The sequence below is a fragment of the Phodopus roborovskii genome, unplaced genomic scaffold (genome assembly GCF_943737965.1).
Source record: "Phodopus roborovskii unplaced genomic scaffold, PHOROB, whole genome shotgun sequence".
In the NCBI taxonomy this organism is placed as follows: Eukaryota; Metazoa; Chordata; class Mammalia; order Rodentia; family Cricetidae; genus Phodopus; species Phodopus roborovskii.
In genome coordinates, this window is record NW_026126517.1 from 52,221,077 (window position 1) to 52,501,967 (window position 280,891).

Here is a 280,891-nt window from a genome sequence, read left to right on the forward strand (position 1 = left end):
TCATATTTATTTCACTCTGGGAAATTTAAATTTTCCAACTTAATTGCTTCCTTTAAAATTAAATGCGTCATTCAAAATTAAACTGTTCAGTATTAAAAAACTTGTATGTTATTCAATGTTGATATATAATTTTATTGCCTTGTGACTTATGATGTAATAGGATGTTATAATGACTATTATTGGTTGTCAATTCACCTTCATCTAGAATTAATGAAGGACATGCCTATGAGGGATTTCTGCTTAATTTAAAGTGGAAAAATTTACTTTTAATCCAAAATCTTCAAGGTAGAAATACTTACCTTTAATCTATATTTTTACCTGCTTGTTCTTGCCATGCTAGCAAGTCTTTTCCTCCACTGGCATTACAGCCTACTTCTTTGGGATTCCAGCATATACTGAAGACCAGCTGAGACAGACAGTCTCACAGACTGAACAACTACTGAATTCTTGGACTTTCTGTTTATGGCCAGTCATTGTTTAATTAACTGGACCACAGCCTGTAAGTTCAATCTCCTTTCTATACATACATACATACATACATACATACATACATACATACATAAATACATACATACATAGAGAATCATTTATAAGTTGTTACTTTAGGGAATACTGACTAATATAGACTTGTACCAGATATTCTAGATCAACAAGGATATATCCTTTAAGTGTTTAGAATAGACTATCCAATTTGCCAATACCTACAGTTAAGAAGTTCTCAAGTTGCTGAAACCTCTCCTTGGAGCTTGTAGAGTACTGAACGTCCATGATGTAAACTACATTACAAATTTAAGGAAATAAATGCATTTGATTATCACAATTCACCAATTGTAGGCAGCAATGGCTTTGTTGACTCTGTAGGCAAAACTTACTACAGTTTGTGGAAAAATGATGATGCCAGTTGTCTGCTCTTAGCATCTCTGGATTAATTAACAAGGGATAGAATGAGCTCCATGATAAAATTATCAACTTCTTGCATGTCAGAATATGGTTAAGGACAATAGTGAACTGGTACCAGATGCACATAAACAGTTTACAGGTTTCTATGTGTGTCCTTGAAGAAAATCTTCCCAGCAGCCACAGAGCTTAAGTTGTGGAAAATCAAACTGAAGCACTCATTATAAAGTTGGCTCAATTACAGCAAAAATTCTAGCCCAAGCCTTAGAGGACTTTAGCTGTGAAGTAAGGGCATTAATTGGTGAAGAATGGGATCATGTGACTTGGGATGGGGATGTGTGGGAAGACTCCATTGAAGCTGAGAACTACAAGCCCTCAGAATCTCAAGGTTTTAATCTCACCTGAGGAAGTAAGTCCCTGTAGTCACCCCTTGAAATATTCCCTTTTTCACCTTTGACTGAGAAAATTAATCCTTTATTGTCTGCTAAATGAGCAGTGACTTTCTCTGAAGGAAATGTTAGGCAAGACAATACTAATGTCCCTCAGGGTACTTCAACAGTTTCCTCTAGACCTATAAAAAGATTTAAAGTAAAGCAAGTCCCTAGAAGTGAGGCAGAAAGTACAGTCCATAAGGAGCTGAGGTATACTACTAAAGATGTCAATGAGTTTGCTAATTCATTCAAGCAGACAATATGTGTGAGAATGGATTTTAAGGGTGCAGAACAATGATGGAAAAAAAACATACACCTAGATCAGGCTAAGTTTATTGATATAGGCCCCCTGATTGGAGATTCTAGGTTTAATATGGAAACTAGACAAGTTTAAAATGTCAAAGGTTTGTTTAAATTGTTGGCTAAAGCATTTGTTAAAAGATGGCCTACTTAAACAGAATTGGAGATGCCCAATCTCCCTTGGCTTAGTGTTGATGAAGGCATTGTAAGATTCAGAGAAATTGTAATGGTAGAGTGGGTACGCTATGTGCAACCTAATCCTCCACAATGGGAGGGCCCGGAATACATGCCCTTCACTATTCCTATAAGAAGCTAGATGCTGAGAAAGCCACTAGAACATTTGAAGAGCTTTGGTATTGCCCTTTTCTTATGCCAGACATTAGAGCTGGAGCTGCTTCTGCTCAGTTGAATGAATTAAATGCAATGGGTTTATTTGGGCCCCAAGGTGTCAGGGACCAAGTAGCAGCACTGAAACACCAAAGGCAAACTAGTCATAGTTATTGTAATGGGCAGCACAGACAGTAATATCCATAATGGCCTAACCTGTAATGGTCAGCATAGGCAAAATGAATTTTATGGTGATATAACTTGTATGGACCTTTGGTACTATTCAGCCAGTCATGGTGTTTCCAGGCATGAAATAAGTAAGAAAGCTACTGGAGTTTTCTCTTATATGTTTAAGTGGAAAAATTCTAAAATAAATGAAAGATGCCTCCATTGGATCATAGCAAAAGGGACTCTTGGCCCATGAATCAATTTCCAGACTTGAGCCAGTTTGCAGACCCAGAGCACCTTGAATGTAAGGACAACCAGGTCCTCCTGAAGAAGCACCATATTAAATTACCTATAAGCTTTACAACTAGCCTTCCTCCAGTTCTTCCCCAGAGGGACCTGCGGCCTTTTACACTGCAGGAAAGAAAACCTTCAGACTTTCTAAGGCCTACAAGATACTAGTTCTGAATTAAGACAGATTCCAAGAGGTTCTAAGAAAATCCATGGCATCCAGTTAAATGAAGGTCAAATGATTAATGGAATTTTGGTTGAAGTTTGATTCACAGTAGATCCAGTGGATCTCCAAATTGATCCTGTGGTTATTTTCCAGTCCCAGAGTGTATATTTGGGGAAATTCTCACATTGGTTCCCTCCTTATAGTTGCCTCTGCCAAGGAAAATAGTGAACCAAAACCAGTATTATATCCCTGGAGGAATTGCAGAAATTAGTGATACTATTAAGGATTTGAAAGATACAGGGGTGATGGTTCCTACCACATCTCCCTTTAACCCTCCCATCTTACCAGAGCAGAAGACAGCTGGGTCAAGGAGAATGACATTTGACTATTAAAAACTCAATCAACTGATTCCAGCTGCCAAACCAGATGTAGATTAACACATCTCCTGGTACATGGTATTTAACTATTGATCTAGCAAATGCCATTACTTGGTACCTGTCCATAAAGACTACCAGAAGCAATTTGCTTTCAGTTTGCAAGGATAGCAATATGCCTTATATGCCTTTATAGTTTCACCTCTAGAATATATTATTTCTCCAGCCCTGTAGCATAACTTAATTAGAAGTAATGTTCCTCTATCTTTTCCATTAAATATCACATTGGTGCCCTATATTAATGACATTATGCAGATTGGACCAAATGAGCGGGAGGTAGTAACCACTTTGGACTCATTGGTAACATATATGCACAACAGAGGGTAGGAAATAAATCCAAGCAAAATTAAAGAACCTTCCATCTCAATGAAATTCTTAGGCATTCAGTAATGTAGGGCATGCAGAGATACTCTTTATAAGGTGAAGGATAAGCTATTGTACCTGGCTGGTCTCTCCCACTACCAAGAAAGAAGCACATATTTACTGGGCCTATTTGGATTCTGAAGTGACTTTAAAATCCTTTTGGCTTTTAAAGCAAGGCTCTACCATCATCTGTAGACTACTGTTCTCCTTCTGAATGAAAACTCTGGTCTTTCTATTGGATCTTAGTGGAAACCAAACATTTGACAGTGGGCCGCTAAGATACCATAAGACTTGAGCTACAAATCATAAGCTATGGGTTATCTGACTCAACAAATCATAAAGTGGGACATGCACCGCAGCAGTGTGTTATCAAATCGAAGTGGTATACACGAGATTGGGCCCAAGTAGGTCCCAAAGGCACAAACAAGTTACTGAAGAAGTTATCCAAATGCCTAATGTTTCTTTCTACTCCTGTAACAATGCTGTCTGTTGCCAAGCAGTCACCTATAGCCTCATGGGGTGTTCCTTGTGATGGGTTGATTGAGGAAGAAAAGACTAGGGTCTGGATTATTGATGGCTCTACACATTTTACAGGCACCTCCCCAACAGAAATGATCAGCTGCAATATTACAATCCCTTTCTTGGACAACCATGAAAGACACCAGCAAAGGGAAATCTTCACAGTAGATCTCATCTAATTTCCCTCTCAAGGTGATCCAATTTGACAAAGAAACCAAATGGTACAATAGAAAAAAAAAACATCTTTAACAAATGATGCTGGCATAACTGGATGTCAGATGTAGAAGATTTCAAATAGATACATATCTATTATCATGTATAAAACTCAAATCCAAGTGGATAAAGGATCTCAACATAAATCCAGCTATATTAAACCTCATGGAAGAGAAAGTGGGAAGTAGCCTTTAATGCATTAGCACAGGAGACCACTTCCTAAATATAACACCAGTAGCACAAACACTGAAAGTAACAATAAAACTAACTTCTATGTGTTAGTCAAAAGCTGGAAAAGATAGGTGACACATGAAACATAAAATGTAAATACCACAAAGATCACAGTATGAAAGAAGAAAGAAGTTATTTGATGAAATATTAAACATATTGTTATCTTTAATTCTCTAGTCTCTAAAACATTTTACAAATTTATTTGTAAAAGATAAATAAGATTATACACAGGTGGTTTATACTATAATGCCAACCTTAAAACTGTATTATAAGATTGTCCAACTTCAACAAAAATCTAGTAATACATAGTTTTAAAAAATGCCACTTTCTTCTATCAGATATAGAAATGGAAACATTCTGGTGGTATGTTATTTTGGGAAGAATTTATGGGAAATGCCTTCAGTACTGTGGCTGACCCTAATAAATTCATATTCTCCAATTGACCTTGGGACTTAACAATCTTTGTAAAGTTTATTTTATATGTGTCACCTAAATTCATCCTTCCAGGACCCATGTGTGTTATTCTCCTAGGAAGCCTCCTTTTTCTTTTTTTCTGGAGAGGAAATGGAGATGAAGTGAATTGAGGAGAAGGGAGGTGGGGGTAGGGACTAGGAGGAGTGGAAGGAGGGGAAAGTGTGGTCAGGGTATATTATATGAAAGAAGAATATATTTTCCAGTAATACAAAATAGAAAAAAATGAAGCTTGGGTATGAGTCAAATTTTGTCAGATAAAATAAATAGCAAATGGGATAGACCATTGTAAAAGCTACAGCATTTGGGTTTAGATGTTGTTGTATTTCTACTGGTCAGAGGTAACACATCTGGAAGTCAGGTGTGCTATGCAGCACAACATGGCACTTTGTCATACAATGACTGTAAAGGTGGTGCACTTTATTAACTTCTCAGGTGTTTGATGTGCTGTCCAATTCCGTTGATAAAATTGCTACAAAACAATGCACAGGGAGTATTAAGGTCAGCTCCTTATTTTTAAATTAAAGTCTTGCAAAGGTGTTTCTATTTTATTTGTTCTAAGAACTTATTTTGAATTCTCTTACTTAGGAGGTTTGGTTAATAGTATTCATTTTGTGTTTAAATAACAGTTTGCATGGAAATACTCCATTAGCGTGATAAATTGTTAGTTTAAATAATGTAAAAGTGAAAGAGATTAATCTTTATATAACTTGTTATCTGGTGTTGCACAAGCTTTGGAGGAAAAACACTTTTATGAATTGCTGGATTTTAATGCAATTCTCACTAGACAACGTCTGTTTTCCCCATTTCCCATGCCACTGAAGCTACCATGGAAGGTGCAATACATCAGAAGCTTACCTTTTGAAGTTCATTTTATTTAATTGTTAAGAGTATTTTTAATTTTGTTAAATATAAGTTCACTCAGAATATAAATCTGAATTCCTGTTAAATACAAACAATAATAACAATTGGCTTTTGGACTGTGAAAACGTGAATCAAATCTTTTCTGTTCTTTACCATTATACTTTCCTTGACTTAGTCACAAACCAAGATATTGATCTTGGTTTACAACAAAGCATAACATTTTCTTGATTTTTTAGCATTTGTAATAAAAATCTTTATACGGGAAAAGGAACCCAAACAATCCAAACCTTAAATTTATTCCAGAATGTGTTTTCAGTTGATTGCTACTAAATATTTCCTTGGCATTTCATGGGGACTCCAAATTAAAATAGCAGGATGCTGGGTTATACTGTGTGAAGAGAATCAGAGGCAATGGGAGTCTAGTGCTATTTAGGGTTGATACCAACTGGTCAAAAATTTTTCTCCCTGCAGCACATGAGACTGCTAGCTGTGGAGGAAACCTGGATTGCAGCAGCTGTGCGCTGGCTGTTTTCCAGTCATTGGGTTCAGTGATGGCAACTGTCCACTGAACTTGAATTTCCATCTCTAAAAACTGAAGAGTCACATACACAGAGAGAGTTGTACACATCAGACGGGATTACCAACGTAGTGCCTAGTTGAGTGTTTGGAACACAGTAAATATTGAATAAAACTCATTTTTGTTGTGGTTATTCTTTCTGTACTCCTTTGACACCTCTCAGCCTTTGCTCCATCCATTATTTTCAGGGCTTATGGACTCTACAGCATGCCCAAGTCCCTCTTAAGGCACTACTTGTTTCTTATCTATAGGAGTGGAGCAGTGAGTGTTGTCTAATATATATCCATCAGCTTTAATAGTCAGACCCCTTTAAAGGCAGCATGCATTCATGAGAGACCACTCCAAACACACTGGTCAAGCCTCTCCACCCAAATTTTCAAGACTTCCTTTAGCCTGTCATTAAACTTGAATCACAAGTTCTGCCTTGTATTATTTCCTTTACTTCTACACAAAAAATATATTATTCTTTAAAAATAAGAAAATGGGTCAAGACCAGGCTACAGAAGCCCACAGAGACAGCTGACCTGAACAAGGGGGAGCTAATGGACCCCCAGACGGATAGCTAGGACCAACTCAGACCCCCTGAACATGGATCTCAGTTAGAAGTCTAAGGGACCTCTGACAGTGGAACCAGGATGTATCCCTGGTGCACGAAGGGACTTTGGGAGCACATTCCCCATGGAGGGATACTCCCTTAACCTAGAGACATAAGGGCATGAGGGAAGGCCTCGTCCCTACTCCAAATGACTTGACAGATTTTGATGATCCCTCCTAGAAGGCATCACCCTTCCTGTGGAGTGGGAGGGGGAGAGGGTTGGGATGGGAGGAAGGGAGAGAGAACTGGGATCGACATGGAAAATAAGAAAAAAAATAATAAATATATATTTAAAAAGTAAAGTATTTTAAATATATTCTTTTTTAAAAGAGTTTTTAAAAATATCCTTTGAAAATTTAATATATATATATATATCGTCCACTCTAAAGTCTTAATCTAGCTTCCCAACTTTCCAACTTCCTGTCCTCTTTTAATTTTTATTAATAATCCAATGACTGACAAATATATTTTAGTTAAGCACTAGTTCAGTTTGGTCTCTAGAGACCTCAGCTAGCAATCTGGCTCCACTATGTTTTCATGAGTCTATGATGAGTATTTAGAGCATGGAAAGAATGCCTACTTTACAGTGTTATTTCTCTTCCCCTTTCTGAGTAGACAGTTCAGTGATGCAGCATTTACTCAGCATGCAGGAGACTCTGGCTTTTGATCCTTAATATACAAACTCCCAAATTCTAAAAAGTTTTTAAGACAGACATTATGAAAACCAAATTAACTTCACAATTAGATTTTGTTCAGAATTTTATTAAGTTTTTAAAAAGTTTTCTTTAATCATAAATAATAAAAATTTTGGTGGAGCCATTATAGATCTGAAGAGAAAACTGAACCTAAAGAAATGTCCACAGACCTACAAGACTGACCCCAACTAACAATTTGAGCAATAGTGTAAAGGCTTCCATAAATGCCCTTCCCTGATAATGAGATCAGCGACTAACTTGTCCACCATCATGAAGCCCTCATCTAGTAGCTGATGGAAACAGAAGCAAACACCCACAACTAAACACTGAGCCGAACTGGAATTCAGATGCAGAGAAGAAGGACAATGCCAGGCTGCAGAAACACATAGAGACAGCTGACCTGAACAAGGAGGAGCTAATGGCCCCCCAGACTGATAGCTGGGAATCCAGCATGGGACTGACACAGGGGACTGACCCCTGAACATGGGTCTCAGCTAGAAGGCCTGAGCAGTCTAAGGGACCTCAAACAGCAGAACCAAGATGTGTTCCTGGTGCCAAAAGGACTTTGTGGGCACATCCCCCATGGAGGGATATTCCCTTAACCTAGAGACCAGGGAGAAGTTCTAGTCCCTACTCTAAATAACTTGACAGATTTTGTTGACCCCTCCTTGAGGGCATTACCCTACATGTGGGGTAGGGGGAATGGAAGGGGAGGGTGGTCAGGGTGCATGGGAGAGTGGGAGAGAGTGAAAGAGGGAGGGAGGGAGAGGGAACTGGTATCAATATGTAAAATAAAAATAAAAAAATAATTCATAAAAATATTTGTTTATTTTTAATAAACATATATAAGCTATATTATAAGCAATGTATATATATCACCCTAAAATATTACTGTCACCTCCAAACTCTTCCCTTCCCACCTCCCATATTCATGGTTCCTTCTTTAATTATTATTTAATTATTATTGTCACACAATTCATACCCACACATACCTATGCACATATGTATGTAGGTATACATACCTGTATGGGATCTATTTATCATTTCTTATATGTGCATGTGTCCAGAGAAAACCACTTGAGATTGGCTATCATATGTGATGCTATTTCTTCAGGAAATTACTGAATCTTTGAAAAAGCAATTAAAATTTTTATTTAGAGTGGATGTGTGTACATGTATGGGGAGAGGACAACTAGGAGTCACTTCTCTTCATCATGGGAATCCTTATGATTGAGCTCAAGTGTCAGGATCATGGCAAATATCTTTTCCTGATGAGCATCTTGCAGGCTCTATAGTATTTTTAGGTATGTTAATATCTTAGTTTGCTTATTGTTGCTCTGATAAACACAATGACAAAAATTTAATGAGGAAAGATTTTATTTGGCTCACAGTTTATAGTCCATCTCTGAGTGCAGCCAAGTCAGGAACCTAGATGCAGAAAACAGAAGCAGAGGCCATGAAGGAATCTCTATTGGTTTGCTTTGCATGGCTTGCTCAACTACCTTCTTTAAATGACCTAGGACCACCTGTTCATAGATGGCATTGACCACAGAGGATTGGTCTCTCCTGCATAAATAATTAATCAATGAGTGCAGCCAAGTCAGGAACCTAGATGCAGAAAACAGAAGCAGAGGCCATGAAGGAATCTCTATTGGTTTGCTTTGCATGGCTTGCTCAACTACCTTCTTTAAATGACCTAGGACCACCTGTTCATAGATGGCATTGACCACAGAGGATTGGTCTCTCCTGCATAAATAATTAATCAAGAAGATGCACCCACAGACTTACCTACCATCCAATCCATGGATGCAATCCCTAAACTGAGGTTCTCTCTTCCAAGGTTATTCTAGTTTGTGTAAAAGTTGACAAAAACTAGCCATTGCAGTCAAGCATTTATTCTTTTTTAATCTATTTATCTTTAATTTCAACTTTCCTTCATCATTCAGCCAAAGAGGAAAATCCAACCAATGAACCAAACAGTCAAAGCACAATCGGCACATGTTAGAAGCACAATTGATTCTGTTTAATATATTGTTTTATTTGAGCAAAAGAAAACAATCAACATCATTTTTCTGTGATCAGTCATTACTACTATTTAATCAAACAAAGCAACTAAATGGACAATGATAGTTAAAATTTCAAATATATTATAGGCTTAATATTCAACATAAAAATAAGATTTGAAGGTAAGAAACATTTTATATACATATTACTTCATATGATGAAAATAAGATCTAAGCAGTAGGATTAATTTATGGAAGGACATATATCTGATTGTTGGGATTTAAGAAGTTTTCAGACTTCTTAATTTCTCACAATTGTAACAAAACTCATATCACATAAAAATCAAACCTATTATGGAATATAAATACAATCTAAATGTCTGAATATCTTGTAGCACATCACTGTAACCATACAGAATAGTGGGCATTAGTGCTTCTGTCTAATACAGCTTATTGCTCTAAGCAGCCAAATTTAACCACACAGGACACTGTAAAGAAAATGTTATGATACAAACATAGGTACAGAATTAACCTTTGTTACTAACAATAACTACATCACATAAATGTATAATATGGCTTTCCTGTGAATAAATAATACATTAGTGAAGCATGCGATAGAGCTGTTCAATGGGGAAGTTCAGTTGCATGTTCTCAGTAAGTACAACTTGCCAGAAAAGAAATGAAAGCTTAGAATGAGAAAATAGGTTTCTTTGTTTCAGCATGTGTTGACATTTGGATTCTGAAACAAAGGAAGCTACACAGTAATTTCAGTGGAAAATATTTCATAGACTGCATTTCAAAATCCCACTGAACATATTGTCAGAATTAGAATGCTTTGATATGCTTTGTGGAATCACTTGACTAGGAAGAGTCTCAAATGATTGCTTATTTGACATATATGAGGCATATTATCCAACATATGTTTAGCAGTAATAACAAAAGCCAGGCAACCATTTCCATTTTATTCCACTAATCATGTTGATTGAGTGTCATTTTCTCAGCATTATCAATTAGCTATTCATTCTGTTTCCGACAATTCATTTACAAGACAAGTTTAAGAGATTCCAAAGTAGTGAATAAAAATATTCTTGCTCAGAGTTATTTGGAAAAAATAGAACTTTGAAGTTGAGGAAGCTATATTAGCAAAGAAAATTTTTATTCATCATGTACATTTGATGATAGCAGGTGTTCAGAATGGAACTGTTTCTTATTGTCAATTCTCCATGTTGTAGCATTGGCAATACTTTTGGCCTATTGGAGACTGGGCTACAGATTTTTGGCTGTTCATTGAAAGGAATAATAAAAGTGACAGTGAACTGAAAGAATGAAACTTTCCTAAAAGAACAACTGGATATTTCTTTCAATTTATGGAGACTGCCAGCTAATGTGAAAGCATTTTGTAATTAGCAGCCCCTTGCTCCATGAGATACTACAAAACATTCACAATGCTTCACATCTTGTACCTGAAAAACAAGATGTTAATTTTCTACAACTCAAAAAATTAATTTGTATTCTTTCTTTGCATAAGAAGGAGTTGAGTTTATTTTTTTCACTTTATATCTTTATTTAGGCTAATTCTGAAGATAGATTTTGATTTGGCTAAGTATTTGTTCTCTGTTGTATAAAATTTTAGCTTTGCTCCTGTTACTTAAAATCATCCTGACATCTGTGAATATTGTTACAGTTCACATAACTCAAACGAAGAACAGCCTAGGACTGCTTTATTCTCAAACTAATCAGAATCCCGGGTTACTGGAAAAGCCCAATGCCAGTTATTGTAAGACTGCAAAGTTGAATGAGACATGTGCTCTTTGTCTTCAAGAAAGTAATTAGAAATGCAAGATGGCATTTTAAAGCACATTACTTGTGCATGCCAATGGTGCTCATTGTGATGTATCCTACCCATACATGAATATGACAGACATCATATTCATCCACCTCTTTTCTACCCTCTTCTCTACCACACCCTTCAAATCTGCAGTAATCACTATTCAACTTTCAAGTTGGCTTTTCTAGTTTTCACACAATGAACATGCAGTTCTTATCTATTCATAGCTGGCTTATTTTGTTTAATGTGATATTGTCTGCTTTGATGAATAGAAGAGCCTTTCTATTACACCTGAAAAGTGTTCCATTGTGTATACATGACATATTTTCTCTATGCATTCATCTGTCAACTATTGTGACTAGTGCCATAATTATCAGGAGTATGCAAGTGTCTATATGTTGTGATGATTTCATTTCCTTTGGTCATACCCAGATATATCTTTATGCAAGTCATTATGTGATATATATATAAATCTCTGTTTGCAGGTCTCTCTCCAATTGAAGTTGCCAGGTCTGGTTGTTTCAGGATTGTAACCACTGTTTTTGTTATCTACTTTATTTTACATGTTAGTTATGATTCTATAGACCCTAGGTTTTGTTCAATACTTCTTTGACTGATATGGGCCCAAAACTTTCTAAGGAGCAGAAGGTGTTGTGAGACACTATTCGTGAGGATACATAAACAAACATCCACTTACCCTAGATAGGAAACTGATGGTAGACCAAAGTACTAATGCCATCAAAGTACAATATGGTGAATCAATGAGTTTTATTGGGGTTGCTTACAGCAGGACTGGTGATGGGTTTCTCACTGGTACAGAGTCATTCAAACAACTGCATTATCAATGTGTATCCCACCATTGGTGGCAGTTTGAAAAATATGGAAACATGGATCTCACTGCATAAGCTTAAGATAGCTCAACAAGTCAGAGAGTATTTTAGTATTTTTTTTTCTTTCTAGGTGGCTCAGTTGATCTGAGTTTCTTCTAGACAGGTTAACTGGATCTTATTTCTTCTAGGTAGTTTGGCTAGCCTCTGCTTCTTTGAGGCAAAAGGACTTACATGTGAGTTGCAGTGGGCTTTATATTTTACATACTCTTGGGAAATAAGGGGCCTAATGAATCTGGTCAGTTTCAGAGTCTTCCTTAAGCAGTTTTGAGTTGTTTGTTTCCTTCCTGTCTTAACTATTTTTTTCTGCAGGTCAGAGTGTTTCATCTCCTCTTAGAACATCCTGTTGCTTTACCTCTTTGTAAACATCTTGTCTTAAAATATCCTGCTTCATTTCTTTTAATAGCCCATGTCTTAAGTTTCCCTCCAAGATGGAGGTATTAACCTCAGAGGAAATTGCCACACAACAGCAGGATGATGAACAATTTATCTTGTTTAAAACTTCATCTTGCTGATAAGGAGTATAGTTTTTGCCCAAGAGGAGCTTTATTTAGTGGCTATAAAGGAGGCTTTGGATCTTTAGTAGTAAGAGTTGGATAGAATCCCTGTATCATAAGTAGTTCTCTTTATAATGTATTATATCTTAGATACAATTAAAATAACAAATCACAGGTTTAAGCAACGGTAACATGTTATATTATCCAATGACCCTAGCAAGGACAAGATTTAGGAAAGCTACACCAATATTAAACTAGGAGTACTTTTTTTCTCATGTAGTTTCTTCACTTTGGGTTGTTAAAAATACTCATGGTTAAATATTAAAAATGTAACAAGATCAGAAAGAATGATTTTTTCAGGATCCAGCTAAAGTTAGGATATAAAAGAAGAAATGGTGAGTTTGTAACCAACAGTTTCAAAAGTGAAACAATGAAGAAAAGCAAAATTACATTTATTGATGATTTAGAAGTAGAAAGTGTGTTGGCTCATTTTAATTTGATTTGACACAACCTAGAATCACCTGGGGAGGAAATATCAATTGAGGAGCTGTCTAGATCAAGAGGGTTGGTGGACACATCTGAGGGGAATTGTGTTGTTGATTGATGTAGGAAGGCCCATCCAAGTGAAGGAAGCGTCATTCCATTGGCTGGGCCCCAAACTGCATAACAGTGAAGAGAGCTAGCAACAGGGCATCTAGGCAAACAGGCTGCATTGGTTTATCTCTCCTTTATGGCTATGGGATGTAAAGTGAAAAATTACTTAAGTCCCTGGAATTGACTTCCCTGCACTAATGAACCTAGATTGACAAGTCCAAAAAGCCTTCTCACCCTAAAACACTTTTGCTTGGGCTACTTTATCATAGCAACAGAAATGAAATTGAGCTAGAATTTATTTTTGAACTATATATGGAATAGCTGTGTTTGACTTTCCTGGTATGTCAGTAGTCCAGACTCAAGATGTAATGTAATATCTGAATCACATTTATCCAAAGGGTGTTTCTTATGTTTTGTTGTAACTCTATTTTATTTTCCTTTATTTTGTATTATTATTATTACTAAACACTTTCCTCTTTAGCTATACTTTTGTGTTAGTGATTAAGACTGTGAACACAATGGAAATTTAACATTTTTTTATTCATAAATGTCAGCCAAAGGGATTCAGGTATTACTTGTAGGGACTTGGGAGGATTACCCCCACAATGGCTCTGACCAGTTTTGTTCTGTTTTGATGGATCATAGCTTGCTGACAAGACAGCTTTCCTTGGAAACATTTATGATTTTGTTTAAATTTATTTACCATTCTCTTTGAAAAATATATACTGGTTATAATCCAACTTTTTTTATATCTACAGGCTCTCTGATCAAAAGAATGTGTGGCGTAGCAGATTAGGACACTCTGAGAGGTATTCCATCATTCCCTGGATCATAGGTGACTTGAAGGCAAGGCCAAAGTGTTGAATGCCCTTTAATCCTTGTATATTCACTGGCTTTAGTCTCCAAATTTGGCTGTTAGCAATCCAGAAGGTCAGTTACACCATCATGGGAGAAAAGCTGGGATATAGGGGACATCCAATTGCCTCTTGCTCCTCACAAAGCAGATATATCTAGCATCATTGTAAGACTTGAATTGGGGTTATTGTTCTTTTTCTCTAATATTTAACTAAAGGTATTTGTTGACATTATCAACATTATTAAGCTTTTTTTTTTTTAATTTTAAGGCTTAGAAATCCAATTTGTACCAATTATGAAGAATATGTACATCTGAGAGGAAAATCAATAGGAATCTGTAGGGGATTTATTACCCTGAACCTGAATGTCAGAAGTTAACCTGGTTGATGGGGACTAGGTTTCATAATCAGTAAAAGTCAGGGTTCACATTGAAGAACCAGCTGTAGTTATGCTCTGCATATGCTCTGCAATTATATGATTGGTGAGAACCAAGGCACAAAAGTTGACTAGGAATTAAGTCGGCATGCTCAATTGAATGCCAGAAATACCTTAATTGGTGGAGAAAATATTCCTGTCCAGAGAGGGCCAGTGCCCACAAGTTAGAATGAATGGCAAACATCAACATGTCCTCCTTTTAAATAAGAAAGAGTCAAGGTATGATTGCCTCTCATACACAGAATGAATTTCCTTCTTGAAGATATTTAGAATGCTCAGGGGAAAACCCATAAAGACAGAGAGAAAGAGGGGGGAGGGAAGGAGGGAAGAAGGAAGAAAGAAAAGAAAGGAAGGAGAGAGAGAAAGAAAGGACAAACCATTTATTCTGGCTACATGTGCTGGAAGTTTTTGGCTGCAGGAGAATCCAAAGTCTTCAGTTGGAATATTGTATAAAATGACAATGACTACTTCAAAACTAGAAGTACCCACTGTTAAGGACTTGTAGTGCCTCTTTAGTCTAATGTAGGAATGCAAATGTGGATATAGAAACATCCAGGAAACATGTATACAGGAAGCACATTAATTACTCAAGGAAAGCAGAAAACACAATGCTCCATACAGAGAACAATCCAATCCATAATATCTTTGCTTTCAGTTTTGAATGAGTTAATTTATTGAGTGAGTAGCAAGCAAAAAAAAAAAAAAAAAGAAGAAGAAGAAGAAGGAAGGAAAGAAAGAAATAGCAAGCAGCAGAGAAGTAGCCCAGTGAACCACAGTCACTTGGAGTCTCCCTGATTAATAAAAAAGGATCTATGACAGAATGACTTCCAATTAGCAGTATGTTTTTGTATTATGAAATAAACAGTATGTGAGCATGAAGTTTGGGGATAGTGCCAAATGTTCCTGGGTAGAGTTACTTCTAGCTGTTGTCAAGGACACAGTGTTTTCAGGCACATGATTTATCTTCCTTCTGCTCTCTTGGGTTCTTTTGCTCTTTTCCATTCTCCTTGTCACAGGACTAGGGACTACCTTAGAGTCTTAAAGGACAGATTGAGAAAAATATGCTTAGATATAACATGGGTGTTGGGGGTGGGGGACTACCTCACTCCCAGAGGAAGTAAGTGAAAATAGCACCTGACAATTTACAAATGTATTTTGCATTACAAACAGAGATAAGTCATTGTCCCAGTTTTGTTTCAAGTTCTTGGTGCTTTAGTTTAGTACTTTTTCTTTTATGCTTACTTTTGTGACTTTAAAAATATACTTCCTAATTAAAAGTTCACTTTTGTCTTTGAATAAAGGTTTTTTTAATGAAATTGTAAAGTTCCCAGTAATTGAGATTTTATTCTGAATTTTCATTACTTTGAGTGTATTTTATAAAATTATGGTGAAAGTCCATATATAATACATTGTTCACACATTGTGTGTCTATTGTCTTCAAAGAAAAAATTTATAACTTCACCATGGTTAATGAAAAAAAATTTAATTACTTCAGTAAAAACAAGAAGATAAAAATTTTTCATTGTTACAGTTTTGCTGAATTCTTTTTCAATTTCTAGTAGTTTCTCTCGTACTAAGTGATATTCATCATAGTGTGAATAAAATCCAGGTTTGCTATAGTATTTGCAGTCATGTTGAAATTATTAGATCATAGTTACACCCTAGCTTATATTTTACTATATTATCTATTCACATATACATTTTAAGACATATAGTTTTGTTAGTATTAGTTTTTTATTTTGTGTATAGACTTTCCTAGCATTCCTCTATTCATGTTTTTACCACATCAGTTCACTTATTTAATCTTTTATTACTTATTTTTAGTATTTTTAGTATTTACATGGCCTTGTCATGTCTAGTAAGCATAGTACTATGAAGCTATACTGTGGCCTATACATATTTTAATGATAGTATGTAGTATTAAAATAGCATGTTACATCTAAGACAATTTTAATTTTTAGTCAAGCCTGTGTCTCAATGTATATTTTCTGTCTATATTTATTATAACAGGTTATTTATTGTATAATTATAAAAAAATTTAAAATCTTTGCTGTAGTACTTTCTTGATTTTTTTTAATTTTAATTTTAGTTTTCATTTTACATGTCAATCCCTCTCCCTTTCTCCCTCCCTCTTAGCCTCTCTCCCCCCTCACATGCACCCTGACCAACTTCCCCTCCCATCCCCCCACCACAATTCCACATGTAGGGCAATGCCATCCAGGTGGAGTCATGTCAATCTGTCAAGTCATTTGAAGTAGGGACTAGGACTTCTCTCCTGTCTCTAGGTTAAGGGAGTATCCCTCTATGGGGGATGTGTCTGCAAGGTCCTTTTGTGTACCAGGAATACATCCTGGCTCCACTGTCTGAGGTCCCTTAGACTTCTCAGTCCTTCTAGCTGAGACCCATATTCAGGGGGTCTGAGTCAGTCCCATGCTGGATTCCCAGCTATCAGTCTGGGGGCCCATTAGCTCCTCCTTATTCAGGCCAGTTGTCTCTATGAGTTTCTGCAACCTGGTCTTGTCCTCTCTCTCTCTGCTTCTGAATTCTAGTTTGACTCAGTGCTTAGTTATGGGTTTTAGCTTCTGTTTCCAACAGGTACTAGATGAGGGCTCCATGATGGTGGATAAATTAGTTGTTGATCTCACTATCCGGGAAGGGCATTTATAGTAGGTAGCCTTTCCATGGTTGCTCAAATTGTTAGTTGGCAGCAGTCTTGTAGGTCTCTAGACCTTTCTTTAGGTTCAGTTTTCTCTTCAAACCAATAATGGCTCCCTCTTTTATGTTCATTCTCTCTCTCTCTCTCTCTCTCTCTCTCTCTCTCTCTCTCTCTCTCTCTCTCTCTCTCTTCTGTCTTCTGTTCCTACCCTGGCTCAATCTCCCTAGTGGCAAGTGCTTTCCTCTCCTCCCCTTCTCTTTCTCCTACTTCTCTCTCCCTTCACTTATCATGCTCTTATATTCCTTCCATTTCTCCTCTTTCTTCTGAAAAACACTGGATTCATTTCTTTGGTTCCTGCCTAAACTCTCAAAATGTTTAAGTAATTCTGAAGGTACATAGACTTTTTAATTTTATTTTTCTTCCCTTAATATAATTACTTGAATGTAAAATTTATTTCTCATTTTAAAAGAATAGCAAGTCAAATTTCTTTCTAACATTCTATTAGTCTCCTAATATTTATTGGTTGGGTCTGTAATTTTTCGCATTCTGCTAGTGGAAATTATTAGTTGATATAATGCACTTTTATTAAGAATGTACATTTGTGTTCAATGTAGTAACTATAGTAATTTCATTTATCTTTCTGATTTTTCATTCAGATGCTATCAGTTAAGTCTTCCCTTAGTTTTATTATTCTTTACTTTCTTTCTAAATTCATCCTGATGATGAAGCATTGGCGTATCTAAAGTTATTATTAAGAATTTGCTTATTTAAGGATTTATTTGTTTTCATATTTGAATAACATATTTGGTTCACTGTCGACTGACTATTATGTCTTTTCTTTTTCATGCTAGAACATTTAAATGCTGTTTATAATGGCAATGTACCAGATAAATATTAGTTCTCCCATCTTCCCTCAAAAATGATAATCTGAAAAAGAAGTCCCCATGCTGACTTACTGACCCTAATGACTTTCGTAGAATGTGGATGCTTTAAGGCAACTGAGTGCTCTTCATCTATGTAGCTTCACACACCAGATAAACACCAGCCAGTTGAAATGCTGCTGCTGAGTACTGGCCTGCAAAGCAAGACACCCAGTGCTGCCACCTGCCTACCCATGGCTAATGAAAAATTACTTGTTCATGTTATAGGGCCTTGAAGTTTTAGATGTTTAGAGCTGTAGATCTTGATGTCCCAGCATGACCAAGAGTATAGCTGATCCAACATGATATTTGAGTAGGCCCTATTAGTGAGAAAAATATACATTTGGCTGATAGAAATTCTTCTAATTAGTATGAACAACAAAACTAACACTCTGTACCTTTCAAGGTGAGATCTGATTTTCCTTTTCCTTTCATTGATCTGTTTCCATGTTTAGCTCCATAAACAATCAATGACATTTCCTCATGTATCCCTGTTTCAAATGACCTAGAAGCAAATAATATAGATCTAGAGTATATATTAGTTAACAAATACAAAGGGTGGAGAATTCCCTTGACGTTTGCAACAATCTTGATTATTCTAAAAGAACAGAATGGTTAGTAATATGTTATATTTATTAACTTTGGATACTATTGCTAAAAAAAGAGTACAAAACAGAGTGTCTTAATTTTATAAGCACAACAATCCTTTAATATTTACAAATATTTATTATTCAATTTATACGTTTATGGAGTTTTGGCTGATAGTCAATGAATCTCATGTTTATATAGATGTTAAACAATTTGGTCAATGACAAATTGTATATAGATGGTATCACTGTAAGATTTTACCTCCTAATAAACCAATACAATTTCTGTAAATTCATTCTATGATTTTGATCTACCATAACATTCCCTGATGATACATTTTCAGAATGTGTGCCTATTATTAAGCAACCCATGAATGTATTTTCATTTCACTTAGCAAAATTTTAGTAGTTGTGAAATATAACATCTCTCAATATTTATTCTGACAATATCAGTATTTTGGAGGATGAACATTAAGTAGATACCATTACTAATTTGCTTAAATTGGCTTTATGTCTTCAATAATGTGTTGAAAAGATCATGGTAGATCCTTAAATATGCAAGTCTAGTTCCATACCTGCAACAAATGAACCCACTTTGTTGGTGAGATCTTTATCAGGTAAGTTGCTTTTTCTCTTTCCCATTCTATCTCCATACCTCTGCCCCCTTCTTGTGACCATCAATATGGTCACAGGCCTTCTAACCTGCTTTATTCAAGAGCTGACAAGACTCTCCTTTCTTCCACCCCTTGACATCTCTGAACACACAGATCTAGCTTCAGGCCCACAGTTTGGGAGGCATTTTTGCCTGGTTCAGTTGAACAGCAACTGTTCAGGTCATTCAGCTCTTGCACTGACCCAATACAAGGAAGGCTAGATTGCCACATCACCAAAGAAAGAAGTTCACATGCCCAGGGCAAATTGCAAAACAAAAAAATTATGAATGGCAAAGTTAGTGTGTCTCCCATTAAGCCTACTAGTCCTATAGAAATGGTTTCTGAGAACTACCAAGGTTAGCCCCAGGGCACAGAATTTAAAAGAACAGTCCTAAACTTTATTATATAATTCAAGTAACTTTGATAAAATGTGAAAATATTTTATTCAGCTCTGAAAGTAAAGTATAGCAGTAAACACTTGAGTGGTGTCCAAGAAATTAAAAGTACATGACTGAATGAAATGAGAGTTAATTCAATACTTGAAAACTGAATAGAAACATGGAAGCACACACAAGCTGAAATGAAGGTGGATGAAAAATACTATATCTGAGCCTGGAGAGATTGCTCAGTTGTTAAGGGCATTGGGTGCTCTTCTAGAGGACCCAGGTTCAATTCTCAGCATTCACATGGCAGCTCAAAATGTCTGTAACTCCAGTTTCAGGGGATGTGACACCCTCATACAGACACATATGCAGGAAAAACACCAAAGCCCATAAAATAAAAATAAATAAATCTTTAAAAGAGTAAAACACTACATCCTGATTAGGAACCTCAGGGGAAAACTTGACAAGTAAAATGAATTAAACAGGAGATAGACAATTAGGATTCAAAGATAAAGCAGAGGACATAGATGAACCAAACAAAGAATAGGGTTTTTTGTTTGTTTGTTTGTTTGTTTGTTTGAAAAGCACAGAAAACAAACATCTAGGGACAGCAACAAAAGACAACTCTGAATTATAGGCATAGATGAGATTGGGCACGTTCAAGATGACATGGCTGTAGACTACAACTCGTTTTTATTTGTTCCCCTCATCCGCTCCTTTTCCCCATGTCCCCATGCCTTCTCCATCTACCGTATTCCCTTCCAATACTCAGATAGTCTCTAGTCTCCCTTTCAATTTCCTTGATGATCTCTTCCTGCTTTTTATGACCCCCCTTCTAAGCTGATGATGTACATACATACATACATACATACATACATATATTATTCACACATATACATACACAATGGGACCAACTATTCACATATGAGCCTACAGTGCTCATTCCCATTCAAGCCATCACAAAACATGCATTCGTAAATGTCATTATTATTTCATTTTCTTTGTTACTGCAAAAATAATTTAAAACAGGCTGCAGTTTTTTCAGGTAAGTTGGCTAATTTCACTTAATATTATGATGTATAGTTATAGCCATGTCTTTGTTACTTTTCTATTGGCAAAATACCATGGCAAAGGCAACTTATAAAAGAAAGCATTTATTTGGGCTTGCGGTTTTAAAGGGTCTTTAAAGCAAAGACACAGTGTCAAGAGCAGCAGCTGAGGGTTTACATCTTGATCTACATGCAAGTGGCAAAGAGAACCTGGGAATGATGTGAGCCCTTTAAAACCTCAAAGTTCAGGGCCTCCAATAAGGCCACATCTCCTAATCTTTTCCAAACAGTTCCACCAATGGGACCAACTATTCACACATGAGCCTACAGTGCTCATTCCCATTCAAGCCATCACAAAACATGCACTTGTAAATGTCATTATTTAATTTTCTTTATTACTGCAAAAATTATATATGTAAGTATCATATTTATTTATACTTTCATCTATTGAGGAACGTATAGGTTGATTCAATCAGCTGGCTATAGTGAATAGTGAGGTAGATGTATAAATATTTCTATTGTATATGGCCTTTCAGATTTTTAAAATATGAACTCAAGTGATAAGGGACATACCATTTCCAGTGTGGTTCTCTTCTTAATGTCTTAAGGAATCAACAAATTTATTTCAATAACAGTTGTATGTTTATAATCTCACCAACAATTCATAAAAGCTCCACCTTCCCCACATCCTCACTAACATTTATTTGTTATTTGTTTTTTTAGTTTGTTTGTTTTGTTTTTGCTTTTGATAATAGCCATTCTTATTGTGGTAAGATGAAATCACAAAACAATTTTAATTTGGAAAGCCCTAATGATTAAAGATGCTGAACATTTTACCAAGTGTTTATTTGGCCATTTCTATTTCTCATTATATTACTCACTCTGATTACACTCATTCTGACCCTATTTACTCTCCTGACATCTTCACCAACTTCTATCTCCATCAGTGTAACCAGGTCATCCACATGCACATGGCTGTGGTGTTATCCACTAGTACATGGGGTCCTTATAGGTGACTATATCGTTGAAACCAATGAAGCCTGATCCTTCAGTACATACCACCAACAAGTATTTCTCCAGTATGGTATGGAGTCTCATGAGGCTCTCCCCAATCCATGACTGAATATTGACAGGCCAAGTCTTGTGCAAAGAAATACAATTACTATGAGTTCATAATTGTAATATTTGTGCTAAACCTAAGATAGAATTTCACATCATTCCTCCCTATCATCTGTCTCTCATATTTCTTTTTTCCTATTCTGTGATTTAACCTGAACTTTAGAAGGAGTGGTATTAATGTCATAATCATATAAAAAAGGTTATATGATTAAGGGTGAGAACAATACTTGTCAATAGGTATAAACATAAAGAATTAAATAGTTCATTACACTGTGCATTTAGAAAAACAGCAACATTAAATTTCTTCATAGGGCCTATGCCCCTTAAGCTATGCTGTTTTGATCAGGTTTACAGTTCAAGATATGAATTGTATCCTGCTGAGCAACCTCAATTACAATCACAAAGCAAATAATTCTCAACCAATTCTTTTAAAGCCTTTATTTTCTTGAGATATTGTCATTATATCCATACACTCTCCATGGCTTTTGTCAAGAGGGATGCTGGATTTCACCAATGACATATTCTAAATCTATTGAAATGATGAAATGATCCAAGGATTTGTTAAGACTTTTTACATTTATGTTTATAAAGAAATTTATCTACAGTTTCTCAGTCTCTTTTCTGTTCCTTTATTGTGTTTTGGTATCAAACCTCCATAAGAAGAGTATATTTCCTTTACTGTTTTCTGCTAGAAAGACAGGCAGAGAGAGAGAGAGAGAGAGAGAGAGAGAGAGAGAGAGAGAGAGAGGTATTGTTCTTCTTCTTTTATGTTCTGGTTGAATTCTGTGGTGAATTCCTCTGGATCTGAGCCCTCCCTCGTATCTCTAGGATAAGGAAGTTTACATACATGGGAAATGGGCTCCCAAAGTCCATTTGTGCACCAGGGATATATCCTGGTTCTACTGTCAGAACCCACATAGACTGCCCAGGCCTTCTAACTCAGACCTAGGTTCAGAGGTTCTGGATAGGTTCTATGCTGATTTCCCAGCTATCAATCTGTGTTCCATGAGCTCTCTCTTGTTCAGGTCAACCATTTCTGTGGATTTCTCCAGCTTGTTCTTGACCCCTTTGCTCATCACTCCTCCCTTTCTATAACTGGATTCCAGGAGTTTTAATAGGATTATTTGGTGTTTTGCTGACTAGTTTCTTGAGTTCGTCTCCATGTAAACTCTCAAGGTCACAAGGTCCTGGATGCCAGCTCAGACTACTATACCCAGCAAAACTCTCAATCACTATAGACAGAGAAAACAAAATATTCAATGACAAAGCCAGATTTTCTCAATACAGATATGCATGTCCAGCCCTACAGAAAGTTCTGGAAGGAAAAGTACAACCCAAGGAAACTAATTACACTCAGAAAGATATAGACAATAAATAATCCCAGTTTACCAGGTCCCAAAAGACAAAGCAGGGCAAATATACTCACAATACCATCTCCAACAACAAATCTAAAAGAAACAAGAGTTAAAAATCAATGGTCCATTTTTTCCCTCAACATTAATGGTCTTAACTCACCTATAAATAGACACAGGCAAACAGAATGGATATGAAAACAGAATCCATCCTTCTGCTGCATACAAGAAACACATCTAAGCTTCAGAGACAGATATTACCTCAGGGTAAAGGGTTGGGAAAAGAACTTCCAATCAAATAGACCCAAGAAGCAAGCAGGTATAGCTATCCTAATATCTAACAAGTTAGACTTCAAACCAAAATCAGTCAAAAGAGATGAAGAAGGTCATTTCATATTCATCAAATATGAAGTCCATCAATATGAAGTCCCAATTCTGAACATCTATGACCCAAATACAAAGGCACCACATTCATAAAAGAAACACTACTAAAACACAAAGCTCACATAAAACCTCACACATTCATAGTGGGAGACTTCAACACCCCATTTTCATGGCTAGACAGGACCAGCAGTCAGAAACTTAACAAAGAAACAAAAGAACTAACACAAGTTATGTCTCAATTGGGTTTAACAGACATCTATAGAACATTCCATCCAAACACAAAAGAGTAAACCTTCTTTTCTGCTCCACATGGAACCTTCTCTAAAATCGACCACATACTAGGTGACATAACAAACCTCAACCAATAAAAAAAAGGGGGTGATGTTTCTCTGATTTGTTTCTCAGGCCCCCTTTTTTTCTGTATATACTAAGGCTACTGATTTTTTTTTTTTTTTGAGTTAATTTTGTATCCTGCCACTTGGCTGAAGTTGTTTATCAGCTGTAGGAGTTTCCTGGTAGAGTTTTTCCAGTCACTTAAGTGAACTATCATATCATCTGCACATAATGAAAGTTTGACTTCTTCCTTTCCAATTTGTATCCCCTTGACCTCCTTTGGTTGTCTTACTGCTTTAGCTGGAACTTCAAGTGCAATATTGAAGAGATATGGAGAGAGAGGGCAGCCTTGTTGTTTCTGATTTTAGAGGTATTGCATTGAGTTTCTTTCCATTTAGTTTGATATTGGTTTACTGTGTATTGCTTCTATTATGTTTAGGTAAGTTCTTTTTGTCCCTGATTTCTCCAAGACCTTTATTATGAAGGGGTGTTGGAGTTTGTCAAAGGCTTTTTCAACATCTAGTGGGATGATCATATAATGTTTCTTCTTCGGTTTGTTTATATGGTGGATTACATTGATAGATTTTTGTATGTTGAACCATTCCTAGGGTAAAGCCTACTTGGTCATGGTGGATGATTTGTTGATTTCTTCCATTTTTTTTTTGGTTCATTTTTTTCTTCCATTTCCTTAAGGGATTTTCTCATATCCTCTTTGAGAGCCTCTATCTTTTTATTGAAGTTGTTTTTAAGGTCATTCTCTTTTTCTTCATCTGTGTTAAGAAGTTCAGGTCTTGCTGGTGAACAATCCCTAAACTCTGGTGGTGTCATATAAGTCTCTCTGTTGTTGGATGTGTTCTTATACTGTCATCTTCCCATCTCTTCTTCCAGTTGGTACAGGTTGTGTCTCTGCCTCTCCTGGTGGGTATTAGTTCAAGGCTGTAACCTCTTCTTTCTCACAGAGGGTGCAGGGGCAAGACAGAAATGGCAGTCAATGCTGGATACTTTGTCCTGCTTCCAGGACTCTCTGGGGGATTTGTTGGCAGGAAGCGTCTGGCAGTTGCAGGTCAGGGGACTGAAGTGGGGGAGGTTGGAGGCTGGCTGGGGGATCCCTTATTACTCTACCAGAGGATGGAGGGGCAGGGCGGGAATTGTGGTCAATGCTTGCTACTTTGTTCTGTCTCCAGGTTCCTCTCTCAACTCCTTGTCTTATATTGTAGCTGTATTGCTTTCCTCAGTACCTATTGCAATAGAGTTGCTGGCTTCTGGAGGATACGTATTGTCTTACATGTCCATGCTTGTCGTTTTACCTTGGGATCTAAGAATCTGTAGTTATACCATTCAGAGCATTTCTCCATGTAGACGTTTAGTCTTGCATTTGTTGGGTGGGTGCTCCATTATTTGGTTATTGTTGCCCACTCAGGATCCGACAAGTGTGGTGGAAATGGAGCCCCTGCTAAGGACCACATCTGTGGGTTGCTGGGACTCACAAAGGAGTGGCTAGGAGAACAAGTTGAAATGAGTGTCAGGAAAGAAATAGGGGAGTCAGAATCTGCAGCATAGAGTGGGACCACCAATTCCCCAATAAAGTCACAGAGACTTATTATTAATTGTGAAAGCTTGGCCTTAGCTTGGGCTTTTTCCCAACTAACACATAGGCCTTAAACTAACCAGTCTCTATTAATCTACATTCTTCCATGTGACTCAGTTGCCTGTGTTCTATATCATATGTCTGATGTCTTTAAAGTTTCTGACATAACCCATGCATCTTGATTCTTCTACCTCTCTCCTCAGAAATTTCACATATCATCTACTGGGTAGCTATTGCCCAATCAGCTCTGTATTAAACTAATCATGAAACACTTTAAGCAGAGATAGATCTTTACTGTGTACACAGATATTCCACAATATGACATTCTATATATCATATTAGAAGCAGCTATTTCCATTACAGTTGGATACAGGAGTAGAAATAACTGTATTAATTTTTGTTAAATGTTTTACGTTTGTAATAGAAAAATTAAAATATTAAGATTCTAATTACTGGAAAGTGAAGCTCATTTCTGACTCATTACTACACAACCCAGCACTGTAGAATATTGGTTAAGGGTCATGCTAATTGCTAAATACTTCCCCCAAGTGTTTTGCATGACTAATCTCATTTACCATTCACAATAGCACTCCCATAAACTCCACAGCTTTCAGATGAGGAAAACAAGTCACAAAGAAGAAAAGAAAATATTCTTACTTCATTAAGTACTTAGGAAGTGTGGAAGCCAGAATTCACAAGCAAGGAGCTAGACCTGCTATGCTAGATCTTCTTCCTAGCTAGCTAAAACTGAATAAATCACATTTTATTGGAAAATTAGGAATTAGGAAGGTCTTATCCTTGTCCCCCAAACATGGCCTATGTTTAGCTGGTGAATCCACCTTTGGTAGAACGTCAACAGGGACCAAGTGCTTGCCTGTTTGGGTGCTACTGACTGATCTTTTTGTACTTAATTTCATCCTTCTGATGTAAGGTTTAAAGCCAGAACAGCAAGGGAAGGAATTTAGCATCTTTTCTTCTATAGGATTGTCTTTCAACTTCTTGGTGATAAATGATTTCTTTGTGCCCAAACTTCCAGCTTGATAAATGTTTTTACCACATCTTATCATAATTTCAGATACAGTATGATGTCAATATCACACTATCATGGGTACTAATCATTGAAAAGAGAGGGGGATTCTTTTTCTTTCCCCAAAGCAGATGAGATGATGAGCTGATGAAGCATTGTGTGCCACTCATTGTCCATCACTCACTGACAGATGCTCAATTTGGCTAAAATATAACCATAAAAATAATGTGAGAAAATAATTGCATACAGAGATATGCAATGAATGATTTATGAAATAAACAAATATAGTATTGAAGGAACCAATCTAAACACCATGGACCAAAATTCCTGGCAAGAAGCTGTATCTCTCAAAACTGGTTGATTCATAAAATGGAGAGGTTGATATGTTTCATGTTCGGAGGAAAATTACGTTGTCTTGGGCTAGTGTTAGGCCCCTAAATTGATATTCCTTGGCCAATTCCATGATGGAAATAATATCATGTGACAAACATAAAAAACATCTGGAATCTATTAACTTCAATAGAAAACTAGCTTACACTTACTCAAGTGCTAAGAATGTTATCAGATAGCGTATTAGGCCTATACAACCACAGAACATCTTCCCACATTTTATTGTAACTACCACTCTTCTGTTTCCACCAATGTTTTTTAAACTTTTCTATATTTTTAACCATTTTGTTTGCAAAACTACAAAACTTAATGAAACTGCTTCCATGTTGGAACATGGAGCTTAGTACAGTCAAGGACATTCAAATAGTTCTAAAATAAACTATCTCTTATCTCTTTAAGGTAAAAGATGTGTTTTTTTGTTGAAATTTCTTTTTTATTTGGTCTTATTTCACATTGACAAAACAAACATGGCATTGGTATAGAGTATTAGAATCAGTGAAACACTTAGATTGCATTGCTATGATAGTGGCAATGCAGTTTTGTACAAATTATTAGTGCATTTATTACTCACACCATATTATCTACAAGGTGTCATGCACTGAGCTCAGCTCCCAAAGAGGTGACAATACAGTGAAGTCAGCAGATGTGTTCAGCTTTCAGGGCTGGGATTCAGGTATCAACAAGTACTGTTGGAGCCCCTGGGAAAAGACTAATGGACTTTCTCAAGAGGGTGAGGTTTGTTGCCAGATTGTTGATAGTGAATTGAGAAATCCAAAATCAAGAATGACAACTCTATTGAGAAAATTCAGAAGTCATTCTAGTCTTGCAAGGCAAAGGGTAAAGAGATATAAATTCCAAGTACAGGATAGTCAATGCTTGGTTATATAAAATAATAATAAAAAAAAGAAATTGAAAGATGATCCTATAGAAGAAAAAATGCTAAATTCCTTCCCTTGCTGTGAAGGATGGAATTAAGTACAAAATGATCAATCATAGCACCCAAACAGGCAAGCACTAGGTCCCTGTTAACACTATATATATATATATATATATATATATATATATATATGTATATATACATATATACATATATATATATATATTCAATTCCATTTAAATGAAAACAAACATTTATAGACAATATTTGGGAATTTGGGCGTCATTCTTTCCAAGCTACTTCCTGCTGGTAAGGGGCGCTGTCATGGGGGATTCGAAGAAGATGCAGAAATCCTGGCTGTAGTCTGTAAGGCTGCTTTGTCCAGCTGTTTTGAATGTAGAACCTGGTACTCTGTTTCAGGCTGTCTGGCTTGATCAAACCACATTAGTCTGGAAGGAATCCACATCTTTTCATTTTCTGTGGAAACAAAAACAGGAATCCTTTTCCCCAATGACTTGTCCTTGAACTTAAATTTTGGAGTCAAAGCATTTTTTTTTATTTAATTTATTGTTTTACATGTCGATCCCAATTCCCTCTCCCTCCCTCCCTCCCTCCTTCCCTCCCTTTTACCCTCTCTGCCCTCTCACATGCACCCTAATCACCCTCCCCTCCCATCCCCCATATGTAGGGGAATGCCATCCAGTTGGGGTCATGCAGATCTGACAGGTCATGTGAAGTAGGGACTAGGGCTTCTCTCCTGTCTCTAGATTAAGGCAGTTATCCCTCCATGTGGGATGTGTTCGCAAGGTCCTTTTGTGCACCAGGGATACATCCTGGCTCCACTTTCTGAGGTCCCTTAGACTGCTCAGTCCTTCTGGCTGAGACCCATATTCAGGGGGCCTGAGTCAGTCCCATGCTGGCTTCCCAGCTATCAATCTGGTGGCCCATTAGCTCCTCCTTGTTCAGGTAAACTGTCTCTATGTGTTTCTGCCGCCTGACCTTGTCCTCTCCATCTGCATCTGGGTTCTAGTTCTACTCAGTGTTTATGTATGGGTGTTTGCTCCTGTTTCCAACAGACCTTAGTTGAGGGCTCCATGGATGAGTTAGTTGTTGATCTGACTCTCTGGGAAGGGCATTTATGTAGCCTTTCCACTGAAGCTCAAATTGTTAGTTGGCAGTAGTCTTGTAGTTCACTAGACCTTTCTTTGTGTTCAATTTTATCTTCAAACCAATATTGGCTCCTACTTTTATGTTCTCTCTCTCTCTCTCTCTCTCTCTCTCTCTCTCTCTCTCTCTCTCTCTCTCTCTCTCTCTCTCTTCCTGTCTTCTATTCCTAACCAGGCTCAATCTTCCTGGTCTCACGTGTTTTCTTTTCCTCCTCCTTGTTTTCTCCTACTTCTCTCTCCATTCGCTGCCCCCCCCACTTCCTCTGTGCTCTGGGGGACTTGTCCCTTCCCATTTCTGTGAGGGACTTTATATGAATCTCTTAGAACACATCTTGTATCCTAGTTCCTCTGGTGGTGTGAATTATAGGCTGGTGACCCTTTGCTCTATGTCTAAAATCCATATATGAGTGAGTACATACTGTGTTCCTCTTTTTCTGACTGGGTTGCCTCATTCAGGATGGTTTCTTCAAGTGCCATCCACTTGCCTGCGAATTTCAAGATACCATTACTTTTTTCTGCAGAGTAGTATTCCATTGTGTAGATGTGCCACATCTTCATTAACCATTCTTCAATTGAGGGGTATCTAGGTTGCTTCCAGGTTCTTGCTATTCCAAGGGTGGATCCACCAGCTAAATATAGGCCATGTTTGGGGGACAAGGATAAGACCTTTCTAATTCCCATTTTCCAATAAAATGTGATTTTTTTTCTGTCTCTACTCTCAGTTTTAGTTAGCTAGGAAGAAGATCTAGCATAGCAGGTCTAGCTCCTTGCTTGTGAGTTCTGGCTTCCACACTTCCTAAGTACTTAATGAAGTAAGAATATTTTCTTTTCTTCTTTGTGACTTGTTTTCCTCATCTGAAAGCTGTGGAGTTTATGGGAGTGCTATTGTGAATGGTAAATGAGATTAGTCATGCAAAACACTTGAGGGAAGTACTTAGCAATTAGCATGACCCTTAACTAACATTCTACAGTGCTGGATTGTGTAGTAATGAGTCAGAAATGAGCTTCACTTCCAAGTAATTAAAATCTTAATATTTTAATTTTGGTGCTCTAAATGTAAAACATCTAATGAAAATTAATACAGTAGTCTCTTTCCCTACAGCCAACTGTAACAGAAAAAGCTGCTTTTACTCTAATATATATAATCTCTAAAGCATTTATATTAATTATTCTAGTATTAATAAAAACTCAGGAGCTACAAATTGAGATTAAAAACCTGGTAAATCCAAGGAAGGATGGAGGAACTTTCAGTTGATTCTACTGTCCATGTTTTCCATTACCAAAAGCTTCAAAATCTCCCCAAGACTCAATTTCTCTCTTCCTGTGCCTCTCTAGCTGACTTTCTTAGTCCCCCAACATCTCTATGGCTGATCCCAGTAAGCCAATTGCTGCCCATGTCCTTTGATTCAAGGTGCCTTTATTAGAACAGCAGAGTGCCAGTGCAAACAATTCTCATGAAATATCTCTTTCTAAATGTATAAATATCCAGAACTTTTTACATGTGCATATTTTTAAGACACATATATAATTTTCCTATTATTTACACTACTACATATGTAATTATTACACCTTGGTTTTCACTTTAATAATTATATGTACATTTTTGTTTTATAGGGATGCAATGCTATTATAAATATTTTATCACAAGTGATCATTAGTTCATATCAAGGGGACTCCATAAAAGACTTAATTGCAATTTAATCTTTTTGCAATTTTAATTTTTTCTTGTATGCTTTTATCTTTATTCAAGGTTATTGTTTTTTTAATATGAATTTTTTTCATGTTGCACATACAAATCATGTTTTCCCTTCCCATCTCACTCCAAAATCCTCCCCACCTTCCCATCTACCCAAGTCCATGCCCTTTATTTCTGTTTAGAAAAATTAAATAAACAGCAATCCCCCCAAAATAAATAAAAATTTAAGAAAACATAAAAACACAATAAGCACACATATAACAAACATGCATACACAAACCCATAAAACCACAAATTAGAAACCTTAATATACAATCAAAAAGCCAGGAAGACAAAAGTACCCAAACAAAGTAGTAGGGAACAAATCTACAAAATACACCATTGACTTCATTAAGTGGTGGCCATCTATTGCTGAGCTTGGTTCATGTCCTTTTAGTGTGGTTTATACACCTAGTGAGACTCTATTAGAAGAAACTGATTCTCATTTTGACAGTCAATTATCAGTGCAAGGAACAATTTTTGACATTTGATCATTTTTTCTGTTATATAAGAAGTTGCTAGTACTGGAGAATAAAATAATTGACTATCTGTATTTATAATCTCACACACTTATCAAAATTATTCATAAAATTTACTAATTGATGCCTCCCATTGTGTGCATGCTCATTTGTTATCACATCAGTTACTAAAAATATTGTCAAGGATTTCCAATTTTGAAATTCTACTTCTTTTTAGTGACTATCCATTTATTTGTTTGATATACATGTTTTTGTTACTTATAAAGGACTTAACAAATAAAAAGTAAATGTTTTTATCATTTTTTTTGTCTTATGCTTTTTCAAATTTTCTCAGTTTATATTCTGGAATCTCATTTTGGCATATTTAGTAAATATATTGTTTGGGGAAATTATTTGATGGGGATGTCCTTCTGTAGGCTGTGAGTATATGTTTCTTTTATTGGTTGATGAATAAATGCTAATTGGTCAGTAGCCAGGCAGGAAGTATAGGCAGGACTACCAGACTAAGAGAATTCTAGGAAAAATAAGTCAGAGAGGAGCCTCGAGAAAGATGTCATGTAGCTACTGGGAAGATAGGATGCCAGGAATTCTCTGTTAAGATAAGGCCATGTAGAAATGCATAGTTTAATAGAAATGGGTTATTAGTTAAGGGAGAGCTAGCTAATAATAGGGAGAGATAGCTAATAATAACCCTTAGCCATCAGTCAAACAGTTTATAACTAATAAAAGCCTCTTTGTGTTTATTTGGGACAAAGAGCTGCAGGGCAATGCAGGACAGAAAGTCTATCTACAATCATTAGTTTCTCAACTTGGCTCACAATGTCTTCTGAGAATATAATTTTAACTTTGATAACTAAATGCATTCTTTTAAAAATGTTCACTCCAAAATAATTTCTAACCTAAGTTTGTAAGCATTATTCCATATCATTTCCTTTTTCCAGGGCTCATATTATTTTTTTAATTATAAATTAAAATGAATTTCAGTTTTCCCTTTTACTAAGGCATTTTCTCTTGTAATGGAAAGACACAGATTTCCATGTTTGTTTTGGTACATTACTCCATTCAATTTTTAATGCATTATACACTTACACACACACACAAACACACACACACACACACACACACACCCTCAAATTTCAATTCTAATATCTATACTGTATCTTGATTTTTAATAATTTTCCATTATATATCTGTACTCCATAGCAATGTATATGCTAGCACTTTATAATGCTTATTGGTCTCTTTCCTAAAACTATCTTGGTTTCTCAATCAATGTATTTTTCTAGATAAATAGATAAGTCACTTTGTCAAATCTCTCACATACAGGAGAAGGAAGGAAAATTAGAAAATAAAGTTAGAACACTACAGAAGAACTAATTTCTACCATTGGAGGGGGCATTTTATTTAATTTATATTTGGGAAGTAATTGTAGTGGAATGAGCATTGGAGCTTTCAAATCTGGAACTTAAATTCTGCCATGTCGTGACTTTCTACTCTTTCTCAATCCTGTTATTTCTATATTCATGTTGGTGTTGTATAAAACTTATATTATAAATTTGAGGAAATCTATTTCTTATTCTATGATCAATTTCCTCATTATCCTTGTTCTTTGCCAGCAAACTTGATGTTCAAGTCTGTCAGTTTTGTATTCTTTATATTCTTGGATGTTTGATTGTTCTAATATCCTCTCCACATTCCAATCCATTATCCTTGTCATCCTTCCCCCTTCCATCATTCCTCTGACCTTTCCCCCTCCTTCTTTTACCTGTCCCCTTCCACCTTACTCTTCATTTTTTTCATGATAGTGATTTGTTGACACATGTAGGACATTTTGTATAACAATTATTATTTGTGCTGTTCTTAATTTTTTTTAAAAAAATTGCTCTTTGGTATTTGTTACCAAAATTTCTACTTGGTGAGTTTTTTGTCTTTGTCTGGGGTTAGTTGTTCCTGGGTACAAGCTAGTCATAACCCTAAGACTTGCCCTGCTATTCACCTCAATGATAAGTTCCACCATGCTCAAGCCACATTGATTGAAGTCTACCATGGAGCAAACACTTTCTCCAAGAAATGAAGCTCATAGGGCCACTAGCCACTTGCAATATAACAATAAACCGAAATTTCTGTATTACATGCCCCACACCAACACACTCTACTTAACCTGTGAAATTTCACTGGCTAAAGCATCCTTAGCTACTAGTTTCATTTCTATTTCTCAAGTTTTTACCAATAAATATTAGCAGAATTCTGTGATTCCTTCGGGTTCAACTTTATGGTTGATTTTCATAGCTTGGAAGAGAAGGGACATTAGAAAAATAGACACTGAGAGGCAAGGAATAACTTTAATGACAAGCTTGTATAGTCAGTGTCCCTGAGGAGTCGTCAAGCAAAGTAGGGCCAGCATACTAAGGAGAAAACAATGACTCTTGATAACAAGAACAATAAATACAGTAGAATTTTTGAGTTCGCATTACTTAGGCTTATTTAAAACTTACCAAATACTTGAAGCCATTTTCATGACTGAAATCCCAACATTCATATAGAAGATCTAGTAGCACTGCAAGGCAAACAGATTGTTTATCATTAATTCATATGTTTAGTCTCCATTTTGTTTTTAGAAGCATTAACTCAGAGATTCCCTTTGGTTATTTTTATTAAATTACAATACATGTGACCATGTCTAGCAGTTGGGATTTATTTCCTTAATTTAGTTTACTGTTTAATCACAAATTATGCTCTGTTTTATAGTTGTTTTAATTTCACAGAAAATGTAGAACTCCCCTTATCTCCTCTCCACACAAGCACAAAAAGTATATTGACTCAGAAATTTAAACTTGATATAACTGATAAATCTGAATGGGTCTAGCATGTCCTCATAGAACCCACAGTTCATGTTCATGTCCACTTTTTGTGATGTAGACTTGGGAAAAAAGATAACATAGGCCCATATAGCGTCATACAAAGTGCTCTCTCCACACCAAAAGTCCTCGGCAATCTACCAATTTCCTCCACCTACTGCCCACACTTGACAACTAGTAAGCTTTTCACTGTCTCTATTAGTTTGACCTTCTTCAGAAGGTCATGCAGTTGGGACAACAATTAGGTAGTGCTGTTTCAGATTAGCTGCTTTCACTTAGTAAATGAATTTAAGTTTCCTGCATGTGTTTTTTATTGCTGAATAGATTATGTATTCAGCATTGTGTAGTATTATGTCATTGAAATATGCCAGAGTTTAATTATCTTTACTCACTGAAGGATATTTTGGTGCTACAAAGTTTTGGCAAAAAAAGAAAGAAAGAAAGAAAGAAAGAAAGAAAGAAAGAAAGAAAGAAAAGAAACTTATACATTCATTTCTTTAGATAGATCCCAAGAAACAAAATTGCTGGATTGTAGAAGGCACGACTGTCTTTGTGCTCACAGATAAGCACTAGGAGAACCTGCAATGCTAAGAGCACATGGTTGTTCCTTCAAGGGAAGGAATGTGATGCCTGTTATCCACCCAGATGGCTGGAATTGATATGCTTTCTAGCCTGGTGTCCTTTGCACTGTCTGTGTAGCTTGAGACTTTCTGGCACTGGTCCTCTTTCAAACCTTCATTGTACATTTGCTTTTCTCAGTCAATCTATAGAACCTATCTTTATGAACTTTATAAAGAGTTTCATTGTCGTCACATCTAATCTGTGTTTAGATTACTTTGTTTTTAAAGGACATTTATGAATGCTTTGCTAGTCAAGCAGGATTGAGTTAATTATAACCAGAATAGTTCTCACCAATTGTACTGTGCTAAATATGCCTCAAGGAAGCCACTCATGGGGCAGAAATCCAAAATTTGAACCAACACTGTCTACAGAGTTATGGTAAGTCCTTCAAAGGGGTCATCAATGAATGAATTTAATGCATGTCTTAGATCATACTTCATATATGACTACTATACTTACATTATTCCCACACTTTCTTCTGTTCCCTCTGATTATTACCACACCTCCTTGTTGCTCTCAGTTTCACAATTATTTATTGTTGTTACACACATATAAAGATATATACACATGTGAATATGTAGGTATGCACATATACAACCAACCAAGTTCATTTACTGTTGCTCATATGTATATGTGTTTGGTGCTTTCTTTTTTATTTTTAAACTCTAGAAACAAACACATCTCTGTTCAGGCAGTTAAGAGTAGAATTGTTGAGAGGTGGAAGTTGTGTAAGAGAAGTCTAACATTTATTCTTTCATATCATATTTATTTCTCTACTAAAGTTGTATTTTTTTTTATCAGTTGTAATAGAGGGCAGAATTTATTCAGTATTGCAATGAGTATTTAAGGGAGCTATAAGAAAATATATTAATGATTCACATGTATTGTTTTCATGCTAGGCCAAAATTAAATTATATTATGTGAAACCTAACTACTTTGAGATTCAGATGTAGAGAATATGGAAAGGAAAAGATATTCCTTTTGTCATTATTTTCCAATCTTCTCATAAAATGCTTTTGCAACATAGTCATAGGCTCCAGCTAGTCTCTTCCTCATAATGTCATTTCATTTTCTTATTAGAGATATTTCAATGATCAGGATAATGGATATTAAATAAGTAGCTAAGAGTAAGTTGTCAGAAATGAGAAATGAGACCAGTAACTTAAAACTATGCACATTCTGGTTCTCTTTAAATCAAAGTTGATTCTTTTGTGCATATTAGCACTTTTTCTTCATTCCTCTTGAAAGTTAATTTGGCAGGAAAATAAAAGGTAGGATAAAAAGTAAGTCTTATGAATTTCATTATATAATGTTCCCCTAACAGATTCTTTGCCATTAATCACATTATGTAAATTACCAATCAAAACATATTTATTGCTTAATAAGCTCAGTGATAAGGAAGTGACATTCTGAAGGTTGCCATTAGCTTTTTCTCTTTATCTTGTGACCCTGCAATGTGACTGGGTAAAAGCTGAATAGGATTTTGTTTAAGATAACCCTATCTCTTACTTAAAATGATGATCAAAAGAATAGAAGATCTACAATTATGAAGGTTCTTTCAATTAATTAAATTAATTTTTGACAACTTCATACATGTATATAGTAATTTCTGATAATTCTTACCTCCTTTTTATCTCTTGCTTTTACTCTCATCAGTCCCCTTCCTTTCTGTAACTCTCTTTGGCACATTCATCTTTTTGCAATCCACTGAGATTAACCATGACCAATTCCATGACCCTGGATGTGCTCACTAGTGGGTACACAACTAAAGACAAATACTTCTGTTATACCATGACTATTCATAACAAATAGTTCTCCAAACATGCATATGACCCTTTCGACATCTTCTGTGCCCATGAATGACAGTAGAGAGGCCCTGTCTGTGAAGAAGTGATTCAGGCTACTGCAGATGCTGTAAATTCGTTATTGCCATGGATGCATCATTCCCAGAAGATGATATTTGCAGCCCTTCTCATTATCATCTGAATCTTAAACTCTTTTTTACCTATCTATTGTGATGGTCACTGCATCTTAAATGGGGATGAGAGCACAAATGTCTTGTTTAGTGCCAATCATTCAACAGTCAACTATTTTCAATAACTTGAGTAGCCATAGGTCTTTGAACTCACAAAAAAAAAAAAAAAAAAAAGAAGTTACTTTGATTAAAGCTGAAAGTAACATTTGACTGTGGGTAAAAGCATGTTTAGAAGGCAGTTTGACTCCTGTCAAATTAGAAAATGAAGGTAAACTCTGGCATCCATAGGCATGAATTTTCAATCTCAATCACATAAAGGCTGGCTATACCCATAACAGTAATGCCACTGTTGGCTCAATTGATGAATTTGTCTTGAATGTTGATATTTATATCACAGATGAACAAAAGTGTTGATGTCATTTCTTTTCCGGCAGCCATCACAGCACTTCAATCTATTGTCATCAATAAGATGTAAACATTTTGTTATGGTGGTAACCAGGATCAACAGAAAAATTCATGTTTCATGAGACTGTTGAATCTTCCTGACCAACTCTTGGGCAGGTATTTCACATCTAGTACTAGAATTCTTATTTGATCACTCGTATTTATGGGCTAGCATTATTCACCTGTGAAAGGTATCCCGAATAAAACTCTTTCAAAAAATACATTAAAATTACTTTACAAAAAACTAGGAGTCCATGTATCTTCTAACATCCCTAGTGTTGATCAAGCCTCTCCCTCATCCCTTCCTCTGTACTCCCCATTCTTTGTTTAAACATTCCCACAACAGTATCCTCCCTTTTTACATTGACTTTGTAAGTATTATTCTACCCAAAGTGTTTCAGTCTCTTCTTTGATTTTTTATGAGCAATGTGTTTTAGTTCAAAAAATGACAAATTCAAAATGATTTCTCAGGCAAGCAAAGAGTCATGTTCATGTTATGTGTCTGTTTTCTTCCATCATGGTATTTTCCTGTTCTTTTAAAAAATAATATCTTCATTAAATATTTGAGAATTTTATAAAATGTATTTCAGCCTACACACACACACACACACACACACACACTTCTCCAACTCCTTCCATAACTAGCCTCATCTTCTTTTGTACCCAAGTTGGAGGTTGCTTTTTTTTTCCCATCCAGTCAAATTTGTGTTGTTGACCTCATCTTGGAAATAGGGTCTGCTCTAAAATGGAGTAGCTTACCAGGGATTCACATCATTAAAGAAAATTGACTCTCCATATTATAGGAATTGTCAAATGCCAGTTGTTTCTCTGCTAGTGATGGAATTTCATGTCCATCTCCTCCCTCTATAGTGGGATTTTTGTCTGGCTTGATCTTTCACAGATCTCATGCATGTTGTCATAGTGTCTGTTCTACCAATCTTTTCTTCACTCTCTACAAGAATGCTTTAACCTGTGGGAAGGTATCTCTTAGAAGTGATACATCTTCCATTTAAGGCAGAACATTCCACAGTTTTGTTCTCTCCACATTGACCAGTTGAAGGTCTCTTTGTTAATTTCTGTCTATTGCAAAGAGAAGCTTTTTATTGATGATGGTTGCAAGAAGATTTATGGATATACCAATACATTGGGAGTCATTTTCTTACCATGTTAATTTAGCAAAATAGTACTATTGGGTTCTTTGGACCAATGTCATAACTATCAACCAATTTTTCCCCTCTTTAATAGTGCCAAGTATTTATTTCATCTCATAAAAGAGACATTGTATCCAATAAAGAAGTGGTTGGTTAGACCCATAAACATATCATTACTGCAACAGTGGACATATATTGAATGCTAGTTGTAATTTGAAGAGTTCACACCTGGGTGAGACTGATAATTACTATATTTCAATGGGAATGTTTTGTCCACTTAGCATGATGTTGGTGATAGGCTTGTCATATATAGCATTTATCATGTTGAGATATGTTACTTCTATCCCTTTTCTTTACAGGGGTTTTATAATTTTTTTCCACCAAAGGTCTCTTTCTGCATTTATTGAGAGCCCCATGTGATTTCTATACTTGAAACCACTTATATGACCTATTTCATTTACCAACTTATCTCTGTTGAGCTACCTCTGATTCTCTGTAATAAAATCAAATTGATCATGGTGAACAATCTTTTTGTTGTGTAAATATTCAGTTTGCAGGGGATTTTAGTTTTATTTTATTTCTGTATTTTGAAGACAGGGTCTCATGTAACAGTCATTCTAATTTGCCACAAAAACTGAAGAAAAATAAGTTTTAAGCATTTTGACTGAATATAGTACTTATTTGGGTCATGTCTAAACTCAAGCATGAGGAGGGTTTGATAATCTATATCACGGCATCTTGATTGAAAGATGGCTGTTTCTGAACTGATCTCTCAGGTCTCTGAGTCTAACCCTTCTTGGAAGCACTAATCATTCATCTTGACAATTCTCCTTTTCTCCCCAGAAACTTAAATGGCGAATATAGGTTCTGGTATCTTCTTTAATTTCTTTCTTTTATGACTCAAAGTTCTTATTATATATGTCTTTCACTTGTTTGGTCAGTGTTACCACAAAATATTTTATGTTGTTTGTGGTTATTGGACAAATGGAATGGAATTGAAAACCCTGATATTAACCCACACACTTAAGAACACCTTAATTTTTACAATGAAACTAAAATTATACAGACAAAAAGGGACTGAGAAAGAAATCAGAGAAACATCACCCTTTTTAATAACCACAAACAATATAAAATAACATAACACTAACCAAACAAGCGATAGCCCTGTATAGCAATAATTTTGAATCTTTAAAGAAAGAAAGTAAAGAAGATACCAGAAAATGGAATGATCTCCCATGCTCTTGGATAGGTAGGATAAACATAGTAAGACTGGTAACCATTCCAAAAGCAATCTACAGATTCAATGCAATCCCCATCAAAATCCCAGCACAATTCTTCACAGACCTTGAAAGGATAATACTCAACTTTATATGAAAAAAAAAAAAAAAGACCCAGGATAGCCAAAACAACTCTGATTGGAGGGCTGATATCTAAAACATAAAAAGACTCAAGAAGTTAGTTACCAAAACACCAAATAACCCAATTAAAAAGTGGGTACAGAACTAAATAGAGAATTCCAATTGAGGAATCTAAAATATCTGAAAAGCATTTAAGAAAGTGCTCAACATTCTTAGTCATCAGGGAGATGCATATCAAAACAACTCTTGAGATACAATCTTACTTTCATCAGAATGGCTAAAATCAAAAACACCAAAGACAGTTTATTCTGGAAAGTATGTGGAGAAAGGGTACACTCCTCCGCTTTTGGTGTGAGTGCAAAATTTGTACATCCACTTTGGAAATCAGTATGGCAGTTCATCAGGAAAATGGGAATCAGTCTACCTCAAGATGCAGTAATTCCACTCTTTAGGCATATACCCGAAAGATGCACATTCATACAACAAGGACATCTGTTCAACTAAGTTCATAGTAGCATTATTTATAATAGCCAGAACCTGGAAACAACCTAAATGACCTTCAACTGAAGGATGAATGGAGAAAATGGTACATTTACACAATGGAGTACTACTCAGTGGGTGGGGAAGAAAAAATGGAATCTTGAAATTTCTAGGTAAATGGATGGATGTAGAAGAAAACATTCTGAGTGAGGTATCCCAGTCACAAAAAGACAATCACAGTATGTACTCACTCATATATGTCTTTTAGACATAGAGCAAAATTCACACCACCAGAAAAGCTAGCATACAATGAGTACCCTGATAGAAGCACACATGGTCCCCTGGGGAAGGGGAAAGGGACAAGATCTCACAATAAAATTGGGGTGGGGTCATGATGGGAGAGGACAGGGAGATGGGGGAAGAGGAAGGGAGAGGTGGGCATGTCTGAGCAGAAAGATTAAGTCAAGGAAAGAATAGAGGAGATCAAGAAAAGACATAACATAGTAGATGGAGCCATTACAGATTTCAAAAGAAATCTGGCACTAGGGAAATGTCCAGAGTTCTACAAGGATGACTCTAAATAACAATCTAAGCAATAGTGGAGAGGCTACCTTAAATGGCCTTCCCTGATAATGAGATTGATGACTACCTGATATGCCACCCTAGAGCCTTCATCTAGTAGCTGATGGAAGCAGAAACAGACACCCACAGTTAAACACTGAGCCAAACTCCTGGAATCCAGTTACAGAGAGGGAAAGTGATAAGCAAAGGGGTCAAGACCAGCCTGGAAGAACCCAAAGAAACTGCTGACCTGAATAAGGGAGAGCTCATGAAACCCAGTCTGACACCAGGGAAACCAGCATAAGATTGGCCCTGACCCATTATTGAGGGTGTTAGTTAGGAGGACTGGGTAGTCTATGGGGTCTCTGGTAGTGGATCAGTATTTATGCCTAGTGTACGAATGGACTTTGAGAGCCGATTCCACATAGAAGGATACTCCCTCAGCCTAAACACATGGAAGAGGGCCCGGGCCCTGCTCCAAATTATGTGACAGACTTGGAAGATTCCCCCATGGAAGTTTTCACCCTCCCTGGGGATCAGAAAGGGGATGGGATGGGGATTGGTGAGGGAAACAGGGGAGGAGAGGAGATTCCGGGAACTGTGATTGATGTGTAAAACAAGCTTGTTTCAAAATTAAATAAAAATTATAAGTATAAAAAGAAGAAATAAGCTTTGGTACTTCTCCTGTTTTTAGACATGGCATAAAATGGATGCATATTCATTGGATTTCTGGTACTTTTAGAAGATCAGATGAAAAGGTACTAGTTATATTATTTTTGGAGGTGAAATGTGTATATGAGGAAATGCTGACATATAAAAAGCTGTGGCCCTGCAGAAAAAGGACAGATGACTCTGTTTTAGCCTTTCTCATTATCATGTAGTTTCTTTTCAAAACAACTTTTTTTTTTTTCTGAGAGCAGAATTTCATATTAAAGTTCAGGGGGCAGAAATGAGTCGAGCCAACCTGAGCATTCCTAGTAGAACACAAATACAAATGCTGTCTTCAGAAAAAGGCTATTTCCCCAGTGCAAGAAATCATGAGCAAAATATCAGAGCTGGCATTGGATCAAAGGCTTCCTATACAGTTTAAATGAATTCTGTGGAAATCTGCTAATAGAATATAAATTTAGAATGTGACTCTATCAATTAGTGGTTCTCTATAGTAAGCACTATGTTAGGCAAACAGAGGACCAGAACACAACACTTTATTATACTTGTGATATAAATATGGTGTACAGTATAGCTAAACCAAGGACTGATGTATCATCTCCCCACTTTTCCTCACTGCTTGTTTTAATTTCTTAAAATCTAGTTTAGGAAAACTGGGACTCTATTGAAAATCCTGGATGTTTCTGGAGCTGTTTATCTTCACTTTTTGAGACTGGCTTGTCACATTTTTGACACCATTGTCACTAGAGTTGAACTTGTTTCACTACAACACTGCTCTCCAACTTCAAATCCTAATAAAGGGGTTTAACAGACTTATTTAAAGTCCAGTACTGACCCTAAAGACAATGTTATGTTTGAGTGGGTAGACAGATGGTAGGGCATTGTAATTTCTAAGGTGGCATTTTCTATTTGCTGTTTTGTTCTATTTGCTGTTATTTCTACATGAGAGTGTGGCCTTGTGCAGTCATGCACCATCTGACCTGCCTTTGCTGCAAGTAAGAGATGTTGTGTGACATTAATATGTGAACAAAACTCTATTCACTCCAATAGGGAGACAGTAACAACTAAAAGTATGAATATCACCATAGTCCAGCTTGTTAAAACAATAAGTTTTATTGAGGTTATTTATATAGTAATATGGGTGTGGGTTTCTTACAGGTGCAGAAATAACTCAGACAGCTGTATCAATAAGAGCCCACCCCGGCATGAATGACAAATGAGAAAACCTAGAAATCTGGAGCATACTCCACAACCTTCAGACATCTTCACAGATTGAAGAATGTTTTTTTCTAGGTAGTTTGGTTCATTTGAGCCTACTTCTTCCAGGCAGCTCAGTTTGTTTAAGAGTCTCTCTCAACAGTTGTTACAACTTACATATACTTGGGCATAGAGGAGGCTCTTTCATCAATTTTAGCAACTTCCTGAAGCCTTTGAATCTGTTTCCATCCTGGTTTTAAGGAAACCAGGATGTGCTGTGTTATGTCCCTTTAGAATATCCTGTTGCTCCCTTCTCTTTCCAACATCCTCAGTCTTAATGAGCTTCCCTCCAAGATGGAAGGTTTTAATCTCAGAGAAAAATTGCTATGCAGTGGAAGTCTAAACCCAACTGTTTAGATACTAAGGTAAACACAATGGTAAATGACTGTTTTCTCATTAACTTGGAAGGCTGAAGCAGAGGATTATAACTTCAAGTTGGACAACATAATGCAACTTGTTACAAGTAGGTTTTTTTCCACCGCCAGTCTTGTCCCACCACCATGCCAGCTCCAAATAACACATAGAGGTGCTGTATTAGACATAATTCTGTAGGCCAGTTACTAGTTTCTTATCGGCTAGCTCTGTCTTAAATATTAACTCAATTCCCCTAATCTAAGTACTTCCATGTGGTCTTATCTTACCGGAGAGAGAGCCCAGAGTACTACCCTGTAGGTTCTCTATCTTGGATCTCCTCCCAACTACTTCCTCTTTCCTCCTAGACTCCTAGTCCTGCCTATCTTGCTTTCCTATTGGACAACAGTGCTTTATTCATAAACCGGTAAGAGAAACATATTTACAGGATGACATCTCCCATCAGCAACCTTGTGTAAAACAGTGTATGTTGTTTAGAAAAACTGCGAAGTCCAGCAATTGCCATGTTTTAAACTTAGCGGTAATGTGATACAATTCTCACTTTCTTTGCCCTCTTGTCTCCCCCAGCCTCTCTCTTACAGTTATTCTGTTTTGCTTTCTTTGGGTTTTTTGTTTAATTGTTTTTGCTTTTTGAGGCAGGATTTCTCTGTATTGCTTTGGAGCCTGTCCTGGAACTAGCTCTGTAGACCAGACAGACCTCGAACTCACAGATTTCCGCTTGTCTCTGACTTCCGTGTACTGGGATTAAATGTGTGCACCACCAACACCAGGCCTTACAGTTATTCTTAGCCTTATCTACCTTAAATAAACACTACCATCTTGCTATGAAAGGCTTTTAAGATTCTTTTTAAAATCCACTGACAATAATTAACCTCTGTAGTGATAGCCCCATGTAACTTAAATGTGCATTCATATAAGTCTGCCATAACTCATGTTTCCATATGTGAAAAAGAGAGTGTGGCTAGGTTATGTATTTCTATAGATCAGCTTGGGCTTGTATCAGGTGCTTAAACCTAGAGCAGAGATGCAGACCTCCCCTAAAATATAAATTATCTGAAGACTTGATATTCATCTGAAACTAAAGCCTTTGAAAGTAAAAAGTGGAAAGAGGAAGTAAAGGAAATTGCAGTTTGTAAACAGTGCCTCCTAAGAAAAAAGTGGTAACCAGAAGTTAAAGTGGTGCTATAATGGGACATTTTCCTCACAAATAAAATCCGTGCTTGTTTGCTATGAAAAGTAACATGGAGGAACATGCCTGCAAGAGTAAAATACACTCTCCACTCATCTCAGAATTCCATTTAGCCCCAGTGCCATGGAAGGTCCTGAAATTTCACCCTTGCCTTAGCAAAGTGAAGATATGAGGTTTGAAAAGCATCAGGAAATGAAATTTATGGAACTGTCAATAGTGGGAAAAGGATGCTAAAAGTCTTCATAAAGAATAACAAATCAGGATATGAAAGGATTTAAAAGCTCACATCACCCTTGATCTTCTCAAAACTTAATGACTTCAATGGGGTGGTAATAAAAGACAGTGATAAACAAATATCAATCCATATATAAAGCTATATTCATTGACTGGTGAAAGTCAATGGGAGGTTTGGATAAAATTACCCCCAAACTATGAATGGTGAATGTGAAGAATATATAGGAAACTTACAGGGAATGAAAAAGAGAAAGAAAGCAAAAAAAGGAGGAAAAAATTTCAGGCAAATTATTTTTCTGTTCAGAAGTTGTATGTTGTAGAGTAAAATGATATTAAGGAGGAAAAAAAAATGAATGTGATCTGAATCCTGTTCTTCAAACATTTATAATTTAGAAGTGAATTCTAGGTATTATTTTAATATACTATATATAAAATGACATTCATTGTATTCTGAGAATTTAATGAAATGATAAAGTACACAATATATTTAGTATATTACCTGGCACACTTTGAAAGTCAATAAATATAGTGACATATTTCTAAGAGAAGAGTCTGAAGGCAATAGGAAAGTTACATTTAAAAACACTGCTGTATTGGGAGGCACATATAGACAGAAGCATTTCTGAAAGAAGGAAATGGCAACAATTACACAAGGGTAAAAAGTTTGGTTCAAGGTGATCAGTTTAACCAAGGTGAAGGATGGCAAACATGTCTGTTTTCAGGTCGGGAAACAGAAGATAGGGAATCAATTAACTGACAGTAGATTCCCCAAATACAGACTGCATTGTGATGAATATGGTGACTCAAGATAGCAAACATTAGAAGTGACAGCTGATGCCAAGAATGTGCCAGCCCAAGAGAGGGGATGAGCAAAGCTAAACAAAGTTTGATTTGAAAGAAGCACTTGGGAGCAGGCACAGTGTCTCAAAGCCATGTTTAGAAACTTACCCTTTTTTTGTTTCCTTTACAAAAAGTGATGAAGAATTAACAAATGTTTTTGTATGAGATGACATTAGAAATCTACTTTGGAAATATGCCTTTAGCAGTGTGTCAACAATTGGAGGTATAAATTTAGGAAATTACTGCTAAAATTCTGTTGAGAATAACAAGATGATTCAACTAGGATTGGATAAATAGAAATAGGAAAAATAATGGATGAGGAAAACAATTCAAAAATACAATAAATAATTCATGTTGCACAGAGAATGACAATACACATACCATAATTTTAAATGTGGCTTTTAGTTGGACAGCAAAATATTCTGGAAAACAGAAAGAAAATTATTGTTTGAATTTCTGAGTTAGGGTAGAACATTGGTTAGAATTTGTTTTATGCTTTAGAGAAAGTTAAGATCTTGAGGTTAAAATATGAAATTTTCAATTATCAGTTATTTCAGGAAAAAAGGAAGGTGTTTTTCCTTTGCTCTTGTTCCACCAACCCAGACTTCAATGAGAAGATCCCCATGGCCTCAAAAGGTGTGGAAATTTCTCCTCCCTAACAAGCACACAATCCATTCTGCCATGGGCCACAGCTGGTGTCCTCAAGTCCAATTCGATGTGACACTGTGTACCTAGAGAGAGTGTCAGATCTCATAGGCCATGGCTCAGCTCCCCCCTCCCCAACTTTAACTGTTGTCTAAAGCTCTGGGATTGTTTTATTTTTGTTTCTTACTGGGTGGCTCACTATAAATTGAAGTTCCTAGGGCCTCTCTTTTCATTTATTTACTAGAGTGGCTCACAGATCTCAGGCAAACACTTTTGTTTTCTGGTATTATAGATGTCACAGTAGATGCAGAGGAAGAGTACCATAGTGTGAATTGTCTGGTATAGGCCTTTTCCAGGTGCATTTTCCCCCATGGACCTCTGTGTGTTCAACTCTCTGGAAATTCTCTTAATCCTTAGAATTTCAGTTTTTAAGATATAATTGTAAAAAAAAAATTACTTGGATGTGTGTGTGTGTGTGTTCATTGGGTGTACTACATGCAAATACAGATGTCTGTGGAGGTCAGGGGTGAAAGCTAGAGGCAATTGTGAGCATTCTGAAGTGGCTGATGGCAATCAAATGTGGGTACATTTCAAGGGAAGAACTTAACCATTGAAATATCTCATGTCCCACTTTGACCTTTTATAGAACCTCTATTGCATAGATGCAATTGAAGTAGGCACCACAATGCAAAAATAAGATTGATTGGATGCAAAAGATGTGATCTAATGCTATTTGTGAAGGTATGAAAATGTAGAAAGGACTGGACACCTATATAACCTTGCTCTTTCTATGCACCACTTTTCTTTCAGGCCTTGAGGCAAGACTCCTTTGATAAGAAGAGTTTATGGTCTTCTTTGAGAGATTAGGGAATTTCTTTTCTGGTCATCTTCAAGGCAGAATAGTAGGGCAAGATTAGAGTTTCAATGACCTGCCCTGGAGACAATCAATTCTAGTTTTTATGGCCTGCTTTGGGAATGGAACTATGATCCAAGAACCATGGGTTAACACAGATAAATGCATATATTATCTCTCATCAAATCCAATGTTCAAAAATAATACACTTGCTATGGGGATGGATTGTGGAAAAATAAGGATCAGGGGACACAGATGTTTATTCAGGGAGAAATAACTTACAACAGAGACAGATGAATACCAGCAGGTTCCAGTCCCTAGGATGCCTCGAGATGCTCTCTGTATCCATCCAGGAAGAAAAAGCGATATCTTTGGTTCCTGATCTCAGACCTAGTTCTCCCAGGTCACATCCACCTCTCTCCCCACCTCCAATGGGTGTGGTCAGTGCAACAGGTTTGGACAGGGTGGATATCTCACTACAGGGATGTATGAAAAGTAAGGGTCATCTTTTAGGCATATATTCTATAGTGACCACTTTCAAATAGAAAAAGGAAGGATCAAGAAATAAATATTTTTCATAGACTTTTAATGTAAGTGAATAACTCAGAGAAAAGTACAAGTGCAATAAAATGAAATGCAACAGACAGCCTGGTGTGGTAGATAGCACCTGTAAAGTTAACATTCAAGAAGCAGCCCCTGAACACTGTGAATATGAGGTCAGAATGGGTTAGGGTTAGAGGTTAGAGTTTGTCAACTTAACATAAACTTGAGTCATCTGAGAAGAGGGAATCTCAGTTGAGAAAATATCTCCATCAGATTGGCCTGTCGGCATACAAGGTATCTCTTTATTGCTTATTGGTGTGGAAGGAAACAACTGTAGGCATTATTATTCCTGGGAAAGTGGCACAGGGTTGTATAAGAAAGCAAACTGAGCAAGCTATGGGGAGCAACCAGTAAGTGGTGTTCCTCTATTATCTATTTCAGCTCCTGCCTCCAGATAGGGGCTTGAGTTTTGGCCATGATCTCCACCAATGATAAACTACAAGCCGTAAGATGAAATAAATGCTTTCCTCCCCAAGTTGTTCTTTGTCAAGGTCTTTATCAGAGCAATAGGAAACCTAGCTAAGACAGTGGGGTACACAGTGAATCTGAGATAAGTCTGAACAAGGAGCATGATAAGACTGTCTCAAAGAACAAAAATAAAATAAAAGCAAAGACCAATGATCCAGGGTATATGAACACAATGCAACACCACTGAGTGATTAGTATTGAGAAGAGTTGTACAGTGCAGAAATGAACATTGAGATGAGGATATATTTTAATGATAACTGTTGTTTGTGAGTGTTTGAGCAAGATTTTTGAAGAAACAGTAAAAAATAATGACAACCTAAAATGTATTAGAAGTATGATGCAAACATGCTTCTAAGCAGTGCTCATAAAGGAGAGCATGCTGTCCTCAGGATTTCCCAGTTGCAATTACTGCATTGATTCTCTTTAAATGTTTACAGTGTTGATGGGCTTCTATTTCTCACCAGGATGTAGAAACTACTAAAGAGCTTATAATGCTATATTAGACAACTCCTTTTAGATAATGACTATTACTGCAAAGGTAAAAAGAAGTCAGAACAAAGGCATTTCTAGGAACATTACTCTAACCTTCTGTGGTGGTTTCAGTGAGAAATAGGGCATTTGAACATTTGGTCATGGTGTTTTATCATTGTGATGGAAAAATAACCAATACAACTACACACTGAAAGTTGGGGCCCATAGTGAAAGGATCTCCTCATGATAAAGAAACAGATATCAAACCTCAGGGCCAGAGTAATACATAAAATTGTTTAGATATAAACAAAAAAGACATGGTCTCCACAGAGATCACCCTAGCTGTTCCCATATGGGTCTGTTGCCTAAGACTAGACAGCATATATTCAAGGCAGAACTCTACAGTGCCCATGAGTAGAAATATCAAGCAGAATGCAGAGGACATGTAGGATTATGGGATATTAGAGTTCTGCTCTCAGCAGAAGGTAGGCCTCACTACTCACCTTGGACATTATATTCTAAAATATAGAAAGAATATGCTTTAAGAATGAATTCCTCTGTTTTTACATGTGCATATACTCATTTTCCATGCATATACATACACACATACATATACATAGCCAGAAATGGAGAGCAATTGAATTAACTGAGACCTATTAAATGAAAGGTGGAAAGCATTCCATTATAGTCATACAACTAAATATTACTGTCACAAGTAAAAAGTGAAAAAACAAAAACTCTTGCTTTTATTATCTTATATTTCATTATATGTTTAAATCTTAATATAGTTATTATTATGAACATTTCATCATGTTAAAAGATTGTTGAATAAAAATGTAAAAAATAATTAACTTCATCTAAATGGCAGTCAGCAAAATTAATCTGTGGCAACAGAAAAAAACATCATTTAGTCATGGGTACAGGATACAGCTCAGAGTGCTTGCCTAGCATGTACATCACCCTGGGTTCTAACCCCAGCACCATTTAAACCAGGTGTTGTGGTGCATACTTTTAAACTTAATACTTGGGATATATAGGTAGGAGGATCTTAAGTTCAAGGTCATCCTATGAAACAGTGAATTTGAGGTCCTGGCTCAGACACACGTGTGTGCGCATGTGTGTGTGTGTGTGTGTGTGTGTGTGTGTGTGTGTGTGTGACAGAGAGGTGGGGGGGAATGGGAGGAGAGAAGGAGGTTAGAGTATTGGTAACATTGGTTAATGAGCATGCCCAGGAAAGAGTGACAGGCAAAGTTTACTTGGCAAGGGGATTGGTTTACATCTTGATTGGTTGCACAACATTTCAATATATGATGTATATAAATATTATATGCCTACATAGCTATGCTTAAATGTTTAAATAATAAATAATATGCAGCAAATCTCCATTAAAGGCAAAGGACTTAAATAGACATGTGTGAGCTGAAGAGCAGTGAGAAAGTAGTAGGTAGACAAGATGTCAAAAGCCTCAGTCAGTCATTCCTTTGGCTTTAGGAAGTTACATTTATTATGGTCATTACAGCATTTTGACATCCATAAGCCACAGCAACTCATTGTAATCACATAGTCTATTTCAGCATGCTTCAGAAAACATATATTGGAGCTATTCTGTAAGGCTTTGTTGTTTGATTTATTCATTAGCACATTTATTTTTTCTCTCCATTTTAACTGTAATGTCTTTAAAGCTTCATTGTTACCTCTGAGGGATTGCTCTGTTTTCTTTGGGTTTCCATTACCTCTTTCCACACAGCCACCCAACTAGGTATTTCACTGTCCATCTCCAGTAGAGAACTAACCTCTCCTAATCAGAGAGAGGTATTAAGTTGTCAGCTAGATAGCTGAGTGCCTGCATCCTGTTCTATCTCTGGACAGACAGTTTCTTTCCTTTGTTCTTAGTGAAACAGAAAGACCACTCAGTAGGATGAAACTTCTGGTATGAATGAAAACCCAGTGACTGTTTCCAATCAACAGGCTTTCCAGAAAACAGCTTCCAAATTTCTTTCAGCAACCCACACAGTATACATGCTAGTTGTTTACTAATGAAGTTGTACTGAATGGGCCCTTAGCAGTTCTCATTCACAGAATGAAATCCAAGTGCTCTGTGCATTCAGAAAAACTGTTCCTTCACACAAGAGTGCAACTTACAGGTTACAGCCCCAGAAACATTTGGGAGTAGATTTCAGAGCTTCCATGTGCTCTGAGATGAGCTCTTGGATGAGGAAGAAGGCTGATAGAGATCATACTGTCAACTGAGTCACAAGGATTCAAAAGGGGACCAAGCTAGGCCTCCTGCATGTGGGAAACAGTTGTATAACTTGGTCTATCTGAGTTGTTCACAACAGTAGGACCAGTATCTATCCCTGGTGCATGAGCAAGTTTGTGGGAGTTCATTCCATATAGTAAGTTGCTTTGCTCATCCTGAATGAAAGGGGGAGGTGCTTGGTCTTGCCTCAATTTGATGGGTCAGATTTTGTTGACACTCCATGGGAGGAGCCCTTACACTTTGGGAGGGATGGATGGGGATGGGCTGGGGGTAAGGGGGAATTGGAGGTGGGAGGGAGAACTGTGATTGGAATGCCAAGTGAAATTAAAATTAAAAGGATTCAAAAGGGCAGTTTTTTTTTTTAAGTATCTTCTGTATGTAATAGCAAAGGTAAGCACACTCCATTCACCTTTACTGACTGCAACACACTTCTTTCCCTTGGGCTGGTTCCAATCCCTGTCCATACCTCTCCTGGACAGATATTCCTCAGCTCTAACATCTCCAGCATCTTGTGCCCTCCAAGGCAATCCAGACTTCACTTTTACAGTTTCAGGCAATCACCACTTTAGACCTCTATGCAGTGACACCCCTGACACATTCCTGGTCTTAGCAGCTTTTCTCAGTTGTGGAGGGAGATTTCACTCCCCTTTTTGTACCCCTGACTCTAAAGCCAGAACTTTGTGGCCAAAGCTGCCAAGTTTTACGGCTTGCTGAGGCTGGAACATGACCACCTTGTTCAACTATATTTTCACCAGCTTTCTGTTTTTGATGATTCCTTCAGCTCCTAAGCTTAGCTGTTGTGAAAATCACTCTGTAGACCAGGCTTGCCTCGAATGGCCTAGAACTGCCTGCCTTTGCCTCCTGAGTGCTGGGATTAAAGTCATGCTCCACCAAACCTGGCCATAACTTTCCTTTAATTCCTTTTCACAAGTTGGAAGCTTAGCTGGATAAGGTCTTTCCCTGAGCTCACCACCCCCTTTATTCCATTTAACACCAGTTTTTTATGTAATCTTTTAAATTCCTGAGCACTGGGCATGACTCCATTATACTTTCTGGTTGTCCTTTTATCCTCAAATTGCATAGTTTACCTTTTCCCTCTGAAAAGATCACCCTCAATACCACTGTATTTCGTGTTCCTATTAGTGTGGCCCATTAAACCACAGTTAAAATATTCAACTGCTTTCCCAATCCAAAGCCCAAAGTCCACAGTCCTCCAACTTGAAGCATTGTCAGGCCTGTCACAGCAGTACCCAAGTCCCTGGTACCAATATCTCTCTTAGCATTCTATTGCTGTGAAGAGACACCATGACAATGATAACTCTGATAAAGAAAAATGTTTAATCGGGGCTTGTTTACAGGTTCAGAAGTTGAGTTGATTATAGTAATGATGGAAAGAATGGTAGCACACAAATAGACATGATAATGGAGAAGAAACTGAGAATTCTACATCTGGATCAGCAGGCAGCAGAAAGAGAGAAAAAGAGTCACTAGACCTGTCTTGGGCATTTGAAACTTTAAAGGCCACCCCCAGGGACACACTTCCTCCAAAAAGGCCTCACTTATTACAATAAGGCCACAACTCCTAATGCTGCTCCCTGGTAAGCAAGCCTTCAAATCTATGCACCTATGGGGCCATATCTATTCAAACTACCATATGTACTGAAACTAACTTCTAGAAAAAGAATGGCAGTGATGAGCTATTGCCTGAGCAGAAATATTTCCTGGAGTATATGTTGGGTTCTTGTTTATTACTCTCAAGCTTATCTTTCTTTAATATATAATTTTCTAATGGATTTTCTAAAATGCTATTATGTACTACAGAAACTAGCTTACTTCAGTTCTTGGGAGTGAGTTAATAATGCTGGACCATGCTGAGGATTTCTATAGTATGTGGTTATCCTCAACTTTGACCTTTCAGCAGAATAAAATATGGAGATTTATCACTATAAAAATATTTTTTAATGACTCTTCAGAGGAGAGGTCTACATACATACTTATGTATGTAGAGTGGATAGATGATTCTGAATTTGAAAACTATGGGTGTTGGTCAACTCTTCATGATTCACTCTTTTTTGTTGAATTATTTCAGAAGTAATTATACATACTTTTGCTAATGAACTCTGGAGTTAAAATGAGGTTAATTATTTCCCTAGGAAATGTTTACTTTGGGGAGATACATCTATAAGCCAACTAAAAATGGTTAACCGATCAATATTAACAGCTTACTCATTTATAGGCAAACTCATCACTCTTTCCTCATTTCATTCATGGTTCTAAATTTTGAATATGTCAAAAATCGGATAGATCTTGATTGGTTATTCCTCAATATCACTTTTCACACCTGAGCAGTTTCTAAGTGTTGTGATTGTTGAGCTGATGTTCTCTCCATTGGCAGGCATCCCTGATGCCCTGATGAACAAGAAATCATAGTTAAGTCAGTATTGCTTCAATGTATGTGATAACAGTCATAACATATTTGAAACAACACAGTAAAATTAGTGATTTATTAAATTAGATTTTGTAACATCTAGCTATCCTGATGTCCAGAACTGATTTGGATTTTTTGTCAAATGACTACACAGAAGGTCTAATTTCCTGCAAGCTCTGGAGATGTTTCTCTCTACCCTTTCACCTGAACCAAGCAAAAAAGCTCTCTATGTGGGATTTTCCCTTGGGTGTGAGACCTTTGACTTTAAATTATCACATCTAACATAGTGATTCTTTCCAGTATCATGTGTCACCACCCATTAATATGCACGATATTCCTGGGCAGATGTTCCTAATGCTCACTTATAAACATAACAGGAATCCATAGAACAGAATGTAACTAAAATAGTCTAGCAAAGAAAAATATTCATTGCCATAATGGGAGATTTCAGAACTCATCTTTCAGTGATGTATAAAGAGGAAGAAGTCAATATGGACTTGAACAGAATTATCAATCAACCTGATTGAACTGTTTTATCTAACACTCTATCTACTAACCACAGATAAGGAATCTTCTTAAGCCATCAGAGAAAATTAATCAGATGCCATGTGAGACCTGGAAGTTAGCATCACTGGAAACTTTTCTGGTAAGATAAGGCCACGTGAAAACACTTAAGTTAATAGAAGTGGGTTAATAATTAAGACAGAGCTAGCCAATAACAATCCCTAGTACTCAAACAACAGTGTCATAATTATTATAGCGTCCATGTGTTTATTTGGGGCAAAATGGCTGTGGGAAGCTCATGCTACAATTAGTCAAAAGCTAGCCTTTAAAATCCACTCAGTAATATAGGTGAGAAATCTTAAAAAAACAAAAATGTGTTATCACATGCAAATGACTATAAATAATAAATGAAAATAAAATTAAAGTTGGAATGCCAGACTAATATTTGGAGATCAGAAATCTACTTCCACACTACCCATGAGAGAGTTGTAGTAATAAGTAGGCAGTATCAGTAAGACAAACTAGAACACATAAAACCTTCTCTTTGCAGTTGGGCTGGTCAGTGTCACTTTAAAAATTTATTACTTCCTTTCTGTACTGCTGGTAGCAACAACAAAAATCCTGAAGTTTCTTTTCTCTGAGACATGCAACCTTTCATTGACTCCCTGAGGCTCATAAGCTCCCCACTCCTCCTGGAGGTTAGTTTCAATGTCATATAATACTTGTGCCACCTAACAAAATGTCCTCCAGTTTTACTCACGATGGTGCATATTACAGGACTTTGTTTTTGGGTGTATGGATGATATTCCATTCTGCATAGATAACAGTGAACAGACAGGTTGATTTTATATCTTTGTTCTTGTAAATAGTTCTGCTGTGAATGTGGGAGATCACTTTGAAGAATCTTTTAATTTTCCATTACCTATGGGATTGCAGAATTACATGACACTTGTACTTCTGGCAAATTTGAGAAACTTGGTATGGTTTTCCAAAGTATCTGTGCTAATTTGCATTCCTACCAACAGTGTACAAGAGTTTGTTTTTGCTTGCCAGCATTTGCTGTTCTCTTTTTGATAATGGGTGCTCTGACAGACAAGAATGTTATCTCATTCTTGTTTGACTTGTGTTTCCCTGATGATTAATGATGCTGGGTATTTTTTACATTTAGCCTTTTGTATGATTTGTTGAGAAATGTCTATTCAAATCATTAGGCTCTTCTGCTCATTCAAGAGACAAAGTTTCACTATGTTGTCCATACTGACCTTAAAACTGCAATCCTACTACCTGAGTTCTGTGTTCATTGGTGTGTTCTCCTATTAACTTTTAAGTTAGCTCATTTGTTGTTTATGGTGCTAAGTTTCTGAGTTTCTTAAATATTATGTATAACAAACCATTACTGAATAGCTTAGAAATATACACATTATGTCTTTAATCTATTTACTTGTGGTAAAATACACATGACATAAAGTATATAGTTGGCCAGGCATAGTGACATATGATTTTAATTCCAAAACACAGGAGGCAGAGGCAGAAGGATCTCTGAGTTTGAGGCCAGTATAGTCTACATAGCAAACTCCAGCACAGCCAGGATTACATAAAGAGGCCCTGTCTCAAATACCAAACAAAAACAAAAATTCCAAACCCATACCATTGTGGTCAGTTCTGTAGTATGCTGAATGTGTTCACATTACCCTGCAACCAGTCTTGCAAGACTGAAGCTCTATAATCTTGTCAACTCTCTGTCAAAAAGTAAATGAAGAAGTTAGCAAAATTATGACCCAGGCTTCCATATAAGGAAGAAAGCAGCATATTAGTCATCAATTGCTTTTCTAGGAGGAACACCATAATCTACAGTTTCTCTTTCCACTGTTCAGAAAAGAAAACACATCTGAAAGTCTCATGAGTGACATATCTGAATAACCCTTCACAAAGGAGACCATTCCTGGTCCTTTTTATTCTTCCATAATAGATATATAACTACCTTACAATGTTACTGTAAGAAAAGAATATTAAACCTCTGTTCCAAAACATTTGTAGAATATTTTTACATCCAAGTGGTCTTTTTGCCTTGTTGAGAGAATTTTCAATTTAAACTAAGATTCGTTTTTTGTTGTTGTTGAGAAAATATTTTTGTTGTGCAGATGGCATTTTGAAATGGAAAATATGTGGTATGCTTGGCTTTTCCCAAAAACTAATTAGCACTTTTTACCCATTGTCAACTTGACACAAAAACTAGCCATACCTGTGAACAGGTAACCTCATCTGAGGGATTGCCTCCTCATATTGGCCTGTGGGCATGTTTCTGCATCATTTCCTTAACTGATGGTCGATGTGGGAGGACCTACCTCACTGTAGGTGTTGATATCTCTGGGCATGTGGTTCTAAGTTGTATAAGAAATGTTACTGAAAGCAAAACAGGAAGCAAAACTATAAACATTCTTCCTCAATAGTCTCTGCTTCGGTTCCTGTCTACATGCTTCTGCCTTGGCTTCGTTTGATGATGGACTATGAATGGCATGCTAAATAAGTTCTTTCCTGCTCCAAGTAGGTGTCAACTAATTATCATAGCAACATAAAAGCAAACAAAAACAGGCCCCTATCTTGCATGCTATTTTGATCACACTGTGTGAAAATGTGTTTCTGTCCTTCCTCACCTGCCTAAGGTATACTGTGATTAGTTTAATAAAGAGCCAAATGGCCAATACCTAGGCAGGGGAGGTAAGGCAAGACTTCCTGGCAGAGATTGGAATTCTCAGAAGGAGTCAGAGAGGCAGAGATTCACCAGCCAAACACAGAGGAAATGGAATGTACAGTATACAAGAAAAGTAATAAGACACATGGCAGAATGGAGATTAATATAAACAGGTTAATTTAATTATAACATCTAGTTGGGAACAAGCCTAAGACAAGGCCAAGCTTTGACTCTTAATAAGAAGTCTCTGTGTTAGTTTTTGGGAGCTAGAAGTCCAAAGATATTCTGATTACACACCTAGGCTGATTCTATAATTTCTAAATACAATTATTGTAGGAATTTATAGAAAAGTGAATTTGATTCACATACAGAAGATATTTGGATTAATAATATTGTACAATGTTAATGCATTAAAGATAACCACAGAGCCACCAAAATGCATTGATGTCACATTAAACAATGAAAACAAAACATTTCCTTTTGAATTAATCTTACCAAGAAACCAAATTTGAATTCTCTACTTCTCTCCCTATATCTTCCATCTATCTGTTGTTCTTGATTACTGTACTGTCTTTGTTTATGTTTGCTTCTTTTTAGTACAGTGTTTTATGCTATGCTTATTGAAAAAACAGAAATCATGGCATGGGAGAACAATACAATATATTTTATCAAAATCTCTTTTATAAGAAAGATGTAACTTCTCTGACACCAACTGAATCAGAAGAGCAAAAAGACATCATCAATTAATATTCATGTTGTTGTCAACATTTATGGCAGATACTTATTTTAAGGTTGCTTTGAACATGTTGTCTGTTTTCAGCAAATGATTGCCACACCATACACCTATGTAAATTGTCAATATATTACTTTGGATCAGGGACATGGGAGGTATATAACTAAGATTAAAGCTATGCATTATCTAATGTTGTAAAAGCTGATTACATGGAAAATTCATGGCACACTAAGGTTGGTGGTGTTCTCTTAAAGGCAGGTTAAACTTAAACAATTTAAACAGACAGCATAGTAGGTGAAATGATATCAAGGTGTATTATCAGCTTCAATGTGAAGGCTGCAAATTAGTCTTTTGAAGGACAGAGACTTATTTATTTTTTTTTCTTATTTTATATATTGATCCCAGTTCCCTCTCTCTCCCTCCCATGCCCCCGACCTCACATCCCAGACTCCCCTTCCACAGGGGCCTTCCAGGAGGGGTCAACAAAATCTGTCAAGTCATTTGGAGTAGGGACTAGGCCCTCCCTCCTGCCTCTAGGTTAAGGGAGTATCCCTCCATGGGGAATGTGCTCCCAAAGTCCTTTCGTGCACCAGGAATACATCCTGGTTCCACTGTCAGAGGTCCCTTAGACTGCCAAGACCTTCTAACTGAGACTCATGTTCGGGGCTCTTAATCATTCATCCATCTTTCTGTGCTGGCTATTCTTTAAACTCCATGTTTGCTATAGCTTTCTCTATGGACCTTGAGAGGTTTTTGAGGCTGACCCTCAAATAGCCCTCATTAAGTGAGAAGAATAATCTGACTGAAATCCTCTGAAAGTGGGTATCAATTTTCTCAGCACCATATGATGAAGAAGAGACTAAGAAAGTATCTCCCCTACCACTTACATTTTTTGAATCTTTATTAAAACTCATGCTTGTCTTTCTTTCTAGAACTTCTACTTCATTCTGTCAGTCTATGTTTCTGTTTCTGTTCTCATACCATGCTTGTGCTGTTATTATGGTTCTTTGGTGTAGTCTGGAGCCAGATAGTGTGGTATTTCCCACATTGCTTTTTTTGCTCATGTTTGATTTCAGTATTCAGGAGTTTTAAATAAAATTTCTAAGCATTAACTTTATTCCAAAACATGGAAAAAGCAAGTTAAAATGCATAAATTTCTAGGTATTAAAATTGAACTGAGAATGTTTTAAAAATTTAAATAATCCAATAGTAAATAATAATGTCAAAATAATAATTTAAAATATTTTTTCAACAAAAGAAGACTTAGTATTAGATGCTGCATTTTTAAATATATTTTTAAATGAACAATGTATATTCTTCATGCTGTTTCTGGAAGTAAAAATGAAAAGAACAAATTTCAAACTTTAATATAGACTATGAAATTAGTATTATGCTGACACCAAAAGCAGATAAAAATGTAAAAAGAAGACTCATGATCAATTTCCTTGATGAATTAAAAAATAAAACCTCCTTAATGAAATGCTTTCATTGAATTCATCAGTGCAAAATGGTCAGACACCATGATCATGGAGATTCACTTCAGGGATGCAAGATTGTTTCACTATATGAAAATCAATATATGTAGTACAGCATATATACAGAGTCTAAAGCATGCCTTGCCTCAATAGATATAGAAAAGATGTCAAACATTAACAGTCTTAATGATGAAGGTCCCTAAACTAGTCATATAAGTTTTTGACCTCCATATAATAAAGACTACATTTCATAGACATTGAGCTAACATTGTAGTGAATGGATTAAAAAGAAAAGCATTTTGTCTAAAGCCGGGAATAAGATGAAGTTATTCACTATAATCACTATTATTCAGTATATTACTTTATTTTATTTTATTTTTTCCAGAAAGATGAGGCAAGAGAAAGGCAGTACAATAAAGCAAACAGGACAGGAAGAAGTCAAATGACCCTTGTTGCCATATGATATAATCCTATACTAAATGTGTCTTAAAATTTCACCAAAAGAATCTAGAATGTCCTGGACATTTTAGTGAAGTAGTAGGATATAGTATAGTCATATAAGAATAAGTAGCTTTTCCATATAACATCAATGAATTTTCTGAAAAAGAAGTCAGAAAAGCAACCCCATTAATGATACACTAAAAAGTATATAATGGCTATACATAAACTTAGACATTGTTCACAGGGATAGCTGTGATTTTTTAAAGCACTGAAGAAAGAAACTGTAGTAGGTAAGAGAAGAGGAAACGATGGGCCATTTCATAGCCAGCAGAAGAAATGTTGCTAAAATGCCCTTTCCAAGAACATATTAAAATCCAACACATTCCCTTGAAAACTTTATGCAAAGACACCCTTTTCTAATATTAAATATATACAACTATAATTGGTCAATTTATTCTAAAATGAATTGAAAAGGAATAAAATCTGCTTTCTCTAGTTATGTTTATCTTTTAATATTTAAAATAAAACTTTATATGTAACTTAACAGGATTTCATTTCTAGTATTAGACTTATGTTCTTTTCTTTTCTCCTTTACCTAGTCCATCAATTGACACAGCACACTTCCTTTACAGATTAGCATGAAAAATAATTTCCAAGTGATCTAGAGATACATTTTCTCATTAGCTTTCAGCAGGATGTAAAAGGCAGTGACCATAGATTACTCTCTTTCATAATTTTTTCAAGCTTCCTTTTAAAGAATTAGACTTTTTTACTCCTTTTAATACAGAAAGGATCTTTTAATCATATTATCTCAAGTTCATAATTTATCATGCCAGTCTCTCTTGTGTGTTGACAGTTTCATATGCCCAGTCTCAGCATAAAGTCTTAATACTCCTTGGCTTTTAGATTTAGCTGTGAAATTGAAACGTTCTTGTCTAAGAACGTTTAGTGTACTACACAAGGAAGAACTTCAACCCATCACAGCCAACTATGTGTTGGTGGAAATGAATCCTCAGAAGTCAAATTGTCATTATATAAGGTCAGCCACGCACTCATGATGTGGGAAATGGCAGTGTTTACTTGCCTGTTCTTTAGGTCAATACCTTACTGTAACAGAAACTTTTCTCTGTCCTGCTGATCCCTCTGGGCTGATCCTGCCATGGGTTCCCACAACTGCTTATGATATAATTACTCAGAGGTTAATATTAATTTCAATTGTTTTACCATGCCTTGGGCTTATTACTGCCTAGCTCTCTCTTACAAATTAACCCATTTTTAATAATCTGTGTATCATCATATGGCCATGGTTTACTGATAATGTTCTGATGTCTTACCCTTACATGGCATCTCCTTGACTCCTCCTTCTTCCTTTTTTTTCCTCCATAACTTTGTTTGCATTTCCTGCCTGGCCCTATTTTGCATGGAAATTGGACAAATCAGCTTTATTCATCAACCAGTCAAAGGAAATCATATTTGCAGAATATAGAAAGATATCCCACATCACCTTAACCCTGTTTATATAAAGTGAGTTTCATTATATAATAATATTGACAGAAGGTTTTGGCAATAGATGGTGGAACAAATTAAGTCTAAGACATAATAAAAAATAGAATGGCCACAGAAACCCAGAACAAACTCCCAAAACAGTGTTCCCAGAGAGTGGAGGTCATTGTTACTGCCATGGCCATGGGAATGTCTACAGTGTTTCCTAAGAAATAAGAGGTAGACCTTCATGTCAAAATAGCTCATAATTCTGTCATTTTTGACACTGCAGTCTTGATCTCAAGGTCAAGAAATGGGCTGGACCAGGAAGAAAAATAGCAAGTGATAAGATACCGATTATCTGCTCAATTTAAAAGTTAACAACTTGTGGTATAATTATGAATTGCTAGTTCCGTCCCAAAAATGCTTTTCATATCATTCTTATCTAAAAGCCCAAGACACAAGCCTCCTAATGTATTTCTTCCATATACTTCATAATTTAGTCAACTTTTATCTGGCATTCTTCAAATTAGAGTGACCGCAGGTCTGAGTCTGAACTTCCTTGAGACACCGGCAAGCTTTAAAATGTTCTTGGAGTTCTTCCCAGTGGTAATTCTCTTTCTTTCTTATTTTTTAACCTCACTCTTGGGGAGTTTTATACTTCAGCAATAGTGACATCCTAAAGAATTTCCCTGTGAAAACTTAAAAGTTGGACTCTTCTGTAGTTGAACAGAGCAAATCTCTGTGATCTCATAGAGGTAGGCTGAGAAATGAAGAATGGTACTGTGATAAATTCCTGATAAATGAATATCAGGAATAGCTTATTCTGTTGAAATGCCAGAGGCGTGGTCCTAAACAGACTATTTGCAATTAGTGGCAGGGTTTATCTAAATATCGGCAAACATTTGTCAGAGTACACTGTGCCATGCACAAGTCACAGTGTTCAGTTCACATCTTGAGGCCCTTTGTGTTAATATCTAATATTTGAGGCATTTATTCTAGAAGCTCAGTGAATCAAACATTACTTTCTAAAGGAACATGGGATTTTGCTGACAGATCTATAAGTTTGTGCCTGCATATCAGCAAATAATTTACAAAGGACTAAAAAAAATTGCTATAGCATAACTGTCTCCCCAAGATTGAGCTTGAAAACAAGAGAGAAAGGCAAATGCTCCTGGGTAGAACTCCAAGAAGAAATTTTGAGGCTTGCTGGGACTACAATCAAGTCCAGATTGAAGCCGATATTTACCTAAATGAGCAAATATTTGGCTACATTATAAAATACATGGAAGAAATGAAGTTGGAGAGTTTCTTATTCAATTTTTATATAAGACTGTTTTGAAAACATTATTTTGTGGAAGGTAGAGGGTAAAGCATCGTTGATATACCACCAGTTGTTAACATTTTAGTATTTAATTAATTAATTTGTTTTACATCCTGACAGCAACTTCTCCTCCCTCCTCTCCTCCCATTCCCTACATGCTCCCCTTCTGCCCCCACAATCCATTCTTCTGCTTCTGTTCAAAAAGGTAAATGCCTCCCATGGGTGTCAACAAAGCATGGCATATCAAGTTGCCTTAAGCTGATAAGCCTTGTATTTAGGCTAGGCAAGGCAATCCTGAATGAGGAAGAGGTTCCTGTGCCAGGCATTTCCTTTTGGGATACCAGTCAGATCCCAAATCATGACTACATGGAGATTAATAGTTTTTCAATGCTTGGTCTTACCTGAGCTCTTATTTTAATATTTCTCTTTATCTCCTTTTTTGACTCAGGGCTTCTTTCCTTACTTCCTTCATCTTTCTTTCTTTCTTTCTTCCTTTTTTTCATCTTACTTTCCTACTGTCTCCATGTCTGTTTGACTGCTGTCTAGCTTCTGGCCCCCAGTGTGGCCCTCTCTTTCTCCCTCATTCTCTCCTGCTTCTTTACTCTCAAGTCTATATTTTGTCTCTTATTCTTTCTGCCAGCAAGCCCCACCTATCCTTCTCCTGCCTAGCTATTGGCCATTCATTTTTTTTTTAATTAAACCAATCAGGTCCCTTAGGCAAGAAAGGGGAAACAAATGTAACACATCTTTACATAATTAAACAAATGCAGCAATATATATATATATATATATGTATATATGTATATATATATATATTATCTTTACACTGCTAACAAGGGCAGCATAAACAAATGCAACACTTCTTTGCCTAGTTAAAATAATATTCCACAGCAGGTTCCCAAGAAACAGCCAAAGCATTAGGATAGCCCCTGCTCCCATTGTTAGCAGTACCACAAATAGATCACACTATTTAACTGTCACAAATACCTAGAGGGCTTAGGTTGGTTCCATGCAGCCTCCCTGGTTGTTGGTTTAGATTCTGTGAGTTCCTATGAGCCAGGTGAGTTGTTTCTGTGGGTTTTCTTGTAAGGTCCATGGTGCCTCTTTTAAGTGAACAAGATGATTCCCATATTGACAGTTTTATTTTCCACAACTTAGTATATTTTATTGAGACAACACCTGAGAAGAGAGATAATAGGATTGTAATGCCTGGGAAATCTTTTTAGGTGACTGAAATTACAAATATTCCTTCCAGGGAGGAAACATTGTTTTGGCTTCCTCCTGGCCATTGCCATCTATCACAGAGAATGCCTGTACTAGGGAACCAGTAACCTGAATTCATTTAAATTACTAAACAGTTTTTCCAAGTATTACTTTCTAAATCTGAATGATCATGTTCGGGTAAATATACATTATGTGTTTCACCTACTGTAGGAAAACTCATTATCATTTATCATTTAATGCTGAAGCCACCAGAGTCTAATTTGTCAATGGCTGCTTATTTCTAAAGTGTCCCTTCTCTAAATTTTTCTTATGTCAATTTATACTGTTTTGACATTTTCATAAAAGATAAAGTGTCATAGATTGTATTCAAGAAATTATACCAGCCATTTCACTAGGTTCTTCATTTACTGTTTTTCTGATCACCTTCAATCCCACTGTAACCATGGAGATCAAGGATGAGTACCTTGGAGACAAGATAGTTAGTATTTTCTATTCCTGTAACTTTTCTGAGAATCTCCTCTACTTTTATCTTTATCTAAACATTCTCAAATGGCATTTTCATCACAATTTACAAGAAACAAGACTAAGATGGTGTCTGAGTTCAGCTGTTTGCACTTTCTTTACTGTCTACATTCCACCTTGCTAGTATGTTGGAAGTATGATTCACACATACATCAGTCCAGTACAATTTCTCAGATTTCACAAATGAACTTATATTTGCTGCCATGTTTTCTGAGGCAAAAATAAATGTCTCTAGCATTTTATTCGCTAATTCTGGAATTCTAGACATCTTCTTATGGTTGCCGATATGGCAACCCCTGCCTCCTCACTATGACCGTACCCATCATGACACTCGCATGGTCCCTGCCCTTCCTTCAGCTGGAGAAAGGGCATGCAGCCTCTCTGAGATTTCTCCTGTTAGTATCTCTAATTAACCACTAACAGGAATGAAACCTTACACAGGAAACACAATTTGTGCTTGAGCAGTCAGATTAGTGGCCACTAAATCTCTTTGTGTAAATTACAGCAGACAATATTTTCTCACAGCATGAACTAGGGCTTAGAGAATTGAACCAACAAGATGCCCACACTCTCTAGCACTTTCTACTATGTTTAGAAATTATAAAATAAACAAGTGTAGAACATGGCAAATCTTTGCTCCTGTCTTCTGGTCAGTATCTTTAGCATCCAAGGCAGCCACAGCACCTTTCCAGATCTCTTTGTGTTCATCTGCAGCTCGTCTGAGTATGTTTAATACTCTGGATATGGATCTGCATAGTGATGATAAGGTCAGGTATGAATTGCAACTTACTTGATGTACTATAATCAGAAAAAAATCAAAACTAACCAAACAAAAAAGTAGATGTTGGGACAGAACAGTCAGGGCCATTTGCAGGGAGAAGATGAAAAAGAGCTCTGGGTTATTGGACATCCTAACCCTCTAGACTCATTTAAAACTTTGAAAAGTCATCTTAAGGAAACAGAATTGTATCTTTTGCCAACCAAGGAAAGTTAATGACGCTGAGAATGTAGATAGATGCCCCTCACATTGTCCTGTGCTGCCTAGAGGACATCAGTGCAAACACAGAATTCAAACTGAAAGGGTTTTCTTTACCAGACTCACAAATTGTACAAGTTAGGACTAGAACATATCTCAATAAGTCCACTGAATAGAGCTCAGTTCCCTGTAAGGCAATTGTCTGAGGCAACAGAGTTCTTGCATTACTTCAAGAGATGGATGAAGCCTGTGAGGACCAAGCTTCTTCGTTGCTTAACGTTTTCATTTCTCGAGGTGATGGAGATCAATTCCCAGGCTGTGCACATGCCAGGCAATGTTCTACCACTGAGTTACTTCTCCAACTATTTTGTTAATCTTTCTTTTCTAATATTTTCCGCATGTTGCATGAGTTTTAGGCTTGCTCATCACAGCGCGAGAACTGCTAGTACAGTTCCAAGAACCACAATAGCCAATTAAAATAACATAGATCTGAAGGAAAGGGCATTTATAAACACTACTGTAACAACAGGAAATCTTTCCTTCAAGTTAGGCAAAATGCTATTTAGAGATCAAGCTAAATTCTAGCTACAGTGAGCTATGATGCCTGTCACAAACTAGTCCTGTTGTATCAGGAAAATGAACATCTCACATTTAAATCTTTGTCATAGATCTCCTCAAAAATACAGAAAGGGAGAAATATAAGAGGTTAAGCAATTCAACAACAGCTGACATATTTTGGCTATGGTCATCAATAGATGTATGTAGTAAAATTATCCTTATGTAGATAGATAGCAAAAAGTTAATTCAGATTAGTCATCATATTTCTACATTACAAGCTCTGCAAAAGCTGATAGAATGACCAAAGTGACCAAAGCTGTGACTAGTTGAGTATACCACTCTGAAAGAATCGTGCAATGGGTTAAAAATGTCCTATCTGCCCAAAATCCCAAGTAAGAATTTCATAAACACAAAAAGTATTTATATTCAAAGATTCCCTAACTCTAAGTTGCCTGAATGAAAATAGCAAAAACCTATAGCCATGTGTAATTACACTGCAAAAATGGTGGTTTATATGACCAAATAAACATGAGGAGACACCAAAGTATTATACAAAGCTTACAGGTTCATAGTTGATATTATTTATAAACATTGAATAAAAGCAGGTGACTATAAAAATACATGCACTTTTCTGTTTGGAGTTTTGTTGTTTAATTTAATATTATATTCATTCTTGAGAGTTTTATATAGTATAATTTTGATCATATTCACCCCAGCACTTCTTCTGGCTCCTCCCAGATCTATCCCCACCTTCTAACTTCCAACTTTGTGTCCTGTTTTTATTTTCATGTATATGTGTATGTATTGACCATAATTTGTGGTGCCAATATATTCCAGCCACTGAAACATTGTCTACTTACCAAGAGTCACACCCTTAAATAAAATTGATCCTTCTATCCCCAGTAGATATCAACTATCCATAGCTTCTCAATTGGGCAGGGGTCTTATGGATCCTTTCCACTCCGTGCTGGAATGTGTACTGGCTTGATTTGTGGAAAATGTTGTGTCCTTTGGATGGAGAACTAAGGTCATTAATATTTGAATATATTATTGAAAGATGTGTGTTACTTGCTTTCATTGTCTTGTTGCATTTTGGTCATGTTGTTTGTGTTCTCAGATGTTTTGTAATCATGACTTCATATTTTTCTTGTATTTTTTTTCAGGTTTGGTTTGTTGGACATAGTTATTTTTTAGGCTATTGATATTATGCAATCTTTATTTTTCTTCTTTAACTATGGCAGATAGTTTTGCTGTGTATATTTATCTAGGGTGGTCCTCTTGGTCTTTCTGGATTTGAAATACATGGTTCCAGGATCTTTAGGTTTTCAAACATTCCAGTGAGAAATCAGCTGTTATTCTGATAGGGTTTCCTTTATGTGTGACTTGTTTCTTTCTTGCAGCTTTCAAATCACTCTTCATTCTGTATACTCAGTGTTTTTTACTATGGTATATTGTAGGGATTTACATTTTTGGTCCAGTCTCTTTGGTGTTGTATTTGTTTCTTATATCTGAATTGGTGTGTCTCCCCATAATTTGAGAAAGGTTTTTTTTTCCTATGATCTTTTTAAAGATGTCTAGGCAATTGCTTTAATATTCTTCTCCTTCATTTATACTTACACTTTGAAGGTTTGTGTTGTGGAATATTAGTTGAAGATGTGTTACAGCTTTTTATACTGTGGAATATTTGTTTAATGATGCATTCTTTCATGTTCAAAACATGTGGTTTGTCTAATAAAGAACTGAGTGGCCAAGATGTAGGCAGAAGAGAAATATGTGAAACTCTGAGACAGACAATAAATAGGAGAAAAAGAGAGATAAGGGGGAGAAAAAACAAAAGAAGAGGAGGATATTGGGACATTGGGGGCCAGCCACCTACCTACATAGCAAGCTACAGAGTAGGAAGTAAAGAAAGGTATATAGAATAGAGAATCCCAGAGGAAAAAGGTAGATGAGATAGTTTTTGTTTTTTTATGGTTCTTTTTTTCCACTTTAAATTTAAATTTGAAACAAGGTTGTTTTACATATCAATCCCAGTTCCCTCATCCTCCCATCCTCAGCTTTCTAGCTCTCCAGCTCTCCAGGGAGGGTAAGGCCTCCCTCCCATGGAAAGTCTTCAGAGTCTGTCATATCATTTAGGCCTAGTCCCTCCCCTACTTGTCTAGGCTGAGAGAGTATCCCTCTATTTGGGATGGGACACCAAAGTCCATTCATATACTAGGGATCAATACTGATCCATTACTAGAGGCCCCATAAGGTGCTCAGTCCTCCTAACTAATACCCACATTCAGGGGGTGTGGGTCAGTCCTATCTTGGTTTCCTAGCTATCAGACTGGAGTCCATGAGCTCCCCCTGGTCAGCTGATTCTGTGGGTTTCTCCGGCTTAGTCTTGACCCCTTTGTTCATCACTCCTCCCTCTCTGTAATTGGATTCCAAGAGTTCAGCTAGAGTCTAGCTGTGCATGTCTGCTTCTACTACTAGAGAAGCCTCTAGGGGGAAAGGGACTAGAAACAAGCCACGCTAAGGCCAGGCAGTCATAATAAAGAATAATTTTTGGTGTGAGTACTTGGGAGCTGAGTGGTGGGTGCGGCAAAGAGTAAAAGTAAAATAGAAGACAACTACAGATTTGTTTGTTTTTTTCATGATGTTCCCAAATTTCCTGTATATTTTTATCCTATATTGTTTTTAAATTCTCATGGTCTTCCTTACTTCTGGATCCTCTAAGGTATAGCATTGATATTATATTATTCCATCTTCTGCTTTTCTTGATTCATTCTACTTGAGATAATTTCTTCTGAATTCTATTTGTGTTTTATGTTTTGTTTTTGGGCAGGGTTATTGGGTCTTTCAGTTCCATCTTCATTTCATCTTCAATCCTCTTCAAGTGTTCAAAACTGATACGGGTATTTGCTGCTGTTAATATGAGTACATGTGATTCTCTCCTGATTATAGCTATGGCTAATATGAACATTCTGAACTAATCTGAGTAATAATTATTCAGATGTTGTCAACAAGTGTCTCATTTTTAATTTGCATTCAGATATTCACAGCAGGAGGCAACAGTGTAATTGATTGTTCTGGACTCAGGATGCACACTACATCAGAAAAGTTGAAAATTTGGGATGCAGCTTTGTATACATAATTCATTTCCTTGGTTAAGCTCTCCTTTGAATTTGAGGTTGTGCAGTCAAAATGCAAACGCCATGATCTTTATTAGACTTGCAACCTATTGGTGTGGATTATTTAGAGTTTATATGATAGTGCCTTAAAATGCCCTAAATTTCAAGTACTAGAGGCTTGATGAAAGTATTAGGCTAAATGAAACTATTCAAAAAATATAATTTTTAAAACAATAAATATGGCAACCAGGTTATAAATAATGACAGCTTGTTAACTCAAGTTTAGACACTATTAGACTTTTCTCTCATGGAAAAATATGTTGTATACTCAGAGTATATCTCTGAGGTTATCATTAATAACCCAATTGATAACATATGAAAGCACCCAATAAAGTATGTTTGTGTTTAGTATTTGAAAATTTTTATCTATGCATGCTCAAACAAAATTAAAATTCCCTTAAAAATCTTCCTATTTTCACTCTCAATGTAAAAATATTGGATTTTCAGTTCCGGTTAGGATTTCAGTGATGGAATCAAGATATAACTACTTCTACTTCCGCTCTTTCCTTCAGTTCACTGTCAGGTTCCTGTGTGTTCTGGTCTGAACAGGAAGTGTGTCCCACAGGCTCAGGCTTTTGGACACCTGGTCCCCAGTGGATGCTGCTGTTTGAAGAGGTCATGGAGGGATGCAGCTTTCCTGGAAGGTGCGCAACTGCAGGCAGGCAGGCTTTAATGTCTCACTCCACCTCTAGCTTTCTCTCTGCTTTGCATTGGCACTTGAATACCTGAGCTCTCCACTTGCTTCTCCTTCCTCCCATGCTTCCCTGTCATGATGTACTATCATCCCTCTGATGCTGATAAGCTAAAATAAATTCTTTCATTAATTTCTTTTGGTCACAACCACAGGGAAGAAAAATCAAAGAATGGACTATTGATGTGGAGTAATTTGGAAGATTATGAAAATTTAAGCTACCAAAATTAGCTGAGGACTCCAAGTAGGGCATCACAGATGGCGTCTAGAAGGAGAGCTGTGTAAGAGCAAAACAGACAGTAGAGGATCAGCTCAAGAAGTTTCAGTACAGACCAACAGTCACAGGAATAGAGTCCACTCCTGAGATTTTGACAAGGAATCTGGCAGCTTTATATACTTATCCTTAGACCTTGCTTAAGGCTAAATTAAAAAAAAAAAAAAAAAAGATTGCCTTCTTTGAAGGAGGAAAATCCAGGAAAACAAAATATTGCCTCTGTGGAATGATTGTTTTTTATGCTGCTTATGTAATTCTACAGAAAAAAAAGAGCAAATGAAGCAGAAATAAATACAAAATGTACCATTTGGAGAGTAAAAGGAGAGGGAGCTTAATGGTACAACCCAGGCATGTGTGTGAAGGGAGGATATAATTGTTGAGATTAGACACATTGAGGGTTTTAGCTTGATGTTCTAGAAAGCAACAAAGGGCAATGGAAATAGCCTATATAGTTTTCTCTGTATCCTGGTCACATTTACCTTTACCAACAACTTAAAGGGAGGTTTCCCTTGCCTCATGTGGGTGGGTGTTTTTTAGATAGCCTATAGCTACTAGGGGGAGCACTGTATCTATTTCATCTATGTGACTTAACCAGGTTGCAGAAACACATAGAGGGAGGGAAAACAGCAGTTAAAAATCAATTTATTTATTTTTATTTTTATTTGTTTTTTTATTATTATTTTACATGTCGATCCCAGTTCCCCCTCCCTCCATCCCTCCCTTCATCTTACCCTCTCTCCCCCCTCACATGCACCCTGACCACCCTCCTCTCCCATCCCTCCCCCACATTCCACATTTAGATATAGAAATAACCTTCTACTTTATTTTCAATTTATAGAAGTAAGAGTGTCTTGGTTAGGGTCTTATTGCTGTGAAGAGACACCATAACTAAGAATGTTTACAAAGAAAACTTTAATTGGGGTGGCTGGCTTACAGTCTCACAGGTTCTGTCCATTATATGATGGGGATCTTGGTGTCATGAAGGTAGACATGGTGCTGGAGATGAGAGTCCTGCCTGTGGACTCAGAGGCAACAGGAAGTTGACTGAAACTCTGGGTAGTATCCTAAGCATAGGAAACCCTAAATCCCATCCTCACAGTGACATGCTTCCTCTAAAAAGGCCATAACCACTCCAACAAAGCAATACCTCCTAATAGTGCCACTTCCTGTGAGATTATGGGGGACAATTAATAAGTGCAAAACAGCATATTTATCTTGATATGGCAACATTTGTTTCATGGGAATTAATTGAAAGTACTTTAAACTTGAACATTTATTTTTAAATATCAATCATTTTTTTTCTTAGTTTTTTCTGTTTCACACCAGAATTAAAGGCTTGCCACATGATACTTTCCTCAGAAAGATGTTAACAAAATGCCTCCTTACCCCAAAGAGGGATCTGATGGCAACTCAAAGAAATGATTCCTCTCAATTCCAACTTGGAAGTTCCGTGATTTTATTGGGAATGCATATAGGGCCATGGAAAGGTTCTTGCAGAAGTATATATGAGAGGTTACTTTTAAAAGCATGGGTGAAGCCTCCCTGTGGAGTGGGGGGGATGGGATGGGAAGGTGATCAGGGGGCACAGGAGGGGGGGAGAGAGGGAGGGAGGGAGAGAGGAAAGGAGGGAGAGAGGGAGAAGGAACTGGCATTGATATGTAAAATAAGAAAAATAATAATAATTTAAAAAAAGCATGTGTGAGGGCTGCTTTACAGAAGCAAGGGTGAGAAGTTACTCATAGGAGCATGGGTAAGAAGCTGCTCATAGTGGTATGGGTGGAAGATCACTTGAAAGAGACTGAGTGAGAACTCATAGAAGTTGCATACCTTGAGTTCTCTGTCCAACTTAAAGGTAGCTCTAGCAAATGTTCTTCACAGACAGTAATTATTTACTGAATTTTTTGAGACAAGTTTTCACTAAGTATCCATGGCTAATCTAGAACTTACTAGGTAGACCGGGCTGGCTTTGAACTCAGTAGAATTCTGTCTGCCTCAGTCTTTTGAGTGTAGGGATTGAAAGCATGCACCACCAGGCCAGGTCTGTTTGGTGAGGTTTATAATGTTTATGAGGATCCTTGATGTCTTGCAACCTCCTGAGAGTCCAGAGTCTTTTAAGTATCTTTAGCTTTCTGAGTCTTGGGAGCCCAACTCCACTGTCCAGGAAGGGATGGATAAATGCAGAGGAAAAAGCCACACAAAAATCACTCCCCTCCAGCTAGTATAGAGTGACTGAGGACAAGCAGCTTAAGTTCCAAAGGCCCTTATCACACATGTATTTTTCCATGCCTATGCAAACACCTTACTTATATGCTAGTCACCCTGACTGCTTGTACTCTTTCCCTTCTGTCCCATTCCTCCTCTTGTGGTAGTGTTGGTATATGCACACATTTTGCAATCTGACTAGAGGAATTTAACAATGGAATTAAGTACACACTTTCTCTCTCTCTGTCTGTCTGTCTCTCTCTCTCTCTCTCTCTCTCTCTGTGTGTGTGTGTGTGTGTGTGTGTGTGTGTGTGTGTGTGTGGTTGTTAGAGCAGCGTGGTTTGCAGTCATTATGGTGTAAGTGAAATTATTGCTAGCAGTCTTGGAAGATTCCTAGGAATATTGTAGTCAGTTTAAATAGCATTTGAGAAGATCTAAAATGTACTGAAAATTTAAAGCATGTATATGACAGAATCTATACAGAGAACTTTCTAGATCTAGTAGTAGCTATAAAAGCCTGCATGGTTAGAAACGGTGAGGCTGAAACCAATTTTCCTGGGGTCATAAATGGCCCCAGCTGGACTTCAGGTAAACTTGACCTTTAGTAGAAGCATTGTGACCTCTGTGTGTTGGAGAATGGGACAAGGGGTTAAGGAGTTGGATGAACATAGTCAATGTATCTTGATGTATGCATATATGAAAACGCTATAAAGAAGTCCTTTAATTCATACAACATATATATGTATATATTAGAAAATAAAACCAGTTTCTATAGACCTTTAGCCATAATTTGTTCCAAACTATGATACACTTAACATCCTGGCCTTATAATTCCTACATCTACAAGTACAACTGTATTTTCCTTTAACCACAATATCCTTTAACAAAAAATCTGTTCTGAATCTTTGTTTCAATGTGATAGACAAGAAATTATGCTTATATAACCAAGTAATCCAAGATTTTATTTTCTGAAGTTTTGAAAACCCAATTTTGGGTGCCTAACATGTAGTATGAATTATTTCCTTCTCCTTTCATTTCTGCAGGAATAAATCCCAATTTCCACCATAATCCACCAACTATAAAAGTGATTGATCACATGCTGGTCAAGGCAAAGGTCAGACACACAAGAAAATGAAAAGGGAAGAAGACACAGGTATTATTTTCTTTGCGGTCTTTTGCTCTTTGATGCTTCACATGGTCCAAAAAGCTTAGAAAAGAAAGAAATTAAGAAATGCTATTTCAGAGATAATTGAAGTAACAAAATGGGAAAACAAAAGCCTAACAAGTTACAAACATCATTTTTTCCCATTTGATTGTATTTACTACTTTATGTTGAAGGCTTTCAATAGAGTTGCCTCTTCTGCATGGAGACTATGAGCGGGAAGAGTGTAGAGTTGGCTGCCCTGGCTATGATTGGGTCTGAAGGCCATGGTCATACAGCCATGCTGAGATCCTTAGGCTGGGTCAGTGCAGAACATACGCTTGGAGGCCAGTACTCTGGGTTTGCTTTTCTTAGATATGTTGCTTAGGATTGTCTTAAACACATGAACTCACACAATCTTTTTACTTTAACTTCCTGGAATTGCAGACACAGGCTACCACACCAGGCAGATTCTATTTTTGTTTCATTGTAAAGATTTATTTTTATTGTAAATTATATGTATCCATATCTGTGTCCCTATGCTCCTGGTTGTGAAGTACTTGCAAAGGACAGAGAGAGGTATGGGATCCCCTGCAAGCAGAGTCACGTGACATGAATGCTAGGGCCTGGACTTGGATCTTTAGAAGAATAGTATGCGATCTTCTGAGCCAACTCTCCAGCACCATGGACTCTGTTTTGTTTTGTTTTTAGCATCCACAGTTTTTTTATTTTTTTTAATAATACTAAGATATAGAGTTACTTTTTATGGCCATTCAGTTTCTTGCATATTTGAACTTCTGGTCTTTGGAGCAGACTTAGGGTTTGGTGTGTAGATTTCCTAGGACCTTGACAAAGTGCCTGTACATCTCCTGGCACTTCTGAAGACCAGAGAGGAGCCACAGCCCTTGGGGACTCTGGGGTCAGAGGGTCAAAGGTGAGGATCTTACCTTCAGCCTTTAGAATCCAATTTCAGGCATGGTGCTCACCCTCAGAGGACACACCTTCAGTTTGGACACTTCCAGAATCTGAACATCATCTCTGACCATCCTCACAAATGCAGCTGTTTTATTCTATCCTCTAGAAAATGCCATATTTCTGACAATCCAGGAGAAGGAGAGTTGCCAGTTAGTTGCAATATTTTTAGTACAACCCGATTGGAAGTGGAGTTGGTTGCTCTGCCAGAAACCTCTGTCACATAGTAGCCACAGGAAGTTGATATGGCTCTTGCTGAAACTTTCAGTTCTTGTGGCCAAAGTCAAACTCCCATGATGGACTCCACCTTGCCCCCCAACCCCTGACCTCCTTGCCAACCCTGCTTGGCCAGGTTGAGAATTCTGGACTCTGCTGTTAATGGTGACAAATAAAAACATTTGTTATCAAACAATGCCCATATACCTGTTGAGCATCTGTGATGGTTGATGTTCATTGTGAACATGGCAGAATTTGAGTTTTTGAAGGCATTTGTAGAGGATAGTAGTGATACATATGAACATATAGGCAAAGAGGGGAATTGATACATGTGAACCATGTATAGACTAGGCTAGATACATATTTACATAGCTATGGACTGAGGTGGTAAGTGTTAACATGTAGGCATACAGTAGGGACAATATATGTGAACATTCATGTTTAAAATAGGGAGTAATGAGTGTGAACATGTAGGTATACACTACCAATAATGCATGTGAGCAAGTAGATACAAACTGAACATGTTCTGAGTTTTCATTTTAGTATGTTTTTCAGCTTCTCTGTTCCGATTTAAAATTTTAACTTTTCTAGTTTTATTACAGAAGAATTTTAAACGGATAATATTACGAGTCACTTAAAAAGGACGAATTAGAGATGCATTAAATATTTCCTCTAATTCTTCATTGAAGAAGCACAATATGCTTCAACTGGTTCAAAGATATCTTCAAACTGCTGAATGTTGTCCATTATTGCAGGATAGCCAAGTCAAAGAATGGAGTAGACAGAAGCATTGGCATCAAAGGTACTGGATGTCTTTAGACATCCAGTGACTATTACTGGGGAATCAGCCTGCTCTTAGTTTTTAACTGTTAAATCTAGAAGAAAGCCAAGAAATGGCCCTCTCTGCTTATAAATGTAGGGAACCAAATAGTTTTAAAGTTGCTAAATACATTGTTTTACGATGGAATTCTGTGCAGCAAAAAACAAACAAACAAACAAAACCCCCCAAAAAAACTATGGATCAAATGAGACTGCTGACTGTCTTCAGAAATAAAGTTTTATACACACACAGACACACACACAGACACAGACACACACACACACCTCATTGAAACAGCATTTACAAAACCCAATATCAGTAGGTAATGGGTATGCCAGGATGAAATTGCTGAGATAAGATCTGGATAGATTTCAAAGTTCTATAGTCAACAATCTTTGGCAACAATTATTATACTGACTAAAGTGATCTCATGTGTATAGGAGAAAAATTTGGAAAATAGTAAATTGAACTAAATGTGTTCCTCATGTTGCTATTAAGTACTTAAAACTCATAAAATTATTTTGATAACAAAAATATATTATGAAACATGGATTTTTATTTAATAAGGCTAAACGTAACCTTATTATAATATTATAAATAACTCTGCTACAATTAAAACAAAAAATGTCACATACATAATTTATGAAACTAAAAAATGCATAAAATAGAATAATTAAACATATTACACACTGTTGTTATTACATATGTATGTGTGTGCATGTTTTATGTGTGTCTGCCTAAAACATGCTTATATGTAACTACATATAGGTTTTAAAACTACATGTATGTTTTAAAAATAAAACTGTATATTTTTGTTTTAAAAGAGACAGTTTCTAAAATGTAAACAAAGTTTTTGAAGAAATTTTTACATTTATTTATTTGTGTGTGTGTGTGTAGATCACAGGACAGCTTGTGGAATTGATTATTTTCTCCCATCTTGTGGGTCCTAGGTATTAAACTCAAGGTTTGAAAACAAGTTCCTTTGTCTGCAAAGTCATCTTTCTGGCCCTAAAAGTATGTTGTCGTCAGTAACACTGAGAAGAAAATAGAATCTTTAGTTCATGTTCAAAATAATCCTGGATGTGATCAGCAACCTGATCACATTGGAAAAATTTTGAAGACTATTTGGAACATTTTAATAAATACATTTCTATGGATCTATTATGTCTGCATACTGTTTCAACTTCAAGCAACTAAAGAATGGTAACAATTTTGATTTGAACATGAAGTATTACTTGCAGGTTGAAATCCAGGAAGAAGCCACAAATACAACTCAAAGAAGTTCAGAGCATTATATTTTTAAAAATATTTTTCTTGAGAATTTCATATATATATATATATATATATATATATATATGACAGAATATGGTCATATTCAACCTGTCCTAAATATCTCAATCAACCTGTCCTAAATATCATTTCTTCTTCTTCTTCTTCTTCTTCTTCTTCTTCTTCTTCTTCTTCTTCTTCTTCTTCTTCTTCTTCTTTTTCTTCTTCTCCTTCTCCTTCTCCTTCTTCTTCTTCTCCTTCTCCCCCCTTCTCCTCTTTTTCTTCCTTCTCCTCCCCTCCTTCTTCATCATCTGCTCTGTCTTTGTCTTCTTTTCAGTAAACTCTATTTATTTCTGCTAATGAATGTTTGTTGTGGAGCTCTTCATTAGAACATGGGAATCTAAACAGTGTCCATATCCCCCCAAAGTAATGATTCTTCATCACCCAAGAGCTATCAACTGGGTAAGGATTGGGTTCTGAAGATAACTTCACCTATATAAACTAGAATCCAGGCTGGATTGATCTTATTCAGGTTATACAGGAAACCACAGCTGCTTTGATTTCATCAGCATGCATACATGCAGTGAACAATACTACTGCTACTGAGAGTGCATGAGTGTGAAGCCATATCATAGACAACATTTGTTATAATGGTCTACACAGTCTTATATAAGCTGAACTTGAGTTCTTCTCTAGCTCATCTTCTGAAATTCAACATCCTAAAATAGGACTTGTGTTCTGGACTCATTTCTTAAATATTAAGACATTCATCTCAAAGCCTACTTGATGAATGGGTTGTTTCCAATTCTGTGCTCAAACATAATGATATTAGGAATTTCCTCACTAAAAATTATGTATCAAACAACCATGTACATTTTGCTGCCTATTCTACCTTACTCTCTTCACTGTTCTTTACAGAAAGTAGTCACCAATGGCCTCACTAGATGTGGACTTATTTGGTTTTCTTTTATTTTTGTGCATATGCAAGAAGATAAGGAATGAACATTCTGAATATGGGAGAGTGTGTAAAAATACGTTCAGTTAGCTCAAAATTTGTTGTGTTATAAGACATCAGTGAAACAAGAATGCAGTGTGTGTGTGTGTGTGTGTGTGTGTGTGTGTGTGTGTGTCAGAGTGACAGAGACAGAGAGATTGTACTTAGGTTATCATTTAGGTAAAATCGACAAGAACTCTCCAAATCTTCCTTTAAAGTAAATATACATTTATGTTACATTTACAAATAATTTTCCAGTATTAATCTTTACATTGCTTTATCTGTTGCAAATAGAACACACACACTGAAAAATGAAGGTGTTCTACCCAAATATTAAAGACAGAATTTAGCCTAATTAAACTATTTAAAAGATATGAGCTGCATAATGCATCTTACATAGATTTTATTATAACTATCATATTACAATTTCTTACCAGTTGTGTGATTCTTTAGATGAGATTTAGGAATTACATTCAGCAATGTAGTGCAAATAAAAACACAGATGTTTAAAATAATTAACAGGCTGGCCTCTGATTTGTCTCATTCCGTATTTTAAGAATTTTAATGTGCCAACTTCCTCAATCTTAAAAGTCAAACAACATTAGAATGCAAAATAACTGATTAAGACTTTTTTTTATCTAATATGATAATGAATGTTCCAGCCACGATATGGACAGATGGGTGATGTGGTAATTAATTAAAACATGGATCTTTGTTTCACATTTAGACAAAGGAAAAAAACCCAATTATTCTGTTTTAAGATATCTATTTTTCTTAAACTTCAAAGCTTCAAAATTGTTTTGAAATAAACCAAACATCAACAGATTAACAATGGAGGTCTCCAACTATAATGTAGATCACTACATTTAATATATGACATCTAAATGAAATAAAGCCAACTCTGGCTAGGAGAGTGAAGGAACAATAGTGTTAGCTTTAACGCCAAGTTTTCCACTCATCTTTGGGAAAGCCAATATTTCTTACACTAGAAGAGAAAATTCTAAACAAAATGAAGGGTAAATGTTCCTTTCTGTTTCAGAATGTTGTCAAGGAGAGAGGCTCTTTTGGTGTATGGGGAAGCAACCCACCCAAATGAGACATGTAAGTACAGTTTAAAGTGACATGAGCAATTACAGAGGTTTAGTAGATGCCTCTGGAGAGACCCCCCCCCCGATGAAAGAGTGTCTGATTAATCAAAAAAGGGGTCAGATTTTTCACAGGGTACCCTTGTTTTTTTTTTCTGTAAAGGTAAAAACAAATGTGAAAGAATTGATATTATCTGAAATAAATGTAATTCTATAGATTATTACAACAAAAACTACTATTTGTGGTAAGTTCATTAATTTTTGCACATTTTAGGAAGGGTTACAAAACTAGCATCAATTACTGGCAGATCTTGAAAACAGTGTGCACGTATCTTCTATACTACATTTTCTCATCTAAATGTAGTCTTATTTCTGTTTTGTGCTATCTGTTTAAAGTTGATTCAATGGAAAATGTTTTTCTATTCTGTAGGATGAAAATATGTTTGGTTCTATGGTCTTCTACAGACTTAGAGGGCACAGAAAAGTCAGATGGTCTCTTGGAGGTTCATACTATCTTCACTCAGAAATTATACTGCCAACATTCATATAGTAAACGATATTTCAGTTTGTACTTAAAGTATGGATTTTTGCCAGTCTCCCAGCTGGAGGTTGTCAGCAGTCTGGATTCTTTTGAGGAAGATGTAGTCCTTGCTCTCTTTAATCTTCTCCTCTGACTTATAGACTTATATCAAATCTTTAAAAGCAATCTGAGAATATAATTTTGGTTGTAAGCCTAGCCTTTAACGGGTGAACCATCACTCCATCCCTCAGTGTGAGAATAAAAAAAAATGTTCCCCATGCTGTTTTCTCAGGTTTCACAAATCCTAACATAAATGTTTATCATAGCTTCTTTGTTCTGCTATATCTATCTGTCTTTATAATTTCTCCTTCACTTTGAGAGAAACTTACAGTTACTTTTCTTTTTATTTCTAAACTATAAAGTTTTCAGTAACTTTTTTTTTTTTAAAAAAATGGTTCCTACATATATACAATGTATCTTAATAATATACATCCACCACTGGCCTACATAATATATCCCTCTCAACTTCATTTCTTTTTAAATTTTTTATTTGATGAGACAGTTCTAAGACAATTTAGTCAAAATTAGTGCTTCCCTCACACAAAATTAGTGTGAGGAGATCCAATCAAGCATGGGCAACCTATAGGTGATACAAACCACCTTGTCCTCTGCTCTGCCAACATCTTAGCAGGTCTCAAAGAGAAACCAGAGTTCCAAACTGTCAGGACTGTGATGAAACAACCAGGTACCAGGCAGCTACCAAGATGTGGCAGCACCCCAGTTTTCTCAGATCCCCCAAAGATGAACAATGCCCCCAAGTCAGCAGGAAGTAGTCTTGAGAACTCAATGTCCTTATTCTCTAACCTGCCATGCCTAACTCCTTTCTAATAATAAGTAAAGGTGGGAATGTAAGGATTCAGGCATTATGCTGGCCTGCCCCTGTCACCTGGCAGAATGCACTCAGGCAGTACTCTGGTCAGCCCAGGGTTCCATGAGCACTAATACTTTAAAAGTCAGACCCCTGCCCACTTACATACTTTTTTGTTTTCTCTCTTCTCCCTCTCTTCCTCTTATCTCTCTCCCCCTCTCTCCTCTTCTGTTCCCAGTGCCTCTATGTCTCTTCCCTTCTTCCTCACTCCCCTTTATAAATAAACTCCTCATTTAAGCTCAAAAAAAGGAAGAAAAAAAAGAAAAAAAAAAAAAAAAAAAAAAAAAGAAAAGAAAGAAAGAAAATAACTCTCCCATCCCCTGCAGCCGTCAACTTCCAATAGCTCAACTACGGGTGGGGTCTTGGGGGTACTCTCCCTCCTTTATACATTTGAATTGTCTCGATCTTTTACAAGTCTTGTGTAGGTGTTCAAAGCTATTCTGAGTTCATGTATGCAATAACCATGTCACATCCTGAATGGGGATTTGTTTAGTGTTGAATTTTTTTCAAAACATAGACTAACAATTTTATAGAAACTACTCCAGTCTCATTTTGTCTGGTGTACCCTTCCAAGCAAATCAGGCATTTGTCAGGTGTGTCACTGTGGTGACATCACACTCTTAGAACACCTTGGCTAAAGGGACATAGTGGTGAGGTATCCCAGTTACTGCTGGTTAAATCAGATCAACTGGCGAATGTGGTCTTTGCTCATTGTCTCTACTATGTGTTTACTACTTTTCCCTTTGCAGTTAAGAATGCTAGATGAACACTTTGAAACTATGTGCAATACTAGGCACAATTTGTATTTTAAGCCTAGCCTTAAAATCTTTAGTTCCATTTATGGTTCTTGCTTTAAAAGATTATCATTATTCAGTTATTTTCAATTCCATCATTTCTTCCACAATTATTGTTTGCAATTCTGTTTTATTCTTCTTTCTTTTACTCTACCTATCTTTCTGCTTGAGGATCAACTTTAATCCTTACTTTATTTGATGCATTGTATTTCTTCACTATTGGTATTTCTCTTGACATTCAAATTATTCCAAAATTGACAAGTGAGAGTCCCTTGAAATCAGTTTTCAAATCCTTCTGGCACCTCTTCACCATTCTTCCAACACCTAATTACAGTCTAGAAAATTAAGATATCCTAGATTAGTTAGGAACTTATGTTCCAGTAGTGTCTATAACCTTCTTCCCCTAATTCACTTTTTAGTGTAATTTATATTTGGAAGCCGGTAGGAATAAAAACGATTTGAGGTCCCTTCAGATTTGATACAGTGGGGTGAAATCTAATGTGCCACAACAAAAGGAAAGGAGAAGGAGGGGGAAGAAAAAGAGAGGGGGAAAGAGAGAGACAATATCATGCCCTCATCTAATGCCTGATGGAAACAGGAGCAAACACCCATACATAAACACTGAGTAGACTAGAACCCAGATGCAGATGGAGAGGACAAGACCATGCAGCAGAAACACATAGAGACAGCTTACCTGAACAAGGAGGAGCTAAGGGCCACCAGACTGATAGCTCGGAAGCCAGCATAGGACTGACTCAGGCCCCCCTGAACATGGGTCTCAGCTAGAATGACTGAGCAGTCTAAGGGACCTCAGACAGTGGAGCCAGGATGTATCCCTAGTGCACAAAAGGACCTTGTGAACACATCCCCCATGGAGGGATAACTGCCTTAAACTAGAGACAGGAGAGAAGCCCTAGTCCCTACTTCACATGACCTGTCAGATCTACATGACCTACATGTAGATGGCATTTGCTTACATAAGGAATTGGTGTGGGGGGATGGGAGGGGAGGGTGGTTAGGATGCATGTGAGAGGGCAGAGAGGGTAAAAGTGAGGGAGGGAGGGTGGAAGGAAGAGAGGGAGAGGGAACTGGGATCGACATGTAAAATAATAAATTAAATACAAAAAACTGAAAAAAAAGAGAGTATCAATCTAAGAGATTAGTAGTGATTTTAAGTGCATAGAATGATTGATTTTCTGGATCTTTTCATCAGAGCATCCAGGAAACTCACACACAGAAATGGGAAACAAACCTATATGTCTGTATTTATATTCCTTTATACTTTTTAAATCCTTTGAGTATTTCAAGTATTGTGAACCTGTTTTGCTCACATTCAGCCCACTTGTACAACTGATTCCATGTTCCGTACCTACTCAACTTTGTGTCTCTGTTCACACTGTTCATGACAAATTTGTGCTTCATAAATATTCCTGGATGTACAGTCTTCCACTGCACACGGCCCACTTACTAGGTGCTATGCTCTTAGGGAAACTGTCTCTCTCCCAACAGCTGGTAACTGCCATTTGCTCCATGGCTCAGGATTGGATTGTACTCCCCTCTGCATGCTTGGATTTCAACTTGTTTGAACACAGATTTTGTACAATCACTATGAGTTTTCAGTGTGGAGCTACCCCCCCTTTTTTTTTTCTTTTTTGTCCTCTTTCTCCCTGTCCTTTCTGCTCTTTTTCCTCTCTCATCTCCTCTGAGTGACCAATCTCATAACTATTGTTTCTTTATTTTTTCTATCTTGTTTCCCTTATATGCTGTAGGTGATAATTTTATTTGCCTTCTGGTACATTCTTCTTGTGTTTTATTTTGAACAAATTAGTTAATGTGTGAAATGTGCTTATCCCCTCTTTATTCTCACATAAGGTATACATTGGTTTTGATATTATAAATCATTTTATTTTATTTTCTAATCTTCTACCTCATTGGTTGATAAACTATGGTCCTAGAGCCAAAATTTCCTGAATCTGTATTAGTACACAGCAATGTAAATTTGCTCCTGTATTATATATGGATACTCCCATGCTAAAATGGCATGTCCTTATGTGCTCAAATCACATGATATATAATACTACATATAGGTCCTTTGCAGAGAAAAATAACTTCTCAATTCTAGTCATCCAAAGTGTGTCTTGTTGGTACACACATTTAGTCCCAGTATTTGGAAGGCAGAAACAGGCAAGTCTTAGTGAGTACTGCCTGTCTACATAGAGAAACCTTGTCTCAAATAAAAAACAATATAAACAAAAGAAACTAGTGACAAAAATCCAAGAGATGCTTCAATAGTTAAGAACATTTACTACTTATTATTGTAGAAGACCTGGATTCAGTTCCCAACATTCCCACAATGGCTCTCAAACACTTAATACTCCCATTCCAAAAATCTGATGCCCTTTTCTGGCTTCCATACAGGCAAAAAATTCATACACATACAATTAAAATAACAATGCAAACAAACCTGTTTCTTTTCCCCGCATAGAGACCATAGATGTCTGCATGGCAATTTTACCTTCTAAATTACTGAATTCCTCTGCACTCTAGACTAGTTTATCATGGGTTGCTGAATTATCTAAGTATGTAACAATGTTACCATCTGGAAAGGGATATGCTTACTTTTTGACTGAGTATCTGTCTTAACTGCATTAAATGCCATTGGTATAGTATTGAGTAGTGATATATATTATACTTAATGCTAGAATGTTTCTAGAATTTCTCCATTAAAATTCTGACAGTAATATTAATAATTTTATTCAGAGATGATATTTTTACCATGTTAAGAAAATGATAGACCTAAAGCATTATGTTAAGTGAAATAAGCCAATTTAAACTCACCAAAATCGTTATAGAAATGACTAGTAATGAAAAATTTGAGGAGGAACAGTGATCAGGGGAACTAGGATGAGTGAACCTTTTGTAATGAGAGTAAATACTTTAGCTTGTGTGGGTTATGTAGTTTCTGCCACAAGAACTCTAATCTGGATTTGTTCAAAATCAGTGGATAAAAGTGCTTCCTTGCAAGCCTGGTGACCTGGGTTCAATATCTGGACTCAGTGGAAAAAAAAAAAAACAAACTCTGTGTGTAGTGGAACACATCTGTAATCCAACCCAGAATGCCAATAGTAAGACTGGATATGAAGACCAAAGAACCTCGCTGACGTTCACAGGTCAGCTAGCCTGGAGTAGGAAGTGTGGCACAACCAGGGACTCTTCTTTACTGAGTTTTTCACTCTTAACACTTCCATCTGTTTGTTTCCTGAAGTCTCCATTTCCTTGTTTAATTTCTCATGCATACTGATGGTTCCCCATCTATACTGCTGACATTTCCCTCCATGCTGCTGATTTGAGATTTTTGGATCACCTTTAGAACCTTGATCAGTTTTTGCCAGTAAACTTAAAATCCTCACCTGGCATTTTGCTTATTTCAGTTTTTGCCCCACTAGTTGTAGTTATGATTTTTTTAGAAAGTCATGCTGCCTTGCTTTTTTATGGTTCTTGTGTTTCTGTGCTTTGATTTGAACATCTGTTGAACAGCTTGCTACTGAAGCTTATATTCACAGGCCACACAGAGCATAAAAATTGAATTTGTTGTTGCTGTAGCATCTACTATGCCATTATTAAACTATGCCCACGTACACACACACACACACACACACACACACACACACACACACACACACACACACAGGCATGCACACACTTAAACTCAACTAAAGTCCAGGAAAATATCACTAGTAATCTTAAAAACAAAAATGATAGAAATATTATAGAATATGATCTGAAATTTAAGATTATTTAAAACTCATTAAGATTATTTAAAGAAACAGAGAGGATGGAAGGCTTAATATGAAGTGGCAAAGAAAAGATTATTGTTAGAAAGAGGAAATCGAGAGAAGACAATAAAAATATTTCTCAGGAAAGAAAATGCTCCAAACCAAGAGGAATAAGCATTTTAAAAAGTAATGTTAGAATTAAAATACTATTAAAAGTATAGTGGGATGGGGAGGAAGAAATTCAGACATTAAAAAGAAAAATTAGAAAAAAAAAGGAATTTCAATACAAGATATTGTGGATTTTCATGTTTGTGTTGTTTGTTGTGTTGTGTTTCTTTTTGTAGAATTTGTTTATACTAGTGTCTTCTATCCATCAGAGCTGTCTTCACTTCACTGTGCATCGTGACCTTGCTTTTATTTCTTCCATATCTGACCATACTTAATTTTGCAATCAGTGGGGTGAGCAGGTTCTTTCACCTATTCCAGAGACTCCTTAGATACCAGCCCCTGTAGTGACTAATATTCTAACTGTGGGTCAAAAATGGAAGACTCTATATGCTTTTCCAGTATAGGAAGCTCTCACAACACTGAGATCCAAAGTGGAAAAGGATGTATCTTTGTGTTTTCAGGAACTCCTCAATATTAATCACTCTGCTAGAGAGATGTGTCTATGAATTCCAGTAAGTTATGACTCTGGTCATGGCTCTAGAAGTCTAATACCCACTGACCTCAAACTCCAAGAATAGTCTCAATGGATGAGACTTACTTCTGGTCATCAAAGGTAAGGCTATCTTTCTATAAGAGGTTCCTTTCCTGTGCCTCTTTCTCCTACTTGCTCCCTTTGAATTGAGAGTGTTTAATTCTTTCTTCTCCATAACTCCTTTCAAGGGACTTTGCTCTCCCTGGATCTATGGGGGGCTAAAATGATGCTCCCTGACTAGAGGTTGTCCCTTGTTCCCAGGACCTTAGGGCAATTCACCTTTTAAAAGTAAGGTTTAGCCATTTGTTATCTCAAGTCATATAGCATGACAAAACCCTTTGCCACAACTGCTGATGCATCATCAAAATACACAACTGGATTCCAGGCTTTTGAGGGATGTCTTATGTTGCCAGTCATTCACCTTCAGAAATTGATCCACTTCTCCTCTACATAGAGGAGCTCTATGGGGTCAGCACTGTGCTTAACTTATTTCTTATAGATGTTTATGTTGTTAGTTTTTTGTTTTGTTTTTAGTCTTTGGAGGCCCACCACCAGGCTCTGAAATAAACGCATGGAGAATTATTCTTACTTATGAATGCTCAGTATTAGCTTGGCTTGTTTCTCACTAACTTTTGAAATTTAAATTATCCCATTTCTCATTAACTACATTTTGCCTCTGTGCTTTTCATCTTCCTTTATTCTATCCTTCTTACTTTGTGGTTGGCAGTATGCTAGCATCCTCCTCTTCTTCTTTTCTTGTTCCTCCCTCTCTTTCTCTTCTCTAGAGCCTAGATTTTTCCTCCTATTTACTCTCTCTTCCCTGGCAGCCCTGCCTATTTCTCACACAGGTTTATAGAGTTAAACAAATGCAACATAAAAGAATGCAATACACCTTTGCATTATTATTATTATTATTATTGTTTTTCAAGGCAGGGTTTCTCTTTATTGTTTTGGAACCTGTCCAGGAACTAGCTTTGTAGACCACGCTGTCCTCAAACTCACAGAGATCCTCCTGCCTCTGCCTCCTGAGTCCTAGGACTAAAAGTTGCACGTTGTGTTCTTTAAACTTATTTTTCAGGACTGAAACCAGAATTACATGTAGTCCCTACACTTAGCTCTCATCCAGGATCTCTGGAAATGTGAAGATATGTCTTAAAGGTCCATATCTGATGAACTAAGAGAAACTCATCAAGGTGTCTATGTAGCTACAAGAGTACAAGCTTTTCGATGAAAGTTCACACTATATTTTATGTAATTTCAATGGCTTTGAGAGAGTCCAACAGAAAATTATTCTTTCCACTCTTGTCTTTAGCTCAACTTCCTGTCAAGATCTTTCTTTTCCATCTTCCTCTGTGACTATGTCTGTGTTTGTTTGGGGTTACACATCTATGCACATCAGGGAGCCTCAGGATTTCTTTGCTGCCAGACTTTTACTCACTTATCTTAAAACATTTGCTTCCATTAACAAGAAGTTCCCTAGAAAAATTAAATTAAGAAGTTTCTGTTCTGTTTCTAATTAATTACTCTTGGTATTGGCAGGTACTCTGAGCATGGTTTTTTATTTTATTTTATTTTATTTTATTTTATTTTTGAGTAAGAAATGCTGCGGTATTAACAGAGAGAAGGCCCACCCTGCCTGCGGATTATACTATGTGCTGATATTATGGACAGAATAAAAGCAGGAAAGAGGGAAAGTCTGCTGGGCACTGGAATTCATCTTCCTTGTTGACCCCCAACCATCCCACCCCAAGATACAATCAAGCCGATTCAAGCTTCTGCTTCTCAACCTTCCGAATTCTGCAGCCCTTCAATACAGTTCCTCTGGTTGTGGTGACCCCCAACCATAAAATCAGTTTCATTGCTCCTTCATAACTGTAATTTTGCTATTGATATGAATTGTAATGTAAATATCTGTGTTTTCCGATGCCCTTATGTGACCCGAGTGAAAGGGTCATTCAACTCCTAAAGGGGTCATGACCCACAGGTTGAGAACCACTGGCCTATACCCTCAAACTCTGAACCCAAAGAGACCTTTCCTTACTGAAGGTTCTTCTCCTAGGTATTTTGTTGCAATGATAAGAAAAGTAACTAATCCTGGAAACTTACACCAAGGAGTGGGGTTACTACTGTGAGAAATCTGACCTTGTTGTTTAAAGGCCTTCAGAACTAGTTTTTAGGAGGCATTTTGCAACATGGATGATGTAGAAAAGTTCTAGAATGTGATAAGCAGAAGTTAATTGGGCCATACTGGTAAGAGCATGGAAGAGCAGACACACACACTACACAGTCACATACCACACACACACTACACACTCACACACCACAACACACACACTACACACTCACACATCACACACACATACTACACACACACATACCATGCACACACATGTACTCACACATTCATTCATGCTCTCTCACATACACACTACATCAACCACCCGCATACCACACACACACACACACACACACACACACACACACACACACACACTCCACAGTGTAGACTGTGCTCACAAAAGAACAAGGACTCCATCAGAACTTGGAGAACTTGTGTAATAACCCGTAAAATATTCTGGATGTGTTCTGTTTGTGCGCCCATAAGCTGAATGTTCCTGGATTCGAATGGACTGAGTTGTTTGACATGAATTGTAAATGTGGCATAACATTCATTCCATGGCATGGTTATGGCTAACTGTGTTCAACCAGATTTACAGTGAGAAAGAATAGAAATGTGTGGAAAATGTTCTGCTTGTCAAACAAAGGAGCTTGAACTCAGTTAAAGATGCAAATAGAACAGACCAAAAAAGAGCTATGATTCTTTAAGAAGTTAGTGCAATTAGAGTGTCCTACTTAGGGTTTTTATTGCTGGTTCAAAACACCATGACCAAAAATGAAGTTGGGGAGGGAAGGTGTTATTTGTCTTGCACTTTCATATCACTGTTCATCACTAAGAAAGTAAGGACAAGAACTAATCATGTCAGGAACGCAGAGGCAGGAGCTGATGTAGAGGTCATAGAGGGGAAGGGTGTTGCTTAATGGCTTGCTCCTCATGGCTTGCTCAACCTGCTTTCTTATAGAACTCAGGACCACCAGCCCAGAGACAGCACCACCCACAATGGGCTGGGCCCTACCCCACCAATCACTAATTAAGAAAATGCCCCACAGACTTGTCTGAAACCCAGTCATGTGGAAGCATTTTCTTAATTGAGGTTCCCTCCCCTCAGATGACCTTAGCCTGTGTCAAGTTGACATAAAAACTATCCAGTATGAGGGAATCCTGGGACGTTGCAATGGAAAGATGCCTTGAGCACAGTATTCCACCACTCAAACTGCACAGTGTAGTGATGCAAACTCATTTGGCAATTTTTCATTAGAAAAGAAAGAGCTTAAGTAAGGAGAATCTTCAAGGCATGATGCTAGAAAGTGTTGTCTGGGGTTTGCCCTCAAAGACACGCAGGTACTGTTACAGCTGCAGTCCAAGGGGCCATACGACATCTCAAGCTTATAGCAGAACTGGGCCTGTTCACACATAGCTGCCTTTGCAGATGTGTAAGATGTAAGGGTGAAGGGGTCGGGGTGGAGGCCAGCACAAAGGTTACAACACAATTTGCCTCTGAAGCTAGGCAAAGTGCGCAGGGTTGGATTTTCTGTATGAAGACCCTAAGAGGTCACTGTGTGAAGCTGAGAAGGTAAAGCAGGTAGAGCAGTAGAGACTCCAGGACATTGGAGGTGCCAGAAATGTGGGGAGGTCACGTGTCTAGGAAAGCTGCAGGCACCAAGTGCAGGCAGTCTGCCCAGAGGGGGATCATATGTGCCATAAGCAACAGTGCAGGAATATATGGATTTAACATGATAGGAACATACAAAATACTTCAATCAATAGTTTATTGTTAATCTTGTTGTTTTGTTTGTTTGTTTTCAAACAAGGTCTCCTAGGCTGGCCTCTAATGATCTATGTAGGTGAAGATGATCTTGAATTGCTGGTCCTCTTGCAAAGGATCTCAAGAGTTAGAACTATGGGCATGGGCCATCATGCCTGATTACAAAGGACTGCGGTTCAAGCTCAGGGTTCTGTGTGTTCTAGGCTAGCTCTGTAACAACTGAGCCACATCCCATCCATGACCCTTGATAATAACTTTTAATAACTAGGTGTATGATATGTTGGCCTTTATTTGTTAATGCTGCCCTATTAAGGTAGGTCTATCCCTAGAGCACAGTACAACTACGGGCATTGAGCCCTATGGAAAGGTCCCTTATAAACCGAGGCAATATTGTAGGATGTGAGCTTCAAACCTTTTTACCTAGACCACTAAGAAGAATACATAAATATATTATGACTCGGCACATGTGTGTGATACAGGCATGGAGGGGGAGAACATGCAAGTTTATTCTTTTGAAACTTTTTTATTGTGTGCACACATGGCACAGCACGTATGTGGGGATCAGAGAATAATTTTTGGGAGTCACTTCATACCTTCCACCTACTTAAGGCAGGATCTCTCTTATTGTGTCAGCATACTTTAAGACAGCTGTTCTATGAACTTCCAGACAATTCTCTTTTCTACACCTCCTATTTTAGTGTAGGAATGAGGGGATTGTAGATACATATCTGGGATTTTACATGGATTCCAAGGACTGAGCTTGGATTACTTTTTTTTTTTTTTTAATTTATTATTTTACATGTCGAGCCCAGTTCCCTCTCCCTCCCTCACTTTTACCCTCTCTGCCCTCTCACATTCACCCTAACCACCCTCCCCTCCCACCCCCCCACCCCAATTCCATATGTAGGGGAATGCCATCCAGTTGGGGTCATGTAGATCTGACAGGTCATGTGAAGTAGGGTCTAGGGCTTCTCTCCTGTCTCTAGGTTAAGTCAGTTATCTCTCCATGGGTGATGTGTTCACAAAGTCCTTTTGTGTACCAGCAATACATCCTGGCTCCATTGTCTGAGGTCCCTTAGACTGCTCAGTCATTCTGGCTGAGACCCATATTCAGGGAGGCCTGAGTCAGTCCTATGCTGGCTTCCCAGCTATCAGTCTGGGGGTGGGGGGTGGGCGTTAGCTCCTCCTTGTTCAGGTCAGCTGTCTCTATGTATTTCTACAGCCTGGTCTTGTCCTCTCCATCTGCATCTGGGTTCTAGTTCTACTCAGTGTTTATGTATGGGTGTTTGCTCCTGTTTCCAACAGATATTAGGTATTAGATGAGGGCTCCATGGATAAGTTAGTTGTTGATCTCACTATCTGGGAAGGGATTTATGGTAGCCTTTCCACGGATGCTCATATTGTTAGTTGGCAGCAGTCTTGTAGTTCTCTAGACCTTTCTTTGTGTTCAATTTTATCTTCAAACCAATATTGGCTCCCTCTTTTATGTTCTCTCTCTCTCTCTCTCTCTCTCCTGTCTTCTATTCCTATCCAGACTCAATCTTCCTAGTTGTACGTGTTTTCCTTTCCTCCCCCTCACTTTCTCCTAATTCTCTCTCCATTCGCTGCCCCCCCCACTTCACCTGTGCTCTGGGGGACTTGTCCCTTCCTGGTTCTGTGAGGGACTTTATATGAATCTCTTAGAATACACCTTGTGTCCTAGTTCCTCTGGTGGTGTGAATTATAGGCTGATGATCCTTTGCTCTATGTTTAAAATGCATAGATGAGTGAATACATACTATGTTCCTCTTTTTGTGACTTCAAATGCCATCCACTTGCCTGTGAATTTCAAGATACCATTATTCTTTCTGCAGAGTAGTATTCCATTGTGTAGATGTGCCACATATTAATTATCCATTCTTCAATTGAGGGGCATCTAGGTTGCTTCCAGGTTCTTGCTATTACAAATAGTGCTGCTATGAACATAGTTGAACAGATGTCTTTGTTGCATGGATGTGGATCATTTGAGTATATGCCTAAGAGGGGGAATTGCCGGGTCCTGTGGTAAACCAATTCCCATTTTCCTAAGGAACCACCATACTGATCTCCAAAATGGCTGTAAGAGTTTGCACTCCCACAAGCAGTGGAGGAGTGTTCACCTTTCTCCACATCCTCTCCAGCATGAATTGTCATTGGTGTTTCTAATTTTAGCCATTCTGGCAGGGGTAAGATGGTATTTCAAAGTTGTTTTGATTTGCATTTCCCTGATAGCTAAGGATGTTGAGCACTTTCTTAAGTGTCTTTCAGCCTTTATTATTTCCTCTATTGAGAATTCTTTCTTCAGTTCTGTACCCCATTTTTTAATAGGGTTATTTGGTGTTTTGTTGACTAGTTTCTTGAGTTCTATGTATATTTTGGAGATCAGTTCTTTGTCGGATATATGATTGGTGAAAATATTTTCCCAGTCTGTGGGCTGCCGTTTGGTCTTGTCCACTGTGTCCTTTGCCTTACAGAAGCTTCTAAGTTTGAAGAGGTCCCATTTATTAATTGTTTCTCTCAGTGTCTGTGCCCCTGGAGTTATGTTCAAGAAGCAGTCTCCTATACCAATTTGTTCAAGGGTACCTCCTACTTTCTCTTCTAAGAGGTTTAGTGTGGCTGGATTGATGTTGAGGTCTTTGATCCATTTGGACTTGAGTTTTGTGCATGGCTACAGACATGGGTCTATCTGCAGTCTTCTACACACCCTCATCCAATTGTGCCAGCACCATTTGTTGAAGATGCTATCCTTGCCCCATTGTATAATTTTAGTTGTTTGTTGAAAATCAGGTGTTCATAGGTGTGTGGGTTAATATCAGGATTTTCAATTCGATTCCATTTGTCTACCTGTCTATTTTTATGCCAATACCAGGCTGCTTTCAGAACTATAGCACTGTAGTAGAGCTTAAAGTCAGGAATGGTGATGTTTTTCTTACATATAATTTGAACATCTGATTTCTTTCCTCCCTTCTTTTCACATATTTCTTTCTTCCACTTAATTATTTCTGTCTGGAAACTTTGATCATACAACATGAAACTACTCCATTGTTAAACTAAAATGAAATCACACCAATGCCATGAATGCATTCTTCCACCTTATACATGAAGATTCCATGATCCATATATTTCTATTAATTGTCTGTCTCACTAATGAAAAAATTGGAGGAATAAATAAATAAATGCCACCTACTATATGCATTTTTCTCTAGATAACTACTCGATTTGGGTCTTTGCATGGTTCACTCCCCCTGCCTATTGGGACATTTTGATTTTTCATGTGTAACCTTTAAAAGATTCCAGCTCCCCCTATAAAATGGAATTGGCATGAGAGAAGTGCTGAGTACTGTATCCAGTATTTAGTTGACACTCAATGATTGCACACAGCATTGATGGATGGACAAATGAGAACATATATATTTCAGCTGAAGCATAGGTACTATATTTCAGAATTACTGTTTTTAGTGTTTTCTTTTTTTTTTTTTTTTTTTTTTTTTTTGTTTGCATATAGAGTATTTTTTATTTAATTTTATATAACAAAGTCCAATTAAATGAAAACAAACATTTATACACAATATTTGGGAATTTGGGCGTCGTTCTTTCCAAACTACTTCCTGCTGGTAAGGGGCGCTGTCTTGGGGGATTCGAAGAAGATTCAGATATCCTAGCTGTAGTCTGTAGGGCTGTTTTGTCCAGCTGTTTGGAATGTAGGATCAGCTTGTACTCTGTTTCAGGCGGTCTGGTGTGATCAAACCACATTAGTCTGGAAGGAATCCACATCTTTTCATTTTCTGTGGAAACAAAAATAGAAATACTTTTCCCCAGTAACTTGTTCTTCAACTTAAATTTTGGAGTCAAAGCGTTTTTTTTTTATTATTATTATTATTATTATTTTACATGTCGATCCCAGTTCCCTCTTCCTCCCTCCCTCCCTCCCCCCAAGCCCTCCCTCCCTCCATATATATTTCATATATATTTCAGCTGAAGCATAGGTACTATATTTCAGAATTACTGTTTTTAGTGTTTTCTAAGCCAAGTCTTTTTAATAGTTTATAAGCCCAGTAAGTAAGAAAGGGAGGAAAAGTTTAGCCAGACTCGAAGCTCTGCATTTATTTTCTGAGTCATGCTGGAACACTTGACATGGAACAGAACACCCTCTCTTTCAATGTAAGGCATAAAGCTGGCAGCAGCTTGCATACCCTTTGCCTGGTAAACTAGCTCCAAATGGAGTTCAAGAGTCTCTCAACTTGCTCATTCTGGTTTACTGCCTATTCCCTGATTTCCGAGTGGAATATGAAATAATAGTGCTACTCTGTAAATTACTCATTGTCTACAATGCCAGGAAACTAGGGATGATTTTCTTCATATGGAAAGTTGAGAAATGACAAGGTTCCTTATACATAGTCTCATCATTTTGCAGTATATTGACAAAAATGGTGATAAACCAATATTCATCACAAATTTTGCCTCCAGACAAGTACTGGCAAATTCCTCCCAATGAAGGTACCAAACTAAAATCTAAAAAATACTAATTATATAAAGATACAAATGTATATTAAAGTATGTTAAATCTCCTTTTAATTAGGCATATAGGTACAGTTGATATGCAATATGGCAATATCCAAATATAAAATATCAAAGTCCTAGTATATTGTATGTTGGTCTTTCATGTCTGTCAGTCCTTAAAAGTAATTTTGTATATGAATTATTATAAAAGCTACATGAATGAAAGACCTATCAGATCTTCTGTGTGTTCTACATATTTTATATACTAGCATACTAGGCAGGAATTCCTTTTAAGTTTTATTGAACTATAGAATATAAAACTACTTCAGTATTAAGAAAAATTATTTTCTTCCAAAGGACTCTAATTTGTGGCATATGATCAATTTCTACAGGCTGAGTTTTCCTAGGGATGGTATCCAACTGGAACAAAGTCTAAGCACAAAATCTTCCTAGTGTGTATATGTCTATGTCTACATAGCTTTCCTAAATCTCATTACATATTTATAAAATACAATATGCAGAAAATAAATCCAATTTATTTACAACAGCTACCTATGAATATGTAAGGTACTATACACATTCAATATTTTTCATATATTCGAAAACTGTAAATACATATGTAGATGGAAATAGTTACAAACAGTTTTAGGAATCAACCTCTAAAGTGGTGACATCAATTCTTTTCTGTTAATTATAAACACCAGCACTAAATGTTGCACAGGAAGTAACCTCGAAGTAAATGGTGTGGTGATTTGTACACTTGTGAATATGTGCTCATGTTTGTTTCTTCGAATTTTCTCTCATTTTCAATGATCAAAGACATATTTCTTCAACTTTATTTATCACATATGGCTTCCAGTATAGTGCTAATTGGAAGATGTGTCCATATTTTCCAATGATCTAGTTCAATACCTTGCTCTGTAGAGTTTTCCAAAAGGTTGGCCAAAAAAAAAAAAAAAAATGAAAGATAAAGTATTTAAAGTATTTCCCTGCAGCAGTCCCAGTATTTTGTCCTTCCTGGATTCAGAACACAGATGGAGTCAGAATTAGAACTCTGTAGACAAAATGATAGAAATTGGAATGAGTTATAACCATATATTCAAGTTATTTCTGCATACAAAGTTGTTTTCCTATATGATTTATGTTTTAAACATATGATTTCCATTCTTCTCCATGTAATGTGAGGCCTTTCAATAACCATGAGCTTCTCTTAGAGTAGATGACTTTGCAGATAAAAACTAAATTCCTGACCTATATTTGGTCTTACAAACCTTTTGGAGGAAAAAAAAATTAAGCTTACTTGTTAGAGCTGTGGACACTTTGGTTTACATCCCATACAGCTAAACTAATTCTAACCAAGTGCATCCCACTCAAGTGAGATCACAGCCGTATATGGCACTGACCACATGGATCCCATAAGCCTTCTCTCTTCTTTCTCAGGTCACCCATAATGACCTGCTAGTTAAGGCAGAATATATGATTGATCTACAGCTCACACTCTCCAAAACGTGTATGGATCCTGCTCTCCTTTTATTGAGGAAATTTATTAAAATTTTCTTTTATTAGTGGGCTTTCCTTTTCTAAGACCATAACCATGGCCTTTCCTATACTAAGACCATGAATGCCCTCCAATTTTTTTTCCTGTGTTCTCCCAAGTAATTGTCACAATCTAAAATGCTACCCATTTGCATTAGCCCATTGGATCCCCCTCTACTAGTATGCAAGTGCCATGAGCTCAGGGGTCTTTTAACTTACTGTGGTATATTCACTCTCTTGGCTTTCAGAAGTTTCACGAAGTGAAATGTGTGAGTGTAAGGTACTTGCCATCATCACCACATGATGGAGAGCCCAAAAGTATTGCAGGGTTTATGGTTTCCAACAATTAGGAAGACACATGTGAAGTGGAAAATGTTAAAACTGCTTCTTCCTGCCAAGTCGTCATGGAGGCTGAATCATTTCCTTCTAAACAAAGCCATGAGCATGAGGGTAGCTGATGAATATCAGAGATCCCACAGAGTGAAATGTCACTGCTAAGAAATAACAGCTTCTCTGGCAGTAGTCAAAAACATTTTCTTAGAAAAAGAACTATTTAAAATTTCAGTGTATATTTAGAAAATAGTTTAGACATTTATTATAAATTTAGATTTGAAGTGTAGCCTTTTCATAGACATTTCTCTGAGAATCAGACTCAAGATGTCTGGTTATTATCATCATATTTGATGTCAATACAATAAGGCCTTAAAATCCATGGGATACATTATTAGCACCATGGAAACCAAGTTATCATATGTAGTGTGTAGGTATATGACATCTATAAAGACTAAGAGAATAAATTTTAAAAAGGAATTAATGATTATTTAATAAAATAGGAAAAAGTAAGTACTTCAAAAATCAGAAGGGCAACAGAGTGGTGGCATACATATGTAATTTCTGTTCTCAAGAGGCTGAAGCAGAACAACGAGAGCTCAAAGACAGCCTGGGCTATATAATAAGTGGGAGGCTAGCTAGAATTTGTCTCAAATAAACAAAGCTTTAAACCAGGATTTCAAATTTTTTAATGTTAGTTAACTTTTTTAGTTTCTATCTCCTATCCTGCTCATACCAACCCCACCCCAATGTATCTCTTCTTGTTCCATAATGTCCCTTTACCCCTTTATACCAGTGCATTCATTCTCCCTTATCTGGAAAGCCCCTCACTCTAGTCCCTTAGTAAGTTCTTGACCTGAATATATATTCACAATGAAGCACACATATCAAGCAATTCAAGAAAAATATAACTTTTGTCTTTCTGTGCCTAATTACCTCACTCAGAATTATTATAAGAAACTCTATCCTTTGACCTACAAATTTCATAACTACATTTTGGTTAACAGCTGATTAATATTTCATTGTCTATATAAATCAAGTTTTAATTATGAATTCATCAATCAATAGACATCTAGATTGTTTCCATTTCCTGGGTATTTTAAAAGGGCAACAATGGACATGCCTAAGTATCTCTGTAGGAGGATATAGACTCCTTTGGATATATGGTCAATAATAATATAACTGGGTCCTGTTATCTCTCTTTTCAGCTTTTTAAGAAATCTCCATGATTATTTCCATACTGGTTAAGCCAGCTTGCAATCCCACAATTACTGAAATCTATACACATATTCATACCAGCATGGTCAGGATTAGATTTTTGAAGCTTAACCATCTGTGTTAAGATGGAATGTAAAAATAGTCTTAATTTTTATTTTCTTGGTTTTCAGTGTCTTTAAGATTTGTATGTACAAGTCTGCCATTTGATTCATGTCATATATTGATTATTTATTCAATCATACCTTCATTTTTGATGAAGCCAAATTATCATGATGGATAATCTTCTTTAATTTAGTTTGCAAGTGTGTTATTGAAAATGCTTGTTTCTGTGGTCTATACTTTTGTTTTTGTTGAGTCTGTCTGATTTTAAATTTTTGGCATTTTAAAGAAAATTAGAAATCTTTCATTTTATTTTTATTGTTATTGTCTTTTAAGGTATTTCTGTGTATCGTTAAGTTATTGCTTTGAGATAATTTTTTTTATTTTTTGTAATGTAGTCTCAGAATGTTAAAAATTTCCTTTTAGGGGACACCTTCATTGTGTCCCTTATATTTTCAAATGTTGTTTTCATTGTCATTAAATACTAAGAATTTTTAAATTTCTTATTTATTGCCTTTACTCAATTTTGATTCAGTAGTATGATATTTACTTTCCATGACTTTGGGTGTTTTCTGTAATTTCATTATTGTTGATATGCAAATTTATTTCATTGTGCTAGGGTATAATGGTCATATCTATTGGGTGTTCTGAATGTTTTTTGGAACTTAAGAAGCATCTCTTTCCTTATTTCTTCTATTATTTGTGGGAAATATTTTCTGTGTCTTTGACCTGAATTTCTTCTCCCTCTTTTATAATTATTATTTGTAAGTTTGGTCTTGTCTCTGCTATGTTGAATGCATATTTAAATTTCTATTTCCTGTTATCTCAATTTATGAGGTGGTTGACCAGTTGTAGGGAGTTTAGAGTTCAGTATTTTTGCAGTTCAGTGTTGAAATTTAAATGTGGTATCAGCAATAATCCCAGCTAGGTGTGTTTTCTAAGTCCAGGCTCAGATCTGCTGTTAATGTTATAAGACTTTATAACAAATCTTAGTGAATCAAGTAGAAGTATTTAGTATTTTTCCTAAGGCAACCGAGGCTGGTGGAGTTACCACTATGAGCCTTAATTTCCTTAGAGCTGTCTGCGCTGTATCCCACATGTTCTGATAACTTATGACATCAGATTCATTTGATTTGTTCAATATCATTCTTGATTTCCTTGAAGACCACTATTTATTCAAGATTATATTGTTATTTCTACTAGTATTTCCACACATTCTGTGTGTTTTCTTATTAGCATGGAATGGTTAGTCTCCTGTGTGATTAACTTCTAAATGAACTTATTTAGGATTTTCACACAAAATGTAAAAATTATATACCACAATATGAGTATATATAATTATTCTGATGAGCAGCAACAGGATAATGATCTAATGGAAAATGAAAGAGGTAGATTTTTGTAGAAAGCCTTTTGTTTTGGATTCCATTAATTTACAACTCATATACTTTAGAAATGATAGTGTGCTTTCTGTTGGTGTTTTGTTTGCTAAAAGAAGTAATGTCACAAGAGAAAATTTCCTTATGCTATTTATACTTGTAATTGTGATTTATGACTAGATTCTTACATATGAGTAACCTCACTTGATAACAAAGGTTGTTTAAAGTACTTTCCTGAGAATTAGAAACCATTTTCACATAGTTTTATTCCTAGTTTGGGCTTTGATAATGTGATTTCCTTTATTATAAAATGACTGCATGTCATTTTATTTTAAAAGTTATTATTGATTGGCTGTAAGCATTCAAATATTCATTCAAAGCAGCATCTCCAGGGCATTGAAATGAATATTTTAATAAGTCAAGGTTCTGTTTTGCAGATGAGATTAAAATCTATGAAATATTGTATTGGTCTGTGATCTGTATGATTGCACATGACAGTGTGATGTGATCCACTGTTATTGGTGCTATATCAAAAAGCCCTTTCTTGACCAACATAAAGATCTTCCCTGGTTTTCTCATATGACATAAAACACTTCACTGTTAATTCACATTTATCATACACTTACCTATGTTTATATCTAAGAGGCCACAGGACAAAAGAACAATCTTTCTTGAATTGCAAACAAGGATTAAATTAATGAGAAAAGTTAAAATGGGAAAAGAAAAAGTGAAGGAGCAGACTTAAAAATTATAGGGAGAAAGGTTTGATAGAAATCATCCTTACTGTTCTGAAAGTCACTAGAATGAGGAATTTTACGTGCATGTGATATAAACTTACCATAAGCTGAAAGAAATAAAAGTTTATATAGTTTCCAGCCTTCCATAGCACTGAAAAGAGAAGCTGTGTAGGGTGTTGTGCAGAATATGGAATTAAAATAAGTTAATAATGAGAAACAGGAGGACACACGTATTCTTTCCCATCAAATTACTTCCCTGCATTGGAGTCTGAAAGATGTAATTATGTCTCTGCAGTATTTCATATATTTCTATCATAGTGTGAAGGTATTGTACTAGCCACCTAAGTAGTTTAGTTACTATTTTACTATCACAGTACATTTCTGGATGCTTTAAATTGACAACTCCATTAGAACGAGTAATGAAGTATTCCAAACACTTTAGTGAGAATTTTATTGAAGGTAAAATTCAGACAAACAAAAAACAAAACAAAACAAAACAAAAAACAGAAATTTACACAAGATTTATTACGTTAAAAGTCATTCCACCAAAATATTGAAGCCAGTTTGGCATGCTAGTGGCTTATTATCTTAAGCATTCTAGTTATAAAGTCAACTCTTTGGACTTTTGTTTGGCTTTATAAAAATATCATTAACAATAATTATCACATATAAATAAAAATGGCTTGTTTAATTAGCAGCTTAACAGAAAACTATTTAGATATTAAATCTCAGAAAAGTAATTCATATTTGCAAAACTGTTCACAGTTTATCAGCTTACCATGGAGAATTTAATTTTATTTTTATTATTTTTTGCTTGTTTGTTTTGGAGGCTGTCCTAAAACTAGTTCTTGTAGATCAGGCTGGTCTTGTTGGGAATGAAGGCATGTGCCACCACCACCCAGTGAGAATTTAATTTTATTTAAGAAAGACTTTCAATATATTCCATAGATCAAAAGAAGTCTTTCAGATGTTAACTATGATGAACTCCTAACTCAAGAACTTGATATAATTGGATTCTTACAGGAAAATAGATTTCATTTTTAAAAATTATACTGTTAGTTAACTCCTTCACGCTTTCAAAATTTACTTTTTGTTATTTTATTAATTCTTTCTTCAGGAGGATATTCTTTCTCTCTATATAGTCCAGACTGGCTGCAAATTCAGCATAATCCTCCTGTACACAATCCTATTTATAGGGATTAAATGTGAGCCAATGTACCTGGCCACTCTTTCATCCTAAGTAACACAATGTCTTACATTGGTCATTCTGCAACAAATACAACAAAATAGAATTTCTATTTTATTATATAAAATATAGCTTTAAGCAAAATGTGTACACATTTTTAAAAATTCCCAAAATTATATTCTACATATAGAAATTAAAAGAATTTCAATGAAAGAAGCTCAAAGAATGGGGTTTAATTAGCACTTATTGAATTTTTGGAAGTTTACTATTTAAAAAGAATAGTCTACAACCAGGCTAACCTTGACCATATTGGTAAATCAAGACTTAGTAAGTCTTTTATTGCCCAAAATTACTAACTTGATATGCAATGTTTAAATATTCATTATGCGTTTACTGTTGTACATTCAATATTTCTGCTGATGTGGGATTATGTGTACCAATCAGATTTTTTAGATATAATAGCAAAGAATTATTCATACAGGTTAGCATATAGATTGTAAAGAATTGAATCTTGGCTTTTCCAGTGAACTAGCTACAAGAGAGTACAAATTATTTCTTTAGTTTATTTGAAAAATGAGTGTATATTGAAAATTTAATACTGTATAATAAGTTACCACAAATCTGATGGCTTAAAATAGCTTTCGTCTTGTAGTGTTCAAGGCCTAGCAATCTAACCATAGTTTACCTGGAACTTCTTCCAGAATTCATTTAGACTAAAACTAACAGCTGTGGGACTGAGTCTTTCACAGAGCTTAGAGTCCACCTTAAAGGACATTCAAGTTATTGTTTTAATTTGTGTTTGGAGTTTATAAGGTTAAGAGTCTTAGTTCCTAGAGATAGCTACACTAGACAGGCAGCATTCAGGAGTTATGCACTTCAGGAGTAGTAGAAGATAGCCACTCTAACTTTTCTACATTTTCTTGGGGTCAGGGTGAGGATGCTTTAAGAAATTTGTTTTGCCATTTTTATTGTTTTAATTTCATTTTACATCTCAACCACAGTTCTCCCTTCCTCACCTCCTTCTGCTCCTCTTCTCTCTCACTGCCTTCTGCTCCCTCTTCACCTACCCTTCAGCCCACCCCTAGGTAAGGGCTCCAGTGAGGAATCAAAATAGTGTGGCACAATAGGTCAGGGCCAAGCCCCTCTCCCATGCATTGAGTCTCAGAATGGCATCCCACCATAGAGAATGGGTTCCAACAAGCTAGCTCATGCACCAGGTTTGTATCATGATCCTACTGCCAGGAGCCCCTCAGCTAATCCAACCTTCATAACTGTTTCTCATTAGTTCAATCCCCTAGAAACTCCACAGTTGTAAGACTAGAATTTATAAGTTTCCTGATGCTTAGTTCAGCTGTCTCTGTAGATTTCTCCATCATGATCTTGACCTCCCTTGCTCATGCATTCCTTCCTCCCTCTCTTCAGCTGGATTCCTGGTTCTTGGTTGTGGATCTCTGCATCTGGTTCCATAAATTATTGGATGAGGGCTCTATGATAATAGTTGGTGTATTCACCATTCTGATTACAGGGTAGGTCAGTTCAGGCATCTGCTCCACTATTGCTAGGAGTCTTAGCAGGGGTCTTCCTTGTGGACTCTTAGCAATTACCCAAGCAACAGGTTTCTCCCCAAGCCCATAGTAGTTCTCTATTAAAATAACTCTTTCTTTTTTTAGGCTTATACGTTTATTATTATTATTTTCTAATAAAATTTTGTATTTAAATTTGAAACAAGCTTGTTTTACACATCAACCCCAGTTCCCGCACCTTCATGCCCTATCAACCCACATCCCATCCCCTTTCTAATCCGTAGGAAGGGTGAGGGCTTGCATGGGGAGTCTTCAAAGTCTTCATATCATTTGGAGCAGGACCCAGGCCTTTTCCCATATGTCTAAGCTGAGGGAGTATCCCTCTATGTGGAATAGGCTCTCAAAGTCCATTTGTATACTAGGGTTAAATACTGATCCACCACCAGAGGCCCCATAGACTGGCCTGCCAGTCCTCCCAACTAATGCCACATTCAGGGAATCTGGGTCAATTCTATGCTGGTTTCCCAATTTTCAGACTGTTCAGGTCAGCAGGTTCTATGATTTCCTCCAGCCTAGTCTTGACCTCTTTGCTTATTACTTCTCCCTGTCTACAACTGGATTCCAAGAGTTTGGTTCAGTGTTTAGCTGTGGGTGTCTGTTTCTGCTTCCATCAGCTACTAGATGAAGGCTTTAGGATGGTATATAATCATCATCAATCTCATTATCAGGGAAGGGCATTTAAGGTTGCCTTTCCAGTATTGCTTAGATTGTTAGTTGGGGTTATCCTTGTAGATCACTGGACATTTTCCTAGTGTCATATTTCTCTTAAAACCTATAATGGCTCCCTCTATTATGGTATCTATTTTCTTGCTCTCCTCTATTCTTTCCCTGACTCAATCTTTCTGCTCCATCATGCCCACCTCTCTGTCCTCTTCCTCCTAACTCCCTCTTCCCCCACCCCCTCATGATCCCAATTTACTTGTTGGTACAGCCATTTGGAAATAAGTATGGAGGTTTTTAGGAAAATTGGAATTGGTCTTCTTCATGATACAGTATTTCCACTCTTAGACATATACCCCAAAGATGCACATTCATACAACAAGGACATCTGTTCAACTATGTTCATAGTAGCATTGTTTGTAATATCCAGAACCTGGAAGCAGCCTAGATACCCCTTAACTAAAGGATGAATAAAGAAAATGTGGTCAATCTACACAATGAAGTACTGATCAGCAGAAATAAAAACAAACAAAAAATAAAAAACCAATGGAATATTGAAATTTGCTGGCAAATGGATAAAACTAGAAGAAACCATCCTCAGTGAGGTAACCCAGTCATAAAAAGACAAACAGGGTATATACTCACTCATATATGGATTTTAGCCATAGAGCAAAGGATTACCAGCCTACAAAGCCACACTGCCAGAAAAGGTAGAAAATAAGGAGGACCCTACAAGAGACATACATGGTCATCTGGAGAAGGAGACAGGGAAAAGATCTCCCAAGATAGCTATTTCATTGCTCTTCCACTGCATCCGTCTCTGCCTAGGCCATCTTGTTTCTTCCTGTTCTCACCCCCTGCACTACCACTTACCAACTCTGCCCCTACCCCTTCCCCTGCTGTTTACCCTGTAGATCTCATCTAATATCCCTTCTAAGGGTGACCCATTTGACCCTCTTATGATCTTCCTTGTTACCTAGCTTCTCTGAAGTTGTTGACTTTATTCTGGTTTCCTTTCCTTTACACCTAATATCCACTTATGAGTGAATACATATTGTGCTTTTTTTTTCTCAGTCTGGGTTACCTCACTCAGGACGGGTTATTCTACTTTTATCCAGTTGCCTGAAAATTTCATGAGGTCATCTTTTTTTTTTTTTTTAACAGCTGAGTAGTACTCCATTGTGTAAATATATCACATTCTCCTTATCCATTCTTTGGTTGAGGGGCATATAGGTTGTTTCCAAGTTGTAGCTATTATAAAAAATGCTGCTGCTGTAGACATTATTGAGCAAGTGTCTTTGTATGATTAAGCATCATTTATGTATATGCCCAAGAGTGGTATCACTGGGTCTTGAGGTAGATAGATTCCAATTTTCTTAGAAACCTCTATACTGATTTCCAAAATGGCTGCAAATGTTTCCCACCAGAAGTGGAGGAGTGTTCTCCTGACTTCACATCCTCTACAACATAAGCTGTCCCCAGTATTTTTGACCTTAGCCATTCTGACAGGTATAGGATAATATCTTGGAGTCATTTTGATTTGCATATCCTGATTAAGGACTTTAAGCACTTCCTCAAATGTCTTTTGGTCATGGTAGATTCTTCTGGTGAGAATTCTGTTTAGTTCTGTACCTCATTTTTCAATTGGGTTATTTTATATTTTGATGTCTAGTTTCTCAATTTCTTCAAATATTTTGGAGATCAGTCTCTGTCAGGTGTGGGATTGGTGAAGATCTTTTCCCATTTTGCAGGCTTTCATTTTTTTCTTATTGACAGTGTCCTTTGCCTTACAGAAGTTTTTCAGTTTCAGGAGGTCCCATTTATTGATTGTTGCTTTCAGTGTCTTTGCTACTGGTGTTAATTTTATTCAGTGGTCTCCTGTACCAATGCATTCAAAGCTACTTCCACTTTCTTTTCTATCAGGTTCAGTGTAGCTGGATTTATTATATTCAGGCACTTGATCCACTTGGATTTGAGTTTTGTGAATGGCAACATATATGGATCTATTTGCAATCTTCTACATGTGAGCATTCAGTTATACCACCACCATTTGTTAAAGAGGTTTTCCTTCTTTCATTGTACTATTTTGCCTTCTTTGTCAAAAATCAGGCATCCATAGATGTGTGGATTAAGTCAAGGTCTTTCATTTGATTCCATTGATCCATGTGCCTGTTTTTTTTTTATCCCCAAACCAAACTGTTTTTATTACTATAGCTCTATAGTAGAGTTTGAAGTGAGGGATGGTGATATCTCCAGAAGTTCCTTTATTGTACAGGATTGTTTTAGCAATTCTGGATTCTTTTTTTCCATATGAAGTAGAGTATTGTTCTTTCAAGGTGTGTGATGAGTTGTGTTGGAATTTTGATGGGGATTGCATTGAATCTATTGATTGATTTTTGGTAGGGATGCCATTTTTATTATGATGATCCCACCTATCCAGGAGCATGGGAGATCTTCCCATTTTCTGATATTCTCTTCAATTCCTTTCTTTAGGGACTTAAAGTTCTTGTTATACAAGTCTTTCACTTGTTTGGTTAGAGTTCCCTTAAGATATTTTATATTTGTGACTATTATAAATTGTGATGTTGCTCTGATTTATTTTTCACCCCATTTATCATTTGTATATAGGAGGGTACTGATTATTTTTAATTAATCTTGTGTCCCCCCCCCCACATAACTGAAGGTGTTTATCAACTGTAGCAGTTCCTGGGTAGAATTTTGGGGGTCACTTACATATACTATCATATTATCTGCAAATAATGATAGTTTGATTTTTTCCTTTCCTATTTGTATCCCCATGATCTCCTTCTGTTATCTATGGCTCTAGCTAGAATTACTATATTGAATAGATATGCAGAGAGTGGACAGTCTTGTCTTGTTCATTAATTTAGTGGAATTGACTTAGTTTAATTTGGCTGTTGGCTTGGAGCATATGGCTTTTATTATGCTTAGATACGTTCCTTTTATACCTGATCTCTCCAAGACCATTATCCTGAGGGGTTCTGGATTTTGTTGAAGGCTTTTTCATCATCTAATTAGATGATCATGTTTTTTTTTCTTTTAGTTTGTTTATATGTTGGATTACATGTATGCTAAACCTGCATCTCTGGGATAAAGCCTACTTAGTCATAATTGATATTGGATGATTTTTTTATGTGCCATTGTTTTGCCAATATTTTGTTGAGGTTTTTTTTACATCAATGTTTGTGAGAGAGATTGGTCTGTAGTTCTATTTCTTTGTTGTATAATTGTGTGGTTTGGGTTACAGGGTTACTGTAGCCTCATAAAAAGGAGTTTGGCAGTGTTCTTTATGTTTCTGTTATGTGGAACAATTTGAGGAATATTGAAATTTGCTCTTTGAAATCTTGGTAGAATTCTGTGCTGAAGCCATCTGGTCCTGGGCTTTTTTGGTTGGGAGATATTTTAATGAATACCTCTATTTCCTTTGGGGTTATATGTCTATTTAAATTGTTTATCTGGTCTTGATTTAATTTTGGTATGTAGAACCCTTCCAGAAAACTGTCCATTTCTTTTAAATTTGAGGACCTTTTTAAAGGAATCACATATATGGTAAGCACCATACAATATCTCTCTTTAGGTTTACTCCAAGTTGATTGAGTAGAACTTCATTGGAATCCTGCAAATGTCTTCACCTTTTGTATTATTTTTTGGAACATGTGATGGGCTCTATCTATAGCAATAAGGCTGGATGATACAAACATGTTCATCAAGAGAGTAGAACTAATGGGGGATGGCTAATTATTCTTCCTCTTATATTTAAATAACAATAGAATGTATTTATCTGGGTTAATTTTAAATCATATTTATATGGAATTTATTTGGAATACTGCACAATGCCTAATGAATATTTATTACCATATTACTTTTGACATTAACTTTTGATTAACTAAGACAGTGATACTATTGAGTCAGATGTAACTTGACATGGAACTGGATATGAAAGCTTTATGGTATTCACTGTAATCCATGTATATCTTACTGTGTGCATTCAATTAGGTTAGGCAGATATAATGGATCCAAGTGTCAAATTTCCATAGAATTGTTGTGCAGAGGGCCGTGGATCTGTACAGTAGTGACAATTAGTGTTTAATAAGTTAACCCACTTGGGGTGTCCCACTTGCCAGAGCAATGGAGTTATTGAATGGAGAACTGATTGTTCCTGTCCATAACTTTCTCAGGAACCACTGCTAAGCCTTCCTAATAAGGTCAGCTGTGGGGTTCTTTCCACAGCCCTTTGGTGATGTGTTTTATACTTGTGCACACATTTAGCTCTGGATAGTCATGAAAGATGACCATAGGATGACAAGGAAGATAGACATAGGATTCTCAGTCACAAAGATAACATTTTACACAGACAGCTACTTTAGACTTCAGAGAAGATTCAAAGCAGGCTGGTTGCCCCTGGAGACAAATATCTGGTTGCCCATAGAGACAAATACAGGAGGTCATTTTTCTCAGGTGTTGTTTTGATGATTCAAGGCCAGAGCTTGAAGCAACTTTAGTCTTCATGTACCACTCAAGGTCTAGTTAATTGTTATTTTTAAGTCTTGATTTCCAATAGCATTTTCTGTCTGGGAAAGAGCTACATGCATGGGTCCATGTGACATTCCTAGCTTGATAGAAACTATGTAACTTAACATGTGCTGTGAGTATGGGTCAGGCCTTGGGAAATGTAACCTATAATTGTACAGAGTGTGGCTATGAGGAAGGCAGAGGACAGGGAAACAGAGCAGAGCAGGAACCTTGGTATTGAGAGAAGCAAAGGCTGCTGTAGGAGAGAGAACTGGAGAGAAGGAGAAGCATGAGAACAGTAAGAGAATGAATGAATGAGTGAGAGTGAGTAAACAATGAATGAATTATGTAGTAGTATGTGTATGTGAGTGAGAGAGAGAGAGAGAGAGAGGGAGAGCTGTGTGTATGAGCTGATCTATAGCTGTGGCAGTGAAGATTTGTAACTGTGTGGAGACAAGGAGAAAAGAAATGTGGAAGAGAAATGCATGCAAAAGAAAACATGGAAAGATATGTAACTGGGTATTGAAACATGCAACTGAGCAGGTGAGAGATGTATGTGTGTAAAGAGAGATTGTCAAGTAAGAGAGATTATTTAAGTAGAAGTAAAAAGGAGGTCAACGTCAGGAAAGCATGTGCTTGTTCCTTTTCTTCTTAGGTTGCCAGGAGAAAGCGTCTGTTTACTTAGGTTTCCCCTCAGATAGAAAAGACTAGTAACCTGCAGATAAGAGTTTTTACTAAATCCTGCTACTCTGAGGATATCTCTTTATTACCCTGGAGCAGATCTGGGAGTTGGATTCCCACAGACGGCATCACTATCATAATATTCTACATTGTCGAATGATCTGTGGTAATTCAAACATACTTTCCTCCTGTGCACTGAAATAGTACATGGAATTTGAGGGAATTAGGGTGGTTATAAGATGTTTTTTTTCCATATACCCAATGTCAGTATTCTCGTTGCTTAAGTGGAAGAAATTCTTCCCAAGTAACTAACTGATGAATAGCAGTATTTCACTAACCAAGGAGAATACACTAAAAACAGACTTTTCTGCTACCCTCTTATTTCTTTATCTCCCAATTCCCCAGGAAATATAGTCTGCCCATCAAAAATGCCTCTTTTAATAGCACTATAATAAGCAAAGTGTGCTTTAAATTTTTGCTTTGAAAAGAAACTGGCAGTTTTCTTTTGCTGTTATTTACTTTAATCAAGACCTAAAGATTGAGTTTAGGTAACAGTAGAATTACATGAGTGTAGTGCAGGCAGTGCCTGCAAATAATGAAATTACTTATTTTTCATTACTTTGCCCAATCTTTCATATAATTTCTAGAGACTTACAGTAAACTGGAGCACAACAAAACACAGCCATTACTTTTTTTGTTTGTTTATTTCTTTGTTTTTTTTTTTTTTTTTTTTTTTTTTTTTTTTTTTTTTTGGTTAGTGTTACCAAAATTTCCATGACATTTTCTCATTAATCATCAGAAAACACCAATAGAATCAGGTGATTCCTCTTTATGCCTCATTTCTTTTCCCCTTCCTTTTTTGTTCCTGTCTTTCTTTTTTACTTCACCTTAACTTTATGTTCCCCATCAATTCCTACCTCTGTGACATCTGTATGAATCTAGTCTTGGTAAAATGGCCTATTCATGGTCCTGTTAGACTGCTCTTGGCCTATTAATTTCTCTCTCTCTCTCTCTCTCTCTCTCTCTCTCTCTCTCTCTCTCTCTCTCTCTCTCTCTCTCTCTCTCTCTCTGTGTGTGTGTGTGTGACCAGAAAATAATATTTGAAATTGAATCAAAATCATGACTTAAAATTCCACTTTTATGGAATAGTTTAATTACAGAATTAATATGAATTAAAAATAAGCATCACCCTAGAAACAAAAAATAAACAGCACGGCTCTGTTGCAGAGGATAATACCTACAAACATAACTCGTTGAACATGGAAAAGTCCAGCAGGTGCCTACGTGGACTCTGCACTGATACTTTCTAGTGTCTTTGATGCAGGAAAGATAAATGTAGACACTAATACAGCCACAAAACCTTTGACCAACAATTTGTCCTGCTTTCAAGATGTGCTGGGGGAGTGATAGCACAAATCTTGTGGAAATAACTAACTAATGTCTGGTTTGATTTAAGGCCCACTCCATGAGATGGAACTCATAACCAATGCTGCTGTGGTGACAAAGAACCAGAGACTAGATAGTCTAATGACCTAGGTTAAAACCAAAACTACTAGTCTAAAACAAATTAACACTTGAATAACTCCCTGCGTTATCTTATTGTACTCATAGATGGGTGACTTATTCAGCCATTATCCAGAGTCTTCCTCCTGTAGCAGATGGGAACAAATATAGAGGACCCACAGCCAGACATTACCCAAAGAGAGAGACCTTGGAACACAGCTCTAAATGAGATGTCTCCATCAAATCCATCCCCTTAGGGAACCATGCAGAAGAGGAGGCAGACTGAGTACAGAAGCCAAAGAACATGGAAGATACCAGTAAAACAAGGCCCTCTAAATCAACTGAGCAAAACTCTTATGAGCTCACAGAGACTGAAGCAGCAAGCACAGGGCCTGCATGGGTCTGCACCAGGTCCCTTGCATCTATGTTACAGCTTTTAACTTAGTGCTTTTATGGGACTCCTGAATGTGTGAACAAGTGCGTTCCTGGTTTTAGGGCCTGCTCTTGTGGCTCTTTTCCTCCTCTTGGTTTGCTTTCTAACTTCGATGTGATACTTTTTGTCTTATTGTATTTAAAAATAAATAATACCTTAAAATCATTAAAAGAATTTAAAAAGAAAGATAGAAGAAAACGTATACTGCCTTTCCCAGCCTCTATCAATTTCCCATCACTCCTCAGCTGGGTCTGAGAATACATGTTTGTCTGGAATTTGTTTGGTTTGTGTTTGCAGGAGTCTTTGGTATATGTGCAGTGTGAGGTTTACATATGAGTTTCTAAAACAGTATTTACCATTATTACTCCCTCACAGTTTGTCTCTTCTCTAACCTGCCTTCCCATCTCCAACTTTAAGTTAACACTTTCTGTTCCAGTATTCATCTTTAACCCTTTGTATCACTGAGTTCTATCTACTCTGTCTAGAGAACATCCCTTTCCCGTCCACTTACTACTCTTCTGATCATTATGCTTACTACACATATATGTATATGTGTATACCTGAAAAATTGAAGACAATGTTCATAAATGAGAGAAAACATTGTCTCTCTGGGTCTGGATCACCTCACTAGAGCAGGGTCCATGCCCATGCCCAGGAATTGGTTGGCAACCATGAAATTGCCTCCATGGATTTTTGAGGACTATTTGTTTCATTTTGTTTTTATTTTCTTAGCACTTTTGATATTACTGCTTTTTGTTTTTTGTGTTTTATTTTTCAAGAAAGACAATGGTGTTGGATGAGTGGGGATGTGGAAGGTTTTAGAAGATTAAAAAAGAACATGTTCAAAATATATTGCATGAAAAAATATAATAAAAAAAAGAAAAGGTTCATACAGTTCTGTAATGTTAGTTTTCATTACTTGAAAACCCACATAGTAACTTTCATTATCTTTGAATACCTTAAGCACCAAGTTAGTTTTCTTTAACTGAGGAAGACCAAGAAATCATTGTATGGCAGGTGCTACTTGGCATCACAAACCTTTGTTATGTTCCTTGCCTCATCAGTGACTGAGTGCTCTTTGAATAGCCATGAAATGAAAATGTTCTCAGCTTGGTTAAATGTTTACAATGATTAAAAGGCTCCAAGGAAATTTGCCAGAATTTTAGTTACCACTGGGGGTTAAGTTTATGGCCATTTTTCCACTACACTTTTGAAGATATTTAATAAGTTCTGTGACTGTCACTACTTGTCTGTTCAGTAGGAAGGTTTTATTTATTTTTAAATACAATAAGACAAAAAAAGCATCACATCGAAGTTAGAAAGTAAACCAAGAGGAGGATAAGAGCCACAAGAGCAGGCCCCAAAACCAGGGACCCACTTGTTCACACATTCAGGAGTTCCATAAAAGCACTAAGTTAAAAGCTGTAACATAGATGCAAGGGACCTGGTTCAGACCCATGCAGGCCTAGGCTACAGTTCCATATAAGGAGCAACAAACATAGTGAGTAAGGCAATGCAAACAAGACACTGGACAGAAAATTATTAATGTGTTAGTGGGAGTCATCTCTAGTTAAATATGATTCTTACCTTTAAATCGATTTGATTTTTATGACTTTTAATGAAGTTTCATTAGATTTATTATACACATTAACAAGCCTTTGTTAATTTTTGTTTTTCTCTTTTGTGTTTGTTCTTTGATAATTTTGTACTGTATGTTTTGATCACATTAATACTCCCACTCCTCAAATCTGCCCATCCTTAACCTCTGAGCCATTTCTCCAGCCCCCTTATATTAATAAATTCTATGAAGAAAATAAAATGTGTCAAAGTAACAGACACATGATAATCAATTAAAATGGTAGTTCGATTTGATCCCACAATTGTTGTATTTACTTTTGCAACACTTGCTTAGAGAATAGAATGTAGAAATTAGAATTTGACAGCAATCTTTGGGGCCTAGATATGGAAATCTAAATTCAATGTAGAACAAATACTGAATTGCCCAGCATTTGTTATGTTCAATGCACTGCTAGTTGAAATGATGAATGAAAAAAAAAACACTTAATTTTTATCAATAACCCTTGAAACATGCTTCCTGGACAGGAGCACAATACCTGGTACATTTCAGAGACTCTGAGTATTCAGCTTGTCCCTATAAGTACAGAATAGGAATCTCTGAGGAATCCCAGCCCTCCAAATGATACTACAGGATTACGAGAATTGAGAGCCACTACCTCATTCTCTACTCAGCTATGTTTGTTAATTGGACAATTTTTTTTCAGCCCACCTAAGTGGAAATTACAACTTAAATATGCTGCATTTTTCTTCTCTATAAGAGCTACCAGAAAGCCATGGATATTGTATATTGACTCAACCAGCCTCTCAGGGCAGTGTTTTCTCTCAATCCATAGGAAAGATGATATAATTCCTTCCTGAAATCACTGCCAAGTGACTATTACCATGCTGCTAAAGGCACCATGCAGGGGAGAGTATAGATGAGGGTCCTCATGTAACCTCAATACACCAAATGCTCACAGAAAAAGAGATGATATTTTTATTTAAATTAGAATCAAGATTCTAATTAGAATCAAGATTTCCTCTCCCTCTCCTCCTATCCTGACCCCATCAACTGCCTATCGCACTCTTCTCTTTTCCCAGTGGGGAAGAGGCCTTCCATGGGAGGTCCTCAAAGTCCATCATATCATTTAGAGCAGGGCCTAGGCCTTCCCCCATGTGTCTAGGCTGAGAGAGTATACATCTAAGTGGAATGGTCTCCCAAAGTCCATTCATATACTAGGGATAAATACTGATCCACTATCAGAGGCCCCATAGATTGCCCAGGTCTCTTAACTGACTCCCATGTTCAGGGGGCCTGGGTCAGTCCAATGCTGTTTCCCAGCTATCATTCTGGGGTCGACGAGCTCCCCCTTGTTCAGGTCACCTGTTTCTGTGGGTTTCTCCAGCCTCTTCCTGAGCCCTTTGCTCATCACTCACCCCTCTCTGAAACTGGAGTCCAGGAGTTTGACTCAGTATTTAGCTGTGGGTGTCTGCTTCTGCTTCCATCAGCTACTAGTCTAGGATGGCATATAAGGCAGTCATCAATCTCATTATCAGTGAAGGGCATTAAAGTAGCCTCTACACTAATGCTTAGATTGTTAGGTGGGGACATCTTTGTAGATCACTTTAAACCTATAATGGCTGCCCATATTATAGTATCTCTATTCTTGCTTTCTTCTATTCCTCCCCTGACTCAATCTTCCTGCTCCCTCATAACCTGTTAATTCCCTTTCCCCTTCCCCCATGCTCCAAGTTTGTTCAGGATATCTTGTCCCTTTCTTCTTCTCCAGGAAACCATGTATGTCTCTTGTAGGGTCCTCCTTGTTTCCTAGCTTCTCTGGTAGTGTGGATTGTAGGGTGATAATCTATGTATAAAATCCATATATGAGTGAGTACATACCCTGTTTGTCTTTTTGTGACTGGATTACCTCACTCAGGATGGTTTCTTCTAGTTTTATCCATTTGCCAGCGAATTTCAATATTCCATTGGTTTTTGATTTTTTGTTTGTTTTTGTTTCTGCTGAGTAGTACTCCATTGTGTAGATTTGCCACTTTTTCTTTATCCAGTCTTTAGTTAAGGGGCAATTAGGTTGCTCCCAGGTTCTGGCTATTACAAGCAATGCTACTATGAATATCAGTGATGTCCTTGTTATATGAATGTGCATATTTTAGTATATGCCTAAGAGTGGAATTGCTGACTCTTGAGGGAGACCGATTCTCATTTTCCTCAGGAACAGCCATGCTGATTTCCAAAGTGGCTCTAGGAATCTGCACTCCCACCAGCAGTGGAGGAGTGTTCCCCTTTTGAGTATTCCCCTTTTTCCACATCCTATCCAGCATAAACTGTCTTTCGTGTTTTTGATTTTAGCCATTCTTATAGGAGTAAGGTTATCTCAGAGTTGTTTTGATTTGCATTTCCCTGATAGCTAAGGATGTTGAGTACTTTCTTAAGTGGCTTTTAGCCATTTTAGATTCTTCTATTGAAAATTCCCTATTTAGCTCTGTACCCCACTTTTTAACAAGATTATTTGGTGTTTTGTGAATAGCTTCTTGATTTCTTTGTATATTTTGGAAATCAGTCATTTGTCAGATGTGGGATTGGTGAATATCTTTTCGCATTCCGTGGGCTGCCATTTAGTCTGTTTACTATGTCCTTTATCTTACAGGAGCTTCTCAGTTTGAGGAGGTCCCATTTATTAATTGTTGATCTCAGTGTCTGTGCTACTGGTGTTATGTTCAGAAAGTTGTTTCCTGTAACAATTTGTTCAAGGGTATCTCTCACTTTAGCTTCTAAGAGGTTCAATGTGGCTGGATTTATGTTGAGGTCTTTGATCCATTTGGATTTAAGTTTTGTGCTTGATAGATGTGGGTTTATCTGCAGTCTTCTACACACCATCATCCAATTGTGCCAGCACCATTTGTTCAAGATGCTTTCCTCCTTCCATTGTATAATTTATCTGTTTTGTCAAAAATCAGGTGTTCGTGGGTGTGTGGGTTAGTATCAGGAGTTTAGATTCCATTGATCTGCCTACCTATTTTCTTTGTTACCTCTTATTGAATAACTATGAGGAATAAAAAAATACCATAGACTATAGTTTATAATATCACAAATGAACATACAAGGAGATAGACAAAATTGTTTGTAGAGCAAGATCCAATATCCAATACATTTTCTATAGCTTTCAGAAACCGTGAAACAAGTACATTTGATATCATTGAAATGCCACCTAGATGTGCAGCTACATTTTTTTCTACAGCTGTGGAAATTATTTTTACAACTGCCATGTGGGCAGTCATGCTACTGCTTTTCCCTACATCATGAAGGTGGTGATGTGGTGATGCTTCTCTCTGTGCTCTGCCCTCCTGCTTTATAAAAGAGATAAGAGGGAGGAACATGTGTGTGAGAGCATCCTCTCAGACATAGTGAAAAAGTCTCTTATTTGAAAGCAAAGTAAACTTCAAATTAAATGAGATCCTCAGTTAAAAAAATAATGACAATCCATTCCTCATTCAAAGATTAAAGGCCTATAAACCATATAGCTCTCAGCATTGTGTTCAGAGATATCACAATTTCAGCTTAATACATAAACAAAAGAACCATTTGTTCACTCCAAAGAATTTAACAATTGCTTATAAATTAAAGTCTACCTACTAGTTATTTATTTTCCAAAACCCATGTGGTTCTGAGTTCTACATTCCAGTTATGAACATTACACCTACTGTGCTTCCAGGTACTTTAGAAGAGGACACTTAACCAGAATTACCACCATCTGTCCAGCTGATAGGCCTGTCACGGGCTTGTTATTACTCCTGGTGTGCTCTGTTCTTTTATGTCTAAAGCGTGCTTGTGCTAAAGCCAAACTAATTACACAATTTAAATCCTGAACTGTTCCAAGCTTCTGATAAATTAGGGTGTAGAGATGGTACAAGTTTTATTCATTTAGTGGGAGATGTAGAATGTGCTGCTAATATTTCATAAAACCCAGTCTAACTAAATACATACTCACTCGATCAAATAGAATACAAAGTTACTGAAAGTCTTTTGACATATAATATACATGTAGTAGACATTTCAGCAATATCTATGTAATATATAAGCTATTTTAACAATAGAAGATCCTGTTCCTTTTAAGGAACATATTTCTAAAAAGGATGTATCATTATTCATTGTATTATAATTAGGGGCCTTTTTAGCAATATATGTAATTCTAGACTTCATAAAATGTTATTGAAGTGTCTAGTTTAACAAGACCATATAAAATACTACACACTACAAGAGATTCAGAATTGTAAAATGTGATAATTATACAATAAATATGAAAACGGGCAATGAAGCCATCAGGCTTGTAACAAAGGCAAAATAATTCAGTCTTTAGGCAAGATTACACATTTTCACATTTTATAAAGAATGAACTTAAAGAATCCTAGAACACCAGAAACCCCAAAAATGTCAGAAATGCATGATTGAGTTATAAAAACTTCACAGTGTCTTGTTACCACTCCCCAGAGCAACATGATATAATATAGCATTGGCTACTAGTAGTATAGCTGAGACAATGTCATGTGCACCCAGATGTCTTTAAAATGGATAATAATGGAAAGAATTGAAGGTGGCAGGGGAAATTCACAGCTGACTAAACTGTCTTGAGGAAAAGCATGGATCCTTTCAGTGCTTTGAAAAGTGTCATTAGAAGGATGAAAGAATCAGCTCTAGCTTCAAATATTCAGCCTCAGTGAAAAATATAACTAATGGGGACAATTTGAAGCTGTGAAATTCCACAAATCCAAAGGAATTCTTAAAAGGGTGCAGTAAATATAAACGCTTACACTTAAGCAATATTTATAATACAGAACATGGCAAGTCAAGTCATATAATAATTACCACCCTCTCTTCTTCCTCCCCCTCTTCTTTCTCCTCCCATTCTCTTCTCTTCCTCCTTCCTATTATGCACCCCTGACTGGTCTGGAAGTCCCAGAGATTCACTATCCCTCACTGGGTAGGGCATTATTTGGGTTTCCAAAATGAGGGCTCAAGCGTTTGTGGTCAAATGGGAATGTGATTATGAAGACTCCATGCACTGTCACTCTCAGCACACTGTGTCCTGGATAAATAACTGATGTGGCAGGGCTGATAGTTCAATTACATAACATCCAGTTATATGACATTAATAGAAGAGGAAACAATAATGGGTGTATGACACTGGTCAAATGACAGTCATTAAATAATTTAAAGAAAGGATAAAGATATTTTCTAGGTGTGGTGGTATATGCCTGTAATTCTGGCACTCAGAGAAGGAATTCTAGGCTATGTTCATTGCATAGAAAGTTCAAGGGCAGCCTGAACTACATGAGACCTTGATAAAGAGGTGGGGGGAAGGCAAGGAAGGAGCCATGAAGAGAGAGAAGGAGAGAGGAAAAGAGAGAGGGAGGGAGGGAGAGAGAGAGATTCTAAAGATATAAAAGATAAAGCCCAATGGAAATACAGGGACTCAAAGTCGCTCAGAGAAAGCAAGTGAAATTGAGAAGTTAATAATAATAGTAATAACATCTGTATGTGTTCTTTTTAAACAATTAAGTTTATACAAACCACACTTTCCTGCTTGTAACAAGGAATGTTACACTAGAATGAGTGACATTAACCTAACAAATAAGATGTTCCTGGATGCAGTTTCAGTCACTGAAAGCAAATAGAACAAAGCTCTTCAAAAATTCAAATCTTTAGAAGGTAGTCCCTGAAGAAGATTAATTGGCCCAATCTTGTAATTTATTTTGGGGACAGTAAAAATGGCATATGAAATATCCAACATTCACAATCAGTTTGAAACACTAGAAATTGTTTTGATATTCATTTGACATACTAAGAAATTCAGAGACATTGTGATTTTGAATCACTTAATTTTCTTTCCCAAGTTCAGCTCCTCTATATAATTGTATTTTCATAATTACAAATTGCAAGCCAGGTGCAAAGGATCAGCAGCAAGAAGAGATGAAGACTCTTCTCCTATTTCCCGCAGCCCAGGGCATGGGCCTCAGTGCAAAGACGTCTGAGCAGGAAATCATCTGCTTCTGTGGAACTCATTTCAGACTCAATGATGTAAACACATACCCCATGCTGAGGGTTGTTTCTTAGTCTTTACTGCCATATAAGTAGGGATTCATTTTTAAAGTAGAATGTGCTAGTGGATATAATATAAATGTAAAAAGCACAAAACTAGTGATGCAATATACTGAAGAAAGATTGAGAGAAAGGCAAGTGCAAATTAAATTTTAATAATACTTTAACCATTTAATGGTACAGTGCTGCTAGAGGCAGGAATAACATTCTAACCAAGATAACATCTTGTCAAGATATGGGAAATATTCTCTGACTAGAAAGCAAATATATAAATGTTTTCCCACAAGACAATCTGTCACCATTATTTGGTTTAAAGTTTGTCTTTTTTGAAAGTTCTCAGTCTCATGTGGCCTCTAGCTCCTTCCTGAGTCTCCAACTATAGCTAAACGGTATTGTTGAAGACAATATTGGTCCCCAGGAAAAGTCACACCAACCAGAATTATGATACTTTAACTGATGGCTATTAAAATAGGAAAAGATTTGAATCTGCTTTATTATTTTATTCAATGAGTAATTGTAGACAGAGAAACTACACTCTTTAGTCTTGTCTGGGTGCACAACAGTAATGGCCAAACCTTTCTTTCTTGTAGGGTAACAGTTAGCAAAGGAAAAATAAAACATACGTGTTAAAATGGTATTCATTTATCTCCATGGAGCAAACAAAGTATACTTCAAAGTGGAGGGAGTTTAAGCTGGAGGCACTCCACTCGTTTATACTGGATAGAAATGGAAAGGGACTCAAAAGAGGAGACACTTTCATAGAGTCTGATGTCATTAAGCAGGAAGTGAAGCAAGGAAATGTCCATAGATAGAACACTGGATTGGGAGAAGAAAACATGAAAAGTTTTGTGGCAAACTTTCAGGGTGTGAAATGGCTGGTAAAACTTTCTCAAAGTGAGTGAGCAGGATACAGGCAAATCCTCAGCTAAAGAAGTAACAGGGTCAGAGAACCCAGAACTATACAATTGCATCAAAAACTTGTGAGTTATTCCCAGGTGAGGTAGGAGCCACATGGAAGAGTCAACAAGGATAAGTAAAATCATATGGCTGTCTAAAATAGTGAATGCTTTGAAACTCCTTTGCAGGGAATGTGAGTAAACCCATATGATGTAAGATCAAGTCAATAGAACAGCACTGATGGTTCCAACTAAGTGCTTATCACAATTGTTTTTAATTATTTAGTCATCGCTGTTCTGTTTTCGAAGGTTTTAGAATGGGAAATCACACACATCCCATTCACACACATCCCCACACAAACTAACAAAAACCCTTCAAATATGAATATATAATGTATACCTGCACATGAAATAAAGTAACAAAAGCCTCATACATGAATATACCATGCACACAATCCCACATAAAATAATAACAAATTTGCCTTTTTTCTAAACTCCCACTAATGTTAGTTCTCTATCTACCAAAACTTACTCTGTTCACACTATAAAGTAACAGGAAGAAAATTAATCTTTTATATGAAGAATTTATTGATAAATTTTATGTAACTATAAGAAACATGGAAGGAACAATTCAAGTCAGAGTGATATGTCAATGTTGCATGTCTGAAAGGCAAATAAAAAGTGGTCAATAGGTTACCTTTTCTATACATTTTACAACTACGGAGGAGGACATGGCTTTTTTATGTAAGGATTGACATTTCCATAATAACTTCAAATGCTATAACAGGCTCAGTTCTGACAATGAAGCACAAAACCCAAATCTAAAACATTGACATTCTGCTGGCCAGGATAATGTTTCAGAGGTCACAGGACTCCAGAAAGAACAGATGAAACAGTTCTCAGAGGTGATGGGGAGCTGAGAGACAGTTGTTTTCTCTTACTGGCTAACCACGGGGTGTATGTTTTGAGGGGCTATTGACTTGCTCTCATAAGAACATATTTCTTTGAGAAAGGCAATAGCCCAGAAGTGGAACTTAGAATGTGGAAGACACAGACTGGACTTTAGTGCTGAATGTTATGACTTGAAATCAGCCTCCCCCACCTCCCTCCAGCTTCTTCAAGTGACTGGTAAATACATTCTTCTTTCTTTCTTTCTAACAATCAAACATGACAAAATAAATACAGTATGATAAAACATAATTCATCATATTGAGTATGGACAAGGACATCCAACAAAAGGAAAAGAGCCCTGAGTGTAGGCATAAAAGTCAGAGAATATGCAGAGGACCTGATGCATGCATATGTAAGTCCTGTGTTTGCTGCTTCTGTCTCTGTGAGTTCATTGGAGCTTAGTTAAGTTGATTTAGAAGGACTAATTCACAGTGTGCTCTATCCTCCCCAGCTCTTTACACTTACTACCTTCTCTTCTGTGGGGTCCCCAGAGCTCTGACAGGAGGGATTCAACAGAAACATTTTATTTAGAGTTTTATTTTCCAAGGACTCTTGTCACTCTGTGGAATGTCTGGCTTGTGAGTCTGCCCATCTGTTTCTGTCTGTTGCAGTATGAGTTTTTTAATTGATATTTTTAGAGCAGTAGTGATTGGTTTTACTTTAGGACTCTGGTCTGTCTAGTCTCTGGTTCTTGGTCTTCCAAGAAGTATCAGGTATGGGTCCTATATCATGGAGTGGGCCTTTAGTTGAATAAGACATTAGTTGGCTTCCCTCTCCCATAAGTTCTGTGTCACTATTGCCATAGAATATTTTTCTAGCAGGGCAGATTATAGTTCAAAGGTTTTATGGCTGGGTTGTTATTTACATTTTTCTTTTGGTAATCTGCAGAGTACCTTCCCCTACCAAAGCAGGGGTAAAGGCTCTATATAGGAACCAGCACAACTTTCCCACATTTACTGAGTTGTGTGTGTGTGTTGTCCTCAGCAAATGAATCATACTGTCAATTTTCAGAGAGTCATCCAGTGTCTTAGAAACAGCCTGGGTTGTTTGGGAATTTTCATGATACCCACCTAATCAACAACTCAACTGAATGCAATTCAGTCCAAGTTGGTCCAAGTCAGGCTCTATGACACTGGAAATAAAAAATGTGGAATAGGTGTATATTGTGTTTTAAGTCTTGAAAAACCTTGTAAATACTAAATTTGGTAACATGGAATGTAAAATTATAAACATCAAAATTTTCCTGACTATTAGACATGTCTTTTAATAGAGCAAATGGATAGTACACACACAGACACACACACACACACACACACACACACACACACACACACACACACACTCCATCAGAAAATAGAAGTGTAGAGATCTAAACTTAGGGTACAGTACTAAGTTGAGATTTGTATGCTTAAAGGTATAGAGAAAGAATAAAAGTGGGATTTAAAAAGCTAAGCAAATGTTTAGAAGAAGCATCAAATCTTAGAGCTCAGTTAGAAAGCATAATACAAATAAGAGGTAGAACAACTAAAATGTCTCAGAACTATACAAGGTTTTAAACTGATATTTAAAAGGAAGGCTTGAAAGAAGTGCCTGAGGACTTGGGGATTAGTTTGAGGCTTTTTATAGGTCACCTTTGGAGTGTGCATAGGTGAAGAGGAATTACAGAAGGTACGGAATAGACAAAATGCACTTGACAAAATAAAATATTCAGTTATGTATCCAGGCCAAGTGAAATATTCAGAATTCAGTAGACCTTCAAATCCCCGAGGCAAGATGACTTTGTACAGAAGAATATCTTCATGTAGAAAAGCACTCCCTTGTGATGCAATGGTAATTCTCTCTGACCTGCCACTGAGTCACTGGAAGCTCTGAAAGCACAAGGCAGAAGTTATATTTCTCTGCTTATCTCTCAGCCAACCACTCCCACTATAACATAACGTAAAATGCAGCTGGCATTGAGTGCTTCACTGGAGGGAGAGAGAGAGAAAGAGAGAGAGAGAGAGAGAGAGAGAGAGAGAGAGAGAGAGAGAGAGAGAGAGAGAGAGAGGAAGGAAAGAAGGAAGGAAGGAAGAAAGGAAGGAAGGAAGGAAGAAAGGAATGATCTACACTTGCTACAAATGTCCACAAGATTGAAGAAAGGAGTGGACCTACTAATAGCACTGATACAAATATTACTGAATCCCATTTGTCCACAATAGCATCTCAAAGGCTACTATTGACAAAGATTATATATAAATCTTTACCCAAGTTGCTCTCAAAGTGTATCCTTGAACCAGCCACAGCAGCAGCACCCGGGGAGACTGAGTGGAAACAAACATACAAACAAACAAAAAAACAGGTGGGGGTTGGAATTATCTGTAGTTTAACAAGGCCACCAGGTAGTTGTTACTTTCTAAATTCGCAGTATACTGCCTTCAGTCTCTCCTCTCAGCTGGCGTGACTGTGGTTTCCCCTCATTCACTCAACTATAAAACTTTCTGAGCAAATGCTGGCTGTAAACAAGGAGATGGACTAAGCCCTGGACTATGGTTTAATGATGTTTTCCATTATCCTCAGGCTTATAAATACAGAGACTTGCAGCAATACTGACCCATATTTTAGCTAAGGAGAGTAGAAATGAGCAAGGAAGTAAATTTTCAGTGTTGAAATGATTTTCAAGATAATATAATTCTACTTTGACTGTGTGCTACATAATTGGAGAATAATAATATAAAGTCCTTGCACACTTCTCACTTTACTAGAGTTACAATTAAACAACATTTAATCCATCAAAAAAATCTCCAAAATTTGAATTTATCCAAAATTCTTTTAAGAGTTTCTTATATTTATAAAGATCTTCTACCTGTTTCCTTATTTCATATTTGCAACAGAAGAAGACTCATGAAATAAGAAAATGACTTGATCTGTAGCTCATTGGTACAGCACTTACATGCAAAGATTCTGGCTTGAATCTACCCCTGAAAAGAAATCTATTTGATCTATAGCTCAATTTGTTGGAGCTACAGAGATGCCTTAATAGTTAAGAGCACTGGCTCCTCCTTCAACAGACCTGGGTTCAATTCTAAGGAACCACATGTTGGTTCACAACCATCATTAACTCCAGTCCCAGAGAATCTGTGGCCATCTTCTTACTTCTGTGATTACCAGGCATGTGTGTGGTACACTACACACATAAACAAGAAAAACACGCACACCTATGAATAAATGAATAGATAGATAGGTACATAGATAAATAAATAGGAAGTAACTTTTGTCATTAAAAAGAGAGAAACTAGATAGTTCAAGAGAATAGAGGGAGGGGAGAGAGAGACAGAGAGAGAGAGACAGACAGACAGACAGACAGAGAGAAGTTTTTGTTTGTTTGTTTTTTGGGATTGCAATGAAAGCGCTCAAGGAAAAAATAGCACTAACACTGAAAATGGATGAAATGAAGGGGAACAATAAATAAATGGGGCATGAGAAAAGAAATCTTCACTGAAGAATATAAGGAAAGTAAAGTTAGGTTTCCTTTGGGTAGATTTTATCTTATGGAAAAATTCTGACACACATCCACAAAAACATATTTAGCAACATGACTGACACATAAGTCATAATGTTAAGATCCAAACATGCATTTCTTGAAATATTGCATTTATTTTATTTTTATACAGAAATTTATGTTAGAAATGTGCTAAATATTTAAACTAGAAAACAAATACCAACTAGACTATAAACTACAAGAGAAATCACAGCATTTTCATATGAGAGCAGATATTAATAATCAAGTCTAACTTCCTAGCCAAAGAAAAAATCCCCCTTCCAGTATCCTTGCTAAGTTCTCTTGACAATTCTAGTTCAAAATTTTTGTGAAAACAAAGGCTCTTTGACTAGTTTTGAGTAGAACTGATGATCAGGAAAAAGCAGTGTGCACACATCCATGTGAGCCCCAATGCCCATGCAGAAAGTGTACTATGGTACCTTACTGGTAATTCTAGCTCTAAAAAAGCAGAGATGGACAGAGCCCTGAAGCTCACTGACTAGGAGATAGCCTAATTGGCAGTCTCGGGCTGATAGCAAACCCTGTCTTAGAAAACAAGGTAAAGGCCCCTAATTCCTGGGTACACTTTATCATACATACATACATACATACATACATATATATATATATATATATATATATATATATATATATATAGACAGACACCCACAAAACTATTTGGCAAAGTAGTTCATATGTAACTGTGTGAATTTTGTTAAAGTTCAAATGTACATCTATAAAATTATGTTCTTTGACCTTTATATGCATATGCATAAATGTGTACCTACACACAAATATGCATACCCACCCACTCATATAAACATGCCATGTTCTAGTTGGCCTTCTTATAATTCCACAAATGGCACATAAAAGGGGGTTCCTGCCAGCTTGTATTCCATTGCTACAATTAACTTTCTTTTATGCAAGCAGCTATAACTGTTTGCAACTGTGATAAAACATGTGTCTGGTGTATTAGGAATTCCAAGAAATCTCTTAATGCTAACATATCTAGAAAACATAATTTAGTACAGCATTAATCCTATATCCTGAGATATGATATTTCATGTATGTTTCAATTTTCCAGCTACATTTCACTCTTAGTAATAATACTGTCATTTTAAATATGTTCACCAGAAATACAATAATTGTAATTATGCTTCAAAACAGAATATCTATTATGTTCGCAACAAACAAACAAACTTCTGCCCAATGAAGGCAAAAGCAATGGCCAGTTTCTCTCTTTTAAAATAAGGATAAAACATTTCTGTGAAGGTGTACTGTGTGGCATTGTTAGTAACCATTGTGTGCTTAGGATGAGAACAGAGCATGCTTGCCTTCCCTTAATAAGGGAAAGTGTATCAAGTGCAGTTTTGCAGCCTGAAGTCAGGTATCTACCCAATGAAACAATGGCAACACAAAACAAAACAACAAAAATAGTTTGATTTACAGAACAGATCTTGAGAGAAGGGATGAATCAATTTTTCAAGGATATTTTGAAAGAAAAAAGATATATAAGAAAAATTTTGCACTCACCATTAAATTCAATAAGCTAATTGAGTGACTTGATCCATTCATCCGACTGTTATGGGCTAAGTACAGCGTTAGGCCCCTTAGATATAGCAAGAATCAATGCCTAGGACTTAGATGCTCATGGCCAGATATCCTGGTATGGAATGACTCCAAGAATGTATTTACACTAGTTAAAGCCAAAAACAAATCCAAACAGCACAGAACATGTGTCTTTAGCAAACCAGTCTCCTTGGTATATATAGTGCCTGCGTTTTGTAGATCAAAAGCTGAGCATATGCATGTAACTAAAAAAAAAAAAAAAAAAAATGCTGTGAACTGGCTCTCAGCATGGATCATCACCATAGCATGGGCAGGGGTGTAGGGGTGTGAAACAACAAAACAATCCTTGCTGTTGTCTTCACACGCGCTCACTGTGTCATCAATCAGCTCCCATGTTTTTAAAGAGGAAGTGGGTGGTAGCAAATATGAACCAATTACTTTTGCTTTCTGTGTAGTGTCTGAAAATAGTACTGGATGGAGTAAGCTCTAGATATTTGGGAATCTACTCCTGTGGAATAGATTATTGTGTAATTATAAAAACCAAATGCTAGTATTTATGTATGTAAAGTGGCAGATAAATTCACAAATATTAAAAAAATCGATGCTTCCTGTACACTTTATGAGATCTGTGCATACATTATCACTAACTTAAAAATCCCACATGTGAAATTCTATTTTTATTTGACAATTTTGAGCATTATTATTTTTATTTATTTATTTTACATACCAAGCACAGTATCTCCTCCTTCCTCTCCTCCAGTTCCATCCCTTACCTCACTTCTACCCCATTCTTCTTCTCTCCATTCGGAAGGAGTAAGGTCTCCCATGGAAGTCAACAAAGATTTTATTACACATTAGGTAAAAGTTCCCCAACGTAGAAACTTTTTCAATGACCCTTGTCATTACTGTGAAAACTGTTACTATTATAACAGTCTTATATTACCAAATAGAGTGTTGGTACTCAAAGACGCTTGAAAAATATAGTGATGGAGAAAATGTTTAAACATCTCTCCTCTCAACGAGGCCTCCTTTACTTTTTTTGTCACAAACACACACACACACACACACACACACACACACACACACACACACATCATTTGTATGTTGACATTTTTAACTCTACCACACTCCAAATAGGCATTCCTTGCCCCTTTGTGGCAAGAACTAATGTCCTGACAAACAGATAAAAATCTTTTGGAATGTATTACCCTAAGAACACCCTAGATTTCTACCAATCAGTGGGCTAAGGGTATTTTCAGACAGCATCCAAGACTAATAGCAGAGTTTTCCACAGCTTGCTATATAACCTGCCTACTTGATGTACCCACCAATGTATTTGAAAACTATTTTGAGTTATAGCTTTGTTTGTTTGGTTACTATAAAAAGTTCATAAATTCCTGCCTCATTGGAGCAAACATGGGATTGAGGGAACTTAAATCTGTTTTCTCGGGCTGTGACCACTAATATTTGGTTCCAGAATAAACCAGTTTTTACTCCTTTGAAGTGAAAATTATTTCCTATGTCAGCATACAGAATATTTTTTCTACTGCATCTCAGATCCTTCACCCACACACTTGACTTCTCACTCTCACTCATTTTTTCCCCTTTTTATTTTGCTTTGGCTTTAATAAACTACAAACTTCAGTTTCAGCAGTTTCTACCCTAGTGCTGACACATTTAAATTTTACCAGGTGCAAGAAAAACATAAGACTGTCATCTACTGCAAGATGAAAATAATTTATAAAACAAATGGTTCCTAATACCTTAACTTATCAAACCACAATACCATGAAACAAGAGAAGCCATAAAAATTACCAAAAGCAGGGAAACTGGAGAGTGAGTCATTGAAGAAAGGAGGGTGAATTCTTTTCAAAACCATTGAAAAAATTATTAAATAAAAAGAAATAAAACAGCAGTAGTGGAAGGTCTGCAAAAGAAGCTGGCACAAATCTCTTAATGAAGTTTATTATAACAAAAACTTCTCGATAGCACTATTGAGCCTTATTGGAATTTAGTATTAGACAGAAACAATATTGTATCTGGAGATTTTTGCAAAGCTTGGGGCCTTAAATGGAAATAGAGGCTTTCTTTAAAGACTGGAAGGGCAATTCATTAAGAGTGAGAATCAGAGGGATAAAGAAAGGGTGTGTGAGAGAGACAGCTGTAATAAAAGGGATGGCAGGAGAAGGCCAGAGAAAGCAGAAAGCAGCCTTCACCTCCCCTTGCATCCTTGACCAATCCTTAGAAGAAAGGGAAAGTTTGACTTTTCACAATCTTTTGGGGTTGGCAGGAAGTTTTATATCACATGATTTAGGTCAGAGAGGTTATGAGGCCTGAAGAATAGAGGAGCCAGATATTAGAAGTGGATAGATGTCAAATCACAGCAAAGACTCCTATGTCCTAGAGAGCTCTGGAAGAAGGCATGGCCTCACTTAGAATATGAGATCATGCATAAAGGTGTAGGACTGTGCCCTAAAAGAAATAAAAGTTTATATTACCATTTAGAAGAACCTCTGTGAAGGCCTTTGCAAAATGAAAGTTTATAACAAGTACACACACACACACTCACACTCACACACACACACACCACACACACAATCAGATAAATTTGATGCACCTAAATGTTCCAGATAATGGATGCACCTAAAGGTTCCAGAAAAAACAAGAACAATCCAAGTCCTGATGCAATAGATTGCAGGGAAAAATAAATATTAATGATTCAAATGAATACTTGATTCTATAGAAAATGCCAAATTTGTCAGATTCAAAAAAAGAAAAGAGTGACCAGGAAGATTGAGCCTGGTTAGGAATAGAAGATAGGAAAGAGAGAGAGACAGAGACAGAGAGAGAGAGAACATAAAAGAGGGAGCCAATGTTGGTTTGAAGATAAAATTGAACACAAAGAAAGGTCTAGAGAACTACAAGACTGCTCCCAACTAACAATTTGAGCTTCTGTGGAAAGGCTATCATAAATGCCCTTCCCGGAGAGTGAGATCAACAACTAACTTATCCATGGATCCCTCAACTAATGCCTGTTGGAAACAGGATCAAGCACCCATAAATAAACACTGAGTCGAACTAGAACCCAGATGGAGATGGACAAGACCAGGCTACAGAAACACATAGAGATAGCTGACCTGAACAAGGAGGAGCTAACGGGTCCCCCACACTGATAGCTCAGAAGCCAGCATGGGACTGACTCAGGCCCCCCTGAATATGGGTCTCAGCCAGAAGGACTGAGCAGTCTAAGGGACCTCAGACAGTGGAGCCAGGATGTATCCCTGGTGCACAAAAGGACTTTACGAACACATCCTCCATGGAGGGATAACTGCCTTAATCTAGAGACAGGAGAGAAGCCCTAGTCCCTACTTCACATGACCTGTCAGATCTACATGACCCCAACTGGATGGCATTCCCCTAAATATGGAATTGGGGTGGAGGAATGGGAGGGGAGGTTGGTTAGAGTGCATGTGAGAGGGCCGAAAGGGTAAAAGGGAGGGAAGGAGGGAGGGAGGGAGGGAGGGAGGGAGAGGGAACTGGGATCGACATGTAAAATAATAAATTAAATTAAAAAAAAATGCTTTGACTCCAAAATTTAAGTTCAAGGACAAGTTACTGAGGAAAAGGATTTCTATTTTTGTTTCCATAGAAAATGAAAAGATGTGGATTCCTTCCAGACTAATGTGGTTTGATCAAGCCAGACTGCCTGAAACAGAGTACCAGGTGATCCTATATTCAAAACAGCTGGACAAAGCAGCCTTACAGACTACAGCCAGGATTTCTGAATCTTCTTCAAATCCCCCATGACAGAGACCCCTAACCAGCAGGAAGTAGTTTGGAAAGAATGACGCCCACATTCCCAAATATTGTCTATAAATGTTTGTTTTCATTTAAATGGACTTTGTTATATAAAATAAATTTTAAAAATTTTTAAAAAAAGAAAAGAGTGAAATAGTTCAAAATAAAAAAAGGAAGGAAGGCTTTAAAAAGACTCTAATTAGATGGAAAACAAGTTTGAAAACAGATCAGTATACTTCAGAAAATTATTAAAGAAATCTTAAAATCATATTAACGTTGGAAATCTAGAAGAAACAAATTTTTAGACATACATAACTAATGAAAATTATATCAAGAAGTTATAAACAACTGACACAAGAAACAATTAGATTTGGGCACTGTTTTTTTAAACATGTATTGATTTATTTTTGTGTGTTGGGGTAGTACTCATATTTTTGTAGATGTCAGAGTACAACTTACATGAATTTCTCTCCACTTCCACGTTTCCTGGGGGAAGGTATGTTATGAGCACTAAAACAATAATTGAAAGTTCCCTACAAAGTAATAACAGGATTGGAGGATTTACTGCTTACCCTATAAAACTTTGAGTGAAGGTCTATGATAAATACTTCTTAAACTGTTCCACAAAATACCAATGGAAGTGACATGATTAAACATGTTAAATAAAGTCAGTATCTTGCTGATTAAAAAAACAAAAAGTCTGCAAGAGACACAGTAATAAGGGAAACCAAAGATCTATTTTCCTGATGATCAGAGATGCAAAATTCTTACTAAATCACTTTCAAATGGTATTTAATAATGTTTAAAAAATATCTTACATCTTACATAACTGAACAGCACACAATGATAGTTATATCATTTCTTCATCCCATGGATGCAAGCTTGCCTCAGCATATAAAAATTAGCACATGTCAAACAACACGCAATTAACTTCAATACCAAAACCACAGTAGATGAAGAAATTCTTCTACCACTATAGAAAGAGTACATCTCAGCACGATGAAAGCTATATGTGACCAATTTGTAACCAACACTACACTAAATGCTGAAAAATCTTAAAACAGTTTCTCTAAATCATAGAACAAGTTAAGGTTAAGCACTCTCTTCATTGTAATGCAACATAGTGTTTCCAAGTCTCAGATCGGTGAGAAAAGAGAAATTAAAAGGCTATAAATAGCAAAGGACGAAGTCAAATTGTCTTCACTTACAAAGGACAAGATATTAGACTTAAAGACTATGAAAATCAACCAGATAATCCTTATATCTGATCAACAGTTTTACCAAAATAGAAAGATACAAAATCAACATACAACAACCAGTTGCTTTTTTATTTACCAATAGGAAACTTGCCTAGAAAGAAATTAGAAAATTTTTAGTCACAATGTCTTAAAAAATACTGTCTTAGAATAGAAACAATGACATTGAGCAAATTGAAAAAGACAGTAAAGATGGAAAGTCTTCCATGGTCAGGAATTGGGATAACTAATACTGTTCAGATGGCTATATTACCAAAACAGTTTATAGATTCGATGCTCTCCTATCTAAATCCCAATGACATTGTTCACTGTACAATAAAATAATTCAGAAATTCATATACAAGCACAAAACCACAGTGTACTCCAAGCAACCCTGAAGGCAATAGCAATTCTGGAGGCATAAGAAGCCCTGACTTAAATTTTATTAGAGTCTTAATATGCTCTCTGTTGCTATGATAAACACCATGACCATAAGCAGTATCAGGAGGAAATGGTTTTTCTGACTTACATGTCTATATCATGTTGCATTATTGAGAGAAGTCAGAGCAGGACCTTAATCAGGAACTTGGAGGCAGAAGCTGAAGCAGAGTTCAAGGAGAATGCTGCTCACAGGCCTGTTTCTGCTGCTTGCTGGAGTACATTTATTTGGAACCCTGAACTACAAGCTTAGGGTGTAACTGCTCATAACAGATTAGGCTCTTCTCCTTTCATTAGAAATCAAGAAAATATTCCACAGGCATGCTCACATACCAATCTGATGGCTATAATTTTTCATTTGAAGTTCCAGTTTTTCAGGTGACGAAAACTGATCACCACATCTGACCCCATATCAACTTGACACACAAACATATCACTATTTCATTTTTTATTATAATTTTTATTTTACATATCAATCCCAGTTCCCTCTTCCGCCCTCCCTCTTTCCCTCTCTCCCACTCTCCCATTCCCCCCCCCACTCCACTGGGGAGGGTGATACCTTCCAGGAGGGGTCATATAAATCTGTCAGGTCATTTGGAGTAAGAACTAGGCCTTTTCTCTTGCCTCTAGGTTAAGGGAGTATCCCTCCTGGGGAATGTGCTATCAAAGTCCTGCTTCTTTAAATTCTTTCTTTAAAGACACAAAGTTCTTGCTATATAGGTCTTTCACTTATTTGGTAAGTGTCACTCCAAGACACTTTATGCTGTTTGTGGCTATTATAAAGGGTGATGTTTCTCTGATTTCTTTCTCAGCCCCTTTTTCTCCTGTATGTACTAGGGCTACTGATTTTTTTGAGTTTATCTTGTATCCTGCTAGTTTGCTGAAGGTGTTTCTCAGCTGTAGGAGGTCCGTGGTAGATACAGGGGGTTATTCCAATTTTTTTCTTTCCATCTGTTAAGGTTTGCTATGTTGCCTAGTATGTGGTTGATTTTAGAGAAGGTTCTATGTGCAGCTGAGAAGAAGGTATATTCTTTTGTATTTGGATGGAATGTTCTATAGATGTCTGTTAAACCCAATTGAGACATAACTTCTGTTAGTTCATTTGTTTCTTTGTTAAGTTTCTGACTGCTGGTCCTGTCTAGCGTTGAGAGTTGGGTGTTGAAGTCTCCCACTATGAGTGTGTGAAGTTTTATGTGAACTTTGAGTTTTAGTAGTGTTTCTTTTATGAATGTGGGTGCCTTTGGATTTGGGGCATAGATGTTCAGGATTGAGACTTTGTGCTTATGGATTTCTCTTGTGATGAATACCGTCTTCATCTCTTTTGAATGATTTTGGTTTGAAGTCCAACTTGTTAGATATTAGGATAGCCACACCTGCTTGCTTCTTGGGTCCATTTGATTGGAAGATCTTTTCCCAGCACTTTACCCTGAGGTAATGTTTATCTTTGAAGATTAGATGTGTTTCTTGTATGCAACAAAAGGATGGATTCTGTCTTCGTATCCATTCTGTTAGTCTGTGTCTTTTTATAGGCATTAATGTTGAGGGAAAGTAAGGACCATTGATTGTTAATGCTTTTTGTTTTAGATTCATTGTTGGCAGTGGTATTGTGAATATATTTGCCCTGCTTTTACCCTTGGGTTCAGGTGAAGTGGGATTATCTGCCTATGTCTTTATGAGCATAGTTAACTTCCTTGGGTTGGAGTTTTCCTTCCAGAACTTTCTGTAGTACTGGATTTGTAGATACATATTGTGAAAATCTGGCTTTGTCATTAAAAATCTTGTTTTCTGCATGTATAGTTATTGAGATTTTTGCTGGGTATAATAGCCTGGGCTGGCATCTGTGGACTCTTAGTACTTGTAGAACATCTATCCAGGACCTTCTGGCCTTGAGAGTTTCCATGGAGAAATCAGGTATAATTTTGATAGATCTGCCTTTATAAGTTACCTGGTCTTTTTCCTTCACTGCTCTAAATATTCTTTCTTTATTCTGTATGTTATGTGTTTTGAGTATTATATGTCGAGGGGTCTTTTTTCTTTGGTCCAGTCTATTTGGTGTTCGGTATGCTTCTTGTAGTTTCATGGGCATGTCTTTCTTCAGATTGAAAGATTTTAATTTGCAGGACAAGGATATATGAAAGGAGCAGAAGAGTAATTCTTGCAAGCAGAATATAGAAAATCATAAAGAATGGACATTGACATGGGAGGAAAAGACAGAAATTATGAGAACTATAAAGGTTACTGTGGTGATGGGGCTAGACTGATCTTGTTAAATAGGGCTAGTAACTGAATCATCAATCTTTTGTGAAATAACTGAAGGCTCTAAATGTACAGCCAAGAGAAAGCCAGAGTATGAAAAAAGTTTCTCACAGGTCTGGGCCCACAACAAGGAAATAGGCCCCCACCGTGGAACAAATGATTCCAGATGATCAGCCTTGTTTGGGTCACTCCTGGCTAACAGTCAGTCTGGGGACTTTCCAAGTCATTCTATTGTTTATCCTTTAAATAAAAATAGGTCATACCTGGGTGATCTCTCAAACATGAGATCATACTTTGTAATTAATCACCTTGTGCCCCATGCATGTATGCTGATTGTGGTCTTTCTCTATAAAAAGAGAGCCTAAACCCTTTGGGGGGGTGAAGCTTTCCCCAAGATTACTGTCACCAAAGTGCATGCATTCAATAAACACCTCTTGCTTACTGTATCTCCTGATTTTGGTGTTTGTGTCACGGGGCTCTCCCACCAGCCATTCAGGACCCCAGAATTAGGGTCCAACAATATTGCGAAAATTTTCTTCAATGATTTTGTTGAATATGTTTTCTGTACCTTTGAGCTGGGCTTCCTTGCCTTCTATTCCTATTATTCTTAGGTTTGTCCTTTTCACAGTGTACCACATCTCCTGGATGTTTTGTGTTAGGGAATTTTGGACTGAAGGTTTTCTTTGGTTGATGAATCTATTTCCTCCAGTTTATCTTCAGTGTTGTTGTTGCCGTTTTTTTTTTTTTTTTTTTTTTTTTTTTGTGTGTGTGTGTGTGTGTGTGTGTGTGTGTGTGTTTTGTTTTTTGTGATTTTTCTTCCAAGGGGATTCCAAGAGACTGGAATTTTTGCTGGCTCTCATATCTAGAATTAATAATACAACTGGACCTTACTTGAGACTTAAGACTGCTATCTACCGTGTATTTAGCCTGCTTGTTTAACCTATCTTTAAGAGAACAATGTAAGAAGTAACTTATTAGTCTACGATTTCCCATGTGATCAATGCATACAATCTAAACTAATGCATAGCTGTAATTGCTAAGTTATGGTACCATCCATGCCCATGACCCAAGATGAATACATGTATGCTCTAACAATTATTGTCTTGTAAGAGTAGAATTAGAGGTAGACAGCAATCTTATGAATTGATATACACCAGTAATAATTGTAGTACTGTTTTTCTGTAACATGAATAATATAAACTCCAAGACAAATATTGGGGTTCAAGGTGAAGATCAGAGAATCAAAGCAGCCAAGCCACCAGAAAACTCTTTCCTCTACCAAGGCTGGGGCAAGCCTGTCCTTGATATGGCTGGAACTAATTGCCAGCTCTGAGACCCTGTTCCTGTCTTATATACCTCTCTAGTGCTGGGATTAAAGGCGTATGCCACCACTGCTTAGCCTCTATGGCTGTGGCTAGCTTTGCAGTCTCATCTTCAGGCAAGCTTTATTAGATCATAAACAATATATCACCACTTTTTTTTCATCTGGTTCAGCTGGGGTCAATAAGAGTCTATAACTCAGTCCTTTGTAAAATTCTGTTAAAGATTTTGAAAGTTATCTCTTATTTCTTCCCCATGTGATGCATTCTGTTCATTTCAACAAAGACGGAGTGAATTCCTTTGATAGGGGCAAACAAATACACATACAACAGCATCAGACAATGTCACAGGGACAGATTTACAAGACAGCCTTTAGACATGCACAGATTCAGATGCATGCAACAGACAGAAGGACTGTAGGCATGGGGAGAAGCTAGGTTGAAATTCAAATATGGACTCAATCTTGATTAAATAACTAAAAGGAATTGCTTTGATTTCTTTAATTATCTCCACACCAATCACTTATTGGAGACTCACAGTTTTGTCTTTACTGTGTTTAATCAATATAAGAAAACATAGAACCAAACCTATAGAGCTATAGCCAACTAATTTATTTTCTATAAAGGTATCAAAAATCGTTGAAAAATAAGAGATCCTTTTACAAATGGTTCTGGGGGAGCTGGATTTCCACATGTACAACAATGAAAATAGATGCATATATTTCATCTTGAACCAAAATTTATTCAAAATTGATTAAATATCTTCACATGAGACCTGAAACTTTGAAACTTCTAGAAGAATACAAAGGCAAAACACTTCAATATATAACCATAGACAATGACTTTCTGATATGAAGCCCAGTTGTAGAGAAAAATAATACCCCTAATTGACAAGTGGAATTACATAAAATTAGAAAAGCCTGTGCAGTAAACAATCATAAAAATAAAAAGACAGCCTTGAAATGGGAAAAAAAATCAGTCAACTGCATACTAGGTAGGGGATTAATATGGAGAATATATAAAGCATTTCAAAATAAGATACTGACCCCCCCCAAAGTCATCCAATTAAAACTAGGGTCAATAGACTGAAAAGGTAATTTCCAAGGATAGATACAAATAGCCAGGACATTCTTATTTAAAATGTTCAATATCGTTAGCCATTATTACATAAAGTGACTTTAAACTGTTTTCATATTCCATCTCACCTCATTAGAACCATCAAAAAATCCAAATAACATCTAATGCTTGGTGAGAATGTAGGAAAGGGAGATATTTTTCTTTTACTATTGATGGAAATATAAATTTGTACAGCTAATACTTAAATCAATATGGTGTTTCTTTACAAATCTCCACATAGAAATAGCATAAGTCTAAACTATATCACTCTTTGATATATACCTGAAGCATTCATTCTAAGTCAGCTTACATGAAGATTTGTGTATATGTATGCTTACTGTTCTCTTGAGGCAACCTATATGTCTATCAAACAAATGAATGGGTAAAGAACTATGTATGTGTACATAATTGGCTGTGTTCACCCATTGTAAATAAATAAAATTACAACATTTTACAGGTAAATGGGTGGAACTGAAAATCATTACATTAGGTGAACTAACTCAAAAAGAAAATCCTCATTTTTCTTTCATGTGTGAAATCCACATTTTAATTTGTGTATAAGTTGTGTGAGTGTTTATAGTTAATCAGATAAGAAAGCAGATCATGAGAGGGGAAAAAATTATCATAGGACCTGCAATTAAAAGAAGGTAATTGAATATAATTTTGCATAAAAAATGGGTAAGTTTGCAGGAAGGAAAGGGACTACGGGGGCACCTGGGAGTCTAAGGGAAAATAATGAGAGAGAGGGATGAAATAGCAAAAATATAATGGCAACATATGAAAATGCCTTGTTAAACCTATTACCATTAATACTTAATTACCATTAAACTTAATACACCCTTTTAAAAAATAAATCTAGCCAGACAGTGGTGGTGCATGCCTTTGAGTCCAGCATGGGAGAGAGAGGCAAGATGATCTCTTTGAGTTCTAGGCCACCCTGGTCTACAAAGGGAGTTCCAGGGCTACACAGAGAAACCCTGTTTTGAAAAACAAACAAACAAAAACAAAACTAATAATCTAAAAGATTAATTCAATTACAATTATAATTGCATTTACCATAAAATATTATATAGATCAATATTTATGTTCTATGAATATGCAACCACATGTTTCTGTCTACTGAAACTACATTTTTGATAGATACACAAAGCATTTTAAGGTGTGTGTGCTCAAGTTAGAAGTATTTCAAAGAAAGGAACAATTTTCTCAAGAATAAATAAGCATGAATCGAGATTTGTGTCTTCAAAGTTCTCCAAACGCACATTTATCTTTATTACCAAAATAAACTTTTGATACACACTGATATTAAAAGAAAATAGGAAATTACCAGGGTCATTTCTTGTTATAAAATTGCGCACGAGCTAGTTTGAATCTCAAATCCATCTGCAGCCCTTTGGAGCCTCCCCATGTGGAGAGAAGCTCTTACTCATCACAATGGTGCAACACTAGGCCCCAGCTTGGATCTAGGTTCTCTCCATGACATTGGGGCTGTGCCCTATGGCTCATTATTCCCTCTGATCCCTTTCCACTCTTTTCCTGAAAAGAAAAGATGAATAGGAGGGACAAATACACAGCCTCAGTTTCCTACTTAGGTTGTCATTCTAAATTAAAGTTCCATGGCATTCATTAAAAAATACACATGTAATGTTGGAAAGTGCTCTGGAGACCAATTCAAAATTTTCTTTAGTATCAATTTATAGAAATTTCTAATCTTTCTGGTTATGTGGTAATCATTAAAATCTCATTATTTCATATTTTTTTACAATGGATGAATACAGCAAATTGTGGATATATACCGTTATCCTGATTTATTTAAATTACTAAATAATTAATTAAAACTTGTCAGTGTCCTTCATTTCTCTCAGCCATATTCAGTGAGTGTAAAATAGGAATTATGAGACCTTTCTAGTTCAATGAAATCAAAAGAAAAAAATTCCATTGTTTTTCAAGAGAGAAGGAGGGGGGAAGGGAGAGGACATGAAGGGAAAATAAGAGGGACAGAGGAGGGGAATGTTATCAAATAAATTCTATTGTGATCCAATATATGACACAATTCACACATTGTATTCTACATCATGGAGGAGTACTTATATAACTTATTGTAGCTTTTATTGTCTATCTTAGGGAAGATGTACAAAGGATTCTGGTGATATTACATCAGAAGAAAGGCAAGAAGATTCTTTAGACCATATGAAACTTCAGAGTATTTCATTCAGTGAATGGGCTGCATGCTAACAACATACTGTCCAACATCTGCCAATGTCTGGTAGCATTACTCTGTAATTTGCAGTGGAACTCAGCCATGCTTTCCATTTCAGAAATTGTGATTGTCAAAGCAGTGGTGATTAGTATTTTGGGGCTTGATTGAGCTTTCTCTGGTCTACAGGGAGCTAACTGCCTCCACTTTGTCCTTTTGTGTTGAAGGTCTTAGAAATTGTGTGGACCTTTTAGCTCTGTAGAAAGCCTGAGCCCTGTGAGAAGTAGAACTCCATGAAAGGGCAAACAGGATTGCATGCTGTTCTCCCTCCCCCACCATTTATGGGTAATCAATGTCCATTTAGTTGTGTTCTCTAATGCACAGTGCCTGCTATTTAAATCCAATGAAGAATATTTTGTATGTTTGTTAATCAAATGTATTGCAGTTTCTGGTTTCTTGAAGCTAGAAAGACTAATTTTTACACACAAAAATGAGTGAAAGTAATTTTCAGTGAAATAATTATCTTTGTATCAAGACTATATATATATATATATATATATATATATATATATATATATATTTCTGTCTGTACAGGAAGTCAATTGGAGCTGAAGTATAGATGTGTGAGAAAGAAAGAAACGTCACACCATGATAGATTAAAACCTCAAGGGCATCAAGCTGTTCTACTTAGAAGTATATCCGTGAATACAAACATCTAGGGTTTTATTTTCCTTATAAGGAATGAAGTTGAATTTGGTTATTTCTAACCCATGGGGTACCCTTACATCTAATAAACACCCACTGAAAGAGAGAGATTCAAAAGTAGAGAGAAAATAGGATTTGAGGACCATAGAGAATTCTGAAGACGAATTGAACCAATAACTTGAAAGGAAGAAAATGTTTATCCACACAGGCACAGTTACCACACATACAAAAACACAATCACAAATGGGCATACCTTCCCTTCTCTCCCATAGCTAAGAATAACTATGTGGGAACAGGCTGAAATTACATTAAATGCATAGTCTTAGTAACAAAAAGAATTGTACTTGAAGGTACAGCCTATGAAGAAATACTACACAACAGTCTTGATCAAATTCACATAGGCATAGATATGTGTTCAAACAAAATTTTATTGGTGTCAATATATTTTCTACTCACTTATCTCTATGTGCAACCTCTTTATAACTGACTTAATATTATTAAAACTTATGTAATATTCAAATAAGGATTTTTAATAAAGAGGGAGAGGGGGAAATTCATGCATCTGAGTGTTAAATACGGATTTGGGGAAAAGAGCTCAGTTTCAAATATTTAATCATATACTCTCTCCATAAATGTTAATTCAAATGGGGAGAATGTAGTCAGACAAGGCATGGGCACAGAGACAAATGGTAGGTCATGAGTGAGCAGCAACGTGAGTACCTGTCCTGATGCTCTGTTGATTTTCAGTCTGCAATATTCTGCATTTTCTAATTCTTACCATTCTACCTCTGGTATGAAGAACTAATTTTTTTATTACTGGCTACCTTGTCTGTTTACCCTGGGTAAGACTGTCCTATAAGCCAGATCCCATCCCTAGTGAGTTTTCCTAAAGATTTAAATTTACTCTAAGTACAACTTGCCTTTTCACAATGTATCTATATAACCAATGTTCTTTTCAAATCTAAAGTATTTAAGAAATATAAAGGGGTGAATACACTCCCATGACTTAGTAATTAATATAATAAAGTCATTTAAGTCTTTACTTCATTTGTACATATAAATGTTTATTCATTTTGAGGACACATGTATCTGAAATGTTTGGAAGAGCAACTTTCTGGGGTATCTGAGAGTTCTTCTTGTTTATTATAAATGATTTGTAATCATAAATAGAAAAGATTCATTGGGATCAGGTATAATTCTAAAGATTTTAGTCTTTTGAGCAGAAGAATAACTCAGCAAGCAGAAGATTATTGATTGGTAATTTGCATTATTTAGGCATTAAAATTGAAATCAAGGAGCTGGCGTCTACCATCCTAGTTGGAGGTAGCTATTGGAATCAGGGTGCACCTGGCATCTGGGTCCAGAACCTACTTCCCTGCATGGTAACACGCTCCCCTGAAGACCTGAAACCTGGCTGACTTCTTGGGTGCTGCCAGGGAGGAGCCACAATCAGATCTCAGCATTGAGCTCCCACTGAGTCAGGAGGCATTTTCAGACCTGTGGAAACTACTATCTCCAAACAATGTTCTGTCCACCTTGCCGTCATCTGATTCCATTAAAGAACTGTCCCTGTTTGAGAATGTTGCAGGCTGGTTAGAATACCCAGGTGAAATGCTCCAAAAGGCAGCCGCCACAGCAGCAGCGGCTCCAGCAGAGGACCGGGTAACTGAGACTCCTGCACCAGTGGCCCCAGCGCCAGCCACTCTCTGTCCCCTTTCATCTTCTGTCACGTGCTATAAAATCTACCAGGGTGACTATGGTTTCCATCTGGGCTTCCTGAACTCAGGGATTGCCACTTGCACGTATTCGCCTTCCCTCAATAAGCTATCCTGCCAGCTGGCAAAAACATGCCCTGTACAGCTGTGGGTCAACTGCACACCTCCACCTGGCACCCATGTCCGTGCCATGGCCATTTACAAGAAGTTACAATACATGACAGAAGTTGTAAAATTCTTCCCTCACCATGAGCATCCCTCTGAAAGCAATGGTTTGGCTCTTCCTCTGCATCTTATCCGAGTGGAAGTATAGGTGAGCAGCTTCCAAAAGGTGAAGCGAAGACAGAAACAGCAGGCTACCTGGACAGTCACCCAAAGTCTCACAGTAACATTGGGGCAGCCAGTTTTGGCTAAGGCCAAGAGTACCTGACAGATCACTACAGAAGCAGGGAGGTAGAAAGGCTCTTACCCTGACTTGGCAAGATTCAGCAGTCTTCTATGTTTGTCTCCTGAAAGCACAGTAGGACAGTCAGTTCTTTGCCCAAGAGGCCATTAGCTGAGGAGAGGATGGACTCCAGAAGGAATGAAATCAGTGTCCAACATATTCTTGGGAATAGTTTGATGCTGTCACAAGCAGTAATGTCTCATGCCAACAGAGAACTAATATTAAAACATTTTAAGGCCATGTTCTGCAGGTCTATGAAGTGTTTGAAGATCTAACATCTTGTCTGACTAATCTCATAGGTATAAGAAACATGGGTGAAGATAATCTGTAATACTCAGGAACATAGCTAAACAAATGATTGAAACTCCCCTAAATAATTTAGCAAGGACAATGATTTTAGCAATATATATATATATATATATATATATGCATGTATGTATGTATGTGTGTGTGTGTGTGTACACACACATATATACATATGCATATCCACATGTATATACATAAACATGTAAATCTCTGCAACAGAAATGTCTTGACCAGAGGTAGAACTGTATAGTGCAACATGATAAAAAAATATCCTAAATCATATCAATATACAAAATGTCTTGATCGTATTTAAAAGTTATGTATCAAAAGATATGATATAGATATTATGCACAAAACATCATAAACAGAAAGATCTTACACAATATGACAAAATAAAATATACAAATTATCCGAGAAAGGAATACAACTTAATTTTACATAAGTTACAACATATCAGAATCTGTAACAATATAAGTTGTATATAAGTAATAATTACTAAGATAATTCACCATACCCTTCCCAACCATACCCTATACAGGGAAGCAGTACCAGCTATGCCCCTCTCATGCCCCCTGGGTTGGATCACACTCATACAGTCAACTCTATTGTGGTGCCAAGGGAGTCCCAGGGCCTTTCTCTCAAGTGCTGCAGCTGATGAGGGATTGTGTTAGGTTCCTCACCTGCTTCTGGTAGCAAGGGGCAAGGAAAGGCATCTTTCCTTCACCACACGGCAGGCACGATCTGCTTTCCCACTTTCACTCCCTCAAGGCCAGCTTGCCCATGCTCCAGGTCAGCTCTACTGTGCTGTCCAGGTGAGGTGTAGGAGCCTCTCTCCTGAGTGCTTCAGCAGGTGAGACACAGGACCAGTTTACCCTAGAGTTTTAGCCAGTGTGTATGTTTGCGGGGGGGGGGGGGGCTGTTGCATCAGCCCAGGTCCGAACATCACCATGGCCCTGGGTAGCGATCAAGCTACTCACATCAGCCTGTTCCCCACCCCTTTCACCTCTTCAGAATATCAGTTCATCCATTATTGTTTACTTGTGAAGTAAAAACATCTAATTATTATGTACTACCATCAAAGGTAATGATTAATTTCAGCATTCCTTTTAAAATGGTCAATGGGTTTTTGAAAAGTTTCCTCAGGAAAGCTTAAATAATGTGTGGATGGCACACATGTTTCTAGTCCTATAGCTTAGAAAACATCAGGAAAGAATTTTCTGGCTTTGTAATACTAGCACTACTATTTTTACAGATTTTTTTAGTGACTGCAATCTCAAAACTTTTTCAAAAATCTAAACCCACTTCCACAAAGCAAAGTGAGATGGCAGTGGCTTAGAAAAGGTTCTGCAGAAGACTTAGGAATGCCCCTCTACTTCATCAATACAATGGGAATACTTTCCTTACACTCCAAACCCACAAAACCCAAATCAACGTTCTTTCCCTCTTTTATCTTGCCCCCCCCCAAGAGTCTTTTCTTTACACCTCACTGAAAAGCTCTTCATTTCCCATCAGCCCATCAGCGCTGTAAGCACAAAGCCTGCTATGCTGATGATGTAATTTCTTCCCAAATCTAAATTAGATTTCATATAGAGCTTAGAAAGTCAAAAGGCAGAACTCATGCTGCTCTGCTATTTTATTTAGTTTGCATATGAAGAAGCACGGGGTTTCAAAGTTTGCTGTTTTCCTTATTTCTTTCTTTAAACCACACTTGTAGTTCATTCAGTACTTGTTAGAGCAAAATTAACAGAAACCATCAATTTCAATTGTTTTCATCAGTGTTTTATTATTTTCTATTTCAAAAAGACACACAGTTTTACAAATAATGTTTACATGCATAGACAATGAATGAATAGGCTAAGTTTTGCTACCAATGTTACACATTTATAAGAGACAAGGCTATCAGGTTTGTTGTGCTATTCATGCTACACTCCCAGTGATTTTCTTAAGGACAGAATTATTATTTCATTTTCCAGACATAAAAAATTTTGTTATGTCCACCAAAGCTTTTTAACAACTCATTTATACTTTTGTGCTTAAAATATTGACTATTAATCAGCAAGCTAATACCACCTGCTTAAGACAAATGATACAGTAAGAGTTACTGAAGATACAAAAGTTTGTCAAAATTTCCAGTAGTAATAATGTACAGTGTGTGCACACATACAATATGTATATGCAAGTAATTTATATTTTTATAAAAGTATTGCTGATAATTTCTGTTATTTATCCTCTATCTATTATACATTATTATAGGCAATATTCATCAACTCCTAGGTAAACATGATCATTTTTATGTCAAAATCAGTTAACTGTTTTTGTTTCTTGCCTAATTACTGTCTATTGCTAGTTAAATCTAAGGAGTTACTTAGTTTTAACTGAACCATGATGGAGAAGAGGGTTACCAGATATCTTCATCTGCACATGTCCCTTTGCCACCTTCTGTCTTGATAGCGATTCTTGTGTGGTCAGGGCATCTCACAATACATTGACTAACTCCCTATTGCTGTTCAGCTTGCTCTTCTCTTATTCAACTCTTTCAAAACTAAAGGCCCCTCTCCTTCCTTGGCTCAGAAGATACTTTATCAGTTTAGAATTGTGGAAAGCTTGACACCATAGTGCAGCATATCCACATGTGAGCTGTTGTTTCACCCCTAAACCTGACTCTTGTCATTCCTCCATTTACCATTAACCTTGATGCCCAAGGGAATATAATCGTCTCCCAATTTACACATCCTCGGCCTCTTTAATTTTTACTTTTTAGTCTCATATTCATCAATAACTGCTTTCCCACTCTTTCCCACATGGCCATCAAGAATCTATGGTTTCTTCTAGAGAGGTTAGTGAAAATAAAATTTTCAGAACTATGGCATGGCTATTAGAATAGTTAGCTCTCTCCTTAAACATACATACATTCTAGCAAGTTTTTTTTTTTATTTGTTTGGGAGTGATGGAGAATTATCTTAGGCAAATACTCAGAATACCTCAGGTTTCTCTGATCCATCTGCAAGTTTGATCACATGGTGTGAAAAAAATCACTCTTATGACATGGAAGACATGTTTCCACTCCATTCCTCTGCCCCCACTTATCCACCTGTATGTCAAAATAGGGAGAGAATGCTGTCATTGAGGATCTACAGCTGTTGTTCTGAGTAAACATTCCCCAGCCACATAGACCAGTTCCTAAACTGAGTTAGAAACTGTATGAACAGAACCCATGTCACTCAGTATTCTGCAGAAGATAAATGACTGCTAATGTAACTAACATGATCATTTAGTTGATTAATAAAGCAAATATAACTAAAAAGATTAGTCATTTCTCAGAAATTCCCACAGTGTTTTTTCCTGTTGGGAACTTCAGTCTTGTTGCTTATCTTACAGGCCTCATCATGGGAAAGGCTACTACTTCATTGAGCCATCAGCTTCAATATCCCATAACTCTTTTCAGCAATTTCAGAAGCACACCAGTCAGCAAAATGGCAATGACTAACAGTCAACAGAACTCTGCCTCATCAGACCATGGAGATACAGAATCCTAACTAACATTCACTTCTGTAGAAAGGTGTCTCATAGCAAAAGCATAAATTAGAGTTGATGAAGTAGACAGATTGCAATTGGAAATTATCTACAGTGGTTACAATTATAAAAATATAACTTCCTTCAGTCAAATATCCCTTCCTGGGGGAAAAGTCTGTGAATTAATATGCTAAGTAAGATACAAGGTACCTTCATTACAAATATTACATGAGGAAGAATATTAAACAATCTGAAATGTAAAATCATTTACATCTCATCTGACTTTTTATCTTTATTTTCTTTATCTTTATGGGGGTTAGTTTGCTTAAAAGAGAAGCTGTAACTACAGCTAGGATATCTGAATCTTCTTCGAATCCCCCAAGACAGCGCCCCTTACCAGCAGGAAGTAGTTTGGAAAGAACGACGCCCAAATTCCCAAATATTGTGTATAAATGTTTGTTTTCATTACATAAAATTAAATTAAAAAAATTATATAAAAAAGAGAAGCTGTATTTTAAAATTCTTTATAAGAGAGTGTTGTCAGTAATGCATTCTAAAATGACTCCTGGGTCACTGAAAAACTCAAGCAGGAACTTTTTAAACATCTAGATCAAATTCAAATGAAAATGCAACTTTCAGGAACTTTTGGAACACTAAAAAGGATGTTCTAAAACATTTATAGCTATGAGTAGTGTGCTGGTTCATTTTATGTCATCTTGACATAAGCTATAGTCTTAATTTGTCATCTTATACAGTCAACTTTGGTTGAAAAAATGCCTCCATTAAGATAGGGTTGCAGGCAAACATGTAGCATCTTCTTAACTGGTGACTGAGAGTCCATTGTGCATTGGCACACTGCTGGGCTGGCAGTCTTGGGTTCTCTAATAAAACAGGCTAAGAAGCTATAAGGAATAAGCCAGTGATTAGCACTTCTCCTTGTGCCCTGCATCAGTTCCTGTCTTCAAGTTCCTTCCCTGTTTGCGTTCCTGCTTTGACTTCCTTCAGTGATCAACTATGATATAGAAGTGTAAGCTGAATAAAAGCTTTCCTCCCCAAGTTTCTTTGGTCATGTCATTTCATCTCAGCAATAGCAACCCTAAGTAGGACAAGTAGTTATATTAAATCAAGAATTAAATAACTTAATTATTTACCTCAGAAATAAAAAGCCCAAATGAATACATAGAAAGAAAACACCATGACTGGAGTAAAACAAAATAAAATAATGAAGATTAACATGATGATACAAAATAATGGGTATGGTTGACATACAAAATGTTAAAATGTTGTACTTATTTAATGTGTCCAACTTAATGGGTCTGGAGATAAGGATACATATTCCACTAAAGCCATCATCAACAAAAGTTGTTTTTTTTTTTTTTTTTGTGCATTATAAATTCTGTTTAAACTAAGGGCATTGGGACAATTGTCAATCATTACTAATGGAACTACTGCTGGAACTTCCATCCATGAAGGCCAATCAAATGATCTGGTAAGTCACAATTCTGTCACTAGGAGTACCCGTGTTCAACATAGACTAAACACTTGAAGTAATTTATTCATACAGAGTCCTGGGGCTTTGTAAAAACATGCTTTTATATTCTTTCCTGAAATGTGTATAGAAAAAAATTTATGTACTAGTCAGTATACTGTCAAAAGAAACCAGAGTACCTCAAAACTAGTTCTTTCAACTCAAGGCTGCATTTTGATAGAAGCATCAAAGCTGATTTGTACAGTGAGATACCTGTTCCCTGCTATGCTAAATCTCAGAGGTTTCTATATCCAGAGTATTCTTTCTAAATACTCATGCACAGCTTCCCATTCAAAACTGGCCAGTGTCTCCCCAAATCGGTTTTGCAAAAGAATTAGTGACCTAATGCAGGCAGGAAGTGTCTCTTTTGGCAATCACTTCTTTCATGGCTAGAACCCTGCACAGCAGCTAACCCACTGGAGGCATATCATAAACACCAAGTGAATCGTGTATAATTTACTAAAGTATTTTGGAGAAAAGTTTATGAGGTTATTCATGAAACAATTGACTCCATAAATCCAGATTGAAGTGAATGAGGACAGACATACCAGGTCTGTGCTACACTTCACTGTGGGCTCCCTCAGCAGCGGCAAACTGAATTTTTCCAGTAAAGAATATGATACAAGATTTTCCGTAAATTCTCTGGACCACTTTTCTCCTAGAGTCTTCGATGACACAAAGACCATGGAAACTATCTTGGGAAATAAAGAACAATTTATTCCTGCCTTCCAGGAACCCTGGGGTTGTAGGCTGCATACTGTAGACAGACAAAAGGAATCACTACCATTCTTTCTCTACATAATGGGGCTCTTGCTGGTGGTGGCTATGGAGAGAAATCCCATTTCCTTTGATTCAGTTCCATTGATCTTTAGTAATTTCTATAAGAGAGAGTATCAAAATGAGGTATGAAAATATCCTCAGGGACCACAGGAACTTTTTGTCCTCTGAGTATTCCTTCTTGACAGTGTGGGGTTGAATTTGTCTTATTACATTGACTTTTCAGGAGACAAAAATGTCTGTGGTTCTTTAGAAGTCTCTTTCCTGATGCAATGGCACCTCATGGATTGATGCTTTATGTCTCCTGAAATATTTCACAAAGCAGTAGTTTATGAAGTTTCATTGTCTTTAGCTCCATTTATTTGTCTTTGGAAATGGAATCGACTTCCATCCAAAAGAAAAGAAATGTCTGCTAGTCAGATCACCACGGACTTTCAGACAGATGATGACAAAGCATGAGTTTCTACAAGCCATGGGTAAGAAAAATGGATAAAAGTCTCTGTGCAGATCATAATATAGTACTTCAATGTACATAGGAACAAATACATAGAAGTAGGTATTACATTACTTAATTCGGGTATATTAACAAGGAGACTGAGTTCATGAACTAAGTAAAGTATACCCACATCTAACTAAGTCAAAATTTAAATTTGGTTTTCTATATTTCCCAGTTTGTTTCTTGCACCATCTTATTGCCCTCTCTATCTGGTAAAGTATGAAGATTGATCCTGACATCTCACTTTCTTTCATTAAATATCTATCACTTGCCTTCCAGAAACACTAGCCAAGCAGAGTCTAATGAGAACTTAGAAAGTGTTAGGCAGTGAGGAACCAGGTGCTACCCCTTTATATAACTTATGGCAAATTTGGCAGCCTTGGTTCTATCAATAGCTCAAGCTCTCAGCATTAGACCAGCTCCACTCAATGCTACTACAGGACTAATTCTAGCTGCTAGATTCCAGTCTAAACTCATGTCTTTAACCCTCCAGTGTAGGAAGGAGGGATGTCGCCTACTGTCACTAATCTCTGTCTGACTCCACAGTTTCTAATGCTTTCTTACCTCCAGGAAGGTAAGTGGGTTTTTATCTTGTTTTTTGTTTGTTTGTTGTTGTTGCTTTTGTACTTTACTACGTTTCTTTTAATGGATAAATATTAACTTAAAAAATTCATTCTATTTATTACTTTTAAGAGAATTTGTAAATACATATTTTTAAAAGCCTAGGAAGGAAGCTGCTTTGTTATTTCAAACAAAATGAGATAGAATAGCATTGTAAAGTAGGAAGGGAAAGGGGCCTGATGTTAAACTTTGTTTTTATTTATTGATTGTGTCTTTCTTATATGCATCTCACTCCCATTTATCTTCTGTCCCTTTGTATCCATCCTCTGCCCCTGAAACCTCCCCCCACCAAACATAAAATAAAATATAATTTAAGAGAGAAAACCAAGGAAAAATCTCATCATGGAAGCTTTAGTGTGACAGAATGAGTCACTCAGTAAATCCTTTTATCTATATATCTTTAGTTGTAACTGTTCATTGCAAAAAGTTATTAGTCTGGTTTGAGGCCTCAGTTTCTGCTGCACTATGGATGCTTAACCCTCACTGGGACTCCTCTTGGATATCCTGTTGTTGCCTTGTGTTGTGGAAATTCTGCAGCTTTTGTCTGCAGGAATGGCCCCCTTCACGTGTGCCAGAAGATCACAGATGGGGATGGATGTTGTGGTGGGTCAACTCAAAACTCTGGTTCTGGATCTGGGTCCCTTGTTCTTTCCAGCAGGGTGAGTTATCCAGCATTCCCCTGGCCAATTCACCCCTTGCAGCAAGAGCAAGGGGCAGGGCCAGTTCCCCTGATTTCATGTCCTCAGAGTAGGCTCCTCCACACCCACACCATCAGGGCCAGCTCTACTCTGCTGCCCAGGTGAGGTGCAGATGTCACTCTCCTGAGTGCTGCAGCTGGTGTAGGAAACTGACAGCTCTCACGCTCTTACGACCTCATAGTCAGCTCTTCCATCTTCCACAGGTGGCAAGGGCAGGAACAGACTGGGTGTCTTTCCCCTGCCCACACTACCATATGGCAGATGAGGAGCAGGGCCAGATCGCCTATGCTCATATTCTTGTGCACACTTCACCGGCAACCCTGTCAGTAGGATCAGCTTACTCGTGCTTCCAAGAAAAGAGGCAGTGTTCAGGATTCATATGAAATTTGAAAATTAATCCTATCACACTGCGAACAATTAAAATCAAAGGCGACACCATCATGAGAACAAAATAATAACATCCAGGGAACTTAAATGACATTTTAGCCACTCTTTTTATTAGAATTTTAATTTACTCAGTAATATAAAGAGAATAAAAGATTAGATACTGGAGTAAAATAAGGGAAAAAGGGAATGTTCTATGCACACAGCAAAAATGTAATACTTGCATTGACTCGGAGAACCTTGCATTGCTAAAGTTTGATTTAATGAGTTACTTTAATGCATGACCTTATGGAAATTTGGTAACTATGGATCATCTGAACTTGTCAGTTGGCCCCATGCTGCAATAATCAATTTTTCAATGTCAGACTCATTTACTCCTCGAAGAATCCTAAAATAGCCATTCTCTCCCCATGACTTTCCCCAGGAATTGGCGGCAATCTGCAGAAAAAAAAAGAAAACATGAAAATGTTGAGCATTATACTTGAATATTTGTAATCCTTTCTATAAAAACAGAAAAGGACTATTTGGCCTTAAATTCCCTTTGGCTTTTACAGATGGTAATGGTTAAGCACCTAAATATTTTCTGGATAAGTATCAAGGAGTTCTTTTACTTTTATCACATTAATATCATCATGTGTATTCACTGTCAGTAGATAGAACTGATGTTCCTTCAAGTATGATGGTACATTTGGATTGTAGACTTGACATAATATATGATCACCTGAGAGAGGATTCTCCCTGGGGAATTCTGAGGTTATTTTAGGAACATGCCTATGAGAAATTTTCTTAAGTTGATTATTTGAGGTAGAAAGACCCATCCCTGAAAGTTCTCAGGACCATTTCCTGGGCTGGCCCCTTGGATAAATGAGAAAAATCAAAAAGCATGATGAGAACTAACATGCAAGTACTTTTTTTCCTCTCAATTCCTGACTATAGCTACAGTGTAAGCAGCTCCCTCACTAGTTTGTAGCTGTGACTCTGATGGAGTGAAATCTAGAAATGGAAAATGAAATAAACCCTTTCTTACCTAAATGATCTTTGTCTGGGCATTTGGTCATATCAAATGGAAAAGAAAATAAGACACATATGCATTAGAGTTATGACCTATCCTTGTGTTAAACACCAGAAATCCCCAAATAAATAACATAATTTTGTATCTAGGTGAGTTATGATCTAGTGAATTATGATCAGCACAAGTTAAGTGCTAAGGTGAATATTATACTCATAGTGTATTATTGAGGTTACCCTAGCTCCACCATATTTATTTATAAGAAAGGTATAGATGAGCTATCTGAAGTGCATAAGGAAGGCTGTGCACAAACTGACCAAACTCTCAATGTAGAGAGATGCTCTAGTAGAGGAAAGCAGCAAAACCCAGTAACACTAAACATGAAGCAGCATAAGGGAGATTATTAAATTAATTAAATTGTTAAGATTCTTATTAAGTAGATCACTCCATCAGAAAACCATAAATCCATCATAGAGTACATAGCAGCCTCAAACGCACTATTGCTCTTTAGTGGCCTTGCACTAAAACTTTTCTCCCTAGAACTAGCACTATAAACATGAGCCGCCAAGGCTGGTGACTGAATCACTGCTTGCAGTTATGTAATCTAATGAAGGCAGAGAAAATAAAGCATCTGGGAAAGTAAAATCAGCAGGAATCAGAAGTTTCTCCTGCATTCTTTTTTTTTCTTTTTAAATTCTGGGGATGATTAGAAAGCTGGTTTGGATCCAGAAGCTTGAGTGAGTTAGTTCACTCTGAACCAACGCAGCGCTAATGGAGTATGCAGAAAATGTCTTAAAGGCAGAGGAGGCACATGAAGGGAATTAGTCGACCACAACTAAATGCAGTAGACCAGCTCAGTAAATTAGAGACTTTGTAACAACAGCTGCCATGCTTGGCTTCCATTCACTCTGTGCTGGGTCTAAGATGGAAAATGATCTTGGGTGTGATCTGCACTGATATTCCCAAGGCATATGGTATTGCATTCAGCTTCCTCAGTTTTCTCCAATGAGAATAGTCTCCCTCTGCTTCAGAAATTGTTATGACAACACCAGTTTAAAAAAAAAAAACATCCAATTATCAACAGCATTTCTTATTTTAGAGTTGGCTTTTTGCCTCCTCAATCATCCCTGACACCTGAAAGGAACACTCAAAGATGGGTCTGAAATCACAAATTCAGTGTGTCTCCTCAAAGTAGAAATGGACTTTGAATAGCTAGAAATGAAATAGCAGCAAAATGTGCGTCTCTGCAACTGGGATCGAAACAAAACTCCAATTCTCAAATTTTGCAGCCAGTTCCAATATAGGAACATATTAGGGGAAAAAAAAAATATATATATATATATATATATACATATATATATATATATATTTCCCAAAGATAGAAAAATCAAAATTAATCTCAGATTAAAAATATTTTAGCAACATTATTATTTTTAGAGTGAAACTATAGTTTCACTATACCTATTTTCATCTGACTATCTGAAGATTACATACAAAATTTTAACTTTGGTGAATCTGGACCGGACATGGCTAATTTATTAAACAAATGGAAATTCATATGCTAAGGAAAGGTGTGATGGCTAATATTGTCAACTTGACTACATCTGAAATCAACTAAATCCCAAACAGCTGGGCACACCTGTGAGGGATTTTCTCCAGTGAATTATTTGAAGTGGGAAGACCCTCCCTCAGTCTGGGCCCCACCTTCTGGTGAGCTTCACATAAAAGGACATGGAAGCAGGAAGCTTCTGCTTTTGTTTGCTTGCCCTCACTCTCTAGTCAACTTTATCTGTCTTCTGGGTGGTGCATTCCTTCACTGACATTAGTACCTGCTTCTCCAGGATTCCAACAAAGACAAAGGCTCATAGCTCTCTAGGAATCTGTTGGGTCTCTACCACAACATTGGGATTGCTGAGATTAACATAGAGTCCATTTAGGCTGTTCTTCAAATTGTCTTAACTTTGACAGAAAGAGGGTAAGAATCATGGGCGCTATATTAAATTGAGCCTACCACAAAATCCATTCATTATCTAAATGCTAGTAAGTTAGAAATAAAGTGACCCTTCACTATTTTATATAGCATATCTTCAAGGAATCCATACTAAACCCAAAGTTAGTTTTAAAGTATTGAAAACATTTTTTTTTATCCTTATAGAACAAAGCCTAAGCAGTCATTATTATCACACCCATCAACATTTCAATGGGGATTCATTAGGTTCATTCAAAGCAAAAAATATTAATATTAATAATAATAATTAAGTGATATGATTCTATATATGCAACCTTAGTACTTAACCAGAATATTTTAAGAGCTCATAAATATTTCCATTAAAGTTGTGGGATACAAATTAACATGTAAATAGCAGAAGCCTTTCTGTATTGCAATTATAAACAAGTTGAGAAAGAAGTCAGAGAAATCAATACAATAACAAAAATAGAACATACAAACAAAATACCTGGAATAAACCTAACCAAGAAAGTGAAAAATATCTACACTGAAAACATGGAAAAATGAAGAAATTGAAAAGGCACTAGAAAATGGACATATCTCCCATTCTTGTGGACTGGAAAAATTAATTTTGTGAAAATGGCTACTCCACTAAGAGTCATCTACAAATTCAACACATAATCAAAACATAAATGTCATTCTGTTGAAACTTTCTTTTCTCAGAAGTGTGTACATTTCATGTTGGATAATTAACAATAATATTGTCTTAATAACTGCTTAGTATGCATTCAATGCTCAATTTCACTCTCAATGTGGATTATTTTGTTTCTTTTTTGGTGTTTCAGAAATTATTTTTCAAGAATTAATTATTTTCTTTTAGTTTAACATGTGCTTTCTTTTCTATTAATGTTGGGCCTCATCTTAATAAATTTTCATTCTTTGTTGAGTATGAGTTTCTCAGTTAATTGAATCACTGTTTGGACATCTTAAGATTGTACTTGAAATTTATGACTTCACATTAAGTTTATAATGCTTTAAATCCATAACATTTCTATGATGGCATATTCTATAGAATTTCAGTCTTATGTGTTCACTGAACTTATCACACATGCTGGCAATTTAGGTAAGTTTTTTATGAGCTTTCTAATAATTATCTATACAACAAAGCCATCAAACAGTGTTCCTCGTCTACATCTATGCTTTGGTATTAGTGGTTTTTCCTATGAGATACTGAGTTAGAGATTAACATTTATTTATTTTTGTAACTTTTAGTTTCCATTTTATGTTATTTATTTATTTATTTTGGCTTTTTGAGACAAGGTTTCTCTGTATTGCTTTGGAGCCTGTCCTGAAACAAGCTCTGTAGACCAGACAGGCCTCGAACTCACAGAGATCCGCCTGCCTCTACCTCTGCCTCCTGAGTGCTGGGATTAAAGGTCTACTTTGAAGAGAGCTGTCAGTAATTTAGGATTCCATGGAGCAGGTATGTCATCACCATCCTGTTATCATCTTTGTTTCACTCAGCAACTTACTAACATTCTCATTTGGTGGCTTTTTACTTCCTGGTTTGTTTGTTTGTGGTTTGCCTTAAGGTCAACGTTTCACATTCTTTTAAATTAAAATACGATTATAATATATTGACTTCCAATTCCTCCCTCAAAACCATTCCATATTCCTTCTCACACTCAAATCTGTGGCCACTTTTTCCTTTGATTATTCCTGTGATGTATTATTAAGGAACATGTATAATTTTGAAATATGCTGTTTTTGTCTGTATCTTTTGTTTTCTGCTATTAATAATGGCACTTCTCCACATGTTTTTTAAATATTTCTCCTGATTAGAGTTCATGGAGATTTCTAAAACTTTGGGTTGATGTCTTCTATTTTTGAGAAACTGGTCATTATGAGGTGAATTATAAATTCTGCTCTGTTGTCTTTCTTTCCTTTGCAGGAACATAACTATTGACAATGTGTTTCTACCTTTATCTGTACATGCTTTGGATTTGTTTGTTTATTCATGTCCTTCAATTATCTTCAGTATATTATAATGTGTGTAAATTTTATCCAGCTTAATTTCTGATCACTACCATATCTACTGCTTTTCAATGTGGAGCTTGAAGCACCGGGTAGAAAAATAAGATAACAGAAGAAAGTTAAAGTTAAATACAAGTAGCAAAAAAGTCAAATTATCATTATTTGCAGATGATATAATATTATGCGTAAGAGACCCCCCAAAATTCCATCAGAATATGTGTAGAAATGATCAACACTTTCAGAAAATTAACAGAATATAAGATCAAATTACAAAAGTTAGCAGGTTTCTATACATCAACAACACATATGAAGATAAACACATCACAGACACACCCTGAATCCACAATAGTCCCAAAGAAAACACGATTACTAGAAGTGCACCTAATCCAGTAGGTTAAAGACCTTTACAGTGAAAATGTTAAATCTCTGAAGAGATTGAGGAAAACACTGTTGTTAGTTGTCATTACTCTTTGCTCTTTTAGTTCCTTACTCCTTTGGGAGCCTTTCACCCAGCTCCCAAATAAATCACACAGGGAGGCTTACCCTTAATTACAAACACCTGGCCTTACCTTGGCTGGTTTCTAGCCAGCTTTTAACTTAAATTAACCCATCTACCCTCTGCTTCTGGACCTTTTCCTTTTCTTACTTCTGAATATTTTACTTTCACTCTTTTTGGCTGCCCCCTGGTGTCCTCTTCTCTTTCTCTTGCTTCACTTCCTACTCTGTCATGACTTAAGAACCCTAGCTACACATGGTTCCTCCATACCACTTACTTCCTGTCAGCTAGTTGCTGGTTAGCCTGACTACAGGTTCATTTTATTTAATGGAACAAATGTAACATGTCTTTGTATCATTAAACAATAATTTCACACCATAACAAATGTAACACATCCTAAATTAATATTCCCCACAAACACAAGTAAGTGGAAAGACCTTCCATTCATTGGTAGAATAATTATTAAAGCCATTTCCAGATTCAGTACAGTTCCACTCTCAGTCTTAATCCTCACTTCATTCTTTACAAGACTAGAAAAAAAACCACAAAATTCATGAGTCCTAAAAGACTTCAGAAATCTGAAACAATCATAGCAAAATGAACAATATTAATGGAATTGACATTCCATATTTCAAAACCTATATCAGAGCAATAGTAATAAAAACAGCCTAGTATTGGCTCAGAAAACAGATATGTAGACCAATGGAACAAAATAAGAAATCTAAACAGTGGTACACATAACTACAACCATCTGATAATTGACAAAGTTGCCAAAAGCATACACTGGAGAAAAGAGCATCTTTGATAAATAGTCTTGTAAAAACTAGATGTCCACATGTAGAAGAACTAAACTAGACCTTTATCAATCAACCTACAATCAGATTAACCCCAGTGGATCAAAGGCTCCAATATGAAACCTGAAAATGCTAGAAGCAGTGTCCCACAAGACACGGGTGTGAGAAAGGACTTTCTGAGTAAGACTATTTTTCCGGAATTAAGGAGAAAAGAAATTCAAAACTAAAACTCTTCTGTATGAATTAAAATTTTCAATTTTTTACAGATTGATTTCATCAATATTTGTTAAGTGTTTTGTAGGGGCTATCTTAAGGCCTACCTACTAGTATCATTTGTTAGTTACATTGAAAGCTTTCTCTTATTTGGTTATAATTTTCCTTACTCATCTAAATTTTTAGTATGAGCTATATTTTATGCTGATTGCAAATACTGGTGTGTATTTATTTTCCCCAAAGGGTTTACCCTTTCTCTATGTTGGAGAATATGTTAAAGGACTGGTCATTTCTGCATTGCTCAGAGATGGGAGCTTTATTAAACTCAATCCATATGTGGTTTCAAGTATTCCAAGATGCTCAGTTCACAAATAATTCTGAGATACTGAAGATTTTGTCCATATTTTCCACCTTCTTCCTTCACTTGTAGCTTTGTTCCAGAGCTTGGCAATTATTTCAAGGGAGGAAACAGATGTAAGCTTTTGGTCCCTCTAGACTTCAGCCCAGGTTGATTCACATTCTCAATAATGCTTTCTCTATCCATTACAAAAATAATTTTCAGCTTAAGTCTAGACTTACCAAATGCTCCCAGATTGCAGAAGAAGGTCAGTGATTCATTCATCTCTCATTTTAAAAATAAAATAAGTTCAAAATTTGTACCAAGTTGTCTGCATAAATGTTATGGCTATTTGCTTGTTGTTTTTGTGTAACAACTAACAGTGGGAGCAGGTGTATCTCTATTCTTCTGCCTGCTATTGATATTATTTTCCTCCTATTGGGTTGCCTTTTCCAGCCTCAAAATGAGGGTTTTTGCCTTGTTTCACCGTATCTTGTATTGTCCTGTTTGGCTGTCTTTTCTGAAGATGAAATAGAGGAGGAATGGGTCTGGAGAAAAGGGAGGAGGTTAGGAGGAAGGTAGGGAGGGGAAAATGTTTGATGTACTGTATGAGAGAAGAATCCATTTTAAGTAAAAAACAAAATTAGAAAAAGAAAAAGAATTGTTGCTTTTATGTAGTTTTGCTTCTGTCTTGCTGATTATCTGCATTTTAACCAACAATGGAAAACAGCAACAACAACAACAAATGCTGAATAGGCCTATGTTGTTAGCATTTTTAAACTAACTCACATAAACCTTGGGAAATAGGTAGCTGGTTTTCTACTTCTCATTATTTTGCAAAAATAAATAAAAATAAGTAAATGTTCAAGAATCTTGGTAATACTAAAAAAGGTTATAATACAATGATACCTTTACTTTTAGAAACATTTACTCTTCACATACCATGGGGATTATATCTGTAGCCATCTGCCTAGTTAGCTGATTTAATATACAGGGGCAATCCAGCTTCTTTTATCTCTTCCTGAGCCAGAGTGAATTCTCAGACAAGGTACTGAATTAGTCCCAAAGGGCATAACATTATCTCCCTCAGTACTTACATGCCAGAAGATACAAAGCCCAGTATTAGAGGACATTATCTGGAGTTTGTCCAGGCCTTGGAAAGACATATTTATAGTCTCAAAGGCCAGAGAAATGTAACAAATGCCATTTTATTTTCCCTAATTCTTCAGGAAAGAAGAAAACTGCTTTTCTCTTGAAAGTAACTGGGGAAATCTTCTGCTCTCTGTCACTCCATTACTACATAAGCATGTACTGCTGCTTATGTAGGGATTTCCATTGATTGGCATCACATTGTAAGCAGATATGAATTCTGTGGGACATGTGCTGCTTTGCTGGGTTGTTACCCAAGCTGTTGACCTGGCTGTACTGTGAAGCAGGCTCTGTTCATAACCCAAGAACTCCGTCATGTGATGTGTTTGTGTGTACATGTTGATAGTATTAGATGCTTGGTACTTCATTCAGAACTATCATGAGTAGTTAAAGATTTATATATTTTAATTAAGTCACAATTATTTTACAAAAAAGTGAAAATTATCTTAGCAGCTTAAATTCATATTTATTGATTTGTTCAATAAATATTACTTATATTCACATATTCCACATATCCTATATGCATTACTATATAGTCTTTGGAATCCATGTATACATAAGTCAAATATTATCACAGTTGAAGATGAGTAATAAGCCCAAGGGCAGGAGTCCAATCTTCAGAACCTATATCATAAAAGCCTGGTGTGGTAGTGCACACTTACAATCCCAGTTCTAGCAGAGTGAGCAAAAGTGGATCTCTGGAGTTCACTGTCTAGTCAGCCTTGCCTATTGGCAAATTCCATGTGAGTGAGTGACACTGACCCCTGCAAAGAGTAGCACCAAAGGAACAACACTTAGGTTGGCCTTAGACCTCCACAACTTCACAGGCATGAGCATGAGCACACAGAGAGAGAGAGAGAGAGAGAGAGAGAGAGAGAGAGAGAGAGAATATATTATATATTAAAATTCTGAAAGTGTATGTATGAGCATATATGTGTGCATGTGGTGTATGTATCTACTCATGTATCCATATGCATAGTACTTATGGAATTTCAGCTGTAAAAGATTCAAAAAAACATGAGAGGATTTCTTACTATTTTCTAGTGCACATTTCCTCATACCCATTCAACAAATAACTATCCAGTGTTACATGTTAGTAACTATTATGAGTTAGCAACATCAAATCATGACTCTCTATAAACATTATACTATTGTGAAATTGAATATACTTCAAATTCATTCAGTAAGAATCTCAACAGAGAAGCTTAATTGCAAATATTAAAATAATACTCTCCACATTCTTTTTAACTATAAAACATTAATGTTATTTTTGAAGAATTTTTTAAAAAAATTATTCTTGTGAGTGTAAATTCCAACATTTAAGGGCTTGTGTGTAATATTCATTTTGCTTTGTCCATTCAAATTTAGATTCTAAGGTATAGATATTTTTTCTGTTTTGGGGAATGTCTATGGGCTGGAGGTTTATAAGAGATTGGCCTTCATAGGCTCATATATTTGAATACTTAGTTGGTGGAATGATTTGGGATGAGTTAATGTGTGGCCTTGTTGTAGGAGGTGAGTAATTGGGGTTGGGTTTTGAGGTTTCAAAAGTTTTCACCATTTTAAGTCTGGTTCTCTCTCTCTCTCTCTCTCTCTGCATCTGAATTGTGGATCAATATGTAAGTTCTAAAATTTTCTTGCTGCATGTCTTTTTTCTACCATCATGGACTATAGCCCAATGAAACTCTAAGCCTCCACATTAAGTATTTTCTTTTATAAGTTGCTTTGGCCATGGCTTTTTATTACAGCAATAGAAAAACAAATAAGATACAAGTTGGTATCAGAGATTGTGTACTATGAGATCTGACTATGTTTGTTTTAGAAGGATGTGGAAGGCTTTAGGACTTTGAACTAAAAATAAAAAAGCAATGGTCCAATACTATTAAATGAAGCATAGTAGGGCACCCCAAAAGAATATTGAAGTACAGTAGTACAGAGAGCAATGTAGTATGGAATCCCAGTTAATAAGAGAGGAAGCAACTGGGCTAGAGACCATTGTTTAATAATTTGGCAAAGAATATAGCTGCCCCTAGCCCTTGCTCTAAGAATCTTCCTGAGGCTAAATCGAAAGATTTGTCTAATTTCCTTGGCAGAGGAAACCTCAAGAGAAATGAATAGTAACTCTATTGTATTGTTATTAGTAATCACTCTTATACAAGTCTACAGTGAAAAAGAGAAAACAGGGCAACAGAGAGAGAGAGAGAGACAGAGAAAGAGAGAGAGAGAGAGAGAGAGAGAGAGAGAGAGAGAGAGAAGGCAGGGGAGAGAGAATATATACTGGTTAAAGTTTTTTTAAAAAATGTTAATATATTGTTATACAAAATAAATTTAAAAAGAAAAGAAAACAGAATTTATACAACTTTGGTCTTCCAAGAAAAAAAAGTTAATATAAAATAGCATCAGGAAATTTAATGTTGAAGCAAAGGCTTACGCTGAAAGATTAAAGAAAGGCCTGTTCCCCTTGGGTTGGAGTTTTCCTTCCAATACTTTCTGTAGGGCTGATTTAACAACTAACTTATCCACCATCATGGAGCCCTCATCTAGTACCTGTTGGAAACAGAAGAAAACACCCATAACTATACACTGAGTCGAACTAGAATCCAGATGCAGAGGGAGAGGACCAGTTTGCAGAAACACATAGAGATAGCTGACCTGAACAAGGAGGAACTAACGGACCCCCAGACTGATAGTTCGGTAGCCAGCATGGGACTGACTCAGGCCCCCCTGAATATGGGTCTCAGCCAGTTGGACTGAGCAGTGTAAGGGACCTCAGACAGTGGAACCAGGATGTATTCCTGGTGTACAAAAGGACCTTGTGGACACATCCCCATGGAGGGATACTGCCTTAACCTAGAGACAGGAGAGAAGCCCTAGTCCCTACTTCAAATGACTTGACAGATCTACATGACCCCACCTGGATGGCATTGCCCTACATGTGGAATTGGGGTGGGGGGATGTGAGGGGAAGATGGTCAGGGTGCATGTGAAGGGGCAGAGAAGGTAAGAGGGACGGAAGGAGGGAAGCAGGGAGGGAGGCAGGGAGGGAAGGAGGGGTAACTGGGATCAATATCTAAAATAAAAAGTAAATAAATTAATTTAAAAAAAGACCTGTTCCAAAGTGAAATAAAGGATTAAAGGAAGGGTGCTCTCAAAGCAAGTCCCTACCCAACTAAGCTTCCCACTTGTAAAAAAGGAAAGGCCTGAAGAATTTTCTGCACCTAATAAGCAATATCAAAAGGAAGCATATTCAAATGGGATTGAACAGGTTCAAGCTCCATCACATGAAGAAAGTCTGTGGTGATATTTTGTTTGTAGCCTAACAAATGAAGCTTGCCTGGAGATCAGAGGAGGGGGGAGCTAGCCACTAGTTAACCTTAGACATCTGGAAGTCTGTAGAGACAGACAAGAAGTGACCAGGCAGGGTAGAGACAGGAGCTCTGACCTTTATAATTGAAACATTGGCAAGGTAAAAGGTAGCTGTGGCTTGCTCCTTTGTCACTCTGATCTTTCAGCATTTACCCCTATATCTGACTCCAGGTTTTTATTATTAAGACTAATTAGAACTTGTGCTACAGAAGTCAAATTTGCCATTGCCTTCAATGTGAGTCTGGCTTCAGAATCATGAAAGACGCATGGGTAAAGACCTGTATAATCTTCCTTAGCAGTTAAAGAGAACTACGGAGATCAGGTTTGTGGCAGGGTTGTCCTTACATGGAGGCCCTAAAAGGCTATTGAAAGTATATACTGGATTGTTTGGAAACCTCTACTTACTGTAGATGCCAGATTCTTGAGACATTTGCAAAGGAAATTTTTGGACAAGAAGTGGAACCAGCCCAAGAGAGAGAAGTGTATTTTAGAACTGTAAGGGGAGAGCCATTTAAGCCCTTTGATATCAGACGTGAAGCTATAGAATTTGGATTTTTTCCTGCTGGGTTTGGTCCTGTTTTGGTTCAGTATTTCCTCACTAAGTCCTTATTCCTGCATTTTAAAATGGTATATTCTCTGTCATTGTATGTTAGAATATGTAATTTGCTTTTTTTTTTAATTTTACAGAGAGTTATAGTTAAGAGAGTTCTTTGAATCACAGACAAGACTTTGGATGTCTGTGTTGAGACTGTAAGAGACTAAGGAAGATTTTGATGTTGAAGTAAATCATGATGCATTTTTGCATTGATTTGGCCACAAGCTATGAGGGCCTGGGAATGGTATTTGAGAAAATAGCCCCAGCAGATTGATAAGTTGGTAGAACTGTTTGAAAATGATTAGGAAGTATGGCCATTTTTAATGAGGTGTATCATTGGGAATGGGCTTTGAGGTTTCAAAAGACTTGAACTATTCCCAGTCTCCCTTCCCTGTAGTTGTGTCTCAAGATGTGATCTCTCTCAGCCACTACTTCAACACCTGCTACCATGTTCTCCACTATGATAGTCATAGACTCTAACACTGAGACCATATTAAATGCTTTATTTTCTATGTTGCTTTGGATGTAGTTTTTATCACAGAAAGAGAATAGTAAAAGACTCTGTCTCTCTGCACATGCATGCAAGTGTGTGTGTGTGTGTGTGTGTGTGTGTGTGTCTGTGTTCATGTCTGTGTCTGTGTGTATGCTGTTTCTGTGGATAAAGCCACTTGCTAGTAACCCTGATAATCTCTGAGTGAATTTGGCTTCAGCTGTGAACAAAGTTGAATGAGAAAATTTACGTCTGCCAAGTAGTCCTCTAATGTCAACTTGCTTGATATGGATGATTAATGCCCATACATATAAACATATACTCACAAAAGAAATAACAATGTAATTTTAAAAATAAGACTCAGGATAATTAACTGCATTCATTAACCAACTATGTTCATCAATGTGTTCCAACCTTACCTGCATCTTAATTAGGTTATATTATTTTTGAAGTAGTTTTCTTTTAGATAGAATCTCTTGTAACCTGAACTGAATTTTTAATTCACTCTCTATCCAAGGATAACATGAATTCCTGATCCTCCTGTGTCAGCTAAGTGCTGAGATAATAGGCATGCATCAACATACCTGATAAAGTTCCATGTTACTTTTGAGACTTTACTCAGTGTTTCCTAGTGAAGACACATGTATATGTTATAACTGGCAAGAGAAAATAAAAATAAAAATAAATAAAAAACAAAAAACCTTCAACTTCTATGAGATATTTATGTGTATATTATACTACATAGTATATAAGTATAATATGAATATAGTAAAGGCCTCAAGTTGGTTGACATGCTTACATAAATGAGTGAAGTATAAGCATTATTTTAATCTAGATAGTGAAAGAACAAACAATTGCCCTGTTGATTCTCAATTTGAAAGAAATAAAAACAAATTCTTTTACAACTTAAAAACTCTGGACTTGAAGAAAACTTTATTACAACACAAACTTTTATAATTATCTTTGTGCTGAAGAAAACACCAATGAATGAAAAACATTACAGGACATGATTACATAATACAATGTTGGAAAAACAGGGACTGGTTTTCACTCCACAGTAAAAGTTTTACATACCCAAAATTTTTCTTTCTTCCCTCGTGCTCCTCTCAGTGTGCCCCATCTACAAATAATAACATTGATTAATTAGTTAAAAATGTTAGGTGTGTACCTTGAGAGCATTAATTTGACTGACATTCTCTTAAATTTTTCATGTTATAATGTGCTTTACAAAAATGTTATCATTGACTTCCAGAAATTTGATAGTATAGCTTTCTTCACTATAACATTATTTATATGAACAATACAGAGTTACTTTTATCTAAGTGGCATGAAACAGAACTTCTTTACCAAAAGAAAGCAAGACTCTGTCATGAGTAAGACTGGCCTCTAAGACAAACAAGGCCACCATGAGAAGTCAGCTAAAACTCCTTGTAAAATTGTATCCCATTTGCATGTGGACTAAGAACATTGTGTGTGTACGTGCGCACACACGTGTGTGTGTGTGTGTGTGTGTGTGTGTGTGTGTGTGTGTGTAAATGTGTATATGTAAGTAAAAGCATGGTTCCATCTATGTGTCACAGAGACACACTCCTTCCTGCTGGTAAGGTTTTTCCAGGTACAGAAGGTGTAGTTTTTGCTATTTACTCTTTTTATCTTTCTGGCAATAGGTCTTAAGTGTGTATGTTCTTAATTTTCCTTTTCCTAGAGCATACATGATATTTACTGTCTTTGTATAAAGTTTCGTATCAAGCCTAAATCTTTTCTTTAGACTAAAAGGGGAATTGTAGTGAGATGTTCACCCCTTGGGAACCTGATGCACTAACCACAGCCATTGGGGCATGGAGACAGGTGCGGGGACTAGGTTTGGTGTCCCAGACCCCAGGTCACTCTCTTACTTCTTGGTCAGAGACAGAGAACATTTGGAGGCATCCTTGGGACAGGAACCTGTGGCAGTCATTTGTTTCTGGTATAAGTGATTTCTCCACATCCATCATCCTGTCCCTTCCCAGATTCTTATTTACCATGCATTCAGAAGGTTGTACCTATTTTCCTATAAATAACCCATCACCTATGCTCTGTAGGAATGCCCAGTAAATTTATCAGTTCCCTATAATGAATTTTATGGAATAGTGCCTCAATTTGTAATTGGGACACTGGAAGAAAGGGTAGACAATGCTTACATGACACTCTCATGAGGAATTTTAGCAACAGGTAAATTGTGTACAGGAGTTTTAAAGATAGCTACCATGTTTTCATATACCTCACAGAGTCTCTAACATAAATGAAAGAATCTAAAAATCTTCAAGACTACCCATACAAAATAAAATGTAAATATAAATTGCTACAAGTCAGGGAGTTTATATAAAATATTCATATGTACATACTTCCTAGCAATGTACCAACCTTCTTATTTCTGTATATATGTACACAGGTAGAAACTGAGTCTTAGATTATCAGTAGCATGTAACTGTTGCAGGAGATTTGTTTGCACTGCCACCTTGGCGTGCCAATAAAGCTACCTTAAATCAAGAATGGAGGCAGTGATTGACTGACTGGGATTAGTCATAGAGTTGTTAGGAGATAAAGGGCATTGAATAGAGAGGGAAAGGGAGAGAGAAGTGGGGGCTAGGGGAGATTTCTGGGGCTTTTGGATAGGAAAAACATTGAAGGCAGGGTCAGCTAATTGCTCCTCCACTGTTCCTTGGAATTATCAGGTTTTTATTTCAATATCTGACTCCCAAGGCTTGATTAATGCTAGAACAGTTTAGTTAGATGCTATATCTGATGCTCCGTGGTGAGCTATATATGTAGATGGATTCTTCTGTGGGTCACCAACACCAACTCATAAATAATGACACAAAGACATATTCATTATGAAAGCTCAGCTTTAGTTTAGGTTTATTCCTAACTAGGTCCTATAACTTTAATTAACCCATATTTTTAAATCCGCATTCCATCACATGACTCAATACCTCATCTCTCCATATTGTCCATCCTGCTTTCCTCAGCACTGGCTGGCAACTCCCTCTTGCATCTAGATTTCAAGATTTATTCTCCTACTTACTCTCTCTGTCTCTCTTTCCAGAAGTCCTGACTACAGGATAACCACCTGGGATCATGCAGGGAAGAGTCTTTCTCTACATCTTATATTCATTTATGAATGCTAAGATTATAGGATCTTCTAAGACATCCATTTTTTTTGTGGGTTTGGAGAATTTAAATTTGGGTCTTCATGCTTATGTGGCAAGTGTTGTAATTACTGAGCAATCTCCACAACCTTATATATGAATACAGCTTATTACTCACTTTCTGTTCATTGATCATAGCCATCCTAGTAATTTCAGAATGCCTTTAGCATGCTAGCAAATTACCTTTCATGTGGTCTGGCTGACACATTAGCTTTTTGCTTAAAGTACAAAATATAAGATTGAATCAGAAGAGAGGGAAAATAAAGGGAGAAAGCTGAGTTGAATATTTTGAGGGAGGAGGAAGCTTGTGAAAGAATATTTTAACAGAATATCCACCTCTATGCCCAATTCAAATGGAAATAAAATATCACAGAGAGAAAAACACTACCATAGATACCAGCTGGTTAATCTATGCCATAGTCTGTGGGTCAAAAAATGAGCAAGACCAATTCGAATTCAGCATTTAAATAATGAACTTCAACTGTCTTTCACAAAACAGTTGCCCAAATAGCTCCATGCCCTAACAGACTAAGAATCACCACTTTGAAACAAATGAGTTCACACCTGGTATTAGGGTAAATTCATGAGATTAAAGATGTTTAGTCAACCCACAGGAAGAGCTGACACAACTTAGTGGGAGCTAACTGACTCCTGACTGATAGCTAGGGAACCAGCATAAGACCCAACTAGGCCCCCTGAATGTGGGTGACTCTTTTATGGGGCTGCTGGTAGTGAGACCAGGATTTATCTCTAGTGCATGAGCTAGCTTTTTGGAACCATTCCCTATAAAGACAGCTTACCTGAACAAGGAGGAGCTAATGGCCACTAGACTGATAACTGGGAAGCCAGCATGGGACTGACTCAGCCCCCCCTGCATATGGGTCTCAGCCAGAAGGACTGAGTAGTCTAAGAGACCTCAGAGAGTGGAGCCAGGATGTATCCTTGGTGCACAAAAGGACTTTGCAAACATATCCCCCTTGGAAGGATAACTGCCTTAATCTAGAGACAGTAGAGAAGCCCTAGTCCCTACTTCACAGGTCCTGTCAGATCTACATGACCCCAACTGGATGGCATTCCCCTACACATGGAATTGGGGTGGGGGGATGGGAGGGGAGTGTGGTTAGAGTGCATGTGAGAGGGCAGAGAGTGTAAAAGGGAGGGAAGGAAGGAGGGAGGGCTGGAAGGAGGGAGGGAGGGAGAGGGAACTGGGATCGACATGTAAAACAATAAATTAAATTAAAAAAATGCTTTGACTCCAAAATTTAAGTTGAAGGACAAGTTACTGGGGAAAAGGATTTCTATTTTTGTTTCCACAGAAAATGAAAAGATGTGGATTCCTTCCAGACTAATGTGGTTTGATCAGGCCAGACTGCCTGAAACAGAGTACAAGCTAATCCTACATTCAAAACAGCTGGACAAAACAGCCCTACAGACTACAGCCAGGATATCTGAATCTTCTTCGAATCCCCCCAAGACAGAGTCCCTTACCAGCAGGAAGTAGTTTGAAAAGAACGACGCCAAATATTGTGTATAAATGTTTGTTTTCATTTAATTGGACTTTGTTATATAAAATTAAATGAAATAAAAACAATAAAAACTAAATATATCTTCTTTAAAAAAATTCTCCAGAAGGAAAAAAAAAAAAAAGGAATACCTTGCTCAGCCTAGACACAAGGGGAGGGGAGGGGCTTGGTCCTGTTTCAATATGGCAGACTTTGTTGACTCCCCACAGGAGGCCTAACCTTCTCTGAGGAGTGTATGGGAGATGGGACAGGGGCCAGGAGGAAAATACACAGAGCAGGAGGAGGGGAGGGGCGAACTAGGATTGATATGTACAATAAAAATATTGTTTTAAATTTTTTTTAATTAAAAAAAAATGTTTAGTGAAACAAGGGTAACTAGTTCAACCTACATAATTCATTATTGAAAACTCCTTTCTTGCATTCCCCATAATACGTGTGTACTGATGAATTGTGGTCATGAACGTTGGCCTAACTATCTTAAGAAAAGGTGGAAAATTCAAGAAATATGCATACGTTTTGACAAATGTCCTTTTGTAAGTCAGTGAATGTCTTTGAAAATGTGAGGACTTTTACAGTGTACATATTATCTCTAAGCATAACTACTCATTCTCCATTTCCAATAAAATCAATCCCTTCATTTTAAGCATAATTTATAAACCTTTTTTCAAACAGATCAGGACCTTTGGTGAAATTTTCTCATAACTTTTCTATCTAAAATAAACACTTAGGTTGATAAGCTAGAGTGTTCCTAGCATAGATTTTTCTCATTTTAGTATAATCTACTTAATTTTGACTTTATACTGCCCTTTAGAATTTTACATACATCATTAAAATAAACTGTTTCAATTATTTGGAGCTTGTTACCATTTCCTTTTTTCTTTCAGAACATGCAGGTTTGGAAAAACTCTGAGAAGCTTCATTCAGTGCCATGGTCACTGAAGTCCTCTCTGGCTTCATATTTTATATTTGCTTTATAAATCTGACACGTAATTGCCTGTATGTGTAGGGTACAATGAGATTTTCTGATATGCTTCCACTGCATAATGATTATTGCATCAAGGTGATAAGCAAGTCCACCACCTCAAATATATTTCACATCTTTGTGGTGAGATCAAGCTGCCCTAAACCTCCTACTCTAGCTATTTTGAAATGAAAAATAGTGTGTATTATGGAATCTAATGTTAGATATACACATATTCAAAACTCTTCCCCCACTAATGCCCTCTCTGAGCCTGTCCACTGAAACCTTTCTTCCCAACAAGCCATAAAGTTATTGGGCTGGAATAGGTCATTTGAATAAGATTTAATTTTTTTTTCTTATTTTGGTGGAATCTGAGGCACATACAGTATGGTGCAAGAGTAAATATGGTAAACCAGAGAACAGCACATATAACTTTATTAAAGTAAGATGTGGTTCTATGTTATTTCTTAAAAGAGCAGAAAGTTAGCTGTCCATTCTCCAACCACCCTTTCCTGTGCACCCATACCTCTTCCCACGTATGGCCCCTCTCCATTATACTCCCTTCCCCCTGACATTGCCTGTGTTTTACTACCTCCCTTAAGACCTCAAGACTTTTCTTCTTCCTCATCTCCAATGATCTCTGTCTTCCCTGGAAGTTCTCCAAGTTAAACACACAAAACTAAAGATGCAATACCAAGGTGTACAGATGAGTAAGAGCATGTGCTGTGGACCCAGGATAGCTCAATCAGTATAATGTTTTCAATGGATGGCCCCATACCCAGAGATATAGACAGAACAAATTAGAGATGATGGCTTATTAAATTAAAAAAAGACAAAGACTTACAGTTGATTGGGGAGTGGGGCTACATCTGGGAGGAGTTAGTGGAGGAGTTTGTTACAAATATCATCAAAATAAATTACATTTTGTTCTTAAATAATTGAAAATTTATTTTATAAAAATAATAGAAGAGTGTCATCTATATATTCCATGCATTCAGTTCTAATTTCATCTAATGAAGTATTTACTTGGTCCAAAGTAGCTGACATTCAAGTAAGTGTGACACTGGGGAAAAAGATGAATATAAGTAACTATAATTCTATTTGTATCCTTTTATAATGCAGATGAAAAAGGAATTGTCTGCTGAATGCAATAACAACTTACTTCATAGAAGAGAGCATAAAGTCTTCAGGTTGAAATCAATCTATAGAAGTTGAAGCACAGTAAGTATGAAAACACAAAAGGACTAACCCCTACTCTGCCTATTTGGGAGCTGTACTTGAACCCCAACTTAGCCTGTTGTAAGAGCATTACTTGAACTCCATCTGAGCTTGCTATGAGGATAGCACTTGATCCCAATCTGAGCCTATTCTAAGAATAGCACTTGATCTATACAGCAATCTATTCTAGTGCAGCTCTTGGTTCCATTCAGAATGGAAGTGTCAGGACATGATATTAAAAAATCCAGTCATGACACAGGTTGTCCAGAGAATTCATGTCTGTCAACATTGATACTCAGTATGGGTGATAAGGAGTCTTCCTAGATGGGACATGGTATGATCTAGATAGTCATTCAGGATGACAGCTTTGATGCTACTGTGGGAGAGATGCCAGGGGAAGGAGCCTAGTAGAAAATATAAATCTTGTAGGACAAACAGAAAATAACAAATTTCTAATAAGAACTAATATTGTTGATTCTTTTAACAGCTATATCAGTAACACTAAAAGGTATCTACCAAAATGGTGAGTATGGGTATTTGTTTCACTTGGGTGGCATATAGGCAACGGGAATAAGAGGAACACAGATGAGATAAAGTAGCAGAATTTGTTGATTCATTTATATGATCTGAAAAGGAAAAAAGTTAAGACCCATTCTAGGATTTCAAGGCTAAATTGATAGGACATACTATATATGTTACCTGTGAAGCACCTTACATTACACAGCTATGTCTTCCTAGTGATAGGATATTTTACCATCGTCAAGTACCACAATTACAGAATTAAGACATCTTCTGTTGGAATCTCAGTATTGGTAGTTGATGGTGGCTGTCCATATTCATCTTTAATACATGGCCATGCAAGATGATAGACAGAAAATTTACTTAACAATCTTGGAAAAAAATTCTGAAAAATCAATTCTACACAGTAAGAAACTTTTCTGTATTGATAATATTCCTAATTCTAAACCATATTTGCCTAGGAATCCAATTCTTATAAAAATCTGGAGAAATGTATAGTTATATTATTGTTTTAAAAGTTATTATTTTTTGTTTTCTCTGCCCACCCACTCACCGTGTGTGTGTGTGTGTGTGTGTGTGTGTGTGTGTGTGTGTGTGTGTGTGTGTGTGTGCGTGCCTGAGTACTATTACATGCATGTGGAGGTCAGAGGCAACCTGAAAATATTGGTTCTCTCCTTCTACCATGTAAGTCCCTGAAACTGAACTCACATCATTAGACTCAGCAGGATGTACCTTAACCTGTAGGCCTATATCTTCGGACCTAAGATTTCCTTTTTTATGTGTTGTAGGAAGAGGGTTAGGTGGTATGTGGGTATGGTGTTGTTGAAGATCAAAAAAAGACACTGATTCACCTGGAGTTGGAGTTACATGCTGTGTGTGTGTGGAGGGGGGGTAGAGCTGACCCATGGGTCCCAGTCAGCACATTGCCTTTTTGTTTCAACTTGGCTGGCTACTTTCAGCATTTCTTACCCTTTCTTCTTCTTTCTTTCTTCCTTTTGTTCTTCCTTCCTTCTTCCTTCACCACCCCCTTTTTTTAGAACTGAAGGCTAAACCCAGGGCCTTGGGCTTGGTAGGCAAGTATCCTATCATTGAGCCAAATCACCCATCCCCTTATTATTCTTTTAGATTGAATCTCAACCTATAGCTCAGACTGCCTAGAAATTCACTGTGTAGCTTAGCTTAGGCTAATTTTAGGCACTCTCCCTGCCTCAGCTCTCCAGTGCTGGAATTGCATGAGCCCCCTCTCCAGCTTATTTTGTCTAATGGTAAAATCTACTTTGTAACAGAATCATCAGACAAAAGTGTCAGTTGCTTCCCATGATTTACTAATTCTGGGACCCTGGCCTGTCCCCAGATGGCTAACAATGAGAACTCAAATTTATATTTTCTGTGTAGACTCGTTCTATACTAGTGAATACAGATCTAGACAGATGGAGACAAAGTTCACAAATGTCGGATGCATAAAAGAGCTTCCATGCAGCACAGCCTATTTGAGCAAGAAATATTGGTATTCATTTGAAACCTCAATCATTTATGTTAGGAAATGAAAGTTAGAATCCAAGTTTGAAGAAACTCTCAGATGAGTTTTGAGTAAATAACAGTCACTAAATTATTCTTGTTATGGGATTTTGCTTTTAGACTTGAGATGGCAGTTACAATCTCTGTTCCTTTTGTATAAAGGTTTGAAAGCTAACTTCAGGGAGAATGAGGCAAAGTCATGCACACTTTTGATTCCTCATGAGTATTCTGCTAGAAATGCTTAGAAGGCTCACTTGTAAAGGTGTACAAACCTACTGAGTGTAGTTGTGTAGAGTGTGTCAGGGAGTTTGCAGAAAGAGCCCTTGAATACTGCATCAAAGATGAATGAAAATGGATTGTGGGAGAGAAGGGTGAAATGAAGCTACTTCCTGCACCCTGCTTCATTTGCCACTTCAATGAAAATAGAAATCAAGCCAGTATTCACTAAATCTAAAATCAGCACTTTCATTGGTATATCCAGCCAAGTGACTCCAATTTTTATAATAGATTTGAGGAACAGATGAAGATTTCTGAAAATTAATGTTTTTATAAACTATTGCAACATCTTTTTTTATCCTACTATATCAAGAAGGAAAGGGCATGCAAGTATACTATCAAACATAAACAGGCCTGCAACAATAAACATGGGAGGGTGGGTAGAAGGTTACACCCAGTTCATGAAGTTCTATGTCTGAAAAGCTGCCTGTCTACAATCTGACATATGGAGACACTGTATGTTAAATGCACACAAATTATGAGAACTATATTGATTAAGAGAATCAAAGTCCCAAGTCGTCCATCACTACTGATGGCAATTAACCAATGTAATGTGTTACTACAAGACAGTTTAAGAAAAACACTAGTCCTTCAATATTAAAAATAGAAATTACTTTGTGTTGTGAGCCTAGCCTTTAACTGCTGAGCCATCTCTCCAGCTCAAAGGATGAAGACAAAGTAACATATACAGACAAATCTGTTATTATTACACTTGACTTCTTAGTGGAGACTCTGAAAGCCATAAGTGCCTAGACAGACTCTAAGAGATCACAGATGCCAGCTGAGATTGCTACTCTCAGCAAAACATACAATCACCATAGATGGAAAAAGTAAGATATTCCAGGATAAAGTAAAATTTAAACAATATCTATCTATAAATCCAACCCTCCAGAAAGTGCTGGAACCTAAGGAGGTTAAGTATACCCATGTAAACACAGGAAATAATCTCATCCAGCCAAACCAAAATAAGGGAAGCATGTATACACACACACACACACACACACACACACACACACACACCACTAAGGAGGTTAAGCATACCCATGTAAACACAGGAAATAATCTCATACCAGCAAAACCAAAATAAGGGAAGTATGTACACACACACACACACACACACACACACACACACACACACACCATCAACACTGACAACAACAAAATAATAGGAATCATTGGCCATTGATATTGCTCAATATTGATGATATCAATTCCTTAATAAAAAGACAAAAACTAACAGAATGGAAGAAAATACAGAATCCATTTTTCAGCTGGACCCAAGAACTATACATCAACATCAAGGATAGATTTTACATAGGGTAAAAGGTTGGATAAAGATATTTCAAGCAAGTAGACATAAGAATCAAGCTGCCATAGCCATGTTAATAACCAACAAAATAGACTTCAAACCAAAACTAATCAAAGGAAACGGGAAAGGACACTACATACTCATCAAAGGAAAAATCCACCAAGATGACGTTTCAAATCCTAATATCTATGCCCCAAGTACAAGGATGTTCAGTTTTGTAAAAGAAACAGTACTATACCTAAAATGACATATTGACTCCCAAAACATTGATAATGGGAAACTTCAGTACCCCACTTTTACTAACAGACAAAAAGTAAATAGAAAAAATATTGGTGCTAACAGACATTATTAAACATATGGATCTAAAAGACATTTATAGAACATTTCTCCAAAACACAAAAGAATATACTTTCTTCTCAGCACCCCATGAAACTTTCTCAAAAATGTATCACATACTTACACACAAAGAAAGTCTTGCAAATACAAGAAATGTGAAATAACTACCATCAGACTACCTCAGATGAAAGCTAGATATTATCAACAGCAGAAAGCTTTAAAATTCATGGAATCTGAACAATTCTCTATGGGAAAAAAATGATTCAAGATATAAATAGAGAAACTGAAGACTTTCCAGAATTCAGTGAAAATGAATGGACAGCATAACCACACTTTTGGGATACAATGTAAGCGGTGCTAAGAGGAAAGTTCATAGCACTAAGTGCCTATACAAAAAAATTAGAGAGATCTCATACTAGCAACCTAACAGCACACCTAAAATATCTAGAACGAAAAGAAGCAAGCACACCCAAGAGGACTAAATGGCAGGAAGTAAATCAGAATAGGAGCTGAAATCAATAAATAGAAACAATTGGAACACTACAAAGATTCAATGAAACAAAGAGTTAGTTTTTTGAGATAATCAACAAGGTAAACAAAGCATTATCCAAACTAACTAAAAGATGGAGAGAGAATATCTAACAGAAACAAAAAGGGGACATCCACAACAGATACTTAGGAAATTCAAACAATTTTTAGGATATCCTTAAGAACCTGTATTCCACAAAATTAGAAAATCTCAAGAAAATGGATAATTTTCTTGATAGACACCCACTTACCAAAGTTAACTCAAGACCAAATCCTACCAAAAAGTCCAGGGCTAAACAGTTTTAGCACAGAATTCTACCAGACTTTCAAAGAAGACAATTCCAATACTCCTCAAATTATTCCACAAAATAGAAACAGAAGAAACATTGCCCAATGCATTTTACAAGGCCAGAGTTACCCTGATACCCAAACTACATAAAGACCTAATAAGATAATTACAGACCAATTTCCCTGATGAACATGGATGCAAAACACCTCAATAAAGTACTTGCAAACCAAATCCAAAACCACGTGAAACAAATCATCCACCATGATCAAGTAGCCTTCATTGCAGAGATGCAGGGATGGTACAACATATGAAAATCCACAAATGTAATTCACCATATAAACAAACTGAAAGGGAAAAAAACCCACATGGTCATCTCATTAGATGCATAAAAGGCCTTTGGCAAAGTCCAACATCCCTTATGATGAAATTCCTTGAGAGATTGTGGATACAAGGGATATACCTCAACATAATAAATGAAATTTACAGTAAGACAAAAGCCAACATCAAATTAAATGGAGAGAAATTTAAGCAATTCCGCTAAAATTAGAAATAAGACAAGGTTGTGTAGTGGGATATTCACTTTGTCTCCTTCTGTGTCACTGACCACGCCCATTGGGGGTGGAGCCATGGGCAGAAGTGACCTGTGGAAGGAGGTCTGAGGAAGAGCCAGGGAAATGCTCTCTTGCTGGCAGAACTCGGACAGGAGAGCACCCGGTGGAACTTGCTGGTGTTCATCTGTCTAGGTTGTAAGTTATTTCTCCTTGAATAAACATCTATTCAGCCTATTTGCTTATCCTGATCCTTATTTAACCGCAATAAGGTTGTCCATTCTTTCCATATCAATTCAATATAACTCCTGAAGTTTTAGCTAAAACAAGACAACTGAAGGACATCAAGGTATACAAATGGAAAAGGAAGAAGTCAAAGTATCTTTATTTAAAGATAATATGATAGTATGCAGAAGTGACCCTGAAATTCCACCAGGGAACTTATACAGCTGACAGTTTAATTAAAGTGGCTGGATATAATATTAACTTTAAAAAATTAGTAAACTTCCTGTATACAAAAGACAGACTGAGAAAAAAATTCTAGGAAACAATACATTCACAATAGCCTGAAATAATATAAAATATCTTGGAGTAACTCTAACCAAGCAAGGTAAATACCTGTATGATAATACTAATAAACTCTTTAAAGATCGAAATTGAAGATGATATTAGAAGATGGAAAGCTTTCACTTACTCTACTCATGGATCAGTAAGATTAACAGAGTGAAAATGGCCATCCTACCAAAGGCAATCTACAGATTCAATGCATGGAAGTCCTAACACAATTCTTTTCAGACTTTGAAAGGATAATTCACAACTTTATATGGAAAAACAGAAAACAGGATAGCTAAAACTATCCTATATAATAAAAGAACTTCCAGAGGCATCACCTTGCCCAAACAACCCAGGCTAATGCTAGAGTAGAATGTTGCTCCATTGCTAAGAACAGTACCCACACTGCCCATTGAATATGGAAAGATAGTGCTGGTGCCTCCTTGGAGCCGACACCCTTATGTTCTAGTCCCTTTGGTTCAGGAAGGTACTCTTCAGGCTACCGAGAGAGAAACATGGACAACAACCCACAAAGCATTTAACCTGGTCTGTCATGATCACAAGATGTGTGGGGCAATGGTGGTGCAGAATTTGTTTGAATGGCCAACTAAAGTTTGATTTAACTTGAGGCCCACACAGGAGAGAGCCCATGCAGGGCATTGCTTGGATTGCCAGAAACTTGGAACTGAATAGTCTATACACCTAGTGTAGAACCAAATACAACAGGTCTAAAAAAAAGAATCAATGAAGTTATTCCTAAGGATATTCTACTATATCCATTGGTGCCTTGTCCAGTCATCATCAGAAGGGCTTCTTTTGGGCAGCAGATGGGGACATTATGTGGAGAAAGAATTTAATTAGAAGTCTCCATCAGGTCCTACCCCTCAAAGCTTGGAAACTCCAGAAGAAGGGACATAAAGATTGCAGGGGTCAGAGGGGAGGGAGTACACACAGAGAACATGGCCAGCTTAATCAACTATGCAGACTCATAAGGGCTCACAGAGACTGAAGCAGCAAGCACAGGACCTGCATGGGTCTGCACCAGGTCCTCTGTGTTGATGCTGTGGCTGTTAGCTTGTTTTTGTAGAACTCCTAACTGTGAGAACAATTGTATCTCTGACTGTTTTGCTTGCTCATGAGACTCTTCACCTCCTTTTGGGTTGCTGTGCCCACTTAGCTGTGAGGGCTCATGTCTTGCCTTATTGTGCTTTGTTTTGTCATGTTTGGTTGTTGTCTCTTGGAGTCCTGCCATTTTCTGATAGGAGGAAGGGGACAACCAAATTGATTTTTGTTCCATTGTTTTATCACAGGAATGCTTATCCAAACTAAGATATTTTATTTCACAAATAATAAAAATGAGACCTGCAGGAATAAACTAGCATTGCGAGATATGTATCTAAGTGTACAAGTTGCTACTGATATCTGAGAAGAAATTAATAACAGAAGTAATAAAAACTAGGACCTGGAGGGAGAAAGAGTAGAAGAGTTATGAAAGGACATCAAGTCTTGAATAATTTATAGAAGATCCTAAGGAGAAATGAGGGTGTAAACTAGAAAAAGAAAACATGTGATAATGTAAAAAGTCATCCTTAATACATTCTCAAAAGTTGTCACAGTTTGTGGGAAAGACGACTATAGGCAAACATAGGATTAAAAAGTTAGTTAGTGGAGATGAATATGTAAATTAATAAACTTTCAAGACAGAGAAAACACATGGATCAGTACAAAAAAATGTCCTAGTAAAAGTTCAACTAGTCACATCCTACAGTTCTGTTTCTTGTATCGTGAAATGTAATGCATATAATTATTACAAAGAAGTAGACTAGATAAGAGTAATGTTTAATGTATATATTTTGCAGATCAGAATAAATCAAAGTTGTCACAATGTCACAAGCAGTATTCACATATTGTCTACCAGTTGTAGGGTTTTTTTTGTACAGCTTTTCCCATTTTATTGCAGCATAGATTTGGTCAGAACTTCTTGTTCTTACTGAGGCAGTCAGTAATAAAATAAATTTTTTTGTGCAGAGAAAAAACTGCAAGTTGCCATAGCAACACATTCTCTTAATGAAAACTACTGGTTCATTCATTCATAGACCTGTCTTATATATTTGTAATATATAAATAGTATTTCTAGGCCACAGGATAGACTACTGATTTAACATTCTGAAAGATAATCTTGTATCATGTGCTTTAAAGAAACATGAAGTCGTTTTGGTGATATATTTTTCTGGAAATAGATCTTGATTCTAAAGAGACTGAACGTTTGCTGGAACATATATCCAAGTTAGCAATATCTCTTTAGATAATTGTAAGAATTTTATTTAGACTGTTGTTCTACTGTGTGCTCAGCCTATATAAGCTTAAACTGCCTCCTAGAGAAAAATAAAACTAACCTTACTATGGCTAGAATTTCCCATGCAATTAGCATGTACAACATGCTTAATGTATTACTTTACCCTTAAGTTGCATATTCTTCTCATGGCCCTGACACAGAATAATGTATGCATGTGTGTTTGTTGTAATCATTTGCTAAAGTAGCCAATGATTGAAGGCAGTCAACTATAGACAAAATAGACAAATGTTGCATTTGTTAATAGCATTTGTTGTTAATCACATCTGTTTGTTGCTTTATTTTCTATTCCAAGACACTTGGGGTTTTGACACTTTTGTTTGAAGATACTTGGCAGTCGCCTCTTTATCAGGTAGCTGCTTAGAGACATCATGAGCTAACTACCTATTTTCTTGGACTCTGACTCAAAAATGCATGGCTTTCTCTTTCTTCTTATCCATCTCCTTTCTCCTGGTAGACTCCAAGGTTATTGATTGACTGTCCTTCTGTTTTTCTCTCATATTCTATGAAAATTATCCACACACTTTCTTCTAAGTCAGTTTGGAAATTCTTTCACTAATGAGACTAAGAACTCACAAAAGAACCTTGGCTCTCTGGTAATAATAACCATTCTGACTGGAGTGCTATGAATTTCAATGCAGTTTCTTTTTGGTCCTCTAAAATCCTGGGACTTAGGCAGATAACAGTTGAAAAAGTCTTCAGGATAATTCCTATGCTTCTTATGGTTTATTCTGGTATAGAGCCTGCATTGGGAGTTTCTGTTTTCCACCAGAGCTATCTTCAGACTATACATCTATTCCTTGCATATGCTAGCCACACTTAACTCTGCTGTGAGTAGGCTATGGGGGTTCTTCCACATTGCCTATGTGTCCCAGTCTATACATACCTAGAAGGTTTATGTTCTAGTCACTGTAACATGTGAATTTCCAGAGATTTGGAGATGGGAAGGGGGACTACAGAGGTTGAAAATAAGGTGGTACCTAACTGTTGCCAACAGGCATAGATCAGTTGTCCTTTGAGAGAGAAAGGACCTGCAGGGTCAGCACCCATGATAATTAACAAATCAAAGAACCCTTAAGAGGGGCTTTGTAATGTCTCACACTGAAATTTCCTCTTAGAAAAAGAAAGAGCAACCCCAGATTTTAAAAGTTTAAGAATGTATATAACTATCAGCCTACTAGATGACATATATTTTGTCTAATTGATTATCACAAGAAGGCAAGGAGCAAAAATGTCATCTGAATGGAATAATTGGAAAGCTGCAATACTATCAAACAATGAGATAAACTGAGATTGCCAAGAGAGAGCAGAACTAGCATTTCAATCCAGGACTTACTAAAGAACTCTTGCGTTTTAAGAAGAATAGCATTTCATTATAAACTTCATGAATACTTTGTTTGAGTTGATACCAAATCTCTCTCTCTCTCTCTCACGCACACACACACACACACTCATACACATATACCCCATACAGTTACACACACACTCATATACTTACACACATGTGCATATACATATCCATACACCTACACACACACACTTACGTATTTAATAAATCAATTTTATGAATAGCAATATATCTTTCTCAGACTCCTTTCATAACACATTCCTATCATGTGTTTGTCTAAGTAAAAAATAAAGCTCTCTTTTCTTAATGCTGTTGCTTTATGCATTGTTTGTAAAAGCCCGATTACAGTAACAGCAGTTCCAGCAGAGGACAGACCTGATCAGCCGTTGAGATGACAAATCAGTGAGAAGCAGTGTCAGACAAGAGAAGAAACGAAGCATGGACTTGTCAGTTAGATTTGGTACTGACAAAGGAGAAAACGAGAGTCTATCAGCCTGAAAACAGAAGCAAAGAAAACCCACCTATCTGTTTCACGGTCTCTTAGACCTTTTCCATGCACTCTAGGTCCAGTTCACCAGGGGACCTCACAATGGGTTCCAAAATGACTGATCTACATTGAATCAGTGAGACCATTAACTTCATTTCGTTTATTGAGGTAATGCATTTATCCATCTCAGTATCCCCTGTTCCTAAATGGGGGCGTTTAAAACATTTGTTACTCAATAAAATTTATTGAAAGTTGAGAAAAAAATGAGTAGGCTCTAACAGAACATAATGATGATATTTTTCCACTTTTAAGCAAGGTTCAACTGTTTTAGAAAGCCATTAACTTTACCTTCATATTTTAAGATTTACATATTATTTTAAATTGTGCATATGTATGTATGTGAATGTGTGAATATATACATCCAAGTGCTGGTACCCTCAGAGGCAAGAGGCCTCAGATCTCCTGGAGCTAGAGTGCTGGGACCTGAACTTGAGTCCTCCGAGAAAGCCACAAGTGCTCTTTTTTTTTTTTTTTTTTTTTTCTTATTTTTTTTTATGTATCGATCCCAGTTCCCTCTCCCTCCCTTTTTCCTTCCCCCTCTCTCTCCCTCCCTCCTATTCACCCTCACCATCCTCCCATCTCATCCCTACCCCACTCCACAGGGAGGGTAATGCCTTCCAGGAGGGATCATCAAAATCTGTCAAGTCATTTGGAGTAGGACTAGGCACTCCCTCCTGCCTCTAGGTTAAGGGAGTATCCCTCCATGGGGATGTGCTCCCAAAGTTCTTTCGTGCACAGGGATACATCCTGGTTCCACTGTCAGAGGTCCCTTAGACTGTGCAGGCCTTCAAACTGAGACTGTTCTAGAGGGCTCTTAATCATTCACCCATCTTTCTGTGCTGGTTATTCTTTAAACTATATGTATGTTTATTAGTGCATGCACCCACAGATGTGAGGTAGGATGTCAGATTCCCTGGAGCTACAGTTACAGGGGTTTGTAAGCCACCCAGCATTGAGTGCCTGGAACAGTGTGCTACAGTCCACTACAAGAACATCAAACAAGCATTCTTAAGCATGAAGATGTCTCTCCACCACTACTTCCAGGGCATCTTAAATGTCCCCATTTCTTCACAACACACACATACACACACACACACACACACACACACACACACACACACACACACAGGAACTGGATGAATGTCAAGAAAATTTACAGAGAAGAAATCAAATCTGTTAAACTTAAAACAATCCTCACTACAGTTAAACAAAAATAATTAACAGTAAACAAAAACACCTGAAGGTTCAATGTGACCTACCTATTAATTTTTTTATTTCTTTTTCTTAGACTTAATCTCCAATAACAATGTACAGTTTTCTAGTATCTATTTCGTTCAACTTGTAAACATTCCACATTATGAAGCATTTTATCTTCCTTAGAGTACTGTTGCTCCATGATCTATCTGTCATGATACCCTCTAGCTTACTTCTTCCTTATTTGGCTATTTTTCTGCCTAACCTAAAAGACAGGGTCTCTTTAGTATAGACCCTGCTTTCCTATCCTATTCTCCTGCTCCAAGAAAAGTCCTCTCTTTCCATGTCCTTAGCTATAGAGGAAATGTTAACAGTATTTTTAAATTAGACATAACATTACAAACAACTTAAATAGACCTATAACCCGCAATGAAATAGAAGCAGTCATCGAAAGCCTTCCAACCAAAAAAAGTCCAGGTCCAGATGGATTCAGCGCAGAATTCTACCAGACATTCAAGGAAGAACTAATACCACTACTCCTCAAACTGTTCCACAAGATAGAAACAGAAGGTTCATTGCCAAACTCTTTTTATGAGGCCACAATAACTTTGGTACCCAAACCTCACAAAGACACAACTAAGAAAGAAAACTACAGACCAATATCCCTGATGAACATCGATGCAAAAATACTCAATAAAATACTGGCAAACCGAATTCAAGAATATATCAGAGAAATCATCCACCATGACCAAGTAGGCTTCATACCTGGAATGCAGAGATGGTTTAACATATGAAAAATCTATCAACGTGATCCACCATATAAACAAACAGAAAAAGAAAAACCATATGATTATCTCCCTAGATGCGGAAAAAGCCTTCGACAAAATTCAACACCCTTTCATGATAAAGGTATTGGAGGGTCAGGGATAACAGGAACATACCTAAACATAATAAGAGCAATATACAGCAAACCAACAGCCAACATCAAACTGAATGGAAAGAAACTTAAGCCAATTCCTCTAAAATCAGGAACAAGACAAGGCTGTCCTCTTTCTCCATATCTCTTCAATATCATACTAGAAGTTCTAGCTAATGCTATAAGACAACAAAAGGAGATGAAGGGGATCCAAATTGGAAAGGAAGAAGTCAAACTGTCTCTATTTGCAGATGATATGATAGTTTACATAAGTAACCCAATAAACTCTACCAGGGAACTCCTACAGCTGATAAACACCTTCAGCAAACTAGCAGGATACAAGATAAACTCAAAAAAATCAGTAGCCCTACTTTTTTCAGACGACAAAGAGGCAGAGAAAGAAATCAGAGAAACATCACCCTTTACAATAGCCACAAGCAACATAAAGTATCTTGGTGTAACGCTTACCAAACGCTTACCAAAGTAAAAGACCTATATAATAAGAACTTTGTGACTCTAAAGAAAGAAATTAAAGAAGATACCAGAAAATGGAAAGATCTCCCATGCTCTTGGTTAGGTAGGATCAACATAGTAAAAATGGCAATCTTACCAAAAGCAATCTACAGATTCAATGCAATCCCCATTAAAATCCCACCACAATTCTTCACTGACCTTGAAAGGATTATAATCAACTTTATATGGAAAAACAAAAGACCCAGGATAGCCAAAACAACCCTAAACAATAAAAGAACTTCAGGAGGCATCACCATTCCTGACTTTAATCTCTACTACAGAGCTATAGTTCTGAAAACAGCCTGGTATTGGCATAAAAATAGACAGGTAGACCAATGGAATCGAATTGAAAATCCTGATATTAATCCACGCACCTATGAACACCTGATTTTCGACAAAACAGCTAAAATTATACAATGGGGCAAGGACAGCATCTTCAACAAATGGTGCTGGCACAATTGGATGAGGGTGTGTAGAAGACTGCAGATAGACCCATGTCTGTCGCCATGCACAAAACTCAAGTCCAAATGGATCAAAGAACTTAACATCAATCCAGCCACATTGAACCTCTTAGAAGAGAAAGTATGAGGTACCCTTGAACAAATTGGTATAGGAGACCGCTTCTTGAACATAAATCCATGGGCACAGACACTGAAAGGAACAATTAGTAAATGGGACCTTTTCAAACTTAGAAGCCTCTGTAAGGCAAAGGATACAGTCGACAAGACCAAACGGCAACCCACAGACTGGGAAAAGATTTTCACCAACCCTATATCCGACAAAGGGCTGATCTCCAAAATACACAAAGAACTCAAGAAACTAGTCAACAAAACACCAAATAACCCTATTAAAAAATGGGGTACAGAACTGAAGAAAGAATTCTCAATAGAGGAAATCAAAAAGGCTGAAAGACACTTAAGAAAATGCTCCACATCCTTAGCTATCAGGGAAATGCAAATCAAAACAACTTTGAAATACCATCTTACCCCTGCCAGAATGGCTAAAATTAGAAACACCAGCGATGACTTATGTTGGAGAGGATGTGGAGAAAGTGGAACACTCCTCCACTGCTGGTGGGAGTGCAAACTCATACAGCCATTTTGGAGATCAGTATGGCGGTTCCTCAGGAAAATAGGAAATAGTTTACCACAGGACCCGGCAATCCCCCTCTTAGGCATATACCCAAAGGATTCACATCCATGCAACAAAGACTATGTTTATAGCAGCACTATTTGTAATAGCAAGAACCTGGAAGCAACCTAGATGCCCCTCAATTGAAGAATGGTTAATGAAGATGTGGCACATCTACACAATGGAATACTACTCTGCAGAAAAAAATAATGGTATCTTGAAATTCGCAGGCAAGTGGATGGCACTTGAAGAAATCATCCTGAATGAGGTAACCCAGTCACAAAAAAGAGGAACACAGTATGTACTCACTCATATATGGATTTTTAGACCTAGATCAAATGATCACCAGCCTATAATTCACATCACCAGACGAACTAGGATACAAGGTGTATTCTAAGAGATTCATATAAAGTCCCTCACAGAACTGGGAAGGGACAAGTCCCCCAGAGCTCAGGTGAAGTGAGGGAAGACAGAGAATGGAGAGAGAAGTAGGAGAAAATGAGGGGGAGGAAAGGAAAACCTGTGCGACCAGGAAGAATGAGCCTGGTTAGGAATAGAAGATAGGAAAGAGAGAGAGTGGGAGAGACAGAGACAGAGAGAGAGAACATAAAAGAGGGAGCTAATATTGGTTTGAAGATAAAACTGAACACAAAGAAAGGTCGAGAGAACTACAAGACTGCTCCCAACTAACAATCTCAGCTTCCATGGAGAGGCTATCATAAATGCCCTTCCCGGAGAGTAAGATCCAAAACTAACTTCTCCATGGAGCCCTCAACTAATGCCTGTTGAAAATAGGAGCAAACACCCATACATAAACACTGAGTCGAACTAGAACCCAGAAGCAGATGGAGAGGACAAGACCACGCGGCAGAAGCACATAGAGACAGCTTACCTGAACAAGGATTAGCTAAAGGGCCCCCAGACTGATAGCTGGGAAGCCAGCATGGGACTGACTCAGGCCCCCCTGAATATGGGTCTCAGCCAGAAGGACTGAGCAGTCTAAGGGACCTCAGAAAGTGGAGCCAGGATGTATCCCTGGTGCACAAAAAGACTTTGCGAACATATCCCCCATGGAGGGATAACTGCCTTAATCTAGAGACAGGAGAGAAGCCCTAGTCCCTACTTCACATGACCTGTCAGATCTACATGACCCCAACTGGATGGCATTCCCCTACACATGGAATTGGGGTGGGGGGATGGGAGGGGAGGGTGTTTAGAGTGCATGTGAGAGGTCAGAGAGGGTAAAAGGGAGGGAAGCAGGGAGGGAGGGCTAGGGGGAGGGAGGGAGGGAGGGAGGGAGAGGGAACTGGGATCGACATGTAAAACAATAAATTAAATTTAAAAAATGCTTTGACTCCAAAATTTAAGTTGAAGAACAAGTTACTGGGGAAAAGGATTTCTATTTTTATTTCCACAGAAAATGAAAAGCTGTGGATTCCTTCCAGACTAATGAGGTTTGATCAGGCCAGACCGCCTGAAACAGAGTACAAGCTAATCCTACATTCAAAACAGCTGGATAAAACAGCCCTATAGACTACAGCCAGGATATCTGAATCTTCTTCGAATCCCCCCAAGACAGCGCCCCTTACCAGCAGGAAGTAGCTTGGAAAGAACGACGCCCAAATTCCCAAATATTGTGTATGTTTGTTTTCATTTAATTGGACTTTGTTATATAAAATTAAATGAAATAAAAAAATAAATATAAAAAAAACATTACCAGCTCCTTTGATTTATAAAATAAAATTGCTTTTCTTCATGTTCATAAGCATTAATTGTGCTTATTAAAAACCTTTAACATTCTTGAGATTAAAATTACATTTGTACCTTACACTTCCTCCCTCCAAATTTTTCTGTATATTCTTCCATGAAATGTCAAGAATTGTTAATATTTGTGCTTTAGAGCTTTAAAAATCTAGGTTAAAATTCCTGAAATATATAAATGCTTGCTTTATATTTTAAATTTGATATCTCCAGAATTCCCCCAAGTCAGTACATTAAAATAATACTACATGTTCATAATATGTAAGGTACTTGGGAGTCAAAATGGACATATTTCTCTTCATTCGCTGACTCGTCCAACAAACTACTGTACATCATCAGTTCTGCCAGAAATATATCTCATACTCATCTATTCATATGAATGGCTAGCCATACTAACAATTATTTCTTCTCTTTAGATTTGTGTGTGTGTGTGTGTGTGTGTGTGTGTGTGTGATTGTACATGCCTGCTAAAGGCAGAAGAGAGTATTAGATATGCTGAAGCTGGATTTAGAGGTGGTTTTAAGTACCCACCCCAAGGTACTGAATTTTGGTCTTCTGCAAGAGCAGCAAGCACTTTTAAAATTCTGATCCATCTCTCCACCCCTACCTATTATTAAGCTGTCAGCTATTTGTATATTAGTCTCCTATTCATGATTCTTCTGAACTTAAACTACATATTTTTTCTCTAAGCACCACAATGAGTGGCCTTTATTAAAAATTAAGTTGTGTAGCTTGCCAATGAGAATGTTTTAAAGATTTGGATGGCATTGACTAGCTGCAAGACTCCAAAACTCTGTCCTGCTTCTATCTCACCTTTTCTCTTAACCATATCTCCCAATTTCTGATTCTTCTGAGCTCCTTGTAATTATTGATTTAAAAAAAATAGATAGGAAACAAAGATGTAAACAGGAATGTACCACTCTTAAGATAACATAATCTTCATAAAGAAGTGTGACCATTGGTCCTGGTGAGAAAGTTTACTTGTAATGATGGTCACTGACTAGCTCTGAGATAGCCGGGCTTGCCAATGCTGCAAAGATTGACTAGGATCTACAAGGCCTGGCAACAGGGTTAACAGCTGGGCACATCAACACAAACTTCACTGCAGAACTTGGTTGTGGATGGTTTCTGAGATGAAGAACATACTGAGAGGGCCAAAACAACTGCACAAATCTTTGCTTCCCATCATGAGAGGCTGGACAGATTTCTCCTCGTTCTTAGGGAATACAAAGGAAAATGGGAAGTAGACATCTTAGGGAACATTAATGCCTGGGAAATATTTATTGAAGGAATCATCATTACTCTCTTCAGTTTTAATTTGTATTGTTGGTAGACTGAAAGAACGTTTGGCTTTCTGGCTGGGCGGTGGTGGTGCACAACTTTAATCCCAGCACTCGGGAGGCAGAGGCAAGCAGATCTCTGTGAGTTTGAGGCCAACCTGGTCTAAAAAGTGAGTTCCAGGACAGGCTCCAAAGTAATACAGAGAAACCCTGCATTGAAAAAACAAACAAACAAACAAACAAACAAAAAAGAATGACATAAGTGGGAAACAGAAAAACAGAATGAAGCATATGCACAACAAATCAAAAGAGGCATTATGAAACCAATGGGAAAGTAAACCAGGTAAAGAAGCTAAAATTTTAGTAAAGAACTTATAGCTGAATCTAAGGCTGTTATGAACTAAAACATCTTTCAGAAAACCAATGATGATTAAATAATATTAATATGATGAATTAAAATATTAATAACAACTTCACTTTATGATACTTTCAAACAAAAGGTCATCATGTATTTTATGACAATAGCCTAGATTTACTAATCTTCTGTTCCATACATATTTGAGGTTTAGAATATTATTTTTCATAAGATGTATAATTTTGCATTAATTCACTTTGGTCTAAGATTTATGTTTTCTTATTTAAAAAAAATATGCCTTTAACCCCAGCACTTGGGAAGCAGAGGCAGGCAGATCTCTGTAAGTTTGAGACCAGCCTGGTCTACAAGAACTAGTTCCAGGACAGCATCCAAAACCACAGAGAAATCCTGTCTCAAAAAAACCAAAGGAAAAAACATTAAACATTATTTATTTATGAATTGTGCATTGGTATTTTGTCTGTGTAAAGGTGTTGAGTACCCTGGAACTGAAGTTATAAACAGTAATGATCCACCATGTGGTTTCTGGGAATTGAACCTGTGTCCTTTGGAAGAACAGTCGGTGCTCTAACTGTTGAGCTATCTCTCAAGCCCCTGTTTTCTGATTTTACACTTTATATTTTTCTTCATACCTGGCCATCCAAACTTTGTAAGAAATATTGTTTTACTTTATTTTAAATTTTGCTTTGCAGTTTCTCTAGTAAGTCATTGGGGGTTTATTTTATTTATTATTTTATTCATGTATTTTTGTGGTATAGGTGAACAGTGAAAACTAGGACATGCTACACACAGGGCCCTGCCACTAACACCACTGTCTCCCCAACACAAATAGGGTTCTATGAAGTGGCCCTGGCTGGCCCCAAATTCATTCTGTAGCTCAAGCAGTTTGTAAACTTGCAATCTTTCTGCCTTATCTTCAGGCAGGGTATCTATGACTACAGGCTTTGCTACCAGGCTTTGTTTGATTTTATATTTTAATACATTGTGAACCCCTTTATATTTCTGTAAAAATGCCTTTTGTACATAAGATTTTTTATGTAGAAACATATATGTATTTTAATATATATACTATATATACTAGAATATATCTTTATGCTAGAAAACACTCCAATATATTAATTTAACAAAAAGCAGTAGGATTAAAAGATATTAATATTTCCAATGTAAAATAAGCAGTTTGTGTATTAGATGTTGTTAATTTCTGTAATCCCAAAAGACAATTTAAAAAAATAGCAAAAGCCCATATATGTGTAAACATCATATGTGTACTGTGAGAATAGTGTTGATGTGAATTAATTTAATTTAATGTGAACTTTTTCGATGAAAATATACTTTATAAACAACTCCAGACATTTTTCATTATTTAGTTATCTATTATTTGTTATGTTATTATTCAATTTATTTGATGATGACATAATCTTTTATGAAAATCTGAAAAGACAGTAATAGCATGAAACAGTTTTTACATTAACTTTCCTATATAAATGAAAATTGAAACAGAAGCTATATGTGTTCACTAGTATATGAAGCCTGTGAGTCTTTGTATGACAGAGTTAGTACTTAAACCATTGGTAGCATTCCTGTGAGGAAAAATATGTAAATATAGGTCAGCAGGTCTATGACAAGTGTTTATGTATTTCAATATCCATTTAAATTGAAGTTTAAACTTACTAAAATGAGATCCTTTCCAAGGTTAATTAGATCAATCTTAAGTCAAGTGGATCAATCTTAAGACTAATATCAAAAATGGTTGATTTTTAAAGCTTGGGGGTGATCGACATACAGAGGGAGAGAAGAATGAGGTTTTGTTTCAGCTCGTGAACTCGAGAATCTCTAAATGATTTAATAAACATTAAATAATCTTTACATTTTTCTTTAAACTGTTTATATAATAACATTTTCTGATTCCTATTCATGAATGGAAGTTATGTGTCTTATTAAATTTCACTATTTTAACACTTTAAACACTGGTTTTTATAAATAAAAATTAAGAGTTTTTAAGCTTTTAGTATATCAGTCACTATATATGGAAGTTAAAATAAAAAGATTGATATGACATACAATATAACAACAGGCTTACATAACACACACTCAAGTCTTTGCAAGGTTACCTATTGCACTTGTTCTTGAGTTAGGGAGAAATCTCGCAAATTGTAAAATTCCAAGATTGTTAAGATCCATAATTAAAATATCCCCTACTTATTCCAATAATTATAAACAGTAAACATTATTTTTAAAAATATATCTAAATAAGTATTGTTATATACAGCATATACTAATATTATACACTGTGCAGTTCTATATATGTTTCCAATGTATCATAAATACACATAAGACTTCATAAATATTAAATCTGTCTCTGATCAAATTTTTCCCAAGAAGAATAAAAGCATATTTTTAAATAAGTTATATTTTCTCATACCCATTAAAAATAAAAGTATAATAAAGAACTAATTTGCATTTGAAATGTATCATCATAGTAGAAATGTTCATCCAACTATCTTAAAACTGTGCATCAAAAAATGTAATTAAAGCATAAGACTGTCTAAAAATTTAAATTTTGCCTTCAATTGTTGTTTTAAAAGATATAGGTAAGACTAGCATTTTGGCAAAAATTTAGTTGCCCTAATAAAACTATATCAACTGATTTTATAATTACTGTAAATAATAATTTATGTTCAGGCAATCTTTGGAATTTACATGTGTGAAAATTTGGGATCAACCCCCAAAGCCTTCTTTTTGTAATGCATTAGTGAGCAAGTATCTTATATGACAATCAATGAATAAACAGATGACAAATAATATGTAGATGAATGGTAGATATTGATAGATGATAGGAATTTAGATACATAATAAATGATAAACAGAAAATATATGGGTAGATATAGATGCTAGAAATATAGCTGATACCTAGATAATAGATACATAGAGAATAGATATAGACAGAGTGATAGACAGACAGACAGACAGACAGGCAGGCAGGCAGACAGACAGGCAAACAGACAGAAATACAGACAGTAGTTTGAATGTAACTGGCTTCCATAAGCTCATAGGGAAGCTTTGGGAAGTTTGGCCTTGTTGATGTAGGTGTGGCCCTGTTAGAGAAATTGTGTCACTGTGGGGGCAGACCTTGAGGTCTCTTTTGCTTAAGCTTTACTCAGTGTCATAGACCATTTCCTGTTACCTTCTGATCAAGATGTGGCCAGTACCATGACTTCCTGCATGCCACTATGTTCCCTACCATGATGATAATGGACTAACCCTCTGAAACTATAAGTGTGCTTCTCCAACTAAAAGTTTTCCTTATAAGAGTTGCCGCCGAGGTCATGGTGTCTCTTCACAACAATAAAAACCCTAGATAGACACATAAATAGATAGCTTCTGACCATAGAGTACACAGCTGGTATGGCAGGCAATACAATTGGACCCTTATTGTAGAAAATCATGGTATTTAATAACTCAGTAAGACTATTTTTAACCTGTAGGATACTATTTATTATATAATAGTTTCTTGTAATTGCTTTTAAAATTCAGAAAAAAAAAACAAAGAAAGAAAGAAAAAAGAAAAGAAAGAAATCAGATAATCTTGAGATCACTGAGAATAGAACTGTCATGGACCACTGCCTTTTCTACTTTCTCTAAATCCCTAAACCTTCTTCTTTCTTGATGATCACACATGTATATTCACATCCTCAACACCTTGCTTTTCTGACTCTTTAGTGGCACCCAACTCTAACACCATCAGTACAGGATAAACTCAACAATTCCTTCCTATTTGTAATTGCAGCAATTGTCTACCGCTGTAGAAAGTGCACACAAGAGAGCAGGATGGTACTTGACCAGCAAATGGCAATCCCTTCTTGATTCTTTGTGTGCCTCTGTCTCCTAAACATCTAGAAACCTATTATCAATAGTTCTTATTTCCATCAAATTACTGACAGTGCAACCTGAACTTCTTCTACAGATAACCTAAATCTTATACTCCATAGAGACAGGAGAAATATTCTTCAAGATACCTTAAACACTTTGTTCTCTCTTCATCTACTGTCCTGACACAACAGAGTTACCATAAGTTCCACTAAAAGGCTCATGTATTCCTTAGATTCCAACCCTTTCAGATTCCAAATTTCTAAGAAATCTCAGTATCACCCTGCCTCTCTGCCACAGACCCTCATGCTGGCCTTTCCTGCTCCATCACTCTGAACTCCTAGTTCATCTAACACTGGATTTATCACACCTTAATTGCAATGCTTTTCTTATTATTTTTAATACTATCCATCTTCAGCTTATATTGGTTTTCTGTCATAAGGTCAATAAGTCTACTTGCTTACTCTGTCATTTATCTTTATTTGGTGGTGGATGGGATGTCAAGTATCAAACCTGAGGCCTCACATCTACTAAGTGAATGCTGTACCACTGAGCTGAATCTCTAGCTCTAATCTGTATTTTTTATCATCTTAAAAACATTCCAAACAGTAGGAAGACAGGGCCAACAATAGGTTCCTTTTCTTTGTCTCATTGGGTGACAAAACTTCTCAACCAATATGTGCAGCTACAATTCTAAGGCTGGCTTATGTGGACCCCATTTTTGTTATGTTGTATTGCAGGTATGTCATTTCTACTGATTAAGTTCTTAGCTATTTCTATGTCTGCCATGCTACCCCAGTTATTCTACCATCTTGTAAGGTCTGAATTAAGACCTTTTACTTAGAGCATCAAAGTATGCCTTTTTACATTACAGTCTTCATTGGAGCAATCTTTTAAAAGTAGAAGTAAAATTCATGATGCTTTTCCCACTGGAAACCTTTAGTAACTTTCCTTTATTCCTCAAATCTTTTAATAAAATCTTCAAAATGATACACACTTTTGCATTCTGGGATTGAGCAAATGCAGTCTTCTTAGTGTTCTTGGTAAAGTCTGTATTCCACTAACCAAAAGGCCTTTGCACAGCCTGTTCCTACAGACCATTTCTATACAACCCATTAGTATAGCTTAAGTGCAATTCCCAGAGGACAATCTTCTGATCAAGACTAGATTGAGATTATTATATTGCATCTTATAAATTTCTGTATTATGTCTCCCAAGTCTACATTTCACTGATTTTTTTCGTTTAATATCTATTGACAGCATGAGTAAAAGGGCAGCTTTAGATTTTGCTCAGTGTGCCCAGCACTCAGTACAGAACTATGAACACCCAGTCCACATAGAACCACAGGTTGTCTTTTAATAAGAGATTATCTTTGAGAAAAGATACCTAGATACTCTGTATTCATGCTCAGTTTAAAGCCATAAAATGTATTTGCCTCACAATTCATAGAAATATCTAGATCTGTTTTCAATGTTCTACTCAAACATATTTCTCCTTAATGATAATTGGAATGAAGATAAATTTCTATCATTTTTGCAACAGGCATTATTGCAATATTTGTGGGTAGACATTCAAATTAACTTAAACAGCAGTAATTTACAAACCCCTTAACAAACTGCTTTGTTTATTCTTCACTGTTTCTTTGACTATAATTTTTGTTTCCTTCTAGCCTTCCTATCATTATAGCTTGTTTCCTCTCTCATTGGGTAATTACTTAATGTTTATAAGTTTAAAAAAATACTTCAAACTACTAATTCTAGGCAAATCATGTAGTATCTTATTCTGTCCCTTACAAGATATAATTTTAGTTTTCTAAGTTATTTAGGTATTAATAGGCTTTCAGTTTGATGAGGGCCAGAATATTTTTCTGTTCCACTCATGGATGAAATCCTAGTACTTAACCATTTGTTCAGAAAAATGTGATAGGTAAGGTGTTGGTTAAATATAACAAAACAATGACTTGAAACATTATTCTTGTTTGGTGATATGTGGACTATAGCTTCAATAAAATTCTGTTTGTTGTTTTTTATAATAATTTTCTAGAATTTCAAACAATAAATTTACTCACTGAATTTTATCAGTGATTCTTGAGAATCATTTTCAAAATAAATAGCACTCATGCAATGCATTGCCAACTTTGGATTCAGGGCAAAATAAATCTCAGGAACATGGATGAACCATAATGAGGTAGTATGATTGTAGCATAGGGAGCATGGGCTGGAATGAAAAATGAACTCAAAGTATATATTTTGTTTCTTAGATGCAATGTGTTCATGTTTCAACATTTTAAAAACTAGGATTCATCTTGAAACCAAAGGGACTCCTTAGTTTGGTCAATAATAATTTCTAATTAGCAGTATAGGAAACAACCCTGTCTAAAGATAAAGTACTTTTATCCAAAATACCATCCACAAAGAGAATCAAGAAAGTTCGTGGAATAAAAAAGACAGCTATGAAATAAGAGTATTAGAAAAGAAACATTCTAGATTGATTTATGTATGCCCATCACTATCCTGTTTTTATACATAGGAAGGCATACCCTTTATCCTCTTTTGGTAGAATTGGTTATGGATATATTGCCCCACATTCTGTGTTAGCCTCTTTTTCATGGCTGATACCAAATGTCTAACAAGAAGCAGCTTAAAGAAAGAAGATTATATATTGAGTTAGGGTGTAAGAAGGTACATTTGGTCTGGGTGTCCAAGTCATAGTGGCAGAAGTGGCTCATACCTGCCATTGGGAAAATTTGTTCATATCCTGATGGGTCATGAAGCCCCCACTCACACACACAAAAAGGCAAGTCATATGGTACCTCAATTGATGTACTCTGGAAAGTGCTTACAGACATACCCAAAAAATGTGCCTTGTTGATTTCCTAGGTATTTCTTAATCCAATCAAAATGATGATGGGAATTAACCATCAAAACTCTAAATTACTAAAAAAAAAAGAGAGAGAGAGACTATATATTATTTCAGCTTTTGTTCCCTAGTGCTAAGCACTCAATATAAACTCAAATTCATTTGTTCAAGTAAATTAAATCTAATAGCTTTGAATTCTGCACAAAGGACACCAAACAATTTGTTGAGATAAATTTGTTAGGTACTTTACAAAAGCATATTGAGCTCTTCAGATAAGGGACATTAACTTTCTTGAGCTACTTAATTATTCTCTAACTCACTGATGCATTTTTCTCCTGAATGTCATAATTACCAAATAAGGAATTGCTGGTGGAAGAAGGAATTGATATCTACTGCCCCAGGGCACCAAACAATGCCCATATACCCAAAGCATTTGTTAAAAAATAGATGCATCCTTACCGACACAGTTAGCTTTGTTAATTATCACAGAGGAAAGATGAATTTGCAATGATCCCAAATTCCGGGAGCTTATGATGTGAACACACTACTGTGGCTAACAAAGTTAACACAAGGAATATAAAACAATGGCAGGAGTAAAATGGAAACGCATCTAAATCTCCTTCATTCACAGCCTGAGAGAGAATAATAGTGAAGCTAACACGAGTACCATGGCTACCCAAGCAGTAGAGACAGACAGTGAACTATTCCCCTAAATCAGAGGGCTCTAAAAGAAAAAGAAAAAAAAAAACCATTTACCATATAATGTGTTAAAAAGAAGATTTTTCTAGACCAAGGCTGTCACCAGACAAGAAAAGATAGATATGAAATACACAAATGAAGATTAGAAAAATGAAATTTCAAATTGATAAGGGCAGAACTAGAGTTAAATCTTCAACCCCAGTGACACAGTATGCAATCATTGATGCCTCAACTTAAGAATCCACTCACTTCCTAAAAAATCACTACATGTTTAAGACTGGAGAAACAAACTTAGAGTGTCAGTGCCTTTTTTTCTATCTTTAGCAAGTGAGGCAGTCATAATAAAAAACATAATTTTAAAGGATAATGGAAAAACTCATTTTGCCTATCCCAAAATAAGACTGGACATGGAGAGATGGTACTCGATTCAACTCTTTCCTCACTGAACCTGATATCAAAATCCACCCTTGAAAGTATGTCAGGCTTTGTAGAAATTTCTCTCAAGATCTTTACAGTGACATCATTTACAGAAACTATTCCTTTCCCAAACTATCCATCAGAGATCAGAATCAAAACCATAATTCTAGCGATCACCTAGAAATAACGGTTGAAAAAATGAAGCAAGGTAATTCAAAGAAGTCAGGCAAAGAGTACCCCAGGGTATCAGACACCTGCTAGAGATGCATTAGAAGGTTCTTTTATCCTTGTTTAAACTTGGATCAGAACCAGATATGTCTCTAGGAAAGAAGAAGAAAAAGAAAGGGACTTGTGATCATGGGTCCAGAATCCACAAAATTGATCAAAGCTGAGATCACCTTGGCTTTCTTCTCCAGTTTCTTCTGGTCTTATTTTTAAGCTAAGAGTTACCTTATTTAAATATTAATAACAACAAATTAGAACTAGCTAAGAACAGAATCTATAAAGGTAACTTTTCAGTAGAAAAAGTATTAAACATGTAACATGAATTAACACTGTGTTAGGTGATTTGTACAATGTAAGGTCATTGTACAAAGACATGGCCTCAGGAATCTTCAATCTAGATGATACATGATCAATAAGAAGGCATTATTAACAAATTAAATTAAATATAAAGTTACAATTATATGAAACTATAGAGAAACAGTGTGTCCGGTAAGGAGAAGCAGAGTTAATAAAAAATAGAGCAAATACTGGGTTCCACAGGACATTCAGAGAAGCCACATTGTAAGGTAAATTAGAGCAGATTAAATGAAGGTATATACAGGAAGGGATTGTATATTTGGTATAAAAGCATTTTAGATGGAAGGAGAGTATAGGTGAGTAAAATTTGACATCAGAAAGTTGGTAGCTGTGGTAGGCAAGACAGACCTTTACAAAATCAGTGCAAAGAACTTTACATATATTCTGAGGGAAATGGAAAATCACCACAGTGTTCTAAGCAATTAGTAACCAGCTCCATTCTACAGGGAAACCATGGTTTCTATGTTGAAAACACAAATAGTGGAAAAAGCAAAATCTGGACGACCTATCACTAACTCTCTAATGAGTCCTTGAATAGTTGTGGGGTGGATAACATGCTGCAAAAAAAAATTATGGAGAATAACACATGCTTTCTGTACATGTTCTGCAAGATAAAGACAACAAATGCTGTTGATGGCATTTGTGATGCCAGGAAATGTATTCAAATGATTTTTAAATTTTCAGTGATATCAAAAATAAGACTATTTAAGAACAGGAAGGAGTGTCTAGGACTTTGACATACTCATTTGATAAACAATAAAACAAGGAAGATAAGTGTTTAGAATGCAATTACCTGATAGCATAAGACATCTAATTTAAATTTATCATTAAAATATGATATAAAAGTAAAATCCATTTTCTTTTACTTTTTTGATGGTATAATACTAAGAGTCAGCCAAGGAAGAAAACTTGAAAGTATGGTTATGATTGGTTTTAATGCCAACTTGCAACAAATTAGAATCACCTTGAGCAGGGAGCATCAACTGGAGAATTATCTAATGGTCTATTGATGAAGAAAATAATAATCTAAGTGTAGGCAGCACTTTCAGTAGCAGCTCTGATTTCAAAAGAGACATTATGACAAAAGGAAGACTATCATCTTTTAGCCTCCCTCTTGCCTGTCCAGCCCACCTGTTTGCTGTAGAACTGATGTATCCTGTTGTTGCTGGTGGTGCCCATTGCATCACTGAAACCTGAACCAGCATCACTGACTGAGAGATAGCTCTCCAGGAACCTTCCAAACTTTAGAGGCCCAACTGTAACTATTGAAGTACTTAGCCTTGTGGATTGAATAGCTGCTGGATTCTTATTCTCTCTGAGGTGAGACAGCCGCTGTGGGTCTATTCCAAGTTCTGAAATGCCCAGACTCATGGACCAAGAAACTAGTGGGTTGTAAGCCTCTCAGGTGCAAGAAAACTGTAGTTATTATCTACATCTAGTGAATACATTTTTACATGTCCATCCTGTCTGTTCTGTTCCTCTAAGATGTCTTGACTGCTGAAGTGTATTGTGTAAGGGTGGTAATAAAGACTTATTATGGGGTCATAATTAAGTAAGGAAATGTAAGTTAGTTTAGAAGAGGGTCAGTTGAGTATGGGTCAAATGGAATGAGTACATTATTATAACATACAAAGAGTTGTTGGATGCCAAGATAGAGAAGGAAATGGACTGGAAAAATTAAGAAAGGCTAGTCAGAGGGGAATACAGATACATGAAATTAAATTTCTAATTTTAATGATGAATAGACAAAAAACAGAATATATTAATGAAAATGAATTACCCAAGGCAACCAGTAGAAATCAGATAAGACTAGAAGAGCATATTTTTGAATACTCAAGAACAGTCAATCAATCATTCAATGAATGCTACATAGCTGTTTCCTCTTATTCTTGACTTCATTTTCCAAAAATTATAAACATCCAAATAATATAGATGTAAAGTAATTGTCTTACCCAGTGAGTTTGACTGCATGTGTTCGAAGTTTTCTATACTTTTCTGATTCTTCATTTGTGCTGATAACATGCCTGTATATCCCTGTCTTATAGTAGAAGAAATCTTCATGGACTTGCATTATGGCTGGAATAAACCCAAAAGGATAAACAGCACAGTTACTAAAATGCTTCTTCAAAAGTCTCAGAAGTTCTCCCAGAACAATCAATGGCTAAGGTGTGAGAAATAAGGTCTAAGAAGAGAGCACATCAAATTTTCTTCTTAACAATGGTTACAAACTTTTCTTACTCCTTAAAAAAAAAAAAAAAACAATTTCAACTACTTAGAATATTACTTATGCACACGTTTTACATTTAAAATGCCTTTAAAAATTTCTTTGTTGGGTTATAATAAAGGAAAATCATGTACAAAGGAAGATTCTTGCAGGGTTTCATCCTTTCCCTTCTGGAGAACTGAGTCTGTGTCACACTCTTTGAAAACCAGAGCCTGTACTTCACAAAACTCTCCTTCATTCCTTCCCTTAGATTACCTCTTTCCTATGGCATGTGGTGCTTTGTGGAAGGGCTTGTACAATTCAGGTTGAAGACTTTAAACTTTTCTCTCAGGAGGCATGCACTGAATTTCTTTTTTCTTTCTTTTTTTTTTAATTGGGACTAGATATGGATGTCATGGTAGCTAAGAACAAAGCTTACCTATCTTAGCTCAACATGTGTTTTAAATAGTCAGAATGAAGGTCACTGACATTTGCGAGATTCTAAAGTGAAGCTCATGCTGCAAACGGAAATGTGGCTACTCCTGTTCTGTTTTTAGCTCCATTTTTTTTTTTAACATTCAGGGCCTTTGGAGGGCTGTGTCATTGGAAGTTGATTCTCCTTTATCCACAATAAAACACATCCCCCATGGGGTTTTAAAATTTTTGAGTTTGTACCCTATGTAAACTTCTGCTGTCTGCAGGTTTTATAAAAATGCTCACAGTGTTATTTATTCAGGGTTCAATCCATTTGACATTTTTTTTTTTATCCCAAAACAGACAGAAATGTTGTAAGTTAAACCAGGCTACAGCAAGCAGGCAATCAAATTGCATCTACAGCAGGAAACAAATAGAATTCTTTTCATTCACAAAAATATGAAGACATTCCCTATGATTTTCCTCTCATATAACCATTGACTCATTTAACTGTTACCACTCAGCTCTGTGGTAAATACCATGAACAAACTATATTACGCCTGCCATAAAACACCGCCAACTAAAGGAAAGGGTAAGAAGCCAACCTGAGCAAACCAAGGGTACCATGTTCCTTCAGTCTCTGCATTAAACCAAAGCAGATGAATCTTCAAGTTTGTGAGGTATAAGAACCTGCTGTGCACTCTGAACACTGAGGAGCTGTATATTGCATTTAAATAAGGATCAGGATAAACAAATAGACCGAATTGATGTTTATTCAGGGATAAATAACTTACAACTAGACAGATGAACACCAGCAAGTTCCACCTGAACCTCACCTCTCCTCTCCTCTACCTGCCAGCAAGAGGGCGTACCCCGACTCCTCCTCAGACCTCCTTCCATAGGTCACTTCCGCCCCTGGTTCCACCCCCTAATGGGCATGGTCAGGCCACAGAAGGAGACAAAGTGAATATCCCTCTACGGAGCTGTACACAATAAACTGTTGCACAGAACAGTAAGATGTGTGAAGACAAGACAGAAGCCTGGTGCACACTTTCTTAACTCAGGCTAAGGCTGGCAGAAGATATTTTCTCAACAATTCCAGAGTGAGGGTTCACTGGTCAGATTTTTTATTATGGGACCTTGAAATTATTCTATTTATAATTTATTATGTGGAATTTACAAAAAATTATATATATATATATGCACATATATATATATATGTGTATATATATACATATATATATATATATATATATATATATATATATATATATATATATATCCACAAAGTATACCTCAGTTTTCCACAACACTCAAAAACTTAGGACTCAAATTTGTTTGACTGAGAACCGAGGTTAGGGATAGTATTACAATGATCTGGAAGTTCAGAATGATTTAAGCCAAATTTTTACTGCCTAATGAATTGCCAAAACCATTTAAGAAGAAAATGTCAAAGTGATGGTTGTGAGTTTGGCCTTTAATTAAAATTTCTTCTGTCTTTCATATTTGTCTCACAGACACCACTAGATAAAGGACATAGTAAAATTACACATGAATTTTCACAGTTATAACAGCCAACAAATTTCACACATTTAAGAAGAAAAGGGCCTTACCTATTGGTTGCAAAGGTAATGTAAAGTTCTCAGGTTATTTTAAATTAAATTTAGGACATATTTGTATAATCTTTGATTTTTTGATAAATAATTCTGACACAAATATTAAAAACCATGATTCTTCCTATTTCAATGCTAATTAGATCAGCATTCAGAAATAAAAGGAAAAAACAGCCAATAGTTCCTCAAACACATAGCAACTGTTTTTAATTTATTTCCCACTATATTGATGTTATACTAGGCCCTTTTGTGTTCACTACTTGAGTTTCCATTTCATACCTCATTGGGTTTGTTTTCCAATGCACTTCAGGGAAAATGTTATACAGAAAACACATTTTGGGAATTTACCTTTATCAACATTATTGGTACAAGACAAATTCCAATAAAGAAAAAGAATGAGCTATACCTTAAAGTCAAAATCTATATCTAATATACCACTGTATATTTATATTATTTAGTAATACTTTACTATCAATAACAAATTTACAAAGTAGGTCAAATTATAAAAATGTTTTGTAAAACACAAAACCATCCTAGTTTGTTTGATTTCCCTTGACTTTAATTTAAAAATGAAACTAGTTTCTAGTAATGCTCACTGTTTTTTGTCAATGTATTCCTAAAGCTACCTAAACTGAAAATGATTAAATATCTAACCTTATGTGGGATTTTTACATGGGACCAAGTAGTTAATGTGAGCTCCATTATTCAACGGAAGTCATGTGTACCTGTCAGATGGTCCTTTATAACTCTGAAAAGACTCAGGCAGCTTTTCTTAAATGCATTGTTAGTATTTAAGAGCTCAACTAATAAACAAATTTATCTTCTTAAAGTAAAATGGAAACTCATAATATGCTGTGATGAGCCAATGTTCTGCAACTGTACAGGCTGCAAATGTTGAACCCTTATGGAGATCACAGAGATTTTCTTTTCTATTACACCCACTTGATGTCACATCGTGTAATGGTGTTTACTATAGGAATTCATAATTGCAAATGACATTTTATCTTCTTACCTTGAACTGGTCCATTTTGTATGATTTCTCTCATAATTTCAGTTTCCTGGAATGAAAAGTATCGATGAGCATCAATGAGAAATACTAATGTCTGGTGTATAATATGAGCTGCAGTATAATTCTTTAGGGATTACATAATCCTCAGTGACTTGACAACTTCCAGTGCACTGTATTTCTACTTTGAAATTGTCATGAGTACCATAACACATTGATGAACTTGCTAAAACCAGGATTTGCGCCCATTTACTTTATTGATTTCTATTACAATAATTTTGGAGTGGAGAAAATTGTAGTAATTTTTATGGTGAAAAAGAAAAAATGTAAATATAAATTAGAAGATTGAGCTAGTGAATATGCATGTTACCTATGATCTTTTGATCACAAGAGCAGTTATAGCAAACATCTGATTAGTGAGGTTCTAAAACAACTTCAATACAAATACTGCTATTTTTCACTTAGTGTCCCCTCAGTAGACAGGCAGCTCATCTATCCATCTATCCATGCATCCACCTACCCTCCCATCCATCCATCCATCCATCCATCCATCCATCCATCCATTATCCCATGCACATTTAGCACAAAGTATGTATCACAAACTCTGATAGAAACAAATGCTTATACTTCATCATGATTAAGATAGCTACATGTTGATGGTGTAGACAGACAATGGAACAACTAACTTCAAAATAATGTGATATGTTCTGTTATAGGGACAAGCATAAAAGACCATTGATAAAAACAGAAAACAGCTATATAATAACAACTTAATGAAACAAAAACCTTCATCCTTTTACTATTTCATTATGGTTTTAACTTTTATTTCAATCCATTCAATCCATTCTTGATAAATAATTATGTACTTGGCATGTAATTTCTTGAAGATGGAGACAATCTTCAATAACTATGTTAATATGAAGATTATAATCCCACTTAGAAATCAAAGAAAATAGCAGGAATTGTTGCCATAGGTCTGGACACTTATGTGAAGTTTCCTCAGGTGGAAAGGTGAATACCCCATTTAAGTAGGAAAAATTATTTCCAATGTCAGTAAAGGAGATTGGGAAGCCATGATCTATATAGGCAATAGAGAATGATCTCAATTATTAAGATCATTGTGGGTGAGTAGAGGTTTAAATCTGGTAAGCCATTAACTTCTTTAAGTTGTTGGTCAAACATGCATAACAGGTAAACCAGGATTAAAAATATTGGATTATAATCTGGAGAGAACTAGTGGTAACAAAAGATTCATATATTTCTTAAATGGGTCTACATAACCCTGATAAAATTTAATTAAAATTGGGTTAGCATTAAGCATGACAAGTTAGAGTCTAAGGGGATCTTTATCCAAGTGTGCAAAGTTCACTTATATTATAAACTAAAGCATGAGATTAAAAAAAAATGAACTATTGCCACCAAAATATAGTGGCTTATCTGTGAATTGTCATTTTCATTCACATACATACTTTAAAAACCATAATTAAAACAAGCTTGTTGCCAATTTAAATTAAAAATATTATAAAAAAGAATAAACACTTAAAAAATAAAAAAAACTAGAAAAACCCTTTAAATTGGAGACATTTTATACAAATCCCTTACATTTTTACTATAATAATTACATTGTGCTGTAACAGATCAAAACACAAGTTTTTAATGGACAGTATATGAGTAACAAGAATTGTAGGTGAACAGGTCAGAGACACTCAGTGGTTATTTCAGAGATTCAGGCATTTGTCCCCCAAGTCTGAGGACCTGAGTTCCATCTCCAGGACCAACATGATGGAAGGAAAGAACCAGTTACTTCCAAGTTGTTCTCTAATGTCCACATGTAAGTGAAGTATGCTCATTCCCAGACAGACAGACAGACAGACAGACAGACAGACACACACACACACACACACAAACAAACAAACACACACCACTAAATACAAATAAATATAGTAAAAATAGTAAAGTATAACTTGTAAACATAACATTTGTTAGTATATAATAATTTTAAATAATTTAAAAATAGTTTGAACAACAGCAAAGCTATATAGTTTGATAGTGGCATATTTGTTAGTTCACACTGTTTATACTTACATTGGAAGAGATTCTGTATGGGGGAGAACACTGGTAGATTCTGTTGGATTTCTCATAGCTGTTGGGGCATGGCTTTGTGGCATGCCTTTTCCCCCGCCCATCTGATCTACTTGCCATAGCACAAATATTATTGGTAGTAGTGTTTTGGTCCTTGAAAAGTGGGTAACATGCATGAGATACCAGTCTAAGAGGAATAAGAAAAAAGAGGAGAGTATTTAGGAAAATGTCATAGTTTCCTGTCTATAGTCAAATTTACTGAACTAAACATTTGTGGGTTTTGCTGTTTATTTGCCTGCATAACACAAAACTGTCAACCAATTACATAACACAGCAGCTTAGCTATACTATAATCTTCCCTCTTTTTACTATTTCATTATGATTTATACTTCATACTTGAATCCATTTGCAATAAATAATTATACACTTAACATATAATTTCTGAAGATGAAATGTATCCTACAATAAATCCAGGTTAATCTGAAGACACTTATTTGATTATTTGCTGATGGAATCATCTGATAACTTCACTATTAGAATTAACATTGATTGTTTATTTTGTTGACACTTCTATTATGTTATCCTTTTTCTTAAGATTTCATTGAATATGTGTCTAGGACATCATAGCATGGGTGGAAATACTACAATGTTTATATAATACTGAAATTCATAGAGTAAAATGTTCTAAGTTGAATAATACACATACATTAAATTATTATTGATAGATTTTGAAACTGAACACACAGTAAGTTATTTGACTCCAAATTTAATAGTACCTTACTGAATAAAGAAGTGGATAAGACAGAAATGAAACCATGACATTACTTACATAAATATGCAATACTATAATTGCCATACCTTTAGACAAGGAATTATCAGCGACTAATAACTGCTGAGAGAGAAGTTCTAGCCTCTCTCAGGGATGGACGCTTTATTGGTTATCTAATACAATGTGTTCAGCCCTGAAACCCTATACAAACAGCAAGAACATACTCAGCAGTTTGTATTTATATATTTGTACATAAATTCCATATATATATGTACACATATATATATACACATATATACACCTATGTATATACAAATGCATACATATGTGTATATGTGTGTGTGTATATGTGTGTGTGTGTGTGTGTGTAATGATCAGAGTAAAATCATAAATTTGGGAGAATGGGCTAGAGAAAGGAAAGGAAATAGAGGAAGTAATATGATTATATTTCAGTTAGAAATGTATTCATGTTTTTAAAGCTATTGAAGTCCCTAAAGCTTAGGTAATGATAATTAATCTTTCACCTTAAGATAATGAGGTTTAACAAAAGACCCAGGATAGCCAAAATAACCCTATACAATAAAAGAACTTCAGGAGGCATCACCATTCCTGACTTTAAGCTCTACTACAGAGCTATACTTCTGAAAACAGCCTGGTATTGGCATAAAAATAGACAGGTAGACCAATGGAATCGAATTGAAAATCCTGATATTAATTCACGCACCTATGAACACCTGATTTTCGACAAAAAAAAAAAAAGCTAAAATTATACAATGGAGCGAGGACAGCATCTTCAACAAATGGTGCTGGCACAATTGGATGAGGGTATGTAGAAGACTGCAGATAGACCCATGTCTGTCGCCATGCACAAAACTCAAGTCCAAATGGATCAAAGAACTTAACATCAATCCAGCCACATTGAACCTCTTAGAAGAGAAAGTAGGAGGTACCCTTGAACAAATTGGTATAGGAGACCGCTTGCTGAACATAACTACAGGGGCACAGACACTGAAAGAAACAATTAATAAATGGGACCTTTTCAAACTTAGAAGCCTCTGTAAAGCAAAGGACACAGTCGACAAGACCAAACGGCAGCCCACAGACTGGGAAAAGATTTTCACCAATCCTATATCCGACAAAGGGCTGATCTCCAAAATATACAAAGAACTCAAGAAACTAATCAACAAAACACCAAATAACCCTATTAAAAAAATGGGGTACAGAACTGAAGAAAGAATTCTCAATAGAGGAAATCAAAAAGGCTGAAAGATACTTAAGAAAATGCTCCACATCCTTAGCTATCAGGGAAATGCAAATCAAAACACCTTTGAGATACAATCTTACCCCTGCCAGAATGGTTAAAATTAGAAACACCAGTGATGACTCATGTTGGTTAGGATGTGGAGAAATGGGAACACTCCTCCACTGCTCATGGGAGTGCAAACTCATACAGCCATTTTGGAGATCAGTATGGTGGTTCCTCAGGAAAATGGGAATTAGTTTACCACATGACCCGGCAATCCCCCTCTTAGGCATATACCCAAAGGATTCACATCCATGCAACAAAGACATCTGTTCAACTATGTTTATAGTAGCACTATTTGTAATAGCAAGAACCTGGAATCAACCTAGATGCCCCTCAATTGAAGAATGGTTAATGAAGATGTGGCACATCTACACAATGGAATACTACTCTGCAGAAAAAAAATAATGGTATCTTGAAATTCACAGGCAAGTGGATGGCACTTGAAGAAACCATCCTGAATGAGGTAACCCAGTCACAAAAAGAGGAACACAGTATGTACTCACTCATATATGGATTTTAGACCTAGATCAAATGATCACCAGCCTATAATTCACATCACCAGACTAACTAGGATACAAGGTGTATTCTAAGAGATTCATATAAAGTCCCTCACAGAACTGGGAAGGGACAAGTCCCCCAGAGCTCAGGGGAAGTGGGGGGGGAGCAGCGAATGGAGAGAGAAGTAGGAGAAAACGAGGGGAAGGAAAGGAAAACATGTGTGACAAGGAATATTGAGCCTGGTTAGGAATAGAAGACAGGAAAGAGAGAGAGACAGAGACAGAGACAGAGAGAGAGAGAGAGAACATAAAAGAGGGAGCCAATATTGCTTTGAAGATAAAATTGAACACAAAGAAAGGTCTAGAGAACTACAAGACTGCTCCCAACTAACAATTTGAGCTTCCGTGGAAAGGCTATCATAAATGCCCTTCCCGGAGAGTGAGATCCAAAACTAACTTATCCATGGAGCCCTCAACTAATGCCTGTTGGAAACAGGATCAAACACCCATACATAAACACTGAGTTGAACTAGAACCCAGATGCAGAGGGAGAGGACAAGACCATGTGGCAGAACCACATACAGACAGCTTACCTGAACAAGGAAGAGCTAATGGCCACTAGACTGATAGCTGGGAAGCCATCATGGGACTGACTCAGGCCCCCCTGAATATGGGTCTCAGCCAGAAGGACTGAGCAATCTAAGTGACCTCAGACAGTGGAGCCAGGATGTATCCCTGGTGCACAAAAGGACTTTGCGACCACATCCCCCATGGAGGGATAACTGCCTTAATCTAGAGACAGGAGAGAAGCCCTAGTCCCTACTTCACATGACCTGTCTGATGTACATGACCCCAACTGGATGGCATTCCCCTAAATATGGAATTGGGGTGGAGGGATGGGAGGGGAGGGTGGTTAGAGTGCATGTGAGAGGGCAGAGAGGATAAAAGGGAGGGAAGGAGGGAGGTAGGGAAGGAGAGAGGGAGGGAGGGAAGGAGGGAGGGCTGGAAGGAGGGAGAGGGAACTGGGATCGACATGTAAAATAATAAATTAAATTAAAAAAATGATTTGACTCCCAATTTAAGTTGAAGGACAAGTTACTGGGGAAAAGGATTTCTATTTTAGTTTCCACAGAAAAATGAAAAGATGTGGATTCCTTCCAGACTAATGTGGTTTGATCAAGCCAGACCGCCTGAAACAGAGTACGAGGTGATCCTACATTCAAAACAGCTGGACAAAGCAGCCTTACACACTACAGCCAGGATTTCTGAATCTTCTTCGAATTCCCCATGACAGCGCCCCTTACCAGCATGAAGTAGTTTGGAAAGAACAATGCCCAAATTCCCAAATATTGGCTATAAATGTTTGTTTTCATTTAAATGGACTTTAATATATAAAATAAATAAAAAAAAGAAAAGAAAAAAAAAGATAATGAGGTTTAAGTGAGGTCACAAGAATAGGGCCCTTACAAATGGGATTATACTCATTATAAAAAGAAGAAATTATTTCTTCACTTCATGGAGTTACTGTAAGAAAGTAGACATTTGTCAGCCAAGAAGAGACAACATCTGATGCTCAGAATGTTGATCGTGACTTCGCAAAGTCCTGAAAGAAATGCATAATTGTCTAAGGCATTTTCTTATGGTGGGCTAAACAGATAAATACAATGACATGTATTTGAGTTGCAATGTCAATTTATGGATGTAATATATTTAATATACACATATTAAATTTGTGTATGGGACATATGTGTGCACACTTGTGTGCTGGTGCTTGTGTCCTTAATTACATATAAGGAGGACAGAGACTGAAGTTGGTTTCCTTGAGTTTCACTCTCCTCTTTTTTAGATAGAGTCACTGAATCTAGAGTTTACCAATAGACTAGTCTGTTTGTCAAGGGAGTTCCTATGACATTCCTGCTCCTGACTCCTACTACTAATAACTCAGGCTTGTGATATGATAACTGGATTTTTGTGCAGATTATGGTGCTTCCACAGCAAGAGCTTTAGCAACTGCCATCTATATATAATAATACAGTAATACTACTGGTAATATGGTGATAATAATTTTATTTTTTTATTTCATACATGAGTACTGTTTTAAATCATTTCTACCACTTTTTCTCCTGCCTCCAACACCTCCAATGCCCCCTTTCCATGACCTCTTCTTCATTAATCATTATTATAACATATAAATGAGGTATGTGTATGTGTGTGTGTGTGTGTGTGTGTGTGTGTGTGTGTGTTATCATCCTGGTCCTCTGGCTCTTAATCTCTCTGGCCCCTCTTCTGTGTTTTGTCCTAAGACCTAGGTGTAGGGGTTGCCTTGTAGATATGTCAACTTTCATTTGATCACAGGACCAAACAAAAGTTAACAAAACTGGAAGATACCAAATTAAGCAGCTTCAATTCATAACAATTCTTTATTAGATGAAATATACAAAAGAAATTAAGGTATTAGCTCCTATTAATACCTGTCATACCTCTCACTTATGTCCGACTATGGTCAGATGCCATATAATAGCAGGCATGGTATTACATGGTTAAAAAAAATCACACTTTATAACACTGTCTATCACCTAGAGTTCCCTTTGTTCTTCAACATCATTGTTGCATACTAGATACAGGATATTATTTAGATATCAAACTACATGAGAGTAAAAATAAAATGCCACTTGCTATTTTCCATCCAATAGAATAGAAACCAATGGGTCATGAAAACTCTAAATTGCTCATTTATTTTCTTTTTCTTGTGTTTAATCTGATTTTTTTCTGGAATTCTGTATTCCTCAATCTGGATAACCAAATGGAATAACAGATTTGTCAGTGACATTGACCAATGTTACTCCTTCTTTAAAACCTAATAAAATTATTTGGCTTAGAGCAATGGGAACAAGTATTTCTTTGAGTCTTCATATTAATTTACCGGGAAATGTGTACCTTCTTCCAACACTATTTCCAGTGGCTAATAATGTTAGCAGAAGCCAAGTGCAACATATATTTAAATGTGGCATTTACTTATGGCCATACAGATATGGCATGCTTTGCTTTTTAGAGTTTCTTTTTGAAAAAAAAAAAAATCTTGAAACCAGTTTTTTCTACCTTCTCACTTAAAACAGAAAAACACTTGTACATATCCTAGAAATGCATGTTGAGCGGTTATTTACCCACGTTTTCTCAGGAACCACCAAGCCCTATCGATGCTTCCACTGTGGCATCCATGACGGCTCTTGGAACAGCAAGAGATCAAATTCTGAGGGGAGAGATTGGCTGTGAATCGACCCTTGGACTGAATTGCAATTCTGTCAGCCGCCACACCTGTTTCAAATGAAATACTCATTAATATTCAAATAATATGTGATGCCCTTTTTCTAATACTTCATTTGAACCCTCAACTACGTCTCCAAACTGGTATTGATCAGTAACTCACTACCTAAAGGCTTTTCTAGTTACATATTCATGTATAGTCTATATGTATTTAAAACATTTTTACATTAAGAAACCTGTCAAATGGCATACTTTCTGAGAGAAAGAGATTTTATGTACCTGAAATGTCTAACTCATGCATCTAGAACAGCATCTTCCCTGGGATTACAGGTAAATCTGTGTTTTATATGAATGAAAATTGAGAAAATTCATCACAGAAATATTAACTATAAATTAATCCATTTTATTAATCCATTAATATAGAGAAGCTTTATACACTAAAGTAAACCAAATCCCTAATTTTTACATTGGCATATAATGTAATGACCCTGGACAGTGTATTTTTTTTAAGTTAAGCAACTATAAATCATATTATACTATAGCTAAAATATTTATAGCATACTTTTATATCCATAATGTGATTTAAAATAACCACATTTTATTAGGCATGCTGTTAATTTTATATATAGGCATATAGATATACATATATACATATATGTGCAACTAGGTGAGTGTATTAATAGGTATGGTTATAGCTATAATACTCTTAGAGTTATTAGCTGTATATCATATTTGTTTGTGTGATAAATGTTCCCAACAGTCTCCAGCATTAGAAAACTTACTTCTCATTTGGTTACCCCATTAGGATAAGTATAGAAAATATGATCTTGCTGGATGAAATGTGTCATTAACTTTGGACTTTTTCTTTTTTGTTTTGTTGTTAGAATCCATGACACTTAATATCAAGCATTCTGTTTTAAAATTTTAACAGGAAAAATAAATATGTATTATCTTGTGAAGAATAGAAAAGTAAAGAGATGACATATCTCTGCCCTCGTAGAATAATGGGAAATGATTTAATGGTAGCAGAAATCAACTTGTGCCTTCATTGTGGCCACACTTCCATAGTAAACAAATGTAAAACGGAGAAGAAAGTAATTAGGGTGAGGGCCATTTCAGTAGGAAATTATGAGATGTTAGAAACCTACCAACATTTCCTACTTCATGCTATATCAAAGACAAATCCCAAGTCAGTATTTTACACACTTACAATTAAAGGCAGAAAGCTCAAAACCTTTGTTTTATGCCTTTTCTTCTCAGAACATACTTTTTGTTTGATTTCTTTTCTCAAAAAAGCTTCACAGGAATTTTTCAAGGTGACAATTTGGATTGTTTTTTTCTAAAATAATTCACTTTAAAGTAATTCATGTAGACATGTGTTTGTGTGTGCTTTCTACACACCTGAGATGTATTATTCTGCTGTTTAGATGTGTTCATTAACAACTTTCCCTTCTTTCACAACTCTGTTTATTTTTTGGCAGGATGCACTTTGTAGGATAAAATGACAGTCTCCTGCCACCTCTGATATTCTCAAGAGAATAAATCTTTATTTTGTAGTAGAGAATAGAAGGCCTTTGATATATTGATATTTGTTTCTGTGATTCACGATCAAATATATTTTAAGTGTTTGTATTATCATTTTATTGAGTATATTCTTACATTGAAGAATAACAGTAGCGGTGGAGGTAGAAGCTTGAGGCTCTGAAAGATTTCTGACACTTGCCTTTGTGAATTATTTCACTGTCCCAGGCTTCCTTCATAAAACGGGAAATTTCTGGAGACTGTGCTGAGACTGTGTACAGGGCCATGAGCTGAGGACACTAATGCCCATATTCTCTTGAACAGCCCTAGCAAGTTGCCGTGTTTCTTATTGCTAAAAACATAATTAAATGTTCTGTATACAGATGTATAGAGAAATACATTTGGTCTGCTGGTCTACCCTAAATTTAAGGAATTTGCATAGTTTAGGTGGTGTTTACCACATAAGCACAAATTAGTGTTTTAGTTGATTAAGTCTTATTCAGCTATCTCAAACAGTGCTCAAATGAGTCATGGATTTCTAACTCATTAAGGGAAACAACAGAAAGACAACATTTGTACTGATAAGGTGGGCAGTAGTACAGAAGCAAAATATATAGCTACCACTGAAGTTAGTTATCCCAAAACTATGACCATGACAGAGCACTTCGTTTATACTACAAATTAAAGGGACACAGTGATCAGCAGTTTCCTGTTCTAGAGAATGTCACTACCTAAGCTGGCCTCCCCAAGGTACTTGGCACATGCATCTTGCAATGCTTGCTGCATTTTATTCGGCTCCTGGATACTCTCATATGACTGCATTAATGCACCAGAACCAAGCTCTATGAAGATGTTGATAATATCCAAACATTAGCATAGTAGGTCCTGTTTAGTTGCAGAAAAGTCTTTGGGGACAATTTTGGACATCAAATCTTGGGATCAACCTGAGTATCTCATTTATTGACCTTAGGAACTGCATAAAAATTAGCTGTTGGAGAGGTGTTTCTTACAGGTCCAAGCATTAATCTTCTTGACATAATTCTAAAACTGGACTTTGCTTCTGAATAGTTTAATAACTATAGTTTTCTAAATCTTATAAAAATAAATAATGTAAAAATTTTTGAGTTTATGCATGAATATTAGGATTATTGATGACATTATTTTGAAAAGGAATCAAAATATCAAAATTCTTTACCTTGTCCAAACACAAAATCAAGTGAACTTTGCTTCTTGATTCATTGTCTACATACATTAGGCACTAATATCCAAGTTTTAGATTAAAATTTATAGCCTCCAGGTTTCTTTCTTTGGCTGGAATATTTTAACTGACCATTTGTTACTATTTACATTCTCTAAGTTTATAAACTGCTTCTAACATGCTTTGAAGAGACAGTTTGAGGAAGTAACTGAGGTGATGTCATTACTTGCAGTGGAAAAAGCCCAGGACGCAGCACAGTTTTTTTGATCCAATGGACCATGAGTCCATCCAGGCCACTTATACGAAGAAATGAAAACCTCAGGAAGATCAGCTCTGGCAGGAAAAGATGCCTAGGGGAAAGAGAGATAGATGTGTTAGATGTCCTCAAGTATGTCCCCATTGTCACAGTAAGATGCATGAATGCCCTCTTGCAATGCTTATAATGATTTTAAATTAGTTTATGAGTTTGGGTTTCTGAGGGAAGCATAGGGGATTTCCATTCTACTTGTGTTTACAAGCCACTGATTATTGAGAATCACAGCAAGGGGTGGATGCTTTTCCTGATTACCATGTAGTGCAAGAACCTTCCTACCAGTGCACCAGTCATCTTGAATCTTAGCTTGCTCACTCACATGAAATGACATATGAGATTGTGAACATCAGCCTTCATAAAGAAGGTTCACTTCTATATCTTTCATCCTTTTGAGACTGTATATGACTGTCAGGTGAAAGAATTTAAAACAAAAGGCATTTAGGGCAATTGTATATTAACATAGGAAATCATTCGATTTTGCATGATTATGGGAAATGAGACAAATTAATTTGTTCATGTTATTAAAATTCTTAAAGATTAGAGAGGACTTTAAAATTTTGTATAATACCAAAAGTATAACTCTATGATGTCATAAAAACCCACATTAAATTCCTAACAGGGTCAGTTCTTGCTACTATCTCAATATAACTAACTGACAAAATAAGAGGAAATATTTGCAACCCTTTTCAATAAATGAGGTCACTGACTTCTAAAAGATAATGAATATGCTAAAGACTCAGTTAAATAAGATTTTTTTTTCCTCAGACTAGACCCTTGGCTTAGAATTTTGTTGACATCATGCCCCATTATTGTCATTTCTATGAGAAATACATGGACTCAGCACCTTGTATCAGAAGTTAAATGTCTGTAAATGATAAATGTTCATTGATTTAATGGTCTTATGATTTGTGCTGGTGATGCTATTGCTGACATCTTACAAAAAATTACTTCTGACAATTACAAAATAGACTCATAATCTGAAGTAAAAATGAAAATATATGTTTCTATGGAAAACACATCCATCACAAATAATTTATGAATTAGAGCACTGAGGAGAGGACTCACGTTAGACTTTGAGAACTATTATTACCCAATAAGAGTGTAAGAAATTCTGACTCTGTTCCAAAAAGTATTGTTACTTTAACAGAAGAGCAGAAGACACAGAGCTGATTACCACAGGTAGCCAAATGATAAGGATCACCATCCCAGTGGTCTGGAACACCAATGCTGCTAGATGGATCACATGGCAGAACATCAGAGTTGGAGGAGCATAAGCTGAGAGGAATCACCAAGGAGGCACAGACTCAAACTCAAAGGTGTGCTAAATGGAGAACTGAAACACAACTTACACACCAACTGTGCTTTCCCACACTGCTCCCATCAGTTTATCAGTGTGCCTTTAGGCACTTATCACATTAAAGTACCTCAAGCTCCTAGAACAATTGAGCATCTTTATGACTTTAAAACATAACTTAAGAGTAGGGTGAGGATACATGCCTTCTGTCCCATTCAAGCAATTAAGATCTATCTTTTTTAATACATTTCAGCGGGATTAAGTGATGTAGAATGTGACTTCCATGCATGGGAGATGATCAGACTGTTTTGCATATGGAAGACAGTCTGATAATAATAAAAAAGTCTCTCTCTCTCTCTCTGTGTGTGTGTGTGTGTGTGTGTGTGTGTGTGTGTGTGTGTGTGTGTGTGAAGTCAGGCAGATTTCATTTCTTAAAAATATGATTTCCCCTTTAGGCCTGTTAAATTATTGTAGCACTACCTTGCTACTTTCATGATTTATTCTTTAAAACTAAAACTTGCAAAAAAAAATGGTAATCACTCTCAGTAAGATAACATGATTGAAACACATGAATTATAATAGATTTTTTTATTGAAAACATATTTAAATACACATAAGACAAACCATGAAATTTTAAAGTTTTTTTTAGCACTTTTAAATATTATCTTCCTTGAAAAGGAGCCTCTATAACTTGTATTAGTCACAGAAATTACTTTCAATTTTATTTTCTCATGATATCAAATTATTTAATTAAGGAAAGTAGGAAAAAAATGTTACATCCCATGATCCCATAAGTATTACATTCCCTGGAAATTAAGAATGTTTTCTAAAGACTATAAGTAAAAATAGTATTACAAAACAATAACTTTCAAGAATTGATTAAAGAATTTTGGCTTTAATAAATGATACATTTTAATTAATTAATTTGGTGAAATATTACCTAATAACTAAAAGAACCAAGAGGGCAACCTAAAATTGACAAAAATTACAAATGTGTTATATCTCATATAAAATAAAAATTTGTCTTCAAACAGAATATGCACTTCTCCATAAGAGACTTTTTAATTCTTTGTAGTGTTATGTTGAAAAAATCAATTATAAAAATTATATTCCTAAACCAAAACTAGTCAAATTTGAGAATTAATCTGAACCATCTTCCTTTTTCAACATTTTATTTGGAAATTATAAAGATACTAGGGACAGATATACAAATCCATACCAGTGCTAATCACCAGAGACTTATTTACATTACCCTCTGCATTTAATTAGACTATGGGGAATGGGAAGGCAATCACTGAGAGGCTTAAGATACACTTATTTTCTCAAGAACACCATCAGAAATCTATACATTGTTATTATTGACAGACTATTTAGAACGCCCATTTATCCCCAGCTCCAATTCACCCTCTCCCCCAATTTAATTTGGGTAACCAGAAAAATCTAAAACTTAAATTGAGAACTTAAATCTATTCCAACATTTCACAGTCCCAGGTTATGGTTAAGAATACCAAGACATTATTCTGGACTATTTCATCCTGGAAAGGGAAAGGATGTTTTTCTGGTACCTGGGGAATGCAGGAATACTTCACATCCTCAACAATATTTAACTTTGAACATTAGGATTTGAAATCCTTTGATGCTTCTCTGGGGCATCATGCTCATGGCCAGCACCAGCTCTCCAGTCCTATCCTTTCTTCATAGTCATGGAGCTTTTATCATGACACATGCAGGCTCAGAAAGTGACTACACTGGCCAGGTTCTAGGTGCTGCTGTTACTATTTCCAGTATTATACATGGAAGTATCACTTGGCACAGTCTGAGATTTGTCTTTGAAAAACAACTGTTTTCTTCTACACCCTCTATTTTTTCCTGCTACTGGAAAGTGGGTACCATAGGTGGGCATGGAGGAGACCCTGAGCCACTAGCCAACCTTGGAAATGAAGAGGCAAGAAAATAAGGGGCAGCTTAGGTTCAGGACCCTCTCCCTTGAGGCTTGCTTTGCAGAAGAGGAGGGTGATTAATGCCATGCTTATGCCACTGTCATTTATGGTTTTGTCACTCACAGTGTAGCCTTATAATACTTAGAAAGAATAAAGAATTGTCACTGAAGTTTCTAGGTCAATGTTGTATTTCATTGAGCCAAAACATGAAATGTGTAAAAGCTCCCCAATTTCAGAGGTACTGAAAGTTTAGAAAAATGTGTATTAGAATAGATGAATATGTCCTAAATGATTTACTTAGAACACAAGTTTGCGGGAAATTTAGCAGATAATTTTAAAGGGAGTTGATTTACTCAAACAGTTTACAAGAACCATTTGTTTATTTAATTGGTTTATATTTTCACCACAATATTTTTGCATGTGCCAGTGTATGTGAGGATCTAAGAATTATAAATAATATTCATAATTTTAATGGTTTATCATTTGACTCAATGCAAATGGTTTCATTTTATCTTGTTTTCTATTTTATGCTAATGATAAAGCAGCAGATTTGGGGAAGAAACATGAATAGAAAAGAAAGAGCCTGGTATTGGTAAGCCAGCTTGTGGGTATATGGTACATGAGCTTGTCAGCTTACTTTAGGAATCCACTTTTTAACAGCCCCTGTGAAGATGTGTCTATGATAATCAGTTAGGTCCCTACACTGATCTGGTTGTGCTGAGTTACTGTCACAGCATTGTGCATACAGTAGTGGCTACAATTTTAAGAACCTTAATCCAGTGTCAGCAAGACTGCCTACCACCCTGGTTTGCTCTTGCCCTTTTTCTACGCATATGAAAAGGTCTGTGGTGAACACACACTAACACAAACTCCAACACATCTGGCGCAACCTCTCTGGCATCATCTACACTCACTGTGTTGTGGCTGGCTGCCTCATGAGTGTGGGAGGTACACACAATTTTATGGGTAAAACATTTTTCCAATGTTATTCAATTATTACTGGGCCACTTCTTTTCATTGTTAGCACTTTTGTCTCCACAGAGCCTTCTGTCTATGATGCTATTGTGCCAGGTTGAGGTCTCCCCTCATAAAGGAATATTTTTATGCAAAAATTTCAACAATTAATAAATTGGACCTCATGCAACTGAAAAGTTTCTAGAAGGCAAAGGACATCATCAATAAGAGAAAACAGCAGTCTACAGAATGGCAAAAGATCTTCACCATCCCTTCATCAAAGGACTGGTTTCCAAAAATAAATAAAGAACTCAAGGAACTAGAAATCAAAAAGAAACAAATAATCCAATTAAAAATGGGGTACAGATTTAAACAAAGAATTCTCAACAGAAGAATCTCAAATGCCTAAGAAACATTTAATGTTCAATATCCTTAGCCATCAAAATGACTCTGAGATTCAACCTTACATTAGTCAGAATAGCTAACATCAAAAACACAAGTGATATTTTATGCTGGAGAGGATGTGGAAGCTACGGGAACACTCTTCCTATGCTGGTGGGAGCACAAATTTGTACAGCCACTTTGGAAATTATTATGGAGGTTTCTCAGAAAAGTGGGAATCGATCTATTCCAAGACCCAGCTATACTGCTCTTGGACATGTACCCAAAGGATGCTCAATCATACCACAAGAACAAATACTCAACTATTTTATTCACAATAACATTGTCATTATTCACAATAGCCAGAATCTGTAAACAACCTAAATGTCCCTCAGCTGAAAAACAAATGAAAAAAAAAAGTGGCACATTTAAACAATGGAGTATTACTCAGCTGTTAGAAACAATGACATCCTGAAATTCAAAGGCAAAGGGATAAAACAAGAAATAAACTCATCCTGAATGAGGTAACCCAGACCCAGAAAGACAAACATTGTATGTAGTCACTTATAAGAAGATATTTCCTGTAAAGTATAGCCGTGTTACAATCCATACACCCAGAGAGGCTAGGTTAACAGCAGGATACTTGAATCTCCCTGGGAAGGGGAAGTAGAAGAGATTTCATGGGTGGACTGGGGGCAGGTAATTATGGGTCAGAGTTGGAATATGAGGGTGTGGATGGTGTGGGTGAGAGAGTTTGGGAAGAGCTGTTTGGGAAGGTGTTATTTCAGGGTCAAGTATAAACCTGATACAAGGGAAACTCCTAGGAATCTATATAGATGATCTGAGCTAAGACTCCTAGCAAAAGAGGACATGTATCCTGAACTGGCCATCTCCTGTAACAGGCAAGATTATCAATGGAGGTGATGGGATACCAACCCAGCCACATAACCTTTGACCTATAATCTGTCTGGTTTATAGAATGCCGGGGGGGGGGGTGCAGGGTAAGGATGACACAGAGATTGTGAGGGTGACCAGACAACAGTTGTTCAAGCCTGAGACCCATGCCACAGAGTAAGCCCACCTCTGACACTTCATGGAGCACAAGGGCCTGGAGGCTGGATGGCCCAGAGACCTAAAGTAGAACCAAACATGACTTGAGAAAAAATTTCAGTGTAATGATATCTAACAATATTCTGCTGTACTCATAGATTTGTTCCTAGTCCAAAAACCATCAGAGAAGTTTCATCTAACAACTGATAGAAACAGATACAGAGACAGTCAACATTAGGCTGAGGTCAGAGAATCCTGCTGAAGAGGGGGAGGATAGATTGTAGGAACCAGAAGGGTCAAGGACATCACAAGAAAAACCATGTATTGGCTAACCTTGGCTCATAGGAGCTCACAGAAACTGAACTGACAACCAGGTAGCCTGCATGGGATTGAGCCAGGCACTCTGCATGTAAGTGACAGTTGTGTAGCTTGATCCTTTTGTGAAAGTCCTAGAAGTGAAACAGGGGCTGTCTTCCACATTTCTTATGGCGTTTGAGACCCTACTCTTCATACTGAGTTGTCTTGTACAGCCTTAATACATGAGGATGTGCTTAGCCTTGTTACAATTTGATATGCCATGTTTTGTCCCTATCCATAGGTGGCCAGCTCTTTCTGAATAGTAAAGGAGGAGGAGCAGATTAACTAATTAATTAGTTACTTAGTTAACTAAAAGTTCTCAATTACCTGTTACCAGTTGATGAAATCTAAACTGGGAGATACATATTTTTATGTTTTTTTTCAGAAGCAACATCATATATTGAGCAATTTCAAATGTTTTTGATCTGTTGTTTTGTTTGTTGTGTTTTGTTTTATTTTGGGAGAGAGGAAACATGAGGTTGGATAGATAGAAGAGTTGGTGGATGGAAAATAACATGATCAAGATATATCACATAAAAATATTTTAAAACAAGTAGAAAACAGTTTATATTTAATGACCAGGGATGCTAAACAGTCGATCAGCTGTTATGTGCCATGTAGATAGTGATGGAATATTCATATGAGCAAGTGATCATTTGTTTTCTCATCAAAAATCTTAGGGGCCTTAAAAGTTAGTGTGCACTTCCTAAAATGGTATGTTTGTTTAGCACTCAACACACCATTGAAAATTTATGTTATCATTTTTATCTGTGAGTTTTGCCAACTAAGTTTATTTAAACTGAATGGCTGAATAGAGATTCTCATTAGGGTAACTAAACACATTTACCTACATCAATTTGACATCATATATGGTGGTATGACTATGGGTTTAAGTTGAAGTGCCAGCCTTCTTAACATTTTAATAGTTACAGAGGAGTTCTACTTTAGATACAACACCCAATTATTTTCCTGGGGTAATCAACAGTACTCATTTCTTAAATTTATTGATTTTTATTACATGTGTTTGTGTGTCTCTTCTACATGAGTACTACATGTATGTGAGCTACATGCATGCCTAGTGCCTTCAGAGTCAAAGATGGCATCAAAATGACTGGAACTGTAGATACAGGTGGTTTGTGAGCCACCATGAGGGTGTTGGCAAATACACTGGATCTTCTGCAAGAGTCAAAAGTACCCTTAATCTCTGACCAATCTCTGCAGGCTCTACTTTAAACAATTTCAACTGGACCAAATATGCAAATAAACTCTTAATTTTCATGGTTTTGAGCAGAAATAATATTTTTAGTCCAAAATATTTTGAATATTTGTAAATAAATATAACACAACAAGGCTTCTTGGAGCTGTTCAATAAATTCCCAAGCACTTAAACATTAAATCTGTAAACAACAATCTCAAATATACTTTGTTGGTTTTATTGGATTTGGTTTGGTCTAAGAGCATAGCAGAACATTCGAGATCATCAGAAATCTGTAAATTATCAGCTAATAACTGAAAATCTTCCATTACATTCTAGCTGGAAATAAAATGCCAAAATTGATAAAGGTCTAAATAATTAAGTCCTTTCAGAACTAGCCCCTTTCAAAATGCTGCTGTTCTCTGAAGGTTAAGGAAACCAAGGTCAAAATACAAAGGAGAAAAGCACCTAACATATAATAATAACATTGCCTTAATGTCTTTTTTGATAAGTTCATATTCAGCACTTTACAGAATTCATAGAACTTTAAGACCTAGATACAAGCATAACCACCATTTTATGGAGGACACAAGTATTAAGTAAGACCTTGCTATTCAGACACCCAGAAAATTCTTTAGCCCATATATACCCTAAATATAAAACTACATGCACATATCTGACCAAGTATATACTGCTTGACACAAAAACCAGGGCTTTGTACATACTAGACAAGCACTCTACCACTAAGCTCATCACCAAGCCCACAAAAACCTTTTTAACATCTCTTCAACAGCAATGTTTCTGCTGGCTCAGAAGAGCCTCTGTCAAAATAAGCTTTGCATGCAGCCATAATAATTGGTTGTCTTATTTTTTTCCCTAAGAAATTGACAATGTTCTATTTTTTCCCAGAATATACTTCTGTTCCTTCCAGTAGTCTTGTTTTACAATTTTAGCCAAAGTCAGTATTTCTTAAATTACTTTGTGTGGAAATGAGGACCTGACTACTAACCAAAAGCTTATCTAACATTGTGAATTTAGGAAATGCTGGAATAAAATGTTGATGAAAAAGAACTCCAATGTTCTCTGTATTCTTAGTGGTATGAAGCTTCATAAGTTAGATATGATGTGCTGTTTATCCCACTAAATCCCCCACTGGCAGCTGTGATACAGGTTTCTTAGCTGTCACCTACCCCAGGAAGCCTAGTTGCAGAGTACAGGCCAGCTCCCTCTCAGCTTCTGTTTTGCTACCTCTACTTCTGCTCAATGCTCTGCTTGTACCAGGAGACTGTTTCCTTGCCTTTTGTCTTCTATCACTGGATTCATACCCAGGAGGATCATCCCCCAAATCCCAAAGTGTTGACTGTTCTTCATTGTTATAATCACAACTCACGAAAATTGCAGTTGAAGCAGTTTCTGAATTAATTTTTTGGTTTGTTTGTTTGTTTGGTTGGTTGGTTGGTTGGTTGGTTGGTTGGTTGGTTGGTTGGTTGGTTGGTTGGTTGGTTGGTTTTTCGAGACAGGGTTTCTCTGTATTGCTTTGAAACCTGTCCTGAAATTAACTCTTTAGACCAGGCTGGCCTTAAACTCACAGAGATCCACCTGGCTCTCCCTCCCCTCCCAAGTGCTGGAATTAAAGGCATGTGCCACCAACACCAGGCTCTGAATTAATTTTTAATGTAATATTTTATTAAATCCTTGAGAATTTCACACCATGTAATTTTGGATAATATCCAGCACCCACTTCTGCTAACTTTTCCCAGACTCACTTACCACTTACACTCCCTCACAACTCCTTGTCATCTTTTTCTTTTTTGAAAACCCTCAAAGTCCAATTTGTACTGCCCATGTTCATGGGTATCTACTGTAGCATAGTCAACTAGCTAGTACCAATAGCTTGGAAGAAAACTGACTCTCCCTTTCCTAGGAGTCATCAAATGCCAATAGCTCATCAGTTAAGGGTGGGAGTTAATGAGCTCTTCTCCTCTTCATGCTAGAATGTTAACTGGCTTAATCTTGTACAGGTCTTTATGCAAATAAGCTCAGCTGCTGTCAGTTCATGAGTGCAACAAAGTTTTAAATTCTTTGTGTAAATAGCTATATAACACCAATTGCTATTCCTCTAATTAAAGAATTAAAGTTCAGTAGACAATTACAGGCTGATTGTAACTTACGCCAAGAATAAAGCCTGGACACCAAATAGGGAAGAGAAGAGCTTACCCATATATTAAGGATAGTTCAACACTCACTTTTACAATGAAGAATAAATATTTTTGAGTTCCTACAATCATCTAGATAATGTGGCCAAAGAATGAGAGAAATATGTGTTTGAGGAATAGTACCTTTTCTTAGCAAACCAAGAATCATAAAGTGGTTTGGCAATTACAAATATTCAATAATAGACAAATAACCTCACTAAATATATAATCATTCCTCTGAAGGATTTTATACCAATAATCCTCTTACATATATAGTTAATTCTGTGCTGACAATAATTTTAAAATGAAGCAAATATCAGTTATTCAAAAGTGCAACTTCATGAAGTGTTTGTATTGTACTTTTAGTCAGTTTGATATCATTTATTGGGTATTAATTGTTTAGTCATCAGGCTACATCTTTAGCCTACATATGACTACCAGTTAAATTCAGTTTGTTGATCTCAGGTCCTCCCATAAACATTATTGAAGGCAATTCTAACAATTAGGAACTTAGCCCTCAAGCTACTGAGCCCAAGAAATCGGATTCTATTCCATGCCGTATGTCATAATTAGGCAATGGAACTCTTGGAGGTCAGCTGAATTGTCTTTGCTGCTTTCTTAGAATTACTTAGCAACTAGAAATTCTAAACTTTCCTAGAGCACTAATCATTAAAGTTGTTTTTCATTTATATATCATCACAGAAAATTTTAGGCAAAAACCCGGAACCAATAAATGGTTTGTAGTGAAATGTTCTCTTGTCTGCTGTAAGTGGCAACTTGAAAATCTCTATAATGTGTTTTTCTAGACTACAGTAATCATCAGAAGGTGAAAAGTTTAAGCTTGTAAAAGAAATGTTGGAAACAATCTTGAAGAATAACATATTAATGTTTACACAAATAAATATTGGGCTCACTGTGTCCCTCAATGAAAGAAAGTGCAAAAATAACCATTATAACAGAGAATTTTCTTCCACAATGCTAGGGGCAAAAAGAAAAGACAAAAAACACAAGGAAAAATAAACAGCACTTTTTCCAGTTGAGCAAAAAGTTGAGTCATTAAAAAAACATGAAATAAGCCATGCTGCTAAAGATTTTGTCATAGTAGTTATATATGAAAAAAAATCACTCATGTTATGATATTAAACATCATCCTTTCTATGTTGAATGTGCATTGGCTAAAATTACCTGGACCTACTTATACTTTGCTTGTTCTGCCTCAGTGTGACTTGGGCTCAGTCAGTCTTATTCTGCTTAGCATTAAAGCTCTCAGTGATGGCAATACCCAGAACATCAAGCTGTTGTGGGAATTAAATGAATGAAACATGAACGTATTTGCATGCTTGGCACATACCTTCTCAATAAACATCAGCTGGTATCATTTTCTCTGATACTAGTTATGACCTAACAATGCTAGCATCTAAATTGGAACTTAAACGGGGTGATCATATGCCTGGAAAGCAAAGCTTGGGCTGAGTGTTTAACAGACACTAATTTACAATTCCTGTAACAGGAGTGTGCTGAGAGAATTTGGGCAGCTGGAATCTGATGCCTTTATTGTAAACTGACAAGCCACATTGCAGTGCACTGTAAGCCACTCTGCTCTGGACAGTAGTAGCAGGCATCAGAGAAACAGTTCAACTTGAAAATGTGTGTGCCTGGGAAACATTGCACACCAATAGGCAAGGATTTGTGGTCCCTGGGCAGGTAGAAGCTTCTTTGTGTAAAATGAAAGACTACCTGTGCAATAGCAGAAAGCATGAAAACACTAAGAAACACAATTTTACAAACACATGTGCCAGATCTCCAGGCAAAATTCAAATATATTCTTTAAGGCAGCTTGAGGACTTTTGAGGACAGTTCTTTTCTAATTATTATGGAATGCATGTCTAAGATTACCAGCAATTACTTTACCCTCATGTGATAAAGAATAGTCTACGAAAGATCATCCAAGTTTTGATGAATTCACAAAACATTTCATTTTAAAATAAAAGTAAAACAAAAGACATGAGGTCACAAGTCGGCAATCCAAGCACACAGATGATTTTAGCATAGTCACAAGTCTCAAGGTTACCTACACCTATGTAGTAAATTCCATCACAAATTGCTTGATACAATAGGAAAATGTCTTAAAATTACAACGAACACAATGTCAATACAAATAAATTGGTGTATTGTTTCTCTTTGACTTTTTCATGTAGTGAAACACCCAGGCTCACTATTTAACAGTGGAAGTTTGGCTCATGTTTTGGGGGTTTCAGGCAGTCATGGGAAAAGGGCAGATGGAGCCAGCAACTCCCACTGTGATGACCACTGAGCAGAGCAGGAGCAAGAGTACCCTCACAGAAGGTGTCCAGCTTTTTCTCTTCTATTGTATCTGGCTCTAAGATTATGGGATAACACTACTTACTTTCTTACTTGCTCACAAACATACCCTCCTCAGTCAAATCAACTTGACAATCAAGATTTGCCATTGAAATACAACCCTTTAGCAGAAATATGTATTTCTGTGAAAGCATTGACAATGATACAGAACACCCACTCATCTCTTAAAGTACACACAAACTTTATGTTACATTTAAGGGTTTTCTTTTTAATTTATATGACAAAATGTCTCATTTTCGTGATTCTGAAAAATCAAAACTGCATATTATAGTTTATAGTTCTTTAATTATAAGATGACTTCACCTGTACAAACATGTGTACATCCATGAATCAGAAGGAAACACTTACTGTCATTTCATTCATGCTCAGAAGCGTAGGGCTAGGTGGTAAGGTGCCAAGGCGAAATTTGAACCCTTCTTCTAAAGTCATTCCCCAGAACTGGCTATAGTTCTGTGCTGTCCATCTACCTTACAAATGAAACAGAAAAATATGTATAGGTTACATGATATCACTCTTATAAATACTCATTTATTTCTAGGTCTGAAAATATATAGCAGATAGTTATATAGTAACAGGATCTCAAAATATGGGAATTTTCAGTACAGGGTGGATAGTCTTCATTCAGACACAGAATTGATTATTCTAAAATCAAGTAGATGAAACACTAGCCTTAGATTTGCCCCATTTTAGTTATGATTGATATAAGGAATATGGGGCCATATAATTATGTGTTGAAACCAGGAAAATAAGAACTTTATGTCCTATGAAAGGATTAAGTATAATAATGCTAATATATGCAGTTTCCTTTAAGTGTATGTAATTGCTCTTTAGAAAGGAATCTGACTCTACAGACAAAAGCTTGTAGGTTAAATAAGACAATCTGTGCATTTAGAATTTATATTTGAAGTTTCTCAGTGAAACAGAAGTACCCATAAAAATTAAAAGTTAGCTATACATTTTAATTTTTTGCAGTATTGCAGGTTGAACCTAGGACTGCATACATACACACAAGTGCTGTGGCTGCTTGGAAATTATTATCCTACTTTAAAACGATTATATCAGCAACTCTTAATTAGACATTAAGTTACTTAAGTTAATTTGCATCCAGTATTAACCAGTAATTGTCACTTGCACACATATAAATCCATTAGATAGAAATTAGCTGTTAAAATGCATATTTTTCTATATTTACTTTTTATACCTTTCATCAAACAAAAGGCCTCATTTTCAAAATGTTAGGAAATTTTAAAATAAAATTCTCTAGTAGGAGATAATGGCTGAACACTGGACACCTGCATTGCTTATTCAAACTTTCTACACTGCAGACAAATGCTTTCAATATTTGAATCATATTTATACTGTACTCTGTTGTGTTTGTTATCAAAATTACTCATAGTGTTATATTCTCTTTTGAGTGATTAGAAATTCAACTAAATTCTCAATGATATTTTAAAGTAAAATCTGTAACACTTAAAGAATTTCAAGGTGGAAACTTCCTAATATGTATTGTACATGGTCATGTTATGTAAAAAACAAACAGAACCAGTTGGGCAAAGTAATTTTCAGGGCAGGGGATGGCCTGCATTAATAGTTTCCAAATAGGTAAAAGACATCCAGGGGTAATTTAACTGAGAACTCAATTAAATGAAAGAAAGAGGCATATAAAATATGTAAGTATAGAGGGATTCATCTGGAGTGATGGCTCCAGCCTTTAATACAACCACTCAAGAGGTTTTGTGAGTTCAAGACCAGTCTAGTCTACACCATGAATTTTAGGCTAGCCAAGGATACATCATAAAGACAGTTAGGAAAGATGGTACAGCTGTGGTTAGGAGATTTGCTACTCTTACACAGGACCTAAATTCAGTTCTCAGCACTCACATGATGGCTCATAACTTTCTGTAATTCCAGATCCAAGGGATGTAACATTTTTTTTAACCTATGCAGGCATCACAGGCTGTATGTAGTATGAATGGGCCAGGCAAAGCACTCATACACATAAATAGATAAATCTACATAAATAGATAAACCTTAACAAAATAAACAAACAAACAACAAAAGAAAAAACAATAAGAGCAAAGAACTTCTCGTTGGCTGAGGGCATGCATCTTTGAGTTCAGTTCTGGGGAACTGGTATCCTTGAGACCAGGTAAGAAAGCCAAGTTAAAAAGCCACCAACAGAGGAAATAGGAGATATATATATATGGGTCCACAGAACTAGACTCAGGGAATAGCCGAGAGCTGTGCAAAGTTTCTGTGGGACTGACTCCTCATAATGGGAGTGGAGGTGCCCTTAACTCTTTTCCCTGCTCTTGGTGCCCTTTTCCTCCTACTGGGTTTCTTTGTCTGGCCTTAATATGAGGGTGTGTGCCTTATTGTATTTTGTTATGCCTGTTCACATTATATTCCTGGGAGGCCTGCTCTTTTCTGAGGAGAAGTGGGGGAGAGAGAGAGTATGAGGAGGTAGAGGAATTTAGGGAAGAAAAACCTTTCTCAAAATTATTATATGAGAAAAATAAATTTAAAAAATTCAAGAATGAGGAATAAAATGTAAACTTAGCCTGCCCAAATCCACCATCAAGGAACAGAAGCACATGAGCCTGCAGGCACAGCTCCAGAGAAAGGGCCTCAAAGCAGAAACATCTACACAGCTCATCATCACTCCACCCTCTCTATTTCAAGACCAACAGATCCAGTAGGATTCAGGGGAAAATGCAACAGAGCTTGGCACACTGCATGGTTTCCAAGAGCAGACCACATGCAGTGTAGACAGAAGCTAAAGTGTTGTAAGAGCAGAAACAGGACAAAGTCCTAGATAGCTTTGCTGTTAACTTGAACCACTTGGGGAAAGGCAAAGTTAATTCAAGAACTATCTCAATTGAGTAAATCCTTGGAGCATTTATTTTCTTGATTGATAATTGGTACAGGAGAACTCATCCCTCTGTGGGCTGTGCTATTCCTATCTATATGCTTCTGGGGTGTTTAAGGTAGCCATACCTGGGGACAAAGCTGAAAGACAGTGGTCTTCCATGGTCTTTGCTGCAGTTCCTGCCTTCAGATTCCTGCCCTGAGTTTCTATCTTCGCTTTCCTCCATGATGAATTACAGCTATAAGTCAAATCAACCTTTCCCTCCACAAGTCACTTTTGATCAGAGTTTTATACAGCAGCAAAGAAACAATCCAGGACAGAGGTTAAGAACGCTCCCATCCAGACCATGCCACAAAGAGGCTGTGCAGATGATGTTTGTGCTGTATCTGTTTACATAGTATCTGAATGAACAGAGCTAAGCTGTCATATCGCCTCAATTAAACCATGATAGTCTTCACTGTAGTTGATTTTTACACTATATATAGTCCCTACTGAATCCAGCACACAAGGCAAACTCACATTAAGCAAACAAAAAAAATGGAAAGGATAAAAATTTTAAAAACTGAAGGATAAATCCTCTCCAGTGGAGGTGCAAAACACGCAAAGAAACAAAATGCATGAGACATCATTTCACCATGGCATACCCTCAGTTGACAGATTTTCAATACTGCGAAATAAGAGAGCAAACTAGCATAATTGCCAGAGGAAAAACTTCAGAGTTGTACTTTTTCTTTTTATAAAGTTTCATGACCGAAAGTAATTCAAATGAACAGATTAGAAATTTATTTCAAGTTGTGTACAAAAAACAGTTAAGAAACCAAGACAAACAGCAAAGTTACCAAAGAGAGTGAAAGAATAAGTAGCTAGGAGGAAAAAATTAAAACACCAAGAAAAAATTCAGCCTAGAAACTAAGGTCCTGAAAAAGAGCCAAATAATACCCTTACCCAACACCAACCAGAGGGTAACAAATAAAAAGCTCTGTATGATGTCTGAGTTACTTCATTTGGAGTTGTCAGCCAATGAGATCCTGTAGATCCACAAATATCACAGGCTATTTCCATTGTTCTTTCTTACACTCCAGAACTTAATATTAAGACCCTATTGAAAACACCAGATGATTGATAAAAATTGCAAAATCAATCTGATACAAATTTGAAAGCTTTACACCTATTGGCTGCATAGTGCTAGAAGGTGCTACACATATGGCCAGAGTAGAAAAGTGATCACTACTTTCTAGGTGCTCCTTTTTTGAGCTACCCTCATGACTGGCTTGGTGCAATAGTGGCCTAAATATCACGAGACTAACAATCACTTTCTGCTTGGATCTAAGTCTGATTTCACAGGATAAAACCCATACCTGACATCATGGTCTGATTAAGAACTCATGACTAAACAGATGATAGGCCTCAGGAGATAAAAGTATTAGAAATTCTGCCAATGGACTTGGTGTTAAACTGACTCCTAATGATTAATTCTTCTCTTATTTATCAAAAGAGATGTTCCTAATTGCAGTAGATTGTACTTAAGACAATAACTCACAACTGGTCAAAGAACAGAAAATAACAGATTACACAATATTCAACACTAAAGAAAACATACCTCAAGATCCAGTAATTCCATTCTTAGGCATATACCCAAAAGAAGAGCATTCATACAACAAGGACATCTGTTCAACTATGTTCATAATAGCATTATTTGTAATAGACAGAACCTGGAAGCAACCTAAATGTCCCTCCACTGAAGAATAGATGGAGAAAAATGTGGTACATTTAAACAATGGAGTACTAATCAGTGGGAAAAATGGAATCTTGAAATTCACAGACAAATGGATAGAACTAGAAGAAACCATCCTAAGTGAGGTTACCCAGTCACAAAAAGACAAACATGGTATGTACTTACTCATATATGATTTTTAGACATAGAACAAAGGATTACCAGCCATCTATCCACACAGCCAGAAAAGCTAGAAAACAAGGAGGACCCTAAGAAGGACAAGATCTCCCAAGCAAATTGAGAGCATGGGGAAGAAAAGAGGAAGTTAAAGGACAGAAGAGAGGAGAAGTAGGCATGATGGAGCAGGAAGATTGAGTCAGGGAAAGAATAGAGGAGAGCAAGAAAAGATATAACTCAATAAAGGTAATCATTATAGGTCTTAAGAGAAATCTGGCACTAGGGAAATGTCCAAAGATCTACAAGGATGACCCCAACTAACTAACAATCCAAACAATAGTGGAGAGGCTGCCTTAAATGCCCTTCCCTGTTAATGAGATTGATGACTACCTTATATGCCATTCTAGAGCCTTCATCTAGTAGCTGATGAATTCAGAAGCAGACACCCACAGCTAAACATTAAGCTGAACTCTTGGAATCCAGTTGCAGAGAGGGAGGAGTGATGAGCAAAGGGGTAAAGACCAGGCTGAAGAAAACCATAGAAAGTGCTGACCTGAGCAAGGGGGAGCTCATGGACTCCAGTCTGATATCTGGGAAACCAGCATAGGACCAACACAGATTCCCTGAATGTGGGTGTTAGTTAGGAGGACTGAGCAGTCTAGGGGCCTCTGGTTGTGGATCAGTATTATTTTTCCCTAGTATATTAATGGACTTTCATAGCCCATTCTACATAGAGGGATACTCTCTCAGCCTAGGCACATTGGAGAGGGCCTGAGTCCTGCACCAAATGATATTACAGACTTTGAAGACTCCCCAAGGAAGGCTTCACCCTCCTTGAGGAGCAGTAAGGGGATGAGATGGGGATTAGGGGTTTGGGGGAAACAGGGGAGGACAGAAGGGTGTGGGAACTGGGACTGATTTGTAAAACAAGCTTGTTTTAAATTTAAATGAAAAATTTATATAAAAAAGAAAAAAAACATACATATCACAACCCTCATCCCAAGTTTCGGAGATTTTTCTTACAGATGAGACTGAGTATAGAAGAGTCAGAGGCAAGTAATAACTACAAGGAAACATAATCTTTTGGACATAGGAGGTCAGCTGCACATGTGAACTCACAGGATTTCAACAGCATGGATAAAACCCACACAAGTCTAAACCAGAGCAAATCTCAGTAAGCAGAGGGGAGCTGGGCATGTAGTCCAACTCCATGCTGTAGAACTATTGGCAATTTTTTGGTATTTTCCTAAGAGTATAATTCCTATTGAGTCAACCACCACTCTCCAGTAGACAACCACCTAGCTGAGAATATTTGAGATTTATTGAGGAGGAGATGGAGGAAAAGGAGTGAATATGAGCCAAACACATATGGAACTTTCAAAGAACTAATAAAATTAAAAAAGAAAAGCCCCAGCGGAAACCATTCCAAATTGTTGCTATGCATAAATTAACAGCATGTATTTTATTTTGCTGTGTTGTTAGTTTAGTTTTCCAGGCAGCATGTCATTCTGCAGCCAGATTGGCTGTGTCATACTCAGACTGACCTCAAACTCAGAGTGATCCTCCAGTCATCCTCTTAATTACTGGGATTGCAGGTTTGTGGCTCCTGCTACCAAGCCTGGTTGAGTATGTAGATTGGAAGTGTTGAATATAGTGTTTGCATGTATCTCTCTTTGTTCTCACTGAGAATTATTTGTGTGCTTTTAATTCAGCGTTATGTTCTGGCCTTTAATAATGGTAGGGCATGCTGGCTCTTCAGGTAGAGGGTAAATTAGTTTAATGTAATATTTGTTCGTATTCTTAGCACTGCCATGGAAAGGGACATTTTTCATTAATCATTGACATGAAAAATAATACAGAGAAATGGGACACAGTGTTGCAAGCCTGTAACACCAGAGCTTGGAAGAGTGAACAAGAAGGATTGTCTTTACTTTGATATCAGCCTGAACTATGCAGCAAAATGCTTTCTAAATGAATAAACACATAAATAAATTAAAGTGGGTAAATATGCACTGTAGTATATTATGTACAATAAATACAGACCAAAGCTATAGTGATGATTTGGGGAATCAGAGTTTGTATATGTATAAGTCACATATTTTAATGTTTTCTACAAAAGTAAAAACTATGCCTCACAAATAGCTTTCCATTATACTCTAACAAACAAATAAGGGAAGAAAAAACACTTCTTCCAAGGAAGGCAGGTGCCAACAATGTCCATGTTATGAAGAATGTTTGCTTTCCACCCTACTTGAAAGTGGTTCCTGTGCATACTATCACAGTGGGAAGCTGGGGAGCTCTCTTATGATTTCTTGGAAATCTGTGTTGCTTGGGTACAGCTTTTGAATGCAGTAGGAAACTTGACTTGTCATCATTTATCATGATGACACACACGCTTGTGTTTGTTATATCTTTCCAATGATTTGGATATAATTTTGGCACAGGGAACCATGATTGGTTTCCCCAGAAATGCCCAAATGTCATCAAGCTACCATCTAAAACTGTGGTTAAAGAATCTGTCATACAGAAAACTTAAGAATGACTTCAGAATACTAATGTCAAAAAATGTGGCTTTATGCACGTGTCTTCCAAGAAAATACTTTTGATATAATAAAATTCAGTGTTAGCATTGTCCTGAGAGACATAAAATGCACCTAAAAGAAATAGTACTGATATTTTAAAAATGTATCTCAGAGGCCTTTGAGATAGGTCAGGAGGTAATGGAACTTGCCACTAAGTCTGATATAGGGAGTTCAATCCCATAGGTCCACATGGTGGAAGGAGACTGCTCACTCCCCCAAGTTTTGCATTGCTGTCAGACATGAGATATGGTATGAGTATCATAAATAACCATCTTACTCCTACCCTCCTACACACACACACACACACACACACACACACACACACAATTTTCTAAACATATAATTTCAAAGGGTCTTTAAAAGTACATGTCTCAAAATTACTTCACTTTTCTAGTTGATTCAATATGGTCTTTTTATGTTCAGTGATTTGCAGAATGTCAATAATGTTATCCATGAAACATAGACTGGTGAGTGACAGTGTAGAAATTTTAAGGCATAGATTATCCAAATTATTCCCCTTTCATTCAATTCTGTAAAGGAAACAACAAATGTGGATGCCTACATCATATTTCCCTGTATGAAAGTGGAGAAGCAATCTAGTTTAACATTCTTTAGATGAGCAACAGTTATTCCTAGTGTTTCCTGGCAATTCTTCTATTTTAAAATGGCTAGAAACATTGTATACCTCCAATATATCTTTTTATGTCAATGTAAGTAAAACTGATTAAATATCAGTCATTTCTCTGAAACTGAAGATTAGTGCTCTACTACAGGCAAGAGAGAATGCCATATTTTGAGTTCATTGTCTACCGAGGATAGTTGAGCATGGGCTTGTTTTGGTTTAAGGCAACAACAGGAAGAAAATTATTAGAATGAATCAGTCTGGTCAACTTTCTGATTTTACCTATCATGTATGCAATGGGATGTTCTATCGGTCTCTCACCACCATACAATGATGCTGATCTTTCCTAGATATTCTAAGGCTAACATTTATGTTTTCATTTTATTTACACATTATATTTTAAACGTTTATGTTCACCTTGTACATCCAAAGTACAAATTTCTAAAAAAAAAAAAAAATCACCCTTCATATTTCTTTGCCAATCTTTCTTTATAATTGGTGACCATGGTTAGATGTAAATGACACACAGTATGTGTTTTGACTAAGTGAGAATGCCAAGAAGCCTATACTGAAAGATGAGCTTACCCATAATCCCCTTTATTGATGTGCTCAATTAACTCTGGATGCACAAGGCACACATGCTGGGAACAATTCCATTGCTGTCCTGAGCATGTACTGTAAAGACAAAAGAATTAGAAAAGTCCTTTGACCTTTACAGAGCATATTTCTAGAATAATAACAAGAATGATTCATTATTAAGTGAGTCATGAAACAAATTCCTTGATTAATTTTAGTCATGCGGCTATTTGATTGTTTGAGAAAATAAATTATAAAACCTGCATTAGGTGCTAGTCAATGAGCTCTTACCCTCTGAAGTAAGTACATATGACATGACCCTGTATAAACTGACATTTAAAAGCAAATTAAAATACAAGTTCGACATGTTTATATTTGAAATTTTTTTTCTGCAGGCTAATCCAATTTAAGCAGCATGTTTTCATGAGTACTTACTGTGCTCAAAAAGCATGGTTTGTCAAGGTCTATCAAAACATGCATAATTTACAATAAGCTTAATGAGCACTTGATATATGGAGAAGGCTGACTATAAAAACATCAAATTGAATACATACATAATTGCAGTTCCAAAAATTATTTTCATGATTCTGAAAATGTATGTCTTATGGCATGTTGTTTTTACCTAGATGCATTTAAATGTATGTTTTAATCAGAAGATGTTCTCATTCCTGAAGAAATACACAGGCAATAGAGCTCCATTCTGTGCCACTTAGATTACTTACCAAGAGTTGCAGTTTTCCTTAACTACCGATCCTTCTTCATAATGTTGACTATCTCTGGAGCAACCTGATGACAGCATATGCAAACAAATGAAAATTCTGAACTGAATAAACCATATTCGCATGGCATGTCATCCACGATTATCATCAATTTATAGAACGTGGCAAAATACTTAGTGCCAATCTGATAGCAGTCTCCATCTGGTTTGTATTAAAAGAGATTAGGAGAACCAGAGGCTGTGAATGACTCAAAAACAAACAAACAAACAACAACAACAAAAACTCCACAAAACATCATCTTCCAGACTTGACAGGACTGGTATACAAATGAATTCACAGACATCCTGGCAGTATGCAAAGACCTATACAAGTTCAAGCCAAACAGGGTCCCAACACTGACAGAAGTGGACAACTGATCTCACCTCTAACCAAGAAGCTATTTGCAAATGATAGGTACTTACAAAAGAAAATAATTATGTGTCACTGGGTATATAAATAATACTTCAGGGTTGGCTCCTTGATCAAGAGTAGTTAGGCAACACAAAATGAACTCCATGTTGTTTTGTGTCTGAGATTTTTGTTTTGTTTGGGCATTTTTGTCTTATCATATTTGTTTGTTTGGATTTCATATTTTGTGTGGGTTTTGAGAGAGAGAGAGAGAAAGAGAAAGAGAGAGCAAAAAGACAGAAAATATTAGATGACTACAAAGGTAGGGAGGATGGGAGAGGAGTTGGGGTTAAGAAACATGATCAAAATATTTTATGTGAAAAATATTTAAGCAAAAGAAAATGAAAAAAGAGAAAGAGATCCAAATATCTCTTAACTATTAATTTAAATTAATTTTAACTATTTTTTAATTATATCAATGTAAAGTATCCAAAGAGAACAATGATGAATCATGAAAATATGGGAAGTGTTGGCAAAATATTATGACAGTAGTTTCTAGATTATAAACTAAAGTCAGTTTTTAAAATACAGTTTTAAGAAATTGAAATCAAATGCTGAATTAGCAAAAGGAACCTCTCTTTGTGTAATAGAACATTTTAAAACAAAAATATAAATACAATGGCTCTGAATTTAGCAAAATCAATTCTAATCTTACAATTATAAGGTTCCATGGTCTCCAGAAGAGATGATTCAACTGCTAGTCACAATGTCACATGACAGTTTCTCAGTTCAAATCCTCTAGTTCAAAAACATGAAAGCTGCCATTAATACTCTGTTTAATGAACTAACTCTCAAAATATCTATATTTCTCAATGCTTTTCCATGGAAATTTGGTGTTCCATAAATATTGACTGGACTCTCCTGACCAGGCAGTTTTCAATAAGATAAACTCAAGTAAGGGGAAAATATAACTCTAAATTAAGTTTAGAGTTTAATTACTACACAGTTGAGGTAATTTTAATAATGAATCAGTACAACTATTACTGGAATAAAGAGTCAGATAGTACCAAGAGATAAAGAATTCTAGTGCTGGAGTTTTGTATCATTGGTAGAGTACTTACTTACTTAACACATAGAAAGGCTTCAGTTCTGCTTTGTATATTTTAGATCTAGGTTAAGTCTATGCTAGGCATCTAAATGGGGGAACTGATAGAAGTACACAAAAATGTAGAAATTATAATATACATTATGTATTTCTTAAAACCTGAGAGCACTTGTTCTTGTTCACTGTAAAGATTTGTCATTCATATTTGGTTTAATAAAACACTAATTTGCCAGTAGCTTGGCAAGAAGTGTAGGCAGGGTTAACAGACTAGGAGAATTCCGGGACACAGTTGCCAGCCAGACACAGAGGAAGCAAGATGAGAATGCCTTACTGAGAAAAAGTACCAAGCCACGTGGCTAAACATAGATAAGAATTATGGGTTAATTTAAGTTGTAAGGGTTTGTTAGTAATAAGCCTGAGCAATCGGCTAACCAGTTTATAATTAATATAAGCCTCGGTGTGTTTGTTTAAGACTGAACAGCTGCAGGATGGAGCAGGACAGTGTGTTTAGGCAAGAAAGAGTTAGCTCAAAGCACTCCAGATAGGATGCATCAGAAGAAACTGCAAATGAATGGCCCATAAGGAAACAGGGAATTCAATAGTGGTTGAATCTGAAAGAAAAGAATTTCTTACAAGCAATATGGCTGGCCCAGTGGTTAGTTTTGTTTGTTGTTGTTGTTGTTGTGTAATCTGGGAAAAGGAACCCTCAGTTGTGAAAATATCTCCTTCAGAGTGGCTTGTAGGCAAGTCTGAGGGACAATTTTAGATTAAGGATTGACATGGGAGGGCTCACAGTGGGCAGCACCATCAGTGGGCAGGTAGCATAAGAAAACAAACTTAAAAGCAGAAAGGACCAAGCCAGCAAGCAGCCCTCTTCTGTGACTTCTGTTTTGGTCCCTATCTCCAGGTTTCTGCCTTGAATGCCTGCCATGACCTCCTGGGGTGGTGGATCTTAAGTTGTCAAATGAAATAAACCCTTTCCTCTCAAAGCTTATTTTTTCATGCTGTTTATCAATGATCATGGAGTAATGGGAAACAAACTAATACCAACAGTCATTCACAGCATTACCAGAGATCAAGAGCAAGAAAGCAAAAATCTGGACATTACATCCACTACTGGAGAAGGCCGCCTCAGGAAAGGATCAGCAGAGTAACAAAAAGAAAGCCTAACAGAATAAGTGGATACAGAACTTGAAAGAAAGAAAACAAATTTGTTTTCACCTATTTTGCCACTAAATGGACAAAGGGAGAAAAAAAGATTGGATTTATAAATAACAGAGTCAAGAAAGGTCTTCTTTAAGGTTTTAAGATTTTTTTTTTCAATTTCAGGAGGTTCCATTTATTGAATTTGTGCTCAGAATCTATGGTATCAGCATTATATTTAGGAACTGGTCTCCTGTGCCAATCAGGGCTATATCCCAATTTCTCTCCTATCAGGTTCAGTAAAACTGGACTTGTGTTGAGCACTTTTGAGTCATTTGAACATGAGTTTTGTCCATGGACATAAATATGAATGAAATTTTATTCTTCTGCATGTGGTCACTCATCCAGTCATGCCAGTACCATTTCTGAACGCTTTCTGTCTTTCTATTGTAGAATTTTGGCTTCTTTCTGAAAAATCAGATGCTCATAGGTGTGTGGATTATTATCAAAGTCTTCAATTAGATTCTATTGATACACCCGTCTGTTTTTGATGCCAATACCAAGCTACTTTTATCACTGTAGCTCTATAGTAGAGCTTGAAATCAGGGATGGTGATGCTTCCAGGAGTTCCTTTATTTATTTTTCTTATTATTTATTTTTTATTTTACATGTCGATCCCAGTTCCCTCTCCCTCCCACCCTCCCTCTTACCCTCTCTGCTCCCACACATGCACCCTGACAACCCTCCCCTCCCATGCCCCCACCATAATTCCACATGTAGGACAATGCCATCCAGATGGGGTCATGTAGTTCTGTCAAGTCATTTGAAGTAGGGACTAGGTCATCTTTCCTGTCTCTAGGTTAAGGCAGTTATCCCTCCATGGGGGATGTGTCTGCAAGGTCCTTTTGTGCACCAGGGATACATCCTGGTTCCACTGTCTGAGGTCACTTAGACTGCTCAGTCCTTCTAGCTGAGACCCATATTCAGGGGTCTGAGTCAGTCCCATGCTGGATTCCCAGCTATCAGTCTGGGGGCCCCTTAGCCCCCCCTTGTTCAGGTCAGCTGCCTCTATGTGTTTCTGCAACCTGGTCTTGTCCTCCCTCTCTGCATCTGGAGTCTAGTTCTACTCAGTGTTTAGTTACGGGTGTTTGCTTCCATTTCCAACAGGAAGTAGATGAGGGCTCCATGATGGTGGATAAGTTAGTTGTTAATCTCACTATCCAGGAAGGGCATTTATAATAGCCTTTCCACTCTTGCTCAAATTGTTAGTTGGCAGCAGTCTTGTAGGTCTTTAGACCTTTCTTTAGGTTCAGTTTTCTCTTCAAACCAATAATGGCTCCCTCTTTTATGTTTGTTCTCTCTCTCTCTCTCTCTCTCTCTCTCTCTCTCTCTCTCTCTCTGTCTCTCTCTCTCTCTCTTTCTGTGTGTGTGTGTGTGTGTATCTTCTCTCTTCTCTCTTCTTTATTCTCTCTTCTATTCCTACCCTGACTCAATCTTCCTAGTCGCATGTGCTTTCCTCTCCTCCCCCTCTCTTTCTCCTACTTCTCTCTTCATTCACTGCCCCCAGCCACTTCCCATGTGCTCTGGGGTACTTGTCCTTTCCCCCTTCTGTGAGGGACTTTATATGAATCTCTTAGAATACACCTTGTATCCTAGTTCCTCTGGAGGTGTGAATTATAGGCTGGTGATCTTTTGCTCTAGCTCAAAATCCATATATGAGCTAATACAAGCCATGTTCCTTTTTTGTGACTGGGTTACTTCATTCAGGATGGTTTATTCAAGTTGCATCCACTTGCCTGTGAATTTCAAGATTCCATTATTTTTTTTTCTGCAGAGTAGTATTCCATTGTGTAGATGTGCCACATCTTCTTTATCCATTCTTCAGTTGAGGGGCATCCAGGTTGCTTCCAGGTTCTTGCTATTACAAATAATGCTGCTATGAACATAGTTGAGCACATGTCTCTGTTGCATGGATGTGGATCATTTGGGTATATGCCTAAGAGGGGGATTGCCAGGTCCTGTGGTAAACTAATTCCCATTTCCCTAAGGAACCAAAATATTGATCTCCAAAGTGGTTGTAGGAGTTTGCACTCCCATGAGCAGTGGAGGAGTGTTCCACTTTCTCCACATCATCTCCAGCATAAGTTATCATTGATGTTTCTAATTTTAGCCATTCTGGCAGGAATAAGATGGTAGCTCAAAGATGTTTTGATTTGCATTTCCCTGATAGCTAAGGATGTTGAGCACTTTCTTAAGTGTCTTTCAGCCTTTATGATTTCCTCTATTGAGAATTCTTTCTTCAGTTCTGTACCCCATTTATAATAGAGTTATTTGGTGTTTTGTTGACTAGTTTTTTGAGTTCTTTGTATATTTTGGAGATCAGCCCTTTGTCAAATGTAGGATTGTTAAAAATCTTTTCCCAGTCCGTGGGCTGCTGTATGGTCTTGTTCACTGTGTTCTTTGCCTTACAGAAGCTTCTAAGTTTGAAGAGGTCCCATTTATTAATTGTTTCTCTCAGTGTCTGTGCTCCTGGTGTTATGTTCAGAAAGTGGTCTCCTATACCAATTTGTTCAAGGGTACCTCCTACTTTTTCTTCTAAGAGATTCAGTGTGGCTGGATTGATGTTGAAGTCTTTGATCCATTTGGACTTGAGTTTTGTGCATGGCTACAGACATGGGTCTATCTTTAGTCTTCTACACACTCTCTTCCAATTGTGCCAGCACCATTTGTTGAAGATGCTTTCCTCCCTCCATTGTATTCTTTTAGCTTTTTTTTTTTTTTTTTCGAAAATCAGGTGTTCATAGTTGTGTGGGTTTATATCAGGATTTTCAATTAGATTCCATTGATCTACCTGTCCATTTTTGTGCCAATACCAGGCTGTTTTCAGAACTATAGCTCTTTAGTATAACTTAAAGTCAGGGATGGTGATGCCTCCTGAAGTTCTTTTATTTTCCAGGGTTGTTCAGAAATCAGAGAAATATCACCCTTTACAATAGCCACAAACAAAATAAAGTATCTTGGGATAACACTTACCAATCAAATGAAAGATCTATATAATAACAACTTTGTGGCTCTAAAAAAAAGTAATTAAAGAAGATATCAGAAAATGGAAAAATCTCCCATGTTCTTGGGTAGGTAGGATAAATATAGTAAAAATGGCAATCTTGCCAAATGCAATCTACAGATTCAATGCAATCCCCATTAAAATCCCAGCACAATTTTTCACTGACCTTGAAAGGTCTTTTTTAAGTTTGATTAAAAGATTTTTAAATTGAATTTAAAAGATTGAGAGAAGTGTGTGTATGTGTGTGTGTGTGTGTGTGTGTGTGTGTGTGAGTGAAGGGAGAGACAGAGAAAGAGAGGAGAGACAGAGAGAGAGAGAGAGAGAGAGAGAGAGAGAGAGAGAGAGAGAGAGAGAGGGGGGAGTTACAATATAAAATAGGACTTTAGAAGACAGGGAATACAGGACTCTGAGGTCACAAGAGGGAATCAGTTAAACTGAAATAAGGACCAAGAAGGAACTAAGATGGAGCAAATCCTATGATGATGGAGCCATAAAACAATTCCAGTTTTTAGTATAATGTGTATGAAATATCTCCAAAGTGAGTTCATCAAATTGTTTATACTTAACATACATGCAACAGTTTTATCCAAAACACCACATTAAATTGAAAATAAGTCTAATGACTATCAAAATTAAGGGAATCTTAGAATTTTAACAGCTTTTAGGATTAGTCAAATCAAATATTTAAAGAGGGAAATATTTGGTCTTGTTGCTTCGAGAAAGGATAACAATATGGTGCCTGTGGTTTATTTTAAAATACTTCATCACAGTGTGTTATAAATATCTGTGCAGGCTGAAGCTGCACTGTAGGAAAAGGAGTCACTTGCTGTAATCAGGAATTTGCACCACAGGGGTGTGCACTGGCATGCATTCTAAGAGGCCAGGCTTGAGGGTAGCTTCTTTAAATTTTAACATTATCCACAGTCTCAGCCACAGGATTAGCATAGTGAATACAAAAATGGGATTTCATTGGCAAAATCAGTGTCTTGTTAATAAGCATACTTCACATTGGTTGAAATATTTCAGTCACATTGTTCCTCTCATCTCACTGTTCATATTTATCCATTATTCCTTAAGGCAGATCATACACAATTGTGAATGTGGTACCCTCAGACTGGTCTTTATCCTTCATTCTATGACATCACTTGAGAAGATTTGCCAATTTGACACCTACTCTAAGGGTAAAAGAACCTCTGAAATAGTTCCTCCAGCAATTCTTTTGCAAGAAATGAACCCCTAGCAGGACAAAAACATGAAATTTCCTCCATCTTGGTGTGTTTTTTAAGCTCTGTCACTGATTTTCTGTATTTGAAATTTAAAACTATCAAGTTACTAGATACGATTCTGCACATAATGAAAAAATATAATGAATGTATGTTCTTCTTCCACCATATGTAAAATTGACATATTTATCTTTAATCCTTAAGATAGTGTAAAATTTCAAGTTTTTCATTTAGACAATTCTTAGGACAGAAATAGAAACAACCGTGAAAGTACATCATATGAAAATAATAGATTACTGGTGCAAACATGTAGGAAACATATAACATAGAGAAAACATGTAAACATAGAAGAAAGTTGCTTTGTATATAAAAGACTAATATAAATAATATACTATTTTCTTTTTTAAGTTAATTTCATCTATTTATTCACTTTCACATGGTACTCTTTCCAACAAATTATTTCCCAAAGGAAGACAAAGCAAAAAGAAAAATTACCTTTCTCAAGAGTAATTATAGTCTAATGTGAACTTTTTTTGCTACTAAGTGAAATGAGTAATTGCTCCTATCCATAATGAATGGAGTAAAAGCTATCACTGGCACATAAATTCTACCTAAAATATAACTCTGAGTTGAAACCTTTGACATATTCCCCCTCTCATGCAAAAATAAATGTTGAAGAGGTAACAATTACTTTTCTGAATGGAGTATATATTTTAGATAAGAAAAGTCTGAATACACTCTAGTGTATGCACAGCATTTTAGCTGAGTCAGGCATTACAGGCTCACACCTGAAATCCAGGTTAAGTAGGAGGGAGGCTTCATTGGGAAGCCTGCTATGAATTCAGGGCCTGTGCATACTACACAGTGAGATACAGACCAGTTTGAGTTATAAGTCAAAACCTTTTCTCCTTTGTCAGAGAATAGGGACAGTAAACTATGACTTATTTTGTAATACTGATATGCAAAATTAGCTTAGTGATACATGCATCCCCAATATTCAGGAAGCTCAGGCAACAGAATTAAATTGAGTTCAAGAATGAAAGCCTAGCTTGGGAAACAAAGAAAGGCCCATTCTCAAAGTAGGAGATAATTATATTTCAGTGAAATTATGACTTAAATAAAAGTGCAAGAATCTAGATAGGCATACTTTTATAGATTTCTTGTTCCCAATATCACTCCTTACTATTTGTGTCATATAAGAGAACCCTATGTTTCAAGGAAGCACATTTCCACACAGCAAAACCAAACCAAATTAAGTTTCGGCATTTATCCTCTTTTGAAAGTGTGGCCATGTGACATAGGCGAGACCAGAGCTACTATGCTAAACTCCAAAATCTCTTCTTAGGATGTGAAGACTCTGCCCTCATTCTCACTTGATATAGAGTATATTTGACTGATGTGGCATGAGAGGTTGATCTGAATTGCAAACAAAAGTTCCATGGTCTAGAGAAGAAAATGGAAGAGTGGACAGCTAGATTGAACTTAGGTTCAAGAATCTCAGCAAAGTATACTTATGCACTAAAGATATGTACTTTGGGGCTGGTGAGATAATTCTGCAGATGAAATTCCTTATCACTAAGCCTGACGATCTAAGTCAAATCTCTAAAATCCATGCAGTGGAAGGACAAAACCAACTTCTGAAAAATTGTCTTCTGACTTCTGTATATGCACTGTGTCACAGGCACAGGCAAATACACACACACACACACACACACACACACACACACACACACACGTAATGGAATATTTAAATAAATAAAAATATTTGTATTATTGTTTTCATAAAACCTATACTAATCTTTTCTGGCACATTATATTTAATTAATGAAACTTTAACCCCTTCAGGACAATCTTCTTTCCAGATGGTGTTGTAGAGTCATACTGTTGTCCATATATTCACCAGATTGTTACTCTTTTATAATGGTTCTAGCTGTTTTATATGCTAAAATCTTATATAGATCATAAGTTTCTCAAGATGTTGGTCTTTATGATACTCCTGTATTAGTACATCGATGCTTACTTCAAGGAGAGATACATTAAACGCTTGACATACCTTCAGGAGCTTTTACCAAATTGTCACCTTGAAAACAAATGTAAGAGTTACCTATTCAAAATAGGAAAATGACATTTTGCTATTTTACAAATACTACCTCACGCATGAATAAACTTGCTCCTTAAAATGTGTTAATTCTTTAAAATTATATGCACAAAAGCTATAGTCAACATAGGAAAGCCGGAAGTGGAAAAGGTGGTCTTCCCCAAAGAAGAACAAACAAACTGGTTATCCAGTGAGAAAATGGTCAGCTGTGAAGTCATACATATACAAAAAAATATTATATGGACTGAGAAGCTTACATTTAGAAACACATATATATTGTATTCATCCAATAACAGTTAATGAAAAATAGGAATAAATTTGAAGGAAGTAGTATATGGGGGGGGTGTTGAGGGAGAAAAGGGAAGGGAGATGTAATTATATTACCTCAAAAATGAAACAAATAAAAAGTTAAAAATATAGAAAAATAAAATCATTACTTGGTGAATATGGCCTTTAAAAATAAAAATTTTCTAGGTAATAACAATACTATTATAAACAATATTTAATACAAGAGAGAGAATATGACAAAAGTACATGATCTGTATATATGATGTCATAAAGGAGTAATTTAAATAAAAATAAGTGAGTTTAGTATGTTGAGAGACCTTGGAAGTTTTAAAGTATTATTATTCTATAAGATAGATTGATGGGATGATCTTCAATAAAGGCAGATAAAAGTTCAACTATTTTAAAAAAATTTAATAAACATACATAATAACCAAGTTTTTCTGTAAATTTTATTGTTATAGGTTATTACATAAATCTTCTGATGGCATGTCCTCAGATAAACCTTTACACATATTGACTTTAAAATAAAAGAATGAAATGTTATCTTTGTAACACACAAAAACTGGATATAGTAGGTCTGTCCAGAAACAAAGAATGATTTTTAAAGAGAAATGTTTAACGAGACTTCCCTGTCATAGAAATTCCTTTGGTTGCAGATATCCCTTCATTGTGGAGAAAACAGAAAGGGAAAAACATGAACAGGACATTCACAGAAGTCTAGGCATGTGCAAAAACACACACAGACCCTTAAACATCATGTTGTCTGAAATCAACAAGAATGAAAATTGTCTTTAACAGAAGGTAGCTTAAAAATTAATAATTCAGACACATAAAATCAGCCCACATGGTTTTCAGTGGTACATAAAGATATATTGTATCCTAAATGGACTTTAACTAACTCAATTCTCTCTGCCCAGAGTTGATACTGAGGAGAAATAGATTTTATATTGCAAAAACTCTCTATGGGGCTAGACATACGTGTATAGACAGGCAACATGCAATATAAGACCTTGAACACTTAAGTCCTTAGTACAATACTCAATGTCCCTATCTAACCTTTCTCTCCCTCTCACCTAATTACCAAATCTGCACTATGAAATTTCTTACAAACTCATCAAGCACATACTACATTACCCCTAAAAATATTCAAATGCATCCAGACTCACTCATCCTCTAGATGACCCACTCATTTCTTATGATTCAGTTCTAATGTCTTGGGTTCTAACTAAGTTCATTCCTGTCACAACTATTGCCCCCAAGTATCATTAGCTTTTCTGAGGTCCTTGTGGGGTAAGATTGTGTTTTTCACAGTTCCTACTTTTACACCATCTGAGCTTAATTATTGCAAGGCTTGTCCATGCTGCCTTGTTCATCCTTCTTCCATACTACTTAAAATCTGAAGCATACATGAATTGAGGAGAAAAGCCAAAAAATTAAGATTGGGACCTGATACTTACAGATTATCAAGAGCTTCAAGATGGCACCAACTGAGCATGAGAGTCCTCTGAGAATGGGAAGCTGTTTGATTACTCTGTTGCACATCTAAGAGATTTCATACCTACACCAAAGTAGCATCTTTTGATAACTTGTAGTAAACAAATATGATCCCAAATCCCCAACATATCCTAAATGGTCTGACATAGATAACTTACACTCACTTCTCAAACTGATCCTATCACTTATACTTTCCTCATGAAGACTCTCTAGAAACAGTGGCTTCCTTCCAGTTGATAAATAGTACTGTATAGTACTGTGTAGTCTGGTCTTCATATTCAGATTTGTAATAATCTTGTGTGAACTGTTCTCTAATTCAGCTCTTTCTTTATTAGGTAGCAGCTTGAATGAATGTTTTCTCTTACTGGTTCTCCAGTGAGACAGATGGAACATAACTTACTACATATTAATATTCTCACAGCATCCAACTTGTGTGTGAGTACATGAGTACATGTGCATATCCGTGTGTGTGTGTGTGTGTGTGTGTGTGTGTGTGTGTTTCTATGTGTGTAAATCAGAGGTTAACCTCAATGTCATGCCTCTGGAGCTACCACCTTATTTTTGAGACAGGGTCTGTCATTGTTATACAACAAGTACAGTAGACCAGCTGGCCACTGAAACTCCAACTTCTCCCTACCCCTGCCTTTGCAGTCAAGGGATCATAAACACATGCCACTATTCCTGTTCTTCTATGTGGCTACTTCTATGTCCTCAGGCTGTGGAAGCACCCTTCTTCAAAGAATGTATCACTATTTGCAGCTTATCTCATGATTTTTTTTATTGCTGTGAAAAAACACCATACCACAGAAACTCAATTAAAAAACATTTAATTGAGGTGGCTCGATTACAGTTACAGAGGGTCAGTCCATTATCAGGATGGAGAGCATGGCATCAGGCAGGCAGATGTGATACTGGAGCTTAGAGTCCTACATCTTGACTCAGATGCAATAGGAAGTCAAATGATTGCATACTGAGGGAATCTTGAGAAAAAGAGACCTCAAAGCCCACCCCCACAGTGACACACTTCCCCCAACAAGGTCACACCTTTTAACAGTGCCACTCCCTTTGGGGGCTATTTTCTTTTAAACTACCACACAGCTTCTCAGTAAATTTTCTAATTTTTTTCCTACTCCTCCAACTTGACTAATGTTTATAACAATAAGACCTTTCACACTGCCTGGCACAACAAGGACACTTAAAGAATTGTTGAAAGAAGACTAGACTTCTCAAACACAATAGAGTATCTGCTCCTTTGTAAAATGAGGTAAATGTTTTCTGAAATGTCTGATGATAAAAATTAAAGCCTGGGCTAAATGGAAATTCTGTGCACAATTCTAAATAGTAAATATACATTTAAGGTAACATTTTTAAAATTTATAAACAAGATGAATTTATTGATAATAAGAGCTGTCAATACCATCTCCTTATTGAAGGAAGATTTTTAGGTGCCTTCTAACTACAAGTTCTAGACCCATTTATAATTGTGTGACTGAGCTCCGATTAACCCAAATTTCCTGATGAAGAGATTTGGTGCTATGAGATCTTCATCTAGGGAAGTGTATAGGGTACATCTGTCCATGGGGCTTTGTTTTAGCAACTTTCCAAAATTAATATCTGTTCTCATATAATTGCATCTGTGTATCAAATATCATCATTCTACACATCATCTCACATGTCATTTCTATTTATTGTCTGGATTTCAGAGTCTTATATGACTATTCTATTTGACCCTCCTTTCTCTTTGATGATTTTTTGGGGGAGGTTCAAGACAGGGTTTCTGTTAATGATCTTTTAGACAGGCTCCCATGCAGCCCAGGCTGTCCTCAATCTCAAAGTAGAGAAGGATAACCTTGCACATGTCATCGTCCTTCCTCTACTTCTAGAGTGCTAGGATAGCAGGTGTATGCTACCATTGTCCAACTTGTATGGTGCTGAAGTTCAAACCTAAGGCCCCATACATGCTAAGCAAGCATTCTACCAACTGAATTACACTTACACCCTCTTTAGTGGTTTCAAAATTTGCAAAGTGGTGAAATAAGACAAAAAAATAAACATATTTGAAGAATTTATTATCCTTACACAAGAATAGTGCCTAGTTTTATTTTTGTTTTAATGTCATTGCTAATACCATGTACTCTCTAATACTTCAGGTTTATGAGCCTGACAAATTAGTAGTAAAATGTTACATGGCAAGAATATTCAATGGTTCTAGATGTTGATATTTTTAAATTTCATGGAAATCTCTAAGAAAACTACACTCATGCTTGAAAGTTGTGATGAGTACATTATTGAAAGTTAAACAACACATATATTGAAAGACTGTTCAAAACAGAATCCACACTCATACTTACTACACTCAGACAAGAACTTTCCCAGTGGTGCCAGTATGGTATAGGCACCCTGCATTTGAACCAAAGAAACTTAAAAATCCAACAAATTTTGTTGAAATTATCATTTTCATTCCACTGAAGGAAAGGAGGAGAGGGGAGGGGAGGGGAGTGGAAGGGAGGGGAGGAGGAGAGGAGAGGACAGGAGAGGAGAGGAGAGGGGAGGGGAGGGGAAGGAAGGAGGAGAGGAGAGGAGAGGACAGGAGAGGAGAGGACAGGAGAGGAGAGGACAGGAGAGGAGAGGAGAGGAGAGGAGAGGAGAGGAGAGGAAGATAAAACTCTCAGATTTGACGATTAGGGTAATGTTTAAACACATTGCCAAAGCCTACCTTCTGGATCTAAAGGCTGTTTGAGAGGAGGCCATTCTTTTTCTTCCTGGCAAAATGACTTGTAATCAGGACAGCAATCAGAGTTTTCCCTTTCACAGAAGCTATCACAGTAACACAATGCATTGGCTTCATAGAACTGAGTGACACAGGCATCGTCTCTGTCTTCACAACAGCCAAAGCTTCTACAGTATTGCCCTTGGAAAATGGCCCTTTTGTGCCGAGTACCTTCGAAAATACTGTGATTTCCAGTGAAATTTAGCCCTGGATCCACTTCTCTTGGTGATAAAGAATGGGTCTCTGCACAGACTTCTGTCATCAGATAGGAGAAGATTAAGATCTTATATCTGGTCCACATTCTCTGGATGGAGGTTCAGCTTCCTCTTTCAGCTATCTCCGATTCCAGTCTTGGAGATTTTTTTCTTAAAGCCTGATCTCTAATCATCAGGAAACCTCAGCTTGGACCTTGAGACTGATTCTTTCCTTGAGTCTCTTATAGTTAAACATTAATATAACCTTTCAGTGTTTGCACAAGATAATGCAAGTGCTAGGAGTAAACTATTATAATTTATCTAAAGTCTAAATGTATATTTTATACAATGTTACAAAAATTTATATGATTATCAAAAACTATCTAAAATCTTAAGTATATATGATATATGGAATATTGCTTGTCCCTCAGAAAACCTAGGTTTCTAAATCTAAGAAAACCCCTAGTGTATGCATGTGCCAACAAATGACTATAAAAACACTGGCAATGGGCAGAAAATTCAAAAGTCAAAAATACAATCACTTATTTCACCTTCTTGCATGATGACTAAATACAAGCTCTCCCAATGTCACCTGCTAAGATCTGTCCCATTGACAGCAGTTCCTGTGAATCAGACACACACTGGCTTCATTTCCCATCTGCGTCTCATTTACCTACCACAAGCAGTTTAATCTTTAGACTTGCCAAAGCCCTATTCATCAAGAATACTCCAAGTGTGACCTTACTTCTCCCTACCCAAGTTTCTACCCAGCATCAAAGGAAACTATACATTCTGGGAAGTATCTGTAGCCAAGAAAAGTCAGGTCTGCCTGATAAGCAGCTGTGGGAGAGGGAGCTATAGAGGACATTCAGAGGTCGAGATGTCTGGTAGTCTGTGAGCTATGCATTTACAATGGGTCTTGCCAGGCTGTATTTATTCATTAACTACAGTAACTGCCTTTGGATGTAGGATAAATAACCAGCAAGTAATGATTCAGCAAGAGTGGCTGAGTAGACTGTTGAAAAAGATCTCTCTTAGCAGTCAGAAACCTGGACTTCTGCAATTTACTGAGTCTATGGCCTGGGGAGCACCATTTACTTTTATATTTCTTAATTGTTTTCCTATAAAACAAGGGTTTTTTCTTCTTCATGGTTATTTCATAACTTAGACCTTTCATTTATATATTCTCTATATATTCATCAATGATCTTGCTCTGCCCTTTATTCTACTCATTTCTTTCCTCATTATGTGACTTCCTTTAGGTAGTTAACTCTCAGGGTAAAACAAAGTGTAATTATTTCAATATGTCAAAAAGATTCTTCACCATCTTGGTATCACTATCCTATCTCCTGTCCTACCCCCTGCCCAACAGCTGATGGTTCCACCTTTTTGCCTTGTGCTGAGTCACCAAACATCCCTACCATGTATGTATGAGGTCCTTGGTACTATCACTAGAACCCAATCACTCAGAACTCAGAAGATGGATATCTTGCATCAAGAGTTCAAGGACATCATGAACTACATAGTGAGTCTAGGACATATGAGAACATACCTGAAAAACAAGAGTACAACTCCTACTTCTACCACAGAACGAAAATTTGGAATGAGGAATTAACGGGAATTAATTCTCTCAATGTTCCTCATCATTTCACTTGCTAATTCTAATCTTGGTATCTCTTCAGCATACCCATTTCATGCCCTTTGTGCATATACCCAGATACAGTCTTTGTGTAGATACCACACATACACACATACATCAGGATGAGGCAGATAATATGATAGTTCTATTTTTATGTTGAAGGACCTGCATATTATTTTTCTCTTTATTGTTTGTGCTTCTACCAACAGTGTAAGTTTTTTCTTTTCTCCATACAAACATGAATATTTGCTGATTTCTTTTCCTTTTGATCATAGCCATCCATGACTTGACTGCTGCCTTAGTTATGGTTTCTATTGCTATGAAAAGACACCATGATCATGGCAACACTTATAAAGAAAACATTTAATTCTAGTGGCTCACTTATAGTTTTAGAGATTCAGTTCAGTATCATCATGGTTGGGAGCATGGTGACAGGCAGGCAGATATGGTACTAGAGAAATAGGTGAAAGTCCTACATCTTGCAGGCAACAGGAAATCAACTAAAGCACTGGGCAGTATCCTTAGCATAGGAAATTTGAAAGCCTAGTCCCACAGTGACACACTTCCTCCAGTAAGGCCATACTCACTCCAACAAAGCCACACCTTCTAATAGTGCCACCCCCTATGAGATTGTGGGGGCCAATTATATTCAAACTGACACATTCTGCTCACTGGTCACCAAAGGCTTTTAGTTATAATGAAAAATATGTTTAGTCCAACTTCCAACGTTCCAAAGGTCTACAGTTCAACAGTGTTTACAAGTCTGAAGTTCAAAGTCTCTTTTGAGATTCATGCAGTCTCTTAATTGTAAATCCCCTGTAAAATCAAAACAAAGATCACATACTTCTAACATATAATGACACAAGATATACATAGTGAATGAAGCATAGTGAGGAAATAATTGACAAAAGCAAAACTAAAAATCATCTGGGCAAATTTGAAGCTCTATATCTTCATGCCTGATGTTGAAACACTCTTCAGATCTTCAACTCCATTTATCTTTGTTGACCACAATACACTTCTTTCTACTGGGCTGTTTGCATTCCCTGTTATCAGTTCTCTTAGGTAGGTTTCCCATGACTCTGGCATCTCTAACATCTTGGAGTCTCTTAAACAATCCAGGCTTCAATTCCACAGCTTCACCCAATTACCTCTCTTGGCCTCCATTCATGGACAACCCTGACCCATGCCTAGCCTTAGTAGCTTTATGTCATAATTCCTATTTTCTATACTGAACTCTAAACCCAGCACCACATGGTCAAAACTGCCAAGTTCTGCTGCTTACTGTGGCTGGAACATGACCCTTTCATTGAATTACATCATCAACATCTTCAGCTTTTTGTACTTTACTGCCTAAGCTCGGATGCCCTGTAACTCTATCTCTAGATGAGGCTACCCTCATACTCAAAGAACTGAAAGGGGCAAGATCTCCAGAGCAAATTGGGAGCATAGGGGGTTGGAAGAAGAAGTTAGGAGAAAGAAAAGGGGAGAAGAGGAGGGGAGGTGAGAAGTGGGCATGAGGGAACAGAAAGATTGAGTCAGGGAAAGAATAGAGGAGAGCAAGAAAAGAGATACCTTAATAGAGGGAGCCATTATAAGTTTTAAGAAAAATCTGGCACTAGGGAAATGTCCAGAAATCTACAAGGATGACCCCAACTAACAATCTAAGCAAAAATAGAGAGGCCACCTTAAATGCCCTCCCCAGATAATGAGATTCATTATATGACTTCCTAGAGCCCCAGTAGCTGATGGAAGCATAAGCAGACACCCACAGCTAAACACTGATCCTAGCTCATGGAATCCAGTTGCATAGAGGGAGGAGTGATGACCAAAGGAGTCAAAACCAGGATGGGGAAATCCACAGAAACTGCTGAGCTGAACAAGGGAGAGCTCATGCACCCCAGTCTGATAGCTAAGAAACCAGCACAGGACTGACCCAAATCCCCTGCATGTGTGTGTTAGAAGGACTGGGCGATCTGTGGGGCCCCTGGTAGTAGATCAGTATTTAACCCTAGTATACAAATGGACTCTGAGAGCCCATTCCACATAGAAGGATACTCCCTCAGCCTAGACACATGGGAGAAGGACTAGGCCCTGTTCCAAATGATATGACAGTCTTTGAAGATTCCTGATTAAAGGCCTCACTCTCTCTAAGTTGAAGAAAAGGGATGAGATGGGGATTAGTGGGGGTGATAGGGGAGGAAAGGAGGGTGAAGGAATTGGGATTAGCATGTAAAACAGACTTGTTTCAAATTAAATTAAATGTATGTATGTATGTATGTATGTATGTATGTATGTATGTATAAGAACTGGCAGCCTCTGTATTCTCAGTGCTGGTACTAAAGGTGTGCCCCACAAGCTTTTCTTTAGTTTCTTTCCACAAGATGGAAACTTAGCTGGGTGGGAGCTTGTAGTGAGCTCCGAATTCCCTTTATTCCATTTCTCAATCCCTTTATCTCCTTCAGTATAGGATGTAGCTCCATTGCACTTCCTAGTGCTCTTTCTCCTCAAAATTTACATTTTGCAATTTATCCTACTCAATTTGCTCCTCTTCATCATAAATCTTTTAAGTGTGTACACTAGTAGCCAATGACAGAGTCTGCACTAGGCTGTTTTGAGATTTCTTCTTCCAATGGAATTCATCTGAAACTTCACTTTAGGCCCCAGGCATACTCCTAAAGAAAGGGCAAAAAACAGCCACCCTCTTCACCAAAATTTCACAATAACAATCTCTACACAACACACTAAAATTCTTCTCCTCTGAAACCTCTTCAGTGAGCACTCCAGAGTTCATCAAGTCCCACTCAGCGCCACTGTCTTCCATGTTCCTGCTAGTATGGCCCATTCAGCAGCACTTAAAATGTTAAACTGCTTTTCTAATCTACAGTTCCGAAGTCCATGTTTCTTCAAACAAAAACATTGTTCAGCCTATAACAGCAATACCCCAATCCCTGGTACCAACTTCTGTCTTAGTTAGGGTTTCTATTGCTCTGAAAAGACACCATGATCCAGGCAACTCTTAAAAGAAAATATTTCATTATGGTGACTTGCTTACAGTTTCAGAGGTTTGATCCACAACATTTAATCCATGAATGAAATTTTTATTAATGGGTTTCATTATGACCATTGCACTTATCAATATCATAAGCTTGGATTATCTCTATTCTTCAATACCCCCTCTTTTATCCTCTTCCCTTGCCACTGTCCCTTTCTACTTTCCAGACTATCCGCTTTCTACATTTGTGCCTTGCATATATATTTCATTCTATATGTAGCATATGAGTGAAAACATAGGATATGTTCTTAAAACATTTCCCTCGACCAATATTATGGAGATTTTCAGAAGCAGATCTTAAACAATGCCCTAAAACTTTGGCCTGTATTTACCATGTTCTGCCAGTATATGTACAGGTTCCTTCTAAGATCCATATATAGCACATCCCATGGGAAGCCTTGTCATGAGGAAAATGGAAAGAATTGTGGTAATGCACTTGCTTGTGGTATTTTATTAAATACATCACTTTATCAGTGTCTATCAAATACATCTACTGCTGATGATATCCTATTTTATTTTATATATGACCTCTAAATTAATGCTTTAAGAATTGTCAGAATTGCTAAAAATGTCATATGTAATACATATTGACTATGGCTTGATTCACATAAACTAATAGTTTTTAGCAGAGGGTGATTTCATTTATAGAAGTTAGGCAGTGTCTGGGGACATTTTCATTGTTCTGGCTGTGGAGAGACCACTGCCTTTATTTAGTGGGCAGTGGATAGGGATGATGCTAAGCGTCCTCAAGTAGACAGAAAGAATCTGAAACATGCTTATTTTTACTTTGGGCTTGTGTGAAGTTACAGGAAATAGACCTCCAACAAGTGGTCTCATTGTTAAAGTAACAGAGTTAGCTCAAGGTTTTATAATGAAGAATTTCAGTGACTAGAGAAAACACAAGCATGTTAGTGTATGATCATACACGATCTTTGCAAGTGTCTGTGATGACAGAGATTACAACTATCATTCATATTTTAGCTTTTACTATACATATTTAGTTTTAAATACTAAGGATCAAGTGAATAATCAAAGCACCTCAAAATGTTTGATATCAATCTCAGAGAACATCTCCCTGCTCCATCTGCTCTCCTACCTAAACATTCACCTGCCTCTTGTCTGGAACTAAGCCTGCATCCATGACATCAGAAAATCATGATCCATTATCTTTTTCCAAGTGAGTGATCTTCAAGGAGGAGAGAATATGATGGAGGTGGGTGGCACAGGTAGACATCTGCAAAAGGATAATGAGATTTCACTAATCGGTTGTGTGCTATAAAAACAAAATGTCTAAATGATGAGAGCATATTCTCCCACAGAATTATGGCCATTAATGCAGACTATGTTTCTAATTATACAGTGCTGATAAAATAGAAAAATACTAAAAACTTCTTAGACCCATAAGATGTAAAAGATCTTATAGAAAAATTCAGAATATAGGCTGAGGTCTGAGCTTTAAGCAATCTTTTTTAATTTGAAACAATGTTGTTTTACATTTCAATCCCAGTTCCTTTACCCTCCCATCCTCCCCTTTCACCCCCACCAAATCCCAACCTATCCCCAATCTGCTCCCCCAGGAGTGTGAGGCCTTCCATGGAGAATTTTCAAAGTCTGTCATATCATTTGGGGCAGGGCCTAGGCCCTCCTCCATGTCTCTAGGCTGAAAAAGTATCCCTCTATGTGGATTGGGCTCCCAAAGTCCATTCGTATACCCAGGGATAAATACTGATCCATTACTAGAGGCCCATAGACTGCCCAGTCCTCCTAACACCCACATTCAGGGAGTCTGGGTCAGTCTTATGCTGGTGCATGAGCTCCCCCTTGTTCAGGTCAGCTGATTCTGTGGGTTTCTCAAATAATCCAATTAAATAGTGGGGTACAGAACTAAACAGAAAATTTTCAGTGGATGAATCTAAAATGGCTGAAAGACACTTAGAAAGTCGTCAACATCCTTAGCCATCAGGGAAATGCAAATCAAAACAACTCTAAGATACCATCTTAATTCTGTCAGAATGGCTAAAATAAAAAGCACCAAAGACAGTTTGTGGTGGAGAGGATGTAGAGAAAGGGGAACACTCCTCCACTGCAGGTGGGAGTGCAAACTCATACAGCCACTTTGGAAATCAGTATGGCGGTTCCTCAGAAAAATGGGAATTAGTAATTCCACTCTTTGGCATATACCCAAAAGATGCACATTCATACAACAAGGCTTTTAGCAATTTTATTCATAGCCTCTTCACATTTCATTATAGTTAGATGGATACTTTGTGTACCACTTTCTTCCTGTTTTTTTTTTTTTTTTTTTCAGCATCCCTTTTCCCCACTTATGCAGCAGCACAGAGCACAAGGTATGTTGGTTTGTGATTGCATATCTAGACAAACTAGGTCGTCAACACAGAACCTTCCAATAGACCAATGGACATGTTCTTCTGGGCCAGGAAAGATGAGAGATTCATTGAATCCTTACCTCACCTCGTCCTGGATTCTATTCTTGTTGATTATCCTCCCAAAGAGACAGTATTGCCAACTTTTCGTTTCCCTGTAAATTATGGAGCAGTCATTCAAATTCCATAATAGCAACTCCCCCCCCCAAAAAAAAGCCAAAAATGAAGCAGAAACTGAAGGGAAATGCATAAAGGCAAATGACATAGCAAAGACAAAAACAACAGAAGAGAAAGAGCCACGGAAAGAAGCTCTCTGTAGAACAAGGCTCCGCATATGAGTCAAAACAATGGTTCACTGTAACGTGTACTGTTTTTCCGCCTGCCGCCGCTGGTCTTGTCCTGCTGCCGTACCAGCCCCAAATAATGCACGGAGACTCTGTATTTGATACAATGCTGTTGGCCCTGTTACTTGTTTCTTATCGGCTAGCTCTGCCTTAATTATTAACCCATTTCTGCTGATCTATGTATTTTTCTTACCGGGGAGCCGGCAGCATACTGCTTTCTCCAGACTCTCCATCTTGACTCCTCCTTACTACTTCCTATTTTCTCCTTGTCTCCTAGTCCCTCCTATCTTCCTTTCCTATTGGCCAACAGTGCTTTATTATTAACCAGTATGAGAAACGTATCTACATAATGGCATCTCCCATCAGTTCACTTCAAAACTCGCGTTTCAATATATTGGAATAGAAAGTAATGCAAAAAGCAAAGGAATTTATTCTAGAGCTAAGAAAATGCTTAATTAATTCTCCATTTCACAAGAACCACTTGAAAAGGAGAAATAGGCCTGCTATCACAAACTAAACATATCCAGCACTTCCAGCATCATAATTCTTAGAAAAAGGTAAATATTAGTCACTGTGTTTCACTTTTTTAAAAAAAAGTTAGGCATTAGAATGTAGCTCATCAAGTACAGTATGTGCCTAGTGTTCAAATAGCCTTGGGGCTGGCTCCCAGAAAATATATAAAAATGGTTAGTTTCAAACACATAATAGGACACAAGGATAAATGATCCTAATCTTTATAGACAAGCCCAGTATAGCCAAGAAGCAAACTTGTAAAGAATCCATTTCATTGACCCCCCACTTAAGTTTTATATATGGGACATGTAAAGGGTTTTCACAAGGGCACATAGAGGGTTCTACCTTATGGTGGATGTATTAGAAAAACAACACCAAGTGATATTACACTTGGTTGAAAATTAAATAGGCTGTTAGCCATGCAATTTGTAGACAAAAAATATAAAGCATAGCACAACTGCAATGCTGATTCGTCCACATACCTGTGTCCTAAATGACATGTATGTTCTAAGAAATAGGGGCTTTAAAAATAAAGAAAACATGTTTTGTTTTATTCTCACTATCAGTTTTTATGTAACAGCACATAGATTCCCTGGAGTATCTGTCTCTTCCACTTCTGTCCTGATACAGTGAGACTGTCAGCCTCTGGGCTTTACCTCCACCACATCTCAAAGGTTTCCTGCCCCATGGTAAATTAAGTACTCTCTGGGGTCATCCAGAGGAGAGTGACTATATAGGTGGCAAAATTGATCATTCAGATACAACACTCCCAATCTTAATTATGACTTACCTACTTTCAATTTTTCCTGAATTCTGTAATGACAATGCTCTGCTAAAACATTCTGTTTCTCCTTTTTAAATTTGTCAACAGGGAGTTTAGTTTGTAGCCAAAGAATTCATCTCTCATGAATATTTTGTATTTATTCTTTAACAAGTCCATCCATATATACAGTTCCTCTGACACAAAACAATGAGTTCGTGAGGCAGGAAATTAGCACAATTTTCTAGCAAGACAAGAAGAAGGTCAAAATGCCATTTAAAAATATCAGCTCTTGACAAGTGATCCTCCAAGAATCATAAACCACCTAACAAAAACCTCAACACCACACAGAGAAACACTCTTTTGTATTGTTGGGCAGAGCTAGCTAAGAGACTCCGCAAACATACAGTCTATTGTTGTTGCCCTTTGTTATCCCAAAAGTAGAAGCTGAGTCCCTATTCCTGAATATATGATACACTTCAGAAAGAGAGCCCAGCATACCCTGACCTAAATGCCCCCCCCCCAAGGACTAGCTTTCATGATTCCAGAAAGCACCATGCACTTTCCAAAGAAGGGAATAAATCAACAATCATGGCTAGCTATAATGCCTATAGACCATGTCAATGAAGATCATGGTATGACAACCTTATGGGTGCAGTAGTTGAACATACACCTTGGCAGTAATCAATTGCCTTCTAATTGAACTTAAAACCCACTCAACAAGAGAGATACCATGGCTTGTACTAGCTAACTACTCAGTGATACTGAAATTATGGTTATTGTAAGAGAATCTACAACCATTGACTAACCAGCATCATTTCAAAGAACAATCTGTAAACATTTGTCTTTATACCCCTCACCAAGGAAGCTTCTTTTTGGGGTAGATGGTGACCACTCCAGAAAACCACAACCTATCAAAATGCAGAGCTGTGGAGTCAGTCTCAATGGATGCATCTACAAATGCTTCCCCATCTAAGAACATTGTAGAAGAAGGGGCAGAAAGATTGCAAGAAACAGAGAATCAGGGAGCTTTCTGTAAAATTGTGTCTCCTAGTAACATCAGGAGCTATACCCATAAAGCCTCACCAGCATGAGCAGAGAAGCCTGACAAGGATGACACCAATATACATACCAAACGGCACAGAAACAAGCCTACAAAGCTTCAACCCTACACCAAGAACTAATGGCAACTGAATAAAGCTGGGAGCAGAAGAGGTGGTCCTCCCCAGGGAATGACCACACAAATTAATTGTCCTGTGCCAAACGGTCATCACTGAAAGCATTCATACAACTAACATTACATGGACTCAGATAGTTATACTTAAAAACATGTGTATACCTACAAATATGTGCATACTTACAATAACAATTAACAAAAACAGAGGCCATGAATTTGAAAGATCGTGCAGAGTATTTTATGAGAGGGTTTGGAGGGAGGAAAGGGAAGGGAGAAATGTTGTAATTAAATGGAAATTCCAAAAGTAAGCAACAAATAAATATCAAATGTGAAAACTTAAATATAATATGTAGACTTAGCAGATTATATTAAGGAATATATATGTATTTATAAGAACATATATACATGTAACATAATTTTAAAAGACTATGAATTTTAAAGAGTATAAGCAGGAGCCTATGGGAGGATTCAGAAGAAGATTTAATGTGATTAAAATATAATTGTAATGTTTTAAAAAGCAAAGAATACTTATTGATTTTGTATAATCGGATCAGGAACTCACAATCTCCCTACTTCAGTCTCCCAAGTGCTGTGATTACAAATGTACAATAGCACATCTGCTAGAATGCTGTTTTTAAATAGATTGCTTTGTCCTCAAAATAGAGGGCAGGTTTTGAAATGGCAAGACTGGAGGCTAGAAGATGAGCTTGGAAAATATTGCAGTACTTGGTGTGAAAGTTGATGAAAACTTTCCTTTGTGAAGTGATCCTAGAATGAAGAGACATAGTAAGGAGATGAGGACTGTGAAAGTCACTCAGACCTGAGAGAAAAAGAACTGTGGTTGCTTGCTTGATAGGAGCGTAAGAAGAGCAATTTAAGGCAAAAAAAAAAAAAAAAAAAAAAAAACAAACTCAGTTTGCAAAGTACCCGATTTGAATCTTCTGCTGGGTTATCCAGATGGAAATGTCTAATTAGAAACTTCGACAGATGGAGAGATGGCTCAGTGATTAAGAACACTGCCTGCCTGCTTTTCCAGTGGACCCAGGTTCAAATCTCAGCACCCAGAAACATCCATCTTTGCCAGAGTGTAGATTTGGGAGTTATGAATGCATAGTTGATACTAGAAGCTATAGAAATGAAAGGTGTTATCTGTCATCAGCCAGGACTGAAGCATGACTCTGCCATTAAGATATTTAAACAATCAAGTGTTTTTATAAAAGTCAACTGCAATGAATTGTATTTTAGCATCACATGGGTGCTACTGTTTTAAAATTCTTTCTTCAAATGATGTTACAATATCCCTTTTATGCATGTTATTAAAAGACATGGTATATTAGAATGCTTCTCAGCTTCAAATTCAAGCCCTCCTTGCTAGCTATGGGATATTGATCAAGTTAATTATATCTCTATAGATTTGACTGCCTCAAAATAATGTGGTAAGTATTACATCAAACTGATAGAGAAGCTTTGGAAAGTAAATAAAACAACACAGGTGAATGTACTGGAACCATGCAGAAATTTCTGCACTTGCAAAATACCAGTTTGCAAAAGCTAATAGAAAGTTTATTTGTTCTAAGGTCCAGAGACTGAGAAAATTACAAACTGAGATCCTTTGATCCTCTAAAATGGCTTAAAGTGATATTAAAAATATCTTCTTTCAATTTTTGAAACATACATACAAAAATACATTAAAGGAATCAGTAAATTCCCATATGTCTATGAATAAACAATCCTGCTTACAATAGTGTCAACAATCACTGACTCCTCGTTGATTTTAATGTCTACACTGAGCAGCTTTGAGCCTGCAGAATTACTACTGGTGTGATGGTATATTTGAAAACATACTTCATCAGTATCTCTAAAGCCTTTTCATTTAGCATTTGTAATCTCATTCTAGAAACCTTAGTCCAGTATTGGATTTAGTCCAATAGCTGCACATTAGAATCCACTGGGAAGTGACATCATAAACTGTTAACTCATATATCATCCTAAGAACCACCATCTGAGGGTATATAGATTAATGAAACCTATTCCTTGTACTTAAGGACCATCCAGTGTGGTCATGGAAATAAACCTGTAAACAAACCATAGGAATCATCCCCTATGTTTTATTCCAGAGAAATGGAAAAGAACACATTGAATTATGGCCATTTCCTCCTGATACAATTAGGGACAGATCAGAAAGTAAGAGTAAAGAAGTGACACTTTACGTCAATAGCATCGAATGAAATGCAGACAGATGAAAGACAACTACTGGAGAAAAGTCTCATCATCTTTTGGCTATCAATTCCAATAGTATAGACCCATGCCTTCTTCTGCCTTGATTGATTACAACAATCAGATTCATTCTTTGAGAAAAATAAGTCACCATCCACAATTGTACATAATCAATCAATTGTCACATCATCTAATTTATAAAAGTCAACTCCACTTTCTAGCCAATAAGCCTTGTCATATAGGTATTCACTTGCTACTTTTCATACATGTAGGGTTATCCATAGTAATAAATTATCTCCAAAATGGTGCACCTGGACTGCTTCCTGCTCGTGAGTACAGAAACACAGTGACTAAAATGCCCTAACCCTGTCCTAACCATATCTAATGGTGATGGTGATTTTAATTGCAGTACAATTTTGCTCACTTACTGAGAGTCAACAAGTTGAAAGTGTATATGATTAAAAGGCTCTGTACCAGATGCGTAATAGGCAGTCAGTATCTACCATTTCCTCTGAATCGTTTCCTTGCCTTGTCCTCCCTTTCCTATCATTCACCTTCAGATAATACATGCATTAGGCAGAATTTGTGTAATTTTACATTCTAATCTCTGGTGGGTTATTATTATTCAGCAGCATTATGTGTCTCCTATGTAGAACAAAAGAGACTTTGTATTCATGAGTGGTATCCTCGGTGTATTCATTTCCCATTTACTCATAAAGATGATGATAACAAGCCATTCAAAAAATGATGGTGTTCAATCAGAACAGATGAGCAAGATGAGAAAATAGATGAGACGGATGTATGTGGGCTGAGATAACTGATGACTCTAGCCAGGGACAGGGTTCTTTATTTTACCAGATTTTACCTTTCTACATATTGTAATAGAGATGGTACATTGTCAGACTTTCCTCTCCACCATGAAACACACACCATCAATGACTTGAAATGTAAGTTACTTTTAGCATTGCTTCAGCTAAAACCAGGAAATTAAAAAAAAAGAAATGATATTGTAATGATTGTACACAGAAACACAGAGATGTTTCAAAGTTCTAAATAAAGACAGGAAGGAAGGAAAGAGGGAGGGAGGGAGGGAAGGAGAGAAGGAGGGAGAGTGAAGGAAGGAGGGAGAAGGAAGGAAGGAGGGAGAGGGAGGCAATGAAGGGAGGGAGGGAACAAAGGAAGGGAAGGAGAAAAGGAACAGAGGGAGGAAGGAATGGAAGGAGGGAGGGTTAGGAAGGGAGGAAGAGAGGGAGGGAAGGAGGGAGGGAGGGAAAAAAGACAAAATTTTCCATGACATGGATGAAATCTTTACCTACCATAATCCCATGCAAAGTTGCATCAACAAAAGTGAAGCTTAGAGAACTTGGATTAAAGGAGACTGAAGTTTGGATTCTGGCTTTAGCTTTATCCTGCAGGATATTTCCTTTAGAATTTACTTGAGAATTTGACCTTTTCTTACCTTTGCAACTTATTTATAAGTTGAATAATATATCAGTTCAGTATGAGCTTTGTCCCCATTCACAAACATTTAGGCTATTATAATGTGAAAGATACTAACATTTTAGACCTTACTAACTCGGGCAAGTTCTAATAATTTCTTTGTTTGTGCCTCATTTACAAAATGGTGTGATCCTCAGGACTTTATGTTTTCCTGATGAACCCAGAGTTTTAAGTGTCTAAGAGCTAACAGCTGAGCAGGAACACACACATACAACTTTACAAGAATACACTAAGTCTAAAGCAGATAAACTCGTAACTGACTCTGATACATTTCTCTCCCTCAAAACAATAACACATGCAGCGTTATGAAGTCTGGCTTAGTCATGTAAATTTAGATCACAAAATAGCAACCTTACTTCTTGTTCCTAAAATAATCACATTAAAATCACTTTCTAATTATTGAAAATGATATATTGACTTGTTTTACATATATGTGACTGAAGGTCCCCTTGAATAAATTTTCAAATGTAACTCCTGATTTGAAATTTAAAACTTTACAACAAGGAAGAGTGGAATGAGTTAGAGGTGGTTAACCATGGGAGTTTGACTTCTTTGTTCTTTGATGAGGGTGTTCACTGAATATTCTGTTATATAGGATAATAATCACCTCCCATGGGACTCAGCATTGGTTGTGATTGTTTTCACAACCTATATCCTTAACACAGAGTTTGCTTCAAAGTCATCACACACAGGTCTTTACTATTTTCTGGATACGTTCCTTTAATATCTTAGTTTTGTTGAACTCAGTGTTTCTAAACTAAACTCATATATGCCTGTTTACTCCCCTCTCGTTTTGTTTACATCTACACACACACACACACACACACACACACACACCATACACACATAAATGCACACCTATATTACCACATACATACACACATTCACACACCTGAATACATAAATACCATACACATAAATGCATACACACACACACACACACACACACACACACACACACACACACACACACACTCCTTCTATGTACCAGCATACATCTGGATAGGCTAACCCTAATATTCATGAACAGCAAACAGCAGCGACAAAGTTTAAAATCATGTCACATATATCCCTAGCCCATACAAGATCCTTTCTTGACTGGGCAATAGCCCAAAGCAGCTGTCCTCCAGGAAGGACTTCACTGTTCTCAGTATTTTGATTCTGGGTCTTGAGCTCTCACATATGGCCTCTCTGCTTCTTGCCAAAGGGAGAGAAAAAGTTTACAGTATAGCTGTGGGTTTTCTGGTGCCTCAATTCACATCATTTACAACCATGCTTAATTAGGCAGAGATGATTGCACATTTTCTCCTAAACTCAAGTATACTTCCAAATAAATTTTTCTATAGGCCAGATGGAAAGAATAGTAAATGTAACTCCCATAACCTTGCATTTGGTCAAATTTCTTATTTCAGATTTCCAGGTCAGAAACTGCCTTCATTCATTTTCATTGCCACCTTGCACCCTTTTTCACTTGAAGTATGAATCACAGTTGGAACATTCCCACTTCCTAACCAGTTCACTTTTCTTCATTCCAAGCTCTGTTACAGTATATGTGATCACACTATGTCAAAATGCTTCTGTCCTTCCTCACTCACCTAAGGCACCTTCTCGTTGGTTTAACATAGAGCTGAATGGACAATAGCAAGGTAGGAGAAACTACAAGGGACTGCTAGGGAGAAAAAGGAACTTGGGGTAGGAACCTGAGAGATTCAGAATTTCACCAGAAAAATGTAAAGTTGAACATACAATATCGAAGATAGGCAATGAACAGAATGTAGGTTAATATAAAAGGGTAAATTTAAGTTTTAAGAACTTGTTGAGAGTAAGCCTAAGCTAAGGTCAATCTTTCATAATAAATCTCTGTGAAAAAGATAACCAAGCTTGTGGTCCAAAAAAAGACCTGCTACATTTGGCACCCAAAGTGGGATTATAAACCACAGCCCTGAGATTAAGTGTCTCATGCTCTACTGACTGAGTTAGCCAGGCTTGATTTTGCTGTTCTGCACAAATATAAAAGGCAAATGGTCTTTTTGTGGCCCCAACTTAATTTAAAAACCAAATCTAATTTTAGAGTTGGAGCATGGCTCTCTCATTCTCTAAGCCTATATATGCTTATTAAGGGAAAAATTCTAAAATCTCTGTCTCATGTCAGAAGAACCACCTGGTATAGGACAGAAGAAAACTAAAGGAGAGGGACTATTCTATTGACACTAATTTCATAATCTCTTAAGTTTTCTTAAGTTATAAATATTATCTCAAAATCTTTCTATTGGGATATTATTAGTAGTCATACAGAGTACTAACTAATTTTAGAAATAAGATTCATCTAGCTCCCTGTACCTCTTTTGTGGTTTGAGTCTGAAACAGGTAATTAAGAAGAAAGTTTGTATACCCTGATGTCCTTAATAGTTTGTGATCCTCTAGGCTTTCAGAGATCTACTGTATACATCATTAAAATTTTTAAGTTTTTTTCAGTGAACCATGATCATTTCTCACAATGACTTTTATGGTTTCCAAAATATGATGGGACAGCTAGCTCTCCCAGGACTTGACCATTATCCCAATTTTCACAGGGTTCCCTAAAGACTCTATCATCCACAGACAATAAGAAGTAATTGGGAATGTGGAGTGGGTTGTTTTGGTCATTAAATGGATTATGGATGTTTGTCATTGTTTAGGTGGGTTAGTTGTAACTTGTTACTGGTCATGGAAGCTGAAAGGAGGATAAATTAAGGGATTTCCTTCTTTCATTTTCTTTCTTCTATCCTTCTTTCTCTTCTATCTGGTGTTGAAAAATGGGGATGGGGATAAAAAGAAAGAAAATGATGCTATAGGAATGATAGAATAAAAGGGTAGATTATTGAACCTACTTAAAAGCAATTTCCAGTCTCAAATATTTTACATTGGTATGGAGTTTTGTAGATTGATACAAATTTAAGGTTATTTTATATATTTCTATTCTTGCTTAAGGTATTGTACCTATGTAGCTCATTTTAAAATGTAATATAAAGTTGTAGTCCTTGAAAGATATTATTACAAACTGTTTAGGATAATTAAGAAATGCTGTTAGTCATCTATAACAATCAGACTTGTAGACTTGTAGTCATGTTTGGTATGTTTTCAAGGACAAACAGATATATTTTAGATAGTTAGCTGGTTTTCAAACACTTTAGAAAGCTACAGAATATGTCATTTAAATGTTTTAATAACATAAGGCTTTTCATGACAGTGACATATGTCTGCTTTACCAAAAAGTCTGTCAGATATTCTAGGCCAGAGGCTGAAGGTGGATGGATGCCCCAAATTACAGAGAAAACTTGAGTGACTATTCATGTAACCAGCTGTCTCTGTCATTTCTACAGTTTTGGAAGTTGTTTGTTCTGCACTTCCTGTTTACTCAGGTAATATTTTATCCTTTTCAGGTTTCTGATGGGATTGAAGACTAGATTGTTATAGTTTTACCATTTTCATTGTTACCAAATTAAAAAAAAACTCACAAAAGAGATATAATTTTGTAAAGATTGAGAGATATAAAAGCTTAAGCTGTTTATCTAAGAAAAAAATTAACACCTAAAAGGAGATTTTCATTCTAGTAATACAAGTTATGATACAAAGTGTTTAAGATATAAAACTTTGGACTCAGCATGATAGGATAATAATAGAGTATTTTCTCTGAAGTTTCCAAATACACATGGACTGGACTTTGTGAATGTCATTCTTACCTGATAATTGTTTGTATTGTATGTAGTTTTACTGTGTTAGAATTACACTTTTTCCTTTTTATTTCAACAAAAAGGGGGGACCTGTTGCAGGATACTTGAACATACTATGTGAAGGTGCCTGCCTAAGGCACCTTCTGATTGATTTAATAAAGAGCTGAATAGTCAATAGCTGTGCAAGAGAGGATAGACAGGACTTTCAGGGAGATGAAATGATGGGGGTGGGAGGAGAATCTGAGAAACTGGACATTACACCAGCAATATGCTGAAGAAGCTGACACACAGTATGGGAGAGAGGTAATGAGTCACGTGGAAAAACATAGATTAATATAAATGGATGAAATTAAGTTTTAAGAACTAGTGGGGAACAATCCCAGACTAAAGCCAAGCTTTCATAATTAATAAGAAGTTTCTGTGTCATTGTTTGAGAGCTGGTGGTCCAAATAATGCTGCAAAGCTCCACCTAAAAATCATCAAATTCTTTGTATTTTCTCTTTACCACCTGGAACAACTTCGAAATGGATCTTTCTACTTTTATTATCTTTACCCTAAATTAACTTTACATTTAAGCCATACTTATTGTTTAAAAGTCCTAAGATGCTCACATGTATTAATTTTGAACTCAAAACCATTAACACCCCGTTGCTTAAAATTACCCTTCAGCTTAATAAACCTTTAAATGCAATTTATAAACCCCTGCATTGCCTTATTATGTACTTTTTACTCTAGCCTTATATGTCATAATTTATAGTTTTGTATGCTGTGTAAGCTTCCATTTCAAGTGAGAGTTAACAGACCACTAGAAATTCTTATAGCACCAAAATATTTCCTTACAAATACTTCATAAGTATCTGAGGACCAGAAAGCCACTCACGCCTCCCAAATATCACTGGAGTGTGTCTATTTTTCCTTCAGAACTTGGCATAACATCAACAAAGGTATTCTCTTATGAACTCCATATTAGGCACTGCCTATATACCCTTCCTGCTCTCCATCCTTATTCAGCCTCTATGTAATTCATTCATCTTGAAAAAATGAATCACAAAGCCTCTGTATTTGAGGTAACCTGATAGACTCTATGTCAGTGGTCTAGTCATTTGGCTTCAGCTTGAAGCATAGAACACATAGACTCTTCATTCTGAAAATAATCCCACAGCTGCTCTATGGGATTACCAGTATCTCTGTCTTGTGAAGTACTGGGTCACCAGAACTTGTTACATGGACAAGGCTACCTAGATGTCACCTGCTGTATCTTTGCTCAACCATGTAGTAACTAAGTATGAACACTAAGTAAAGACTTACAGATTATAGATGGATAGACAGAGAGACAAACAGACAGAAGTAGTGTGGATACTGACCCAGAAGCCGCATCCCTTCTGCCTAGCAGAAAGCATCATCACAGGAATTTTTATCTTTCACCTTGTTAACATCTTCCTTTTCTTCCCATACTCCTCAAAGCTAGTACCTGCTTTAGATGTCTTCTCCACTATCCTGAGATCTCTCTGTTCTTTCAATTCATTCTTCCACTTATATTGTGATATGCTAACAAAGGATAAAATAATTTGGGAAAACCACTTCTTTCATTATGACATACTTCAGAGCTACTGGCTTCCTTAAGATGTAAAAACTCCAACGACCAGATGTAAAATCAAGAGAGTCACCTTTCTCAGCAATATGGCCCTTCTTAGAGAAAAATCTGTGGCCCACTCTGGGAAAGCTCCATGGCTCATCCTGGGGAAAAGGGCTACAGATAAGCATACATGAGGTTAACATTTGTAAGGAATTTTCACCATCCCCATTAGAGCTATTCTTATGTTTGTTCTCCAAGGGTATGCATTTTCTGCCAGAAGTAGTTTTATTAGCCTTAGCAACTTGGATGACTAACCTAGTAAATACCATTATTTATAATGGCAAAGGGCCCTCAGAATTGCTCTACCTGCCACTCAAGTTCTATTAGGCTATCTTTCCTCTCCTGTGGATGCCACATGCATCATCTCTTCACAGTTACCCTCACCCACTATTAACTTGACTCATAGTATACAGGGTAATTAAGTATATTTTTGATATTTATTGTTTTTCACCAACCAGATGTTGTTTGGGATATTCCATTAGACTGCTACTTCTAATGCTTAGTACATTTTTCCTGTTTTTGACTGGCTTAAAGTTTTAGAAATATAATTTTAAAACAATATCACCCAGCATGCATAAATATATTAAGTAAAGGAATTATATTTGAGAATTATAAGTTATTTTAGAATATTGATTTTAATTATGAATTCAGGTACACAGAAGTTTTAAAATATTCTAAGATTTGTCTATAGTAACAAAAATGATTTCTGTTTCCATTATTTGTAGAAATAGGGGTTTTCTGTCAAGTTGTGTAGGGTAATAAAGAGCAATGGCAAAAGCCTATAACAACTCAAAAGGTGGTAACCCACTACTGGTACAAGGATTTCCACTTGCTGACATGTAATATCTAGTTGGAGTATTATCCCCCTTTTATAGATTAGCTCCATATGGATACACAGACAGATGGATAGATAGATAGATAGATAGGTAGATAGATAGATAGACAGACAGACAGATAGATACCATGTGGGTATTGAGAAGGAAACTTCATCCCTTATGCCTAGCTTTCACAGAGCTGGAAGGTGCTATGCACACTACCTGAGGAAAAAGTAACCACCAGTCTTCCCATCTGTAAATCACAGAAAGTGGCAGTTAACACAGAAAGCCACAACAAGTCAACAGGCAGAGAAAAAGAGACTTCAAAGTGCTCAGCCCTGAGTGATATATGTCTAGAGCATACCTCTCCCTGAAAGACTTGGAGATCATCCTGGGAAATTGTAAGAGCTGGGGGTGGTTAATGAATTAAAAGAAGCAGTGTTTTCCAAACATGACATAACTGATGCACATATGAACTCACAGTAATTGTGACAATATGCACAAGCATTGTGCAAAGCCCAAGACAGAACAAATGTCGTCATGGATAGAGAATTTGGGTTTGAAGTCACACCCCCACCTGAGGTGCTATTGCCATTTGATGGCTTCTGGGAGACAGTGAGTCTGATTTCTTTAAGGGGTGACACCGTGGTAGCACACTATTCTCCGTGGAGGGGCCCATATGTATAAGTCTTTAGGCAACACAAATTGCACTGGATAAATGTTCTAAAAGAGAGAGAACATAAAGTTAGGTAGGAGGAGAGGTGAATGTGGATCTGGGAGAAGTTGGGGAAGATGGAGAGAATTATTACTAAAATACAGTATATAAAATTCTCAAGTAATTAATAAAATAGTATTAAAAAGTTAGTGTTTATGAAGCCATTGCTGAGTTAGAGAACATGCCAGAAATGTTATTCATACTGCCCATATATATGTTTCTAGTCTCTCCAAATTTAAATAAGTTTGTTCCCATTTTATAGATTGGAAGCTGAGGCACAAGGATTATAAAAGGTAACCAAAATCGTGCAGTTGCTAAGGTTTGAAATCATAATTCAATTTACTTATGAACAGTCTGTTTACTTTCTGCAAATGGAAATTATTTTATTATGACAATGAATGTTCTGACATCTATACTAGTTTCTCAATGAAATGAAACTGTTTTAGCTTTCATACACTAAATTTGTTTAACTTGACCCTTAATCTGGAGTTCTATATTTTAAAGCTAGAAAAAAAAATGTTCTAATTTGTCCTAAAACTAAACCTATTTGCACACCCAAAGTCCCCTGGAAACCCAGTGTCTGAACATCTGTAGGTCACAGGCATACATAGTAGGACTGTATAATAATCCAGGAAACACAGGCACAAAGACACCTTGGAGACAATGAATGTCTCTAAATGCCACAGTACCTGTACCCACATTATCAGGCTATGAGTTTTAATATCATTATTTTGGTGACGTTCTTTTAGTTGCAAGTAACAAAACCCCATTTGAACTAATTTTCACTAAAGCTCAACACTCACTAAGAGACTACAGAGTATGTAGCAACAAGAAGCAAAAAGAGCAAGAGGAATTCCAAGGCTCTTAATTTGTTTTCTCTGTAGACTTCCACCATTTTCGCCTTTTACTGCAAACCACACTTTTTAAAAGTCAAACTCACATAACAGAAAAAAAAAATTAACAGCATTTTCTTTACTATCTCAAAGGCAGAATTCAGACCTCTTCTACACTGTGAAAATAAAAGCATGCTATTTGGGAACAGGAAGGATATAAATGTGGTAGAAGCAAGAGATGGCAATGGCGGAGAATTGATGTACACTAATAATGTAGTTCAAAATGCTGAGCACAGACGAATTTTGCCACACACATACATACATACAGATATAGGCACACACACACACACACATATTCCACATGTAATACAATGTAAATACTAGACAAATTAACAAAGAAAATATTAGAATCAGGACAAAGGAAACAGAGGGGAAGGCACTGGATGATGATGGAGTTCCTGGACATGGAGGTAAATGTGAGATCCAGCAGCAATGCTGCTGTGTGCTGTAATGGAATCTGTAAGATACAGTCTCTCTTAGTGTGAGGTATTTCTTTGGAATGGCTTAGAGAGGTAAGATCTCATACCTCAAGATTTGGGGAGTTTGGTTAATGAATCATTTGGCAGTGGACTTTGAGGCTCTGGCCATCATACTCTGGGCTTACAGGACAGGCTTAACATTCCTAAGTCAATGGCTCTGCAGCTCAGCCTCTACCCAGATCAGTTGCTGAACTAGCAGTGAAGTAACTAGCTGAGATAATTATTTAAGTCCAAACCATGATTTTGCACTATACTCCCTTGAAATCCATGCTTGCTGCTAGAGTCCCCCAAAATGTTTCCTTGAGTTGGGCTCCAGAGATCTCTGTAACAGCATAGGCTTAGTAATGATGTGTAATACCCATATAACTCACTTTTTATCTGTAAAATGAAAACAACAGGAATAAACAATGACATATAAAAGTAAATAAAGACTTAGTGTTTCTGAAATTCTTTTCTGGGGGAAGACTTAACGCAAACCACAAACCTAGCATTACCTTTTGCAAGAGCTAAGAGACACCCTACTTAATATGGGCAGGGCAATTGCCCACCCCCCCCCAGGACAGGCTTGATTACCTTTGCCTGTGTTGTTTTACCCAGGAATCCTTCAGAGAACTGAGCCTTGAGTTCCCACACCTTCCCAAAGCTCCTTAACAAAGAATTTCTTTCTGTCCATTTACCTCACCCCTTAGGAAGTCCTGCTTGAAGCAAATCTTGCCACATTAACCTTTGGATAAACCAGACAGACATTTTGTCAACTTTGTCTTTCACTTATCTCCTCTAGGTTGCTCTGTCATTTTACCAACGCTTTACATGCAGTCTGAGTCTTGTATGTCTGCCAAAACCTGTCCAATTTTATTAAAGATCCTGCCTCACCAAAGTGTTCACCAAAGCTGAAAAACCCCATGCCAGTCTTGAGGTCCTTGCTAAATCCATTTCTTCCTCAAGTCTGGCCTATCCAGCCCTGTGAACTGGGCACCACCGTTCATTGTTTTCCTCATACCCAGCTCTCTCCATGGAGCCTCTGCATGACACATGGAGTCAGAGAAGCTTTGTGACATTGTTCCTGGCAATGATTTAATACATGACCTGAGACCACAGTTTAAAAACAAAACAAGTAAGACTCGATTAAAATAAACCATCTTCTGCATGGCAAAATTATCAGCATAAAATTTATGTAAGATTCTTAATTGCAGCAATTTTATAAAGGAATAGTTAGAGGATGGGATCAGCCCACATGACTCAAGAAAATGCAATATACCCATTTAATAGGATATTTGTAATAAAAAATAGCCAAGTCCTAATAGGTGTTATAGCATGGAAGAACCTTGATAATTATGTTTCATAAGAGAAACAAATAATAATCCCCCAAGTATTTATATGAAGTGCACAAAGTAGATCCATGGCAAAAGCAGGCTGGTTAATGGTTTTTAGGGACGTAAGGTCCAGAGTGACTGTTCTTTGGGGACCTCCCTCAGGGTGATGAAAATTTCTAAAAGTTAGGTAGTGATGACAGCTATATAACTTTATGAATATATGTAATTTACCACCAAGTTTCCATATTCCATGAAGGTGCTGTCATGATTTATGAATTACATGTTGACACATGTGGAACTTAGCAAAGAAAATAAAGCGACTCAAGAGAATCTGGGCAAGGAGTGTGTAGGACATGTGAGGAATAGAAAATTACAGTGGTCTTACTTCTCAGTATTAATGTAGAAAATTTCCAAAAGAAATGGAATACCATATTAAAATACAAATGGTAATATTTGATTCAAGAAATTTACATTCATGAGAATTTCCCTTCAACTGTAAATGGTTCTCAGTAGCTCTTCAACATGCAAGAATCTTAAGAAATTCTTTAAGAAGAAGCCTATTTGAAAACAGGGTGTAGTAGTGAATAGAATTCAGACCAGAGTAGCATTGGATATGGACATAAACCTATAGCATCTTCTATATGTTTTACAGTTTCAATTTGTCTTTAAATACTTAAACCACCTATGTTTACTTAGCATGCATGCAATATAAGATCTAGTATTTTTCCCTTGCTTATCCAGTCTCAATACCATCTGTAAAAACATAATCCAGTTTTCTGACATATTTGTCCTGAGCTCATCCTTCCTCACATTAGGTATGCTTGGCCACCATGGAAGACACTCTAATTATCTCATCATAAGCTTGTTTCTGGCCTTTCTAGTCACTTCATTAACCTATATACATGGTCTTACGCCAGGTGAATGCCAGTTTAGTTATTGCATTTTAATATATTCTGAAACAAAAGTAGAGTCCCTCACCTTGTTCTTCTGGGCACATATAATTTGAAATATAAATTTAAAAATTAAAATTGGGAGTAAAAAAATTAGTAACAAGGAAATTCATAAAAGCTACAGATAGAAAATCAGAGAAGGAAAAAAAATGAAATAAAGAAGAACAAAACAGTAAAAAAAAAAAATCCTCTGGTATAAGATCTGACATTTGGAGAGATAAATAGCATTGTGAAAAGTTTAGCCTTACTCTGGAATAAGGAGGTTTAAAATAAGTTCAACCCTAAGCAAAAGAGGAACATCACAGCTATGCCCACAAAATATAAGAGATCTGCACACTGGATAACTTAAAGGAAAAACAGATAAACTCATGTTACATTCAAATCATCAGGACTAAATAATGGAGAAACAGAACATCTAAACAAACCTCTAACTAGGTATAAGATTGAATCAATACTTGAAACCTCTCAAAGACTGAGAGTCCAAGGCCAGATGGCTTCATTGATGAATTCTACTGAATTTAAAAATGAGATTGAATGTCAGTCTTTCTCAAACTCATGCAAAAACTAAAAGGGAACAAAGTCTTCCAAACTGGCATGAGATTGGCCTTTCCTTAATGCCAAAGCCAGAAAGACATTGTTAAAATTAAGACTTAGGACAATATCTCTGATGAGTACAGACAGAAAAATATACAACCCAACCCTGTGAAGCAAATTAAATGTCATGTTAGAGAAGTCAGACATTGCATCTACATTTAATGTATCTGTGGATGGTAAAGACATTCCAACAGGTGGAATTCCACCAATATGACAAACTAGGTAACAAAGGAAGCATAAAACTTACATAATCATCTTCTGTAGGCTCAGAAAAAAATGATAAAATTCTGTGACCTTTCAAAATATTTTACAAAACAGTAGAAGGAAATTGCCCCAACATGATAAATGCTATATCCAAATCCCATAGTTGAGATCATGTTGAATGTTGTAAAAAAAAAAAAAAGCCAAAAATTATTTTTCTTAGATTAGAAATAGGGTTCTCCTTTGAGATAAGGATAAAGCTGCCTGCAATTGCAGCTTCAGCCAGCATCATTCTAGCACAACAATTTTTGCAATTAAAAAATTGAAAATATCCTAATACCTCAAAGTCTATGACATGATCTTACACAAAATAAGTTATTTAAACTCTATACATATTTCAAACTATAAAATAGGGCCAGCAAGGTAGCTCAGTGATAGAAACACTTAATATCAACTGCATTTTAAATATATTCTGAAACAAAAGTAGAATCTCTCACCTTGTTCTTCTGGGCACTGTTTTGGCTATTCTGGAACAATGGTAGTTCATCTGAATTTTGGAATTATTTTCTTATTTATCTTAAAAGTACCAATAAAGTTTTGATGAAGACTGCAATAAGTGTGTATTTCTTTGAGAAGTATCAGATTTCTAATTGGGGATTTTCCCCACCCATAAAGGTGGAATACTTTTCCATTTACTGTCTTCCTTAATTCATTTTGCAATATTTTATTGTTCTAAGTGTACATAACTTTCACATCTAGATCAAATTCACCCCAAACACTTATAGATTGATGTTAATATGATTGTTTTCTTGATCATACATTTAGTTTTATGGTTATGAATGCCTAGAAATGTGACTGATTTTAATACTGATTTTCTATCTGTAGCTTTTATGAATTTCCTTGTTACTAATTATTTTACTCCCAATTTTAATTTTCAAACTTATAGTTCAAATTATATGTAGATATGTGGATATATATAGAGAAATTTTATATATGAATATATATACATACATATATATACATATATATATATATATATATATAGTTTAAATTTATATTAAACAGATAAAATTTTTGGTATACCATGTGTCAAGATACAACTTGCAATTCTCTCTACCTTGTGGATCTTCACCTTTTCTTTCTTTTGGCTAAGCTCATGCTCATTTTCTTCCTGTTATAGTCCCTTGAAGCCTTGTCTGAGCATTTATTTGAGATGTTTCTCTCTCTCTCTCTCAGTAAAAGTGGAGCTTTATTTCTTTTAAGTTTTATTTAAACTAAAAACAATCTTAAATAACATACCAATCCCAGTTCACTTTCCCTCCTGTCCTCCCATGCCCACCACCAATCACCCCCACCCCGATCCACTCCCCAGAGAGGGTGAGACCTCCCATCGGGAATCATCAAAATCTGTCACATCATTTGAGGGAGGGCCTAGGCCCTCCTCCGCATATCTAAGCTGACAGATTATCCCTCCATAGGGAATGGGCTCCCAAAGTCCATTCCTGCACTAAGGATAAATACTGGTTCCACTGCCAGAGGCCCCATAGACTACCCAGGCCTCCAAACTGACACACACATTCAGGAGGCCTGGTTTGGTCCTATACTGATTCCCCAGCTGTGAAACTGGAATCCATGAGATTCCACTTGCTCAGGTCAGCTGTTTCTGTGGGTTTCTCTAACGTGGTCTTGACCTCTTTGCTCATCACACATCCCTCTCTACAACTGGATTCTAGGAGTTCGATTTGGTGTTTAGCTGTAAATCTCTGCTTCTGATTCCATCAGTGATTGGATAAAGGCTCTATGGTGGCATTTAAGGTAGTCATTGATCTCATTATAGGGGAAGGGCATTTAAGGTAGCCTCTCCACTATTGCTTAGATTCTTAGTTTGAGTCATCCTTGTGGGTCCCTAGAGATTTCCCTAATGCCAGATTTCTCATTAAGCCCATAATGGCTTCCTCTATTAAGGTCTCTCTTTCCTGTTCTCCTTCTCTGTTCTTGCCCCAACCTGACCATCCATTTTATGTTCTTCTCTTTTTATGTTGGCATTTGCCATTATAAATTTCTCTTTTGTGTGGCTATGCAGCCCCTCATAAAGTCTGACATTTATTTGTTTTAATTTGTCAGTAGATAGTGTCACACCTTTCTTTTTTCTTTTTTGAATCTAGTTATTACTCAGGTGTCTGTACTTTTAATTACCATTATTTGGGAATTTTTCAATCACCATCTACTATTGACTTTTAGTTGCATTCTTTTACATTAGAGAAAAACACTTAATATGATTTCAAAAATCCGTAGATTTATTGACTTTTCTATAATTTAAAATGGGTTGTTTTGGAGATAGCTCTTCAGAATTACACAACTGTGCTGTGTTGGTGTAATGCTCAATATGTGTCAGTTAGCTCCATTTGTCTGTGGTATTGCCTTGTCCTTTTTCTCTATGGATCTTCTTTCTGTATTTGTGGTCATTATTACAAGTTATATATGAAAATTCCCTGCTACTATTATGTTGCTGTTGAGTTTTTCCTTCATTTCTATTGTTCTTCACGCCCAATATTTGCGTGTTTTGGTATTAGGTATTAGGTATTGGTATTAGGTATATATATCATTAAACATCCTAGTGAATTTACCCTTTGACATTATATAATCATTCTATTATAAGGCCTCCTCTATGTATCATCACAGCTATTAAACTTTGTCTGCTACAGCTTTTGCTGTGTCTGATACTTTTGAGTTACCATTCACATCAACATGTCTAAATCTACAGCAATTCTATAATACAGAACATAAAGGTAGTCCTTGTGTCCACTGGGGTTTCTGTTTGCTTTTATTGCCTAGAAGTCCATTATATTTTGGTAAGAAACTTGATACTTACTATGATTATTGATGAGAAGTAGAGTTTCACTTTAATTTTCGATATTTTTATCCATTTTGTCCTTCTTTTCCTCTTTTGCTGTCTCCCATTGTTTTGGTTTTGCTGCTGTTGTTGTGGAATGCTTTAATATTTTTTTTCATTTTTTTCCCTTTGCATTCCCCAAACAAGAGAGACAGAAACCAATTTCCTGGACAACCTGCTGAGAATGAGTGCATCAAGCTGTAACAGCCTACTGGGGGCTTTCTGGAGCAGTACCAGGATGCCCAGCTCCTTTTATTTACAGTGGCCCCAGATATCTTTGCTATGCTGCATTTCATCAGTGTCTTGCAACAGATTTAAACCCTTTGGAAGCCTCCTGAAAAGCCAAACATATACACAAACACACACACACACACACACACACACACACACACACACACCACACACACACACTGCAGTGCTAGTGAGATGGCTCAGCTGGTCAAGGTGCTTGTTGCAAATCATAATGATCTGAGTTTGAGATCCCTGAAGCACACTTGATAGAAGGAGAGAACTATTCCCCCAAGTTTTCCTCTCACTTGCATACTTGTGCCATGGAACATGCATAGTTACCTTTCCTCTGCATAAAATTAAATGAAGAAATAAATGTAATTTTAAAGTACTATATAGGTATAAGGGAATATCTGAGCACTCATAGTTCCTTCTTCAGGATGGATATGGGGTCGGGAAGAAGAACTATTTTCTTATGTATTGGATGTGGCCAATGTAGCCATTGGATGGCTGTTCCCATGCCAAATTAGGATGCAAGAGCCTCTTTATATATGTTATATTCTTGATAATGAATAATGAAAATGAGATACACACACACACACACACACACACACACACACACACTGGGATAGTATTCAACTGAAAAGAAAGAAAAGTGAAATTAGCAGGTAAATGGATAGAACTGAACAATACCATACTGAGTAAGTTAACCCTAGTAACTCACAAGTAAAATTCAATATCACAAGTCCTCTTATGCTTATGGATACCAGCTCTGAATTTTTATATGGGAAGCAAACACAAAAACCAAGACTATGGACAATGGGGGAAGAAGAAGAGAAGGAGCTCTAGAGAATGGGACCATAGGATATGGGTGTTATGAAAATAGAAGCGATCAAAAAAAAATCTAGGAGCATTAACTATGGAGAGGGGAGTCAGGATAATAGAGTGAGATGAATGGAAGAAGTGTAAGTAACACTAAGGCTGCTTGAAGTTTTCAGAGAAACATTTTATAAGACACCTAAAGTCCACACATATGTATTAACACATATTGATGGAACCATGACAAATGGGGTGATAATGCTTCACACAAGAGCCATATGATATCTAACAAAAACCTAGAGCCAAGCAGGTGAAACGTGCTCTCCAGTTAGTTGTTGATGATTGGAGTAGAGATCTGTGCCCAAGTGACTCCTAAACTAATTTAGGCTATTGTCTCCCATACATTGCTAATAACATCACACACTTGGGTCAGTGGAATCCAGCTGAAACTACCTAGAAGCCTCTTTCCTGAGAACTGGCTCTCATCGCATTGGAAGGGTCTATAAAATCTTGAAGGAAAACAAAAACAAACAAACAAAAAACACTACTCCTGCCCAGCTTTAATGTTCATGAACCATTCCAATTATCAGTCCAGTAAGATACTTCAAGGGATGCAATAGTAGCTTTTTTTATTCTGAGGGAAATCCAGAGTCTAATTAGACTTAAGGATCACCTAATAAAATGGAATTGGTGCCTAGTACTTTAAACCTATTGAAATACCCAGGGTTAGAGAAATTTCAGACTAGATGGGAGAATCTACTTCTGCCCATTTTCCAGAGCCAGGAGAATTTTAACTGTGTTCTACGCACTTAGTCTTATAGCCAGAGGTATAAGTAACTCTCAATCATCATCATAAAAGCTTCTATTTGTAGCAGATGGAAGCTATTACAGAGATCCACGCTGGCCAACATGCAGAGAATAAGGGACTGCAGGGTACCCAGCACCAATGAGTGAGTTGACAACACAACCCCTCTACCTAAGGCTCAGGCAACAGCATGGAAAAAGTGATAAAAAGAGTGTAAGAGCCAGAGGACCATGGTACCTGCTGTGAAAGTGTGTGTTCTAAGCTTGCTAGGGAAGCTGCACCGATGCAATCTTCTGGTTCTCTAAACAATATGGGCACCTAAACAAGAACGACATAATGACAACAGCTGTTGACAAGCCAGATGGGGGACTCTCATAAGGTTCCACCACTAGTTGAAGAGCTACAGGCAATCGATGGTTGCTGAAAGAGGTAGAGTCAGTCTTCTCCAGGAATGAGCTCATTGATAGGTTATCCAATCCCAAGGGGTCAGTCCTAAGCACATGTACATATAAGCAACACTAAGTAGACTCAGTAGTTTTTTATATGAATTTGTATGTATGGATATCATTGATAATAATAATAATTGATGAAGAGATCATGAATCTGAGAAGGAATTGAGGAGGAGGACTAGGGAGGGGTTGGCAAGTGCAGAGAAAGGGATGAAAATAATGTGAGCACTATATTTGTGTGAAATTCCTTCCAAAATTAAAAATAAACTTGTGAAGTAAGAGAAACTAATAGTTTTGAAAGTAGGATGAAACGGTAAGTAGGACATGTGTGGTGCTAACATTTCAGGGCAACTTCCTTTAGGAGGAATTCTATCTACAACTTCCCATACTTGGGATATAAGGCTTGAGTCTCTAAGTATCACTTGTGCAGCTGATTGTCAACAGAAAGGGGCTGAAATAGCTGTCTGTTTGAATAAAATGGTCCAGTTTTGTTGACATTGTCAACCCTAGCTCCTTGTAGAAATGAAAGAGTGGTACAGACACGTTTATTTTACTCTCATATATTACATTCTGATTGCAGTTTCCCCTCTCCCCTCTCTTCCCAGTCCTCCCACCACCACCACCACCACCACTTTCCATCTCTGAAAGATTCACTCCTCATTTCCCTTCAGAAAAGGTCAGGCTTCTCAGGGATATCAAGCAAACATGGCATATCAAGTTTCAATAAGACTCAGTACCTCTACTCATATTAAGTCTGGATGAGACAATCCAGTAGGAGGAAAGGTTTCCAAAAGCAGGCAAAAGAGTCAGAGACAGCCTCTGCTCCCACTGTTAGCAGTCATACAAGAAGACCAAGTTACATAACCATAACATACATGCAGAGGGTCTAGGTCAGACCCATGCCAGCTCCTGGTTGTTCAGACTCTGTGTGTCCCTGTAAGTCCAGGTTAGTTGATTTTGTGGTTTTCTTGTGGTAATATTGTCCTTGCTGGCTCCTCCAATCCTTCCTACCACTCTTCTTCTGGATTCCCTGAGCTCTGCTAATGTTTGGATATGGGTCCCTCAGATACTTCCAAGGAAGGTATCCCCAAGCTTCAGATCCTCTGGAGTTTAGAGTATCATCACCCCCACCTTCCAGGAGATAAGAGGCACAATGAGCATATGGGTTGGCAGACAACTAGAAAGAAATTAGCCTGAGGAAAAACAAAAGAAGAGAATTGGTTTTCAAGGAACAAAACTGCAACATTTTGGGGCAGGAATAGTAACAAAGCTCATAAGTTGATTTTCACAGCCTGGAATCCTGTGTAGATACTAAAGCTGAACCCAGACATCACAGGGCTCATGACCATAATTGTAGAGGAGTTTGCCAGCAGAACAGGAAAATCTTGCCATGACCACTCAGCAAATGAGAAGACTGGTCTCAAATGTTTGTTGTAACTGGGATGGGTTTTCACATCCACTGAAGTGCTGGGTTCAAGGAAGGGCTTGCATGAATCGCCACCTTGGTGTTCAAGGGTGTGTAAGGGTGATTTGGACTAATCTTGAGCCACCATAATACAAAATAATGCTTACAGTTTTCTGATAATGGTGAGAGGCAAACATACATACGTGTGTGTGTGTGTGTGTGTGTGTGTGTGTGTGTGTGTGTGTGTGTGTGTGTGTGCTTTGTATCTATTGGGAAGTATGGTGGGTTAAAAGTCAAAAACTGATACAACCTATTTTTTGTCTTGGTTTTGTTTTCATTTGTTTTGTTGTTGTTGTTTTTCCCTTGTTACTTGGCCAGATAAAGGTTCGGTGACACTTCAAAGGCTTTAGGCATGAGATGACTGACTAGTCAGTCTCCTTACCCCACATGCCTGTGGAAGTCTTTGCCAGGAATCTTTACCCAAGTTATATCAGGGTTGGCAGAACAGCAATAGGAAGTTGTGTTTGTAGAAAATACCAGACACTCTCTCCTTGGAACATCTTCTGTATCAGAAGCTCATTCAGTGTATAAACGCTTTCTTGGCTTCATTCTGACTCTTTCTGTGAGCTGAAAGTTTCCTTGTCTTCCTTTGATAAACGTAAAGATGAGAGGCTTACTTAGGAAACAAAACTACATGCAATATTTTAACAAACCTGAAAAGGTGTTGTATATAAAAAATTCCATTAGGATGCAAAGCTTACATGCAAGGCTTACGTATTCTCTTCCATGTAAATCCTCTACAGTATATCTAACTCTCACATGGGCAATCAATAAAAATTTTTTAAAAGTTATGAGTATTTTTCTGGAAAATCAAGCATATTTTCAGTCATAAACTCTTTTTGTGTCTTCCTTGACTTTATCCTATTTCTAAGAGGTATTGGAAGGCACAGGTCACCTTCATCATGGTTGTTAATCAATTCCAGTCCACCAATGCCCTCTTCCAAGTGATTCCAGTCTAGAGGCTGCCCTGGGTTTCCTATAGAGAGTGATCGAGTTTTCTGAGACCACCAGGGCTGCAGAAGCACCCCTGCAGGGTCAAGGTTTTTAACACAAATATATCTGGCCTTCAAAGAGCCTTCAGGTCAAGACTCAGGATTTGATTCAGTCAAGATGCAAAGCAAAGAGATTATGTGGCAAATATGGGGAATTGGAACTTGGTGGGGACCAAGAGAAGCTGAAAGTGTAAGAGGTTTGAGAGGGTCAAAGAATCACAAAGGCTTCCAGGCAGAGAAATTCAGCATCCACCAGTGCCTGCTACCTGAGAGGGGACACCCATGTGAGCAAGTGCAGAGTTGACAGGATCAGTTTGTAAGTTTGGTTTAGAGATTGGTTTAGTCTTAATTTTCACAGTGCTGCTTTGAGTTTGCTCAACTTTCAGGATATTTCCAGATTCTTTAAAGATAGAAGAAAGGAGAAAGGCTGATCCTGGTTTTTAATTGCTATTTACAATCTAATCTTCTGCTGATTGATAATGAATGGATGGTATTGACTCTCGGGAGATGTTCTGGGCTAAGAAAGTATTTTGAATTTTCATGTTTACTCTGGGCACTTTGAGAATATTCCCCCAGATCTTTCCCCTTCCTTTACTCACCCCTATTTACTCCTTTGTTCTTTCAGACAGGTTCACATCTATCATCACATATACATATATATATATGTGTGTGTGTGTGTATGTATATATGTATATACATATATATATATTGTTTTATGTATCTATATAAAATATGGATCTATGAATGAGAAAAAATAATTTCTTCTTCAGTGACTCATATGATGACTTCTGGTTAAACATATTCTCCTGAAAATTAATATAAAAAATTGTTCAACCTTCCTAACCAACAGAAGAATGAAAAGAAGAATGAAAATTAAATCTACAATGAAAATCAAATTTATATTATCAGAAGGGCAATCAGTAAGAAAACTAATAACAAAGCTGGATGCAGACAAAAGAGAACCCTTATACAATGCTGATGAAAATGCCAACTTCTTTTAGGAAAATCAGGGTACTTAATGGTAATGAGATGTGAGAAAGAGATATTAAAATAGTTGTATCAATATTAAGATGCCATTTGTAAAATATAGTAAGGTCCCTTGCTCCCAAGATGGAAACCCTAAACACCAATCAGCTATTCTTCTCTAAGGACAGGGAACTCTGTAACTCAGCTGAAACAGCCAGTTGAAACGAAGCTAAATGACCTTGTCTTTTCAACTCTTACCATTCCAACTCATCTCTAGTGGGGCCTATTCTGTGTTGCAGGGAATTTTAACAGGGGTTCAAGAAAAAAAAAAAAGATTGTGTCCATACAGGGAACACTCTAGGGACATAGGAGCAAGTTAAAACATAAGAGGAGTGTTTCATGAATGTTGGGATTTTTGTTTTATGGAAGGGCTATGAAAAATCTAAGTCTTTGGGAATTCATGGATGCCTTAGAAACAACACCAGATTTCTCTTAGCAAATAGGTACAGATGTAAACCAATCTTAACTAGAGGTAGCATTTTCTACGTATTATTGATCATGACTTAAAAAGTATGTTCTGAAATGATGAAGAAATCACACTAGGCTTACTTGACTCAAGATAGTAGTGTGAGGCAGATGCTCTCTGTATGAGGCAGTGAAGCATGAGCATGTATCAAAGCCTGAAGGATCCCTGACACCTCCGGAAAGTTTCCTCCATGGTGATGGAGTGCTGGGAGCCCATGCCATGTGGATACTCTCTCAGCCTAGACACATGGTGGGAGGGCCAGGGCCCTGCTCCAAATGATATGACAGACTTTGAAAACTCCCCATGGAAGGCCTCACCCTCCCTGGGGAGCAGAAAGGGGATGGCATGCGGATTGGTGAGAGGAACAGGGGAGGACAGGAGGGTGCAGAAACTGGGATTGATATTTAAAACAAGCTTGTTTCAAATTTAAATTAAAAATTATATATATATATGTATATATAGAAATATATATATATTCAGCACAGCACAGAAAGGCAGAGCAATGTCCATAGTTCAAGAAGCACATCCCCTTGCAGTAGATCCTGTTACTTTGAGAATTGATTGAGTGGCATAGTGTCCATCTGGACAGCCCAGCACTCAAAGGATTGTTTCATCCTGCACACAGACCTTGTCTAGGGAACCCAGACTACAATGTCAAGATGTAGCCATTAAGATTTCCCGCTGATTGTACAAGTGGAAACTTGAACTATTAACCTGGGAAATAAAAGGCTCGAGGCTGTCTCAGCTGGTAGACGGGCTCTGGCTTTCATCTCCATTTAATAACTAGCAATGATACACCTGCACAGAGGGCATGTGGCAGGGAAAGATGAAAGGCCCTTGTAAGATCACTCTGTAGTAAGAAATACAGGAACAAGTCCCATAGTACTGTACCCTAGCAGACACAGTCTCTCTGGCTGGCATTACTGGGGCAATAATGGGATAACATTTGTGGCTAGTGATAGCACTGAAACTTGAGAGGAAGCCTTATTTCAATTTTCTCCCTCCTAGGAAATTGTTATTAGTTAACTGCAGGATGAAACCTTAGGAAACTGACATGTTTTGTTTTTGGTTTGGTTTGGTTTTATCCCACTCACCCCCAGCATTACAATTTAGCATGTTATAACTGACAAAACCTGACTTCTTGTTTGTGTATTTTCCCAAATTTTGTTGGACCTATTTAATGTGTTTATTATTTAGGACCAGACTAAGAAACTTCAGAGCATGTTCTAATATATAGTATGTACTGTTTGTTTGTTTATTTGTTATCTGTTAACACACACACACACACACACACACACACACACACACATTAGGCTCTGCCTGACTTCTTGTTGAACCTATTTAATGTGTTTATCATTTAGGACCAGACTTAAGAAACTTCAGAGCATGTTCTAATATATAGTGTATATTGTTAGTTTGGTTATTTGTTATCTCCCATCACACACACACACACACACACACACACACACACACACACACACACACACTGAATGTACCAAGGAAACCTAGACTATATTGTCAAGATGTGTAGTTGTGCATTCACACTTGGGCTTATGCATGGAGGCCTGAGATCAACGATGGCCCCAACCATTCTCCACTTTATCCAATGGGACAAAAATCTTACTGAGTTCACCGACTAGCTACTCTGTCTAAAATCATGTTCCATTGATCGGGCTATATTTTCCACCTTCTCCAAGTTCTGAGGTTGCAAAAAGTGTGCTGGGCTTTCTGGGTATTAGGAATCTGCAGTAAGATCTAACTACCTCAATTCTAGGGGTCTAATCCACAGAGTTCTCTTAGCAGCCCCCTAGTATTTAAGATCCATGTTTTTCTCTAATGTGAAATGGCTTAAATACACAAGTTTGCATGAACTATAATTATTAGAAAAGGAAAAAAAATGTTCATTTCAACTTCCCCACAACTTGTCCCTAATGTATCTAATAGAGTATTTATTTGAATACTCAACTGAGACACAAAAACAGAATTGGCAAATACTTTTGGACTCCTTCCTACTTTAATGATTTACCTCAGTTCAAACGTGTAAAGACTTCCCAAGCCTCCTAAGGAATCATCTCATTTTTCTATTTACAGTACATGAACTCTTCCACAACATGTCCTAGTTACATGTTCTGGCATGACAACAGTTGTATCATGATGAATAAAAGACTCTGGGAATGATATTGGGGTTCAAACTTCAAGCTTCAGATCAGAAAAGCAAAGCAGCCAAACCAGTAGATCTTGCCTCTACCCAACTGAAATGGCAATCCTGTCTCCACAAATACTCAGGGGCAAAAGTCTCTGAATTCCTGTCTCCTCTTCCTTATATTCTTTCCCTACCCAGCCAAATCCTCCTTTCTCCACCTCCATAGTGCTGGAATTAAAGGAATGTGATCCCAGGTGCTGAGATCACCTTTGTGTGAGCTGTTTCTTTTAGGACTGCATCAATTCCCGTACTGAGTGTGGTCTTGAACTAACAGAGATCCCTCTACCTTTTAATCCTGAGTCCTGAGATTAATGGTCTGTACCACCACCACCTAGTGTCTACAGCTAACTAGTATAGCTGCTTTGGTATTTTTGATCTCCAGTGGCTTTAGTAAATCATAAACAATATAACACCACAAACAGTCTTTCTCTTACTATTGAGTCTATTATTGTTCTTAGAGAAAGAGATTTTGCTAATATTTTTAATTGCAACCTGTGGCCTCTTTTTCACTCATGTTTTTTCATTATATGTAGAGCTTCACCTTAACATATATGTACATACTTCACTCGTGTAATATTATTTTTTTTAATTTTCCTCCGGAGTTTTCAGTCAATAAAAAAAAAAAAAAAAAAAAAAAAAAAAAAAAAAGATCTAGGCTCAGGTGCTAAAGTGATGCTGAGAAATTACAAAAACAGTTTTAAAAGCACATTATGAAGACCTTCACTTAAAAGGTATCAACATATATCAAACGTATCAAAATATACAGTAAAGAAAATGTGATTCCAGTCAAACAAATTGAGCATCTAAAACTTCAGAGCAATATGATAGTTAATTTTACATAATACCATAGAAAATGAAGGAAGCCTTCCAAATGTAACAAGTTTCTTAACTGAAAAACATTTCTAATTCCTAGGTTATAATTCTAAATCTTCTGGGTTTAATCCACGCTAAACAAGCTTTCTTTCTAAAGAAATTATCCTCTCACTCAAAAATTTAATTTCCCAGAGAAGATGCTTTCAAATATGGAAATCCACAGAAGTCCAGTTAAAGGAAGAGTTTTGTTCTGTTTGCTACCTGCAGAGTTATCTGCTTGCCCAGGACACTGAACTGAGAATAGTCCCAGTTACTTAAGTACTCACGTGTCCCTTTCTTTACTTGGTAAAAGTGGCTTTATAATAAACACTGCATTTGTTAATTCCTCACTCTTTTAGTGTCATTTTCTGAGTAATCACCTTTGAAATAAATTAATTGCATGAAAGCTTCTTCTTAAATTTGGCCTCTGGGAAACCCAAATTGAGATGGGACACAGCTTCAAGGTTTATCTGTTCTATACTAACTGTCCCTACCTCTTGCCTCTTCAGAAACATGCACTGTACTCCAACATCCTCTAGACAGCAAATTCCATATCCCTAAGCCTATAAAGCAGCTGATTCTCCATGCTCTGTGTTCTCTCTAAAACCAACACTTAACTCCTCCTGTCTTCACATTAATGAGATTCTCCTCCTTGTTGAGATGCCAAACAAACAGAGTGGAATACGATGTTCAGATGCATGTGATTCTTTAGAAGTAGTACAAGAATTAAAAGGCTCCATGATAGATTTAGGGTTCAGGAGTTTTACCAGTAAAATGATGGTAATAACATTTGCTTGACAGAATAATGA

The 280,891-nt window shown here is 36.7% G+C and overlaps 2 protein-coding genes across 3 annotated transcripts; one reads left to right on the forward strand and one right to left on the reverse strand.

Moving 5' to 3' along the window:
• The first annotated feature begins 127,682 nt into the window (after window positions 1-127,682).
• Window positions 127,683-138,536, forward strand: LOC127231704 (cellular tumor antigen p53-like). The gene is made up of 2 exons (XM_051197414.1): window positions 127,683-127,738; window positions 137,945-138,536. The coding sequence occupies exons 1-2, from the start codon at window positions 127,683-127,685 to the stop codon at window positions 138,534-138,536; spliced, it is 648 nt and encodes a 215-aa protein (XP_051053371.1).
• An 8,570-nt stretch (window positions 138,537-147,106) lies between these two features.
• Tinag (tubulointerstitial nephritis antigen) lies at window positions 147,107-243,200 on the reverse strand. 2 transcript variants are annotated; one of them, XM_051197974.1, is made up of 11 exons: window positions 242,964-243,200; window positions 229,224-229,287; window positions 228,511-228,600; window positions 220,310-220,424; window positions 208,127-208,250; window positions 205,082-205,232; window positions 199,349-199,532; window positions 197,270-197,315; window positions 193,980-194,103; window positions 160,496-160,541; window positions 147,107-147,429 (listed from the first exon to the last, which is right to left on the reverse strand). In XM_051197974.1, exons 1-11 carry the CDS (start codon window positions 243,091-243,093, stop codon window positions 147,295-147,297), a joined length of 1,209 nt encoding a protein of 402 aa, XP_051053931.1. In that variant the 5' UTR covers window positions 243,094-243,200; the 3' UTR covers window positions 147,107-147,294. The 2 variants fall into 2 exon arrangements, with proteins under 2 accessions (XP_051053931.1, XP_051053929.1); XM_051197972.1 differs by having other exon boundaries at window positions 242,739-243,200.
• Between the last annotated feature and the right edge of the window lie 37,691 nt (window positions 243,201-280,891).

Excerpts from the sequence above, each read along its gene's own strand:
- Tinag (XM_051197972.1), bottom strand. The coding sequence starts at position 243,093 with ATGTGGACCAGATATAAGATCTTAATCTTCTCCTATCTGATGACAGAA. Across the intron at positions 229,288-242,738 it reads ACAGCCTTTAGATCCAGAAG|GTTGCTCCAGAGATAGTCAA; the intron begins GTAGGCTTTGGC and ends TGCTGTCATCAG. Across the intron at positions 208,251-220,309 it reads TGAGCATGAATGAAATGACA|GCATCTTTTCCTGCCAGAGC; the intron begins GTAAGTGTTTCC and ends TCTTTCCCCTAG.
- LOC127231704 (XM_051197414.1), top strand. The coding sequence starts at position 127,683 with ATGTCAGAGTACAACTTACATGAATTTCTCTCCACTTCCACGTTTCCT. Across the intron at positions 127,739-137,944 it reads TCCACGTTTCCTGGGGGAAG|GGAGGAGCCACAATCAGATC; the intron begins GTATGTTATGAG and ends GGGTGCTGCCAG.